The sequence below is a fragment of the Macrotis lagotis genome, chromosome 4 (genome assembly GCF_037893015.1).
Source record: "Macrotis lagotis isolate mMagLag1 chromosome 4, bilby.v1.9.chrom.fasta, whole genome shotgun sequence".
NCBI classification, from domain to species: Eukaryota; Metazoa; Chordata; class Mammalia; order Peramelemorphia; family Peramelidae; genus Macrotis; species Macrotis lagotis.
In genome coordinates, this window is record NC_133661.1 from 102,162,314 (window position 1) to 102,450,671 (window position 288,358).

A 288,358-nucleotide genomic window follows, 5' to 3' on the forward strand; every position below is an offset into this window, starting at 1 on the left:
AATTTTTTTTCCATTTATGGTAACAAAAGAATAAAAAGTCAAACTATGTAATGTTGAGGAATAAATGAGATTATACATATTTACTTTCCTAGCAGGCATACAAAAACTTCTGTCCTAAAAAGATCAGGAAAGTTCTTCTGACTAAACTTTTCCTGTTCCTGTTCCCAGTCTGAATTCTTATGTAGAAAGGACTGAAAAAATATGATGATGCAAAATCTTCAATTATAGTGATGCAAAGCTTAAAAAAACCTCCACCTTCTGCAAAAAATGGTTCACTACCACCTGAATCTGCTGAATTCTCCTTTAAAAGTCACATTTGCTTTGTTTTGTTTTATACCTTGTATGATTCCTGATCAAAACAGTAAAAGGGGCATTTAAAACATAAAGTTTGAAAAAGCTCACTAAAAAGAAAGGATAGCAACAACTCTGGGTCACTAGGGTTCATTTCCACTTCTACTAATTATACTATTAATCATGGCTCCTCACAAAAACAGTATGCCAGTCATAAAGATGAAACTCATGCGATTTCAAAGAAAAGATCTTAAAAACATATTGTTTTGTTTTATATGACTCTTGACAGACTCAGAAATTAGGACTGGAAGAGCACTAAATATCATATAATACAACTCTCTCATTATTTATAGAGAACTGAGGCCTAGAAATGGGAAGGGACTTATTGAAGCTAATTCAAATAGTAGCAGAGCCAGGGTTAAAACACAGATCCTCTGAGGTCAAATCTACCACTCTACCACACTACCTTTCATGTGCTTACATAATCATTAAAATATAATCTCCAAGAAGGAAGAGAGCACACAGTATAGTTATTTTGTTTGGAGCCAAGCACCCACTAAACTAATCCATGAAAGTTCTATTCTGATCCTCATAAAAGTAGGTTGACCTTGAGATCTTGAAGTTTATGCTAGGGGGAGTGCAAGGTCTGGAAAAGTCTACCAAGTTGAAAAATCTTGAGTATAAATTGGTGGCAGTTGGTTGTGTGTCTGCTGTCTAAAGTCTGGAGAAACACAACACTAAAAATGTGGCTAACAGGACAGGAAACTTTTCACCCTCAGAAACCTTACCAACTTGGTCTATTAGGGGCACTTGGCAATTTACATCAGAAGGAACAGAATCTACATATGGTAAAATCACAGATGAAATCATGGCTTCATGAAGTAGTATTTCCCATGGCATATGACTAAGCAATGATATTTTACCTTTATAATTCAGCATTCTGTGAACAAATCATTTATTTGGAGTAAAGGAGATTTCATTTTTCAATCAATTAAATGACTTCATTCCCAATAAATGCTAATTAACAAATGGAAAACAGAAAACAGGCAGGGTTCAAATGCTTAGATGAATAAATTACTTTCTTATAAATTACATTTTTATTCATTATGGCATAAAGTTGACCCTGGGCTCTTGAAGAGTGTCAAAGAAAATAAATTCTGCCGGTCTTACACCAGGCAAGCGAGGCTTCTAGAAATGGTCAGACCACAGACATTATCCTCTGGGGTCTGACCTGGCTAAGTCCAAGGACATTCATCAACTGAAAGTTGGTCACCAGGCAAAAGAATTTTTTGGAAACAACAAATGAAAAAAACTGCCTACTAAAGCACCAGAACCAGAGAGTTGAGGAATGGCAATCTGCATTATAAAAGAAATATTCACACTGTTGAAACCAGGGATCTCTTAAACTATTCATGTACTGAAACAAATGAGACAGAGGGAGCAGCATGGAGTACTGGGTCAGGTGTCCAGTCAAGTCAATTCAACAAATATTTATTAAGGACTTGTTACTTTTCAGGTATCGTGGTAAGTTCTGGGGATACAAAGGAAGGCAAAAAAAATCACATTTTAAATAGAAAGTAATTTCAGCAGAAAATCATTACCAAGAAAATCTTCTAACTAGAATGACTTTAGGTGAAATTTAAAGGAAGCCAGAGAAACCAAGAGAGGAACCCCTCTCCTTGGGGGGAGGGGGGAGGAGAAGAGAGAACATTCCCAGCCACAAGGATAGCCAGGGAAGATTATAGTCAGGAGATAGTGTCTTAGATGAGGAACACTTAGAAAGTCAGTATTAGGAACACCTGAGTTCAAATTCAGTCTCTGCCCCTTACTAGCTAGCTATCGAGAATAATAATAACCTTACCTCACAGGGTTATGAAACTCAAATGAGATAATTCAACTGCTTCATAAATTTAAATAGCATATATGTATGTATGTGTGTATATATATATATACACACACACACACACACACACACACACACACTACTTACTCCTCTTCCTTCTCCTTCCACCACCACCACTTCTACTATTACTCCTACTACTACCACTACCACCACCACCACCACCACCACTACCACCACCACCACTACCACTACCACCACCACTACCACTCCTCATTACCACCACTATCACTCCTCATTACTACTTTTAGAAAAATTAAAAAGAAGTCTGACCGATCCAATGAAGGGATTTGTTTTTCCAGAATATCATGCTCTATTTTCAACTAAGGGAGAGTTTATAAATAACCAGCAAAAGTTCACCATTTATGAGCAAACAACTTAACCTTAAAAACAAGGCTATTTTTGACTATGGCAATTAGTCTCTTCATGTTCCAAACACCAAATAACATTTTCCCATTAATTTTTAAACCAATGTGGCTTTAACTTAAAATAAACTGTACATCAAAAGAATGGAAAATAAACAGCCAAGGAACACAATTTGACGAATTGGATTTATTTAGTTTATTTATCTAAACAGGGTCCATTGGATCTCTTTAATAGGCTGACAGTTGCACTGGGCTGGTTAATAAAACATTCAACACAGAATCTTCAGCCAATATAGAAATGCAAATCCCACTAGAAATATTTTATTCATGAGGCAGTAATTTCAGTTACTACCAAAGTTAAAAAAAGAGAGAGAAAAGAAAAGAAAAAAAAGAAAAAAGTGCCATGCAAACAAAGACTGCCATCTAGTGACAAACATTAGATTCAAATCTGTACTAGATACATAAATAGCCTTTCAAAATCTCATCTCCTCCTATCTTTGCTTCTATGCCCTCATTTTCTTCCCAGGTAAGAATAAAGTGGCTGGAAAAAAGGTCATCAAGTCATTTTTTAAAAGTTGAAGAGTCAAGTCTGACCATCTTGAAGACCAAAAATAGTTTCTCCCTTGGCACTAAGAGAATATATGGAAGAGATTGAGGAATGCCACAAAAACCAACTCAGTCCCTAATGTCTACTGTTTGAAAGATATTCTCCTAATTTCTATCTCATAAGACAAATTCTATTGAGGACAGAAAAGGGAGCTAAAAAAAGTGAAGTGACACTGTCAGGTTCTACCTGATTTTAACTGTAGCTAGAACTAGTTATAGGCTGCCTCACAAGTCTTAGTGCAATTTTAAGACATGAAACATATATAGAAAGGTTTTTTTTGGAGAGTTTAGGGTTAAGTGAATTACCTAAGGTCACACAGCCAGTAAAGGGTCATGTGTATGAGATTGGATTTAATTCTAGTCCTCCTGACTCCAGGGCCAATGCCATAGTTAGGGCTTAACAAAAGCTTGTTGATTGACTGTCTTAATCTGCATTGTTATTATTATATTCACTTATACAGAATGTGCCAAAATATTTAATGTAATAGATTTAGAAGCTTAAAAATATAGTAAGACTTCTGAAATACTCTATATCAAATAATCATAATAATAGCATAAATTTAGATAGTCAATCAAAAGGCATATATTAAACCTTTACCATTTGCATTTTATTATTATCTTACTGTATCTTCTAAGAGGTAGTGAGTGCAGAAAGAACAAGTAGGTCTATGTCCATTATACAAACAAAGAAACCAAGTCTGGAGTGGTGAGCAGAGTGGGATCATAGTGTCAGTAAAATGAGACTTAAAAATCTAGGTCTTCAGATTCCAAATTAAAGGCTCTTTCTACTACATCTCAGCTGCCTTTGATGCAAATTCAGATGTGTACATTTCTATTGATGTTAGCATACTTCTATGTGACCATTTGTACAGATATACATGAGTATACATAACTACTTTTTTCTACATATATATATACACACACACATATGTGTATGCAATCTACAGCAATATCTATAAAATAAATTGTATTGCATCAATTCCATCCCCTTAACAAGGATGACATGGAAGTTATTTTAGAAGACCCCCACATCTGTACAAAAGGTAATGGTTAAAACCCAAAGCAGCCATTATAAAAATAGTTGTACTGGTCAAAAAAAAGCTCGGCTTCCAAAGTGAAGAAAATCTATTAAGGCCAAGCTCAAGTGTAGCACATATGGCCAACAATAAAATATTTAACACAAATTCCTGTTATGCTCAAGTGCACGTGGGAGGGAAGAGGGTCATGAGCACAGCACCTTTACAGAATCCTGAATCAAGAGACCAGAGTAACAGAAATAAACACAGATCAGTACCCTGAAGGCATTTACTACAGCTTGGTAGATAGATTTTTGGCTTTTTCACAACCCATAAGATTCCTTCAGTGTGTTGGCCTTTGAAGTTAATGGGGGCTCTGTGAGGAGATCCAGTACCTAAGGTGAAGCCTGGAATGAGAATCTAGGCAAAGAATGCCAAAATGTACACTGAATTTCTAATACTTTAACTAAAGAACTTCAGTACAGTCTGGAAAACTAAAGGCAAAAGTCAAGAACCAGTTCACCCAAGTAAATAAAGACAATAACTTTCATCTGCAAAATGAGAAATGCCTATCAAGAATTTATGTGAAACATGTTCCTAATCTTACTACACAGCTATTGGGAGATGAGAAACATACACATCCCAACATCCTTAGGGCTTTCCAAAGGAAACACTACAGGAAATGTTTCAAATAGGAAGTTTAAATGCACTTTGCAGGATCACATAATGTATGGAAGTAAACTGGATAGGTAAGATATGCATTACAAATGAAGTACTATAAGCCACTGAAAAGAGTAGTTTTGAACAAATGAGGAAAAGACTGACTAGTTTGGCTTTCAATTCCATCTCTAGGATAGCACATGATGTGGGCCCAAGGTAGGAGCACTACAATTGTATAAAGAGAATTTGTGGCACAGCCTTGAGATGATTAGATTTTGAACAGTTTCTCTCTGCTAAGAGATCTAAATCATACTCAAATATAAGAAAAATACTAGAAGAGAAAGCAAGTAAACAAATGCACCAATTCTTGTCCTTTCTATTTAAGCTAAAAATCAGAGGACTTAGCTTTCATATTTGTACTTCTTTATACTCCCTCAGACTTGTGAAAGGTACTGGAATGTCAGGCCTCGCTTCTCCTGAAAGTCTGAAACTTAAGAGAGAGCACAGGCAGTGTCAAGCGAAAGCTTCAAGCTGCTCCCCAACATCCCCTGAACCCTGACCTAAGGGACCAACTCTAATAGTCTGAAGAGAGCCTCACTGCTGAGACTGTCAATAGAAGTGCCATTCTCTGATGTAGACAGCTATCCACTAGGAGCTGGTCTAACAATCAGATCACATAGACAGCTTGCTAAACAGGAAAATGACAGCATTTAGTCACCACTGACCTGGGATAGAAGTGAAATGTAGACTCAAGGTTTAAAAAAAACCCCTCTATTTCTAACATCCAGCATGATCTAATCCCCTACCCAAAACCACTGCTTTTATAAAAAGGAATTTCCACTTTTAGCTGTTAGGGAGGAAAAAAAAATATGCAACTACATCATCAGCCACAAGATGGTGCCATGGCCACAGTACTGAAGACCATTTCATTCAACCCCCAACTACACTCCTAACATTTTTAACCAAGGAAACAGTCCCTAGTAAGAACACTTTCCCCATCTTTCTCCTAGTTACTTACTGAGACCCTATTTGGTCAGAAGAGCATATAAAATCTTTCACTCTTTTCTTTTTTAGAAATAGTAATGTTCATCTTTTGAAAATAATTGAATGACTACAATGGGGATTCAGACTACTTTTTAGATTTATGAATGCTTTATATTTATTGTCTACATTTTTAGGTTGCCAGGTAAGGAGGTCTAAAGCATAGTCCAAGTGCCACATTCAAGAGAAGACCTATATAAATCCTCCTCAACCCCACTTACAGTGTCCAATGCTGGGACATAACTTTATTTTTGCTTTGTATTTGAATATTTGAATACATGCCCTACTTCATAACCCCCAAAAGGATGCAAGTTACCTAAGAGCATAAACTATTTTATTTTTCCTTTGGAATCTTTGACACTAGGAGAGTATCTAGAAGAGATTATATACATAAGTACTTATTGAATTTAACTGATTATAATGACAACTTTTAAAATAATTTGTCCAATTATTTCAAAGTATGGTAGATATTTTCATTAAAATCCTTTATGTTATCTATAAATTGTCAGCCATCATTATTTTCTCTTTAAGACATTCTCAGAGAGAAACAGTTATTCAATAAAAATTTGCCAATCAGACCTGCACAGCTGAAAAATTGAAAAGCAATAATTAAAGAAATCAACTGGGGGCAGCTAAGCAGTACAGTAGATAGAGCATCCGCCCTGGAGTCAGGAGGACCTGAATTCAAATGAAGCCTCAGACATTTAATAATTACTTAGCTGTGTGACCATGGGAAAGTCATTTAACCCCATTGCCTTGCAAATGCTACCCACAAAAGAAATCAACTGAAAAATATATCATTTCCAAAATTAGTCAATAGTTAAACAATATTGTTTAGCTAAATAGTTCTACAATTTCACTTTTCCTTAAATCACAAAGACCTTCAATTCTGTTCTCTTAAGGAAGCACTAGCCAATGACTAAAACCTAGTGGATTAAGAAATTTTAGCCAAAGTCAAACTTTTTTCCACTACAAAATGAAAGTAATCACTTCTTGATCTTTTCCACCTTATAGTCAGATCTTTATGGTTCTTTCCAGGTTCTAATACTGTGAAACCCTATTATAATTGCTCTTTCTAGGACTTGCTCATTTCATAAGTGCAAAAATCAGGGACAATTTGGGGGTATCTGTGATGGAGAATACCATCTGTATCCAGAGAAAGAATTGTGGAGTTTGAATGACAACCAAAGACCTTTAATTTAAAAAAAAAAAATTATCTTATGTAATTTTGCTATCTCTTATACTTTATGTTTCTTCCTTAAGGATATGATTTCTCTTTCAACACATTCAATTTAGATCAATGTATTTAGATCAATTTAGAAACAATGTAAAGACTAACATACTTCCTTCTGTGGGGGGTGGGGGGAGAGAAGTGAGATTTGGGGGAAAATTATAAAAATCAAAAATAAATAAATAATTTTTTTTTTGAAAAAATTGCTCTTTCTTACATACAGACACTTCCATCACTGCCACTGCCACTACCACCACTACTACTATCAATATTTATTACTTCAACTTCTACATCTAATACTGTCTACAGTTATTATAGAACTTAAAAGTTCAAAAGCCTAGCAGTCCCAGATGACCAATGTGAAAATTATAGAATGGAAGTTTCTTTTCCTACTAATGTAAATTTAAATTAATTCAATCAATGAAGGATATTTGAAAAAAACATTACCAGAGATGTCTAAAGCTCTCCATAGCTTATATTTTATTGGATATTTATTTTTTTTTAAATTAAAGCCTTTAAAATTGTAGGATGGATGCTAAGGATCAGATTTCATTAATTATTCATATGACTCTGGTCAGCTAAAGGAAAGAAAATATCTTCCTTTGTTTCTTTATTTTGTATAATTATCAAGGATTACAATAAGGCTAGAAAAATTCTAATTTTGTATTTAACAGTGCATTAACAAGGGCAGGGGCAATTTCTGATATTCTGCTTAGAACACAAAATTTCTAACAATGTTACAGCATTCAACAATTATGTATTAAGCATCAATACAGACGGACACTGTTCTATAGGCTGGACTATAAAGACAAAAATCAAAGTTTCTGCTCTATGGACAAAGGGAAAATAACACATACACAATTAAGTAAATACTAAGTACATACAAAGTAAATACAAAAGGGGGGGGGGGAATATTGGCAGTAGTGGAAGGGTGGGAATTAGGAAAGGCCTTCTATAAAAAGTGGAACTTGAGCTGAGTCTGCAAGGAAGGGAGAAATTCCAAAAGTTAAAGGCAGCTCATATCAAAATAAAAAAGCTGAAGAGTTTACCAAGAACCAAGAAGAAGAATTTACCAAGAACAGAAATGCCTAGCAAATAAAACATGCTTAACAAATGTTTATTGGTTGACTAACTGGTTGAAGTATGGGGGAGGGAGTTGGGAGAATATAAAATCAATCTATGAAGATCAGTTGAAAATAATTTGAGGGTTTTAACTGCCTCCTAGAGGAGTTTGTATTTTTATCTTAGAGGCATTAGGCTATGAGCAGGAGAGTGAAAGGATCATAACTGTGATTTAGGAATATTACTTTTGAGGCTGTATAGAGGCTGGACTGAATAAAGGAGAGATGAGAACCAGGGAGCCTAATTATAAGTCTATTACATTAGCGCAGGTGAGGGGTGCTGAGGGTCCTGAACTAAAATGGAGGTTAATGGGAGTAGAAATAAGGGAATAAATATGAGAGATTCCAGGGAGACAGAATCAAATCAATAACCCTTAAAAAATTATTATATAAGGTGGGGTGGGCTGAAGAAAAGTGAAGAATCTAAGATAAATGCTAGGTTTCAAACTCCAGTGGATGGAATACAAACTTCAGGATCAAATACAAAATTTGTTTGACTTTTAAAGTCCACAGAATCTAGCCACTTCCTACACTTTACTCCCCTCCATAAGCTCCATGATCTAGCAACAATGGCCTCCTTGCAGTTTCTCATCCAGTACAATGCACTGCTTGGCTCCACATCTTATCACTAGTCTTCACAGTGCCTGGAATGCTCACTTCTCTTTTCTGCCTCCTCCTTCCCTGGTCTCCCTAGAGACTTAGAATGATTTCACCCCCTTCAAGAAACCTTTCCCAGTCCCTTTCACCCTCTAAACCTTGCTCGTGCCTTCCCTCTGAGATGACATCCCATTTATCTGTATGTACCTTGTATGCAGAATTATTTGCAAGTTGTCTCCTCCATCTAAACAAGAAATCATTGAAGGAAGGAACAGTATTTTGCCTTTGCTTAAAATTACCTAGCACTTAGCACAGAGTTTGGAACTTAATACATACTTGTTGAATGATTACTGACCAATTGACCATGATAAATGAGCTGCCTCTGGGTCACTTCAGACATAGCTGGTGACATGAACTGGGAGTTCAGAAGAGTGCTAGCACTACGTGCCGAGGTTGAGACAACTCAAAATGAAATTTCCGCTGCAGGGTGGGAAGGAAGAGGAAACTAGTACCTGTGCTATCCCTGGAAACTCTCTGCCTTATGGATTATGAATTTCTCCTACCTTCCTTACAGAAGTGTACAATTTTTTATTATGATTATTTGTATTTTTGATCTATTTTGTAGTATGATACTATGCATAGTTGTTTTTTCTCCCAATGTCTTCTCAGTAAGCCATCATCATAATTTGAAATCCTTCACATTGATCTAGTGTCTGAAATTGCCAGAACCCTGTGCTTAGGCTTTAGGGTAAATAGACTCCTGATCTGAAAATGTGCAAACTTTCAATAGCTGTGACACAAAACAATATACAATATCCTCATCAGAGGATATTGCAAAACAAGATTCTCTTGGAATTTCTGAGGTAAACACAAATTTCAGACCAGGGAAGACTTCTTGGAGAAGGTGTTGAGATGGGCTTTAAAGAAAAAGTTGCAGGGGCAGCTAAGTGACGCAGTGGATAGAGCACTGACCCTGGAGTCAGGAGGACCTGAGTTCAAAGCTAGCTTCAGACACTTAATAATTTCCTAGCTGTGTGAACCTGGGCAAGTCACTTAATCCCACTGCCTTAAATAGATAAAATTTAAGAAAATATTTAAAAAAGAATAACTTGCAATTCAAAAGGTCAAAGGGAGAGAAGAGAGGTAGGAAGGCATACTCCAAGTATAATGGAAATAGCAAAAAAAAGACACCTAATCAGAAAAGGAGAGGGAAATACACAGAGGACTGTGAGTGAGCCAGTAAGACCACTGTGTTAACTGTGTGTTTTTTCTTCTTCCTTTTATAGTTATTCAGTGTTAATGAATTTCAATTCTGGACTTGAAGCTGGGAGACTAGCACTGAATACCTTCTTCTCTAGCACTGACAATTAAAGGCATTAGAAGACATTATTTAACTCTTCTCTCCCCACCATCTCCCCAGGAAAAAAAATTAGAAGAGGCCTCTATACTTACAACTCAGTTCCTCTATTTATACAATGTGAATGATCTGGAGAGAAATTTTAAATCTTAACTAAAAAGTAATACTGGATTCTGCTGTGTGAGACAATTTTGTTGAAAGAAGTGAATACATAATGGATTATGCTATTTCTAATTATCTTTGGCCCCTAAGTGGGTCATCTGATAGAGTAATTCTATACCACAAAATGCCCTTGATTTGTATGATCATATTCATCCAAATAACATCACATCTAAGGAATGCTTAAGAGATATTCAAAAGGAAAAGTAATTTTATTGAACCCCCACCCCCAATCATTAAGAAATACTAGTGTCATCTTCAAAAGAACTTTCTGAGGGATAAAAAGGTTATTATCCAAACTTTTACTGACAAAATTGAGATTAAATAATTTCCCTAAAGACAAATGGCTAAGTGGCACAGCCTTGATGGGAATTCAGAGTTGGTTTTGTTTTCTTTTGTTTTAAAGTCTAAACCAAGACAGTACTTTGTCCATTATGCTGTATTGTCTACAAGCAATTGGACAGTACTCTGGTTTCAGAAGTTAGTATCAACACTGCCTCCTGACAGTTATCATCAACACTGCCTCCTGACAGTTATCACATCCTATCCCTTTTCTAAAGTGAAGGTGAGGGAGAATGAGGAAAGCATAGTCACATCACCATGTTAAGGCTGGGGGCAGAGCTGGGACTCTTCTTTTCCAGGTCTAGAGAGTCTATGTTTTCAGAAAGCTAAGTGATTCAATTTTTTAAATGAAATTGTGTCACTAATATAAAAGATCGCTTTCCATTTTTTTTGACAGTGCTGGTTTTATTCTTTGAATACCTAAAATGAATCATAGTAAATAGCAAACATACTTAAATTTAAAGAGCTTAAATCACAATCAATGAAAAAGATCAATGTTGTCATATTTTTCTGTTAATTATATTTTAAAATTTCTTGATATTTATTAACAGAAAAAAAATCACTTTAATCTTCTTTTTCTCCCAAATGAAAGAAACTTATTTGATGGAGGAGGGTAAACTGCAATACTTGAGGTCAGGGACTGTGAAGTGCTAAATATATGCAAAAATTTATAAATCATGTATTTATCCCAAATAATAATGGAACATACAATTTGAATCCATGTTGAATTACTGAGCTAGTACATTTGGAATTTCATTGCCAGCCAAAAGATAGCATTACATTCTCTAAACAAAATTCTGAATCAACAAGTGAATTCTAGTCATTTAAAACTGGTTAAAAGAAAATGAAAAAATTTAAGAGGTGAGAAATTCAAGACAAAGTCTTACAAATATGATTTATGAGTGGAATCTGACTCACAAAATCTGTTTCAAGTTTTCCCATTTCTTGCTTGTAGCTCCTCATTCTGCTGGTATACATTGCTCTGTTCTGTGGAGGAATCTCCCGGACTTCCAGGTCCATCTGTTCAAGCTAATAATAGAGGGAGAAGAAAAGTGGTTTGAAGACTATTAAGAGAATCATAGAATTTGGGAAATAGAAAGGACCTCTAATTCAATACCTTGATTTTAAAATAAAAGAAAACAGATCCAGAACTGTTAAATAATTTGTCTAAGATGACATAGCTACTTCATGGTAAGGGTGAGGGTTTTTCCCCACTAAATTTTCATAATAACTTTTTGTCATTCAAGAAGTAATACAAAATATAAAAATGTTTTCTGATTTCCCTTGCTAAAAAAATCTTTCAGTGATAAAATACTAGATTTTTTGATGTTATAAAAGCAAATTTTACTTCAAATTTCTTCAGAGCAATCCACTGATTAATCCAGTATGTGGATTCCTACTTTCTATTCTTGACTTACCTAGAAGGTGACAAAAGTGACAGGAAATAGTATTTAAACCAAATAATTTCTCCCTTCACTTCCTTCCCTTCCTTCTGACAGTTGTTAACATCACTTCTAAAGATTATTACTGATGCTAGCCATAGTAGAGTAAGTTCTGGGATGCAACATTGTAAGAGCTCAGGATTCCCTTGGATCATTTGGAAATAGAGGAAATAATAGATGTGAATAAGTTTTTAGAACTGGGAGGTAAATTTCTATGAATATTATTACACCCCTAAGATAGAGAAGCTTATTTCTAGTGCTATTTTAAAGCCTACAGCAATAGAAAGTAGGAAATAGATATTATATCACAATGCTATTCCTTCGAGTATCAATATTTCAGTGGGTTTTTTTTCCCAGATTGAGACTACACAGTATCTTGTCCTGACAACAGTGTCACATTTACTTACATAATCAATGGATGGCATGTATTAAGTATTTTGCAAACTTTAACATTCTATATCATTGCTTACTATTATCACTATACTATGCTATGCAATGTTAAGAAATTGATGCCAAGTGGCACAAATATGAATAATCTGTATGTCTTCCTCTAAAGTCATGAATGGAATCTGAACAACTGACCTTGGAGTCAGGGAGCCTGAGACTTAACACCCACTTTTCACAATTACCTTTGTGACTAGAGACAAATCAGTGTACCTCTCTGAAACCCAGTTTCCTCATCTATTCAAATGAGAATAATAATATCTTTAACACCTACCTTTCAAGGTTGTTGTCAAGCTCTGATGATATCATCTATGTATAGCTCTTTGTCAAACTTAAAGTGCAATATAAATGTGAGCTTCTGTGATTATTCATTGTGGCATGGCCTTGTTACTAAAGGCTATATCAGAAAATTACAAGCCTTGGCAGATCCTATACCAAGACTTCAAGTAGGGATCCAGGGATGAGCCATACAATGACTGGCCAAGAGTCAACTTAGATCATAAAGACTTATCATCAGATTTCCCACAAGGAAATGAGTTTTTTTGGTCCAAACAGCTTTTTAGATTATCCATTAAGTTATAAAGTAGTAAAAGGAAAGAGCACCACAGAGATCTTATAGAGTATACCCGTCCTAATTCATTTTCTAAAAAGAAAAAAGAAAATTAAAGAGTTTCTTTTGAACATTTTCTTGATTAGATAGCTTTATATCAGAAGAGAAACATTTGATGGTTAAAAATATCTATTAGCTCAAATAGATAAAGGAAAAAAAAATCACAGGCAAAGTAGTATGTATATGAAGCAACAAAAAAAAGCACTGGATTTATCATCAAAAAAATGGAACAAGGTCTATTTCTGATAGCAGCCATACAAAAAAGGGGGCAAATCACCTCAGCTCGCTGAACATCAATTTTCTTATCTGCAAATGGGAATAATAATCCTATATACTTTCCCTCAGGGGAAGGAAATAGTTTTAGAGCAAAGTATTTTTCAAACCTTAAAGTGCTATCTATAGGTGAATAATTTTTCTTTATAAAATTGAACCAATAGAACAAATTTTTGTAATATTTTAAAAATAAAATCACCTTGAGTAAATTTTCTGCAAAAATCTCTAAAAATAAAAAGAAATTCTAAGTTCCTTGATGACAGGAATTCTATTTTTTTCCATATGAAAATATTTTAAAACATTTGAGAAAGAGACTAGAATTTCAGCATCCTGAAGTCCTCAGAACAATTCCAAAATCATGGTAATGACTCTCTACCACAAAACACACAATGTTGTTGATGGGGAGAAAGGTACTCTTAAGATTTCAGCAACAATAAAAACACCTGAGAAGAGATGCCAATCTGACAGTTACACCTGATGCACAGCAGTCTGGGTCAGTTTGCCAACCAGAAGGAATGGAGCACTCTGATTAGCAGATGATGGCTAGAAAGGGGAGCAACCTTTTTGCTAGAAAGCCAAGAAGCAGGGGAGAACCACAGGAGCCAGTAAGAAGAAAAGCAGAGAGAAAAAGGAAAAGAGCAGCAGACAGCTGAATCAGTAGAGATTAAAACAGCAGTGGCTGGCAAAGATTAAAAGAAGGAAAGAGGATGGCAAGCAGCAAACAATCTGACAGCAGAGAAGAGATTCAGCAAAGAAAACCTGAAAAATGGAAACAGCTTTGCAACTCAAGAGCAAAGCACTTGATGAAAGACATAAGGAGCCTTGAATTTTAAGGACAGATAGGTTAGGTCAAAACAGCCAACTCACCTCAATGGCCCCTGAGGGCATCAATGTATCATTCTAAAGGCATACAGATCAGTACATTTTAATGATCCACAGTAATTGTCAAATTAAGTCATTCGAGTTCCATGTCTTATCCATACATGCATTTGTATTTAACAATTATGTTAACAGGAAAGTGTTAAATTATGTTCCACATCCATTGTGGAAGGATAGAAATGATGTGCTGTTAAAATTCCCTTAAAAATTAAGCATATAGGGGTGGCTAGGTGGTGCAGTAGATAGAGCACTGGCCCTGGAGTCAGGAGTACCTGAGTTCAAATTTGACCTCAGACACTTAATAATTACCTAGCTGTGTGGCCCTGGCCAAGCCACTTAGCCCCATTTGCCTTGCAAAAAGCCTAACAAAAAATTGAGAGCATATATATATATATGTATAGGGTAAAACCCTTGGCTCTAAGGAAAATTCTCTAATCAAAAATTCAGAGTCTATTCTAGATAATTAATGGCTTACTATGGAAAACACATGTATTTCTGTAGATAAGAGATCTTACAATTTCTTCCCATCTAACATAAACTGCAGGTAGGTGAATAATTATTTTGTAACTGAAAATAAAATGTTAAATTTTCATTTTTCCAAGTTGATGAACTATTTTATATTAAAAGATCAATCAATAGTTCTTCCTTCTGCCTCGAGTTAAAAATCAAACAGGAGAAAAATTTCTAGGAATTTCAACCACTTTTGATAATCACTGTATTCTAATTTACTAGCCAAATTCCACTTACCAGTTCCTTTGCTTCTTCTAGCTGTTTCTCCACATTAGCAACCATCTGCTTCTTCTCATCTGAAAACAATATGCAGTAAGTATTAAAGACTTAAATAAACTTAAAAACTCCATTATTTTTATTTTATCAATACTTTCTCTTTTATGATTAGTCAGCTTAAGATGGTACTTTAATATAAATGGTTTCCCTATTTTGACTTTCTGAATACAATGATTTCCAGTTTGCTAGGTAAGAATGCAGTGTACCTCCCAACAATCATGAGATTAATAATTTGGAACTGGAAAGTATCTTGGAGGATACTTTCTAAAAAATACATGTCACATGGCACTTTTGATTTACTGGAAGGGGGGGAAGAGTAAAATAAAAGTCAACAACATTAGTACAATATTGAATAGGTTATCAATTGCTGATTTAAGAATCATGCATAAGTAAATATGATACTTAATGCTACAATTCTACTAAAAATTATGTCTCCTTTCAATTCTCATACATACATTTTCTATCTTTCTAAAATTGTAAGATGCGATTGATATACAAATACATATATGCACACACATATATAGTATTAAAAGACACTAATGTATCTCTTCAGTTGAATTAAGATATAACTGCAGAAAATTTTTTAAAAAACTTAAGATCTTAAAAAGTATTGACAAACTAGAGACACTAGGATAAATCAAAATGAAATTCAACAGGAATAATTGTCAAGTCCTAAATTTGGGTTCAAATCCTATACTTGAAATCACAAGATCTGCAAAAGAATTGAGGATTTTCACGAAATGGAATGTATGGTCATTATGAGTCAATGATGTGACAGGCAAAAAAAAAAAGCTAATTCAGATTTTGGCTGTACTAAGAGACAAAACTTCTAAGAATAAAAAGGTGATCATCCCCCTTCACTCTGTGCTAGTCAGACAACATCTGAAGCATGGTGTTCACAGAGCACACAATAAGGTATTCAGGATCGCTTAAGGGGCTTAAGAGTGTAACTATGGGGAGCAGCTAGGTGGTGCAGTGGATAGAGCACTGGCCCTGGAGTCAGGAGTACCTGAGTTCAAATCTGGCCTTAGACACTTAATAATTGCCTAGCTGTGTGACCTTGGGCAAGTCACTTAATCCCATGACCTTAAATTTAAAAAAAAAGAGTGCAACTCTGATGGACTAGACACCTTATTAAAAGGCCAGAGGTACGCTTGCCAAAAAAAAAACTATTTTATGGAGAACTCACACAGGGCAAGTGCTCACAAGGGGGTCAGAACATATACTGAGACTCCTTAAAGGATTCAATGAAGAACTTTAGAACTGATTATACAATATGGGAGACACTGGCACAGGACTGCCCAGCATGGCATGCCCTCATCAGGGAGGGTGCTACACTCTATAAGGTAGGCAGAATTGAAGCAGCTAAAATGAAACGTGACATCCATAAGTTTAGAGGACACACCCCAGGTGTTCATGGGGACTATTGTGCTCAACCTGCAGTAGAGCATTCCAAGCTCCTATTGGTCTAATCAGACACACAGTAATTTGTTTCGAATACAGTGCTATCATTTCAGTCTTCTTCAATAACAAAGGACAAGAACCAACTAATGTCAGGGCAAGTTTCCTAACAATTAGAGTTATCCAAAAACAATATGGGGATGCCTCAAGAGGTGTCTGTCCTTGGAGATATTCAGGCAGAGGCTGGATATGTTAGTGTGGGGATTCCTTTAAGGTATAGGTTTGGACTAGATACTACTGGGATCTTTTTCAAATCTACATTCCATGATTAAATGAAACATGCCATGATTAAATAAAATCCACGGAAATTAATTTCAGGTATTTTCTGAAATTAGGAACCACAGTTAATAATTTCTCCAGTCTGATGAGTTTGCAGTTTCATTTGCTTTCTATCAGTACTGTGTGAAGGACACTAACATGAGCCAAGAACTACTGAAATGAATATTAATCATCAGATAGATTCACTTTCTTTCTTTAACTCATTTCAAAACAATTCCATTTATACTGAATCACTAAGCAGAAATCATTTAATTTGTGAATTGGAAGGGACTTCAGTGACCATCTAATCCAACCCATCCATGAAAGGAGTTGTCATTTTAACACTCCATTCAAGAAGTCATTCGATGTTTGAAGATATTCAAGGAGGGAAAGTCTACCCCCCTCCTGAGGTAGTTGATACCACTTTTGCATGGTTCCAATTTTATTAAGTCATTCCTGATACTGAGCCTAAATTTGCCTCCTTGTCCCTTGTACACATTGCTTCCTCTCATGCCAAAGGGAACAAGTCGAATCTGTCCATTTTCATGTTCCCTTGGAATCTTCTCTTCTCTAAAGATACCCAGTTCCTGTACTGTCTCTTCATATGAAATGAATTACAGGCCTTGGTTACTTTCTGGATGCTCTGGCTTATATCTTTCACCATAACTGAGCAAAATAGTTCAGAGAATGACAGAAAAGAACAGAGTACAAAGGGAAGATCATCTCCCTATTCGAGGAAGCTAAGCTCCTCTTAATGCCATCCCAAATAGCACAAAATTTTTGTGTTTTTTTTTTGTATTTGTATTGCAAGGGTCTACTATAATAGCACTAGATAGGAGGCATTTTATAAAGATGCCTTCTCACCAACTTATACAACTGCCATATCTCACCACTGACTTCAAGTGTTTATTGTATAATAAAATCTCCCAATCTTTTTTCAGAACTTCTAACCATGCCCTCTTATATTTATGAAGTTGATATTTTTATGCCTAAGAGGCCCCTAGGCAGCTCAGTGAACAGTGATGGGTCTTAAGACAGAAAGACCAAATTCAAATCTGAGCACAAACACTTACTAAGCTGTGAGACCTTGGACAAGTCACTTAAACTTTGTTGTCCTGTATCTACTGGAGAAGGATGTGAAAACCCTTACAGATATTAATGAGATGCTTGTGTTTACAGAGTCATGAAGAGTCAGACACAACTGAATAACAACATGTGACTTTATTTTGATCCCTAAAGAACTTCCTCTTATTAGACTCAGTCCAATGCTATAGTCTATCTAAAGTTTTTTGGATATATTCCTGCTTTTGGTTGTCATTTCTATAAAAATGAAAGCCTAGTAAGATTTTCTTAGAAAACTACTTGCAGAGGGGAAGTCATAAGGACACCAATTCAATTAGCCTCAAGGAACCACATAACACCACCTTTTTCTCATCTTTATCTTTTCCTTCCATCGTTCTTCTATTACAGCGTCTCTGATTGCCCAAAGGGTTGTTGTTTTTAAAACTTACCTCTTTTCCTCTAATAGCACAATTCTACCATGAAGAGACAAAAAAAAACTACATTATAGAAAGTCCAGTTATTTTTATTTCATTATTTCTTCTACAAGTCTTCAGCAAGCAGGCACTCCAAAGTTTTTTTCCTATAATTCCTCATTAAAAGGGATGTGGATCCAGAGAAAGAACTAGAAAGTCTGAATACAAATCAAAGTATAATATTTTCACTTTTTTTGTTTTTCATTTTTTTATGGCTTTTCCCCTTTCATTTTGTTTCTTCTTTCACAACACGACTAATATGGAAATATGTTTACACAATTGTACAAGTATAACAGATATCAAATTACTTGCCTTCTTGGTGGAGAGGGGTTAGAAGGGAAGGAGGAAGGAAAAAATTTGAAACTAGTATCCTACTAAAAAGTGAATGTGGAGGGGGCAGCTGGGTGATGCAGTGGATAGAGCACCAGCCCTGAAGACAGGAGGACCTGAGTTCAAATTTGACTTCAGACACTTAATAATTACCTAGCTGTGTGACCTTGAGCAAATCACTTAACCCTATTGCCTTTCCAAAAAAAAAAAATTTTTTTTTTAAATGAATGTTGAGGGGCGGCTAGGTGGCATAGTGGATAAAGCACTGGCCCTGGAGTCAGGAGTACCTGGGTTCAAATCCGGTCTCAGACACTTAATAATTACCTAGCTGTGTGGCCTTGGGCAAGCCACTTAACCCCGTTTGCCTTGCAAAAAAAAAATGAATGTTGAACACTATCTTTAAATACAATTGTAAAAAATGAAATACTATTTACCAAAAAAAAGAGAGGGGAAAAAAATGTGGAGATGAAAAACAAGATGTAAAATTTCTGTAGACCGCTGCCTAAATAAGGCTGCTAAGGAGTAACCATCTATCTTCACTAGTGAGATATCCTAACAAATACAATAACATCCCTAATGTAATGGTATTCTTTAGAGTATAGCTATCAATAAAAATGGATCTATATTGAAATCTATCCAAAGGGCTTTAAGTACTTAAGTTTCAAATGTACTGTTTGACTTTCTTGTACACTATTGTGGTCTTATTTATAAAGGAAACTCATAGTCTGGACTCAGAAGACCACTTTTTCTGAAGCTACACTGTGGTGTGACCTCCAAGGAGGTTATTCAGTTACTCATAGTGGTCTCCTAGCATCCAATCTTTCCCTGTTCTGAACTTCTTAAAGCATTTATTTGTGTCATTTCAATTTGAAACAAATAGCAATCATATGAAAGAGATCCAAAACACTAAAACTAAGAGAGATTCATATCAAAACAATCTCAAGCCTCGCAAATTAACTAAGATAAAAAATGGAAATAGTAAATGTTAAGAGTAGCTATGAGAAAGCAGGTAACTAATATATTGTTGAAGTTACAAATTCTTATCATTCTGGAAAGTAATTTATAATTTTGCAAAAGAAAAAGTGACAAAAATGTCCCTAATGTTTGTCCCAGAGCTACTCATGTATTCCAGGGAGTTCAAATGACAATGACAATGACAATGACAATCTACAAATTCTGCATTTGACCTGGAGAAAGGCATTCAGGTGAAAAGGAAAGGAAATTTGAAAAATATAAAATGATTCTATATCTACAAGAAAATGAAATACATAGAAAAAATATATTCAAAAGAACAAATACACTCAAGCTGTAAAGGTAACAAAACCTACAAACTTTGATTTAAACAACAATGAGGTTCACGAGAGAGATATTTGAAAAATCCCTTTTTAAAAATCTAGCAAATTTTCTTTTTCTTGAAGCACCCAGACAACAGAAGAAAAAAACAAGAAAATAGACACAGGGATTGAGGAAAGTACAAATAATCAAATAAAATACTCTAGAAAAAAATAAGAAAGAAAAAACAAATACAGAGCTAAAAATAACAATAGAAGACCCATTAAGAAATATCTTTCTAAAAGCACACAAGTAGATAAAGATAAAAGCAAATTTTCAATACAAGAGGTTATATTATTATTATTATTTAGGAAGAGGTCTGAAACAACATGAATTAAAGATCACAATATTCTACCTACAGTGAATTGATATTTTGTGGGACTAAATTGAAGAATGGGAAGATAAAAAGAAAGTGGAGATAAAATATACAGAGGAATATGTGATGCCTCCTAAACAAATCAATGATTAAATAATAAAGGGAAAATAACTCAGGAAGAGAGGATGTGGCAAAATGGATATACTGATAAAAGGAGAAATTGATGAATGGGGAAAGAAAAGTAAAAATCTTGATTTCTTGTTGAAAAGGGGTCCCAAAGAAGAACACTTCCATAGAAGGAGAGATATATTTCATAATGAGTGACATTGGATTGGGTATCATCTGAAAGTAATTGGGGGACAATTAACAATGAAACCAAATTCCAGGTAATTTAACTAACTTGCTCTGGTCCTAGAAAAGAGTTGAGAAAATGAATCTTCCTCCCTTCAATGCCTGTTGGAGGGGACTTTGAGACTTCAATGAAGAATAATAACCTGTCAGATATAATTAATGTACTGGTTGGTTATGCTTAATTTTTTTCTTTTCAAATCTTTGTTACTAGGGATGACTCACTGAGTAAAGAAGAGGAGAGAATATAATCTGAAGTGAATGTGAAATGGTTAATTTGGAAATGTTTTGCAAAAATTCACATTAATAACTGATATATAATTTACCTTCTCAATGAGAGGGGGATGGGTTGGAGAGGAGAAAATTTGCAACTTTGCATTTTAAAAAATGAATGTCCACTTAACCCCAATGCCTTGAAAAATCTAAAAAAAAATGAATGTCAAAAAAGAAACAAACAATTTTGGAGGCAATTGGAGTTAAGTGACTTGCCTAAGATCATACAGTTGGTAAGTGTCTTAGGTTGGATTTGAATTCAAGTCCTCCTGACTCAGGGCTCATACTCTATCCAAAGGGGAAAAAAATATATAAAAAAAGAACCAGATATGACAAAAAAAGCATCAATAAAAATAAGTCATTTTACTATAATCTATTTTTATCAACTCTAGACATTCCGGTTTGAATGATGTGAGTAATGCCATAAAAAGCAACTACCAAGCTTCAATGATCACACCAAAGGATGCCATATAAGACAAAATTCTGGACTCTGGCTTGATCCTTCCTATCATAAGAATCAACCATGGAAGTAATCACTCCTAAGAAATGTGCAAAACATATTTCCATAGACTCTTTATGGTTCAAAGTAGACCACCAGGTTTACTCGTTCATTTTAGACACCTTTTATGAAGCACTAATTCTGTACAAACACTTTACAATGGGAGGAGACAATTAAAAAAATGGTTTCCATATTCACAGATATTCTCTCAAGGAGACTATGACTCATAGACAATGATGAAAAACTATACAATGTATAATATATGGAGAAACATAGGATCATATAACATTTAAAAAGGAAAATATCATTCCTGGCTGCTAATGATCAGTGAAGACTTCACAAAGATTATATAGCATCTGAGCAAAGTCTTAAAGAACAGACAGAATTCAAAACAGTAAACAGAGTAGGAGAGAAAGGAAGAAGAGTATAAGGAAAAGTAAAAGGAGAAAGGTACTAGAAATGAAGAAGCAGCAAGTTTTGCTGAAGCAAAACACACATCCATAAATTAGACAAGATGGACAATTACTCAGTGTAGGGAAAGAAATTCTTTTTCATATTACTTCCACAAAGTGTACATATAAAAGCACAAATCCTCCCATGAAAAGTAAGAAACAAGAGCAACAGTTTTCTAACTTTGCCTTGGGGTGGCTGTATTTGCAGTAAAGGCTCAAATCCTCTCATGGAAAGTAGCAAACAAGAACAATTTTTCTAATTTTGCCCTGGGCTCACAAATATTTTGTTGTCTCTGAGATAAGGCCGGAAATATAGGGTGGGACTAAATTCTGAAGGAATAAACTGTGAGGTTAAGTAATATTGAATATTTGGCAGGAAACAGGCAGCTATGAAGGCTTTGAGTAGACAAATATGACTAGAACTGTGCATAAGATGAGTCTGGCAGTGTTATAATAACACATGGAAGGCATGGGGCATGGGTGGGCGTTAACAGGGATAGAACTAGAGAGGCATAGAGAAACCAGTTAGGAGGCCACTGCAATAATCCAAAAACCTGAAGTCACATTATGATAATGATGGTGAGAACAAAGATGAGAGAATGAATTACAAGACCTATTTCAGATTCAAAGTCTTGGTAAGTCAATGAATGAGGGAGATTATCATTCAAACAAGTATTTATTGTAAACTATATGCCAGCCAGCCATCGAGGTGGAAAAAGGCTTGAAGATCTGAACTCAAATCTAGCCTCAGACACTTTATTAGCTTTGCATCCTAGGGAAGTCACTTAACTTCTTGAAGACCCAGTTTCCTCCTCAGTCATATGGGGATAATAATCACATGAACCTACTACACAGGTGTTGTGAAGATAAAATGAGATAATATTTGTAGACAGTTTGCAAACCTTAATATATTACTAAGCTATTATTACCATGCTAAGGAGCATACTGGTTGTTGGGACTAAAGGAGTCAAAAATGTGAAACAATCCCTAGATTCTAATGTGGAGAGACAACATGCACATATATAGGGTTATACAAAACAAAGTAAAACAGAAACAAGGTAATATTGTGGGTTAATGACACTAGTAGCTGAGAGTCCTAGGAAGGGTTCCAGATAGAAGCTACTATTTGACATGAGTTTTGAAAGGATTCTAAGAGGGCAAAGAGAAGAAGGGTAGGCAGGGAAATCAGTGCAAAAGTACTGAGATGGAAAGGAGAATGCTAAGAAAATCAATTTGGTTGGACTAGAAAACAAAGAGGAGAATAAAATGTAGCAAGGCTGAAAAGGAAAGCTGAAGCCAGATCAGCAAGTCTGGATTAGGAAACAAAGGAGTTTATGTTTGATCCTAGAGATGATTGGAGTAGGGGAGTGAAACAGTCACACCTGTTCTTTGGTGGCAGCATGGAGACAGGACTTAAGTGGGAAACAACTGGAGGCAGAAAGACCAGTATAGAGATAGTTCAGCAATACTGATGAGAACTGATGAAAGTCTGTATGGGTGGGGAGGGGAAAAAAGGGGGGATTTTTTTTTATGAGAGATTTGAGATTTGAAAGAAATATAATTTGGCAACTGATTAGATGTGTGGAGTAAAAGAAAGGAAGGAGTCTGGATGAGGATATGAATTTTTTCACTTTATAGAAAAAAGGCAGAGATAACAGGTAGATTTTGTACAGGAGTGATTAAGTGAATAGAAAATCAAAATGAATCATACAATTTAATCAAAATAAAATTTTTTTGTTTTTGATGTATTTCAAGTGTGAGATACCATAATGACATTCAAGTGAAACTATCTAGAAGGCATTTAGAAATTTACATCTGGCACTGATACAGAGGCTTTGGAAGTCAGTTCTATAAAAATGATGACTGAAGCCATGGAAATGGACAGGATTATCTAAGGAGAAAAAAACCAAGAGAAGAGGAACAGAGTCAAAACCTTGGACATCAATTTCAAAAAAACCAGTAAAGAGAAAAGAAAAGGGATAACTAGCAAGGTGGGAGGAGAAGTGATATGATATGATACTTCTGAAACTAAGGAAAGGAGGGGATGGTTAAAAAGGATAAAATTCTACAGAGATCAACGAGGATAACTTGTGAGGGGGAAAAAATCAACATTGCATTTCATTTGAGTATCTCTCTATCCTTGGGAATGTAGTTACCATATGTTACCCTAAGATTCCAAAACTTTCCCCAACATAATTTTGTCAGTGATCATCCCTCTTCTCCCTTGAACTGTTGGTACTCGACTCTAGAAAATTCAACCAGCTTTATTCACAACAAAGGAAATACAGGGATAGGGTTCCAGAGCTTCTGCAGGGATGAGCTGGTATCAAAAAGACAGAGGAAATTAATCCTGGCTAAAGCTATGCAGTACATAGTAGCAATTAATCTTTAATATGTTTTAAATTCTAGTCACAACACAATGGGATTTCATATTAATTAATTTGTTTCCTTTAGAGAGTGGATAACGTGGACAAATCCACCTCAGCACACATATCAGACTCACCTTCTTCAGCATACCATGTATAGTAGACTTCATTATAATTCTTAATTTGGTATTATTTAGAAGTCCTCACCAGAAAGCAAACAAACTTTCCCATGACTACAATAGAGACAAATAGATGGGAGAGGAAAAAGCAAACAACTGAGCAAAGACTCCGACTTGAATCCACTTACAATTCATAACACACAAAGAAACTTCAGTTTAAAATAAAGTTTCAAAATAAAGATTATTTTCTCATTTGAATACTTGAATGCAAGGTATAATGTTCACAGAGAATGGAAACAGTTGTTAATTTTACCAGTCTGTAAGGATGAAGTGTTTTGGTTGAAAGGTTTCAGATTAGAACATTTAGAATTTTCTCTAAGGTTGATATATATCACACATCACATTTTATTAGTCGATTTCATCTCACTAACCTTTAATGCTAAGGTTAGAGACTTAACACACAGTTTGTTCCTTAGTGTTGTATTCATTAATTGCAAATGGTCTTAGATGATTTTTTAGAGATAGGCATTTTCTTCCTGGCTTTCATACCTACTTCCAGCAAGTATTTTTATTTATTTTTAAAATGAAAAGAGAAGGAGGCAATACATACAGGAAAAGACCTTTAAAAAGATCATATAATGATACTGTCTAGTTAATAGGTATTGAACTCTGCTTAGTATTATAAAGTTTCATATACATTCTCCTTTAAACAATTCCTATTAAGATGAGTTTATAAAGTATTAAAGTTTATAAAGTGTTTTTTCTAATAACAACCTCATTATTTCCAACGGATGGGGGGGGGGGGTGGGGAAGCTTGCAGGAGAAGAGAACAGAGATAGGAAGAAGAGTCTCTAGATGTGTGGGTTTCATCTTTGCAGGAAATTTCCAGTAATGGAAACTCTCTCTCCAATGATGAATATCACCCATTCATCTTTAATTTATATTCTTAGAGAGTTGTCTGGGACATCAAGAAATTACTTGGCTTTTCCCATAGTCACATTGCTAATATATATATTTGAAGTAATACTTAATTGAACCCAGATCTTCCTTACTCCAAGGTTGATTCTCTATCCACACTATACCATTTTGCCTCTCATTCCCAATTTACAGATGAGGAAACTATAATTTTAAGAAATTAAGCAATTTGCTCACATTCAAACACTTACTGGGGTTTCAGGCAGTATTCAAATCAAGATTTCTTCTCTCTACTCTCAGCACTCTTTTCACCATGCCATATGCTATATAACTCATGTTATATACCAGCTGTGTTTGGGTGACAGACCTGCAAAGGCTTTCTCTACTGTTGTTGGTAGGAACTATTCTAAAACTTTAACACAAGATTACAAAGAGAAAGATATTGCTAATGATTAAGTTTTTGTTTCTTAAACAAAATTTGCTTTAGAAATTCTTGTGGCACATAAATGTTTTTTGCTACTTTGTCACTTCAGAATATTTTAGCCTCCTGGTATCATCCCATTTAGTTTATACATTAGTCATCAACAAAATAATATGTCTCCTAGCACTCAAATTCTTACAGTTAGACAAAATCTAAATGTAACAATAAATCCTATCATTCTCAGACTCTGGAAAGCAATTAAAAATAATCTCCATCATTACCACAGTCAGAGACTGGGAAAGAGAAAAGGGAAACCAACAGGAATTTGGATGATCTTGTGCAGTGAAGAAAATAGAACTGATGAGAAGAAATGAATGATATATCATGAAGTACTCAGGTCCTCAGTTACTTACTCCATAAAGTTTCTACAACAGCAGAGCTGGGTGAAATATGCTACCTTGTTTTGGCCCTCTTATTCCCTTACTTGGAATGATAGTCCTCCTTGAGATATCAGCCATTTCCACAAAACTAACTGGGCCTGCAGAAGAGGAATGAGGTGCAAGTCAGTGATCCTGGTTTCATGCAAATATTCCTTTTAATAGACAATAGATATAAGGAGAGAAAGATAAAGAAGGAACAGAATTGCTCACTTTTTCCAGACTCAGGAGGTATTTTCAGATTGCAAGGGAAAAGGTGGATTTACTGCTAGGGCAACAAGATGCCACAGTGGATAGAGCACTAGATTTGGAATCAGGAAGACTCTCATCTTCATGAATTAAGTTCAACCTCTGATACTTCCTAACTGTGTAACCCTGGACAAGTCATTTAAGCCTGTTTGTTTCAGTTTCCTCATCTGTAAAATGAGCAGAAGGAAATGGCAAATCATTCCAGTGTCTTAATCAAGAAAGTCTTAAATGGAGTCATCAAGAGTTGGATAAACTAAACAATTCATATTGAACACCATACCAAAACTAAAAAAAAAAACCCCCACCACCTTCAAGGACTTAAAGATTAAACGAAATAAAATAATATCGTGGTCATTATAACACAAATCAGAACTCAAACGCTTAGGGAGAAGTGAAAGTGTAACATTGGTAGAAGAAAATCACATTTTGGCTTTTTTCAGAGAAAAGGTTATTTAACACTATTAATCATGAAAGCATTAATGTGGCATGGACAATTAAACAGGAAGACATAGGACAAGTGAACAAAAAAAGTGATTAAGAAAGACTATAACAAGGTAAATTCAAGGTAATTAAATTAAATGAACATCAATCGGTGTGTAAGGATTGGAGAGATATAAAACCTCCTTCAGGAGAGGAGAAAACCTTGAAGAATCTTAAGTAGAATCAAAGATTTAAGAGATGGATGGTTTCAGAGGCCATCTAGTTCAATCCCTCATAGGCTAGAAGAGGAAAACTAGAGCTCACAGGCTTTCTTCTTCATAAAGGAGAACTTTGAACTATGCCTTTAAGAGTATTCCAGGGTCGGCTAGGTGGGGCAGTGGATAGACCACCGGCCCTGGGGTCAGGAGGACCCGAGTTCAAACCCGACCTCATACACTTAATAATGACCTAGCTGTGTGGCCTTGGGCAAGTCACTTAACCCCATCGCCTTGCAAAAAAAACTTTCTAAAAAAAGAGGATTCCAACAGCAAAAGGGAAGAGGTGGGAAATCTCGAGGAGCTTTCGCTTTCTCTGGAGTCCGGAGCGATGAGAGGGCGCGGTTAAGGACGGCAGAGGAGTCCGGGGTCAGCGGTGCCTAAGGTGCCAGGGCGTCCTGGGAGCCTGAACTCTTGCCACGCAGAGTCGCTGCCGGCGGGGCAGGGCCGGGCTGGCACCTGGCAGCCCGCGGAGGGTGGATCTCGGGGGCCGCGGCCAGAGGCGAAGCCGTGCGGGGGGAGGGCGGGCTCTGACCTCGCTCCTTAACTCCAGGCCGCCGGCCTGGGGGGTCCCTCCGGGTCCGCGCCTCCGTCCTTCCCCGCTCCCCTCCGCGCTCCCGGGCTTACCTGGAGAGAGTCTGGGCACCCTCCCGATCTTGCCGGTTATCTCCGCGGTCAGGACCGCGAAGTCCTGCTCGTAGCCTTCGAAGTCTGACGACATTGCGGCGGGGAGGGGGCAGCTCGCGGCTGGGAAACGCCGAAACTCCGGCGGCGGCAGCGGCGGCGGCGGCGAGAACCCGGGACAGCTCCCGGGACGGCCGCTTCCGGGTTGTGCCACTCGCACGAGCGGTCCCCCCCCGGAACCGACGCCCGCTCGCACTCAGTTCCCAGCCCTCCTTCGAGCCTGTAAGACCTCAGGATCTGCGAGGGCGGAAAGGCGCCGGGGGAATCCACCCTCTCTCCGGGCCATCCTCCAGAATTCTCTCTCCTCCGGCTCTCCAGGGGCTAGCTCACCGAGGAACACGGGAGAGGAAGTGGTTTCCGGAGGGACCGTGTCGGGGGAGGGACCTTCGGGAAGTGGCGATGACCCGAGCCTAACCACAGCGCCCGAGGGGCCCGCGAGGAGGCGGAGGCTCCGCGCGCGGTGACCCGCAGGCGCTCGCTAAAAGCCCGCGGCCTCTGACCGAGCTGGCCTGCCCCGACCCCGGCGAGGGCGGAGGAGCCGGCGACGGAAGGATCCCGGGGATGAAGAGGAACGTATTCCGGGTGAGGCCGGCCCCGCCGCCCCGGAAGTGCCCGAGGGCGGCGAGAGCTGAGGAGTGGGGGCGGCGGGGAAACTGAGGCAGGAGCCCGCTTCTCCCGGCCCCGGACGCGCACGCGGGCTCCCGCCGACGCTGGGAGGGTGTGGGTGGTCTCTCGGGGAAGCTGCCCCCCGCGACTCCGGAGCCGGAAGGGAAGCGAAGAGCCCCGTTCGCTCATTCTGCAGATGGGTAAACTGAGGCCTGGAGAGAGGCGACTCGGCCGGGATCACACGCGCGCGCGCGGGCGTTTGCTTCCCCGCTGCTGCCGTAGGGCTTTGCCACGCGCTGCGGGGGCTTAAAACAAACTCCCCCTTGGAGCTTCGGGATGCCCCAGGGGAGTCTGCTGGAAAACCAAATTTTGACAAAGCTTTCCCAAGCAATCTCCCGGGAATCAGAAAGAAATGGGGTTAGCAATTCATATTTCCGGGGCGGACAGCTGGGTGGCGCGACTGGAGTCTGGAGAACCTGGGTTCAAACCCGGCCTCAGACACTTAATAATTACCTGGCTGTGTGACCTTGGGCAAGCCACTTAACCCCATTTGCCTTGCAAAAAACCTAAAAAAAAACCAATTCAAATTTAAAGACTGGAAGGATAATTGTTACTACTTTTGGTTACTATTGGTACTATTTAGTAACTATTGTTACTATTCTTTCTGACTAAGATTTTATATCTCCTCCAATCTTTACACACCGATTGATGTTCATTTAATTTAATGACCTTGAATTTACCTTGTTATAGTCTTTCTTAATCACTTTTTTTGTTCACTTGTCCTATGTCTTCCTGTTTAATTGTCCATGCCACATTAATGCTTTCATGATTAATAGTGTTAAAGCGGAGAAGGCAAAGCATTTTTGTTACCATCATTTAACATTTGAGGAAATTGAGTTGAGGCAGTCCAAAAGCAGAACCCAGGGGCCACTAGGTTGGTGAAGTGGATGAGCACCAGCCCTGGAATCAGCAGTACCTGAGTTCAAATGTGACCTCACTGTGTGGCCTTGGGCAAAGCCACTTAACCCCATTTGCCTTGCAAAAACCTAAAAACAAACAAATAAATAAATAATTACCTAGCTGTGTGGCCTTGGGCAAGCCACTTAACCCCACTGCCTTGCAAAAAAAATTTTTTTTTAAATATAAGCAGAACCCAGGTTTTTCAAATTTACAACCATCAGTTTGAATCTGAGACCCATTATTGCTCAATCAGGTGACAATTATTCATATTATAAAGAGAAATAACCTATAGATCTAAAATTAGTCATTGACAATTAGACACAGCATTTCCGTTCTCTTTTTAAAACTGATTTCATTGGTTTAGGGAACTTTCTGGGGGAAACTCCTACTTCTGTAAATTGTAGCCATTCTGTAATGTATAGCCCTAGAGTGTTGCTTGGGACCTCAGAGGTGGAGGGATGAGATACCCAAGCCAGTCAGAGGTGAGAGTTTTTCTAGTTTTGACTATATTGCCTGCCTTTCATCCCTGTCCTATTCTTTGTTATGAGGAAGATAGCTACTTATAATAGAAATTTCTGTTCTTATACAAAATGTCTTTCTGGTCTGTGCCTCTGCTTTCTCCTTTCCTGTGGCTTATCGGCATGAAAACCACAGCTTGTGATAGGCTCCTACAACCATTCTAGAAAACATTAAGTATTTTTCCAGTCATAAAATCAACACTTTTTGCCAAGATTTCTCCCTGGGTTGATTGGGATAATTCATTTCTGTACCCAGCTTAACAATTGAATAACACGACCTTGAGTAGGTCACTTCCCCTTCTTGGGCCTTTTTTTCCATCTGTAAAATTGCCATTGAGTTATCACAGAGACTCCTTTCTGATCTTTTATGAAGTTTTTATACCAGATGATTAATGTATTAGATGAATGTGGCTAAATGATGTTAAAGAACTATGAAATATGCTTTTTCCCAGCCTGAGATCTCATAGCATTACAGAAAAATTCTGAATTCACAGACTTTTATGTTCATATCATCTATATTTTTCTTCTAAATATTTATATTTTGTTTTATTTAGGTTCATTTTAAAACAATGAAATTCACTTGTTCTGGTCAAGACAAAGAACTCTGAACACCATACAATTAAAATGACTTTCTCAGATTTAGCATCCCACAGTTTGAAGGCATGAGTATTAATGAAGACCCATGGACTTATGACACATGAAAATGTGTATGCAAAAAAGGAACTTTACAAAGCTTTTAAAATAGAAAATAACTCTCATCATTATGGGTGTTCTCTGCTCAGTAATTAGATTTGAAAATCTCCATGAGTTAAAAAGACTGTGCCACTGGGGTCCCATTATAGCTCTTGGTGTTGTAGCAGTATGTTCTACAATGGCCATGATTGACTCAGTTTTGTGGTATTGGCCTTTACATACAACTGGAGGAAGTGTGAATTTCATCATGTTGATAAATTGGACTGTCATGATTCTTTACAATTACTTCAACGCCATGTTTGTGGGCCCTGGCTATGTGCCTCTGAGATGGAAACCGGTAAGGAAATAAGATATGCTTTGAAAGATTAAATCTGATGTCAATCTTATTTTTTTATCTTTATTACAAAGTCGTATCACAGAAACAAAACTTAAGCACAGTATTCTTTTTGCTAATTGGCAAAGATCAAAAGCTCTAATTGCTTCTTAATGATGAAAGCTCATTTATTTTCTTGAAACTATTTGCTTAAATTATTTCATTTTTTAAATATTGTATTTATGGGGTGGCTAGGTGGTGTAGTGGATAAAGCACCAGCCTTGGAGTCAGGGGTACCTGGGTTCAGACACTTAATAATTACCTGTCTGTGTGGCCTTGAGCAAGCCACTTAACCCCATTTGCCTTGCAAAAACCTAAGATATATATATATATATATTATTTAAACCATACCATTTAAATGGCATAAATACTTATACAATGTGGTATGAAACCAGCTTTGGTTTTTCTTTTAAATAATATAGACTTTCACATTGTCAAATCACTGAATTATATTAAGCACCTATTTCATTCAAGATGCTATAATAAAAAGTTTTAAGATTTTTTTTGGTGAAGGGCATTGAACTTAACCATGTTTAATAAGAATTATCATCTTCCTTAGTGCTTATTCAAAAGTGGAACAAACAATCACTTGGAAAAGAAGTCATGGAAATAATGAGGAAGTTGGGAAAACAAAGAAGGAAAGTCAAGAAATTTTAGAAAAAAGTATTTCTGAAGAAATTACAAAATAGCTAAAATTAATACTGAGGCTCAGGAAGATTCCAGTCTTATTAAAAGTAATGCTTATATTGGTCATTGAGGTCAATTCAGAAATAGGTACTCAGAACTGAAATAATAAAAATTGTATCAAGGTATTTTTCTATTTCCCTTCAACAGAACATTTCCTCCTTTAATGCAACAGTTTCACTTTTGTCTTCACATTCTAAGCATCTCACATAGTTAAGCATATAGTAGGTGCTTATTGAATGATGTCTAACCGAATGGGATTGTCAGTTTTAAGATATGGGCCTCAGTTTTTTCATTTGTAAAATGAGGACTTTGGATTAGGTGACCCCCTGAGGTGCCTACCAGCTTAGATCCTATAAAGGTGTTCAGCTCTTCATACCAAGTACTATATGTGATGTTTCTTTTCCTTATTTTTTCAACCAAGGAGAAAGCTCAGGACAGCATGTATCTCCAGTTTTGTAAGGTGTGCCAGGCATATAAGGCACCACGTTCCCATCACTGCCGAAAGTGTAACAGGTACTAGTTCTTCATTATTTTTCATTACAAATTGATTCTCTTGATTCTTGATTGCATGTTTGCTTTCTTCACCACACAAAAGTCGGTTTCATGAGAATTTTTGTACATCTTAGTATTTACCAAACCAGCAGTGCTGCCAAGGGCCTAGCCTTAGAGACAGAACAGTTGTAATGAATTGCCAACTCTGCCACTTCCTATTGATGTGACCCTCATCAAGTCATTTCTGTCTTTGAACCTTAGGTTTTTCTTTTTAAAATGAACAGGACCTTTGAGGTCATCCAGTCCAGCTCTTTCATTTGACACACAATGGAACCAAAGCCCAGAGTAGTAAAAGGACTTACCTAAAGTCACATGCCCCATACATGGGAGAGCTAGACTTTCAGACCCCCAAGGTCAGGGCTTTTTCCCCCTATACCAATACTTACCTGCCAGGATTGGAAGGGAAACATTTTGAAAATAAAGCACTATATAAATATGAGCTAGCATTTATTGAAGTAATGTCAAAAGGACTTTTGTATTCATATTAAGATGTATTCATTTGACTTTTATGCCACTGACTTTGAACAGTCTTTGCAGCATATTTCCAGTCCATGGAGCAATCTTGAGTGTTAAAAATTTTTACTTGTTTTAGAATTTTGGTCTTTTTATAATTATAAGCTAAAAATGAAATAGTTCTCAAAACAAAAAAGCAAAACAAATCACTATGAATAAGTTTTAAGGTGTTCATCTAGAATGTTTTTTAAAAGACAGCTAAATTTATTAAGACACCTGTGATAAGAAAGTGGTAATACTGAGAAACCACAGGAGATAGCTACTGCTTCCTTTAAACATTTGATTTGACTTTCAAAAAGTTTATTATAACAATAGTAGAGCTGAAGGAAAGGTAAGATATTAGTCCTTTGGTCATTGTACTGTATCTTACACACTTGGATAGGTTATTTAGCCTACAGGAGATCCCAACATCTAATAACTTTACATAAAGGAAGGAACTCAGGAGCATGTAGATGGGTCTGTTACTGCTTTCAATCTCGGAGTGTTTTTATTGTATTTTACTTCAATCACTGCTTTTCAGAAATAGAGAGGAGACTAAGACTCAGAACTCTGCTCATATCTGTATTCTGCATGTTTCAGTGGACTTCCTGACTACTTTAAACAAATTCTTGTATAGGAGGAGGCACCATGTTTTCAGGGGCTGTTACAAAGCAAACCATTCCTTGTGCTACTTTGACTTTCAGAGTATTCTTCATTCATGTTTCTATGTGAATACTTGAAAGAAATTTTTTCCTACTCCATAATGTGAAACTTCTCCATGATGTATGAATATGACAAATTTCCTCTTCAGTAGATTTCTTTTGAAAAAAAATTTTATTGAATATAAGCTTAGGGTTTTCAGTCTTTTTTTTGTACCTTTGTTTTTCATTAGATGTGTTATGAAGATGGACCATCATTGCCCTTGGATCAACAATTGTTGTGGTTACCAAAATCATGCATCATTTACATTGTTTCTCCTCTTAGCTCCTCTGGGATGTATTCATGCTGCTTTCATCTTTGTTATGACCATGTATACTCAGCTTTATAATAGGGTAAGAGATTATTAGTTATCCAATTGTCAGTTAAGTATTAATAGCAATGATTACTTATAATCTTATTGAAACTCTTCTCCCCTCGTTTAAAAGAATATAATAAAAGTAACAGATCTTTCCTTTATAAAAACTTTTTTGGTCTTTTTTTCCAAACAGTAATAAATTTTGTAAAATTTTATTTAACTCTACACCCTAAAGTTTAGGTATTTGTTATTGAATTGATGTGAATAAAAGGAAAGTGAGAAGAAGAGGTTTGGGTGGGATAGACCATGAAACAGAGATTACCAAGACCTAAAGATCTACTAATAAAGAAATCCTTTAAACTCAAATAGGGTTTTTTCCAACTTGATTCATAACAAAAGGGAAAGTGAATAGGTGAAACATTAACTTGACCTAATGTGTTGTGCACATTTTAATGTGTAAATTTGACTTACTGTCACCCCAAGTTGTTAAATTAATAGAGGGAGGCTTGCCTGGAAGTTGCTAAAAATAGGCAGTTCGGAACAATTCAGTTCAGACTCATAAAAGCAGCATTTAACTTAATTTTGGGGGACAGTTCATGGTTTGGAATATTACACTTTTAGTCTCATTATCTATTATCAGATAATTCCACTTTTTCCATTTTAGATCTCCTTTGGTTGGAATACAGTAAAGATTGATATGAGTGCAGCTAAGAGAGATCCTCTTCCTATTATACCATTTGGATTATCTGCATTTGCTGCCACATTATTTGCATTGGGATTGGCTGTAGGAACAACTATAGCAGTTGGTATGTTGTTTTTTATCCAGGTAAGTTTGACGGTTATCAGTAGTTAAAAGGATCTAGGTTTTGGGGGCTGATGAGACTAAAACTGAAGCTACATTTATAAAGTAAAGAACTTTTTTTGGTTTGTTTTGACCTCCATCTAGGCCACAAATAGACTTTTTCTAAAATGGATCTAGATGATTAATTCAGTCCTTTATTTTATTTTATCTGTGTACATAGAGACAGTTACAGTGTAATAAAAGCAAAACATTTTCAGAATTAAAATACTTAGTCAAACATTAACACTGATTTGAAAAAGTGTTTAGAGAAGAATGATTAAATGAGTTTTTGGTTGTATTTCATACCTACTCTTGAGCTAGAATTAATGTAAATAGAGGTGAATCTTATCAGTAATACATTGACATCTTTTGGTTGCAGGGTCTACATAGGTAAAGGGTAATATTAGTCATATGTCAGAAACAATAGAAATAAATATGAATTAAGGAAAAACTTTATTGTTTCTTGTTTAACTAAAAATAAATTGACCACCCTGGCTTCATTATTTGCATTTATATAAATATATTTTAATTTAGGGTAGAATAAAGAAAAGGTGATTTAAGAATTTAATAACAAAGTCTGTATGTATGTGTGTGTTTGTGTGTGTGTGTGTGTGTGTGTGTGTGTGTGTGTGTGTGTGTATTCACAAGTAGGATATAGCAACTATTTCCTTTATACCATGAAAACTTTTGCAAAGTATTGCTGTTAAATATTTATCTGCATTTGAAATTTAGTTAATTACTGAAAAGAATGAGATGTTTTGATAGTCTTCTTAGAAAACAAATTCTCTTTTGGTATGATTTTTGTGTGTCTAAAATTTCATGTAAACGAGGCTCAGTCACTTTAAATAATAATTCTTCAACTGTGTCATTTAATTTCCAGATAAAAGTAATTCTTAGAAATAAAACTTCTATTGAATCATGGATTGAAGAGAAGGTAAATTTTAATGCAGAATCTTCTTAACATTAAAATTACAGTTTGAAAATATTAGTTTAAAATGTCTAAAATTATTTGCTCTCTTTAGTGATTTGCAAATTTCATTTAAAATAAAAATAAATCATTTAAATGTATTAAATATCCAAAATATGCTTCTAAAAGATTATTAAAATATACTTCTAAAAGATTATTAAAGGATCTTCAATCAATCAACAATCATTTATTTAACACTCATGATATACCAAACACTCCTTTTGACCATCAGCTTCCTTCTACTTGGAAAGGCATTCCAAACCAATTATCAGATCCTTCTTGGATCTCTTCTTTATCAAGTAAGAACTAATTCCGGAAATCAAATAAGCTTATAGAGCATATGTTTTTCATGAATGGAAATTGCCAGCAGTCAGTTGGTGCCGTTTTACTAAATACATATGTTGTATGTATCACTATGCTTCATAAAGATAGGGCTTCTCTCTATGTGTTAATTATGATCCTCTGCTATTGTTCTCTGTAGCTAGAAATGACCTCTCATTTCCAAGATTTCTTCTATTTGGAAGACAACAGAGCTTTCTAATTTAAAAGGAAAAATCACGATATATTTATATGGCAGCCACAGTTATGTTGTGTTAGAGAATCTTGTATCTTTTATTACTTAAGAAAAGATTATAGATTTAAAATTGGAAAGGATCTTAAGAGATCAATGTACTTCAACCCTACCACTATCCCTATTTTACAAATAAGAGCATAACCTCTTGTGTAAAGGCACATAACTTATAGAGTCCAAATTTGAACCCTAGCTCTCTTGACTCCAAATCCAGCAGTACTAGGTTCTCTCCCAATTTACATCACTATATAATTAAGTATCATAAAGGGGAAAAAAGGATCAAAGGGGTTGAGATGAACTCTTTAAACTCTCATTGCCAAATGTGGCAGGCTGAAGACTAGTCTGAGGATCATATCTCCCAAGTACTAATTCATGTTTGAATTCTACTATAGTACTGCCTCAGATATAGATACATTTTTAATGGTCATTTTTTAAAATCAGACATATTTTACTTAATTCTTAATTAACTTAAGAGATACACAGCACATTTTTAGCCATTTTGCAACATTCAACAAGAGTATTCCTTTTCCACACCACTAGATGTCAGTGGTATTTAGGAAATTGGTCAATGTTCTATCACTTTCACTAGGCTAAAAGAGCTATTTAGGATTTAAGGGTGAAAGGAACTTTTTATGTAGTCTAATCCAACCCTTCTCCCCATCATAATACTAAGATCATTGCCAACAGTTCATTTTCTATGGGGAGGGGAATTCTATCCAACGATTGCCCCATGCTGCTACTTTTGTTTTTAGATTTTTTTTTTTTTTTTGCAAAGCAAACAGGATTAAGTGGCTTGCCCAAGGCCACACAGCTAAGTAATTATTAAGTGTCTGAGACTGGATTTGAACCCAGGTACTCCTGACTCCAGGGCTGGTGCTTTATCCACTGCCACCTAGCCGCCCCTCATGCTGCTACTTTTGATGAAACAATTTACTCATGAATATATTCCCACCTCTTGAACTTATTTATGATCCAGTCTCTTCATTCCCTTGCATCCTTCTGCACTGTGATAGAAGCAGCTTTTAGTTGTTTTTATGTGTATAAATTCTCATGAAGAAATTGCAAGGAATTTTCTTAATGATCCTGAACCTTTTTTTTCCTGCTTTAGTTCCATCCTATATATTTAAGATGAATATGGTTATCCATTTGCAGAGGTTTAATTTGAAAAATTGCTTTGAGAAGACAAAGTTCTGATAAAGTCTAAATGTTAATCTGTATATAAAAAAGTAGCATAGGAAACTAAATCTGTACATGAATTCTAGTCTCAGATTTACAGCTAATTTACAATATGACTAAATTTAGACAAATTATTTAACCTTTTTAAATCTCTGCTTCCTCAAATGTAAAATCAGGAGGTTGGAATAGATGAGCTTTCACATTCCTTCCTGATTTATAGTTGTATTAGTATAATTCATATCCTAAGTTATAGTAGCATGTTATGAAAGAATTTGTGAAAATTGTTCTTCTGGATTTGTATTATATTTTACTGGGTTTTTTTTTAATCTACAGGCCAAAGATAGAATTCAGTATTATCAGACAGATGAAATCTTTGTTTTTCCCTATGACATGGGAAGTAGATGGCAGAACTTTAAACAAGTGTTTACATGGTCTGGGTTTCCTGAAGGGGATGGACTAGAATGGCCAATTAGAGAAGGATGTCATCCATACAGCTTGACAGTAAGTTTTTAGTCAAAACTGACTTTCCCTTTTATGAATTCTTCTGTTTAAACTACAGCTTTACAAAACTATTTTGTATTAAAATCTACCAATTCACAGAATTTCTCAAGGCTCTAAATTCATCTTTGTATTTGTTTTTATCTTTATCATATAACCCCCTGCTCAAAAAATTTTAATGGCTTTCCAGTATTCATGACTTGATGTATGGAGCCCTCCATCTACATTTACAACCTTCTTCCACAAATGCCTTATATGGACCTTCTATATTCCAGTCAAACTAGCTTTCCTCAACCTCCTCAGAATATACCATACTATCTTTGCTTATATTTTTCTGCCCTGCCCTCCAGCAATCTGTCCAAATCTATAGAATATTCAAAGTCTTATCTCCATAAGGCCTTCTCAGCCCTTCTCTCTTCTGAACTGACATTGTCTTATTGCAGCTCTTTCATTATTGTGTCTTTTATTTACTCTTATATTTGTATTTCACTGTTACATTAGTTTAATATTTGAGGGTCTATCTTGTGTCTCCAGTAATTTCCTTGAGAGCGGAAGCCATGTATTAATTCAATCCAACAAACGTTGATTGTCTTTTGGGGCAGGGGTGGGAGGCTGGAGACCCTATGCTAAACCCAGGGGATGCAAAAATGAAGACTATGCTGTTGCTGCTCTCAAAGTGGAAATAAGGATAAAGAACATAAATAAAAAACACAATGTAATACCCCAGATGAGAAATTCATAGAGGGAGAGATCTTATCTGACCAGAAGGAATTAGTTAGAGAGGAAGTGACCTTGAAGATTAGGGTGGATTTCCAGAGGTATAAATTAAGGGAGCATTCTTTTTAACTTCTTCACAAATATTGTAAATGTGGGGGAGTGAGAGAAGTTGGGACCAGCAAAAAGCACAGAATTTGAACAATGAAAGATAGTGTTCATGTTTCAGATAGTTCATAGGGTACTAAGTATATTAGCAGGTTCTTAATTATTATTTAGTAAATAAGATTTCAATACCAAGGAGTTTAATGATTATAAGAGACCTCAGAGTCCATCAACTAACCAGTTTCTTACTCAAAATCCCCAACAAATGCTCACTCAGCCTCTGCTTCAAGACCTTCAATGAGGGGAGGTGGTCTGTTCTGCTTTTGTATGGCTCTTAGTAATTAAGCAGTTTTCCTTAATTTCCTAAATCAAATCTGCATTCTTGCAATTTCAGTCCTTTGTTCCCAGTTCTAGCTTCTGGGGCCAAACAAAAACACAAAACAAAAACAAACAACTTTTCAAATTCTTGAAAATATCTATTATGGGGCAGCTAGGTGATGCACTGACCCTGGAGTCATAAGGACCTGAGTTTACAGACACTTAATAATTGCCTAGTTGTATGACCTTGAGCAAATGAACCCCCTTGCCTTGCAAAAACAAAAATATTTTTTAGAAAAAAAAAAAGAAAATATCTATTATGTCCCCTAAATCTTCTTTATTCAGTTTAAAAATACCAATCTTCATGTTGCATGTTCTTTGTATTCTCATTACCATTCTCTGACTGCTTCCAATTTGTCTCTTGTTCCTAAACCGGTACACCAAATGGTACCCATTATTCTAGCTGTGACCTGACCAAGACAAAGTAAAGCAGAGCTGTAACATTCTTTGTTCTGGATATTACATCTTTTCAGGCAACCAAGAAGCACATTAACTTTTTAGGCTGCTGTGACAGATTGTTGATTCATATTGAGATTAGTGTTCACTAAAATCCTCAGATCTTTTTCATAAGAATTATTGTCTATGCCTTCATAACTTATACTGATAATATTAATTTTATAGTAATCTAAGTATAACTTAGGATAACTATACTTAGAATTCTTGGAATCAAGAATTTCTAAGTACAAAATCTTCCCCAAGCAATTATTAACTGTTACATTGTCTAGATTACTTATCCTTTCTGTGCCTTAGTTTCTTCCTCTCTAAAATAAGATGATAACATTTTGAAAGAGGTCTCTTCCAACTCTAAACCTTTGATCCTATGAATTTTATAAAATCCTTATTAAAAATTTCATTTTAGTTTGATTCAACCAATTGTTCTAGCCTCAGTATGTTTTAATCCTATTTCTTTTTCATCTAACATTAGCTTTTCCTCCCAGCTTCATGTTGTCTGCTAATTTGATAAGAAATCCATCTATTCTTTTCATCTAAACCATTGGTAAATATGTTTTTACTATTAGATATCTTCTTTCAACTTGACATTAAATCATTAATGATTCACTAATGACTACTCTTTCTCTTTGGTCATTCACTTATTCCTAAATTCAGCCAATTGTATTATCATCTAGCCTGTATCTCTGCCCTGTTCACAGGGATGACATTTTTTTTTACCATTTACTTGCTTTGATTTACTATCTCATATCTTTGTCCTATCTGAAACATTAATTAGTCTGAGCATTATCTGTCTCCTGCCACCATATACATATGACCTTTAATTTTATGATAACTTTAAGTGCCTGAAAATTGTGAGTTATTAATAAAAGTAGACATGTGATCCTTTTTTAAAAGTTCAAAATAGCCTATTTTCAGCACTTGAAGAAATTATTAAAGATTTAGCTTGTTTCCCCTTCTTTATTTTCCAAATAGATTGAACAGCTGAAGCAGAAAGCAGACAAGAGAGTACGAAGTGTAAGTGTTTCTTTTTTTTTTTTTAAAGGATATATCGGTGCCTTTTGTTTTTTACTTCATAGTTATTTCTGATCTTTGGTGGCAGGTCCGCTATAAAGTAATAGCTGATTATAGTGGTGCTTGCTGCCCTTTTAATAAAGGTATCAAAACTTTCTTCACAACCCCATGTACTGAAGAACCTCGGATTAGCCTAAAGAAAGGAGAACTGATTTTAGTTACCAGAGGCTTAAGGTAAGTACTTTGTACTACTAATTTCCTTTTGTAATGACAAAATTGTGCCAATCTTAAAATATTTTAATCTTTTAAATATTTCAGACACTGGATGTATGGAGACAAAATTCTTGATGATTTGGCTACAGGAGGTATGGAAATGAAATAAGTTATTTAATATATTTAACATGCTATATATAATTTCAAATTCCAGATATTAAGATAATAAATAAGGCATCTAAGCTACTGCTCCTCCTTTTTTAAAGGGATTATCTTTTATAATCTCTTAAGATACCTATATAAATCAAATAACTATGATTTGCAATTAATGGATAGTTATTTCATTTCCAAAATTAAATATCAATAAATAAAGTGAATACAAATAGTACCAAGCTGATTTTTAGTATTGTACATTTTGTGATAAAGTATTCAGGATAGAAGTTTTTTAAAAAGAAAAGCCATTTCATATATGTGTGTATGGCATCTTAAGCAAAATTGGTATTAAAGTCCATAGTTACTTTAAGAAAAAAAAATTTAAGGAGTGATTTGCTTTACAAAGGGATTTTCAAAAGAGTGAGCTCTTTAAAGAAATTTGAAGTCTGATTCAAAGTATAATAGATAGGCCTTTTGTGAAAACAAGATATTTGCATATTTACATGAAATTTCATATTCTGTACCTCAATATAATCTATAAAATTGTTTCTTAGGATGTTTCTAAACTGCTTTAGATTTACAAAGCATTTTATGTTAATTCTTAATCCCTAAATAACCCTTTAAAGGTTGGTATTACAAACAATATTTTGTTTTACAAATGTGCAATATCATTCATAATAACTGCAGAGCACAGTTAAGACTTGAGACAGACAGATACATCCATACATACTCTCTCTTTTTTTTAGGTTATTTTTTTTTTTTGCAAGGCAAATGGGGTTAAGTGGCTTGCCCAAGGCCACACAGCTAGGTAATTATTAAGTGTCTGAGACCGAATTTGAACCCAGGTACTCCTGACTCCAGGGCCGGTGCTTTATCCACTATGCCACCTGGCCGCCCCCATACACACTCTCTCTCTTACAAGAGCACTGAACAGAAAGAGAGAGAGAGTAATAGACCATTTTCCCCTTTTCCTGGTGATTGAATTTTGGGACTGTTAGCAAGTGATCTATATTATTTTTCATTCAGTTGAAAGAGGAGGGAGTTTTTGGTGAAATAATGGACTTCACTTGATCATTTGCAGATTGAATTCAGATATTAACACCAGATTGTTTGGTACTTTCCTTTAGCCTTACAGAAATTTCTTCTCTCTTTAGATGGATCCAGAATACGTGGATGGTTCCCTAGGAAATGCGTGGAAAAGTATCATGATGATGCTGAAACTAACCAAGTATCTGAAGGAGAGAAGAAAAATAGATAGCTAATGTTTTAGGAAATAACTTATCCTTTATGACCACACCATTACTTGAAAATTGTATATACTACTACAGAATTATGCAATGGGCCTACTCTGGATAAAGTGTTTTTTTCCTCAAAAGTGCCCTAGTGCCATGATTTAAAATATTTTTATTACCATTTTGTAACTGAGAAGCCATTCTATATATATATATGCCTTTGAATCCAACCTGTTCTCATCAATCCTCTCCTAAAGGGAGGAACACTTCTCCCAAGTAAGCATTATTGCATTTTCTATAGAATTTAATTTTTTTAAATTGCGTTGCACACTACGGACCTCACCTACAGATGTAGTTCTTCCCTCCCAGGAAAAATCTGCATGTGACATACTGCTTTTGCTCCTTCCTCAGTTGCTGTTTCTTATGCAGTAGTATTCTAGAAACTGTAGAATATATTTTGTCAGGTTAAATACAAAGCTAAATTTTGTTACCCGTGTCTTTTAATAATGCAGATTTTTGTCAATCACAAATAAAGACCAATGAGTGTTCTCTATATCCTATGGTGCTCACAGTTAGTTGTATTTTTTTCTCCTCTTTAGCAGTGTTAATAGTGTCAGGGATAGAAAGCACTTACCTTAATCCAGTTAGACTTGGGGTCTTGAATAATATTTAACCCAATGGAAAATTGACTAGTGGAAATATGCAAAGATCTTCAGGAACAAACATCACTTTGATATATAAAGAATAGCTATGGTTTGGTCCTGAGCTTAGCTTATAATTTTAGAGAAAGATTTCTGATCTAATCTATTCAAAATATGTCAAGAAGATGTGATTTTAACTGGATTTTTAATGCTTTAAGATCTCATTTCTCAGATTAGTGAAGACATCTTTTTTTCCCTTGATGGCAGTTAAGGCTTCTGCAACTTTTAATGACCATATCATGACTTGCTTAGTAGTCTCTTCACTGAATACCTGAATTGAGTTGCTCCAGCTGGTGAGAGGTTGTATAAGAGCGCCTTTTAAGTACACTGTATAGGGGAAGTATTTTGATGAACAAAAGGAATATTCTTTTGAAACATTTTTATGAATCTCTTTTGTCTTTGTCTCAATTATTTCTGACAGTTCCCTTTCCTCTCCCCTCCCTAGTGAACCACCCCTCTCTTGTAACAATATTTGAGGGCAAAGCCAGTGTATCATTCAAGATTGAGTGTATGCAGAGTTCCATGATTGTATTGCCCCACAGTATATTTTTTCAGTTCTTTTCAAGGGCCAAGTATGTTTATCATAGAACAATAGTCAGTTTCATTACATTGTTCTTCCCATTTATATTGTTATAATCATGTATTATTTTCCTGTTCTGTTTACTTCACTCTGTATCAGTTCATGTAAGTGTTCCTATGCTTCTCTAAATTCTTCATCATTTCTTATGATACAATAATATTCCATTGCATTTTTATACTACAATGAATTTAGCCATTCCCCAAACAATGGTCTTTACTTTGTGACAAACTATTACTATGAATGTCTTAGACATTTCTTGATAACCTACATGCCTTACTGCTTTTGTCTGCAAGAAGGAGGACATCTGGATCACATGATATGGATATTTTAGTCACTTCTTGATCATAATTCCAAGTTCCTCTTCAAATAATTGGGCTAATTCACACCTCACCTAATCAATCAGCATTTATTAAAAACCTAGCTTGTGCTAGGCTCAGTAAATACAGATTCTTAAAGCATTTCATGTACTTTGTCTTCACAGCCCTACTATCCATTTCTATCTTGTGTCATCTTTGCCAATTTGCTAGGTGTAAAGTAAAGCCTCAGATTTACATTTCTATTATTAATCATTTGGAGCAATTTTTCATCCATTGAGGAATGGCTCATGGTCTTTTATATTGGTAATGATTATCAATTCTCTTCTCAAAGCCTTTAATTCCCTGGTTATCTATTTCAGATAAGACCAGGTACCCATTTAAGGCAGGGGAATACACAGAAGGAAGGTTAATCACTAATTTAAGAACTATAAAGAAGTCAAGAATGACAAGGACTTGGAAAAGACATTTGGTTTTTACAGGTGTCAGTAGTAACCTTGCAAAAGGGCATGGTAATGTATTGGAGAAGCCTACTGAATAATGCAAACTTCTCCTTCCAAAAGTTTGACAGAATTGAGATGAAATGATAAAATCCAGTAGGTAAGAGGTTAGCAAAATAAGGTTAAAGAAACATTAGCATTCAGGTACCTACTACTATGGTTTTGAAGATCAAATGAGAATGAATATGAGGTGCTTTGCAAACCTAAAGTCAGATTATTACTGTAAGTGGAAAAGAGAAGTCATTGTAGAAGGGGAGACAAAAAAAATTGCATGAGGTAGATGATCAAGAGAAAAAAACAACTGAGAAGGAAGTGAGATCTTTTCAAGAAAATGATTCATTTTGCAGATGCAAAGTAGTGGGGCTGGAAGGCTCTGGGCTTGAAGAGCATCAAAGAAATTTCAGATATTTGTAGTCTTATGATGGATATTGGTTTGACAAATATCTATAAAAATATGGCATCTGGGGCAGCTAGGTGGTGCAGTGAATAGAGCACCAGCCCTGGAGTCAGGAGGACCTGAGTTCACATGTGACCTCAGACACTTAATAATTACCTAGCTGTGTGGCCTTGGGCAAGTCACTTAGCCTCAGTGCCTTGCAAAAAACCTAAAAACCAAAACAAAAAATATGGTATCTAGTTATTGTGATTTGCAGGATTAGAAGGGAAAGAATACCAGAATATTAGATCAGTAATTGAAGGAAGGGTTTAGCTAAAAAGGAGCAAGTTCAACAGTAAAACCCATGGCTTCATCCATATTCTGTGTAATGGCATAAAGAATGGGTAACAGGATGAACTCAAAGGAGAGAAGTTAATTTGGTAACTCATTCTTAGTAAAGACTTAGTAAAATGGTGCCAGTGACTGGAATATGGCAGGGGAAGGAATAGAAACTGGACCTATGATTTCATTGTTCCCAGATGAGAGAGATGTAACTTGTCCCTTTCTTTACCGCTTAGAATCTTCAAGTGTTATCCACATACCTGAAAGGTTAATTACTTGACCAGGGTCACACAGCCAAATGTCTCAGTGGGAGGAACGTGCACCCAGGTCTTGCTGGCTCCTGGACCAGCTCTTTATCAACATCACCCTGTTGTCTCACTTTATTCCAAAAATAGAATAAGTAACATACATAAAACATATGTGTCTAACTGAAAACCCAACACTAGTGAAAAAACAGGAAACTGAAGGGAAAAATAGAAGAAATATTAGCAGTATGCTATAGGGCATCTGGACAGAAAGGTAATAGATGAAGTGAAGGAAACATGACAGATTTGAAATAAAGACAGCCAATCTTATTCATCCCTTCTCTAAGCTTCCCCATTCTTGTTGAAGGCAGCACCATCTTTCTTGTCACTCAGATTTGCAATTTTGGAATCATCTTTGGCTCTTTCTTTAACCCCAGTATCAGTCAATGGAGGAAATCCATCCTTTATCTCTTGCCTCTATCCCCTCATGTTATACCCTTCCCTGATAGAGCTCCTGCCCCTCCAATCTATCCTTCACACAGCTACCAAATTTTTACTTCTGAAACACTTACATGAACAAATTTGCAATGATTTCTAGTTAACTCTAAAATAAAACACAGATTAAGCCTAGCTTATATCTAAAACCTTCCTAGATCTATTTCCTGCTCCTTTCCACTCTATTAGACCCTTGTAGCATCTTACTACTTCCTCTACCCGATGTTCCATTTCATAGCTCTGCCTTTACAATGACAATCCCCATTCCCCAACTTCCCTCCTATAAAAAGTATTTCCTGATTCCTCCATTATTAATGCTGTTTCCCCATCAGTATTGCTTTTGATTATTTTTGTCTGTTTTACATTGCCTTATAGAGGGCAGCTAGGTGGCACAGTACTTAGAGCACTGTCCCTTGAGTCACAAGGATCTGAGTTCAAACCCAACCTCAGACACTTGACACTGTGACCTTGAGCAAATCACTTAACCCTGAATGCTTTGAATCCAGGGCCATCTCCAGTCACCCTAATTCATATCAGTCCACTGGACCCAGATGACTCTAGAGGAGAAAGTGAGGCTGGTGACTTAGCACAGACCCCCTCACTCAGATCCAATTCATGTGCTTGTTGTGACATCACCTCCTGATGTCATAGTCTTATTTGAGAATAAAGGACAAACATATTGCCTTATCTGTGCTAGTGCCTCCAGAGTACATTGAAGCCTCTGAAATGCTAATTGGAGCATATTATCTCTTGCTGAAATCGACAGTAATATTGGAGAACTTAAGATTTTTACCAAGGGTTTGGAGCACTCCCCTTAAAACTCAAAACTATGAATTCTTGACTTTGAGAATTTCAGTTTTCAAGAAGGGGAGGAAAAAAAAACTTGATTAATGTTGAAAACATTAGAGACCATTCTGTCTTACAATTGAATAAAGAACATTCTGGCAGAATGGCCAGGTGAATGATCATGCCTAAGCCCAATTCTTATTTGTCACCTTAAATAAGCAACAGGTAGATGACCAATAAGGGGAGAAATGAAAAATCTTCCTGTTTTTGTCATGGAGTTCAGATTAGAGTGAAAGAGCAAGAGAAAAAAAGGGGGAAATGGAGAAGAGGATTTTGGGGGGGAGTGGGGAATTGCTGTGAAGTTTCAGGAAGATGTTGCCTATCAAGCTATTTTATGTTTTGTGAGGAAATGATGCAAGGATATGTTAATTGGAAAAATGAATCTCTTTCTGTGAAACAGATTCAGTTTTGCTAAAGGAGACACCTTTATGTGTTCATGATGCACTCGAGCAGATTTTAGCCTTTGTAGGAAAGAAATGCAAGAACATTAGTTATATTTTTTCCATCCTTGAGGATGGAAGACAACATGAGATAATTCTAATTTATATAGATCATTGGACTAAATTCGATTATATAAGGACATCAGAAATGACTGAAATACCAAATTTGTTTAGTTTCTATGCACTCCATTAAGTATCAGAAAACCTGGGTTCACATCATTTCATGACTCAAGTTATTTCATATTTCTAGGTTTCAATTTCCTTTTCTATAAAAATAACTAAAAATAGGTGATCCATTTCTACAACTAAATGAGATATATTTCCTGGGGTCAGAGAGAAGGTGACTAGCTTGCTAGATTGCAGAGAAAAGCCTCAACCATTAAATATTTGCAATATTTTATTGTAAAAGGTACATTATTAAGATAATTAACATATATAATCTCTGGGGAGTTGGGTTGGTGGAATGGTAGCTGAGATGAAAAAAGGATGAAAGACCTTTTCCTTTGTGGAATACTATTTCTTCCAGGTCTAAAGTTGTGGCAGCATCTCACTTGCCAGTGGGTCTTCATTTCTAGTTTGACTGGTTTCTACCTAGGACTTGCTTGATTTACTGAAAGAGTAATTTTTTCCTTTGTGGCTTCAAAGTCAGCAACACACTGCAAGGAGATGTAGTCACAGGCTACTATGGTAAAGAACAATATAGAGGGCCACAGTTTGAAAAGAGTGTCCCTATGACAATATTTCATGGGCCAGATATTGGAGAATAATAGTGACCCCACTGCTTTAAACATCAGATGCAACTGCAGCCTATGTTTGATGAGAAACATTATCCAAAAAATCAGTGGATCTAAAAGTATACTTCTTTTGATGCCCAGCCAATCAGAAATGAAAATTTACAATTCTGATAGCAGGATTTCATAGAAATCTATGTTTATTGTTTGATTAAAACATTTTAGCTTTAATGGTTTTAGTTACTCAGTAGCTAAATTTCCTCAGGTGAAAAAGGTACTTTTAGTGTTACACCAGAGCACCTAATTGTTAGAGCTATTATTCAATTAGAATTACCTGAAGGAATAAGAAGAGCATATAATAAAGTCACATCAGTGGACCTTTCTGCCTGTCACGTATTGTCAGTGAGTTAATAAACCAGAAAGCTTGGGAGTGGGGCTCATACCTTGAAGGTATGCCTATGAACTTATTAAATATACCCACGATAGCAGCATAATTTGAGGAAAGGTCGAAATCCTTTCCTCTTCACTGAAAAGGAGCTCATCAGATTTTCGATGTTGGATGGATAAAGTCATCCAAAAAGCACCTAAAGTTTTTCATCCACCCCACTGAAGGCAGCACAATGAATGAGGACTCAGACTGCCTCAGTGTCCCCTTCAGCCAGAGCCACCTCAAACTATTCCTTGATAGTTTCATAGAGATTATCAATTTGGCTCCGAAAGTATTTAGCAAGCTCTGCCCGCTTTGCCTTCATTGTAGGTGTCAAGAGTCCATTTTCAATTGAGAATGCTTCTGGGTGAATGTAGATGTCTTTGACCTAGGTATGAGAGAAAAGGGCATAAAGTAAATTAGAAGCCAAATTATTGACACTGACCACAGCTGTGGCCTTTTCTAACTAAAGGCTAAGGGTTCTATCTCTGGAATGTCTCCTGTTATTTAGATTCAAGGGAAGATAATGAAAGGAAAAGGAAAACAGGCAGTGAGGAGAGAGGATGGGACAGAAGGATATGGGATCCAGCCTAAGAAAATCAGACAGGTTTAGTTCAGGTACCTCTTTAGGGGGTCAGGTCAGGTTTCTGGTAGACTTAACTTCCTCCCTGAGCCTCCATAACAAGCTTACAATCTAGTTTTGTTAGTGAGACACAGTCCAAACTTAATTCCCAGAAAGTCACTACTAATTTTTCCTGTACATGAACCCCCACAGGTATATTTAAGGGAATACTTGAAGGGGAAAAAAATGTCAGGTGAGGAAATGCAGCCAACCATGTTATGACTATCAAGGTAGCCCAGAAAGAGGAACTCAGTACTTAACACAACTGGAGACTACCTGCTTTCCATTTGTACTTGACATAATACTTACCTGTTCAAAGGACTTGAGGCCACCCTCTTTGCCAATTTTCAGCATGTCTTCCAAAATTTTCTTCTTTACAAGCTAAGAATAACCAAAAAAAAAAAAGGACTTAAGTTCAGCTTCAGAAAAGGTTGGGGAACAGGAGAGGAAATGGGACCTTTTTTTTCCTGTTATAATATACTTCTATATAGATATGTTAACCCCTATTAAAATACACTCTCCTTGAGGAAAAGGAATTTTTCAATTTTATCCTCCAATACTAAGCAAAAAAAAGTACTTTATTTATTAAGTCTTCTTGATTTTTTTTTTTAGGTTTTTTTGCAAGGCAAACAGGGTTAAGTGCCCGAGGCCACACAGCTAGGTAATTATTAAGTGTCTGAGCCCGGATTTGAACCCAGGTACTCCCGACTCCAAGGCCGGTGCTTTATCCACTAGCTGCCCAAGTCTTCTTGATTTACTAATTAGTCAGAAAACTTATAAAAGTTTGCTGGCATAACCTTTCCTTAATTCTAACGTCTCAGGATTATTCAATTCAAGTGGAACTGAGAAAATTCACAAGAAAAACCCATCTGACTCTTTTGGCCCAAGATAAATAAATGATGTGCTTGAAACTCACCGCATTTTGACAGAGCTCCTCTTGGGAACCCTGGACTCCAAATTTTGCTGCAAACTTAGGAAGTACATCTGGGTCAGGAACAATCACACCCACTAATGATGACTAAAAGAGAAATAGATAGACTTAGTACTTCTAAGTGTCCTGGAAGTTTCTTTCTCACACTTATAAATCGGGATTGGAAGTGGGGGTTCAGGGAAGAAGAGCTATTTTTTTTCACTTAGGTGTGGCTGTCAAAAATACTTTTTTATAAAACAAGTCAAAAATATACATTTTGGTCTCTTCTTTTTTTCTTTTATCCAAACAGATGCAGTAAGGATGCATCTTCCTTTACATCAAATAATTGACTTACACTCAAATTCAAAGATATTATTTTTCTTTCTAACTAGTCTAGAATGGACTTATTACAGAAGAGTTTCTGTAAATTTTGGAGGTAGCCATGGAATTCAATGGAGAGTGTTACATCTGGAGTCAGAATATTTTGGCTTTGCTACTTACTACCATGTTGAACATCATGGACCTCGTATTCATTTAATTGTCAGATGAGGAGTTTGAACTAAATGACCTCCAAATCCATAATCCTCCCCTTTTTCTTGCCTTTCTTTTCAGGTCCTTAATCTCTAAGGATATGTGATGGACATACTAGCACTGCTTTTATTTTATTTTATTTTATTTTTTAGGGTTTTTTTTTTTTGCGAGGCAAATGGGGTTAAGTGGCTTGCCCAAGCCACACAGCTAGGTAATTATTGTCTGAGACCAGATTTGAACCCAGGTACTCCTGACTCCAAGGCCAGTGCTTTATCCACTACACCACCTAGCCGCCCCACTGCTTTTATTTTAAAAGGGAATATGGGGTGACCATTTCCAAGTTCTAATCTTAAATTCTTTTCATCAAAAGGAATCAGCATAAATTTTTTTCCAATCTCTAGAAATATGTAATCTTAATTACTGAATTCCCCCAAAACAACTTTGTTAGTCAAATTACCCGTAAACTATCTCCATGTACAAAAACTTGGGATACTGGACCACTCCTGATATACACATTTTCTATCTTCTCTGGGGCAATGTATTCTCCTTGGGCCAGCTTAAAGATGTTCTTCTTTCGGTCGATAATCTTCAGAGTTCCATTCTGTATGTGACAACAATAGCTGTTAGTATTCTTTTGGCTCAGCCTAGGACATCCATCTCTACCAATCAGTCTATTTCTACTATTAAACATAAAAGTAATGACTAACATTTATAAAGCATCTTTTGATTTTATGGAATGTTTTCCTCACAACAACCCTTGAACTAGATAGTGCAAAGTTTATACAATCTCTAAACTTGTTTCTTCATTGTAAAAACTGTATAACCCACCCAGAGTTACACAGATAGTAATCTTTAGGGCAAGAAATACTATACCCCAGCTCCTCATTTTTTTCCATATGGCTGTTTAAATTGTCAGTAGAGATGTGGGAGATGGAGGGAAGGGAGTGTAGAGAGAAACAGCACAATAATTAGCTTATAAAAACAGAGATGGTATAGTGAGTAGAGTGCTAGACTTAAAGTCAGAAGATCCAAATTCAGATTCTAGCTCAGATACTTACTACTTTGTGACTGAGCAAGTATGATCAGGGTACAGGGTTAGAGAACCTTTTTTTCTGCCAAAGGTCATTTGAATATTTATAATGTTATTAGTGGGCTATATTTGGTCAATCATTTAATTAAATCACCCCTAAAATACTCTTAGATGTATTGAATTTTTTGAGTCCTGCACCAACATGACCCTCAGGCTAGAGGTTCCCCAACCCTTCTGTAGGATAAAAGGCAAATGAATGGATGGTATAGTGGGTAGCTATAGCTACTGAGAAGGTATAATGGGAGACTAGACTTGGAGTCATGAATACTGAAATTCAAATCCTGTCTTAGAGACTTGGTAGCTGTGTAACTCTAGTTGCCCTTTCTTTATTTGTAAAATGATGGAGATAAGACCCAGTGACCTCCCAGGTCCTTTCTAACTTTAAAATCTATGATCCTAAGACTCTTCAGTTAAGTTTGTCAAAAACATCAATATCATGTTCAATTAAAGGAGTTTGGGATTGTTTAAATTTAAACTAGTTATGTCAATATTTTCCTTAAATATATTAACCCATGTCCAGATCCCTTAGAAGTAACATTCTCTTAGAAGTAACATTCTCTACCAAAGTCTTTCTCTCCAATCATCACTGAATGATAGTATAATAACGTTGCAATTTTGGAGAAGTCAATAAGACCTATTTGTTGCAGGAAAAACTATGTCTGGATAGCCAAGACTAATTATCTGTGACATCTAGTACTCAGGAGCTCTAATCTTACAAGTATATGCCACAATCTAGACAGTGAGCTAACCATCTGTTTCATCATTAGCATCATGACAGATAAATTCACTCTGAATTAAATAAGTGTTTGGGGTGTTAGAATTATTACCAGTTTAAAAGCCTTTAGAACATTTGTATTTGTATGTATAGCAAGATTAAAAAGAAAAAATAAACAGATTCTTGATTCACAATTAGGTTTTAGAATTTTGGATACTTACTAGACTAATTTATATAAGTGTACCGTGTAATAACTGGTATTTTATTAATTTTAATTTTAGTTAATTTTATTAATAACTGGTAGAACTCATCTATTATGTGTAGAAGAGACCTTCCCTCATTTTATAGTAGAGGTTACTGAGGTCCTAGGAGGAGGTGTTTTTACTTAAAGTCATATAGCTTATTAGTGGCTTGGCATTATAATATTAGTAGAACCCAGATCTGACTCTTAGGCCTGTTCTCTTTCCCATTCTATCACATTGTCTCCCTACATCTCATAAAAGATTGGATGAAGCAGAATTCTGGCAGATCCCACACTAGCAGCAAGTGAAATGTCAACTAGCATTTTATATCTTTGTCTTTCAATAAAATAAGCCTTTCAAACTCAAGCAGTATGGGTTGGGAGGGACTGGGGAGGGTCTTGAGGAGGAGGATATAGTTCCACAGGAAGTGATGAAAGAAACTCACTGGTAACCAACGGCCAATGTCTCCTGTGTGAAGCCAACCATCTTTGTCAAGAGTTTCAGCTGTTTTCTCAGGATCCTTCAGGTAGCCTTTGAACACATTAGTGCCTCTAATGCAAACCTTTAACATAAAAGCACATACTGGGTTAAAAAAAAATTCATTATCTTCACCATTTTCCAATTTAGTCTTCCCAGCTAAACCATATTCATGGACTCCTTCTTGGTATCATTAGAATAATTTATAAAGCACTTATACAGATTCTCTCATTTGATCCTAACAACCCCATGAAAAAAGGGAGAACAATTATCCTGATGTTATATCTGAAAGAATTGAGGCTCGTAGAAATTTAAAGGAAATTCCAGGGTCACGTAGGCTGAAATCCAAATCTTTCCGCCCTAAAGTCCAGTGCTCTATACCTCTCCTTCTCCATTCACTGAGAAGTAGTTCATATCTACTACATCTTCAAGCTTCACTTCATTACAGGATAAAGGAGCCCCAACATGGCCTAGAACAAATAAGAAAAGAATGTCTATGATTTTGGAAGATGATGTGCAAATGTTAAATCCCTAATTACACTTGTAAAATGTATTCCAAGGGAATGAAGTTGAGCAAGCTGTCTATTTCACTAGAGACTTAATGATGGGACTGTGTGAACCCATCCCCCCTCCAAAAAAAAAATCTGGCTTTAAAAAAATGAGTGATCTGGACTAGAAGCCTGTATTCCTTTTCCTGGCTAGATACCTTACCTGTTGTCCAGTCCCCAGGTGATGAAAATGTGCAGCCAGCTGTACACTCTGTTTGCCCATAAGCCTCATATACCTGGGGAAATGAAACAAACTTTCAGACCTGGGCTGGTTTTGAACAACTTGAAAAATCTTTTCCCCTAAACTACATGAGAGATTAAAGCAACAACTATCACCAAATAATCCTAATAACCCTCTTCCTTCCTGGAGTAAAAACAAAAACAGTATATTTTCTTTTCACCAAACCTTTCCCTTCTAAACTTCTGCTCCCCAAGAGCCAGTCACCAAAAAAATATATTATTTTAAAAGAGTAGACTCTCCAAACTTCCAGAAATACACAGCTTACCGGGCAACCTAGTGCAGCACGAAGGAAGACCAACACTGGGGAGGAGATAGGTGCAGCTCCAGTTACCATTAAACGTACCTTCCCACCTAGAGTTGCCTGCAGGAATAAAAGAAAAGGTTTCTACTCAAAAAAGGGGTATTGGTTAAATCTAATCCATCAAACCAAAAAGGACTTTAGAGATTATCTCATCTAATCCCTTCATTTCACAGACAAAACAATCTTAAGAAAGTAAGGTAACAATGTGAGACCTTTGGCAATTAGCAGCACCAAGATTTAAATTCAGTCTTTACTGATCTGGTGCTCTATCAAACTACTGCAACCAATAATCCAGTTCTGCAAATACTGATTCATATATATAATCATGAGGACCTAGTGATTCTTCCTTCAAAGAATTTGAATACATTTCTAATTTCATAGATATCACCCTAATTCATGTCTTCTTTCTCACTAGTAGATCATACCAATCTACTTGGCTTCTCATTTCTTTGTTTCAATAATGCCGTATAAATTGAAATGATAGCTTTCCTTACCCCTGACCAGCATCACCACCACTCCCTTAAAAATAAAAACTTTGGGGGATTACTTTTTTTTGCTTGAAAAACCTTTACAGATAAATTACCTATAGAGTGAAAGTCCAAATTCATTAGCCCAGTATTCAAGCTTCTCCACAATCTTTCCCAAGCCTGTCTTTCCAGCCTTATCTCCCAGCACAATCCTTTTTACAATCCTTTGCTCTAGTCAATCTTGTAATCACTAAATCCCAAATATGCTTGCATATCCCCAGTTATATAGCTTGACTCCTACCGTTTTCCTTTTTGACATAACTTTCTTTCAAATCTATTAGCTTATCCAGATTCCATCCATCTATCCCAAAACTACTGTCATCTTCAGAAGCTTGCTCAAACCCTCCTATGAAGTATTAAAGTACTAGAGAAAGGAGGAAATTAACTTGGGATAAATTATGTACTTATATATACTATTCACTAGGCAATTTATTGGTTAAGTTTTTAAAATAATCTGTCATTTACTTATTGACATTGACTCTTTTATATAATGACTCTTTGGGTCCAGAGACTGGCAGGGATGGGAAAGGGGTGAAGAAATGCTCAAGAGCAGAGACTAGACACTGTGTATCTGCATTCTGGTATGAAATCAATTTGTACCTAACAGAATGTACATTGAATGTGATATTAAAAAATGCATCATGGTCCCCTGATCTTGAAAAACTTAATCTTTTGGGGGGAGACTTTAAATAAAAGACATGAAAAATTAAAAGGCTGTTCATGTCTTGAGTGTTAAATGAGGTAATAGTTCTTATTATTGTGACTGACTGAGGTAATTCAGTCATGAGCTCAGAAGAAAAAACAAATTGAGTGGATAAGTGAAAGCTCACCATGCACTCCAGAAAAATAAGGTTTCATGAAACCATAGCCAGAGCTTATTTCTCCATCCATCAAGTAGAAGAACAAATGTAAACCTGGTGACCTTAAGAGGCACACAGTCCCCTGTACTCTAGTCTGAGTAATTAGAATCCCAGGAGAAGGGGAATGCAGCTCATTAATAGTATGAGGACCTTGCACCTGTGAAATAACTGAAGTTCTTGCCAAGAGATTTTTCTTGAAGATACCTGTTTGGACACTAGTTAGGGCCCAAAGGGCATAATTTTCTCTGCTCTGTCTTGTATTCTTAGGTACTTGAGACATATGAGTGAGACCCCCTCAAGAAAACAAATGAGCATTTGTCCCTGGTTGGAGATGGAGGCAGGCAGGGGTAGAAGGGATGGGGAACCAAGGAAGAAACCATGATAGAAATGGCCCAATCTAAGGGATTTGCTTCTTGGAGTTAAGCCAACTCTAGCACAATCCTAAAGATAAAAGGTAAAAATCATCCAAAGCTTGTCATACACACACACACACACACACACACACACACACACACACACCCCCCAATACCTGGATTTTTTTAAATATGAGTTTATCCCAGATGCTGTCTTGCCGAATGATGCCTTGCTTGACTTCACTGAATTTCCTAGAGATGGCCAGATTCAACAAAAACTTCTTGAATGGAGTCTTGGCTTCACTGTGTACCTGTAAGAAAACAGCACTACTTGATAGGAAATGTTTTAGATGCATAAGTACTTATTGCTCCTTAAAAACCACCAAGTGTGATTAGTAATGCAAGCAAGAGAGGTTGACTTCCAGCTGTGGGTATGAAAACAAGTCATATAAACTAAGGCACTGGAAGATAATCAAGGAGCTTCATGGCACTAAATAAGCAGAAGATAAGTGACATTTTAATTTTATCTCCAGGTTCCTGGTCTGTAGCAATCAAAAAAAATTATTAAATATTTCCTATTTATCAGACACTATGTTACTAAATACTAGGCAATACCAAGAAAGGTATTTGCCCAGGGACTGTACCCTAATGAGGGAAGGCAATATGTAAATAGCTAAATATAGCAAGATCTGTATTAAATAGGTGGAAGGTGATATGAAAGCATAAGCTCCAGGGTTGGGGCACAGATATCAGTGAAGTAGATCCTTGCAGACATGGGGAGCAGCCAATGTGAGCAAAGTTAGAGAGACTTGAGATGGAATGTTCTGTGTAAGTAATTGTAAGCCAGTGTAGCTGGGTTGCATAGAAGGGAATATGTGGAAAGGAACAAAGTGTAAAAAGACTGGAAAGATAGAAAGAGGTCAGTTTATGAAGAATCTCAAATAAAAGGACTTTCTATTTGATTCTATAGGTAACAGGGAGTCACTGAAATCTATTAAGTTCAGTTAGACTTAAGTTTTAGGCAAATGACTTTGACAACTTAAATGCAGGATGTATTGAAGTGAAGAGGGCACTTGAATCAAGGAAAACTTCAACAGCTCATTAAAGTTGAATAAATCAGGCTTGCCAACAGAAAAGTTGAACCTGAATGTCTCCTCAAAAATATCCTAACCCCATGCCCAAGCATAACCCCCTTACTTTCCACTGAAATTACAGTTGGAAGAGATGATAGTTACCTAACATCCAATTGGACCTAGAATCCCAACTTCATTTTATAGAGGGGGTCAGAGGTCAGGGAAACCCAAATTACGTAGATAAATAAGTAGCTGATGTAAAATTAAAACTCAGATCTTTTTAATTCTACACTGAAAACTTTTTACCACACGCTGCTCATATTGTGTGGATTTAGCAATAGACTAATAAATTTTGAGAAATTAATTTCATTGTAATTCAAAGATTTCCTAAATGCTATACACTTTTCGGGGGGGGGGGGATGGCATTTGGTCATTTAAAAAAAAGATCCAAAACCAAGAGATACCAGAATATTCAAGGGGATAATAGTGGTTCAGACACTGATGGTAGTTGCTAGAAATAGTTGCAAAGGAGCAAATTTTTTTTAAAAAATCACCGCTACTCCAAAATCTTCATAGGTACTTGAAAGAAGTACCTAATCTCTTTCTTTACTTAACTATTCTCATAAAACAAACCTTATCATAGACCCTGTTGAGAAGACGAGGAACCACTGGGAACACAGTTGGCTGTAGGGTTTTCATGTCATCAGTCAAGAGCTTGATATCTCCTTGGAAGAATCCCACTCTGGCACCACTTGTATAAACAACAGCCTAAAGGGGAAGCAACGTGTGTAGTCAGTTTTCCTAAGATCTAAGACAGATTTTAAACTAGACAAAGGCATGAAGCTGGCCAGTTCATAGACTCCCAGATTTGGAAGGGACCTTAGAAGTCATTAAGCAAAACCTGTCCTGTCCAAGAATTCCCTTGCTACAGCATCCTTACAAGCTTTCATACAATTTTTAATTGAAGACTTCTAGTGAAAGAGGAAATCCAACTTTCTCTACTACTTCTGGGGGCAATTCTAATTATAGATGGCAATAATCATAAAGAGGAAACATCTCCATATAAAGCCCAAATTTATCTCTTCATTTCTACTCAACAATACACAATGCTGGTCTTTGGAATCAGACAAAATTTATCTTTTTGATCTTCCCTCAAAAATTTTTGAGTTTTTCTTCTCTGCTATCTGATATTCTTTTGTCCCTTCATATGTCTACACATCTTTTGCATTCTTCCCTTTTTAACTTTTCAAAGCCTTCCCTCAGGAAAGAATCTGAAATTCACTCATACTCCTTTATGAATTAAGAAAATGTAAAGCTGTCTCTAGCACAGGACAATCAGGACTTTGACCTAGAATACTATAATTCAGAAGGACTGACAAACACTCTCCTAGGCTAACCTACCTTATGCTCCAAATCAGTTCTTCTCAGCCTAAACATCAGCAATAGAAACCTTGTGACAAGGTTTCCTTTTTCCTTTTGGCCTAAAGTTGTATAGAAACCTCATTTCTTTCTTTTGCTAGGCAATGGGGTTAAGTGGCTTGCCCAAGGCCACACAGCTAGGTAATTATTAAGTGTCTGAGACCAGATTTGAACCCAGGTACTCCTGACTCCAGGGCCAGTGCTTTATCCACTGTGCCACCTAGCCGCCCCTGAAACTTCATCATTTTCCATGGTGTATTTTGCTCCCTCCAACAGCTACATCCCTAAGGAGCTCAACCCCTGCTTAACATAGGTGAAAAAGTCTTCTTATATAAAAAATCCAATAAATTTTAATGTGTTCCTTCCAGGAATTTGTTTTTCATAAAGGGACAATCTCTTTACCCAAAAGAATGGGTGATTTTTCAGTATTATCTCTTAGTTGACAGGTCATCGGAAGGAGTATTTGGAGAATGGAGATGTGTGGGTACTTAAAGACAGCCTTGCTTTTTGATCATCAGATTAACCTCAAAACAGCTCCAAATAATAAAATTAAGCTCTCCCATCTTATTCAAGAAAGAATCTCTTTTTGTAGTATAGTATCCTGACTGATATTATTTCTGAACAATTGCATGATTTATTATTCCAAGTTTCCTTATTCCTTACCTATTGAAATGATTTTATTTTCCTTTTGACATTAAGGTTTAGCATTTTAGGGAGAATGATGCTGTTACATATAAGCTTTTATATCAACTGTCTTGATCCTCTGCTAACCTTTCTAGGTAAGTTTATTGCCATTTGATGGACTGGGTCACAGAGGTACAAAGTAGTCAAATTGCTCAATTGGCTAGTGGCAAAATTGGGGCTTCCTTCCCTTTCCACTAAAGAATGAGTCCACCAGAAATTATATATCTATCAATATGGGAAACTAAAGAACAGATTTTCCTTCCAAATATTTATAAAGTGAATTAAGATACTTACCTGGACAACTCTTTCAAACATATGAGCCAGAGGAAGGTATGATATTGTCACATCTTCAGGTGTGGGCACAAAAATATTCTAAAGTAAGATATTAACACAGATTTTTAAAAAGAAAAAACCTCACATGATTCTATTAAAGTTAGTTTTCTTCCATAAATTTAATTATCTCTTCAATTAAGTTATCTCTAACTACATTTAGTATTATAATTTTTGATGATCATACATATCCAAAGTCAAAAGAAGTACAAGACCCACAGTGGGCAGGAATTAGAGATACATGTTTTTTATTTACTGTTGACCCAGAGTAGTTTTATCCTTCTACCAGTTTTTATTCAAGTCCCCAAAGAGTCAAAACAGATTCACTTACAAGTCTCTCTTTTCCACTCAAACAATCACTAACCTCGACACATTTAAGAAAAGCTGCAGAATTTGCAACAACATTCTGGTGTGTCAGCATGGCACCTTTGGGATCACCTACAGGAAATGAAAGTGAGGAGGGTAACTTTAATTTCTTTTTTTACAAAGAAAAGAAAGATGCAACTGATTTTCTTCCAGAGAAGTGTGTAATCTATAGACTAACTTATGTACAAAAAAAACCACATTGTCAAAGGCTACACATTTCTAGGAGACTTTGTTTCTCAGAGATGCCACCATAGTAAGTCTTAGTTTCCAGTTTCATGAAAGTGAGGCTAGACACTTAGACAAAGAAAAAATATCAGGTATATAACTGCATTTGAGATTTAATCTTTTAGGTATTACTCCAAGTTCATTAAAAATGTTTGACGTGTTCCTTTCCATTTTTTTGGTTTCCTTACTCTGAGCCAGAAGCACTGATTTTTTTAAACAGTCCCGTATATTGTCAACTGCCAACAAAGGCCCATGGGTATTGGTAAGGGCATCTGCTTCAGAATTTCCTCCTGTGAAACCCACAGTATCCTGGTTCTATCTATTCTATCCAACTCTGAGACTCTGATCTCTCTCCTTGGCTGGATCTTCATCTAGGTCTCATTGGCTAACGAGGTATCTCTCACAGTTCTGATCTTGGCCTTCTTATCTTCTCCTACCATACTATGTCATTTGGAAATCTCAATAAACTTCTGGTCTCTTATGATGAAATCTCTCCCACTCCAATTCATTCTCCACTCAGATGTCAAAGTGATCCTCCTAAAGCTGATCTTTGGTCAAGTCATTCCCCCCAAATTCAATCAACTACAATGGCTCTCTTTTGTTTCCAGGATCAAACAGAAAGTCCTTTCTATATTTTACACTCTCTTAAAACCTGGGCCCTTCCTATCTTTCCAACTTACTTCTACTCCTCCCCTCTACCCTCCATGTATTCTTTAATCCAGTGACTTTGACCTCCTTCCTGTTCATTTCTAACTGAAGGCATTTTCACTGATCATCTATCTCCTATACCTACACCTCTCTCCCTCCTCAGCCTCCCAGCTTTGATAACTTCCTTCAAGTCTCTTCTGAAGTCCTGTTTTTACAAGAAGCAGATACTTAGGTACTTAAAGTTATTTAAAAATATTTGTTTACAGATTCTGTTCCCTAAGTTGTTCTCTAGTCCTCTGATTCAATAAAACTGAACCACTAGGATAAAGTTCACTCAGGCCAACTGAACAAAACACATAGCTTGAAAACTCCTGGGAAAGTCAAATATCTTCACCTTCTAAAAAATATAACACATTTTAGATCCTTCCATAAGCCTATCTCTATCACACAGATAATACCATAGCCCTCTTTCTTTAATTAAAATGCCTGGTTAACTTTCCTAATCCTACTCTCTTTATTCTGCTGCTTGAACATCCTTTGTATTGGTATTTATTCATGTCAATGAATCTTAAATTCCTGTCCTCCAGGTGACTACATTTTAATCATAGGATATTTAATATAGAATAAACAAATTAATTTTCAAATGATTTTGTGGTTTCTCTGAAAGCATGATCAGTGTTTTGAGGTTACTTAGTGCTTTCTTCACAATTCTGTGAAGTGGGAAATATATTATTACCATTTTACAGTTTAAGAAGTAAATTAAGACTTTAAGAGGTAAGATGACTTGTTCATGATCACAAAGCTATGCAAGTATCACAATTGTGATTTGAACTGTCTCCCAACTTCAATGCTTCAACTATTATAATGTGCTACTTCCTATAAGCCCATCATAAATATACCACTGACTGACCTGTTGTTCCACTGGTAAAACATACAATACTGAGGTCCTCAGGTTTGGGAGGCTAGAAAAAGAAGTATAAACACTTTATGCTACTGCAGTTCTTAAATATCAAAAATAGACAACTCAAAACATGAATATAATAAAATAATAACTTACCACAGGCTTTTTGAAATTCTCTTTGCCCAGAGTCTGTAAGGAAAAAAAAACACCCAGAAAGGAAAATAATCAGCCAAGAAGGAAAGCCTTACACAGAAAATTTATATTGCCATACTTTTGGGGGCTACCATCTAAATTTCTTCCAAGAGGAAGAACTGGTAATAAAACTAAATTAAAAATACTCCCACAGAATAAACCCTATCCAGACCAACTCAACCTCTAACAGAGAAAGTATACAATCAGGACTGATGCTATGGAAGAAAGGGGATAGTGGTAGATCTTGAATGTCTTAGTTTTAGCCTTATATATATTTTATATAATGACTTATCTAACTATAACACATCTCACACCTCACCTACATTTCCTTTTCTTTCTCCCTGCTCCTATCCCTATCTCTATCCCTTAACCTAACTCTTTTATTTGAAGCTAAATTTATTTATTTTTAAGTCATCTTTTTAAAATTTTGAGTTCTAAATTCTCTTTCCCCATCAGTCTTTTCTCTACCCATTGAGAATGCAAGCAATTTGATACCTATTATGTGTGGGAACTCATGTAAAACATATTTCTATATTAGTCATGTAAAACATATTTCTATATTAGTCATGTAACAAAAAATAGTGAAAAACAATATGCTTTAATCCACATTGAGTTCATTTCATTCTTTGAACATAGATAGCATTTTTTCATCATGAGTTCTTTGGAATTTTCTTAGATCATTGTATTAAGCAGAGTGGCTAAGTCTTTCACAATTGATCATTGTTACATTATTATTATTATTATTATTATTATTGTGTACAATGTTCTGCTTATTCTTCCTTCACTTTGTTTCATTCATCTAAGTCTTCCCACTTGCCTACATTTTCAAGGTATAAAAGAATGCTTGTTTTTGTCTTTTCTATTCATAACATAGACATCTTATTTATCCAAAGGGAAAGTCTTCAAAAGCTGATTTCCTGGACCATTTTCAATTCATATTCTGAATGCTATAATTCTAAACAACTCTGTTATAGTTTTCCTTTTTTTAAAACAAAGGATGTTCTAAATTATATAGGGAAAGCCTCTTCAACCACCTTGAAAAATCTCATATGGATAGTTGTTCCTGTACCATACCTCAGCATCATATAGTGATAAGATTTCAATTCCAATCTTCTCTCCTCTTTCTTTAAGGCTATCCTCAAAGGGGTCCATGAGGATTATCATCTTCAACCCTAAGGTAAGGCCCTTTTCAACATTCTTCAGTAGAATATCAGCCTTCTGGGGTGAGTCGCAGACCACTGTGGCAATCTCACCTGCAAGGCAGAAGCAGAACCAAAAGATCACCTCTAATGGCCATATGCCTTTCTGGGGTGTTGGATAAAAATTTCAAAAACATTCAGTGTGCAATCAGAGATTAGACCTGCAAGTAAGATTTATAGGCATACTACTTGAAATCTATCTACCAGAAAGGAAAAAAGAATAATGGGGGGAATAACATCATTTAGAGACTCAAGGAGGTTCCTTTTAAGGGAAAAGTAGCATAGAATATACAAGGGCTGAGATGCTTGTCTATTAGAATTTTCTCATTTCCCTATGTGGCTAATTAAGTATTTTTATTAGTGAGGGTCTATGATGTCCTAACTAACTACTGTTTCACTAGTCCTACTAAATCTAATCAATTCCAACCTTTTTTTCAGTTTATATCCTGGTCATCCTCTTACCATCAGTTCTGCCTTTGGTCATGAACTCTCCAGCAACTTCCCCAACCTCTGATTTCTAACTCAGGAACCATCAATTAGTCCATATTGCCATAGCTATCTCATAGAGTGAACTAATATATTTTCCTAAGGGGTCATTCACCTTCTTGAGACTTTCCAGACAGAGATGCCCCATCCTTGCCCACTAATCCCCTACATGAACTCTCTCCTCCATTAGCAGAGAAGTTTCATCAAGTATAGACAGTCTGGTTTTGGGTTTTTTTTACCCCCAACTTAATAGCCCTAGTCACATAATAAGTACTTTGCTTTTCATTCATTAATATTGGAAAAAACTTTAGAGGTCATCTAATACAAGGCTAATTACAAATGAATCAATTAAGATATGGAGTCATTGAGTGATTTGCTCAGGGTCACACAGTAAAATGAAAGAGCTGGAATTTGAACAATCTGAAGAAAAGAGTTACAATTTTTGCTAAATAAATTCAAAAGGGCCCAATGAAGCCCATTAGCCAAAAATACTTCATATAACTAATTCCACAGGCTTATGTCTGGTAACAGGCTTATTTGTTCTGTGAAAATGCTATGATTCATCTGTCTATAGGTCATGCAGGGATTTACTTTGTTAGTAGTAATGGTATTGGATTTGCAAGGACACATCCAAAACCTTGACTTTTGGTATATTTCACTTATTAGATGACACAATTACAAGTTTAGTTCATACTTCTGAAAATTGTCAAACTGCTAAAAAAATGAATTATAAATCTTTTGATATGGATAGAGCACCAGCCCTGGAGTCAGGAGTACCTGAGTTCAAATCCGGCCTCAGACACTTACTAATTACCTAACTGTAACCTTTGGCAAGTCACTTAGCCCCATTGCCTTGCCAAAAAAAATATTTTGATAAGTCTTACAATTTAGAAAGTGATACTTGATCGTACTTGTGAAGAATCTTAAGTGCAAATTGTTATGCTTCATTCAGGCTATGTAAAGATACCTTCTGATTATTTTTATTTATCATATATTTAATAAGTTCAATTCATTATTATAGGTGCTAGAAGAAAATACTTTTTTATTCCTCTTTGAAGTCCCTACCCTCACAGGACTTGCAATTTAATAGAAGTGATTAAGCATACATCCAAATTTTTAAAAATTTCAAGTGCATATGAAAATATAACAGGTTTGGTGAGTAGAAGATCAGATTAAGGAATACTGTATAGGACATGGTGCTATCATTTCTGACTAATATATATTTAAGATTCTGTAGGAAGAATAATTCAATTAACCTACTGGGATCTAATCAATATGGGTGCACCTGTCCAACAGATCTCAAGCCAGAGAACATTGTTCTTGTTCTCCCCTAAGACTTCTCTAGATGGTTTACCTCATGTACACATTAGGGGCCTTCTTCTAGAATTTTTTAGAGGTCATTCCTGTCCTTTGGCTATCATTTTCTTCCTATTTGACCTGCCTACCTCTTCTTCTAATCAAAGATTTCTTCTCTATACTTCATGCCACATATTCGGGAGAGGTCACTGTTGGAAATGTTATAACTTTTTTGGTTCTACTAAGAGTAAAAAATGAGAGATTATAAATATGCACAAAAATCACATTATAAGAAACCAGTCTGTTGGGACATGGACCATGTAAAAATATCTTATCATTGCTTCACAAAAAGCAATGGACTGGGCTTTAGAGCCTTCCCTGATCCTTTAGACTGAAGACAGATTTTTTTCCTGCTCTGAACTCCAGAGTAGTCTCCTTGTCATTATCCTATGTAGTTGCTTTTTTATAAAATACAGAATTATGCCCTTTTCTTTGCCCTCCCTAGGAGAATGTGAGCTTCTTGAGATCTAGGATGATATCTTTCTCATTTTTGTATTGGTGCTTACTAAAAGGGCCTACATAAGAGAAGTAATGAATGGATTTGGAATCCCAAATATGCTAACTAAAGTAGTAATAACACATGTAGAAGAGAGACTTCTGAAAGCCATTCCCTAAGATCCAAGGAAGAACAAGTGCAGGAACTCCCATTTTACCTTTGTTAATAATGTACACTATGGCTTCAGCACCCAGAGTATCATAGAGGGGGACAGCCACCATTGAGTAGGTGTAGCAGGCAAGTTCTGCAATGATCCACTGTAAAAACAGAAAATATTACCCTCAGGTCCTGGACAGTAAGGGGTGGAGGGTCGGGTGGGGATCAGGGAGGAGGAAGCAAACAAGCCTTACTCACAGTCTATAGGGGCTGAATAGTCTTACTTTCTCTTAATTTGAGAACCAATCAGAGACCTAATAAGTATTCCCTCTTCTATTTTGCTAATAATTATTAGCAATAATAATAGCTACCATATATATATTCTATATATAGTATATCCAAGGTTCTTTACAAACTTTAAAGTTTATATATAGATATATTTTATATAGAGAGATATATATATTTTATATCTATATATCTACAGATATATTTTATATGCCCATATACATATATATTATAATACAATATATTCACACACACATATATCTGCATATAATCTCTAAAGTTTGCCAAGCACTTTGTACATATTATCTCATTTTGCTAACTAGCAGCTAGGTGGTGCAATAGAGGGGATGGACCAGGACTCAGGAAGACCTGAGTTCAAATACATCAGACCTCAGTCAGCCTCAGTTTCCTTATATGGAAAATAGGGATAATAAAAGCATATAACAATGGGTTTTTGTGAGAATAGACTGAGATAGCATCGGTAAAGTACTTTGCAAACCTTAAAATGCAAAACTAATACTATTGTTACTAAGAGTTTTCTCCCCACAACAATCCTAAGAGATGGGTTGTACAAGTATTATTACCTCTATTGTACATAGGAATAAACTGAGGCTCAGAAACATTGAGGGGTTTGCTAGTACTTAGTAATACAAGCCAACTTTACAATTCTTTGCCTGGTTAGAATTAGAACTTTTTGCCATTGCTTTTGCCATAAGTTGGTTGACAGCATGGTGTAGTAGAAAGACCTTTAGAGGAACTGGGTTCAGATTCAGACTCTGTGACCTTGGAAAAGCATGTTGACCTCTGAGCTGCAACTTCTTTATCTTTAGGAGAGATAAAGTTCATACTACCTACTTCAAAGGAATATTTAAGGCACAAAATTTGTAAATGTAAGATACTATGTAAGAAGTCATATGATATATGTATACCCAAACATATACTACATAAACGTGATTACCTCTGGTCTATTCTGAGCAAAGATGCCAATCAACTGATCTTGTGACGGTTTGTGTCCTTTGTACAGAAGACAAGAGCCCAGGTACTCTGCTCTGTCAGATACCTAAATAGAAAGAAAAGAGAAAAAAAATTACTTTGTCAGTTCCAGGAATGGGAGGAAAGTAAAAGAATCCATCAAGACAAAAAAAAGTAGAAGTCAGATTGCATACCTGTTTGTAAGAGAGCCACCTGTATGGTTGATTTGGTTTTCTGGATCCCAAGCAAGGTCCATTATCTAGAAACAATTACCAAAAAAGAGAGAAGAATAAATTTTATTTGCAAATCCTTTGGGCAAGGAATAGGTACATGACTGATATTAAGGATATGATTAGCTTTAGTAATAGTATTTATCTTCTCTAGGCCAAGCCCCATGCTGAGCACATTAAAAGACAGAAGGGGAAGTGGAAGGAAGGGAAGGGGAATATGAAAGTAGAGCAAATTGTTTTTAATGAACTCATAGTTCAGGGAGAAAAGCAAACAATAAATACACATCAGTATGAGAAAAGGAATCAGAAAATCTTGCTTCTGGACCTAAATCTACCAGTAATTGTATGTTATGTTGAACTAGGGATTATAAAGGAGGGCAGAGAAGAAATCATTTTCCACATCAATAAACTGACTAGATGATCACATAGAATGTAATAATAAATATGAACCTAAGATATATTACTAAAATAGATGAACCCCTTAAGAAACCACATTGAATGAAAGTGTCCTGCAGAAAAAGGAATCAAACAGTTATGATTCCAGCAAACCAGAATTCAATACAGTTCTTAGAAAAAAATAAAAGGGAAGGAAACATACTTCTTCCAGAAACTAGGTTGAAAGGTAAGGGAAATTCAGGCCTTGCCAAGAGGAAGCATTTCACTAAGAACACGATGAATTTCAAAAAAAAAGATGCAAGGGTAAACTTTGGGGCTTAAAGGCTAAGTGGAAGGAAGGAGGTAGACAGAATAGTGGTGAAAAGAAATAAATTTCCAATTCGTTGTACAAATCCATTGTGTTATCTTACATGTTAGATTATAAGTTCCTTGAAATCAAGTATTGTCTTTCATTTTTTCATTATTTGTATCCCCACATAGCAAAGTGCCTGGTAAGTAATAGGCTTCTTTATACTCTTCCAAGTCACAAGGGACAAACCTATTGGTCTTGATGTAATACTTGCTCTATGGTGTAATGTGTAACCTAAAATGCAAAAGTCTTACATAAAATTATTGGGAAAGGGTTTATATTATCATATTTCTGGAAAATTGAATAAAAAAGTTCATTCTTTGATGTAGAGAGGTGATGGGGTACAATACAAAGAACCTGGGAATAGGAGTTTTGAAAAGCAGGTTCTAGTTTTGGTTTTACAGTTAGATATATGAGAGTGAGTATATAATATCCCTTCTCTGACCTCAGTTTTGTCATCTAAGTAAACAAGGAGATTAATGTCCAAAGACCCTTGCAGCTCTACCCTAGGACTCCAAATCTAATCTGCAACCCCATTTACTAAAGGCAAAAATCCTTGTGTTTTTCTCTATATTGAGTGTATCTGGAATAAATACTTCATTCATAATAGACATTTTGTAGATGAGGATCCAAAAACCACTTCTGTTGACTTTTATACAAGGAAAAGTAGATTTTTATCATAGAAAGAGGTTGAGGGATAGAGGTCAGATTAATACAAAATGATAGTGTAGTTAATTTTATTTCTCTGAAGATCCACTAGTATAGAGACTTCCTACACTAATTTGTAGCTTATAGTTTCACTATGACTTACTGTTCTTTGTAATAATCAAAAGACACAGTCTGTGACCAATCTAGCATTCCTTGGATAACAGAAACAATGTTCCTGGGGACCACCAGGCAAGATTTAAAAATTATGATCCTATCTGAGAGTTACAGTGAAATTGTTCAAACCTATGAACTGTGATAAGATAGAACTTATAATAAAATACCTACATGTCATGAAACACACAGTATTTTCTGACATCAAAGTATGCTTTTTTAAAACATAAAGTAAATTCCTTCCCATGACAATTACCTCACCTTGCAAATATGACTGTCTCCTCTTAGTCCTGCTTCTACTTAAAAGACAACATGTCTTAAACAAGTTATAAAAACATGAACAAAATGGTTAGTAAGCATACCAGACACACGGAGTCCTCGTTGGAAAATTTCATATACTGTTGTGGCATCAGAATAGTAATAGCTGATAAAGTCATCTTTGCGTTGCAAAACACCCCGCCGAGCTCCTCCCTAAGGTTTATTATGAGAAAGGTTTATTTTTAAGTAACCCCCCCCTTCAATAAAACAACACCAAAGAATAGACATTTTCCTAAACTTTCTCCTTTTCCTTCTACATTCATAGGAGAAGAGACAGCATAAGTATTGTTAAGAGAAACCTCATCTCCAGAGACATACATGACAGCAGCCAGGCAGAATTTTCAGAAAAATCATTCCCTTTCCCCATAAAATGAACTTTTCAATGAAATATGATCCCATTGTTTGTATGGACTTAAGAAACTCTAGGATTACTCAGTATACAGGGATGTGTTATAGTCAGTTTGAATTTGTGAGCATTTTATACTTCAAAAATAGACAAACTACAAATTAAGGCTCAGTTTATTATTGTTTTCTTGAGTACCTAGACTTAAGGAATTGATAGAGAAAATTTTAATGAATGCAGATTAAACTTAAAAATGTGTCCTAAAGACTTTTTTTTCACTATTTTCCTGCCCATCTCTACCATGTCACATAGACCATAGGTTCCTAGATTCCTTAAATATTTTCTGTCATGGACCCTTTTAGCAATCTGGTAAAGTCTATAGACTTCTTTTTATAATGTTTTTAAATACATGAAATAAATATTCAGTTATGTAAAAATATAGCTAACAGTATTTTTTCCCAATTACATGTAAGGATATTTTCAATATTCATTTTTGTAAGATTTTGAGTTCCAAATTTTTCTCCTTCCTTCCCTTTCCACTTCCCTTCCCAAGACAACAAGCAATCTGATGTAGTTATCCATGTACAATCATGTCAAACACATCTCCTTATTAATGACAACATTTTTATGAAGAAAGTTCATAGACCCCCAATTTAAGAATCTCTATTGTAGGTAACCTTATTATCTTTGTGGTTCAAGCCCTCAGTATCATTTTTATCTCAGAAAACCTGAACTAGAGTTCAGGTCAGCAGTCTAGTAGACTGCTTTGAATAAACAAGTCATCACTTTTCAGCAGTATCAATTTATACTCATTGACTAGATCAAAATTGGTAAACTGGACAAAATCAACAGCAACAGAGTTACCTGAACTCCCACAGACTGCTTTTGCAGATCCAGAAGTGGCCAGACTGGCCGAGGTTTGTTAATCAGCCATAGGAAAATGGTGATTCCAACTGTCACTAGGCTGATTGCTACTGGTGTTGGAAGTGGGGAGAACAGAAAGTTCAAGATGAAAAGCATCTTTTTGGAGCAACAACAGGAAATTTAGACCTAAAAAAGAGTAAAACACTAAAAGTTAGAAATGTTAATTGCTTCTATTAGTTGCTTTACTTCTACAAAAAAATTGGGGGGATTTAGGGGAGGCAGAAAGCTTCCATGTTTTGGGCTAATTATTGCCCTAATATTGTGAAAAGTAAGCACATCTCCCTGATCTGCTTTGAGCCCTAGCTAAAATCATCCCTTCTACATGAGGCAGTTCCCAATTCTCCTTAATTCCAGTGCTTTTCCTCTGTTGATTATTTTCCAATTCATTGTCTATAGTTTGTTTACATGTTGTTTCTGCCTGGAGAGCAGGGATTGTTTTTTGCATTTCTTTGTTTTCCTAGCACTTTAAAATAGTAGCTGGAAGATAGTAAATGCTTAATCAATGTTTATTGACTATTGACTAATCCCCTTTCTTTACTCAGGCCTCTGATGGAAAGGGGATAAGAAAATTTAGAGAGAATGGTTTTCTTTTTTTTTTCTATGTCATTTAGAAGAGAAAAATGACCAATGAGAAACCAAAGGAATTAGCCTTTTCTTGTTATCAGGAATTTATTAAGAAAAAGGTACTAGGTTTGTTTGAACTGATGCAAAATGAACAGAATCATTGAACATAGTAGTAGCAATATTTAGCAACGATTAACTGTGAAACACTTAGTTACTCTGATCAATACAGAGTCTTGTTCAATTCTGTCCATTTACAGAAACCTGGAAAATAAAGTTATTTTGCCCAAAGGAATATAATGGAGTTCCTTTAGAAAACTACCTTCTGCTAGTAAATTTGTCTTTATTAATTAGCCACCAAATATACAGCAATTCCAAGGATCTCGTTGAAAAATGCTATCTACCTCCAGAGAGAACTGAGGAATAGAATATACATTGAAACATATTCCTTTTCACTTTATTTTTCTTCTTTTGTGTGTGTGTGGAGGGAACAAGACCACTATGGAAATATCTTTTGTATGACTTCACATGTATAATGAGTATCATACTACTTGCTTTCTCAATGAGTTGGGGAGAGGCTGGCTAGAAGGAAGAAGAGAATTTGGAACTAAATTTTTTTTTAAATGTACAAAGAAGAAAATAAGAGAAAAAGAAAAGAAAAGATTCCAGGAGTAAACTTCCTTAAAGAATTTCAGGGCTAGGGTTAGCTCCCAGAGATTTCAATACTATAAACTAATTGAAGATGAATTATCTTTACAAATGACATGTGAAATACTGCAAAGTAGCAAGTCTACTGTGCTAACAACTGTTTCCCCTTTAGATAGGTATATTTTAGAGGGAACCTATCATAATTATTTCATATATGGATGTGTATATATATATGTATATATATATACACACATTATATAGATATACATAGATACACACACACACATATAAATACATGCTGCAACATTTGACAGTGTCAATGAGGTCCACAGGCATCACAGAATGGGCCTTGTAGGAGCTACTCCATTAAAGTCAACTGAATTTTTAAATGGACGAGTTCACATGAGGAAAGCATTAGAGACATTTCATATAATTAAAATTCTGGACAGAACATATATATATATATATATATATATATATGTATATATATATATATACATGAATATTATCCTTAACTTAGAGCAACAGTTCTTAAAATGTGGTCCAAGGACTCCTAGGTTCCTGAAACCTTTTCAGGAGATTTAAACCATTTTCATAATAAGATATTTTAATTTAGAATATAAAATATATATATATGTGTATATATATATATATATATGAACACATACACATTCATATGTGAATTTATAACTTCCTGATGGGTCCTTAATTTTTAAGAGCATAAAGGGGTTATGAGACCAGAAAGTTCAGTAATCATTTCTTCAGGGAGATACATAATGCTTGATAGGAATGGGCTCCTCTAGAGCTATTTTTTTCCTTACCAGATCAGATCTTTGGGGAAGCACTTCTAGCATATGTGAAGGTTTTCTCTATAAACAAAACTTCCACTGAGGCTTTCCTCTAATTTTCCTCATTTGTTCACTTAAAATCTTCAAGAAGGGTTTGAAAACTCTATTCTCAATCAAAAGATTTTTCTAGAAACCAGTTCCAGACCCCAGTTGATTTCTAGCTGCTTATTATGAGCTTCAACAAATCACTTTTCTTCTTAAATGAAGTGAGAATGATATTTGAAATGAAATAAGAATGAAATTTAAGAATATTCTTACTTAGAAGCTCAAGAAATTGATACATTCTTTTTTTTTATCATCACAAGTGATGAGATTCGAATTAAAATTAGGACTTTTGTCATAGTACTTTCTTTCTATGGCCATTAGTTTCATAGAGAGATCATTCTTCCCTTAGGGTACTCTGGTGAGGACTATCAAGGATGAGTAATAAGGAACCCAGAATCGTTATTCCTTGTTTTCTTTTGAATTGTTTATCACCTGATATGGATAAAAATACTTCCCATTTTAGTGAAGAAAACCTTTGATCTACAGAATAGACCATCATCTTTCTCCCTAACTCCCTTCATGTCTCTGAGATACTTTTAGACAGTGCTAGGTTACTGGAGAACTAGAGTGGTATTATGACAGCACTACCTTACTAGAATTCTGAAAGCAATTATATCTAGAATCCTGGTTTGCCAAAGTTGTTTGTATAATAAGTAGTCAGTAATACTCAAGTAGCCACCAAAAATACTTTCAGTCAGCCATATAATACTTTCCTGCATAGGGTGGGCCCTTGACAAAACTGAAGTAGGCAAAGTTGTTCTTTGGCATTCTCTTCTTGACTCATCAGCTGTCTTTTTGCTCTGCTCTCCCTTCCCCTTATCTGGCTTTTTGAACAGAATCTCTTATTATGGCATCTTACTAATATCACCCTATGACCTGAAATTATCTTTTACCTTCCCTATTCCCTGGTAACTTTTTACCCAGACTCTATCCCACTAGATATTGTTTGGGAAATGTATTCATTCAGTGGGGAAACTCTTCATTTGAGTCAGAGGATCTAGGGTCAAACCCTAAATCTGATTCTTACACTGTGACCTTGAGTAAAAGAGTTAGTTGACTGAGATTTTATTTCCTGGATAGGGTTGGACTAGATGACTTTTGAGGTTTCCTCTGGCTTCCAACTTTGTCCAGATTGGATTACCTTGGAAGTCTTGTTCAATTCTGTCCATTTACAGAAACCTGGAAAATAGAGTTATTTTGTCCAAAGGAATATAATGGAGTTCCTTTAGAAAACTACCTTCTGCTAGTAAATTTGTCTTTATTAATCAGTTAGTGCATTACCCCTCCCAGGTTTTATATTTTATTTTAAACTTTGGACTTTTATAAGATTCCTTGAAGAAATGACTAATGGAAATTATCAAACATGAGTAAACATCTACTTCCTTATTACTATAGAGAGTAACTAATCCTTAAAGTTTCTCAGCCTAGGAGTCATCTTCAACTCCTCACCATCTCTCACCCCCCAATATCCAAGATGTTTTCATTTTATTTTTGCAACATCACTCAAATACACTCCCTTCTATCCTCCATATGTAGACCCTCATCACTTCATACCTTCATTAGTACAGCAGGTATATAGATCTGCCTGCCTCAGCATCCCAACCCCATCTCAATCCATTCTCCACTCAACCACTACAGTGATGTTCCAATCATGTCACCCCTACCTCTCAAACCCACTCAATAAACTCCCTATTGCCTCCAAGATCAAATACAATAAACTCTGTTTGACATTCAAAATCCATTAAGAAGGAAAACATTCCTTTTTACCTTTCTAGTCTTCTCACAGCTTATTCCCCCACCATGTATTCTTCAATCTAATGGCACTGGCTTCCTGGGCTACTTCATCAATAAAATGCTTCATCTCTTGGCCCCCAAGCCTTTTCCTCTAGTTATCTTCTGTACCTTGATTGCTTTTTTCTCCATTTCCACTCTGACTTCTGCCCTGCTAGTTCTAATTAAAGCCTCATCTTTTACTGGAAGCCTTCCCCAACCCCTTCTAATTAGAGTGCATTCCTTCTAATTAGGATGGTTAGGAAAGGTTTTCAGTAAAAGATGAAATTTTTTATATATTTAATATATATAATTGGCTTTTTATGTATTTATTTGCATGTTATCCTCTCCATTAGACAGTAAGTTCCTCTAAGGCAGGGGCTGTCTTTTGACTCTTTTTTTTTGTATTCCTAGCAATGAGCACAGTGATTGGCACATAGCATCTTAGTGCTTGCTGATTCATCTAGAAAATCATTTGGGAATGAAGGTTTTTGATTATCATTCAAACATATTGGACACAGGTTCTGACTACACCTATATAGGACTGACCTCAGTTCTACATGAGCCAGGTACCTACACTATGCCAAATACAGCTAAGGATTACAAAGAAAGGTAAAAAACAGTAAGTACCTGCCCTTGAGAAGCTTACAATTGAACTGGGAAGGACAACATATAAAAAGAGACTGAAAAGGGGGGTAGGGGGGAGAGAATGAATACCCAACACTGGGCAAGATGCTGTCCAGAGGAATGCAGTCAGTTGGGGAATGATAATATGGATGTTTGAGAATCCTCCTCAAATATAAGGTCTGGGAGAAGCTCTCTGCTGTCCATCCTGTTTCTTTTCCAATTAAAAGGAGGGAGGAAGGACAAGGAATACTGAGTTTTAAGGTAGATATGATCTTACAGGACGATGGGGTTCTAGGGAGCATGATGATGTTTTAAGGAATACACCTAGATGGGAAAAGTACTTCCCATTTTAGAGAGGAAGAAAAAAAAGACCTTTTCTAAAGAAAAATTAAATTACCCTGTATCTCCATGGTATTCCCAACCCCTTCATATTCCATTTAAGGTGCAATAAGTTTTCTTTGCCAGTTGCTGAAAAATGATTCTGCTTTTAAATAATGATAGATTTCCATTCCATGCCATTGCAAACAACAAATGTCAATCATTTATAGATTTTTTTTTAAATTCATTGCATGTGAGAGGTGAGAAAGTCCTTATAGATCTAGTCAAATGTCCATTTTCTGATAGGAGATTAAACAGAAACCTGAAGTGCTATGATCATACCAATAGCTAATGTATAAATAATAAATTAATTAATAAAACTCATTTCATATAGTATTTTGTGGTTTACTAAACTCTCGATATAGAATATTTCATTTAATTATTACCTATACTTTGAGAAGCATTATAGCCTAGTAGGAGGAATACTAGGCTTAAGAGTTAAGAAGACTCAAGAATAGATTCAAATCCCACTTCTTATGTGCAACAGATGTGCTACCATAAACCTCTCATTTTTGAACTTCAGTTTTCTCCTCTATAATAAGGGGAGAATATGTGTAGTGACTTCCTCAGAGCATTAAAACTTAGATGATAGTTTATATAGAAACAACATTTGCAAATTTCAAAATTCTGGAGTTAAATGTTAATTATTAAGTCAAAGGATTGTTCTGGAGAATTGTCCCCATTTTGTATTTAAGAAAACTGAAGCCCAGAGTGAGGAAATTATTTCCAGGGTCAATGGTGGAATGTTATAATCAAGTCTTCTCAATAGATTTAATCAAAAGTCCCACACAATTTCTTTTTTTTTTTTTGCAAGGCAAATAGGGTTAAGTGGCTTGCCCAAGGCCACACAGCTAGGTAATTATTAAAGTGTCTGAGACGGGATTTGAACCCAGGTACTCCTGACTCCTAGGCCGGTGCTTTATCCACTACACCACCTAGCCGCCCCTTCCACACAATTTCTAAAAGCAAAACTTATACATTCCAACTTCCAAAACTAAGACTCCTAATATATATGTTATAATAATTTGTTAGATTTTGAAGGTATGCTTGAATGGTTCATAGGAATGTACTACTATCCTTCATTATCATGAATTCTAATTCTATGACCTCTATAGGATAGTGTTTGAAGTAATTTAACATGATTTATTTCCTTTTCCCTTAAACCATTCATAATTGTGAAAGAATTGGGTAGGGCAAGTTTAGAGGAAGGTGAGGGAAGAGGAAGAGGAAGGACTTAAAGAATTTTGTGACTATGAGAAATAAAGAACTTTCCACATACTGTGTTAAGAAGTCATGAATAGTTTATTCATATATCACTATGTCAAAATGGGTTCAATATAATCCTTAAGCCAGATCCTATGAACTTTAAAAAAAAATATAACTATAGTTCAAGATAGATTCCTATTTAATCCTACATATTTTATTTTAAGCATTTAAAAACATCATCAAAGAGTGTCTATAGGGGCAGCTAGGTGGTGCAGTGGATAGAGCACCGGTCTTGGAGTCAGTAGTACCTGAGTTCAAATCCGGCCTCAGACACTTAATAATTACCTAGCTGTGTGGCCTTGGACAAGCCACTTAACCCCATCTGCCTTGCAAAAAAAAAAAGTGTGTATAGGCTTCACTGGACTGTCAAAAGGCCTATGACACACAAAAAGTTAATAATTCCTTCTCTTAGCAAAAGGTAGTTCTCTGATATAATGACTTCTTCCAAACACCATGTTTATAGGACCATGGTCCTTTCCAACATTTGGCTAGTATCTCTTACTTTACCCTACCAACATAATTCTGGTTAGTGGTAAAGTCAAAGACTATTATTCTATGGATTCCTTTTCATTTTTCCTAATTGTCTAGTTCAGTCCTTTAGAGCAAACACTTGATCAAAATGCTGGAGACAAAACATGCCCTATAAATAAAGTTTAAAGAGAACAGGAAATTCCTGAATAAATGATACCAGTTTTTCAGGCAGCCATTAAGCAAAGGAAGTAGAAAGGAAATAAATTCACCAGGTTCTAGAAGCAGTAGAGAAATTGTAAAATTTGGTTCAAATAGGTCAGTGTTTAAGGAAGGCCACAGAACAAAATTTCCTGATTATTTTAGCTTTAGGGTAGCAGTGTCCTTCACTTAATAGTCTTATCTTAATCCTATGCCCTGGGGCCCTTCTTTTCTCTTCAGGGGCTAAAAGGTCCCAGACTTTCTTCTATCCACATCCCATGATCCTTCTGTCCTCATTTTTACACTATCATTTAATAGATTTAGAGTTGTTAAGGATCTTAATCCCTTCATTTTACAGTGTCAAAAAGCAAATACTTAAGTCATTTTTGAACCCAGTTCTTGACTCCAAGTGCAGTGTTCTAACCACTGTCACACTGCTTCTTGCAGCAAGGTTCAAATATTTTAAAATTCCAATTATTATGGCTTTTTTTTTAAGCTAAAGATTCAGAATTGGAACAGACCCTCAGAGTTCTAACCTAAGCCCTATGTACAATAGGAATCACTTATAAAATACTCTTTACATGTGATCATTTAGTATCTTCTTAAAAATTTCTGTTAAAATGGAACTTAGTTACCTTCCAAGGCATTCTGACTATTGATAGATAGCTCTAGTTAGAAAAGTCTTCCTCAAATTAAGCTAAGATCTGACTCTCTTATAATTTCTACTCATCAGTTCTAGGATTGACTTCTTTAACCAAACAATAAGTAATATTAAATGTTACCACATTTTCTCTAATCTCCATTAATTCCTTCAAATTATTTCTTTGAAAGAGATTTATATAATCTTAATAATGTCTTTATTTTTCTTATACAAATATAAAGTCCAAATATAAAACTCCAAACTCCTAGATATAAAAGGTCACATCAATGACAAATTAGAGAAATCTGTGGATAAAAGAAAAGTTAATGACCAAACCAAAAAAAAATAGAGAGGATCATAGGAGATGAAATGTATACTTTTGATTACATAAAATTAGATTATACACAAAACTACTAAAGCTAAGATTAAAGGGGAAATAATTAACTGAGGGAAAAATCATTACTGTAAGTTTCTATGATGAAAGTTTTATTTCCAAGATATATTAAGGAACTGATTCAAATTTACAGAAAAGGAGATATTGCACAATTGATAAATGGATATGAGTGAATAGACTCTCTATACAACTAATCAGAGAAATACAAATTAAAGCAATTCTGAGATTCTATCTCAGACTCATAGTAACAAAGATGGGGGGGGGCAGGGGGGAAGGCACATTGATATATACCACTGATTAATTTGGTGATTGGGTACAACCATTCAAGAAAGCAGTCAGGAATTATACACCCAAAGTTACTAACAGCATGTACCCTCTGACCCAGTTAAATCACTGAGAGACCTATACCCAAAACAGATCAAAAAAAGAAGGAAAGGTCATATATTTTGTTGTCACTTACTCTAATATCTTCATTTCATTTATAAGAACATGAAGACTCTGAAAGATCAACTTGCCCAAGGTCACACAAATTATAAATGACAGAGCCAGAACTCCAAACTAGATCTTCAAACTCTAATTTTACAGCTACTACAGCTACTTCAATGTATTTCATTGGCAAATCAACAAATGAAGATTCAATTGAGAATCCAATATTAATTAAACTACTTTAGATCTAAGTAATATCAAATGAATTGCATGTTTTTGTACCAACTTAGAAAACGGTCACTGTAGCTGGGGAGATTATTCTGTACAGTAAAGCTTAGTAATATATAATATTATAAAATATAGAGAATTCTGAAATGATGAGCATGCAGAATTGGTGGGGGGGGAGAGAGAGAGAGAACCACTGGTAAAATATGAAGCTCAATATTTACTGTTCACTCACACTGGGTTTGTAACTCTTCTAAAGGGCATGGCAATTATTTTTGCTTTAAGTATTGAACAGCTAATTATTTTTCACACAATGAGTTTTAAATTGCAATTTACAGAAAAAGGTATGTCTCTGCCATCTAGAAAATGGTGTGTTTAATTCTAATTGGTTTCTCAATTTTCTTACATGTACAGGCTTATCCAGTGATGACCAAAAGAAGGCTCATTAAGGGGGGGGGGGAGATCAATGATCAAATTTTCCCAACCAACAAGTGCAGAATATAGTCTTCCATATCACAAATTTCCATCTTCCAGAAGTATTCAAAAAACTTTGAACTCAAATATACCACAGAGTAGAATAGTGTCTGGTTGATAGTGTCTGGTTGATGAAGATTCTGGGTAAAATCTACATGAGAGATACATATAAGCATGTGAGTTTCTCCTTTGTGGCCTAGGGGGTCACAAATTAGGGAGTTAGATGAATTTTTGAAAGTCTGAGTGGAATGTCCTAGAGATAAAAAAAAAACTGTAAAAATATCAGCTATTAGAAGGCAATATGAATGGATGAGTGATATTAACTTCAAGGAAAAAGTATGGAAGTTTTAATACATGAATCCTAGAGTTGTTCAGAGTATAGTGAGATTAATTGATTTATTCAGGGTTACAAAGTTAATGAACTATCAGAGGTAGAATCTGAACCCAAGACTTCCTGATTCCAGTTCTAGTACTCTCTCCACAAGACAGCAAGAACCTTTGGTTCTGGTCTCTGCTCATCAAATGAATATTGGACAAGTCATTTGGACATTTTCTTCACCTATAGGATGGTGTTAAGGATCCCTGCTTTGTCTGCTTTCTGCTGCTAAAGAGAAGAAACTAGATAATAATTGGCAATATAATTCTGTAAGAGGCAGCAAGATGGCTCTAGAAAGCCCAAGGGCTTTGCACTAGGCAAATTCTGCTCTATTGCATTCTGCACCCAGAAACTAATTTCTCTATAACTAGAGTTTGAGAGAGTCAAAAATGGTATTAATAATAAACATAAGCATCTAACATGACCTAAGCAAAGAAAGTGAAGAGACCTGCCCCATTTTCACTAAAGAAGAAAGAGGAAACAAGTAATTCATTTGAAAGAAATGGGAAAGCTATCCATACATGGAATCTTGAGAGTGTGGTTATCTTTTCAGGAATGTTTAAAAAAAAGTTATGTTTATTAAATATCTAACTTTACCTTTGTGGTAAAAGTGAGTAAAACTCAGCCTCTATTTCCCAGGGACTTTAAAGTCTGGGAGGAAAGAGAAGATGTGTACATTAAAAGGAAAAAAGGAATTTTGTGATAAATGTGCAGTGCATTACTGGAGTTCCATGAAAGGGATTATCACTTCCTCCTAGGGATGGGAGAAAGTCAGGAGAAATACCTTATGCTTATCGTGTTTGATGGAATTAGACCTTTCATTTCATTTATTTTTTCAAAAAATTTATTTATTTAAAGCAATGGGGTTAAGTGACTTGCCCAAGGTCACATAGCTAGGCAAGTGTCTGAGGCTGAATTTGAACTCATGTCCTCCTGACTCCAGGGCCAGTGCTCTAGCCACTGCACCACCTAACTCCACCCCCTTTTTAAAAAAAAATTAAAAAAAATTTTTTTCATTTCATTTGTATAAGGAATTCCCAGTGACTAAACTCACTCTTACCAATGCCAATTGGGAACCAGTCTACAACCTATAGCCCTAGAAAGTCATCTGGGAGCAATAGGTTGCTGTGTAACTTTCTCAGAACCATATAACCAATATGTTTCACAGGTAGGACTTGAACCCAGGAGTTCCTAATTCCAAAGCTAACACTATATATCTACAATATTGATGTGCCTATTAAGTTTAGCATATTGCAATTTACAAAGTATTTTCATATATTTGTTTGATACTAACAATTCTGAATTAAGTGGAACACTCAAGAAACTGAAGAAGAGAGCATCAACTATTTTGTCTGAGATCCAGTAAGTAGGAGAGTTGGGGCATTGATGTGTTTCAATCTCTAGTCTAGAACTCTTTCTACTCTACCTGTACTCCATGGTCTTCTGATCCTTTCCTATGGACAAGAATGGTTATAGTCCTATTTACATTACTAGGTTGCTAATCAATTCTTCTCTGATTCATAGTCCTAATGGAATCGCTACTGCTTATCTAGGTCTATATGCAAACATGTTCTACCAATTAGTGTTTGGAACGGTTTTAAGACTGTTGGATCTGTGAGATGGTTTTCCGACTTTTCCAACTTTTAAGTTCATCGTTAGTTCACAAATGGCACAGCAAAGCCCTAGGAATACAATATAAGTAAAGAGAAAGACAGTCTTTGCTTTTTTAGGAGTTTACATTCATATTAAAAGAAGCTGAAAAGCTGGGGTGTAGGACATGGTGGGAGAGGGAAAGAAGATCTAGATTTAAGAACAGAGGTCATGGAGGAAAGGAGTTAACATGACTGGCCTGGATACTTCTGCCTCCCTTAGGTCTTCAGAAGAGCCCAAAAGTTGTAGGAGGTAGCTAAGAAAGGACAAAAAAGATAGATAATGACAAGACCCTATTAGGTAATGTGAACAAAACAAGCAGAAACAGACTACTTTTTACTTAAAGGACAAAGAATGTAAACTAGTTAAGAGTGTACCTAGTTAACCTGGAAATTCAGTTCAAAGAAAAATAACTACCTTGTATTGAAGTGCTTTCTTGGATGAAGAGGGACTCTTTTTATATTATGTTATTAAATTATAAAACTACTCTATCTCTGTCTCTCTCTCATCTCTCTCTTCTTTTTTTCACTGAAACATAACTACTATGAACAAGGACAGAGTGGAGGTTTTCCTCAAAGTAACTGGACTCAGAATAAGCTATACAGAGATCAAAAGATCTCTAAATCTTGGCCATATATAAGACTGTAACTAAATAGAAAATAGTTTCTGAGCCATCATGCCTCTTCCAGAGTTATATTGCCAATTATTATCTAGTTTCTTCTCCTTAGCAGCAGAAATCAAAGCAGGGATCCTTAACCCCATCCTATAGGTGAAGAAAATATCAGAATGACTTGTCCAATATTCATTTGGTGAGCAGAGACCAGAACCAATGCTCTTGCTGCCTTGTGGACAAAGAACTGGAATTAGAATTGGGAAACTGAAGAAAAAAGTACCAAACACATGATTTTTCAAAGTCATAAATCTAATAATGCTAGATTATCTCATATTGACCCAGATACCCAAAGCTACATTGGTGACTCAACTAATGGTTTGTATGAGAACCCAGAAAATTTTACAACTTTATAACTATTCTCCTACTACTAAAAACCACTTTTGACAGACATGTTGCAGATTTTGCAAAATCTGCTCAGACTCAGCCTCCCTTGACAGCTGGGGGATGGAAGCATTTATTTGTTTCTCTTAAAGATAAGAAACCAGAGCAAAGTTGAGAGATAGTCATGGGACCAGAGGGGATGTGGCATGCTAAAGGTGAACTTTTAGGCTAGGCTGTGGTTATCTACATCAAAGGCCATGTAAGTAGGGTCCTGTTTAAGGGATTTTGGATAAAGTCTCCAAGTCATTCAGACCTATCTTGTATTCAGGTCACTTTCTAATTCTACTCTCTGGTTGGTTATCAGTCAACTAGTTTTGCTTTCCTAATCAGGTAGGTAAGGTTGCATGTTCCTAGTGAGTCCAAGAGTTCAGCCACCTCTCCTCTAAAATATACACAAACATACCTCATCTGAGGAGAGAGGCCCTATGTCAGAAAAGGGGTGGTGGGGAAGAGTTCTATAATTCATCCATGTGATATTTGCTGATGAACACACAAACTTTCCCTTGTGAATTTAAAGACTGTCTATCACTATTAATATGTAAGGCTACAACTGCATAGACTTCTTTTCACAATCAGTGGGTAAGGGATGAAAGAGAAATGGTTAGCCCTGATGCATCCGTAGTATTTAGTGTTCCTTGTCTTCTCTACTTCCTTCCCCACTCCCATGATGAGAAACAGAGCAATTTCTTCCACAAAAGCCTTATATCATTGTTTCACCGTGACCTGGAGATGACTCTAGATTGTCATAAGCAATAAATTACAAGGAAATATATAGACTTTGATAAGTCTTGGCAATCTACAAAGGATTCAAGTAAGAATTTCTCTTAATTGAAAACCAGCCTAGCTAATTGTTCACTAGTTGGTTGGCCCAAGTTTCTGACCACAGCAACACCTACGTTAGCAGGTCCCAGTTCCAACCATGCTTCAAAACTCAGGTTTCTTTCTGACACCCAGGTCATGACTAAAGTTTTCTCTCAATATTTCTCATGGTCTAGAGAGCATGCCCACCTTGGAAGAGCTGAGTTGGTCAGCTCTATATTTCCTACTTTGGGTGTCATGGGGTCCTGAATGGTGAAGAAGCCTAAACTTTATTTTACCAAGCAAATCCTATTGACTTAGTGAGGCACACTATTTCTCCCCACATCCTATCTCTCTTTTTGTAAGAGAAATATAATAAAATAACCTCTGGAAAGGGCATGTCAGTTGATGACCCTATTGTCTTATTCACCATCTTTTCAGGTCAACACCCTTCCCTCAGGGCAAGGACTGTCTTGTTTTTTGTAACCTCTGTTTGTCACATAGAAAGTACTGGATAAATGATTTTTTTCATTATTAAAATTCATAAAATATGGAAAGGTTATATTAGAGGAAAGGAAAAAATTCTTATATGAAATTTTCTATCACGTGACTGACTGACTTTATATGACTGCTATTTGAAAGCATTCACATGCATTTAGTGATCTAAATACATGATCTAAGTACATGCCCAGCTTTAAAATCTTATGTACTTATGTAAATCCATTTCAATAGCAAGGATCTACCATTGATTTGTTTTTATTCATCCATGTCTGACCTTATGTGACCCCAAAGAATTTTCTTAGCAAAGATACTGGAGTAGCTTGTCATTTCCTTCTCCAGTGTTTCGTTATTTGATAAATTCCAGATTGGTCAGATCAGGAACTGAGGCAAATAGGGGTTAAGTTAACTTGCAAAGGGATGCACAGCTAACAAGTGTCTGAGGCTGGATTTGAACTCAGATCTTCCTGACTTCAGAGCCCACTGTTCTAACCACTGTATAACCTAGCTGTCTCTATCTTTGCCAGGTATTGTTTATATGTATTACCCATATACTTCAAGCAATTAAAAGAGTTTCAATTTCCCCTGGAAATTGGAAATTGATACCTTTGCTCATTCACTAAGCTAGGAAAAAGTGTAGAAGGAATATTTCCTATTACTTCAATAGGAAATCTAGAATAGATTTAGATTATGTTCAAGAATCAATCTATCAAATCAACTCAACCATGATTGGCAGAATTTTTTATATTTTTGGCTACTTTACAATCTTCCATAACATTATCTAGCTTTCCTTCTGCTGCTTATTTTATATATGTTCAGAAAAGACACACTAGTTTTGAATTCTAATAAAAATTATGATTAGGAAAATGAGTTATTTTAGTAGCATAGATAAAAGTAAAATTATATTCTGAAGTCAAAGTAGTTTTAGAGCACACACCATTTTTGGATGATCTCTGCTACTTCATTCTTCTCTTCACTGGTATAAAATAGTAAAGAAATCATTGTGAAGTCCTTTTTCATTAAATAACTCAATGAAACATAACTTTCTGTAAACTCTGGTCTCACATGACCTTTTCCTGATGTACATGGCTAATTAAAATATAAATTTGTTATAAAGTTCATAGTAGCTTTTTGCCTTGTATTTACTTAAAGTTGCTCAAAAAAAAGTCATTTGGAGTCCAAGAAATTAGTGTTAGAGTTCTCTAATGTTTGAATTAGAAACCACTGGTGTAGACAAATCAAAAATTCTGAGAATTCTTATAAAGATCTAGACTGTTTAGCATCTTGACATATAAGAGAATGATAAAAATAGCCTTGTGGTTTGGTAGCTCAAGTGGTCAGAGTACAGTGTTATAAATCAATTTTGCTCGGTTCTATGGCTTTGAGCAAAATATAATTCTATAAACTGAACTTTAGCTCATAGACATTTTCATATAATAAAAAGGACATTGGACTAGAAGTAAAGAGACAAGAGTTTTGGTACCATCTTAGCTCCTTATTCATTTTGCCCATCAATTTCCTCAACTATAAAATTGTTATTTCCTGGCCAGCCTACCTCACTGAGTTGTTCTGAGAGGAGGAAATATTCTTTTTAGGTTATCTATCTAGATATCTATATCTAGACATAGATATCTATACAAGTATATGCATATACTTAATGGTTAAAAAAATAGGAGAAAGTTAGAGTTCAGATGATTAGGTCAACTTCATTATCTTCTTAAATTGAAATTTTAATTTACTTTTTTAAAAAATTATTTTATTTTTAATTTATAGAATAAAATAAGAATTTCTATAACAGTATAATAAAAAGATGATTTCACATGTAACTGCAAATCTATTAAGTACAACTTTCTATTCTTTTTAAATAATAATAAAAGTTTTTATGCAAATTTTTCTCCTATTTTTCTTTCCTCCCTCCCCTTACTGCCCTAGAGATGGCTACCATTAGATCAAATACACATAAAATCATTCTATACATACTTCAATTTATCGATTCTTTCTCTGGATGCAGAGGGAATCTTCTTTCATATATTCTTTGTAGTTAATTTACTTTGAAAGTGTAGATATATATACGATATATTATATATATAATATGATATGAGAGATTTTGAAATGATCTAAGAGATTTATTCAAAACACAAAATTGAGCATGAACTACGGATTAAATCTTGGGTTCTGATAATGCACTTATTTCAAAGCAGGAATCTGTCATCCCTTAACGATGTTCGTCCTTTGTTATTGGGAGGACTATGTCATCTTATGCATGATGACGGGACTTGCATAATTATATTTATTAAAGTGATGGGAAAGACAACCTTTTCACTTGCCTTTACCATAACCACTTCACCTCATAGCCTGATTTGTTAGGAAACAGAACTTTTGGTGATGGTCTGTTGCTGAAGGAGTACTTGACTCTTGAATTTGATATTCTTCCTCCCATATCAAATGAGGCAACTTCAGCGCTCTGTCGATGCATCCCTTATAATTCTTTATATGTAACATCTAACATTAGTCCTAAGCAAGGTATCATAGGGAACAAAAAAAGTATAAAATAATTCTTGCCCTTAAGTCTAGTTGCAAGAATTAGCAAACACGTGAGCATGAGAATAATTCAATGCTAACCTGAGAAGCACTGTAGGATATTAGAAATAATGACTTGGAGTCAGAAGACTCAAGTGAAAAGTCATAGCTCCAATAGGTCACTTGTGTGACCTTGGATAATTACTTAACCTCTGAACTTCAGTTTCTTTATCTTTAAATTAGAATACTTATATTGCCTACTTCACTATATACATGTGAATTATTACTAAGGTCATACTTTCATAAGATTTAGAGCTAGAAGGAAATTAGGAAATCAGCTAGTGCAAACTCTTATTTTGCAGATGAAGTCATTTATAGTTATAAAAATGACTTCAGAGCACATAGGTAGTAAACCTATGGAGTTCAGCCCAGTTGGATAGACTACAAAGACAGCATGCTAGCTCTCAGAGACTAAGCACAGTTAGAATTCCAAAAAAGGGTTTGCCATATACAGATTTTCAATGAAGGTTTCATGGAGGATGTGGGTTTTGAGTTGATCCTTGAAAGACAAATGATATTTAGATAAGATTAGGGGGAGGAAAATGTTCATTCTCCATTCTCTCAACTCATCCCTTGGTACCTGAGAGATATCAATAAAAGTATTAACAGATTTAGCCTAACATAGTTGCAAAAGCAAGAGTTATATGACTTGAATATATCTTCTTTGATGAGCCAAAAGCAAATCTGACTGCAAAAAATACATCTAATGTGGAATATTATAGTTATGATTCAGCGTTTACTAATAGTGACTTTCTGGAACTCTATGAATGAAAAAATAATTTTCCTTCTGTTCAGAGAATAATATTTTTAATCAAGTGGAAGGAATTAGAGACAAAAACTAATTTTTAAAAAGAATTTTTAGAATATAAAGTAGTGGGGCAGCTAGGTGGCGCAGTGCATAAAGCACCGGCCCTGGAGCCAGGAGTACCTGGGTTCTCTCAGACACTTAATAGTTACCTAGCTGTGTGGCCTTGGGCAAGTCACTTAACCCCATTGCCTTGAAAAATCTAAAAAAAAAATTACCTAGTTGTGTGGCCTTGGGCAAGCCACTTAACCCCATTTGCCTTGCAAAAACCTAAAAAAAAAAAAAGAATATAAAGTAGTGCCATTAAGATTCAAAGGAGGAGATAAATTGATATATACTTGCTGAAAAAATTTTTCAATGGACAAAAAAAATTTGAATTTAGAATCTAAGGAATTGATAAGTTATCTTTAAAATAACATATTCAACTCTCTAATGGATCAATAAAGGATATTATTGGTTGACAAATTTTAAAAGGAATACAAATTGTTAATAATCACTTGAAAATCTGCTCAATTCCTTAAGTGATACAAACTAAGACAAAATGTAGCTACTCTAGAGGCTCTAAGATGACGAATTGAGGCAAAAAGGTGATAAAATTAAAATGTCATGGTTACAGGGATACAGGTATTCTAATACATTGTTGGTAAGATTATAAATGGTAGACTTTTTTGAAGACCAAAATGGTAGCAATGTCCTTAGAGCTGGCAGAGACCATAATGAAGACTATCAAGTTCAACTGTCTTATTTTGTAGAAAAGGAAACTGAGAATCATAGAAGCAAGCAATTTTTTCCCAAGGATACACAGGTAATGTAAATAAGATATTTTTACAAACCTTTTGATCCACTTCTTTCTTTGCTAGGTAAGAATTTATTTTAAATTTATTTTAAATATAAAGAGAAGTCAAGGCAATAAGCATTTAGATGCCTACTATAGTCAATGTACTGTGCTAAGCACTTGGGGAAACATGTTTCTATGTACAAAATGAATGATATACAGGATAAAATGGAGATAATTAGAGGTAGGGGTGGGGAAGAGCTATCCTTATAATACTATTCATAGTGACTTTATTCACAGTAATAAAAAAACCCCAACAGACCTGGAATCAATCCATATGTCCAAACAGCTGAATTGAATTATTATATTATTTGAATTTAATGTTAATATAAAATACATGGGGAATGATGATCAACCTTGATGGACACGCTCATTTCATCAGTGCAACAATCAGGGACAATTTGGGGCTGTCTGCAATGGAAAATGCCATCTGTATCCAGAAAAAGAACCATGGAGTTTGAACAAAGTTCAAGGACTATTCCCTTTAATTTAGAAAAAAAAACCTGATATCTTATTGTCTGATCTTGTTATCTCTTATACTTTATGTTTCTTCCTTAAGGATATGATTTCTCTCTCATCACACTCAATTTGGATCAATGTACAACATGGAGACAATGTAAAGACTGACAGATTGCTTTCTGTGGGGAGGTGGGGGGGAGGGAAGTAAGATTGGGGGGAAAATTTGTAAAACTCAACATAAAATCATTAATTAAAAAATTATATAAAATACAAGAAAATATGGAAGGTTCTATATTCTTTCACTTTGTCAACGTGCTAGGGTTTATGATAAGATTTTATTTATTTCATTTGTTTATTAATAGTTAAGTTCCTAAAAAATTTTTAAAAAGAGGTTTGAGAGGCTATATTAGATTGTGGAATTGTTTTAAGACTTAAGCCACATGATGACTTAGAAATAGCAGAACAAATTTTCAAGTCCTGTAAAATACTCAAAGGCATCATAATAATAAAGAAGGAATGGGAGACATATCTGTTAAACTCCTCATAGCATGGAACAAAATCAAATCAAATCCCTGTTTGACATTCAGATTTTTACAATGTTAAGCCATCCTGCTCAAACAAATCAGTGAAACTTGTAGCCTAATCTTGAGATTATCTTGTTTTAGTATACACACCAAAGGTTTCTCCTCCCCTAGTGCTGAGCAAGTGAATTCATGGATCAATGAAACAAGGAGGGACATTATCAAAAGTTACATTGATAAGAATGTCAGATAGAAGAAACCAATAGTAGACTTGATGTCTGGCACCCATGCCAATGTTAATAGCTAAATGTGCAATATATTGTGAAAGAGTCTTTCTTGACCCAACATAGTATCAGACCTCATACTATCAAATCTGACCAATGATCAGGAATCAGATTATGAGAATCAAAGTACAAACCCCAAACTTTGTCACAGTTTCTTGTTATTGAAGTCAACTATTCAAGACTAGCTCCTGTTGAATGGGGAAGCTGTGGAATTGAGTAAAACTTTGAAGATGAAATAACCCAAATGAGACCTTTGCTAGCCTAGCTTTTCCTCTATCCCAATTCTATTAAAGTACTCATACCATTTTCAAACATGTATCTTTTCCCTTTCTGAATTCTGATCCTCCTGCTTGGATACAATCTGGAATATCACACGAGCAACATCTTGAAAACCTCATGTGATAATGCCACAGATGGCATAACCTCACCCGCAGAGGGTAATAACAGTATGTCATCCTTCCTGCCTCAGCTTTAGCCACTCTGTTATATCTGTGACACAGTAAAATGAGAATCAGTCCAGTACTTGTCCTGGTAAGATTCTAGAAGAATAAGGGCAAGAACTTTGAAATTCTATGTTGAAAATTTGCAGTTTCTGGATTTTTAGACATCTACCAAAACAGCAAGGGGAACAGAAATGGACTTAATCCTTATTTAAGTTCCTACTAGTTAAAAAACACATCTCCTTAACACACAGCACAAAGATAAGTAGTATAGAATATCTTTTAGATTCTCATTCAGTTCTATGGATTTCCTTAGCTCTTGGGAATGTGGGTTTTTTAAAAAATACTTTTTCCATTTATTTTTTTCTAAGAATGAAAATCTATTTTCTTTCTCTCCAATCTCCTCCCCACCAAAAAAATTAAAGAAAAAAAAACAAAAGGCTTATAACAAATATGTATAGTCAAGCAATACAGATTCTGCATTGGCTTTGAAATAGAATATTAATTAATTAAAATGGCACAATTTCTACTGGGGCATTCTTATAATGAAAAAGTTTAACTACACAAAAGTAGATATGGGAGGGGCAACATTTGTCCTACTAATTATCCTAAGAAAATCTGCCACCACCTAGAAAGGACATAAGAATCTAAGCATTGAGGGGGGGGGGGTATAACCAAGATGGCAGAATAGAGGAAGCCACCCAGCCTAATTCTCCTACAAACAGTTTTAAAATAGCACATCCAACTGAATAATGGAATTGCAGAGTCAACAAAAGTCAGGATGAGACATTTTTCCAATTTAACATGACTTAGGAAGTTGGCAGGAATAGTCTACGACACCGGGATGGAGGCTTGTCTAGAGCAAACGGTAATACCAGCAGTGGAGGTGACTGGGAGTTAGAAGCAGCATCTTCAGAAGCTCTTGACCAAAAAACAGGTTGGACAATTGGTCAAAAAGAGATTAAGGGGAATTTGGGCTCATGCTGAATTACTCTACTGTCCATACACAGTTCCAGGGAAGAAAGGAGAAACTGTTGATTGATCAAAAAGGAGCAGGGGACCTGGACACAATTCCAGGTGAAGAGGAATGCTTGTTATTGCAGGGGACCAGGGGCTTTAGACACAATGCTAGGGCTAAGAGGAATGCTAGAGCTTGTGGTTTCGAGAGAGCAGGGGTCCTTTCTGGATAAAAACCAGAGGCTAGACCAGGAGAACGGTGATCACACCCCTCTCCAGATCATACCACATTGGAAGCACCAAAAGATTCTCCAGAACTGGCTTTGAAAACAGCAGCACGAAAAAGTCTGATGCTTGGGACATGCATCTCTACCCCCAGGAGCCAACTTTGACATAAAGTTCAAAGTCAAGAAATAGTTTGAAAAAAGTGAGTAAGCAACAACAATAACAAAAAAAAAAGGAACTGCATCATAAAAAAATGACTACAGCTGCAGGGAAGATGAAGACACAAACTAGGAAGATGACAACATGAAAATAATTACAACCAAAACCACAAAGGGAATAAGAATTCCTTCAAGAGTTAAAGAAAGAAATGGATGGCAGAGGAAAAACTGGGAAAGGAAATGAGAATGGTGAAAGAAAATTATGAGAAAAGAATTAAGAATGCAGAACCAGAAGTTTCTAGAAAAAAATTAAGAAGCAGGGTCAACATCATACAGAGAACTCACTAAGAAACCTTTATTGCCCCCTGCAGCAAACCCAAACTGAGAGGTTATATTCCATACCACTTAAGGCATACTTAGTGGAAACACTGATAGACCATGGCACACATTTTAGAACCAAAATTCTAAAGTTAAAAAATGCAGAGGTGGAAGGATTAGCCACAATGATCAATTCACAATGCTTTTATAATGAAAATTTATACTACTCTTAGCAAATCAACTGAGCATGTATTTGAGTGCCAAAAGGAAAATCAGTATTGTGTACTGCCACTATAGCCAATACCCTTAGTAATCTTGTAGTCTAGTTATGGAAGTAACATGGAAGAATTTTTTAAAATTAACATCAGTACTATTTATGAATTGAGTAAAGACCAAAGAATCTTCAATCTCTCCTTTTCTACTGGGTCCTTCCAAGCTGCCTGCCCCTTTCTCCCCAAACTTAAAAAAACCCCAACTTTATTTGACACCTACAGTCACCTAAAGTTATTATCTTTTTTTCCTCTCTTTTACCAACAAACTACTGGGGAAAAGTTTTATATATATATATATATGTTGCCTCAATTCCCTCTCTGCTACCTCACTTCAGACCCTGGGAATCTGGGACTCTACCTCATTCAGTTAAAATCATTCTCACTCAATTCACCAAAGATTTCTTAATTACCAAATTTAAAGGACTTTCTCAATTTTCATCTTTCTTTATCTCTTCATAAAGTTTGACACCAATGACTACCCTCTCCTCTTGGACATTCTCTCTACTACCCCCCACCTCCAAGTTTTTAATACACTGTTTCACATGCCAATCAACTGCCACTCCAGTCAACTTCTTTCTACCTGAATATAAACCTGACCCTCATATAACTATTGTTTCTGGAAAGAAAGATTCAAAGTCCTATGACTTTCTTCACTGTGTCTATCTTTCCCAGAATGCAAGATACATCACTGGCCAACATTCCCTATTAGAATGAAAGTTACTAAGGGCAGGGATTATCTCAATTTTGAATTTGGGTCCCTGAACTTGATATCTTCTGATGCCCAAAATCTCTTGACTATATCGTTTCTTTTTTCCTCCAATTCACAAGATGATCACCAACCCAAGTTCAGGATTTTGTAATTGCACCTACTAATAATTACCTCCTATTTCGTCTCCTTACTTCAAGCTTCTCTTTTCTCCAGTCTTTTCTTCACAAAGCTGCCAAAAAGCACAGGTCTGATAGTGTCACTTTCCTGCTTGATAAGTTCCTGTATTGCTCTGTTTCCTCTAAGACTAAATGCAATCTCCTGTTAGGCATTTAAAACCCTTCACAAACTTGCCCCAACTTAACTTTCCGCATTATTTCCCTTCTCTAGAGCCCAGCCAAAATGCCTGGCTTGTTGTTCTCTCACATGATGTTTTATCTCCCATCTGTATGTCTTTGCAAAGGCAGTCCTTCAATGCCTGGAATCCACTCACTCACCTTTACCCCAGACTCTCCAGTTTTCTTAAAGGCAGGATTAAAATGTTGCTTGCCATATAATCTGGTTCTGATTTCCACTCCCCCAAGCTTCAGGTAGATTTTTTCCAGCCCTCACTCACTACCCTGAAATAGCTATTATATAAAGAGGTAGAGGTTATCTTCCCTTATAAGAGCATAAGTTTTTTCCAGGGCAAGGACGGTTTCATTTTTGTCTTTATATCCCCTGTACATAGGAGGTTTTTAATATTAGCACCTGATACTTGTTGATTTCTTGGAAAATTATATCCAAGTTGAACTTGCTCTGGACTTTGAAGAGATATGAATTTTAAATGCTTAGAATTTTAAGCCAAATAAAATTCTGAAAATCTGGTTGATTTTACCCTGAATGAAAGTGAATCATGCTTCATATTTTCCTCAGGTTCTAATATACTCAGTCTTTTGTTTTACCCCCCCCCCCCACCTTGCAAGGGAGGAGAGTGGAGAGATAAAAGGGGTGGGAAGATTCAACTACTCCACCATTCCTATCAACTTCAATGCATCACTTAAAACATAAAGATGATCTGAGGGTTCTTCTATCTCTATATCCTATGGAAAGCACACAGACTACTCCAAGATCAATAATATTTGTCCCTGAACCCCAAAGACACTTAAACCTCTAAGTCCACAAATAGCTCAGGGTTAAGGGAAGATTGATCCAGGTCTCACCATGTTCTTGTACTTTTCAAAGTTTAAAAGAGCTCTCTCTGCCTCGGTCCCCAGAAAACAGTATCCTCTTAACTGCTCAGATTCTGGGCATCCCTCCCTCACTCTCCGTATCCTTATTTTAAGAAACCCAAGTTCCATTAAGTGTAATTCTTAATGAACAAAGCCTCACAAAACCCTCTAAATTGCTGGGAATTGGCTAGGGAGGGAGGGAGAAAGAGAGAGAAAAACTAGGGCTGTCCCACAGACCTTTCCCATACTTTCACAAATCCTCTTGTGTAATTAGACCCCTTGGGGTGTTGTCCTTACCTGGTGTAGAAACAGCATCAAACAGAGACTGGGTTGTGGAATTCCTTTCTGGGGTTCCTGCCTGTCTTCCTAAGCCTGCCTTCCACTGACCTAGGTTCCACAGCTTCAGGAGATCTCTTCCACAGGATCAGCCAGACAGGTCTTAGACCCAGAGCTGGGGTGGTCCCCCTCCATGTATCCCCAGATTGTGTGTACGCGGGTCAAACATGAGCTGGCTCTCCCTTACAGACCCAGTTATCCACTTCCTGGTTGTTCTTTTATAACTGAAAGTGGAAGTGTTCTGACAGGAAAGAAGTCATCCCCACCAAACTGGCTCTTTTCAAAGCCCTTAATTCCTGCCTAAGAGATTTCCAAATGATTTCTCTTTCAGTGTTATAAATCCACAAGAGCCTGCCAGTGTTTTACCGCCTTAAACAAAACCTTCGACCACCCCTCACCCACCGATTTGAATGCATTCCTAAGGTTTTCCAGTCAGAGTCACTCAGCATGACTAGTATTTGAAGATAGGAGAAGAACCCGGGGAGAACTGACCTTAGACCATATTCCTAGGAGTCAAGGGAACGATACCTGGGCCACACCTGCATCCCTGAGCCTCCTCCAGTGCTAACTGCCATTAGTATTGAGACAGCTGAAAAATTAGTAATTTGGGACTTAATGGGGAGAAAAACCACCTAGAAGCCAGTTTCTAAGTGGCCTTGCCTTATCTCTACCCCACCCCTCCCTAAATCTCGGGTTACAATTAGCCTATCTCATTGTTATTGCTTTGGCATTCTTCTAATTAGGTTTGCAAGGGAATGGGAAAGCTTGGAGAAGAATAACAAGTGTTGACCAGGAAAGGAAGCTATGCTTGGGCTGGGGGTGGGGGGGAAGGGTTAATTTACTTCTTAATTTAATTTAGTTTCTCCTTAACCTTTCACCTACCTCAGAAATGTTCAAGAATGTAAATTTTATTTAAAAAAAAACACCAAGAGTCTAAGAAGGCTTCCATAGTCTTCACCAAGGGGTTCATAACAAAAAAAGATTAAAGACATGCTTTAGGTAGAGCTATACTATCTTAAAATCAGATCTAACCAAATAGGCTTTTGCTAAATCCTCTGGACAAGGAAGATTACCTAAATTGGTCTTTCCCTTTCAGAAATAACTGATTGGGAAAAAAGGTGGGGAAAAAAAAATCAAGAAAGGATGTAATTTAGCCCAATCTAGCCATCATCCCCACCTTTTGGCATCTACCTACTCTAACCTAAATATATAGAAGAAGCCAAGAGAATGAACTATGAAAAGTGTTAATCAAAACTGACATACTGATTATTTAGTGGTAGATTTTCTTAGCAATTGGGTAAAATTTTTTGTGGAGTGGCAGGAAAAGCATTAAACTGAGGTCTTGTGCATCTCTGATACTTTTAAGCTATGTTACCCTAAACAAATATTCTTTCTCTTTCCCTTTCCTCAACTCTAAAAATAAGGTTGGATCAAATTTTTAAATGTTCCTTTACAATTCTTACATTCTGGGATGCTAGAGTAATATCTGCTGGTAGAATAACCTATAACTTCATATTTGGTAGCTTCTCAAGGATTAAGTGTTCTAACTTCATGGGTCTACAGTTTCTTAATTAAAAAAAAATCCTTAAGAACCACAATGTTATTTTTTCTATATTTAGTATTAAACAAATTCAGAAGAGAACATTTTGGAGAAAGTTTCCCACAATGTAGGAAGCCTTCTTTATGGAGGCTTCTATATTCTCCAGGCAGTGATCAGAACTTTAAGAGTTGAAATGGAAAACTGAAGCTTTCAAGAGTGTTTAAGTGAGAGATGGCTAGGTGGTACAGTGGATAGAGCCCTGGCCCTAGAGTCAGGAGTACCTAAATTCAAATCCAACCTCAGACACTTAAAAATTAACCCCATTGCCTTGCAAAATCTAATAAATGAATGAATGAATGAATAAATAAATAAATAAATAAATAAAAAGAGTGTTTAAGAGACAAGATTTAAATCCAGGTTCCCTGACTCAAAATTCAGAAATCTGAATGACATATATGTAATCAGATGGATATATGGGTTTCTGAATGAATTGGTAGGAAATTCTAACATTTCTGAGAATTATACCCACTCTATATCTTTTCTTCTTCCTATATTCATCTCCCTTCATCCTTATCCCAAAGGCTAATTTATAGACACACATAAAATGTCAGCACACCCTTGAATATTAGAATTAGAAAGCATTTTAGAACCAACTTGGTACAGTAGGATGATAGACTAATTCTAGATAATCTGGGTTCAAATCTAACTTCAAGAATTAGCTATAAATAAATCACTTAACCTCACAAGCTTTTAGCTTCCTCATAGAATCTTAGAGTGCTATTAAAATGGAATTCAGTAAAAATACAAGCTAATTTCTTATTTTATGGAGTACCCCTCACCAGAGGGAAAATGACTTGTACTTCCTATCCCCCAAATCCAAAATACTACCTAATTAGTTAGTGGCAGATCTAATTTCTAAACTTCAGTCTTGGCCAAGGTTGGCTGAGGTTTTATAACCCTGGGAAAAGAAAATAAAGAAAAAGCTATAGACACACATACACACACATCAAACTCAGAGGGAGACTATTGCACTTACCTTGAAGGAATACTTCTCTCCTGAGTTCAGGAAATTTGCCCCACAAAGCCTGCAATACAGTTCTAAATAATACATTCAAGACTAGCTGTCTTCCACACAACAGTTCCTGGACACAACTGTACCTGGAGCCCACTTACATTGCCCTAAGAGTGGCCAACAAGGCACCTCAGTAATCTTTGTACCTGATTGCAACAGGTTCAAAGGTAGAAATTACCTGTTCAAATACCAGTCATCCACTTCAGTAAGGGAGAAGTACAAAATTTGGCAAAAAGAAAAAGGGAGATTGTTATGCAATTACTTCCCAAAAATAGATTTAAAAAAAAAGTTGCATCTATGAAAGCTAATATCCAACAGAAGAAAGATTTTCTAAAGCTGAACCATGCTTTAGAATATAATTTTATTTTCTTTTAGTAGAATCTTTAAGGTTTGATAAGCATAATACACACTTTGTGGAAGAGGAAACAACCTTTTTAAATCTGGAAAAAGCAACAAAATGTGAGAGTCCATGAAGTACCCAGGAAAGAAAGACAGATGAGAATCACAAGAATTGAATATGAGTTCTGACTCTTCTACAAGTAGCAGCTCCTTAGACAAATCATTCATTCCAACTCTGGAATTCTAACTTCCTTTCTCTAAAATTTTTTGCCAGTTTACAATGCTTTGACCAGTTGTTAAGAGGAAAATAGTTTGGGAAATGCAGAGTTCTAAATAAATGTTAACTGATTTAATTATCATGAGAAATCTAAATCACACATTTAAAGCTGGAAGGGACCTTAGAAAGCATAAATTGGGCACTCCCCCCCCATTTTTTTGTTACAGATGAGGAAACTGAGATCCAGCGGGGATCTCAGTAACTTGACCTAGTTTGCACAGCTATTAAGTGTACAAGCAGGATCTGAATCCAAATCTTGATTCCTAGTCAAGTATTCTACTTGCAATTCAACCACGATTAGTCTGCCTAAACAGTAAAAAATAAAAAAATAAAAAATATATATATTTAGAAATATTTTTCATTCTCATTAAACTTGGGACAACTCTAACATCCTTCTACCCCTTTGCACTTTGCAACAAAACATAATTAAAGCTAACCAAATCATGCCAGACTTAAATATTAGTGTTAATCTTCTAAAACAAATCTGTGACACTCTTGCACTGTCAGTGTGAGGTGACTAAGCTGCTAAATCCTAATTCTTACTCCCCACCACCAACATTTTATAAATGTGGAATTTGAGGTCTCAAAGAAGGAATGTAATTTTCCCAACTCCCATTTCCATGCTTTTGCGCAGGTTACCCCACTACCCACAGGTTTGCAACTGACATTTTCACTTCCACTTTTTAAAATCTCTTTTGTTGTTCAATGTTTGTGTGTGTGTGTGTGTGTGTGTGTGTGTGTGGTATTTGACTCTTTGTGACCTCATCTAGGGATTTTCTTGGTAAAGATCCCAGAATGGTTTGCCATTTCCTTCTCCAGTTCATTTTATGGATGAGGAAACTGAGGCAAACAGTGTTAAGTGACTTGCTCAAGGTCATACAGCTAATATTGTCTAAGGTTGGACTTGAACTCAAACTTTTTTTTATTAAACTCCAGACCTGGAATTTTCTATCCACTGAACTACCTAACTACCCTTACAATCTCTAGTTTCTATCAAAACTCAGTTTAAAGACCAACTTCAGGAGGAGCTAGGTGGTGCAGTGGATAGAGCACCAGCCATATAACCTCAGACACTTAATAATATCCTAGCTGTGCAACCTTGGCAAGTCACTTAACCCCATTGCCATAAATAAAATTAAAAAAAAGATCAACTTCTAATAAGACTGTTTATTCTGATCTTTCCACCTTCCCATTACCTTACTCCTATGTCTTTCTGTTATGATACAAGATAAAAAAAAAAACCCTTTATTTTAATAGATAAATATCTTGTAGAGAAAAGAGAATTTCATCCATTTAATAGAGGTCTCTCAATAAACCTAAGTCTAACAGCCATATTTAGCTGCTAGAGATAAAGGATTCCAACCTCCATGGACTAACACTGAATTTTATCATCTCATTTGCTCCTGAGTCATTGCTGTACTACTAGAAAAGATTTTGAACAGTGTATTGATTGTCTCTACTATTTTTAAGCAAACAGTAAACAATACTAAGTTCTGGGAATACAAAGTAAAGCAGAGAGAGAGAGTTTCTGTCCTCAAGGAACTTATTTTTTTTAGTGCTGAAAGACAACATACAAAAGAAAGCTGAAAAGGCAAAAGGGGGAAAAAAAGCAGTTATTATAGGTATCTGATGCAGGCAGGGGAGTGGGGATGAGAGGAAGGTGGTGAGATATGTCAGAGAAAGTCCAGAGAGTCAAAAGTACAGCCTAGAAAAGAATGAAGACATGGTTGGCCAGTATTGGCACAAAGTTGGGGCTTAATTAATGTTTATTAATTGATTGGGCACCCTCTTTAAAATGGAAGTGCTAGGCTAAACCAGCTATTCAGAGGGAGAAGCCACAGAAGTGGAAGGGATTTTCGACTTAGAATCCAATCTCATTTCCCAAAGATATTTTGATCTGCACCTGGGAAATATCACAATCAAATCTATAGGACAGTCATTACTATCATTAAGATTTTAGAGTTGGAAGGCTATCTAATGCAATTTTCATATTTTTCAGAAAAGGAAACAAACCCAGCGAGGCTCTGATTTATCTAAAGTCACAAAACTATTGAATGGTAGAATTAGGACACATGAGTCACAGTCTGGTCTCTTAGTTCAATTCTAACTATGCTATATAGCCTAAGAGTTTTTAAATTGCTTCTGGTAAGTTCTGAAGGGCAGAAGAAATTTGGGATGGTGTAGATCGGAAGTTTATGAACTTAATATTTTAATAAATAATTTTCAATGTAATTGATTTATTTTGTAATCCTATTTATTATATGCATTTAAAAATATATAAACATATATAAAAATATAGGTTGCCAAAAAATTGATCAGTTTATAAAATTTATTGAGCATCTACAACTTATCAGTGCTGAAGAAAGGCAAAAGACAGCCCCTGCTCTTATGGAATTTGGGAAGACAACACAAAAATAAGTAAATACTAACAAACTTTAGCTTCGGATAAAATGGAGATAATTAATGGAGGAAAGGCATTGGAATTAAGGGGGAATAACCCCCAAATAGTTAAGAACCCCCCCTTTGTAGATGTACTAGGCTTAAAATCAGGAGATCTGGGTTCAAGTCCTGAATTGCTTGAGGTCATCTAATTCCTTAAACTCTCTAAATCCCAGTTTTCTTAGTCTGTAAAATGAGGACAATATTTACATTGCCACTTTTTGTCCTAAACCTTGAAGGAATTTTTTTTCTTTTTACTTTTGAATTTCTTAAATATAAAATGAGAGAAGAAAAAAATTGACATGTACACAACAGAACAAAAGAAAGTATTCAATATGAAGCAATAAATTTCCATTTCAAGAAAACCTATATAATAAATTGTATGATTATGTTCAAAGTTCATATATATCTATAATCATACACAGATATACACACATACATTTAGACATATTTGTAGAAGACTATACTATATTTATTTCCACTTGTCTTCTGTTTCTCTGAATGTGGATAGCATCTTCCTTCATAATTCCAAGTCTTCCCATATTTTTCCAAATCCACCAGCTCATTATTTCCTCTACCACAGCAATATTCCAACTACTGTCTAGTAATTTACTAAAACAATATTGATTAATACACCTGACAGTGTATTTTCCCTATTTTTCTCTTTGGATTACTCTAATAGCTTTAACTTTGTCTAAGATCATGATCACTACTCTTGCTTTTTTTTTTTAAATAATAAGTTCTGCTCCCAATCTTTATTTTATGTTTGGGTACATCTCTCATTTTTATAGCATTTCCTGAAAACAACATATTGTTAAACTCACATTTTTTGTCTGGTATCTGTTTATATTTTATGGGTGAATTCATCCAATTCAGATCCTAAGCTATAATAACTTGTTTATTTTCCTACTTCCTATTTTCCTTTTTCTTCTTTTCACTCTATTTCCTATCCCTCTTCACTCCCCTGCTTTACTTCTTCTCACTATCTTGCCCTCCTGTTACATAATCTGTCACCCTCCAACAATCCCTTCCTATCCTCTTCCTTACAACCCCTTGCCCTCTTGTTAGAAGACTTACACTTTTCCAAATGTATGTCATTCTTCTTTATCCCCATCCATTGATTACACACCCTTTTATTACCCTTTATCCTAGTCTTTCAACCTGTAACTCAGTATCCTCCTTATCCTCTTCCCCTCTTTTTTCTTTCTGAATTTAAAAGATTTTTATTCCCTTCTACATATACATACATACATACATACATGCATACATACAAGTGTAGGTAGTTCCAGAACCCTATTCTCAACAGGAATGAGTTAAAGAGGGAATAAGGTTCTAGAACTACCATATCTCCTCCCCATCTAATTCCTCTGTATTTGTTCTTCCTCTTGCATCTCATTGATGGGTGATAATTACTCTTTTTATCTTTTCCTATAACATTTTACTTTTAGAATCACATCATACTGAGCTTTACCCCAACTTTTCTTTCAAACTACACAATTACTAATGACAATCTTAGACATATGGTTTATATTTCCATGCATAAAAAGTAAATAATTTGTACTTATTGAGTCCTTTGTAATTAGTCTTTGATGTTTGCCCTATATTTCTTTTGGTTTGTGTGTGTTGTTTTCTATTAAGTTCAGGTCTTTTTGAAACCGAAAAAGTCATTGACTGTCCTTTTTTTTAAAAAAAAATTGATAATGCTTAATTTTTCTGGGCATGATATTTTCAACAGGAATATTTACTTTCTAACAGAATCCAAATAAGTATCTATTGAGCAATTTGTTCTTTTCCTATATATTTGTTGAAATTCCTAGAAAGGAGTTCTTGTTTCTTCCTACTCAATCCAGTCATTCAGATCACATTGAACTCAGTGTTAGGAATATTCATGCTACCTCCTGAAATATTCTGGTTGGAGACAATTTTATTGGTCCACAGTCTAGGGCTAAGCTGCCTAGAATCACGCTAACTCTTTAAAATTCTTCAACATGGTCCTAGTTTATGAAAGAAAAAACACTTCTAAGAAGTCACTTAGACTCTGGAACAGGAAATGCCCAGTTGGAATTTATTAAATGCAAAATTTAGCAAAAAAACATTTTCTAAAAGACAAAAAATAGAATTCCACTTGAATTTGTTCCATGTGGCCCCAGTTAAAGGGCTCCAGAATTCTGTTATGAATTGCTCTCACCTAGAAAGGTACATCCATAGGATGGTACTTGGGAATATCACAGGGACTCCAGGGAAACTGAAAAAGAAAGATGAAGGGCAGTACTCTTATATGATGCAATATGTGCTTCTATCCACTGTTTCCTTATTCTATCTTTGCCTTGTAACTACTAAGGAGATCTTCCCCATGGAGTCTACCCTCTTCATTTTAGAGAGATAATTTCAGATTGTAAGATGATATACAGATGTGAGACACTAAATATTGCTCCCATCAACATGATGTAGGAAGCATAAGCATTATCCCACTTTTGACCTTCTTTTATTCTCTGGTACAAATTTTAAAAAAGTGTTTCAATGACTTTTTTTCTGTAACTATCATCAGTTCCCTTCTATTTTCCAATTCTGTTCCCACTGGAAAAAGAAAAAGAATACCCTTATAACAAAAATGCATGGTAGTGCTCACTAAAATGAGAAATCTAGAGAAAACTAACATAGCCCTTACACAAAGACAGCACACAAATTCATGCAGTCTTTAACATTTTCAGATATAATGACAATAAAGTATATATACTTATTGTATGTAGAATATGTATTGTATTGTATTCTATACATACATGATATATAACATGATATCTTCCTCTATCTCTTTATATTTATATATCTATATATTTTCCCTCAACCAATTTATTAAGTAATTATGTTCTAGACATGGGTTCTTAAATGTTTTGTGTCATGGATCTAATTTATTAAATACATGAAATACATTAGAAAAGAAACCAGTTATATTGAAATGCATTTATCAAAACACATACCCAAAAAAAACACATTTAGAGACCCCCAGGTTAAGAATCCTGATTCTAGATTACAAAAGCAAAAGCTCACATTCTTTGTTTTCAATGTACTTACTATCTATTTTGGAGGAAAAAAACATGTATATCCAAGGACATATAAAACAGTTGATTTTAAGAAACTAGGAACTAGAGATAGAAAGTATTATTAAAGTTTTCATGTGGAAGGTGACATCTGAGTTAAATCTTAAAGGAAGTTAGGATTTCTAAGAGGTAGAGGGAAGGAAGGAGTGCACTCCAGGCAAGGGGGACACAGAAACAGCATGTTAAGGGTCACGTATGAGTTATAGCAGACATTGGTAGGTAAGCTATGTGTTGCAGTGAATAGAGAACCAGTTCTGTGGTCAAAATGACCTGAGTTTAGACTTTAGTCACTTGAAAGTTACTAGCTATGTGACCCCGGGCAAATCATTTAACCCTGATTGCCTCGTACCCAGTCATCCTGATTCATATCTGGCAATTGGACCCAGATGGCTCTGGAGGAGAAAGTGAGACTGGTGACTTAGCACAGTTCTCCCCTCACTTAAATCCAGTTCGCCTGCTTGTTATGGCATTACCTCCCTGATATTAAGGTCTTCTTCAAGAATGAAGGGCAAATGGAACACAATTGTTCCATTAGAAACCAGGAGGGATGGGAATTCAAGGAAGCCTGGAAGGATTTGCATGAACTGATGCTGAGCGAGATGAGGAGAACCAGAAAAACATTGTACATCCTAATAGCAACATGGGGGTGATGATCAACCTTGATGGATTTGCTCATTCCACAAGTGCAACAATCAGGGACAATTTGGGACTGTCTGCAATGGAGAATACCATCTGTATCCAGAGAAAGAACTGTGGAGTTTGAACAAAAGACACAAGGACTATTACTTCCAATTTAAGAAAAAAAAACCTGATATCTTATTGTCTGATCTTGCTATCTCTTATAATTTATGTTTCTTCCTTAAGGTTATGATTTCTCTCTCATCACATTCAATTTGGATCAATGTATACCATGGAAACAATGTAAAGACTGGCAAATAACCTTCTGTGGGGGGTGGGGGGAGGGAAGTAAGATTAGGAGAAAAAATTGTAAAACTCAAAATAAACAAAATCTTTTTTAAAAAAGAATAAAGGACAAACATCATCATAGCAGACATGAAGGGAAATAAAGTTTAATAAAGTTGGAAATGTATTTTGGGTTCAAAGTGTGAATGATTTCCATTCCCCAACAGAGGAAAAATTTATATTAGAGCATGAAGACAACCAGGTATCTGGAATTTACTGAGCAGAGTTAACACTGGGTGAAAGATGCATGTAGCCTGGTGATAGAAGGCTTGTCCAAGACAAAAAATATATCTTGCCCTCATTAGAAATTTATTTGGAATAGGAAGGAAAAGGAAAAATAGGCGATAGATAGTAAAGACAAAGGAGGAAATTTTCAATTCATGATTCTGTTTTGGTTTTTGCTATTAATGTATCACTGAAAAGTCCAGGTTAATAAAAACCCTATATGATCATCATGGTCCATTCAGTTCTGCCACCCCAGGAGTCCATAAATATTCTAGATTGCTTTCCAGAATGATTATAGTGATTTACAAGTTCACCAGGAGTCCATAAATACTGAAGAGCTCTGTAGGTCAGTTGGCTAGCCCTTCTCAAGGGAGGATCTATGCTTGCCTCATTTTTTTTAAATTTTAATTTTTATCTTTGGATTTCCCTTGGGATTTGGAATCCCCAAATCCTACTGGGATTTGATTAAACCAATTCACCAGAATATTAGGGCTTCCTGTTTAAGATTATATATATCTATATATCTATATCTATATCTATATCTATATCTATATCTATATATATATATATATATATATATATTTAAATAAACAATTACAATTAATACACTAAAGAAACTTGTGGGTCAACCTCAGTTGCCATTAGCCCGAAATTTCTTATGGACCCTTAATGTCGCTATGTAATCTGAAGCAGAAAAGTGTTCAAGGTCTCTATTTTTAAAAGGTCCACTAGATGATGCATTGCAAAGAGGAATACAGGGCCAAAAAAACCCCACAAACAATACAAACAGTGACTGAAAAGGACCCAACTTTTGTTTCTCTCACGGCTGTTAGGTAACAAAACTGCTTAATACCTTGATAAATTTATTTTCAGGGAATGTACTTGAAAGGAAAGAGATATGATTTTTCCTCTTGCTTTTTTAGGGTAGAATTTGAGCATCCTTTCATCCAATCATACTTTCTTTATAGAGAAATGTAAATCAAAACTACTTCAACTTACATCCAACAAATAGGTAAAGATGTCAAAGGAGGGAATAGTCAATAATGGAAAGGTTGTATGATGATGAACTTGTGAATCATTCTAATCTTTCTGGAAAGCAATCTAGAATTATACAAATAAAGTAGCTAAAATGTCCCAAAATGCTAGTGATAGCTGAACACTGCAACACTGAAATATTCAGAAACCTGGTAAATTAATGCTTGGACATATAAGATGGGTTGCCTACCTTCTGAGCACAGAAGAGTAAATTTGTCTTTCATCTTTCTTGGCAATAAAGTCAATGAGAATGAAAACATGAGAATCTTTCTTGATATCTGAAATGCTATTGAATTACTAGCTCATGATACTAGCATAGAGGAAAAAGCCACAAATCAATCAACAAGCATTTTTCAGTATCTTGTAAATACAGGGCATTGAGATACAAAAATAAAACCTTGTCCTCAAGGAGCTTATATTTTTTTCATGTTAGAAAACCTGGAAATATATACTTCCCAAAAGTACTTCTCAACATTTGGCACTGGCTCCTTTGCTTCATGCCTTTGCATATGCTGTTTATCATGGCTGGATCTGTTTCTGGTTCTTAGAATTCAGATGTCTAGTTTCAGTCAAAGCTTAGTTCAAGTACTATAACTCTATATGAGGTCTTTCCTGCCACCTGCACTCATGGATAGTGCTTCTCCCTAAAGTTCCCTGAAGTAAATATTTCTGTCTACATAAGATAGTATAGGAAGGGTCTTTTAAATGTGTTCTGTAGAGTCTCCTGCTTTCTCATTGAAAGCTAGGACACTTCAGGCTTTTGTATAATTCTGAACAGAGGTATCCTGGAGCTTAAAAGCATTGAAGAAACTGGAAAATAAAGCATAACACTGATGGTGAAGTTCATGTTTTTTTTAAATTTTTAAGCTAAAAGGAGGTGCATTTGGAGGGTAGAGGAGAAGAAGAGGGATTAAAAATTATTCTATGCACCTTTATTTATTTATTGGTTTTTGCAAGGCAGTGGGACTAAGTGACTTGCTCAAGGTCACACAGCTAGGTAATTAAGTCTCTGAGGTCACATTTGAACTCAGATCCTCCTGACTCCAGGGTCAACTGCTCTATCCACTATACCACCTAGCTGCCCCCTTTCCTTCCTTCCTTCCTTCCTTTCTTCCTTTCCTTTCTTTCTTCCTTCCTTCCTTTCCTTCTTTCCTTTCTTTCTTTCTTTCTTTCTTTCTTTCTTTCTTTCTTTCTTTCTTTCTTTCTTTCTTTCTCTTTCTCTCTTTCTCTTTCTCTCTTTCTCTCTCTCTTTCTTTCTTTCTTTCTTTCTTTCTTTCTTTCTTTCTTTCTTTCTTTCTTTCTTTTTCTGGTTTTTGCAAATATTCTATGGATCTTTAGTGGAGTTCTCAGTTGGGTTGCTATTCAAGCCAAGTAGAATTAATGACCATAAGTGGTGCTTGCATTGACCTTTAATCTCTGCCATGTGGAAGGCTACTGCTGAAGTTTAGCCCTTCACCTGTGAGCAAAAAAAAAAAGTGGAGTGGGGGGGGATTAGGTTCCATGTGTCCTTTTGCACTGGGCTGTAATTGAACTTAGTACTTTCCTTTCCCCTAATAATGCAGCTGATAAAGGGTCAATGTGAGATTTCACTATGTTAATGAAACTTTAAATGAGCTTTGAAGGCCCAAAGTTCCAATGTCATCATCTTTAAGGATCAAAAGGTTAGCATTCTCCCAGGAAATATGAAGCCAATATGGTAAGTTGAAAACTAAACTTAGGTAGTTCCCTAAACTGCCTTTCTCCTTCCTTAGGAAAAGGAAGGGACTAAGCATTTATATAGCAGTCACTGTGCTCCATCACTTTTACAAATATCTCATTTGAACCTTGCAACAACCCTTCAATGTGGAGTTATTAACATCATTTTCCAGGTGAAGAAACTGAAGCAAATAGAAGTTAAGTAACTTGTCCAGGATTCCACGATTAATAAGTACCAGAGACTGGTTTTGAATTCAAATCTTTCTGACTCCAGAATCAGTGCCCTATCCACTTGTGCCAACAGCTGAAAACCTTTCTCTAAGACTACTTATTCAGCTGAATGAGAAGGAGACTCATAGTAAGTTCCTGTTGTGGAACAAAGCTTTCTAGCTCTGTGTTATTATTTGTCCATCTGCTTTGGGTTAGGCTAACTGTCCTCGGACTATGACTTTTAAAAGATTCTATGTTCCCATTGCTCTTGGACAGACTGGGATAGCCTATAGTTTGTTCCAACTAGATACAAGGATTCTTTTCCTAAGCACAAAGACAAAGTAACACCTCCCTGATAATGATTGATCACTGTGATTCCCCCAGGAAGCTGGGATCTGAGATGGCCACTTCACTGACCACTCAGTTGACCATAATCCAATTTTATTTTATGCAGGAAGGAAGCCTTGCTCAAGCACAACCATGTTTTTTGAAAAGACCTATTGATTACACAGATTGCAAATAAAACAGAGCAAGCTTGATTTTCTGGGACCTTTGAAAACCTTGCTCTTTTTTTCATCAGGTGACTCCAAAGAGCAATTTGTGGAATCTTACATGTGGGATTTAAAATTACATGGGAATATCTCCAAAGTTTAATCTCTTTGGAGTTGCCCACAACTAGAAAAGTTCTAATAATAAATGTCATGGTAATCATATGAGGTTTGAGGGTGCATGACAAAGTTAAATTTCTTTAAAGAAATGGGCAAATTTGAAAGATAACCCAAAGAGAAAGCTTATTTAGGGGAATTTTCCTTCCAACTACTATAGAGACTGTCACTAGGCTGTAATCATTCAGAAACACTTTGAGACCATGCTGTTTTTCTCACCTGTGATAATGAAGGTAGAAATATGTATTTAAAGCTTGAGACATTGTTCACATGGGGAAAACATATTGATCTTTATGTAAAAAGGAGCTTTCTGACTGTAAACTATCTTTGCCCAGGGCACAGTTGGGATGGAGGTTTCCACCTTAAATGGTTATAGTCACTTGATTATGCATATCCCCAAACCAGTCACCTTTAATAGTCAAGCTTCTAGAAAACAATGTTAGAAGTAGGTTTCAAATTCAAGTATCCTTCCTATTCACCAAGAATCTGCTAAATTGAAATTCTTTCCTACCTTTCCTAGTGTGAAAGTGTTTTGAATTTACAAAGTCTTTGTACCTTTTTTCCTCTTTTGGTTTTCAACTCTGAGCAGATGGCAGAACAATTAATGTTTCTAGTTTTCAGATGAGAAAATTGAGGTTCAAAGAAAGCAAGTGGCTTCCTGTAAGGGTTATCATATTGAGTACAGTGAAAGCAAGTGTGATAGAATGAAATCAACAGTAGATTTGAAGTTAGAACATTGGCTTTTAAATTCCAGCATGGTTTCTTATTATCTGTTATGATCTCTTGCAAGTTATTTCCCTTTCCTTTAGGCTTAAGTTTCCTCATTTGATGACCTAGATGACCTCTGAGGTAACTGAATTCTCTAATCCTCTGATCAGCCTGGGATGGAGACTATTGCCCTTCCTTTCTAAGAGGAAAAAAGCAAACTTGAGTGTTTCAGATCTCTTCAGTAAAAGAAGTCAGGGAAAATTCTCCATCATATTAAGGGTTGTATCCAGGAGAGGGAAGTTCTAGGCAATCACAGTATGACCATATGATTCTTTTTTACTGAACCCAGTCCAAGAGGATGAGTATGCTTTCCCCACAGCATTGCCTCCTAAAGACGGATCAAGTTAAGTCACACACAATTTCCTAAGAGTGACTGCCTTGGTAGAGGGGAAAGTTGGCTTGTAGACTATTAATCCTTAAATACCTAAGATTATTAAATGCCTGTGAGATATCTCCTCTAAAACCTTTTGCTTTGGAGTTTACAAAAAAAGAGTCAAAAAATAATCAAACAAGAATACTTGTGATTGGAGAAATGTCCAAGTCAGACCTCTTGCATTAGTCCAACAGACTAAGGTATCATAGAAACAAGAGAAAAAGGGACCAACTCTGGTGTCAGAGGACTTGGTGTCAGCTACCTCCTATTCTACCTCCTTTCAAATTCTGTCTCCTCTGTTTGCTACATGTGACCCCAGTTAAATCACTTGATCTCATTTTCCTCATCAATAATATGAGAGTTGGACCCAATGGCATCTGAGACCTCTTCCAATTCTAGTTTGATGATCCTATGGACTGCTGGATAAAATTAGTACTGAAAAGGCCAATACTTTTAGAATTCTATTATTCATTATGGAGCACTCAGCAAACCAAGATCAAGAATCTGAGCTAGAAGAGTGTCTTTGAGGACATATTGTCAGACCCTGTCCCAAGGCAGTTATCCCTTCTTTTGAATCTCTTTTGATCAGATTCAGTAACAGAGAACTCATTATTTCAGCAAGGCATTGTTACATAATTGATAGAATGTTGAACTGGGGAGATTAGCACTAGGTTCAAATTCTATCTCTGATATTACTCTTGGGATTGTAGACAAATCACAACTTCTAAGACCAAGTTTTCTTACCTGTAAAAAATATAGATACAATGGAGTGGCTAGGTGGCACAGTGTACAGAGCACAGGCCCTGGAGTCAGGAGTACCTGAGTTCAAATCCACCTCAGACACTTAATAATTACTTAGCTGTGTGGCCTTGGGCAAGCCACTTAACCCCATTTGCCTTGCAAAAACCTAAAAAAAATATATAGATACAACATGTAGAGCTTGCCTTTCAGAGTTATTAAGGCATAAATGAGGGATTACATATGAGTGCTTTGTGAACTTTAGAGTGTCCTATAAATGCTAGTTATTCACAAGGCAAGTCACTCCATTGATGAGCAACTCTATTAAAAATTAATGTAGAAGAAACTGGGGAATATTATGTTGATTTATAAAAAAGACATAAACCAAAATCTATTTAAAAATTTTATGTGAAAGAACTTCTCAACAAATATTTATTCTGCACCAAACGGGTAAATATTTTGCTAGATACCAGGAGAGGCAAAATTTGGAAAATATCCAGTATATGATATTAACATTAATAATGGAATGTATATATTGCTTTAAAGTTTGCAAAAAAAGTACACATATTATCTCTGATGTATGAGTAACAAGAAATAAGCTAATTTGTCTGCAATGTAGAATGCCTAAAGGAAAATATCATGTAATCAATCTTGAAAGATGTTGGAATTAGAGTGTGAAGGACTTTCTGTGCCAAGATTAAGATTTTGTATTTTATCTTAGAAATAAGTGGCAAGGGAGGAACTAAAACTTGCTCAGTTTTGTGTTTAGGAATTTCAGTGTGGCAGCTATGTGGATTAGAGGTAGAAAGATGAATTAGAAAGATATTAAAATGTTGTCATTCATTTGTTTCAGTCATGTTTGACTTTTCATGACTTCATTTGGGCTTTTCTTGGCAAAGATGCTGCAGTGGTTTGCCATTTCCTTTACCAACTCATTTTATCAATGGATAACTGAGTAAAACAGGATGAAGTGACTTGCCCAGGGCTGGACTACAGTAAGTGTTTAAGGCTGAATTTGAATTCTGGTCTTCCTGACTTCACTGGGTCACCTAGCTATACTCTAGATGAAGGTGGCACAGTGGATAGAGCACTGGCCTTGGAATCAGAAGGACAGAAATTCGAATTTGACCTCAGACACTTGACTCTTACTAGCTATGTAAACTTGGGCAAGTAATTTAACCCTGATCTCCTCACTTCCCTAGTCATCCTAATCCATATCTGGTCACTGGACCCAGATGGTTCTGGAGGATGGTGACTCAACACAGCACCCTCTCACTGAAATTCATTTCACATGTGTGTTACAGTATAATCTCCCTGATGGTCTTCTTCCAATAATGAAGGACAAACATTATTAAATGAAAAGACGTGATTAGGTTCTAAACTAGGGTCATTGTATTAAGTAGAAACTAGAGGATGCTTTCAAGACCTTGTGGAGATATAAAATGACAGGAATGTCAAAATGACAGAAGTTGTGCAGCTGAGTGACTGGAAAGACAACAGAGTCACAGAAATAAAGATAGACTTTAGGAGTTCAGAAAATAAGAGTAACATTTGAGACATTGAGTTTGAAATGTTTATAGAATAGCTATCCAGGGGGCAGCTAGGTGGCACAGTGGATAGAGCATGGGAGTCAGGAGTACTGGAGCTCAAATCTGGCCTCAGACACTTAATAATTACCTAGCTGTGTGGCCTTGGGCAAGCCATTTGACCCCATTGCCTTGCAAAAACCTAAAAAAAAAGGAAAAAAGGAAAGATAAAATAGCTATCTGGGTGGAAATGTTTGAGAGGTAATTGGTCATAAAAGACTGAAACTCAGGAGAATTTGGGACTGGATTTATAGATTTGGGTATCATCTGCAGAGATAATTGAACATATAGAAGCTGATGTGATCATGGACTATAGAGAAAAAAAGTCCCAGGATAATGTCTTCAGAGGACACTAGATATTAGGGATTACAACATGGATGATGATCCAAGAAAAGAGCTGAGTTACCAGATAGATAGGAGGAGAACCAATAATAGTGACATGCAAATACTACCAGACAATACCTAGGAATATAAGGAGGTCATTAAATACTCCATTTTTACATGTTCTTTTAGAATGTCTTCTGTTCATCAAATGAATGACCCAAAGAACCATATTGACCTGGACTTTGACTAAACCATCTAATTTTCTATATGGTATTATAACCTAGATACTTGACTCCAACCTGTATTTTTGGTCTCAGGATACATTACTCGGCTTTGTTGTATTTTTATGGTCCAGTTTACATGCTGTTCCTTACATCATTCTGTCTAGTGTCTTCTTGTCTTTGTACTGATTATCCTACAAGACTGAATTATATTCATTCCTCACTTCACAGAATCTGAGAGCCAGAAGGAATCACAGGGGCCATTTAGTTCAACATATATATGAAAAGAACCCTTACTATAACTCACCTAACAAATGGTCATCCAAATTCGTCTTGATAACCTTTTAGCTGGAGGGAATCCCTCACTTCTTGACTTAGTTCATCCCACTTTTGGATAATTCAAATTGTTAGGCTTTGTCTTGACTTCAAGCCTAAATTGGCCTCTTGACCACTTTCATCCTCCAAAACCTTTCTACCTCCAAAACCAGAGAGAGTCTAATTCCTTTTATACATGAGAGTTAAAAATTTATGACCACAATTTTTCATATTTCACCAGTTTCACATCAACTTATTTCTCCAAGCTAAAGATGCTCAATTCCATGAATTGATTCTTATATTTTCAAATTTTTATTTTGACAAGGCAATGGGGTTAAGTGACTTGCCCAAGGTCACACAGCTAGGGAATTATTAAGTGTCTGAGGTCACATTTGAACTTAGATACTCCTGACTCCAGGGCCTGTGCACTGTCCACTGCACCACCTAGCTGCCCCCTATATTTTCAAATCTTAAAGTCCCTAGTTTCTTTCAAGACTTAATTCAAGCACTGCTTTCTACATGATAACTTTCCTGGGATTACTACCCCCCAAATGCTTTTTATTTTGCATATATTCCATACACATTTATAAACATATTGTTTTCTCTTCATAGAATACATGCTCCTTAAAAGCAAGGACCAACGAATTCATCTTTGTATACTGCGAGTCTAACACACAGTTTTTCTTACTAATATTCCACCTCACCTTTGGCTTCTCCAAATAGATGATCTTTTGGATAAAACTTTCCTGAGCTAAAAGTCACATAATCTTTCTGATGAATCAAGAATCCTGAACAAATTATAGCTATGTCTTTGCATATCTATATGTATTGATACAAACATCAGGCAATTTCCTCTAATGCCTCCTTGTGGTGTGAAGATGAGCTCCCAAAAAGCTGAAAAAGTATTCAGTATGGACTGAGATTAATCTGTGTTCTTCTTTTCTGAAGGGCAGCTAAGCCCTTCAGTGCTGAGGGATACATTCACCACTGGGCTCATTATTTCCCTTTCTAATCCCGCTCACCAGCATAATTCATGAAGGGTATAATAAATATGGGGGGAGCACCAAAAATGATAGAATTTTTTGAAGTTACAAGTACAGCATAGATACACACACACACACACACACACACACACACACACACACACACACACACACACACACCTTTTACCCTTTGTACCTTCCTATAAACACATTTTACTACAAGTTCTGATAAGATGGATGTTGCTTTTATACTCAGAGAAGTTAAGAATATTAGATAGAACTGGTGAGTCATCTAATGATTTTAAAGTCCATATTATTATAAGTCATCAACATATGTCTTCAGAGTCCTATTACCAAAGTTAATATTGCTTCACTACCAAACTGCCTACCAGCTGGAAATTTTAGGTCCTGGAACCATAACAGATTTTACAAAGAAATTTTCATATCTCATCCACATACCAAGAAGATAAGCAGGAAAGCAATAATAAACTAATATCTAGCACTTTACATAAATTCTCATTGTATTTTTATCATTACAACATTCTGGTGAGGTAAGAACTATTATTATCCTCATTTTATATATGAGGAACCTGAGTCCAAGAGCTTATTATTAGAGCTACACAGCTAAGCCAAATCCTAAGGCAGGATTCAACTCAACTTTCCATGGCTCCAAGTACAGTCCTCTATCAATTAAATCACCAATTGCATTTATATTTTTAGCTAACTAAAAACAGTGAACTCTGAAATCTGAGGTGCTTGGCAGCTAATGGCCCATGGAAAATTTGAAATACAGAATGTTACCATTATTGATTATAAATCCGGATATGATTTGGTCAAAATTTATCCTGAAACAAAATCATAATGCAGTTTCATTTACAATGAGGGATGTTCCATTAGGATAATTGGGGTAACATTTGTATCATTAAGACAATATGATAAGATCAGAAAACTTAAGTTCACATCAAGTTGCTTCACCTCCGTACCAGTTTACTAATCTATAAAAATAATATTCACCTCCGGTGGTTGTTGTATGGATCAAATGATAATTATTGTAAAGTACTTAGTACATGCACTCAGTAAGCACCATGTAAATGTTTGTAAATGTAAGTACTCTATAATGGTTTTGAATGCAATCAGGATAGAACATGAAAAGTGATAAAAATGAACAGTTCTCCATGCAAGAAAATTTGGAAATGAATTCGACCAGGGACAGGTAGGTGGCATAGTGGGTAGAACACTAATCCTTGAGTCAGAAGGACCTGATTTTAAATTTGGCCCCAGATACCTGACATCAATTAGCTGTGTGACTCTAGGCAAATCACTTAATCCCAATTGCCTCAAAATAACAAATAAAATCAAAGGAAAATCATTGATGTCATCTGACTGGTAATAGATTTTGTTTCATGTTTTAAAGATATGATATTGTATATGTTTTTATTGTGTTCCTAAAATTTTTTTCTTGTACTGAGAAATTCGATAACACAATGTATCAATAATGCTGCTAGAAAAGACAGTTCTTTTAATCTACATGCTGTTAAATTATGAATTAAACTGTTAAAAGAATGTAGTCAAAATGTTTGAAAACATAATTATTTAACGGGGGTATTTTTTTATTCTAAAGTAGATGAATAATTATTTGATTATCACTTATGAAAATTCTGAAATTGTATATGTTAAAAATAATATTAATTGAAGTTGCATCTTTGTAACCAATTTAGACCCAGGAGATCTTAGAATCAATTTTGCCTTAATAGGTTTGTAGGAAACACAAATTGGAGACTTACAATGACCACAGATTTTCTGGGACCTGAGTCAACTATTATGTATTCATTGTATGTATGAATCTTCAGAATGTGGTTATTCTAAATTTCTAAAGGAAAAATAAAATGTCTTTATATGTGCTCATTGTTAACTATTATTATAACATGAGAAAAGTTAAAATAACTTAGCCCTGAACTATAGTTACTGAAATTTTGTTATTTGAGGTAAAATCTCTTGGGATGAAATTTAGCATTGTTTTATAACTTACTTTTAGATATAATTATCTGAATTGTCATTAAGCCTATAATTCACCATTCAAAAGGTGAATCATATGCTGCCCAAAGCCTGAGATCAGCTTCTGTGGTCTGAGAACAGCCTCTGGTAGTATCTACCCCTTGGGAAAATTAAAGGGAATGACCTTGCACAGGCAAAGTTAAGATATTCTAGACTCATTTTCTCATTGTGTTCATTTTATTCATTTTTATTTTCTTTCTGAACAGGAAATTTTCTCACCAGAATTAAGTAATTCTGGGTCTGGCTATGATATCTTGCAAATAATATAAAACTTAACTGCATGACTGAGTAATAACTATGACTCTTACTTGGAATCAAATAGAGCTAAAGGAGGTTTTCCCTCTCCCCCCAGTTAAATAGTTTATATCAGGTCAGATTGTTTCTTTGAAGGGACAGTTTTGATATTGTCATAACCATACCTCTCCTTTATCCTTTCATAGGAAATTTCTATGAACAAGGCAGGTGAATAGTGGAAGTTTTTGTTATTACAATACTAAATCTATTCATTATACATTAATAATAAACATCTGTGTTACTGTAATGGGACTTAGGAATGAAAGATCTTACTATTTTTTATATTTTTATCTTACTGTATTTGTGGTCAAATCTATATCCTATGTAACTAAGTAAATGAGTTCTTATCTTTGTCATCATCTTACTAATAGTTATATATTCATGTATTAGAGTAGGACCTTAAAGCATCTAATTTTTTCAAGATTATATGAGGTATGTGTGTGTGTGTATGTGTGTGTGTGTTCTCCAACATATGTTCTCAAAATTTGGTTAAGATTTTTACATGTAGAATTTCATTGATAATTATAATAATTTTAAACCATATCCATTTTTTTCATTTTGATGTCCCTGACCTATAATATTAAGAGACAGAGGGACTTATCTTACAAATCACTCTCATGCATTTGTTTATTTTTTAATAAAAGAAAGATTTTATTTATTTTGAATTTTACAATTTTCTCCTTAATATTTTTTTACAATTTTTTTACAATTCCCCACACACACAGAAGGCAGCCTGTTAGTCTTTACATTGTTTCCATGGTATACATTGATCTAAGTTGGATGTGATGAAAGAGAAATCATTGGATTTTTTTTTTTATTAAGATTCTTCCTTAAGAGTCTTGATGGCATTGTACATATCAGGTACAGGCTTTAGGTAAAAATAAAAAGAGCAAGTGGTCTCTGAAATATAAGGTGAATTATGAATTCCTAATTAGTTGTTATTTTTTATAACTGTTAATAGTGTTAGATCCATAAAATTTAAGTTAGTTTTCACCACATGAACTAGTTACTGGAAAAGCAAATTTAGGATATTGTACTAAATTGTACTGAGGCTTGCTGCTGGCAGATTTTAGCTGAATTACCTAGGTATCTCTGTAAGTACCTTGGAAAGAGAGAAGCAGAACTACTAGAAGGAACTTCCTTCAGAGCTGCTCTGAGAACAGACCCATTCTAGAATGTTCGAGGGAAAATATTTCTAGGGACTAGACTATTACATAGAACACCTGGGACTCAAGATGATACATGCTGATTAAATGAGCATTGAGAGTAAAATACCAAGTTATAAGGAGACTTGATATTATTTGATATTGATGATTATTATTGTATTTTTCCGACTTTTTTGTTTGTTTATTTCATGGTATTTATTTTTACTGAGTTTTCTCTGTGACTTTGAAGATATATAAATCCCCCCTTCCATCTTATAGCTACTAATGCTTCCTTAAATTGATTTGGCATGAGCAGCATTCATTAGGATGATACAGTTGAGGATTGTTGTTCAATTAAGTCATATTCAAATATTTGGCAAATATATTGGAATAGTTTACTATTTCCTTCTCCATCTCATTTTACAGATAAGGAAACTGAAACAAAGAAGGCTAATTGATTTGTCCCGGGTCACACAGACCCTGGGTCTGGGGTCAGTTTTGAATTCAGGAAGATGAGACTTTCTAACTCTAGGTCCACCACTCTATCTACTCTACCGTCTAAATGTCTAATAATAATTTGTTAGCTATTAATAATATACAAGGAACCTGAGTCCAAATGTGGCCTCAGACACTTAATAATTGCCTACCTATGTGACCTTGGACAAGTCACTTAATCCCATTGCTTTAAATAAAAACTAAAATACACAAATACACACACACACACACACACACACACACACACACACACACACACATATATATGTATATATTATATATATCATATATATATGGAAAAAACTTCCCATATCCTTCAATTCAGTGATTCTGCTACTGAGATTATATCACAAAAGTCACTAAAGTCATATTTAATATATATTTAAATCTTCCAAGCAGCATTCTTTTTAAGCAGTAAAGAGGTAGAAACAAAAAACTATAGTATGTGAATGTAGTGATATATTATCATACAGTTAAAAACTATGACTATGAGAAATCCAGGAATATATAGGAAGATTTGTACACACTGATGAGGAACAAGAACAACAGAAGCAAGATAAAATACACAGTGGCTACATAATTACAGATAAAAAGAAACACATTTAACTTTGAGTTATTGAAAAATCTGTGAGAGTATTAGAGAAGAGAAAACGTACCATACCTCTTGCCACTAAGACAGAGAGGCTGAGGGCTACTTTTAACAAGGATACAGTTTATTTGATCTAAAACAGTTCCTGAATCAGATGACTTTGTTTAATTGTTTTTCTCGGCAAAAAGGAAGGGTGGGGTCATAACAAATATGATAGAAAAACAAAAGGGATTCAAACATTTAAGTCATCATACTACTAGTTCTGCAATAGAAGGAAGAAAAAAGAAAATAAAGATCAAGGGAAAAGATGGTGATGAGAAAGTCAGGAAGTGATTCTGTTACAGAGGTCAATTCTGTGATTAAAGACATCAGCCTCTGAGATTTTTTTTTTTCCAGGAAAAATAATTGAGTCCTAAGAACAAAGAACAAAACATCAGTAGATGTAGATCTCAAAATCTTCCTCCTACTCTGAACACGAGGTAGCTCAGCTAGCTCTTAATATTGAACGTGCAAAAAACCACTACTGTTCCAAAACTACTTTTGAGAAAAGGTCAAACAATAGAGTCCAGGTCAGTTACAGCAGCAGTGAAGAAGTTCCTAGAACAGGTGAGGGAAGCAGAGCTCCCTGGAGAACAAGTAACACCCTCTTTCACAGTCACAGCCTACTTTGAACTACCTAACTGGATTTTCACCTCAGGCCTTTTTAGATTTGTGTGAAGAGGCTCACTCTCTAAGTACAGAACAAACCCCTGACCGCTTTAAAGGAAGTGTTAATGATTAAGGCTCTTGAAGGAAAGGAATTCTTATTTAGCTGACTGCTTCCCTGGCTTTCCCTGAGGATCAAGGAGTTGTTTAAAGGGTTGTGATATATGGGTCCTAGAATTATGTAAAAAATAATTAGAGCCTCAAATGACTTTGAGAAAATTAAGAAGATAGTAATGTGAAGACACAAGACATGGCTGCAGTGGTTTCCAAGTCTAGGTAGTTAGAACCTCCCCTCCAGCCCTTATCCCAAATTTAAGGCTCCAATTACTTGTTTATGTTGATTTTCAAACACTAAGTACATACTCAAGTCTAGCAGGATGGGGAAATCCTCCAGATCAGAGGTGATTTATTTATTTGAATTCATACCTGTAGTGATTTCTAGTTCTCAACTTTTTGCTGTAATATTTTACTTCCTTTAGATTATTTTAGTAAAAGTTCTGATAATGAAAGAGTTCTATTAATTAGTGACATTTAATTAAAAGTTCTAGAGAATATTGTACACATTAACAGAAATACTGTAGTATGATCAACTATCAATGATATTCATTCTCAGCAATACAATCATGTAAGACAATCCAAAAGAAATGATGAAAAATGCTATCCACCTCCAGAGAAAGAGTTGATGAACTCTGAATGGAGGTTGAAGCATAGGTTTTTCACTTTCTTTTTTTGTTTGTTTGTTTATTTTTTCCCCTTTGGTCTGTATCTTCTTTCACAACATAGCTAATTTGGTAATAAGCTTTATATGATTGAACATGTATAACTGAGGTGACAGAGGGAGGGAGAAAATTTGAAATTTAAAAATTAAAAAAATTAATGTTACAAATTGTCTTTACATGTAATTGGGAAAATATTATTTTAAAAATATTCTTTTGGTAGTAATCTCTGAATCATTCATACAATAATTATTTATCATGTGCTAGGCACTGTGGTTACAGAGACAGCACTAAATTTTCCTTATCCTCAAGGAACTTAGTGGGGTTAACAACCTGTGCACATTTAAATAAATGCAAAATACAATCAATCCTCTACATGTGAGCATTTAAGTTTCAGGATGTCACACATTCCTGCAATTTTATTAGCAACCTCATTTTCACTTTCATTTTTGAACCAAGTACCGTCACAGTTATTTGCAGTAAAGAAAAAAAGTGAGAAGCTTGCTTTATGCAAGTTTGAACTACTGGTTGCTTCACTGATCTTGTTCATCCTATAATTGAGAGTAAAGAACTTCCCGTGTATTTGTGGCATATTTTTAATGTTTGTCTTAAAAAATTTTTTTTGTGTTGCAATTATTCCTTCAAAGCATAGTGTAAGTCCTTTAGGCTCCAAGCCCAAGTGTGCAAAGTCAGTGATTCTGCTTAGTGAGAAAATAAAGATGTTGAGATAAATTTCCTGTTAGAATGTCTGCAGTCTTTGTTCTCAGGAATTTGGTCTTAATAAATATGCTATTTGTGATATAAATATACTATTTGTGATATTAAAAAGGAGGAAAGGATAGATTGCATGTATTATGAAAAGTGAATATTATCTGAAGTAAATTTTTTTTTTAGGTTTTTGCAAGGCAAATGGGGTTAAGTGGCTTGCCCAAGGCCACACGGCTAAGTAATTATTAAGTATCTGAGACTGAATTTGAACCCAGGTACTCCTGACTCCAGGGCCATCCACTGCACCACCTAGCTGCCCCTGAAGTCAAATTTTTTAATTGAGATGGTAACACAAAAGTTCACAAAATTCTAGGGAAGTACTAGTGAGAAAAATATTTTGGACTTTTCTAGTACTACATTCAATGGTGACATACTAAAAAGTTCATACTTTGTTATAAAGAACTATTTTTAATGTTATTTTATGTTATTTTTTCAATTGCATGCAAAGAGTTTTCAATATTCATCTTTTTGTAAGCTTTAAGTCTACACTTTTCTCTCTTCCTCCTTTCTCTCCCTTCTCTCCATGACAGAGAGTAATCTGATAAATATTATACTTGAATAATCATATTTAACATAGAAAGGTGTATTTTCATTCCTCTAGTGAAAGATTACAGTTTTGGTGGTGGCAGAAACCTAATTCCCTATTTTCTATAGGTTCAATGTATTAACACTTGCCTTTCTGACTTACACACTATTTCCTAGGAATGGTATCTTATTAAAGTTGAAGATTAATTCTATAAGTGAAGCTAATACAAAGGCATATTTATGTACTCTGTAGAAGAAAATCATTAGTAAAACTCCTCCTTTGAGGAGTAACAATTGCATCACCAATGGTATAAGAAGAATGACATAGTAATAACTTTCCACAGAACTCTTGTTCTGATTGCAATGTGTATATTGAAGCCAGTGAACTTTTTACCAGGATTAAGGTTTTAAAGAAAAGGACACATGGATGTTTCATGTTTTACCAATTGGCTATAGCCAGAGAATCCTAGATAAGTATGAGGTTAGTTAATATTAGGTTCTATGAGAGGCAGAGATTCTGAGATTGGATGGAAAAGCATAAATGACCAAATTTGATCCAGAAGATGACAACCCAAATTCTCTAAAAAATGTTCTCATGGTATAGTGGATGACTTGCTAAAAAGCTCAGACATGGGGCGGCTAGGTGGTGGAATGGATGGCCCTGGAGTCAGGAGTACCTGGGTTCAAATCTGGTCTCAGACACTTAATAATTACCTAGCTGTGTGGCCTTGCCACTTAACCCCATTGCCTAGCAAAAAAAAAAAAAAAAACAAACCTAAAAAAAAAGCCTAAAAAGCTCAGACAACCTGGGTAATATAATACTGATTCCCTATTAGGGAAGCAATTGGCCATCAATGGACAGACCCACCTCTGTCACTCATTTGCTATGTGAATTTCAGCACGGGACCCTCAATCACATCTGACTTTTGAAAAGTTCAGACTATGGTCCTATTTGACATTTTATGATTCAATAGCATTGATTGGTTGTAGTAAAATGGAAAGAGAGCTGACCTTGAGGCAAGAAAGACCTGGTTTCAAGCCCTACCCCAAATTTTCAACCTTTCAGAGCTTTAGAAAACTAAATTGTAGTAGAGACCTACTTTGGTAGAGAGTAGCTATTCATTGGAAGTTCCCTATGCCAGTTCCTATCTGTTTAGCCTTGGCAAATCACCTAAATTCTTTGAGCATTACTGTCAGGATCAAATGAAATAATGTACTTTATAAAGCAAGATACTATGTAGCTACCATTATAGAGTGGGGAAGTCCAGGAAAATTAAGAGTTAAAGGATAGATAACGATTATCGGCTATTTTTGTATCTACCCGTGTCCACTTGTTTGAGTGAAAAGAGGAAATGAATGAACTTGCAGATGAAGATCTATATAGTGCTGAAAGGAACTCCAGAGGCAGTGTAGTATTTGAACTTCAATACCATTATGTATTTAGAATGTAAAGTTCTTGAGGACCAGGAACGCTTTTTTTTTTCTTTTTATCTCCATTGATTTTTTTTTTTTGTTGTTGTTTTTTAAGGCGTTTTTTTTGCAAGGCAAATGGGGTTAAATGGCTTGCCCAAGGCCACACAGCTAGGTAATTATTAAGTGTCTGAGACCAGATTTGAACCCAGGTACTCCTGACTCCAGGGCCAGTGCTCTATCTACTGCGCCATCTAGCCGCCCCTTATTTCCATTGTTTAGCATAGTAGTTGCTTAATAAATGCTTATTGACTGACTGTCTTTTCAGATTTTCCTATAATTTTAGGCATGGCTAGAGAATCTGTCCTTAAAAAGAACCTACAATTGTGTATTTATATACAAAACTATATATTTGTATACATTTTGTATATACAAAACATACATTTGTATCTATATACAAAAGTTTATATACTGATTTTCTATATATCATTTCATTTGATCCTCCTAATAGCCCTGGAAGATAGGTAAAGGTATCATTATCCCCATTTGACATATGCATACATAGACTCAGAGAAATGAAATAGATTTTCTTTAAAAATCAGGGCTGCTGATGAGAGTTTTTTCTAAGAACTCAGGGTTTCTCACTTCAAGAACTCAGAACTCTAAGGACTTAGTTTCTTACTTCCAGAGCAAAACTGTTAATGCTGATCCACTGTCAGCAGCTTTGGGAATGGATTTACATTGAACCATTCCTACTCTATTGCTGGGTCCTTCTTCTATCTAATAGAATACGTCTACGTAAGATTGACTTGGACCACTACACTCTTACAATTTTTCAAAATATGTCTCACAACTACAAATATTCTGATTTCCTCCCCTCCCCCCAGGAGTGAGAGAGTCTTTGAAAAGCTGAAATGGTTTTTTTATTCTTCATTTCCAGATTAAAAAAAAAAACTGAAGGGAAGACAACCTCAATGACCTGCTCTAGGCCTAGTAATGAAGCGTCATTGTTGGGACTAGGATTCAGGTGGTTCTGACTTCTAACCCCAACCTTTCTTCCTATCTCTGTGTTATGTTGGAACAGTCTCCAGGGAAAAGAAGGGTTCCAGTTAATTAGTGCCACTTAATTAGAAACAAGACACAATCCCCTGAGGGAAGGGGGAGGGGACTCACTGTCATTTAAGCTGCTGGCACAAGCATTTACTGTGGCTCCAACTTCTGAGATGATTTAAGAGTATAAGACAATCCATGGCTCTTAGGATCATTCAGAACCTCTCTCTCAAGTTGGGTTTGTATGGGGGGATGCCCCACTGCCCTATCCACCTAATCCTTATTTTTGTATTTTTTCCCAGCTTGCTGGTCACGTGTCTAGAGGATACTAAGCTCATTGTGGGCTTCCAAGCTCCTTGGAACATCTCACATTCTTTTAGTGCCCAGAGGTTGGGTGCTGCCATCAAGATTGCCATGGAGAAGGTCAATTCTGACCCAGTTTACTTGGGTAACTATACCATGGAGTTCACTTATGTCAACTCATCCTGCAGCGTCAAAGAATCCCTTGATGCTTTTATCAAGCAAGTCCAGAAAGAAAGGATTTCTGCCCTCTTTGGACCAGTTTGCCCAGGAGCAGCAGAGGTGGAGTATGCAATGTTCATGAAATTCTTACTGTGGTGTATTTTTCTGGAAAAGGGAACCTCTCAATGGTGATATTAGTCAACCTGGTGATACTAACCAAAAACTTCTGATAACCAACCATTCCTACAATTCCCCAATAAAAATACCTGGGTGGGTATTTCCATGAGTTTTGAGTTGATTATTATAAAAAATGTTATCTCAGCATTTTCTTTTTTATGAGTCGTAAGTATTTTTTTGGATGTGACCTCTACAGGAATTTATTTTGCTTGACTAGCATTTATATAGTACTTTAAAGTTTGCAAAGTGCTTTTCAAATATCTCCTTTGATTCTCAAAACAAGGTAGGTGCTACTATTAATATATTTTATATATGAGGAAACTGAGGCTAAGATAAATTAAGAGACTTGTCTAAAGTCAAACAACTAGAGTCTATGGTCAAATTAGAATTCAGGTCTTCCTAACTCTAGAACCAGTTTTCTATCCACTTCTGACTAAATATATTGGGAAGGAGATGGGAGACAAAAAAAAAGTTTATTAATTGGAAAAAAAAATAATCAAACCAGATCCAGAGTAATAGTGCCCACTGCTTGTTCTTCTAACTTCTGGTGTAAAGGTTTATTATGAAGAAAAACTAAAAAATATTTTTATAAACATGGTAAGATCATAGCAGTTTAAAATTAGAATGGATCTTTTTTTGGGGGAGCAAGGCAGTGGGGTTAAGTGACTTGCCCAAGGTCACACAGCTAAGTAATTATTAAGTGTCTGAGGCTGAATTTGAACTCAGGTCTTCCTGACTCCAGGGCTGGTGCTCCATCCACTGCACCACCTAACTACCCCCAAGAATGGATCTTAAAGAGCATTTTACAGATGAGAAAGTGGAGACCCAGAACAGGGAGATGATTTAACCAAGATTATACACAACACAAGAGGCTGAACTGGAATTCAAAGCCAGGGCCTCTGTTTTTAAATCCATTGCCTTCACCATTTCACGCTCCCTATTCAATCACTGGTAGTTCATTGTCTGCAACCTTTTATCTTTTCTGATTCTCATGTTCCTCATATAGAAAGTTCAAATAATGATTATAACACTATCCTATCTTCTTTAGGTAATTCTGAAGCTCAAAGAACAAACATACACATACACACACACACATACACACACACACATATTCTTTTCTGAGTTTGTATACAAAGGAAATAGATACATCATATAATATCTCTACTAGCCATATGAGTATTTATACATATATATATGTGTGTGTGTGAAAATGGCATGTATGTATGACAGATATGTCTGAGAACTGAAGACTTGCTTGCATTTCTGCTTAATTGGCATCCTTTAAGGAACAAGTTAATCTTCAAATCTAGCTTCAAAAATAGCTAGATATTCTCAGATAGATGTGCTGAAAACTAGAAGCACATTCATCAATGGGAAAAAACCTAAGAGCTTTTGATTTCCTTTTTATGTATCAAAGGTATGTAAATAGTTGAGAAAAGTATAAATTCCCTCCTTTTCAATTTGATTCCTATATAATGGGAATTATTCACAGAAAAATGAGGTTAAAAATTTGATATTATGCAAATAAAACTTGGGTTTGAAGCCCAAGATTTCAAATCACGTTTTTTCCTATAGGAATGCTTATTCTCTATCACCTTACCACTCAATGTCTCAGTTTCCTATCCTAACCATAAAAATAAAGGTTATTAGATTTTAATTAATTTAAATGCTCATGGCTATTATCCAAATAGGGATAGGGTTTGATCTTGCCAATTGATTTGTTTATCAAGGTGCTTTAGAATGAGGCTTTTATTTAATTATGAATATTATTCATGAAGAAGAGTCCTTTTGACTTCCCAGGTAATTGGCTTGTTGGCTTCACAATGGAACATTCCCATGTTTGGATTTGTCAGGCAAACAACTAGCCTGGAAAATAGATTCTTGTATGATACCTACATGAATCTTGTGTCACCTGTTCAGAAAATGGGGGAAGTACTCCAGGCATTTCTACACTATTTTGGCTGGAAACACATTGGATTGTTTGGAGGGACCTCAAGGGATTCCTCTTGGCATGAAATTGATGAATTGTGGACAACTGTAGAAAACCAACTCAAATTTCATTTTATCATCACTACTCAAGTCAGATACACCAGCAACAACCAAACTCTCCTGCAAGAGAATCTCCAGCAAGTTACATCTACTGCCAGAGGTAAGGAGGGTGGTGTTAGGTTTGGGAGAGGGGAAGGTTGTTATTTCTAATATTTGGTCAAAAGAGATATGTATTTAGCAAGCAAAGAGTTTTTTATTTTCAGAAAAGTGAAAAATACTGAAATATACTTTAAAAGGCTCAGATTAATGCAATAACTAAATGCGACATCTACACATATGTATACAAACAATATATAATCAGTCCTCAATTTTAATAAAACCTTTGATTTTTCCTGAAGTCAAATCCTGATTTTTTTTATTGAAATGCCTTCCAAATTACAATCTCTAAACGTTTTCCAGGAACTTGCTCAGTTTAATATTAGTATTTAAATTATATGTGCTTGTACTTTCATTTCTGACATGAATTATAATTTAGTTATATTTAAATAGGTAAAAAGTATATTTTAGATAATTTTTGTAAAGCAGTCCTCATTTCATTTGTATCATATTTATGGGATATTCCCTCTTAAAAGTTAATATTCCTAGTGAAGTCCTCTCAGGGTTAAAAATCATTAAAACAAAGACTCTTCAATATAAAAAGCAATGTTACATTTTTTCTTTCTGTTTTGTTTTTGTTTAAACTGATGAGCTCTATAGGCTATGTCCAATGGGAAGAAGTACCATATGTAGCATTCAGAACCTTTCCCTTCCTTTACTCTACTAAAATAATCTGGAAGTCACTGTCTTATTTAGGTTAGCTTAGTGGGCACTGGTGATGCCTCCTACCCATTTGGATTGCTGGGTAGCTGAGAGCTAAACACTTAACTTTTTTATTTCCCAGGTTCAGAATGACAAAACTGTTATTTCCCAGGGACATTGCCCTGCCAAGAAAATTCGAGAAATTTCAGTCCTTTTAAAGTCACAAAATGTAATTTTGCTGCTGAAGAGTGGCTATTGAATCAGTCTTCCTATCCCATTTCTGTCCCTAGTGATTTCTTTGATCTGTTTTCTTTTTTTTAATATTTAATTTTCTTTTTTTTTAATTGTGATTTTCCAATTTTCAACATTGATTTTTGGTAAGAGTTTGAGTTCTACATTTTTTGCCTTCCACTATGTATGTATATATATATATATATATGTATATATATATATATACACATATATATATAATCATGTTTAACATTTCCATATTAGTCATTTGTGAAAGATGAATCAGAAAAAATATGAGAAAGAAAAACATCTAAAACAAATTTTAAAAAGTAAAAATAGTATGCTTTGGTATGCATTCAGACTTCATAGTTATTTTCTCTAGTTATTGATGACATTTTTTATCACATGTCTTTTAGAGTTGTCTTTGCTTTTTGAACTGCTGAGAAGAACTAAGCTTAGTAGAGTTGATTGTCACACAATGCTACTATTTATGTGTGCCATGGTCTCCTGGTTCTGCTGACTTTACTCAGTATTAGTTCATGTCTTTTTAGATTTTTCCTGAAATTCACCTGCTCATGATTTTAAAAAATATTTTATTTCTTTTTTTTAGCTACATGAAATGGTAGTTTTCAACAATCATTTTTTTGCTATGTTTTGAGTTATACATTTTTCTTCCTCTCTCCTTTCCTTCCCCCACCCCCTGACAGAAAGCAATTTAATATAGGCTATTTATGCATAACTATGCTAAACATAGATCCATATTAATCGTGTGAAAAAGAATCAAAATCAAAATGTAAAAAAATTGGAGAGAAAAAATAATACCTAAGACAACTTTTAAAATTGAAGAGAGTGAACTTTGGTCTGCATTTAAACTCCACAGTTCCTTCTTTAGATATAGATGGCATTTTCCATCACAAATCTTTTAGAATTGTCTTTGATTATTGGGTTGCTGAAATGATTTCTTATAGAACAATGGTGTTCCATCACATTCATATGCTACAATTTGTTCAACCATTTTCCAATTGATGGGCATCCTTTTAATTTTTCAATTCTTTGTCACTACAAAAAGAGCTGCTATAAATATTTTTGTAGATGTGGGTCTTTCTCCCTGTTTACAGAACCTGTCTGTATTTCTAAAATCAATTATGCTACTCCCTACAAAGACAAACACATTTAAGGACTGAAGAATTTTTCTTATGTCTACCTTATCTTTGATTATAAAACACTTGCTTCTGTAGCCTGGAAGTGAGATTTTCAAGGAAAGCCTCTTTATTTGTGTATAATGCAGAGAAAAAACAATTATGCTAAAACTTTGGCCAAATCACTTACCAACCCCCCAATAAAATGGGATAAAATAGCAAAAAAAGTGGAAAAATAAAGGGAAAAAAGAAAAACAATGGTCATGAGCAGAGTGTCAAGGTGGGGGCATTTCTAACCTGGCACATCCAGATTCTCAATAACTGTTTATTTCAGTGATCCCCCCCCAACACTCCCCCACAGTCATTTGCCCTGCTCACCCTGTCCTGGCACAATATAGGATATCACCCAGAAGGTGACACTAATAATGATAATATGTATATAGTGAGTTATGATTATAAGACTTTTGCATGCATTTTCCCATTTATTCATGGTGGTTGGACCTGACTGGCAATTTTTCTAGATTCCACATGCCAGATATCTCTTGCAACCATTACCTTACTCCTTTTTACATAGTCATGACCCTAGTTCAGACCTTCATGAGCTTTCACTTAGAGAAAGATTTTCTAATTAGACTCCATGGTCCTCATCACCTGAAGCACAGGTGGGACCATATCAACAAAGCCTTTCTCAAGAAGTTTCATTTATTATTATCATTATTTCATTTATTATCATTTATGCAAAATTCAAAATCTTCAGCTTGATATGAAAGACCCTGAGGCCTTCCTGAGGCCTCTCTCCTTTCCTTCCCCCAATATTAATTTCATGCTATTCCTTTACATATATGTATTCTTCATTCAAAGTCAAACTGACATATTCTGTTTCCCAAATTTAGCATTCCATTTCCCACCTCTGTGAAGATGTCTGGAATGTGTTCTCGCCTTCATCTCCTCCTTTAAAACATCTTTAATTTCCTTCAAATTTCCCAAGATGTTTCCTTCAGGATTTCCAAGAGCTTAATAATCATCTTGGTATATACAACTCCTTGATTTATATGATTAACCCTAGTTTTTCTCACACAATCCAATTCATGTAAAAATTTTGGACATTTCAAATTGAATGTCACATATTATTTCAAATTCATCATGGCCAAAATAGAATTTATTATCTTTCCTTCAAAGCTCCAGCCTTGTATGGATGATTAGATATATATATCTTGATGTTTTTAAATAAATATAAATGTGATTTTTTTAAGTGCATAAGAAAAGTTCTATGTAGTTAGATTAGTAGGGATCCTGAAATCATTTACAGCCATAAGAATCAAAAAGGTGTTTTGAGGAAGAGACATTTTAATGTAGGCCTTGAATAATGAGTAAGATATCTACAGGCAGAGACTGTGACGTAGTTGGGGAGTTGGAATGGAGAAGGATAATCCAAGAACAGAGATTAGTATGAACAAAAAACACACAGAGCTCAGAGCAAAGGATGCATTCAGAAAACTGTGAGGTCAGTTTGGCTGGGACATACATAGTCTATGGGGCTAGGTAAGCTAGGGTGGCCTATGAGATAAAGAAGGAAATAAGGGTGAAAAAAGTACGGTGACACCAGATAGTGGAGGATCCTTTATGCCACACTAAAATGTTGGGGCTTTATTCTGTAGACAGTGAGGTACATTGAGTAGAATAGAAACATGATCCAAACCAGTAATAGTGACTATAGTGACTATATAGCTCTTTAAAGTTTGGAGACTATTTGGTCTTTCTTTGTATGCCCCAACCTTCAGGAAAGTACCTGACAAACAAGAAAAACTTAATAAATACCTGCTAATTGATATGCTATCTCATTTGTTTCTCATAACAATCCTCTGAGGTAGGGGCTATTACAATGCTCATTTTATACATGAGGACCCTGAGACTGAGAGAGCTAAATGATTTGCTCGGGATCATGCAGCTAGCAACTCCCCGAGGGGGTACTCCAACCCTGTTCTTCCTAACTCCAAGTGTCCTGTAAATGAATGCTGTCAGGGAATGAGGAGAGAACCTTGATACAAATATCTCCATATGTGTAAAGGTTATGAAGAGCTTTTACTTCTAATTGAAGTTCAGCGTCTTTGCAAAGATGGACAATGAGAGTTGTCTGGGGGCATTTCGACTTTTAGGTAACTTGCCCAGGGACACAGCCCACAGGTAACAGAGATGGAAACTGAATCCAGATCTTCCTGGCTCCAAGCCTGTTCACTGTCTATTATACTAAGATGCTACATAAATGAAAAAATAAGCCCTATGAACTTTCCTCCTCTACAGTATGTGCTAAAAATAAAAGGAAGAAAAGGGGAAAAAATGAAAAAGGAGAGCAAGAAAAAAGAAAAGAAAAAAGAAAGGATAGATATATTTTTGATTCTAATCTTGTACTTACACTTTAGTCTAGGATTTGGTTTTTATTAAGGGGCAAGAGGGAGATAAGTCTTCAGAGTGACTAATTCTGTCTTCTGTTCCTTTAGTTATCATTTTAATCTGCAGCATAGCTGATGCCTGGACTATTCTTTTGACCACAGAGATGCTGGGACTAGCCCCTGGAAAATTTGTCTTCATCGTTTTGCAGCAATCAGAGGTCAGTGAATAAACAATAATTGTCTGCAAGTCCTGTAAAGGATAAGCAATGTGTTGCCCTCTGACTTTTGCTTTAAAAGTCTCAAGATCTCTTTTAGAATAAAGGCTGTTTTCAACTATCAAATTGAATGAAAGCTAGAAGTGATCTAAGTAGCCTGAGTCATGTATAACCCAAAGTCCTTTAGAATGCTACACAACAGAAGAACAAATTTATTTCTATGCAAAAATCCCTCTGATGTAAAACCCTAAAATTATAACCTTTAAATTACATCAGTGCAGCAGAGTTTAATCATATTTTCATTGCATGTTTTTGAATACTGTATACTTGCTTTCTTATCTCTAGACTAGTTCACTCATATATGAAACATTATATTGTTTTCATTAAACTATTGATTTTAATTGAAATTATCCATAAAGACACATTTGACATGCATTATATGATTTGTCCAGAGTCTTTCTTTCTACTAGACTATAGCTAGGTTTGGATAAGTACAAAAGACAATAGAAATTCCTTAAATTGGTTGCATATATTTAGGTTATTATTAATCAGAGGTATGTAAAATATGGAAATTAGTTTTAGTCCAATGGAAATAGGCAGTACAAATTCAAAGAATGCAACCATTTCAGTAGAGTCATATTTACACCTATAGAGTTCTATTTCTTTTTTTTTTTTTTTTTGCAAGGCAATAGGATTAAGTGGTTTGCCCAAGGCCACACATCTAGGTAATTATTAAGTGTCTGAGGCCAGATTTGAACTCAGGTACTCCTGACTCCAGGGCCGGTGCTCTATCTACTGCGCCACCTAGCCACTCCCTAGAGTTCTATTTCTATAGCATATTACGGCACGTTCAAAATCTGCATAAATATATAAATTTGGACAAGTATCATCACCTCCCTAGGTCTCAGTTTTTTTCAGTTGTAACATGGAGATGCTTACTTCTAGGTATATTCCCCAAATAGGTTAATGATAGAATGTAAGGTTCTGTATACACCAAACATATTCATAGCAGCACTGTAGAATTGGAAAAAAAGTAGATGCTCATTTACTGAAAGAACTAACTATATTACTGTAACAAATGATGGATATGAATTCAGAGAAGTATGGGAGGACCAGATGAACTAATGTAAAGTAAGAAAGCCAAGAAAACAATTGACATGATGTCTACAAGCATGTAAATCAAAAGAACAACAATTATGACAACAAAAATGAATCTAAATGCAGCTTAATTGTAATGACCAAGCTTGGCCCTGAAAAAGAATTTCTTTAAAGAAGTAAGGGATAGGGGCGGCTAGGTGGCGCAGTGGATAGAGCACCGGCCCTGGAGTCAGGAGTACCCAGGTTCAAATCTGGTCTCAGACACTTAATAATTACCTAGCTGTGTGGCCTTGGGCAAGCCACTTAACCCCATTTGCCTTGCAAAAACCTAAAAAAAAAAAAAGAAGTAAGGGATAGGGGTGGCTAGGTGGCGTAGTAGATAAAGCACTGGCCCTGGAGTCAGGAGTACCTGAGTTCAAATCCGGCCTCAGACACTTAATAATTACCTAGATGTGTGACCTTAGGCAAGCCACTTAACCCCATTTGCCTGCCTTGTAAAAAAAAAACCTTAAAATAAAGAAATAAAGGACTATGGGTGCTGAATATTGAATATACTGCCAAAGGTAGTTGATATGTTCTTTAGTTTTGCACTTTTTTCTTTCTTTTTTATTTGTTGTTACAAGGAGTAAGTAGAAGAAAGGAAAAAGATCATATTTGAAAATGAAGATGTTATTCAAAACAAAAGATATCAATAATGAATTTTTAAAAAGAAAAAGAAAAATAATACCTGTACTACTCCAGGTATCATGTGTATATATATATATATATATATATATTTTGTATATATATCATGGGCCTCTTTGGCAGAGGCTAGTGAGGTATAGATAGAATGTTCAGATTCATGTTTTTAAATTGATAAACTAAAATATGTAGAATTACAAAGGAAACTGATTATATTAATTACATTATATGTATGTATCTATATAGAGATTTACAGATATGTACACATATAGTATGCATATGTTTATCTATATTTTAAGTTCAAGGACTCCAAATTAATAATCCCCTATCTACCTACTTCACAAATATTAGGAGTGCTATTTAAGCACAGAGTAATTTAATCAGGGGAATTGATAACATTACAATATATAATGTGGAAAACTTATAATTGCTAGGATATGGAAAAATGTTTCTTTTTCATATTTTAGGATGATTTTTGGAAAGAAATGTTGACTCATCAGAAGAATGATCAGTTCCCCAAAGTCTTTGACTCTGTGTTTCTCATGGCGATAACTTCCTTTGATGAACGTTCTAAAGACTATGATTTCATGGAGGAGGTCTACGAAAAGCTGAAGGAAAAACCATTTCTCAGTTCCCTTTCATCAGTGGAGCAGGTCTGATTCAAAGCTCACTTTATGATGGTATCCATTTTAGGGTTGATTCACAAATGCCATTGATAAACTTCTTGGTTACTTTCATTTCAAGGATGATGTGCTTTTAGTTTGACCCCTTTTTGTTCTCTTTCCCCCATCTTCCTTACATGATTATGGGTTTAGAGTGGGGCAAAAGAGAGGACATTGAACTGAAATTAAGAAGCTTTTTTTCTTCTAGTCCCTACTTTGCTACTCACTAACTTCGTGATCTTGGTTAAATTATTTCACCTTTCTGGGCCTTGATTTCCTCCCCTGTAAAAATATAGAGATTAGACTAAATGACTTCTAAGTCCCCTTTGACTCCAAAGGATTTCTATTTTTGTGATATAAATAAATCTCCATGATTATCATGCTAAAATTATGGATACCCCAGAACAGGAGTCACTAAGGGGATTCAAAACCAAAGAAAGAGACATAATTAGCAGCGATCAAGAATCAAGCAAGATAAGATGAGTTTAAGAACACATACTTTCCAAAACAGCAAGACCACATACCAATAATCTGAGGCAGGCAGTCAATAGATTGACTCAGTAATCAGAGCCCTCTCAGGAATATCTGATCCTGATCTACCCAGGGGTTCCTTAGATGCTTACTGTTGTGGCAGGAACTTCTAGATATGGACAGCTCTGAATCCTCAGGTGAGGCTAGTTGATTGACTATAACTGACCAGGAGAGAAAATGAGAACACATAGCTGCTAATGGTAGATACTAATGATATCAATCCACTAATTAAAGTGATGTAGAAAAAAGGGAGTGTCTACTACTGGGCCAAGAGCCTGAAACCTGAGTTCAAGTTCAGATATTGTCCAAGGCAAGATTCAAATCTAAGTCTTTCTGATTCCTAATCCAATGTTTTACCCACTACATTAGTTAGAATTCTTCTCGAGAATTCAGTATTAACATCTGTAAAATGAGGGGAATCACTAACTGTGCAACCCTGGCAAGTCACTTAACAATGTTTACTTCATTTTCCTCATCTGTAAAATGAGTTGAAGAAGGAAATGGCAAATCACTCCAGTATCTTTGCCATGAAGACCCCAGATGGGATCATGGAAAGTTGTGAACAACAGAACTGACTTAATAACAATAATAAAATGAGGGAGTTGAGATTTTAACCTTGGATTTGTGAATTTTATCTTAAAAATTATTTATAGTTTTTAATTTGATTACTTTCTATTATAATGTTTTATATACACATATATATGTATTTATAGTGTATTTAAAAGAATTATTCTGAAAAGGGGTCCATAGGCTTCAACAGTCTGCCAAAAGAATCTATGACATAAAAAGATTAAGATCCTCTTGATTAGCTAGCTTCTAAGATCTTTTTGACTAATTTTTTGATATTTTCATTAGTATTTTTGCATGGATATTACATTCTAGGCACTAGATGAGGTGGAAGTGTAGATACTAAAACTAAACTAAACTAAATCTAAAAATTATAACCCTTCACTCAAAGAATTTGTAATGTAGGGAAGCAAGATTTATATAATATGTGCAACCTTCCCTCCAACAATAACAATAAAAAACAACACAACAAGCAGAGGTTAAGTAGTAGGTCAATCCAATAGCATAAATATCTCAAGGCAATATATGATGAAGATGGAGAGTAATTCAATGGAGAGTCAAATCAATGGGATATTAGAAAGTTACCTGAGTGAATGACCGAGGAGAGTCCCTGAGTCAAATGGAGATTTAAAAAAAAAACATTTCTGAGGCAGCTATGCTTCAATAGATAGAACATCTATGCCAGAGTCAACAGGGGAGAACCTGAATTCAAATTTGACTTCAAACAGTTATTGGTTGTGTATCTAGAACAAATCACTTAACCTTGATTGCCTCCAATATATTATTTCTCTTTTCTTTCTTAAGGTGAGTGCTTATTCTGCTTACCTTCATGATGCAGTTCTTCTTTATGCTTCGGCTGTAAAGACAATGCTAAGAGAAGGAAAGGATTTCCATGATGGAAGGCAGCTTGTAAGCACTGTGAAAGGTGATAATCTGACTGAGTTTCATGGTAAGTAGGTGTCAGAGTTTTATACTTGACTGTCAATAGCTCTGTTCCATGCTATGTTGGAATGCTGAGCATTTTGTTTCAGGTCAACCAAGGTCTGTTCCTGATATCATTATTATATTTTGGTTTTTAAAAGCACCTATGAAAAACTTACTTTTCCCAGTTAAAATATATGAATCTGTCTCTTGTACCCTATACTTGTCTGTCTATATATAGCATATTACCATCATGTAGTAGTTAGGACCAGTCTTCAAGTCAGAACCTGTTGGATTCGGGTTCTGTCTCTGATCCATATTGGCTATGGGATGACATTGTGGTTGTGTCTGACTCTGTGTGACTCTGTGAACCATACTCTCCATGGGGTTGTCTTGGTAAGGATGCTAGAGAGGTTTGTCCAGTAGATTAAGGCAAAAAGAGTTTAAATGATCTGTCTGGGTCACATAGTATCTGAGGCCAAATTTGACCTCAGGTTTTCCTGACTCTAGGCCTGATGCTCTATCCATTGAGTCAGGTAGCTGCCCATGCTAGCTAGGGACTATAGTAACTTCACCCCTAAGATCTTCTGAGATGGCAAAGTGACAGATGAGTCACCAAACTGGATGGAGTTTTTAATATGTTAGCTGTTTTTGTGAGGTTACTTTATTGTAAGATACCTTCAAAAGTCAGATTCTTTCTTTATCAATATATTACTATAGCTATACAAATATATATCATGTTTATACCCACACATATATTACATAAGTGTATGTATATGTGTGTATAGCTTTTTTGGATACAATTTAAGATTTCATTGGTTGGAGAGCTTTCAGTGAGGACCTTCTTTATATAAAGTGCACATCAACTCACTGCTACATACATTTATACACATGTATGTCTATATGTTGCTATATATCTATGTGCATGTGAGTAGACATGTATAGATCCACAAATGCATACATACATGTATTCAGACACACATCACACAATATATGCATGTGTGCTTGTATTTTGACCTGATCTATGATTTCAGTGATGTGAGGAGCTCTTAGTGAGGATCTCCTTATACCAAAGCAAATCAACTCACTGATACAAACATATATACACACCCATAACTATATATTAGTGTATACATTTGTGAATAGTATGTATATCTATATTTAATATGTGTTCAACATATACATATTAAACACACAGATATGACATGCAAGATCTGAACTATATGAGTTGTATGACTATGCAAATCATTTAGTTTTTTAGTGCTCTAGACATCTCTATAAGATTATTAATTTTTTTTTGTTTTTGCAAGGCAATGGGGTTAAGTGACTTGTCCAAGGTCACAGAGCCAGATAATTTTTATGTGTCTGAGGGCAGATTTGAACTCAGGCCCTCCTGACTCCAGGGCCAGTACTCTACCCATTGCACTACCAACTACCCCTAAGATCATGGATTTTGAAGAAAATGGAGACCTATATCAATAGAATTTTTTCCTCTGAAATTTCCCTTTATTATTTAAATCATGAACTCAGACCCCATCCCTCAATATACATACACATATAGATATATATGTGTGTGTGTATGTGTGTGATAAAAATACAAATCTGGTCCTGTGATTTCATTGTTATAGGAAATTTTTTTATATTTGTATGACAGTTGGAAAACCACATAAGCTCTCTGAGCCTTGGTTCCTCATCTATAAAATGAAGATAATAAAATTCATACTTGCTATTTCACAGGATTTTGTGAAAAGAACCATTTTTAAATCATAAAGAATTAGATAAATGTGAATTTTAAAATTATTACTATATGAACACACTTTCCCTAAAGTATTATTCCAATGATTTATTGTGATGTACATCTCAGTGTCTGGTTTCATCACTGCTGTTTGAAAAACAAGCTTAACTTTCTGGGAGAAGCTCATCACCAGATTAGCTCTAGGTGGGTGAATTTTTTTTAAATTTCTTAAGAAAGATTTTATTTATTTTGAGTTTTACAATTTTTCCCCTATTCTTGCTACCCCCCTGCCAAAGAAGGCAGTCTGTTAGTCTTTACATTGTTTCCATGGTATACATTGATTTCAGTTGAATGTGATGAGAAAGAAATCATATCCTTAAAGAAGAAAAGTAAAGTATAAGAGACAGCAAAATTACGTAAGATAACTTTTTTCCCTAAATTGAAGGTAATAGTGTTTGGTCTTTGTTCAAACTCCACAATTCTTTATCTGGATACAGATGGTATTCTTCATTGCAGAGAGCCCCAAATTGTCCCTAATTGTTGCACTGATGGAATGGGTGAGTCCATCAAGGTTGATCATTGTCCCCATGTTGCTGTTAGGGTGTACAGTGTTCTTCTGGTTCTGCTCATCTCACTCAGCATCAGTTCATGAAAATCCTTCCAGGCTTCCCTGAATTCCCATCCCTCCTTATTTCTAATAGAACAGTAGTGTTCCATGACATACATATACCACAGTTTGTTAAGCCATTCCCCAATTGAAGGGCACTCACTTAATTTCCAATTCTTTGCCACCTCAAATAGAGCTGCTATGAATATTTTTGTACAAGTAATGTTTTTACCCTTTTTCAAAATCTCTTCAGGGTATAGACCCAGTAGTGGTATTGCTGGATTTTTGTTGCCCTTTGGGTGTAATTCGAAATTGCTCTCCAGAAAAGTTGTATGAGTTCACAGCTCCACCAACAATGCATTAGTGTCCCAGATTTCCCACAAACCTTCCAATATTGATCATTATCCTTTCTGGTCATATTGGCCAGTCTGAGAAGTGTGAAGTGGTACCTCAGAGATGCTTTAATTTGAATTTCTCTAATAAGTAATGATTTAGAGCAATTTTTCATATGACTATGGATCACTTTGATTTCCTCATCTGTAAATTGCCTTTGCATGTCCTTTGACCATTTGTCAATTGGGGAATGCATTGTCTTTTTGAAAATTTGACTCAGTTCTCTGTATATTTTAGAATGAGTCTTTGTCAGAAATACTAGTTGTAAAAATTATTTCCCAATTTACTACATTTCTTTTGATCTTGATTACAGTGGCTTTGTCTGTGCAAAACCTTTTTAATTTAAAATAATCAAAATTATCTAGTTTGTTTTTTAATGTTGTTCTCCATCTCTTCCTTGGTCATAAACTGCTCCCCTTTCCAACAGATCTGACAGGTACACCATACCTTGATCTTCTAGTTTGTTTATAATATTGTTTTCTATGTCTAGATCCTATATCCATTTTGATCTTATCTTGGTATAGGGTGTGAGGTGTTGGCTTAATCCAAGTTTCTTCCATACTGACTTCCAATTTTCCCAACAGATTTTATTGAAGAGAGAATTTTTGTCCCAAAAGCTGGAATCTTTGGGTTTATCAAACAGCAGATTACTGTAATCATTTCCTGCTATTGCATCTAGTCTATTCCACTGGTCCACCACTCTATTTATTAGCCAATACCAGACAGTTTTGGTGACTGATGCTTTATAATAGATTTTTAGATCTGGTGTGGCTAAACCTCCTTCTTTTGCACAATTTTTATTGAAACCCTGGAAATTCTTGACTTTTTATTTCTCCACATGAATTTACTTACAATTTTTTCTAACTCATTAAATTAATTTTTTGGATTTTGATTGGTAGGGCACTAAACAAGTAGTTCAATTTTGGTAGAATTGTCATTTTTATTATATTAGCTCCACCTGTCCATGAGCAGTTGATGTTTGCCCAGTTATTTAAATCTGATTTTATTTGTGTAAGAAGTGTTTTGTAATTGTAATTATTTTCAAGTGGGTGAATTTTTCAACCACAACAGTTCAGAAAAATTTGTGGAGCATTCCAGTATCAGGGGAGAAAATATAGATTTTTGATCTCTCTGTTCTCCTGTCTGTCTGTATCTGTGTCACTCTGTCATTCTCTCTCTCACACACACAAACACCCACACACATTGTCTTCTCTCTGGAAAGATAAAGGCTGGGAGGAAGCTTGATCAAAGTGCTCAAAAATTATGTAGTATTTAGCTATTATCCCTTTGAAATTCTTCTTATCCTTCTATATTCATGAGGTATTTTCTCCACCTTCAAACAATTGAACATGACCTGTCCTCTCCCCCAAATTCACGTATATATAACTATATACATATTAAAATCTTGAACTTGGTCTGCTATTCCATTCTGCTTATCTCAGTTTATTTTTTCTGAATTCTTTCTAGCTCTAATATGTTAATTTCAAAAAAATGGGGGCACAGGGTGACCCTATTAACAATGCTTTAATAATAATAATGATGATGATGATGATTTTTTATATTTATAATACTTTATTGTTTTACAAAATAATTTATAGTTTCTGCTTTTGTGCTTTCATGATCATATTTGATTCTGTTTTTTTAATACAACAGGAATCTTTCAAACATTACTCCCACACAACCATTTCTTTTTGTGCTTTTTTTAAAGATCAGTTCAAATTTGATGTAACAAAGTTTAGGGTCTAAAGAGTTTAGAGGATCATGGAGAATATTTAGTCCGAATCTGTCATGATGAGGAAATTTGGGTACGAAGAGGTTCAGTTACTTATGCAAAGTCATAAAATAAGAAGTAGAACTAGGATGGTCACAGGTATTTGCTGAACTTACTGCATGTGAAGAATTATACCAAAAACTGTGGGATATAGAACGGTAAGCAAGTCAAGATCTGTGGCTGTTAGTAAGGTTTACAGTTTCATGGGGGAGATGACAAATTCTATCAATAATTATAATCCATTGTAGAGGATAATAAAAGCAAAAGAAAATAAAAAAGACTGGGAAGGTTCTTCTCTTCTCTTGTTTTTCTTTTCATGGATTCAATTGTCAATAATTTGAATAAAAGATTTAAAAGAAGAGATCTGGGCGGCTAGGTGGCACAGTGAATAGAGCACCGGCCTTGGAGTCAGGAGTACCTGGGTTCAAATCCAACCTCAGACACTTAGTAATTACCTAGCTGTGTGGCCTTGGGCAAGCCACTTAACCCCATTGCCTTGAAAATCTAAAAAAAAAAAAAAAAAAAAAAGAAGAGATAAAATCTGATTTAGGGTGTCAAGAAGAGGTAGCATTTGAGTTGAATTGGGAAAGATAGGTAAGATTTCAGAAAAGTAGCAATGGGAATATTCCAGGTGGTAGTGACAGTGTGAGCAAAGGCATGGAATCAGGACAACTCAAGACATCTATATGGATTGGTGAGAATACTGGGAAAACAAGACTACAAAGATTGGTTAAGGACATGGCAAATCTTGAATGCCATATTAAAAACTTTGGGCTTTAGGTACTGGAGAGCCATGGAGGAATTCTGAGCAGAGCTCAGAATTGTGTCCAAGAATGATAACTGTTTAAACAGTAATGGATTGGAAATGAGGAAGTTGTATGACTTTGCTTAATTGTCATATCCTGAATGACTTCCCCAGTCTTCTACACACAAACATGCTCACACCCATACCCAAACCCACATACACTACCCCATCCCCCACCCCCAAATGACCAATCAGTGGAAGAGATTGTGAGGGGTAGTTTGAAATTCCAGGTCCTGGTGTTCACAGAAGAAAAATGCCAGAGTGAGAAGGCTGCTATGGTAAGGTAGAGGAATTCTAGAAAGTCAGGTGAGAAGTCCATCCAGAGTTTTTTCTGGAAAACTCAAAAATTAGCTCTTTTCTAGGTTTCTTACAAATGTGAGTAAAGGCTCTGACTCCCATGAAAACAGTCAAGGTAACAATATATTTCAGATACCTTTATTTTAGTCCAGAAATCGCAAAACAGTATAAAGGAAAAACACGAACCCATAAGCAGTTGATACAATTCTTCCCTTTCTGGTAAGTCTTATCTTTTATCCTAAGGATCAATGTAATCCTCTAGCCTTATAGTACTAACCTCAGGCTCAAAAAAACAAAAGATGCCCAAATTCACAGAATCTTTCCCAAATGATCATATGAACTAGTTTTGCCCAACCTGTGGGTAGAGCATTCCAAATTCATATTGGTCTGAGCCTCCACAGTCAGACTAATGATATCATTTTGGTCCTCTTTAAGAATGAAGGTCAATAATCAAGCAACCACCAGCTAACCTCAGAATTAGGACTGCCTCCCACCTGCTTTTTTTTTTTTTTTTTAAGGGAAATAAACTTGGGGTTGCTGGAGAGGGAGCCAGGTGAATTTTTATCTCTTTTCCAAGGCTCTATCCAGGCCTCTTGCCAGAATCTATCATCTGAAAGTTTAAACTCTTCCAAGAAAAGAAATGAACTTGGAACTATTAGAAAGGTCCTTCTTATCAAACTGGGAGTGTCCGAATAAAAATGGCAGCAACAAAGGGTGAAAATTTTTTTTTCCTCTGCTTCATGATTTAATACTCTTGTTGCTCCAACAGCTTTAGAATCATCCTCATTTCTCAGCTAGAGAAGTCTTGGCATTTTTCTGAAGCAAATTATCTGTTACTTAATTTTAATTGAAAACTGGGAAATATGTACCCATTCACAGGATGTAGGTGAGATTGATTAGAATCTCATGGAATGCAATGAGTCAATTTGTGGTTTTATGACTTTTCTGAGAAGTGAAATAGTTCTCTTTCTAGTTTTGTGATCTGAGTATTTTTACCTAGGATCCAGACCCTTTTACTAATATCTAAGCACAAGGTACATTTTGAGGTTCTCAGGGGAAATTCTGGGACCTAATAAGTCTGAGATATGAATGGAGAGCAATTGATTTCTGGTATGTGTAAACCTAGAGGTCAGGATGTGGAGTTCTATAATACATAGAGAAACCTAAGATGCTGTGTTAGATTTTTCTTTTGTTTGTTTTTAGATTTTTCAAGGCAGCGGGGTTAAGTGGCTTGCCCAAGGCCACACAGCTAGGTAATTATTAAGTGTCTGAGGTCAGACTTGAACTCAGGTACTCCTGACTCCAGGTGCTCTATCTACTGCATCACCTAGCCGCCCCTGTGTTAGATTTTTCAGAAATTATGATGCCATTGTAGGTAAATTCATTTCTTTCCATTTGTCTTATCTTAAGAAATTCTCTCTCTTTTTAGGAATCACAGGACAAATCAGGATAGATGAGTTTGGAGAGAGGCAAGTGGATTACTTTGTCCACATCCTAAAGAAAACTGGAGACTCTTCTACTTTCATTTCTTTTCTTCATTATGACAGCCTTAGGAAAATAATCAGGTATAAGATGCATTATTTCTGAACTATGAGCTCTCACTGAGTAGAAACTCTAGGATGGGAACAGCTACTGTTACTTATAGAAGGGATAGATAGCTTGAGACTGGGCCATTTTCTAAACTGACTTAGGAACTTATTGCATCCCAACAGAACTACTCTAATTCACATCAAGTTGGTAATTGAATGTACAATACAATTTTATCACCTTACTAAGCTCATTGGAATTTGTTGTCATATTTTAAATAGTGTATTTTTGGCCCTTAAAAATATTACATTTTTGAGGGTACTGTTCTAAAATTTAAGGTACTATATTTAGCTTGGAACTTTTTAAGCAACTTTTTTTTTTTTGAGAAAGGCAAAGAGCATGCTCACCTCATCCTAAATATTTTATATATAGGAGGACCCTGAATCATACACAGAGTTTGACTCTGAAACAGGACTGAATGGACACTTTCCTAAGTTTCTGTATTGAAACTGAGTCTTAAGATAGTCTGGGGATACACATATATAAGATTCATGAGTTTATCATAGTAATTAAAAATCCTTATTTCTGTTCCCTTCTCAAACTTGCCCCCCTCCCCACTATATTTAGTTTAAATTATTGAAAGTTTTCTTTTCTTTTCTTTTAAGGTTTTTTGCAAGGCAATGGGGTTAAATGGCTTGCCCAAGCCCACGCAGCTAGGTAATTATTAACTGTCTGAGGCTGGATTTGAACTCAGGTCCTCTTGCTCTATCCACTGTACCACCTAGCCACCCCCAATTATTGAAAGTTTTCAATTCTTTCCTGATAATTTTTTTCCTTTAGTAATTTGGAGAGTCTACTTTCTCATGGAGGACCCCAAATTTAGTAGAAGAAGCTGTTTAGTAGAGATTGAAATAGCTCTGATCTAAGAATGAGAATATTTGGGTTCACATATTATCTATATATGATGTTGAACAAGTTACTTTCCTTCTCTAGGCCTCTGTGATCCTCTCTGTAAAATCCAGCACCTCAGGGGCAGCTAGGTGGTGTAGTGGATAGAGCAAGAGGACCTGAGTTCAAATTTGAACTCAGACACTTAATAATTACTTAGCTGCATGACCTTAGGCAAGTCACTTAAACCCATTGCCTTAAATAAATAAAAAAAAGAAAATCTGACAGCTAGACTACATCAGTGGTGTCAAATTGAAATAGAAATGGGGACATTAATCCTTACATACAGTTCTCTATAGGCTGCAAATTGACCTAGTTTTAAAATGTGATGCTATCTATATTTTATTGTATTTTTATTTATTTTGTTAAATAGGTCCCAATTACATTTTAATTTGATTCTGACCATGATACTGCTGCAATGTGGTCCACAGTTTCCTCCGGAATCCAAGGTTCAGTGATTTAAGATTGATGCCAAGGGAAAGAATGACACCAGTATAACAGATTTTCTGCATTCTAGTGAGAAATTCAGGGAGGGAGAAGGCATTATCTGTTGTTTCATGGCTTTTGGTATTTTTAAAATATTGAAGTCACTCCCTGTGTAATCTGCCCTCAACATTTGTGTTCTGGATTTCCTCTATATGTCTTTTTTTCCCATTGAATTGTGTATATATATTTACAAGAAAATATGTTCTAGATTTCTGGAGAAACTATTTTATTGATACTTTTTTAACTCTATTTACTATTTCATTAAATGTCGTTAAAAATATTACAGATGCCCTAGAATAAATGTATCAAAAAACACCTTTGGACTTTAATTTGATTTCCATAAAGTTTTTGCAAATTAAAAAAACCTATATTATAGTATACTTGTTTTTTTTGTAATCATATGTAATATAATTTATGCATTTAACCACATTATTTTGAGAAGGGACACTAATATTTTTAGAGATTGCCAAAGGAGTCCATGATTCAAAAAATATTTGCTCTAAATGGAAATTTGTTTATTAAATCTGTGAAATTTATGAATTACATTTTCCCCTAAGGGAATCCCTCCTCCAAACTTCTCTGAGCTAAAGGCCCCCTTATCTTCCCAGTATCATAACTCTGGAGAGCCCTTTGTCTCCTCCTTTTCTTTGTCTCCTCATAGTCAATCACTTGTCAAGTCTTACTGATTCTATTCCTTTTCCTCAACATTTGTCCTTTCCCCTCATCTCTTCCCTTCACTGTCCCTTTCTGTCCTTTCCAATTTTTCAGCATGCATCAATCAAAATAATCTTTATAAGGGCCACCTCCCTGATATTGCAATATTCTTTAAGAACAAAGGACAAATAACAACAACAAAGAACAAGTCAGTTCATGTCACATACCTCTGCTCTCCTACCCTCTCAACTTTCAATGCTTCTCTTTTCTGTTCTTTTCTCTTCCTTCCTTCCCTCCCTCCCTCCCTGCGTCTCCTTTCTTGCTTTCTTTCTTCCTTCCTCCCTCTCTCTTGTTTTCTTTCTTAATTTCTCTTTCTTTCTCTCTCTCTTTCTTTCTTTCTTTCTTTCTTTCTTTCTTTCTTTCTTTCCTTCCTTCCTTCCTTCCTTCTTTCTTTCTTTCTTTCTTCCTCTCTTCCTTTCTTCCTCCCTCCCTTTCTTTCTTTCTTTCTTTTTTCTTTCTGAAGCCATTTCTCAAGCTTAGAATTTACTTCATTTTAGTTTCCTTCCAAACTCAGCTCAAGTACCATCTTCCCTGGGCCCCACAGTTGTTTTGTAGTCTCTCCCTCCTCAAATAACCTTGTATTTACTTCTCTATGTACCTTTTTTTACTTATCCATCTCCACCCCTACCCTACCTCCAGTAAAATGTAAGTTCCTAAAGGTCTCACTTGAAGAACTGAGATTTATTCAGAGACTCTAGGAAGTGGTTCATAAATCAAGATGTTGGTTCATTTGGTCTTTCTGCCCCAAGGAATGAAAAGTCTGAGTAGGCACTGACACTCTGCTCTGTGTTTCCCTACTAGCCCCACAGGAAACTTCTCTAAAGGCAGCTGGCCCCATGGTTATCTTCCCAAAGACAAACCTGACTGTGGCTTTTCTAATGAATACTGTCAAACTACATTTGTAAGTAAGTATCTTCGCTCTTTGAGAAGCAAGAGTGCAGTTCTGATAGAATGGGAACCAGAAAACAACAGTGCTGAGGCAAATATAAATTTCTGCATTCTAAAGGAGGTGGGGGGGGGGGGTTCTTTGAGGAGAGACCTTGGTGTATAAGATCCTGTGGCAAGGAAGTAGAGTTTCTGAAAAGTAAGAGTAAGAGTGCCCAGTAGAGTAAGAATTTATCTTGTAGAGATTAGAGGAGGAAATGAGTTTCCTATTTTAATTATTTTTACAAATTAATTGCTAAATTTAGATGTGAAAAGAGAATAAGTACTAATTCCACTTCTAAATATTGGTATTTTAGTGCACCCCACCTTAGTTATGATACTGGAAAAGGAATTCATACCTTCTGAGGTTGATGTGATCAGGAGCCTTCATCTTGATTGAATCATTTTTTTTTAAGGAAGCTTACTCTCCAGATAGCTGAAGCCCAGTATGGAACTCTTGTTGTCCCTTCATTCTTAAAGAGAGTATTGAATTCGCTTTGAAAGTTAATTCTTCTCAGAAAAGTTTTTTTTTTATTCCACCCCTCTCAGTTTATTTGACAGGAAAAGTTAACAAATACACCTAGAGACAAGAAGAAATCATATCAAGCCAGGAATTTCAGATGAATAATTCTGGAGAATTTTCTGGCTATTAGTATTTTTTTTCCACAGAATTTTAGCACCTATATGATTTTAAACCAAGAGATCATTGGATTTGTTCAAATATGTGCAATAATATGAGCTGAGCTAACCATATGCTTTTTGAAGTAGTCATGCAATATTTAGGGTGTGATATCAATTACTTTAGCAATTTCCTTCTCCCTCAGTTAAGCTTAAAATCCTTGAAGTGCAAATAAATAAATCATTCTGTCATTTGAGCAAATCTGTATAGATACAACACATTGACTCTGATATTTACTATGTACTTGGAAAATCACCTGATACCTCTGACCTTCTGTTTCCTCATCATTCAAATAAAAAAAAAACCAACCCAAAAAGCAAAGCAAAAATCTTATGCTATCTACTACCCATGAATTACATTGTTATCATGAATATGAGTTAATATCACTAATCATAATTCACACAAAAATACAAGCACAATCTTTCCTGAGAACAAACAGGTTTTACTATGAAGGATATAAGAATGTGCTCTAAGGATGCTAAAAGGATGTGAGTGCAATGAAGAAGGAACTTGGAGAAAATAGAGACTGGAAATACACTGTAGATGATTTTTTTCCCCATTTCACAATCTTTAACTGGATCTGTTTCTAAATATGAACTAAATTTACAATTTCTTAAGAACAGGAAATCTATCTCATCACTTACTTATTGTAACTTGGTGTACTATCCCTTGAAATCTCTTCAACATATTTTCTTAGAAATTCAATAGTCTTCATTGCATGAAGACTCCTTGTTACTGGAGGTATTGAAGAAGTTAAATTGGCACACTTGAGGGAATGTAATAGAAAGAATATCTGTGATAAGGTGGGAATGGGGGCAGAGAAGACAACCTTTGAGTCCCCTCCAACTCCAATAATCTATGTAATAAGTAACAAATTATTCCCCATTATTCCCAGTGCTTTGCACTTAATAAATGTTTATTGATGGTTCCATTACTTATGTCACTGTATGTGAATATTCTACTGTCTAAGTGTCTGCTTAGCTATGACATTTTATAGTCCAGAGTGACTGAATATCTTTTTCATCCAGGTGTCACCATGATCATTGTGATGGCCATCATCATCCTGGTAACAGTCTTTGGAGCTGCCACCATTGTATTTTTTTTAAAGATGCAGAAAAAGAACCTATTAGTACCCCATAACAGTGCTTGGTGGAAAATCAACTATGAGGATATCATCATTTTGCCCCTTAAGAAGGTACAATGGGCATGTGGGTAATTGATATATTGTTCATTTGTTACAGTCTAGGAGTATTGGATTGGCTCCAAGGCATCCGTTGAGTTTCTAGTTTTTAAATGAAACCCATGTTGATTCATTTGTAAGCAACCCCATTAAATTCCCCATGGCACCCAGTTTTCCCACCCTAGGCCATATGCTGCCAAGAAAATGAACTGTTCTCAGACTATGTCTAGTTGCTTGTTTGCTTTTTCAGGTTTATATTGACTCTTTTTGGCTCCTTGAGTCACTAGCCTTTGTTCATTAAATAACTACTACAATGTAGTAAAATTGGCTGGAAGTAATACCTAATAAGTTGGAAAAATTAAAATTTAACAAATATAAATTCTACGATGAGTTTTTAGAATTAATTGTAAAAGTATGTGACAGAGATCTAGCTTGATAGTAGTTTGTGAGAAAGACCTGCCTTCTTTTATTTATATTACATCTTTCAATATCCAGTATACTGAAAAGCATTATTGTTAACCCTGTGCACATGCCTAGTAAATATTTGTTGAGCTAAATTGATGTGAAACTCAATGTGAACTTCTAGTATGATTGATATGAGACTCAGCTTAGTCTCTATTGGTAGAATTATAGGGCCTTCATTACAAGAGGTGAAACTTTGCACTAGAAATATCACATTTGTGTATTGTGCTTAGTTCTGAGTACCAAATTTTAAGAGCTGACAAATTGAAGGCAAGTTTAAAGGACAGTGAATTGGATGGGAATAGGTCTGGAAATTGTGTCTTCTAAGGAATAATTTGAATAAACTAGAGATTTTTATCTAGAGAAAAGAAGAAATGATGGTTGGCTTAATTTAATTGAAGAACTGTCATATGGAAGAAAAATTAGACTTATTCTATGTGACTGGTGGGGCTGCAGAACTAGTACGAACAGATTGTGATACAAATTACCTGTAACTTTATCCCAGGACACCAGCTGTACAGGGGGAAGGGTCAGTGAGAGGGTGAGATTAATTCCCATGGTTTTGTACCCATGATTTGCTTCATGGGCCACTACTGTGTGTACTCCAGGATCTTTCACAATGATGCTACTCATCTTGGGTCTCAACCAAAGACTAAGGGATAGGATTACCTCTTTTCCCAGCCTGACTACATTTACCAATTAAATAGTGCCTATGTGTTGCCACAGTTTTCCAGCACCCAGTTATGACTCTGTCAAACGGCAAAAGCTCACAGAAACAGGTTTCAGTTTAATTAAAAGAAAATCTTTTCTAACAATTAGAATGGTCTAAAAATAGAATAGTTAGCCTCATGAGAGAATAAATTTCTAGTACCTGGGAGAGGAGACTTCTTGGCATTGGGTAGGAAAGTAGGCTAGATGATTCTTGCAGGTCTCTTATTCTGAGATTTTTAAAAAATTTATGTTACAATAGCCCAGTTATCTACTAGGTTCTAGAGTTGATAAAGAGAAGTATCAGACTGCATTGCACATAGCAAACATTTAACATGAATGTTTTATAAATATGTATAGATTTTATGTGTGTGTTTCTGTGTGTATTTATGTATATATACATATATATATATATATATATATATATATATATATATATATATATATCCCATAAATACTCAGAGTCCTTGAGGGAATTTCTTCTTCCATTCATCCTCCCTTCTTCCTTCCTCCCTTCCTTCCTCCCTTCCTCCCTTCCTTCCTCCCTCCCTCCCTTCCTTCCTTCCTTCCTTCCTTCCTTCCTTCCTTCCTTCCTTCCTTCCTTCCTTCCTTCCTTCCTTCTTATTTTTTTATTTTTGGTCTTCGTGCTCCTTGCTTGGCTCATAGGTAATGTTTAACAGAAGTTTGTTGATTAATTTGTTTAAACTGGATGACATCTCTCACACCCATAGTTCAGGGAAGATCTTTTCCCTGGCCCCAAGGGAACCAGGAAAGACTATTACACACTTTGCAAAATCATTTTACTACCTTGAATTCTTCCTTGCAGCAATCACAGAGAGACACACCTATGTCTAGAGGAAATGAGAGCTGTAGCTCAAGCATAATAACTTCAAGCAATCTGAATTCAGACTTCCCTGACAAGCAGGAAGATGAAGCCTTTTATACTACTGTGGGCGTTTATCAGGTATAGATTTGACCAAGTTGGTCCTGAGTTCATTTTTCTGACCTCATTCACTTTTAGCTTTTATATTTTTGTGATCCTGGGAAGGTATTCTGAATTGTATGATGCATTATATGAACTACACAACCCGTTACTTTTCCAGCAAATATTATTACTTCCATTTTATAGTTGTAATTCTAGGATAATAAAATGAGTGTTGCAAATATTTTATAGATAAAATAGAAAGAAGTGTAGTTGCTATTGAAGCAATATTCCCTCTTCAATAGTGATGAATCTTGGTGACTTCTACATTCTGAGAATATAACTTCTACCTTGATGGACCCTGTTCCTGACTACTCTTCTCAAACCTTCAAAGGGTCATCAGAACACACGTCATCAGTAGTTGAGACCTGGGACAGATAACTATACAGAATGGGGAAAAATGATACAGAGAAAAAAAATTTCTTTTTAAATTGAGGAAGAAGAGATTAGAAAGTGTAATATATTAGGTAGAGGAAAAGGAGGGAGGTAATAGACATTTTCATATAGAAAGTGTCTCAAGATCAGTGTTTCAAGCTAGTATTTTTTTATGGAAAGGGATTTAAAAATTTTTCTAGTTTATTAGATCGCTCAGATATTCATAGCAGTTGCTATACTCTTCATCAAACAAGTTATTTGTAGAATATTTGTAGAAGGAATCCTTTTCTATCTAGCTTTCATATTAAAATAGTCATATTAGTGTTTTAAAAGTATCACAGGGTGGGGACTAGGTGGGTAGTGAATAAAGCACCGGCCCTGGAGTCAGGAGTACCTTAATTCAAATCCACTCTCCGACACTTAATAATTACCTAGCTGTGTGGCCTTGGGCAAGCCACTTAACCCCATTTGCCTTACAAAAACCTAAAAAAAAAAGTGTCACTCCTCTGCTTCCAGTACTGAATTCATTTATTCAACAGCCATTTGTAAATTGCACTTTTATTTTCTCTCTCTCTTTCACACACACATATACATATATATATATGTGTGTATATCTACATACACATATAAGTCTCTATACATGTAAATTATATATATATATAAAATATATAATATATATTAGCTCGTATGATTTTTAAAGTAACTCCATTAGGCAAGAAAGGCAGGTATGATTATCCCCATTTTATAGACTGAAACTCAAAGTTCAGATAAATGAAAAGATTTGCTCAAAGTCCCATGGCTTGTAAATCCAGTACTCTTTTTCACTATATCTCCTGATTTTCCTATACTTTTTTTGGCATAGTGCTCAGAAGACAGCAATGCTTGATAGATATCTCTTGGTTACCTGATCAAGCAGTTGTTAAGGCTCAGTCTCAGTGGATGCTATCAAAATACTCTGAGAATGGTATGGACAAGGCTGATGCTGATTTTTAGCTATGGTTCTTTGTGTTGTTAGAGAGAGGCAAGCCTGCACAGTCCTCTGTTCTGTTGCACCTGATCTTATTCTACTGCAATGCTTCCCTCTTTCTCTTGCTCCTGGTTAAAAAAACAAAAACAAAAAACCCTTTTATCTCTCTCTGATTCCAGGGCAATCATGTTGCCATTCGATATATTGAAAACGAAAAGGAATCCTGCTTTAGGAAACCATTTGTTCTTCGAGAAATACAGCTGGTAAGACTTGACTTACTGCTCTTGATTTCATTTGGTCAATAAACATTTATTGTCTACTATGTGCCAGACAGAGTTTGTAACATTGTTGAAATTCATTCAGCCAAGAACCTTACTCATAGATTGTTAGAATGCTCAAGCAGGAAGGGATTTAGAGATTATTTTGGCCAATCCTCTTTCTTTTTATACATAATGTCAAGGATTTAGAGCTTTTGTCAGTTGAAGTCCTGAATGGTTAAGCAAATTACCTAAAAGGTCGCTAGAACTAGAACTAGGTCTCCTGTCTTCAAATTCAAGTCTTCCCCTCCCACCCACCCCCCAAAAAGAAAAATTGTACAGAGTCAATGTCTTCTTCACTACTCTTACATTGCCCAATCCTCTTTTTAGTCAAAATTGCCTCCAGGCATTATTCTCACTTAATTTGGTTTGGAGCTGCTGTGATCAGGGAAGAAAGAAGCCTGCCTCAGTTATTGGTTTATGTTCCTAGGCCATTGACTGTTCTGTCCCTATAGGCACAGTCATATCTGGGGTCTGCCTGTATCAGCAGTCCTTAGATTTCCCCAGCAGTTCAGAAACAACTGAGTCTAGCACCTAAATAGCATGGTGAGGTTCACTTTACAAAAGCAAGAATAATTAGTTAAAATAGGAAGCTATTAGACAGCTTCCAGGTGAAACCAGGTGAACTCCAAAGCCTATCCTTTCCCTGATTCCACACCTGTCCTCCACCCTATCATATACACAGTACATCTTTCATGGAGTAATCAGCTGGCATCTCTTCACATGCCCAAATAATATTTTTTTTCTTGAGTGTTTGGTTTTTTTTTGGTGCATTTTGTACTCCTTGTTTTAAGTGGCCTTTATAATGGAAGTCAAAATTGCTAGTTATATTATTGACTTTCATTATTGAGTCTCTAGTCTCTGATCTCCAGTTTTAGATCCCCTTTGCTTTATCAATGATATTTTTTTAGGTTGTTTTTTTTTTTGTTTTGCAAGGCAAATGGGGTTAAATGGCTTGCCCAAAGCCACACAGCTAGGCAATTATTATTAAGTATCTGAGGTCAGATTTGAACCCAGGTACTCCTGACTCCACGGCCGGTGCTCTATCCACTGTACCACCTAGCTGCCCTTATCAATGATATTTTAAAGACTTCTTTCTGATTCCCTGCTACCTGTTTTGGTTCTTTCTTGATTACTATGTATTCTAAAGATTATCTGGGCTACTCTTCCTTCTCTCTTTCCTTTTTTCCTTCCCTTCCTCCCTTCTTTTCTTCCTCCCTCCCTTTTCTTCTTTCTTTTTTTCCAGTTCTAGCATCTATGGTAGACCTTTCTTTATCTCATCTTTCACACATATCAAGCCCTGGTCCCCTCCTCACCCAGTCCTGGCCCCTCACCCTACATCTATACCAAAGTTTGTCAAACTATTCTCTCTCACGACGCTGCCAGGAATTAGGGTTACATTAAGAGTAAGTTTTATATAATTCAAGGGAGATATACCCCTACACACACGTAATTTCAAGACTAAGCTTCATACACTTTGTAGCACACCTAGAAGTCCATGGCACATTTGCAGGCTGTGACATGCACTTTGAGAATCACTAGCTTTATACACTGATGCTTAACAACAAAAGTATTGTCAAACAACATAGCTGTGAAATATTACAGAAAGTCAAACATGATAGATTTTTTGTTTATAATTGACATGATTCTATTTGTTAAATAAAAACAAAAATCACTGAAACAAATGAGAGGGGCAAAGAAAGGCCATGGAATCAGTCCATTTTCCTGTTTCTAGTCTATATGATTACTGAATAAATACCAAGGAAATGGTGCCTACTTTTGTTTGCTAGAAGAGGTCTTCACCCTCTTCTTAAGTAACTCATGCTAAGCAATAGTAGAAAAAGCATCAAACTTGGAGTTGTAGAACCCGATTGCTAATTTGCTTATGAAGTGGTAAGTAATTGCAAGTAATCACTTGACCTTTCTTGTTGTCCATTTCTTTACCTATTGCTGTTTCTGTTATAACTGTCTCTTCATGATCCCTATTTGGGATTTTATTGGCAAAGATACTGGATTGCTTTGCCCTTTCCTTTTGCAGCTATTTTACAGATGAGGAAACTGAGGCAAAAAGGGTTAAATGATTTTCCATGATTACATAGCATAGTCAGTAAGTGTCTGAGGTCAGACTTGAACTCAGGAAGAGGAGTCTTCCTGATTTTAGGTCTGGTACTCTATCCACTGTGCTATGAGCTGCCCTATCTGTAAAATGGGAATAATTATATTTATATTGCCAGCTCATATGCTTATTGTGAAGAGAGTATCTGGTAAATAAGGTGACATGTAAATGTAATGTGCTGCTATCATTTATTTATTATATATTCTGTATGTCCAATGTAACCTCCCCTAAGGTTAACATTTCTTTGTTTTCAGATGTGTGAGTTGAAACATGAAAATATAGTTCCCTTCTTTGGTGTTTGCAGCGAGCCACCCAATATCTGTCTTGTCATTCAGTACTGCAGGAAAGGAAGTTTGAAGGTGAGATAACCATGGTCCTTTGATGGGAATTAATAGCTTCTAGCAAAGAAGATTCTCAGGCCAGGTCATGTTAGGTTTCTCTCTCTCTCTCTCTCTCTGTCTCTCTCTCTGTCTCTCTCTCTCTCTCTCTCTTTCTCTTTCTTCTCTCTGTCTCTCTGATTCTATTTGACTCCTTTCCTCCTTTCTCCTTCCTTCCTTCTCTTTTCCCCTCCCTTCCCTTTAAGGGATAATTGATAGTAGGTAATAAGTAATAGAGATAAATGCTAAGTACTTTTTCCAGTATGTTTTTATCTCTTTCTCTTGGATGGAATCATAGAATTAGAGTTATCTGTTTAGTTATCTACATGAGTCAAATTAAAAGGTTAACTGCCAAAGCCCTGATTCCTTTGTTAGGTCTAGAAATAGCCTGAATTTGGTTTCATCTTTGGGGGAAGGTGTCACAGCCAATTCATAATTTCTTGCCAATGTCCATAACATATGTACATTCTAGGAATGAGAAAGTCTTTAAAATTAAAAATGACATAATCTCATAATTTTTCATTCCCCAAGAAAGCTTCTGATTCCAGATTAAGAATTAAAATAACAGTTCATCTTTATGTGGTATTTTATCATTTATTAAGATTTTCCTCACAATAACACAGTAACCTTTTTTCACAATGTTTAGTGGGGGGGGTGTATTACTTTTATCATTTTATAGATGAGTAAAATGACATTCAAAGTGGTTAAATGATATGATCATACTCATATAGTTAGTCGGTCTCAGGTTATAATACTAATTGGTCTCAAAATGAAATTTTATTCCTTGTAACTTCAAAAGCAGTACTTATTTGTTCTATATTATAATGACTATTAAAAAGAAAATATTTCAAAGAGCCAGATTCTGCCCCTGCTCACTCAGATTTTATATGCATATATAGATGTACATATTTTGTGTATGCATAAAGGCATTATAAATGTATATGCATCTACCTAAATGTACAGAGAACCATATTGGATATATGTCCTAGAATATAAGACCTTTCACTTTGTTTCCAAAATGAAGCACAGTATAATGTTGTCTTGAATAATTGTGTCTTTCAGGATATTCTAAGAAATTCTGACATTGAATTGGATTGGATATTCAAGCTGTCTTTTGCATATGACATAGTCAATGTGAGTATCAGGAAGACCTTTGTGTTTAACAAAGATGATAAAGGACAATTATGACTAAGACATTCTATGCATATGAATATATTTTATAAATGAATAAATTATATGAATATATATATATAAATTTTATAAATAAATTTCTTCAGCCTTGGGTAAACACTGACTAAATGAGTATTGCGTTTTCTGTGTAAAGCATGTGCATTAACATGCAATGTGGAATTTAAATGTATGAAATGAAATTTCATTATTAAAGAAGGAATTTAGGACAACTAGAAAAATGAATGGTTCTGGGACCCATTCCCCTGTAGAGTTGGTTGACATAGTTATCTGTAATCACAATCATTTGCCTAATTATACTGAAATCCAACATAAATTGTTGAAGAGCTAACAATTTGGAAACTTGTTGCCTTTTTGTTTAAAGCTGGTAGGCTCCAGTTAAGATCATACTTATCATAAATCTTGGTCCCTTCCCTAATATGCCAAATCTTATTGCATATCTTGGGAACTTTTTCTAATGTGACATTTCACCAAAGTCATTTAGGTCCTTTATAAATTCATAAATTTTAGAATTTAAATCTAACCATGTCCTTTTACTGATGGGAAAAATATGAGAACCAGAGAAAGAAATGTTCTTCTAACTGAAACTTTCTCAGAAAATCCACTACACTTCAAAATATGAGATATTTTCTAGTAATATTTTTCCTTAGATCTGACATTTCAACCCCAAGAGTTTATTTCTTGATAAATAAATAAGCAAGCACCATCCCAGAGTCATAGAATCTGAGAGCTAGACCAAGTAATGATTTGCATGGGAATCAAATATCCTCAATGGATACTCCTTTTGAGGCAGCTAGTAAGAGAGTAGATTAAACATTGGGCCTGGAGTCAGGAAGAACTGAAGTCAAATATACCCTCAGACAGTTACTGGCTGTGTGACCCTGGAAGAGTCATTTCACCTCTGTTTGCCTCAGTTTCCTCAAATGTAAAATCAAAATAACATCCCAGGGTTATTGTGAGGATCAAATGAGGTAATATTTGCACAAGTACTTAGCACAAGGTCTGGTACAGTATCAATATGTATTCCCTTCCCTCTTCCCTTTAAGATCAGAGATGATATTTTCAGTTTCTTTTATATTTTTTGAACTTCACTGATACAATGTTTTCATTAATAGTTAATTAAATTAAAGAAAATTTAGTTGAATCTCCTTATTTTATAGGTGAAGAAACCGAGAGAAAGAGAAGTCAAATGGCTTCCCGAATTACCTTTTTTCTCGGATAAAATAAAAAACTTTTTTTTATTATTTTTATTTTTTACTAATATTTTATTTGCTTTGCAATTATATACAATAGTAGTTTCTACCTATCATTTTTTGTAAGGTTTTGAATTTTACAATTCTCCCCTCCCCCACCAAGGTAGTCTGATAATCTTTGCATTGTTTCCATGCTATACATTGATCGAAATTGAATGTGTTGAGAGGGAAATCATATTCTTGAGGAGAAAAACAAAAAAAAAACCTTCTTAGCCCAAATACTGCATTTAGGGATGCAGTAACAATTTGTCTCTAACTGATCTTTTCATCCTTATTTCATATAATGCTTTTTTCATGACTTTTCATGGCCTCTTTTTTTATTTCCCAAACTCTACTTTTCCATCTGCTGCCTCCATTATTCTTGCCTCATTTCATCTCTGAGGAATCTTTTTTCCTTGTTCAAAGCTCGGCTCAGGTACTTTCTCCTCCACAAAATTTTTCTGATTCCTCCAATTTTCACTGCCGCTCCCTCCTCAAAATACTTTTTATTGTACTTTGTATTACTTCTCACAGGACTTCCTCCATTGGAATGTAAGCTCCTTGAGGGCCAGAATTCTTTCATCTCTTTTTCATATCCTCATCATCTGGCACTATATCTTATTCCTAATTAATGTTTGTTGAAGTCATAATACTGAAAGTAAAGACTTGAATCATAGTCTCCTGATCTCTTGTCCATCTTTCCAGTTCTTTCTGATGCTCCCAAGAAAGATTGCCTCAGGAAGGTTGCCCATAGAGAAGAAAAAGGTGGTTTTCCTGGTCAGTGCTAAAAAAATATCTGAAATTCCCATATCCAAGCATCTTCCTTCCTCCACCATCACTAAGGTCTTTCCCTCCTCTAATCTATATACACAATCTGCATTCTGCTCTGTTATGATTTCTTTTCTCCCCAGAGGCTGACTTAAGGATTCATTTGTATTTAATTTCTCCTAGAATAATTATTGGAGTATACTGTAGTTTGCCTAGGGTTTTGAATTCTACCAGGGATGCCCATAATGGTAGGATTGCAGTTCACATTAAATATCTGGACTGTCATAGTTCTTCTCAAGGACATAATGGGTAAAATTTTCATCAAATGTTCCATAAATAAAGGACTTCTGCTCTTACTACCCCCACCAAAACATAGAATATTATTCCTTGAAAAGGAGTTTGTCATTCATTGGCCAAAAAAATTTATCTTGTTGAAATAGTAGGAAAAAACCCGGTATAGGCATAAGACTAGAGCTTGGGACCCCTAGGTTCTAGTTAGAACCAATGCATTGTCCTTGGGCAAATCACTTCCCTTCTCTGGGCAATAGTTCATTCATTTTTCAAATGAAATGATTAAATGAAATCTCTAATGGCCCCCTTTGACACTGAGTGGCTTTATGGTTTGGATTTAGCTTGGTGCCAAACTTTGGTGGGTTATTAACAGCACCAAATAAATGAGAAAGAAGGAGTTTACCCTTGGTTAGGTGGCAGAGACAGGAGGCAGTTTGTTTCCACAGGTCATTTTGGGGAAAAATCATAAATAACTTAAATAATATCAATGAATTATGGTAGCACATTGGAATACATGCCTTTTTCATCACTAGATTAAATCAGGGCTTAATTGAGCAAGGTCAAGAAGGAAAAAAACTAAACAAAGTTGGCAACCTGAGAGGGAAATAGGGCTAGACTACTGCGATGATTTGAGCAATCTAAATATTTTGATCAAGAACCAAGTTCTTCAGACTACTCTGAAGTTCATTTTTGTTCTTCAACTAGAAATATGCCTTTAGTCTTTGCTTCCTTTCTAAAAATTGAGAAGGAAAAATAAGAATCCCTCAATCTGCTAAATACATATTGCTTTTCCATTCAACAAAGTGATGTCATCATCTCTTAAGAACAGCTTTTTTTTTCTTATCTCCACTACTTTGCTGAGGGGTTTCCTCCACTCAGAATACTAAGGGAATCATAGAATTTTAGATTTGGTATGCTTAATAAATGTTTGTATCTGATTGACTAAGTCATATCCTCCAAAGAATCTCTACTAAAATACATTTGACTGGAGACCTTTCAGTCTTTGAAGACTTTCAGTGAGGATAACCCTACTATATCCTGAGGCAACCCATCCCCTATTTTTTTTTTTGGTATGGTTAATTATATTATTTTTTCCCTTTTGGACATTAAACCTAAATCCAAATTCTACTTAATTACTAGTTTTCCAGAGGCTCATAGATTTAAAGATACATTAATCTTTAAAGATATATTAATCCTACAAGTCATCTTAGCCAACCCCCCTCATTTGATATATAAGGAAACTGAACACGAGATTGAGGTGGTGATAATTAGGATTCAAATCCAGATCTGATGCCGAATCCAGGGCTCTTTCCACTATACAATGCTGCCCTCTGGGGCCAGATAGACAAAGTGTCATCTAATGCTTCCAGGCTAGGCCTTTTCAAGCACAATCCTTGAATATAGCTATCTCTTTCCTTTCTTCCAGCCTTTTCCAGGTTATATAGTATACTGAGTTATTTGAATGAATCTTCATAAAAATAAATGTGAGGGGGCGGCTAGGTGGCACAGTGGATAAATCATCGGCCCTGGAGTCACGAGTACCTGGGTTCAAATCTGATTTGAGACACTTAATAATTACCTAGCTGTGTGGCCTTGGGCAAGCCACTTAACCCAATTTGCCTTGCAAAAACCTAATGAATAAATAACTAAATAAATAAACAATTAAATAATTAAACAAACAAACAAACAAATAAATAAATGGATGAATAATTAAATGTGAGGTCTTTCAGCTTCCTGGTTGCTTTCATTGGACAATCTCTTGCTTATCATTATATAATATCCAAATCAAGCATAACATTTCAGATGTGGGGACAGGGAAAAGTAAGACAATCAATTCCTTGCTTCTATAAACTATACTTCTCTTAGTGAAGCCCAAAACTACATTAGCTTTTTTTCACCACAGTTGATTCATATTGAGTTTACAGAGTACTAACACTCTTAGCTTTTTTTAGATAAACTGTTCTTAGCATTATTCTTAACTTCTGTCCCCATGTAATTTGGGTCATTTTTTCCATAAAAGTCATTAAGAGTGGAATCAGAGGGTTACAGACTCAAGCTATTGACATCCAGTACTGGTTACCTGAATAAGAAGCAGCTACAGGGAGTTCCAGATGTTTTCTGATGTTTGACTGTACAAAAAAGATGGGCATCTCAGGCAAGAGACCTGTGGTCAACTGTATCAACCTGAAATGTTCTCCGTGCATTCCTTTGTTGAAAAGCCTTCTCCTTCCATGGCTACCAGTCTCTTTTGTTAATTGACTTATGAATTTTGTTCCAATATTGAACTTCAAGGATGATGTTCTTAGGTCTAGCCCAAAACACCAAGTATAAGACTTTCCATTATTATTATTATTATTAATAATAATAAAATTTAAAAGTTAAAAATATAACACTTCATAATTTGCAGAATAATTTATACATATTAGTTATTTTTTTCCTTTTCTTTGGATTTTTTGCAAGAAACAGGGGTTGAGTGAATTGCCCAAGGTCACACAATTAAACAAATATTAAGTGTCTGAGGTAGGATTTGAACTCAGGTCCTCCTGACTCCAGGGCCGGTGCTGTATTCACTGTGCCATCTTGCTGAACTTATATTAGCTCATTTGAACCTCACAACAACATTGTGAACTAGGTACCATCTTTTTTTGTTTGTTTTTGGCAAGGCAATGGAATTAAGTGGCTTGTCCAAGGTTACACTGCCAGGTAATTATTAAGCATATGAGGGCGAATTTAAATTCAGGTCCTCCTGACTCCAGGGTTGGTGCTATATCTATTGCACCACCTAGCTAGGAGCCATCATTTACTCCAGGTAACAGATAAGTCAAGACATGGAAAGATTAATTGACTTGCCCAAGGTTACACAACTAGTATCTTTGGCAAGAAGACTCCAAATGGGATTACAAGCAGTCAGACATGACTGAAAGGACTGAACAACAGCAACATGACCTCTTTGCACTGATTCATGTCACCAGTAAAAAATGTTTAACAGTACAAGACTAAGTTCATATGATTGGAGCAATTACTGAAGACTTACTTTGAATATTCAGAAAATTACAGAAAGAGTGTTTGAACATAACCCATCTAACCCCTCATTTTACAGATGAGGAAAAGAGACACAATATGTCAGTAATTTTCCCAGCATCACACTTGGTAAGTGGTAGAAGTGGTACTTAAACAGAGCCTCATGCCTGACCATTATTTCCATTATACTAAATTTTTTATTCTTTGAGTCCAGTGAGTTCATAGTTTCAAAACCATTTAACTATCATGTAGTGTACATCTCTTTATTTTTTTCACAAGAATAGTATGAGAGGATTTATCAAATGATTTCCTAAATCTAGGTACACTGGATTTATAGCATCCTCTAGGACTGGCCTTAATAAGGGAAATGAGATTAGTCTGTCAAGACTGCATGCTCTTTGTGAATACTATTTTTTTTCTCCAGTTGTATAGTAACCATCATTTATATTTGCCAGAAACTGAAGTCAAGTTTAATGACCTATAGTTTGGTACATTCAATTATCTTCTTTTGAAAATTAGGGCAATGTTTGCTTTGGGTCAGCTAGGTGGCACAGTGGATAGAGCACCGGCCCTGGAGTCAGGAGTACCTGGGTTCAAATCCGGTCTCAGACACCTAGCTGTGTGGCCTTGGGCAAGCCACTTAACCCCATTTGCCTTGCAAAAAGAAAAAACTAAAAAAAAAAAAGGAAATTAGGGCAATGTTTACCTTTCTTCAGTCCTGTTGTACTTCTCCTATTCTCCATAATCTTTTAAATATGTTGTTTGTTGTTTATTGCTTGTCTTTAGTTCTTGGAAAAGACTATGACAGCAGAGAGGTGATGCTATAATAGGCAAATGAGTTGGACTGAAGAGGGGGTGCTGTGCAAAGTCACCAGTCTCACTTTTTCCTACAGAGTCATCTGGGTGCAGTGGCCAGATATGGATCAGGACAACTGCAGATGGTCCTGGATACAGTGGGAGACTTTGTTTTTTCCCAGCCAGGTCTTTCCCAGGTCACAGTTTGACTGACTCCCATTAAGTCCTTAAGGTTAGGTTTTCCTGTTCTCCATAATCTTTTGTTTTTGTTTTTTGGTTCATGTTTGTTTTTTGTAAGGCAATGGAGTTAAGTGACTTGCCCATGGTCACACAGGTAATTGTTAAGTGTCTGAGGTCGAATTTGAACTCAGGTCATCCTGACTCCAGGGCCAGTGCTCTATCCACTGTGCTACCTAGCTGCCCCATAATCTTTTAAATATCACTGTTGGAGGTTCAGTGATCACATTGCAAGCTCTTTCATATACAATACTTAAGGAAGGAGGTCACCTCATTTAAAAACCTCCATCACAATGCACTATGGTTACTGCAAAGAAACTGCCAGTTGAGCTCCTTGAGAGCTCTCTCCATTTTATCCTATCTGCCAAATGACTGTCACAGTGATTTTCTTAAAGCTCCCACCAGCTGCTATATCCTTCCCAGTAGCCTTTAAATTATCTTATTTTTGTCTTGTATGTACTTACCTATATGTGTGCACATGTTGTCCCTCCCAGCTAAATTAGAAACTCCTTAAAATAATCCAGATTTTGTCTGATTATATCTAACACCTAGCATACTGCCTGGTGCATGGATGATGGATATATATGCTTGTTGATTTATTGCTTGATTTTTCTGAGAATTGAAAGGTCAAAATTGGGAAGAAAATCCCTGTCCTCAAATAATTTATATCCTAATGGAAGAAAAAAAATTACCATTTCTTTGTTAAGTTATCTAGAGGCCCCCAGGTCATTCCATTTTCTCTAGGAAATAAGACCAGACTTCTAGTCTTTTTTTGACCTTCACTCTTGGCTTTGTCAGATATGTTGGTATCCCTTCAAAATTCTTGTCTCCCAATTCATCAACCTCCTAATTCCTATGATTTGCACCTTCATTCCATTTCAACTAGTTACACACAGAAATATTCAAACCCTTGAGCTTTTTAATTATCCCAAACTATTCATCTTACATAATCTCAATTCTGAAATTCCTCTCAGATCATTACCTCATACATTCTGGAGTCTAGCCAACTGAACACTTACTCTGTAAAGTTTCATTTTCATTTTCTTTTCTTTTTTTAGGTTTTTGCAAGGCAAATAGGGTTAAGTGGCTTGCCCAAGGCCACACAGCTAGGTAATTATTAAGTGAGGTCGGATATGAACTCAGGTACTCCTGACTCCAGGGCCAGTGCTTTATCCACTGTGCCACCTAGCTGCTCCAAAGTTCCATTCTCTGCTTCTTTTTCTCATAGATTGTCTCCTATGTCTCTAATATTGTCCTTTCTCATCTCCATGTCTTGAAATGTTTAATTTCCTTCAAGGTTCACCTTAACATGACTTTTTACATAAGATTGAAGTTTTTTCTTATCCCCTCGGTTCTTAGTGTTCTCCCTTTTCATGAAATTGCTTTCTATTTACTTTGCAGTATGCTCACTAATCAAATACAAAGACTTTTATTAAATTTTTACTATATATTCCAAATACTAGAAATACAAATAGAAGGTTGAGAGTTTCTGCTTTCCAAGAGTTCACATTCTATTTGTGGAAGACAAAAGATATATAAGGGGTCAGCTCCAAGAAGAATGATAAGGTCCATGAGGCTTTAGGGTTCCATGGCATGGGAAAGAGTTGGTCTCAAGATTCTGGAGGGTACAACAGCAGGACAGATGAGAAGACCTAATGGTACTGGCAGAGCAAGTGATAATTCTGAGTGTCACTCTCTTTTACTGAAAAGATTGATGAACAGTGACTCTGTTCATCAAAGAGTCTTTCATTGAGATGTCAGACTTTGAGGTAAGAGGTTTCTTGGTGATATGAGTCAACCCCACCATCTAGAATCTAGTGGTAAGTGGGATTAGGCTAGGGCCCACATAGGTAAAGATCTATCTATCTACATCTACATATACTACACATATAGAAATATATCTATGTATCTCTATAAATATATATAAATTTATTTTTTGGATTCTCCCAATATAATGTACACTATTTGAAGACAAGAACTCTTACTGGCTTGTCTATTGTCTTTGCTTAGCACAGAGTGAACACCTAATAATTGTATGTTGAATTGAATTCAGACATTACAATACCTTTGTGACATAGAAAATCAGTCTGAATATTATTATTTTCATTTCACAAAAAAAGTAGCTGTTCTGTCATGTGATTAATAAGAGAGAAAAGAATTTAGGTCTCTGGCTTTCAAGTTCAGTGATTTTATTATTTTGTGTTACTTCCTGTTAACATACTTTGGCATTTAAAATGATCATGGACTTTTATAGAGGACTAAAAAGTCCTTTATAGCAATCACCTCACTTGAGTTATAGAACAAACCTGTGGGATAGGTTGTACAGTTATTTTGCCTGAATTTTATAGAATAGGAAAGAGATTAAGAGATGCTAAGTGATTTGCCTGTGATGACACATTATTGGAATCAGGATCTGATCTCTGATCTTCTTTATTCCAAATTCGGCAGATAATATACTGTGTCATGGTAACTTGTTGCTTCATTTTTTTGTCTTCCTCATGGGATTGTATTCTTCTTTAGGATAGGGATACTGTTTTTTCATTTTCTTTTATGTCCTTTATAGTGCCTAATACAGTGTTTCTTTCCAGTAAGTATTGAATAAATGACTGCTAAATGAATTTCCAGTGAAATCCCTTTTTACTTATCTCTGCTCTTTTTTTCATATCTATCTATCTGTATGTATACATATGCTTATATATATGAGTATGCATATCTGTATATATATATGTATACATATATTTCCTTTTGTATTTCCTTTGTGATATTTGGGAGAGATTGGTTTGATATATTTGATTATATTTTATTTCTACCCTGACCAGGGAATGTTGTTTCTCCATAAAAGCCCATTGAACTCCCATGGCAGCCTGAAACCTTCTCACTGCTTAATTGATAGTCGAATGCAGGTGAAGCTGTCTGGATTTGGACTTTGGGAACTGAAGCATGGAAGAAAGTCCAGATCAAAGAATGAAAAAAATACTGATTACTCAGGTAATTCATAGAATTTGGGCATCCTATGGTCTTATAATAGTCATAGGATGTTGTTCTTTTCTCCCATCTCTGCTTTCCAGATGATACACATGTATGCATACCTATACATGTGTAAATGTGGGTTGTCCTTTTTTTGTTTGACTTGAGTTGGCTGCCATGTGACTGACCTCCTCACCAAGATAGAGAAAATGACCTCTAAGTGCAAATGAATTTATCGAATGGAAAATTCCCTGGGTTGGGAGTCAGGAGATTCAGTTCTTATCTGAGCTCTGTCACTCACAGTTGTATAACACTGAGCAAATACATTCATCTCTTTGCATCTCTGTTTCCTTTGCTGGAAAATGATGGATTTGGACTAGGTAATTTTCAGCTCTTACTCCCTGACTTACTCTCTAAATATTATTTGAAGGATACTGAGGACTTCCTCTGATAGAGTGTAATGGAAGCTGATTATGTTGTCACTGTCTGGTGTGGAGTCATGAAGTGACTTTGAAGAGACTCTACAAGTTCATGAATTTTTACAATGAGGACCTTGACTAATAGAAAGAAATTTCATTATTTCTCTTTGCCCTTTCCCTCTACCCCCAGCATTTTTGTACAGGTGAAATAAATGTAAAATGACACTCCAGAGTCACCTAGAAGGGGAAAAGAAGCCAGTAAAATGCAGCATGAAAGGTATATGTAGAAAATGGCATAGTGTTGTCAAAAGAATACTAGTTAAGGAATTAGAAAATCTGAATTCTAATCCCTTATCAATCATTTGCTAGCCCTTTCATCTTTGGCAAGTAGTCCAGTTTTCTTCTCCAAATGGGGTACTTGGACTAGTTAATCTCTAAGATCTCGTCAAGATTTTTTTGATTTGGTAGTATAATGGATTCTAGGACATGCCTTGCTATATGTACACTTAGAGGTCACCAGTTCAATTCCTTCCCCTCCGAGATTTGACAGAGAAGGAAATTGAAATCCAGAGAGGTTATTACTTAATCAAAATTACTCAGGCATAGAACTTGGATTTGAACTCAGTTCTCAATGCTCTTTCCATTGTATCACATCACTTACCTTATGAGTGTTTATCCTGCCTTTATTTGAAAACCATTAATGAAAGGAAATCTGCTGTCTCTTAAAGTAACCCAGGCTACTTTTGGAAAACTCTGATTTAAAAAAAAACCAAATTTTTCCTTATTACATGTCTACATCTGTCTTCCTTCAATTTCTATCCCCTTTTGCTAGATTTGCCCTCTAGGGTTAAGCTGAATGAGTGAAATCCTTTCCTCATGTGACAGCCTTTTAAATATTTGAAGACAACTATTATGATTCCTCCCCTTCCTCAAGTCTTGTTTTCTCTAGGCTAAAAATCTTCAATTTGTTCAACCAATTTTCATGTGATTTTTATTACTCTTGACATCATAACCATTCTCTTTTAGATTTGTTCCAACTCATCACCAAGACCTAATGAATTCTATACTTTTTCCTTGTTTGTTTACATTTCACCCATTGGTTAAAGTCTTCAGAACAAGTACCAAAATGTCAAAAAATTGTGACTCTAGAAATCCAGAAATCTAGCTCAAGAGTTCAGGTGATTAACTCTCTCACTTCCCAATAAGAACCAAGAGAATCTGGTTTATCCAGATGGATGGAGTAGCCTTATATCCAATAGAAACAATGGGGACAGGGAGGGGAATCTGACATATCCAAAAATAATTGAAATACAAAATAATAAATTTTGACAGTCTAAATATCATCTTCCTTCCAAAAGAGAAGAAGGCTGAGGTCTGCCAATAGGAAGGAGCTTGCTTAAAGTCATATGGCTGGCTGACCAGCACAGATTAGGCCTAAAGCACAGTCCACCATACCACTCCCCAGCACAAAGAGCTCCAGTTGGATATTCATATTATAACCCCTGTCTCTCCTTCCAGGATTATTACATATTACTTTCCTTAATGCCCCCCTATATTCCTGTTCTAGGTAAACTAGTCCATTTTCTGTTACTAATATACAGTATATCATCTGCTATCTCCTTACCTCTATTATCACTCATGCTTAGAAAGCACTTGCCTACCTGTACCTTTTAGAAGCTTTAGTTTCATTCAAAGACTCTGCTGAGATTATACTGCCTATACATAAACATTAAAAAATACATGCAAGTGTACTTAGATATGAGAATTTTCCTCATCCTTCTTGTCTGAAAGTAGCTTATATTTCTGTTGCATATATTTTGTGTTTACTTATATATGCACCCTGGTATATATAATCCAGAGGGCACTGTTTGATTTTTGCCTTTGTATTTTCAAAGTGTAGCCTAGAAATTAATCCATGCTTGTTGAACTAAAATGAATAATCTGTTCTCATTGAAGTTCTGTGATAACCACTTTTTTTCTAGATGTTTTATTAGTCAGTCAAGAATTTTTTCCAAGAATCAGAATGCTTGTTTCCTTTTTTTTTTGTTTTTTTTTTTGCAAGGCAAATGGGGTTAAGTGGCTTGCCCAAGGCCACACAGCTAGGTAATTATTAAGTGTCTGAGACCGGATATGAACCCAGGTACTCCTGACTCCAGGGCCGGTGCTTTATCCACTGCGCCACCTAGCTGCCCCAGAATGCTTGTTTCTTAATTGATTAATAATGACAGCACTCCAGGACTTTTTCTTTCATTCAGTTCTGAAAATACCTCATGGACCACCCTCTCACCCCCTGAACCTAGATCAATTCTTCCTTAAGCAAATTCATCTATTGGGCTTGGGGTGAAGGAGTGAGAGAGTGTGGCTTTGGAAGGATGGCATAGAATCTTTGGGAGATATGGGGGCAACATGAAATAGGAAATACAAACAACTAGCTGTTCCCCCTTAATATAAGTTGTAGCATGGAGTTATTTTCCTCTCTTGCCAGATTCTTTTTTTTCCTGTTATTTTTTCCTTTAGAAAAGTCAGCTGCCAAGTCCCTTACATAAGTATAGGTCAGTCATCCATAATGATTTCCCCTTTGGCTTGCAGAACTCTACTGGACAGCCCCAGAGCTGTTAAGACTGGAGGAACCTCCAGCTAATGGCACCCAGAAAGGAGATGTTTATAGTTTTGCTATCCTAATGAGGGAACTTATTTATAACAATCAATGTGGGCCCTTTGAAGACCTGAACAAGGAGGCTGAAGGTAAAGCTTATCTGATTTCTTGGCTTTTCTTTCTCTCATATCTGGCATCTAGGCTCTTGTTTGGTTGCTCTGTTTTTAAAATATTTAACCAGGAAATCAAAAGCAAAGGAACATGATGTTCACAGTGAGTAGATAGAAAGAAGTGAATTGAATTGACAGTCATTAGCTCCCAAAGAATGACAGTTTAACCCAATCAGCAGAGCTGGAAGTAGGGAACAGATGTATTCTCTTATCACCCATGCCTACCAGATGTTGCCAATTCATTTCTTTTTCTCTTCCTTTCTGTTCTTTTAAAGCCTAACTCAAATACTCCCTCCTTCTAAGATCATAGGACTTAGATGTGGAAGAGACCTTAAAGATTTTCTTGTCTAGTCTATCCATACTCATTGGAATCTGAGCCTCATCCTCACCCCCCACCTCTGCCATTTTACTTTATGTCCTCCATTCTCTTATCACATATGATTTATTTCAGATATTTGGAGATATGTCACATAAAGAAAGGTTGTAAAGAAAATATTTCATTGTGAAAAAGTTCATTATATTTGGAACTATTAAGTTTCTTAATCATTTCCAATTGTGTCACTTAATTTTTCTGTGCCTCGGTTTTTCATTTATAAAATAGGAATAATAATATTTTCAATATTTATCTTATAGGATTGTTGTAAGGTAAGCACTTTAAAGTTTACAAGTTAAAGTTAGAAATATGATTATGATTAACAATTTAAAGTTAATAATATGATTATTTATTCTTTATATTCTCCAACACAATATTTTGCATAAACTAGGAACTTAAATGTTTGTTGAATTTAATAACTTCTTCTTTCCTCTTTTTTGCTTTAATCAATCAAAAAATAATTATAAAATATATATTATATAAAAGATTCTGGTATATAGTACTAGTTGTGTGACCTTGGGTAAGCCATTTAACTTAGTATGGATTAAGTACTAGTAATAAATGTATGAAGAATGAAACAATCCCTACTTACAAGAAGCTCATTTTTCTAATGGAAGAATCAATTGGTACATATTATATATGTATGCCCAAATACATATATAATGTACATATCATAAATAGAAAGTTAGCAAATATATACAAACATACAGATGGTTTGGGAGGAATGACACTAGCAGTTAAGGAAACCAGAAAAGGCTTCATGCGAAGATGGTGCCTGAGATTCACATTAAAGAAGAGTCTATGAAGTTCTTTCATAAGAATGATAATATAAATACAACCACAAACAATTGTTTTCTGAAATAAAAGCAAACCTAAATAATAAAAAAATTAATTGTCCCCGAGTCAGATAAGCCAATATAACAAAATGACAATATTATCTGAATTGATTTACTTTATTCAATGCCTCATTTATTAAACTATCAAAGGATTTCTTATAAAACTGGAAAAAATATTAGTAAAATTCATATGGAAGAAAAAAAGTTTAAGAATCTCAAGTGAAATAATGAAAAATAATGGGAATGTAGGGTATCTAACAGTTCCAGTCTCAAAATATATTACAAAGGGATTATTAAAATAGTTTAGTATTAGCAAAGAGATTGATCAGTGGAATAGATTATATTTCTAATATACAGAAACAAATGTATCTAATTTTCTAGTATTCAATAAGAATAATCCCCTCAGTAATTGTGATAAGACCTTATTATTAAAAAGTTTTTAGTTGTTTAACACACTGAGGTTTACAAAGTGCTTTGCATGTGTTATCTCATTTGGTACTCACATTACCCCTTTGAGGTAGGTGCTTTTTATTGACTTCATTTTGCAGATAAGGAAACTGAGGCTGAGAAAGTTAAGTGACTAACCCAATGTCACACAGCTAGTAAATGTCTAAGGCAGGATGTGATATCAGGTCTTCCTGATTATCCACTCCACCACTTAGGTTGTCTTGGCAGCACAGCATTCCTTCTTCCTCTAATGAAATTACCACCTAGGCATTGACTCCCATTACTTTATGACTTGAATATCACAATAGTTTTCTGGTTAGACTCTTTGCCTCAAGTGTTTTCTCAATACATTCTATCTTTCTCCAGACTGCCAAGGTAGTCTTCCTAAAATTCAGATTTGACTATGTCATATCTTTACTTACTAAACTCTAATGGTTTTGAACTACCTTCAGGAGGAAATACAAAACCAGGTCTTTGGTTTTTAAAGTCCTTCCTGATCTGGATCTTTTCTACCTTTCCAGTTTTATTAAACTTTCCTCTCTGCCATGGTCTCTGTGATCCAGTGATGCTAGCCTCTTTACTATTCCTCTCTCAGCTTCCATATTCTACCTCCAGACTCTGTGCTATTTCATTAACTGTACCCCGTGTCTGGGATACTTTCTGTCTTCTGGCTTTCCTGGATTCCTTCAAGTCTCAGCTCAAATCTCACCATTTGTAAGAAGCCTTTCCCCATCTTTCTCCATTCTTCTGCTTTTTTCTCTAATCATACCTTCCAAGTACCATTTCTATATCTTACATCTCCAGAGTTGTTGGTATGCTGTCTCTCATTATAGTATAAATTTCTCGAGGGCAAAGAATGTTTTCATTTTTATTTGTATTTCAATTATTTAACATAGTACCTGGTAAGTAACAGGGGTCTAATAAGTGCTTGTTAATTAGGTACAATCAGACCCTTGGTTTAAAATCAAAATCAGCACTAAATTAGCAGAAAGAATCCAGATTAGAAAAGGATCTGGCACATAACTGATTCTGCTCAAGATTTACCTTTATAAGCAATACCAAAAACAGGAAATGGATGACACATTTTCATTTCCTAAGAACTTTAACATGTAAATCGTCACAATAAGAAAAACAAGTCTAAAAACTGCTTCACTCAGTCAACATTTGATTTCCCTGTAAAGGAAAGGGATAATACAGTAGAAGATATATTTATATTATAAATTTGTTTAAGATCATGGTAGAACATTCTGTGTAGTGTCATCATAATACAGTTACAAGAAAACACTGGGAATGTAAATAAATTTATTGAAACCTTGGCAAAAGATTCAACCAAGTCACAGAATTCCCAGAACTTCTAAAGATGAGAGAAAAGATCAATGAATAAATTAGATAGAAGGCTTATTCCTTGAATAAGAAAAGGAATGTGCTGGATTTTCATTGGGAAAAAACTTATGTCTTTTCCCATATTCAAAGGTTCATCTTTTAACATCAATATACTTAAGGTGATTCCATATGATTGTAAGTCATGGAATACCATAGTTTCCAAAAAAAATAAAATGTGTGGGTCATCAATAGAGAGGCACATGGTAGATAAGTGTGGGTTGAAATGTACCTGCAACCAAAAATTCTGTTAAAATGTTACAAAATATTTCATCATTGTTGTACATGATAAGAGACAGGTGGGACATAGTGAGAGCAAGGTCTAACTGATGGGAGGTTTGCATACTAAATTGGTATATATGCCATGTCAAGAAACCAATAGAAACATTGGTGTATAGTGGACTGACCCCCCCCCCCATGGAGGATTTATAGGAAGATATCTATAAGAATCACCTAATATGAGAAGATATGCATGGGTTGTAATCTTCACAGATCCACTGTTTGGAGAAATTAAAGGATTAATTAAAGGAAATGGAAACAAGTCTATTGAAATTTGGTTTTGGAAAATGGGTTTTTATGACTAATTTACTGTATGAATTTGGTTAAACCATTCCAACAATTTGGACCTCAGTCTTCCCATTTGGAAAAAGAAGTTAGTCTCTAAATGACTTTCTAGTTCTATTATTCTTTTATTCTGCATAAACACAGGCATGTGCACACACAGACATTCATTCTCTGGTTAAATTCACCAGACTCCATTTTATTATTTGTTATTTTATTATTTTATTATTGGCAGACAGTGAGTTGGTAAAGTAAGAGAGAAATCTGTATGTTTTAGTTTAATGGATGCAGAGATTATTTGTGACCAAATTCATATTTTCTTCTAAATGTTTCAACTCCCCCATAGTGAGGCTTAGATTAAAAGATCTCTTTAAGTATGACCAAAATAAAGTCAAATAAATAAAAATCAAATGCTGTATCACTAACCATTAAAGACAGGGAAGTCAGGAAGAAGTCATGTGTTCTCTGTTTAGATATTCTCAGATAATAATGGACTTCCTGAGACATTTTAGACTCTTGGTGTGATTTTGTTCTCAAATTTTTATTTTTTGCTATGCTTTATGTAATAGAACTGAACATAAGACAGTAGAAGTGATCATGGAATAATTGTCTCTTTCCTTGATCTGTTTTATTTATTATTGTAAGGCAACAATAGATGGTTTCATCTAAAATTCCTCCTGCTACATTTAAGTGAAACATAATTACCTGCTGGACCATTGTTTTAGATTCATTTTATTCCATTATTGAGTGTATTTTTCTGAAAATAATATATTCATCAAAATGTGCTGTCAGAATGCTTAATAAATTATTTGTGAGAGTTAACAATAGAAGGGAAGGAAACTAAGATAAACAGAACATGGTGACTTTTTTTTTTTGCTAAGTAAACTGTACATAGGATGGAATTTAAAGTGCCAAAAGAAATAAAATAAAAATGAACTTTCAGTGTAAAATGCCTCTAATTTCTAGGACTTTTATATCACTGCATTTCAATAAAATATAAAACAATGTACAGAAATTGAACTTTCAAAAGAGATAAATTAAGAGATTGCCATTTGATTACAAAAGATTCCTTCATTGCCAGGAGTTGCCTTTTAAGTAGTCAAATGAATTCAGCCTGCATTAATTAATTAGAAACTGCATGCCAGGCATTATACTAGATTCACCATGGTATAGTATAGTATAGTATAGTATAATATAGTATAGTATAGTATAGTATAGTATAGTATAGTATAGTATAGTATAGTATAATATAGTATAGTATAGTATAGTATAGTATAGTACAGTATAGTATAGTATAGTATAGTATAGTATAGTATAGTATAGTATAGTATAGTATAGTATAGTATAGTATGGTATGGTATGGTATGGTATGGTATGGTATGGTATGGTATGGTATGGTATGGTATGGTATGGTATAGTATAGTATAGTATAGTATAGTATAGCATAGCATAGCAAAGTAAGGTATGGTATGGTATGGTATGGTATGGTATGGTATGGTATGGTATGGTATGGTATGGTGTAGTGTAGTGTAGTATAGTACAGTACAGTACAGTACAGTACAGTACAGTAAAGTATAGTATAGTATAGTATAGTATAGTATAGTATAGTATAGTATAGTAAAGTATAGTGTAGTATAGTATAGTATAGTATAGTATAGTATAGTATAGCATAGCATAGCATAGCATAGCATAGTAAAGTATGGTATGGTATGGTATGGTGTAGTATAGTATAGTATAGTATAGTATAGTATAGTATAGTATAGTATAATATAGTATAGTATAGTATAGTGTAGTGTAGTGTAGTGTAGTGTAGTGTAGTGTAGTGTAGTGTAGTGTAGTGTAGTGTAGTATAGTATAGTATAGTATAGTATAGTATAGTGTAGTGTAGTGTAGTGTAGTGTAGTGTAGTGTAGTGTAGTGTAGTATAGTATAGTATAGTATAGTATAGTATAGTATAGTATAGTGTAGTGTAGTGTAGTGTAGTGTAGTGTAGTGTAGTGTAGTGTAGTATAGTATAGCATAGCATAGCAAAGTAAGGTATGGTATGGTATGGTATGGTATGGTATGGTATGGTATGGTGTAGTGTAGTGTAGTATAGTATAGTACAGTAAAGTAAAGTATAGTATAGTATAGTATAGTATAGTATAGTATAGTATAGTATAGTATAGTATAGTAAAGTATAGTATAGTATAGTATAGTATAGTATAGTATAGTATAGTATAGTATAGTATAGCATAGCATAGCATAGCATAGCATAGTAAAGTATGGTATGGTATGGTATGGTATGGTATGGTATGGTGTAGTATAGTATAGTATAGTATAGTATAGTATAGTATAGTATAGTATAATATAGTAAAGTATAGTATAGTTTAATATAGTATAGTATAGTATAGTATAGTATAGTATAGTATAGTATAGTATAGTATAGTATAGTATAGTATGGTATGGTATGGTATGGTATGGTATGGTATGGTATGGTATAGTATAGTATAGTATAGTATAGTATAGTATAGTATAGTATAGCATAGCATAGCATAGCAAAGTAAGGTATGGTATGGTATGGTATGGTATGGTATGGTATGGTATGGTATGGTATGGTATGGTATGGTGTAGTGTAGTGTAGTATAGTAAAGTATAGTATAGTATAGTATTGTATAGTATAGTATAGTATAGTATAGTATAGTATAGTATAGTATAGTATAGTGTAGTGTAGTGTAGTGTAGTGTAGTGTAGTGTAGTAAAGTATAGTATAGTATAGTATTGTATAGTATAGTATAGTATAGTATAGTATAGTATAGTATAGTAAAGTATAGTATAGTATAGTATAGTATAGTATAGTATAGTATAGTATAGTATAGTATAGTGTAGTGTAGTGTAGTGTAGTGTAGTGTAGTGTAGTATAGTAAAGTATAGTATAGTATAGTATTGTATAGTATAGTATAGTATAGTATAGTATAGTATAGTAAAGTATAGTATAGTATAGTATAGTGTAGCGTAGCGTAGCGTACTAAAGTATAGTATAGTATAGTATAGTATAGTATAGTATAGTATAGTATAGTATAGTATAGTAAAGTATAGTATAGTGTAGTGTAGTGTAGTGTAGTGTAGTGTAGTGTAGTGTAGTGTAGTGTAGTGTAGTGTAGTGTAGTGTAGTATAGTAAAGTATAGTATAGTATAGTATAGTATAGTATAGTAAAGTATAGTATAGTATAGTATAGTATAGTATAGTGTAGTATAGTGTAGTGTAGTGTAGTGTAGTATAGTAAAGTATAGTATAGTATAGTATTGTATAGTATAGTATAGTATAGTATAGTATAGTATAGTAAAGTATAGTATAGTATAGTATAGTGTAGCGTAGCGTACTAAAGTATAGTATAGTATAGTATAGTAAAGTATAGTATAGTATAGTATAGTATAGTATAGTATAGTGTAGTGTAGTGTAGTGTAGTGTAGTGTAGTGTAGTATAGTATAGTATAGTATAGTATAGTATAGTATAGTATAGTATAGTATAGTATAGTATGGTATGGTGTAGTGTAGTGTAGTATAGTACAGTACAGTACAGTAAAGTAAAGTATAGTATAGTATAGTATAGTATAGTATAGTATAGTATAGTAAAGTATAGTATAGTATAGTATAGTATAGCATAGCATAGCATAGCATAGCATAGTAAAGTATGGTATGGTATGGTATGGTATGGTATGGTGTAGTGTAGTATAGTATAGTATAGTATAGTATAGTATAGTATAGTGTAGTGTAGTGTAGTGTAGTGTAGTGTAGTATAGTATAGCATAGCATAGCAAAGTAAGGTATGGTATGGTATGGTATGGTATGGTATGGTATGGTATGGTATGGTATGGTATGGTGTAGTGTAGTGTAGTATAGTATAGTACAGTAAAGTAAAGTATAGTATAGTATAATATAGTAAAGTATAGTATAGTTTAATATAGTATAGTATAGTATAGTATAGTATAGTATAGTATAGTATAGTATAGTATGGTATGGTATGGTATGGTATGGTATGGTATAGTATAGTATAGTATAGTATAGTATAGTATAGCATAGCATAGCATAGCAAAGTAAGGTATGGTATGGTATGGTATGGTATGGTATGGTATGGTATGGTATGGTATGGTATGGTATGGTATGGTATGGTATGGTGTAGTGTAGTGTAGTATAGTAAAGTATAGTATAGTATAGTATTGTATAGTATAGTATAGTATAGTATAGTATAGTATAGTATAGTGTAGTGTAGTGTAGTGTAGTGTAGTGTAGTAAAGTATAGTATAGTATAGTGTAGTGTAGTGTAGTGTAGTGTAGTAAAGTATAGTATAGTATAGTATTGTATAGTATAGTATAGTATAGTATAGTATAGTATAGTATAGTGTAGTGTAGTGTAGTGTAGTGTAGTGTAGTGTAGTATAGTAAAGTATAGTATAGTATTGTATAGTATAGTATAGTATAGTATAGTATAGTATAGTAAAGTATAGTATAGTATAGTATAGTGTAGCGTAGCGTAGCGTACTAAAGTATAGTATAGTATAGTATAGTATAGTATAGTATAGTATAGTATAGTATAGTAAAGTATAGTATAGTATAGTGTAGTGTAGTGTAGTGTAGTGTAGTGTAGTGTAGTGTAGTGTAGTATAGTAAAGTATAGTATAGTATAGTATAGTATAGTATAGTAAAGTATAGTATAGTATAGTATAGTATAGTATAGTATAGTGTAGTGTAGTGTAGTGTAGTATAGTAAAGTATAGTATAGTATAGTATTGTATAGTATAGTATAGTATAGTATAGTATAGTATAGTATAGTAAAGTATAGTATAGTATAGTATAGTGTAGCGTAGCGTAGCGTAGCGTACTAAAGTATAGTATAGTATAGTATAGTATAGTATAGTATAGTATAGTATAGTGTAGCGTAGCGTACTAAAGTATAGTATAGTATAGTATAGTATAGTATAGTATAGTATAGTATAGTATAGTGTAGTGTAGTGTAGTGTAGTGTAGTGTAGTGTAGTATAGTATAGTATAGTATAGTATAGTATAGTATAGTATAGTATAGTATAGTATAGTATAGTATAGTAAAGTAAGGTAAGGTATGGTATGGTATGGTATGGTATGGTATGGTATGGTGTAGTGTAGTGTAGTATAGTATAGTATAGTATAGTATAGTATAGTATAGTATAGTATAGTATAGTATAGTATAGTATTGTATAGTGTAGTGTAGTGTAGTGTAGTATAGTAAAGTATAGTATAGTATAGTATAGTATAGTATAGTATAGTATTGTATAGTGTAGTGTAGTGTAGTGTAGTATAGTAAAGTATAGTATAGTATAGTATAGTATAGTATAGTATAGTATAGTATAGTATAGTAAAGTATAGTATAGTATAGTATAGTATAGTATAGTATAGTGTAGTGTAGTGTAGTGTAGTGTAGTGTAGTGTAGTATAGTATGGTATGGTATGGTATGGTATGGTATGGTAAGGTAAGGTAAGGTAAGGTATGGTATGGTATGGTATGGTATGGTATGGTATGGTATGGTGTAGTGTAGTGTAGTGTAGTGTAGTGTAGTATAGTAAAGTATAGTAAAGTATAGTATAGTATAGTATAGTATAGTATAGTATAGTATAGTATAGTATAGTATAGTATAGTGTAGTGTAGTGTAGTGTAGTGTAGTGTAGTGTAGTGTAGTGTGGTGTGGTATGGTATGGTATGGTATGGTATGGTATGGTATGGTATCGTATGGTATGGTAAGGTAAGGTAAGGTATGGTATGGTATGGTATGGTATGGTATGGTATGGTATGGTGTAGTGTAGTGTAGTATAGTACAGTACAGTACAGTACAGTACAGTACAGTACAGTAAAGTATAGTATAGTATAGTATAGTATAGTATAGTATAGTATAGTATAGTATAGTATAGTAAAGTATAGTGTAGTATAGTATAGTATAGTATAGTATAGTATAGTATAGCATAGCATAGCATAGCATAGCATAGTAAAGTATGGTATGGTATGGTATGGTGTAGTATAGTATAGTATAGTATAGTATAGTATAGTATAGTATAGTATAATATAGTAAAGTATAGTATAGTAAAGTATAGTATAGTTTAATATAGTATAGTATAGTATAGTATAGTATAGTATAGTATAGTATAGTATAGTATAGTATAGTATGGTATGGTATGGTATGGTATGGTATGGTATAGTATAGTATAGCATAGCATAGCATAGCAAAGTAAGGTATGGTATGGTATGGTATGGTATGGTATGGTATGGTATGGTATGGTATGGTATGGTATGGTATGGTGTAGTGTAGTGTAGTATAGTATAGTACAGTACAGTATAGTATAGTATAGTATAGTATAGTATAGTATAGTATAGTATAGTATAGTATAGTATAGTATAGTATAGTAAAGTATAGTATAGTATAGTATAATATAATATAGCATAGCATAGCATAGCATAGCATAGTAAAGTATGGTATGGTATGGTATGGTATGGTATGGTGTAGTGTAGTATAGTATAGTATAGTATAGTATAGTATAGTATAGTATAGTATAGTAAAGTATAGTATAGTATAGTATAGTATAGTATAGTATAGTATAGTATAGTATAGTATAGTATAGTATAGTATAGTAAAGTATAGTATAGTATAGTATAGTATAGTATAGTATAGTATAGTATAGTGTAGTGTAGTGTAGTGTAGTGTAGTGTAGTATAGTATAGTATAGTATAGTGTAGTGTAGTGTAGTGTAGTGTAGTGTAGTGTAGTGTAGTATAGTATAGTATAGTATAGTATAGTATAGTATAGTATAGTGTAGTGTAGTGTAGTGTAGTGTAGTGTAGTGTAGTGTAGTGTAGTATAGTATAGCATAGCATAGCAAAGTAAGGTATGGTATGGTATGGTATGGTATGGTATGGTATGGTGTAGTGTAGTGTAGTATAGTATAGTACAGTAAAGTAAAGTATAGTATAGTATAGTATAGTATAGTATAGTATAGTATAGTATAGTATAGTAAAGTATAGTATAGTATAGTATAGTATAGTATAGTATAGTATAGTATAGTATAGCATAGCATAGCATAGCATAGCATAGTAAAGTATGGTATGGTATGGTATGGTATGGTATGGTATGGTGTAGTATAGTATAGTATAGTATAGTATAGTATAGTATAGTATAGTATAGTATAGTATAGTATAATATAGTAAAGTATAGTATAGTTTAATATAGTATAGTATAGTATAGTATAGTATAGTATAGTATAGTATGGTATGGTATGGTATGGTATGGTATGGTATGGTATGGTATAGTATAGTATAGTATAGTATAGTATAGTATAGTATAGCATAGCATAGCATAGCAAAGTAAGGTATGGTATGGTATGGTATGGTATGGTATGGTATGGTATGGTATGGTATGGTATGGTATGGTGTAGTGTAGTGTAGTATAGTAAAGTATAGTATAGTATAGTATTGTATAGTATAGTATAGTATAGTATAGTATAGTATAGTATAGTATAGTATAGTATAGTGTAGTGTAGTGTAGTGTAGTGTAGTGTAGTAAAGTATAGTATAGTATAGTATTGTATAGTATAGTATAGTATAGTATAGTATAGTATAGTATAGTAAAGTATAGTATAGTATAGTATAGTATAGTATAGTATAGTATAGTATAGTATAGTGTAGTGTAGTGTAGTGTAGTGTAGTGTAGTGTAGTATAGTAAAGTATAGTATAGTATAGTATTGTATAGTATAGTATAGTATAGTATAGTATAGTATAGTATAGTAAAGTATAGTATAGTATAGTATAGTGTAGCGTAGCGTAGCGTACTATAGTATAGTATAGTATAGTATAGTATAGTATAGTATAGTATAGTAAAGTATAGTATAGTATAGTATAGTGTAGTGTAGTGTAGTGTAGTGTAGTGTAGTGTAGTGTAGTGTAGTGTAGTGTAGTGTAGTATAGTAAAGTATAGTATAGTATAGTATAGTATAGTAAAGTATAGTATAGTATAGTATAGTATAGTGTAGTATAGTGTAGTGTAGTGTAGTGTAGTGTAGTATAGTAAAGTATAGTATAGTATAGTATTGTATAGTATAGTATAGTATAGTATAGTATAGTATAGTATAGTATAGTATAGTAAAGTATAGTATAGTATAGTATAGTGTAGCGTAGCGTACTAAAGTATAGTATAGTATAGTATAGTAAAGTATAGTATAGTATAGTATAGTATAGTATAGTATAGTATAGTATAGTATAGTGTAGTGTAGTGTAGTGTAGTGTAGTGTAGTATAGTATAGTATAGTATAGTATAGTATAGTATAGTATAGTATAGTATAGTATAGTATAGTATGGTATGGTGTAGTGTAGTGTAGTATAGTACAGTACAGTACAGTAAAGTAAAGTATAGTATAGTATAGTATAGTATAGTATAGTATAGTAAAGTATAGTATAGTATAGTATAGTATAGCATAGCATAGCATAGCATAGCATAGTAAAGTATGGTATGGTATGGTATGGTATGGTATGGTGTAGTGTAGTATAGTATAGTATAGTATAGTATAGTATAGTATAGTATAGTATAGTGTAGTGTAGTGTAGTGTAGTGTAGTGTAGTATAGTATAGCATAGCATAGCAAAGTAAGGTATGGTATGGTATGGTATGGTATGGTATGGTATGGTATGGTATGGTGTAGTGTAGTGTAGTATAGTATAGTACAGTAAAGTAAAGTATAGTATAGTATAATATAGTAAAGTATAGTATAGTTTAATATAGTATAGTATAGTATAGTATAGTATAGTATAGTATAGTATAGTATAGTATGGTATGGTATGGTATGGTATGGTATGGTATAGTATAGTATAGTATAGTATAGTATAGTATAGTATAGCATAGCATAGCATAGCAAAGTAAGGTATGGTATGGTATGGTATGGTATGGTATGGTATGGTATGGTATGGTATGGTATGGTATGGTATGGTATGGTGTAGTGTAGTGTAGTATAGTAAAGTATAGTATAGTATAGTATTGTATAGTATAGTATAGTATAGTATAGTATAGTATAGTATAGTATAGTATAGTATAGTATAGTGTAGTGTAGTGTAGTGTAGTGTAGTGTAGTGTAGTAAAGTATAGTATAGTATAGTGTAGTGTAGTGTAGTGTAGTGTAGTAAAGTATAGTATAGTATAGTATTGTATAGTATAGTATAGTATAGTATAGTATAGTATAGTATAGTATAGTGTAGTGTAGTGTAGTGTAGTGTAGTGTAGTGTAGTGTAGTATAGTAAAGTATAGTATAGTATTGTATAGTATAGTATAGTATAGTATAGTAAAGTATAGTATAGTATAGTATAGTGTAGCGTAGCGTAGCGTACTAAAGTATAGTATAGTATAGTATAGTATAGTATAGTATAGTATAGTATAGTATAGTAAAGTATAGTATAGTATAGTGTAGTGTAGTGTAGTGTAGTGTAGTGTAGTGTAGTGTAGTATAGTAAAGTATAGTATAGTATAGTATAGTATAGTATAGTAAAGTATAGTATAGTATAGTATAGTATAGTATAGTGTAGTATAGTGTAGTGTAGTGTAGTGTAGTATAGTAAAGTATAGTATAGTATAGTATTGTATAGTATAGTATAGTATAGTATAGTATAGTATAGTATAGTAAAGTATAGTATAGTATAGTATAGTGTAGCGTAGCGTAGCGTAGCGTACTAAAGTATAGTATAGTATAGTATAGTATAGTATAGTATAGTATAGTATAGTATAGTATAGTATAGTGTAGCGTAGCGTACTAAAGTATAGTATAGTATAGTATAGTATAGTATAGTATAGTATAGTATAGTATAGTATAGTGTAGTGTAGTGTAGTGTAGTGTAGTGTAGTGTAGTATAGTATAGTATAGTATAGTATAGTATAGTATAGTATAGTATAGTATAGTAAAGTAAGGTAAGGTATGGTATGGTATGGTATGGTATGGTATGGTATGGTATGGTGTAGTGTAGTGTAGTATAGTATAGTATAGTATAGTATAGTATAGTATAGTATAGTATAGTATAGTATAGTATAGTATTGTATAGTGTAGTGTAGTGTAGTGTAGTATAGTAAAGTATAGTATAGTATAGTATAGTATAGTATAGTATTGTATAGTGTAGTGTAGTGTAGTGTAGTGTAGTATAGTAAAGTATAGTATAGTATAGTATAGTATAGTATAGTATAGTATAGTATAGTAAAGTATAGTATAGTATAGTATAGTATAGTATAGTATAGTATAGTGTAGTGTAGTGTAGTGTAGTGTAGTGTAGTGTAGTATAGTATGGTATGGTATGGTATGGTATGGTATGGTATGGTAAGGTAAGGTAAGGTAAGGTATGGTATGGTATGGTATGGTATGGTATGGTATGGTATGGTGTAGTGTAGTGTAGTGTAGTGTAGTGTAGTATAGTAAAGTATAGTAAAGTATAGTATAGTATAGTATAGTATAGTATAGTATAGTATAGTATAGTATAGTATAGTGTAGTGTAGTGTAGTGTAGTGTAGTGTAGTGTAGTGTGGTGTGGTATGGTATGGTATGGTATGGTATGGTATGGTATGGTATCGTATGGTATGGTAAGGTAAGGTAAGGTATGGTATGGTATGGTATGGTATGGTATGGTATGGTATGGTGTAGTGTAGTGTAGTGTAGTATAGTAAAGTATAGTATAGTATAGTATAGTATAGTATAGTATAGTATAGTATAGTATAGTATAGTATAGTGTAGTGTAGTGTAGTGTAGTGTAGTGTGGTGTGGTATGGTATGGTATGGTATGGTATGGTATGGTATGGTATGGTATGGTAAGGTAAGGTAAGGTATGGCATGGTATGGTATGGTATGGTGTAGTGTAGTGTAGTGTAGTGTAGTATAGTATAGTATAGTATAGTATAGTATAGTATAGTATAGTATAGTATAGTATAGTATAGCATAGTATAGTATTAGTATAGCATATAGTAGAGGATGGGATGGGATAGGATAGTACAGGACAGAAGAGGATAGTATTTCATACACACACACACAGATATATATATATATATATATATATATATATATATATATACATATACATATGTAAATATATAAATAAAAATACCTATAAAATAAGTTCTTGATGATACAGGTCAAATAGGAAAAGTAATTTGTTAGCAATAGAATATCAGTTCTACTAGACACAATAGAGGGATAGTAAATGACCTGGGGAGAGATATGACATTAATGGAATGGGAATAATAGCTAGTAAAGATAGCCCCAGTCTAGGTAACCATAAGCTCAGAATCACAGGGATTTTGAATGTATCCAAAGAGCAATTCATTGTCATTCCCTTTATTATGGAAATGGTAATGTTATTTTATTCAACATTGATCAATATGTGAAAAATGAGGGTGGGGGGAGGCTAGGTGGCGCAGTGACTAGAGCACCAGCCTTGGAGTCAGGAGTACCAGGTTCAAATCTGATCTCAGACACTTAATAATTACCTAGCCATGTGGCCTTGGGCAAGCCACTTAACCCCATTGCCTTGAAAAATCTAAAAAAAAAAAGAAAAAGAAAAATGAGGGGTGGGAATATTTATATGAAGGCATGACAGATGAATCCCTAATCTTGCCTGCTGCAAAAGGCAGGAATGAAATATTTGGGGTGTTCAACCTCAGTTTCTAGAAGATCTAATGTTTAATGTCATTTAATTAACAAATCAACCTAGTAAATTCCCAAGATTTATAGGTATCCATATTTCAATTGAATTGCAGAAATCATCAATAGAATCAAAGAACCGACTGCTGCTATTCCTCTGAGACCAAAGCTGTCTAAGGAAAAGTGTAGTGAGAAATTTATAGCCATGTTGAGGATTTGTTGGCATGAATCTCCAGACAAAAGACCAACCTTCTCTCAAGTCCAGAGAATCCTAAGAGAAGCCAGTCCAGATGGGTGAGTCCAATTCCAACTTTTTGTTTGATGTTTTACAGAGCTATCCTAAAAAATTAAATATCAATAGAGATTTGGGTGAAAGGGTTCAAGGGGAATGATTTTTGTCTATTATCTTAGAACATCAACAACTAATTTAGAATACTCAAATTCTAAAATTTCTTAGCTGGAGGATAATTGCTTTAATTCGTGTTTTATTTGACTCACTTAGATATAACCACAAAGTAGGCAATGAGTCAGTGGAAAGAGTAATGACCTGGGAATTCGGTGACTTGAATTCTAATTTGAACTTTTATTTTTCCCTATTACCTTGGACAAGTTTTCGGGCAGCTAGGTGGCACAGTAGAGCACCGACCCTGGAGTCAGGTGTCCCTGAGTTCAAATCCGACCTCAGACACTTAATAATTACCTAGCTGTGTGGCCTTGGGCAAGCCACTTAACCCTATTCATCTTGCAAAAATAAAAAACCTAAAAAAAAAGTTTGGGCCTGGTTTTCTCTTTTATAAAATTATCTCTCTGGTCTCTTTCAGTTTTAATAGCCTACAAATTTGAGTGGAACTAGTTCAACAAGTCATATCAACAAGTAGTTATCCAGGGCATATTATGCCAGGCAATATTCTAGGGATACAAATAAAGTTAGAAAAAATATAGAAAATTAAATACATATATATGTATACACACGTATATGTATTATATATATGTATATATATATATATATAACATAAAGATAAACAACTTTGAAATAGTTAAGAACTCTTATTATGACAATGAACAATAACAATTCCAGAGGACTGAAGATGAAGCACACTACCCACCTCCTAGGGAGAGGTGATGAAGTCAGTGTGCAGAATGCTACAGATATTCTTTGGATATAACCAATGTGAAAATTTATTTCAGTTGACTATAAATATTTTTACAAAGGTTTTTTTTTCACAAATGAGAATGGATGAATGAAAAAAATAGATTTTTATTATTTGAAAAAAATAAAGAGGAACATTTCTTAAGTATGAGATCTGAAAGTATAGGAATATCCAATATAAGTAGTCTGCATAGATAAATATAATGGAAAAAAATAGTTGAATCCCCCCAATCTGTAGATCCCTGGATTAATAGAACTAGAGAAGAAACTCACCTATTTGTTCACCTTAATAAAAATAACCAGAAGTGAATCTATTTCCAGAGTGGAAGTACAAATTCTCTAATAGCAATTAGAGGATTATTGGTAAATTCTTGGACTGGAAGGGTAAAAGAAGAGAAGCTTGGGAAATAAGGTGGTAGATATAGAGGGGACCATAGAGATGAAAAATAATTTAATGATTACAGAAACTGAAACCCATACTTTCTGTTATTCTAGAGCATTGTACTTATCACATTTGGAAAATCCCAAAGGGTAAAATGATTTCTTGGGTAGTATTGTTGCCATCTTGGTTTCCCAGGGGATTGTTGATTTCTCTGCAAAGATCTTACTAATTATATCTTTTCAAAGCCATGTGAGCATTCTGGATAGCATGGTGAACAAACTAGAAAAGTACGCCAATCATCTGGAGGAAGTGGTGGAGGAGAGGACTACCCAGCTCCTATCTGAGAAGAAAAAAATAGACAAGCTTTTGTCTACCATGTTGCCCAGGTAGTTATGAGCTTAACATGTACAAAATTTTACCCTTCCTGAATCTCAATATTTTTATCTAAGTGGATAGACCTCTTGAAATATGAAAATTTGTTGAATCCTTCTTGATGAAGAAACCAAAGCTATCAGGTACAGTATGGAAAATAGGAATATAGAGAAAGAATCCCTGGTTTAAAACTTGAGTGTGTTTGTACCTCTCAGTATTTTTGTAGGAAATAATTCTAATCTTGAAGTCTCATATAAATTTACTTTGTTATTATTACCATTTTAGGTCTTTCCTAGCACTTAATCCATGATTTTATGAGTTATATGCTCTATTGTGTTCTATTTTATGTAGTCTTATCTATAAAGTACTGATAAACCCAGAAACATGATCTGTACCACTAGATGGCAGACTAGCTTCATAATTCTGACCATTAATATCTCCATCCACAGATTATTCTCAGCTCTATATAGAATGTACTCCCAACTGGATTTTCTAAATCTAGACCTTCTTTCTTTTGTTTATTTGTCAAATGTGAACTTGCTAAAGTAAAGATGTTTTCTTTTTTGTGTTTTCATTTAAAATCTCTCTCCTTGCCCCAATAAAAGAAACTGAGAGTGATTGATCAAAATAAAAATATTGATTTGCGTGCCTATATGTGACTAGACTGTCACATTGCATTCAATTACTGGAAAATGAGCTTATACTTTCAAAAATGATGTGATCAACAGGAGAAAGTGTATTATCCTAGAGAGAAAGCTTTTCTGAAAAGACTTTTCCCTTTGTTATGGTCTTCAGTGAAAGGTCTCATTTTCAAACATCCATGCTGAGAATGGGTGACTGTCCTTAAATTCTAAATTCTCTAACTAGAAATAAAATTCATTAATAGAACAGATGATGTGGAGATGTACATATGTATGTATGTATGTATAGGACCATAGAGATTAAAGAGTAATATGGTATGTTTTGAGGTAGACAAAGAAAAGGTTATTTCGATGATGATTTCTTTCCACCTTCACTTCCATTTCAGCTTCATTGGGGAGCAGCTCTTAGCTGGGAAATCTGTGGAGCCAGAATCCTTTGATTCTGTGACCATCTTTTTCTCTGACATTGTTGGATTTACAAAGTTGTGTTCTCTCAGCAACCCTCTGCAAGTTGTAGGTCTCCTGAATGACCTGTATAGTTTATTTGACAACATCATTAAAACATATGATGTCTATAAGGTGAGTTACTCTAGTTATGAATTGGGTGGAAATTCTTGCTATTCTTTGGATGGGATTTGAACATGAGTCTGAAGTCACTAACAGGCTTTCATTTTTGCTAAGCTTTCATTCTCGGGGTTAGAGGCATGGCACCATTTCTTGTTAGTCAACATTGGACCCTTTTAAAATTTCTTGGACAGAGTTTGATTAATGAGAGTTTATGCTTATTAAGTCTCATCAGTTGAGTTCTGACTTTTCTTTATTTAAAGAAAGATTTTTTTCTGAAAGAGGTCTAATATTATCTTAGTCAAGATCCTTTCCTTTCTTTAGCTAATTACATCCCTTCCAATAACCCAGAGATAACACAGACTGTTTTGTTTTAAAGACTATGTCAGATCTTGGGGTATGATTTGCATGGTTGTGAGTGTGATAGTTAACTTTTTTTAAATAAGAAAGAATGATAATGTGAGGTATATCTGAGTTTCTAGTTAATAATTCATATAGTGCTTCTGAAAGAATTCATGATTAATGTCTAGGTACAGTGAAAATTCATTTCATGAGGGATAAAGAGAAGAAATGAAACCTGATACACACACACACACACACACACACACACACACACACACACACACACAGAAACATGCCCCTTGGTAGGAGAAGGAATAACTAGTTGACAAAAAAATGTTGGAAGGTGATAATAGATAGGTTTATAGTTTGCTACAGCAGGGGAAAGAACAAGCATTTATTTCTTAAGTACGTACATGGAGTTGGTATTGTGCTAAGTATTTTATAAATATCTCATTTGAGCCTCTCAGTTCTGTGAGTTATGTGTTCATATTATGTATTTCCTGATTTTCTAAAACAGGATAGATATTTGGGATCTGAGTCCAGGTATGTGTGTGGGAGGAACCCCAGGCTATTTCCATAATAAGAAAGGTCATAACAGTTAAGTTCTGAGGGCATCAGATGTTACAAACATCATCCTGGAGTAGCAAAACCAGCCTTTGTTTCACAACTGGGCTATTTATATCTAGAAGATTAAAGCAGAAGGAGAGAGAGAGAGAGAGAGAGAGAGAGAGAGAGAGAAAAGAGAGACAGAAAGAGACAGAGACAGAGAGAGACAGAGCCAGAGAGGACTCTTGCTAGTGTTTGTTAAGCTGTTCCATTATACAGACAGTTCTCACTTTATGTAAATTTCCAGAACATAAATATGATTAAATGTAAAGGATTTTGAAAGGTATGGGAAACTGTAATAGAAATATGTATAAAAAGAATTAAGAAGAACATATTAAAAGTGTACCCACAGTTTGTTCCCAATTTTCATGAATTAGACAAAAGTGAAGTGTTTGTAGAAGTAACAAGATTGCACAAGAATTGGAATTTTAAGTGGATGAAAAATGATATGGAGGAGTTGATGGAGTCTCATGGAGAACTGTCTAATGAGGATTTGATTGAACTTCTAGCTACAAAGATTACAGGAAAAAAAAGGAAGCTTTCTAGAACCTAAGGTCAATTTAAAGAGGTTCACGATAAAATAGTTGTTAGAAGCATTTTTGTCATTTGAATGGATTTTTTTCTTATATTGAAAAGATGGATCCAAATCCTTCAAGATTTTAAAGGTTCAAAAATGAAAAGAGGAAAATGTTGCTTGCAATCATCAGATACATGATGAAGAAAAGACAGTTACTTTCCAAATTGTCTCTTGATAGCTTCATAAAAAACATTGCACAGTCAGCCAATAATGATAGCTATAGTGGTGGGGAGGTGCAGTATACTGTACCTCTATGTCAACTTTACTGTGCAGTACTGTGCATACTTTATCATTCATTTCATAATTCTGTTTATTGTCAGAGTACAATATTTACTATGTCTGCATTTTATGATTTGCATAAGGGTTTGTTATGTAGGCCAAGCGGAATGGGTAGGAGCAAATTTGTGTTGTTGTCTACAGGATGGTTCATGTGGATAAAGTGAGAACCCTCTGTATTCTGGTAGCAAAAGTAATTGAATTGGAAAGAGGCAGAAGTAATGAGCTAGATGATACCTTTTGTTGCAGCAGTGTTACTGTTTGGGGGTGACTTTCTGTACTTCTGTTTGTGTATGTGGCGTGGGTCATTGGGAATATACTACATGGCTGATCACACTGAATATTGTCTGAGGTCTTAGACACGTAGACTAGGGAGAGATACTGGTAGAGGTGAATCTGTATCACAAACAAGACCAGTATCTGCAGCAGCATTATTGACTGCAAGCTCTATACCCTACCCTGTTCTTTTAAGCATGACTATATTGGACACTAGCTAAAGAACCCTGACACAGATTAGTGATCCCATCAGAACATTATCTGTCCATGGGTGGTATAAAATATTATTGATTTCTATCATAGTGACTCCAAAGCTTAAGAATGTGCCTTTTTAAACATTCATTGACTCCCTATTATCTATGCAAATGAAAATAAACTCAGACAGCATTCTTCCCTCAGATCATTTTTATTTGGCTGTAAAAAACACTGTTGTGATTTCTAATTTATTGTATTTATCTTTCTAATCTTATTTTGCTTGGAATGATATTAAAATCAGCTTGCATTCCCTGAAGTATCTATCAGTTGATGGGAGAGATTGCCTTTTAACCAGATGACTTTTGTATACCAGATAAAATGATTGTTTTCCCTTGTATATCTGAAGTTCACATTCAATCTGTCTTCCCTCCCTTCCTACTCCAAATCCTTCCTCCCATTAAATCTCATCAGTTTATCTTAAGCCTTATATTGGATTATTGCAAATTCTCCTGGGGGGGGATCCTTTCTTAACTTTTCATTCCTTAAGGAAACTTTGAGTATGGTTGAAGGTCTAAAAAGTATATTTCTACAAAGAAATGAGAAGAAGAGACCCAAAAGGTACAAAACATCTGAAGAGTGGGAGAAAGAGAATATAAGATAAGTGGGAGGAAGGAACAAAACAAGGAATATGAGTATTCATAATAAAATTTTGCTTAAAGATTAATATTGTCAGGAAAAATGATGTGACAAAGGAAGGTCAATCTAGGATTTAAAACACCATGAATAATCTATAAAGCATACAGTCCCCTGGCAGATAATTGGCAATTATCTGCACTCTTACTGTGTATGTATTTATGTTTATAACTATAACATAAATTATGAAGAATGCTTGAACACATCTTGGAAGGGCCCCTTCACTCTTTCAGGTCACAAATGGGAATCTATTTTACTCTAAAGAGACAATGTCTTTCCAAAGAAAATGTGAAGCTTTTCTCCAAAGTATTTCTTAAATAAAAGATAAGAAATTTTTTTAAAAATCTAGAAAGAAAAAAATTTGACCTTTTTTCTTGTCTTTTTTGAGTTAAAATCAAATATGAAGTTTTAATTCAACTCAAAACTGTAACAATAAAAGAGCATTTTTTTCATGGGGGGATATGAAGGGAAGAAATAAACTTAGTGGTTCAATTAAATAAAAAAGTAGAATAAAATATACCATGAATTTACTGATCAGATAAGATGTATTCTACCTTGTACTAAGCACCTTTAGCATACAAACAGTAGACAAGGTGCCTGCCCTAAATGAGTTGAGAATTTCAGATTAAGTAAAAAATACCAGAGCTGGAAAATCCAATCTCATCTGCAGTGTTAGAATCTCAACTACAAAATTCTTGACATGTGGCTATTGGACCCTCTGTTTAAATGTCTTCAATGACAAGGGAACTTACTATCTTCACAAGGCCATATACTCTTTTAATTTTGGGATCCCTCCAATCATTACAAAATTCTTTCATATATTGAACCTAAATTTCCTCCATGCAATCTCTGACTCATTAACCCTAGGTTTGCCCACTAGTGCACCCTGGGCTAACTAATTTGCTACTTATTCAATATGTCATTTATTGCCAACCTTTTAGGCTTCTGCCAAAGTAATCTTTTTTGAAGACAAGTCTAATCATGTCACTTATCTCATCAAACTCCTTCATTGATTCTCATTATCTATTAAATATTAAATGGAAGGCAGACTAATTAACCCTGAAGTCAAGGTTATTTAACAATTTGACCCAAATCTACCTTTCCAACCCTCTTTCATGACAATCTTCTGCATCTTTTATGTACTTCAGCCAAACTGCTCAGTGTTTTCTGATGCCATTCAAGTCTTTATGAATGCTGTCCTGTGCCTCCTAGAACTCTCACCCTCATCACTCATCACTGACATCCTTTCTGTCAGTAAAAGCTAGCTCAGATGAATTTCCTTCATAAAATCTTCCCTAATCTTCTTGATTCAAAATGATCTTTCATTTCTTGAATCTCTTAGTTTCCATTTGACCTCTCTTACTCATTTTTTAATAAAAGTTATTGATGTATGTGTTCTACATCCTCTACTAAAATGACAACTCTTTAAGACAATGACAGTGGTGCTTTCATCATTATATCCCTAGTTCCTTGAAAATAAATAGGTATTTGATACAGTTCTTTTGAGTTGAAAAAAATATATTAGTATATATAAAATGAAGGAGAGAGACAGAGATAGAGAAACAGAGAGGGAGCAAGCCAGAAAGACAGAGACAGAGATAGATTGACAGGGGAAGAGACACAGAAATAGTCAGACACACCCAAATACACAAATACACACACACACACACACACACACACACACACACACACACACACACACACAAACACAGGTAAATAAAGGTGTGAATGGCCAGAAAAGGTTCATGGCTGAGCTGAGTTATGAACAAGATGTAGAAGAAAGGGTAAAATCCAGATAGACAGGAAAGATACAGACTGGCTTTGTGACTTCAAGCAAATAACTTACCTGCTTGAGAACTTAGTTTGCTTAAATATAAAATGAATAGGTTGGACTAGATGATCTCTAAGAACCCTTCTAGCTCAATTATTCCAGGAGAAAGAAATTTCTTCCCATGTGTGTGGTGTGTGTGTGTGTGTGTGTGTGTGTGTGTGTGTGTGTGTGTGTGTGTAACATTTAATTTTTGATTTCCCACTTGTAGGGGTGAGATTATGATGTTAAAATGATTAAACTTCTATTTTTCAGGTTGAAACTATTGGTGATGCCTACATGGTGGCAAGTGGTCTCCCCCTCCGCAATGGAATCCGACATGTAGAGGAAATCGCTACAATGTCACTAAATTTCCTCAGTGCCGTGGTCCATTTCAAGATTGGACATATGCCGGAGGAAAAACTGAAGCTTCGAATAGGCCTACATACAGGTACATATCACCAAACACTGCAGCCTTTACAATGTCAATTTATTTCTGTTATCTCCCACTTCTAGAATTATATTTCAGGGTTATTCCTCATAGGTATTAGCTTGTTTAAAAAAAAATTTACACACAGAATAAATACAAAGAATCATGGGGTTTTAAAACAAGAAAATACTTTAAAGATTATGTATTCCAATTCCTTTGTTTTACTGATGGGAAAACTGATAGTCTGAAGAAATGAAGTCATTTATTTATTGTCAAACAGCTAGTTAATTGTCCCATTTAAAGATATTCATTGATGGATAACTTATATTTTACTTTTACACAGCTCTAATTATGAGAAAAATTTTCCTTAAGCTGATCCAAAATCTGACTCTTTAGAACTGCCTCTCTGGTCCTAGTTCTGCCTTCTGGGGTCAACCAAAAACTGACTATCATCCTCAATGTCATCATCATCAATTCCTCCTGCTCCTCTTTCTTCTCCCCCTCCTCTTCCAATGAACCTGTGATCTCATTTTTGTGGTTATTCTCTCCAACGTTACAACCTGTAAACCATTCGTGCCTACCCATCCTCTGTGACTCTTGTCTGAATCCCTCTTTAAATTTGCCACAGTGGGTTCATTCAATCAGAGAAGGCACACATTCTCTTGACATTGAGCGTAAAAGCTATCCACGAGTTTATCCCTTCCTCTCACTGTGGGACCAGCCTTTTTCACTCATGCATTGATTTTTGTTTAGTCTGTTTCTACTTCATAAATTTTTGTTTATTATATGGTGTTATGGTGTAGCCTGATCATATGTAGCATGTATCTCATTCTTTGGACCCTATATTATTCAATGATTTTCAGCCATACATCATCAAGAGAATATTGAAATTACAAAGATAAGTTCTGTTGAAAGGAGAAGCTTGGGGTCTTTCAAAGATCTTTTGCAATTTCCCAAAGATAATCCAGCCCTCTCTCCTACCTTGGGCCTAACATATTGCCCATTTCCAATGATTTTTAATTTTAATCATCATCATCTTTCTGGTTACTCATGTTCACAAATTTAGAATCATTCTTGATTCTTTTCTTTCTCCTGCCAATCATATCTAATTGATTGTTAAATCTTGATTCAACTTATATAATATCTCTCACATCTGTCTATTCTTTTAACTCATACAATCAAAATTGTAGCTCAAGACCTTGCCATCTCTTGCCTGGGAGACTGCAGTAGTAGTCGCCAAATTGATATTCCTCCAGTGGCTCTCTATTGCCTCCAGGATAAAATACAAACATTTTGGCATTTAAAGCCCTTCACAATTTGATTCTAGCTTACCATTCTGGAATGATTACTCATAATCCTATTCCAAATCTTCTGTGTTTTAAGCAAACTAACATTCTTGCTATTCCTTGTACAAGACCTTGCTTCCCCTATCTACTTTTTCCTTACTCTCTAGCAATTCTCATGCCATTCAATACTCAGATCAAATGCTGTCTCTTATATGACACCTTTCTTTTCAATTCTTAAAATTGTTTGCATTACTACTCCAACTACAAATTATTAGGTATTTGATTTATTTATTTTGCATTTACATAACCATGTACATGTTGTGTCCTTGATTAACAACCTTTTCTATTACAACCCCTATACTCAGACTATAAGGACTTCAATATATGCATTAAAGTCCTCTTGAGAGCATTAACTTTTTTTAAAATAGCTCTTGTGAAGAAAGTGACAATTTTTTCCTTTTTTTGAAAGACTAAATACATTTTTTTTTGCATTTTCCATCCACTGCTTTAAATTTTTTCCCATGGGGGAAAAACATAAGAAATCTAAATTTTTTTTCATAGAACAATATATCAAATACTTAAAGGCAGTTATCATATTCCCCCTCTGCTAGATCTCTTTTCCAAGCTAAATATCCTGTTTTATTTCTGATTTTTTTGCAGCATGATCTTAAGACCTTTTGTTAACATGGATGGTGATACTTGATTAGCTATGAATAACATCCCTAAAATGTAATACTCATAATTGAACACAATATTCTAGGTGGTGACTTTACAATAGGACTTTTTTCCCTATCTTCACTATGTTTCTCAATGCTGTACTTTTTTTGGCCACCATCTTTTTTAGATAATCTGCTATTTAGCTGGGCCTCCTTCCTCCACCCCCTTTTTTTATGAAATTGATTTTTTTCAGCTTAAGAGTAGAATTTTTACAGTGACTTCCACTGAATTTCATTCTACTCAATTTAGCTCAATGCTCTAGCCTGTCAAGGTCTTCTTGAATTCTGAATCTGCCATCCATTATGTTAGTTACACATTCAAACTCTCTAAAATCTACAAAATCAATGAGTATCTCATTCTTGCTTTTATTCAAGTCACCAATAAAAATGTTAAATAGCACATATCCTCATATAATCCATCAGAAACCACTTTCTAAATTAACATTTAGAAATTAATGAATAATGTTTGGTTCTGTATAATTCAAAATCTAGCGAATTATTCTAATGTATGGTATAAATCCATCTTTTCCACTAAAATAGTTTAATCACTAGATTAATGCTACTAGGCATTACTATGTCCATTTTCCAAAAGGCACTCACCCTGTCAGTGGACCAGGATAAAAGAATTGACATCTTACCCCAAATCACAGGAAACTCTGGGCAAACTTCTTTTTTTAAATCTCAGAATGAACTTTTTTTTGTATCTTATTTTTTCCAATTACATATAAAGATAGTTTTCGACATTTCAATATTTTTGTAAGATTTTGAGTTCTAAGCTTGGTTGGTACTCTGTTATTATCTTCATTCTTATATTAAATTGTTGCTACCCTTCAGTCTTTTTTCACTTGAGTCTGACTCTTTGTGACCCCATTTGGGGTTTTCTTGGCAGAGATACAGGAATAGTTCACCATTTCCTTCTCTCATTTTATAGCTAAGAAAACTGAGACAAACTAGGTTAAGTGACTTGCTCAGGATCACACCTCTACTAGTTATCTAAGGCTGAATTTGAACTCAGGTCTTACTGATTTCAGGCCCAGGGTTTTATCTACTGAGCCTCCTAGTTGCCTCCAAGTCTTATTTTGGATCTTAACTTCCTACTAGTCATTTTCATTTTGTCCTTTCTGGTCCAGAGATAGATAGCCTATTCCTTCTTTGATCCCCATCATTTTCCAAAATAGTTAAAAAATAAACAAATAAATTCCCCACTGCCCTCATTTAGTTTTTCTTATGAGTTCCAGCTCATTCTGAACCTTATAGTCCTATGAATCTTCTTATAGAACCATACCTTCCTTTTTTATTCATCCTTTATTAAATGCCCTTACTTCCATATTCTTTATATGACTTTTTAAGATTTGTAGAGAATTTGAATTAATTTAAATTATTTTATGACCTCTATGCATCCATGTCATTTTCTTCTATTAACTTTACTTTTTCCCTCCTTGTCAGAATTGTTTCTCTTTGTGTCTTCCAGAATTTCATTCTTGGGAAGTGCCCTTCATTTTTTTTTCTGAGTCTTTTTTTTTGTTTTTTTGAAAGGCAATGGGGTTAAGTGACTTGCCCGAGGTCACACAGCTAGGTAATTATTTAGGTGTCTGAGGCTGGATTTAAACTCAGGTCCTCCTAATACCAGGGCCTGTGCTCTATCCATTGTGCCACCCAGCTGCCCAATACCCTTCTTTTCATCTGACATTTGGAATTTTCATCCATAGGCTGCCGCCTGCCTATCTTTTCCTAGAATATTTTAAAACCTGATCTCTATTAATCTAAGGTGCATTTCAGATTCTTCTGGGGTTTATATTCCTCTGTTATGGATTTTGAAGACAGAATATTTACTTCCTCCTAAGTTCCCAAACACTTCTATTCCCAGTAACCACTTCTTTCATGGCAGGCACTTTTTGAAGAATGGAGAATCATTAAAGATCTATTTGATCATTAAGGTAAGTCAAGAAATTATTAGTTTATCTGCTTTTAGCAGAGAGAGTTCTGTCAGACTTTCAGATATTTGAAGTTTCTCAAATTGCTATTATATTATGCCTCCATTCCAGGCTTATGATATATTTTGTAAACTCATCCATTTCCTTTCTAATTGATCTGTAGAATACTCTAATAACAATATTGCTTCCTCCTCCATTGGTTTTTACTTAAATGCTCTTTACACATGCTTCTCTCTACCAGGTTACTGTATTCACCTGAATGAAAAATGTACAATTCCATATTGCCTTTTCTTTTGTCTAACCAGCTTTTAAAATAAGATTCATCCTTCAAAAGCCATATTCACTCCAATATCTAAATGATAGTTATGAGATCAGATGTTATCAGATATTATCCTTGCACAGAATTACAAGTTCATCTCTGAGGCCATAACTTTTATTACTATATTCATTTTTGGACTTTTGTCCACTATTCAGATTGTTAGATAAAATCTTTAAGTGTCTGGCCTCAAACACTTACTAGTTGTGTGACCCTGGACAAGTCACTTAACTCTGTTTTCCTCAGCTTCCTCATCTGTAAAAGTGAGATGGAGAAAGAAATGGTAAACCACTCCAGTAACTTTTGTTTTTTTATTTTTATTTTAGGTTTTTTGCAAGGCAAACGGGGTTAAAATGGCTTGCCCAAGGCCACACAGCTAGGTAATTATCAAGTGTCTGAGACCAGATTTGAACCCAGGTACTCCTGACTCCAAGGCCGGTGCTTTATCCACTACACCACCTAGCCGCCCTCCAGTAACTTTTATAAGAAAATCTCAAATGGGGTCATGAAGAGTTGGACACGACCAAAAATGACTGAATGATAATAAAGATTTCTTTAGAAGGATTCCAATGTGAAAACAAAGAAAAAGGATCTGAGGAAGTAGAGAAGACCTGGCCCATGTCAGGAAGTTGGTGGGTAAAAGAAATTTTACACAGAGAAGAAAGAGATAATATGCCCCTGAATGCTTTGAGCTAAGGATAGATAAGAAGTGACTATCTCTTGTGAACTTCTCTGTGTAGCTAGTCCTATTTTCTTCATACATTAAAGCTACTCCCTATGGTATCAGACTTGGAAAATATATAGACAGAGTTCCCTTTTATTTTCATCTTAAAGTTCTTTTTATTAGATGCATAAAATTCCAGGCAAAAATGCACTTCTACCAGCCCTTGATGAGTATTCATCATCTCTGATTAGAAGTCTGTCATTTCCCTGTTTTAAAATAGTGATCCAGAAATTCAAATCCTGTTTTCTGGCAACATCTTCTTGACTTTCAATTCAGCTCCCAAATATTCTTTTGATTTTAATTGGTGATTAAAAGTTAATAAAATAACCTACCATCTCTGCCTCCAAAATTTCCATTAGCCCTTCTTTTCCTTTGTCTGAAGTCCATCCAAATTTTTCATCTACAAATCCATTCTCCAGCCTTATTTACAACTTTAAAACATTCCAAATCACTTTCACAAGTCTTTCTCCCCTTTCTTCTTTAACTCAAGTTTTTATTCTATTCATTCAATCAAAAAAAATCAGAAGTTGGAAATGATGGTGTCCACAACAAATTCATATTATCTAATCTCAACCAAATTTTTACTTCCCAGTACTCCTTTTGCTTTTTAGTGATCAACTATCCCACACTCAGTATTGGCAGTTTTGAATCTTTTCTTCTCTTTGATCCTTCAATCCTCCACCCCTCAACAGATGGGTCTCACTTTATACTTTACTTAGAAAATAGAAGCCAGCAGTGATGAGGAACCCCTTACTATCCCAAAAGCCACACTTCAAAGTCCCACTATGTCATCATCCTTCTACTTCTCTTCTGATCTAGTCTCTGAAGAGAAAGAAACCTTTATGCTAAGGCTAATACCTTCATATTAAAGGTCCACTTTATCCAGTTACCTCTGTTTTTTACCCTCAAACTTGTCCCCTCCCAGGAGTTTGTCTCATTGATCATTTCTTTATTTTCTTTCACCTTCTTTAGCATTCATTTATCACATATTTGGATCAAACCTATCCTTTAAAAAATCTACTTACTATCCATACAAATTCCTGGAAAGAATTTTCTATACATGTTGCTTCAAATTCCTTACTATGCATTCTGTTTTCAACCTTGACTTTCTATTTTATCACTCAGTCTTGTTCTCTGAAATACTACCAATGACTTCTCAACACCTAAAATCAATAGGCTTTTAGTCCTTACCTTATTTAATTTTTTTTTTCAGTTTTCAATATTATCAGAAACTTGCTCCTTTTGGGTATCTTTTTCTTCCTTGGCTTTCTTTGAATTGTTTTCTACTAGTCTTTTGTTTACATGTTTAAGTCCTTCTCTTTCTTCTCAGTCTTCTCCTTACTCCATTTCCTTAAGCTCATCCACCTTTGAAACCCACCTTTACCCAACTCTCACCTGTGCCTCCAAGAAACTATAGCCTACACGGTGGCCACTCCCTGATAAAACTGTCCTGGCAGATGAGCTAAACCAGGTTGAGGTAATCAATTTTATCAGTGAAGATGTATATTCCAAGTATGTGAAGACTTTCCCTAATAGAATGGGCAGATGAGAACAATTTGTTCCAATGGCCATGAAGGCAGCTAAAGCAGGTCCTGTGGAATGCTTAGAGCTTGGTCAGGCAAGAAAGACATCAAGGTCATTCACATCATCCTGGGTTATCTCCAGTCATCTTGACTTGTGTTCTACCTCTGAACTCTGAGATGACTTTGGAGAGAGGTTGATGACTCTATGCAACTCTATCTCACTTAAATCCTATTCACACACAAGTCAAGTTATCACCCATGATGTCACTGGTCCTCTTTAAAAATGGACATCATTATTCATCTCCTGTTTCCTAAACACCAGTATCCCCCAGTATCCCCCAACTCTGTTCTGAACTCTCTCTCTCTCTCTCTCTCTCTCTCTCTCTCTCTCTCCATTCTTTCCCTTTGTTACCTCATCTGCTCCCATAGATCCAATTATCAGCACTATAGAAATGACTTATAATTGGAACTTCATCAGCTAAGCAAGGTCAATATGACCAAAATTGTCTTCATAATTTCTCCCTCTAAATATATCCCCCAAGATGAAGCCTTTTTTTCCTCCAAGCTTCCCTATATCTCTTGAGGGTACTACTGCCCTCTTACTCAACTGAGACTATAATCTGAGACTCACCTTGTACTCCTCCTGTACTTCACCTCCTGCTACTTATGTTATTCAACCAGTCTTTGCTTGTTCATAACTAGGAGGATCAACCCCAAATTTCCCTGAACATCCCTTAATCTTCACCCCCAGTCATTTCTATACTGTTACAACATAAGTACCCTTTCCTACCCCTTCCACTATCTGAATTGAATTTATTTTTCTATCTGATTTCATCTTAGTCCACTTCCTATACATAAATCCTAGTGAAAGGGAATTGATTACTATTTCCTGATTTTAGTATTCTATGTCCTGCCTTGATGTATTCAAACAAACTATTCTCTATGCTTATGCCAACTTCAACTCTACTCTAGGGTGCTAAAGTTAAATAAGGAAGATATGAATTCAAATCCTGCCTCTAACACTTCTATTTGTACTTGGAGAAAGATTCCTTAATCTCTCTCAGCCTCTTCTTCCTTGTCTGGAAAATGGAGATGATAATATAGTAGTACTTGCTTTACAGAGTTGTTGTGGGATTTAAATCACATAATATATTTTAAGTGATTTATAAACTTTAGAGTTCTTTATGTTATTGTTATTTATCATACTTATCATTCAAGTTTTATCTTAGATCTTCTAGGAATAGGAAAACTTCTTTGGTTATCTGTTATTAAAACTCTTTCCTTCATATGGGCAGCTAGGTGATGCAATGAATAGAGCATCCATCCTGGAGTCAGGAGGACCTGAGTTCAAATGTGGCCTCAGACACTTAATAATTACCTAGCTGTGTGGGCAAAATCACTTAATCCCATTGCTTTGCAAAAACCAAAAAAAAAAAAAAACCAAAAACAAAAAGAAGAAAAGAAGAAAAGAAAGAAAATAAAACAGCCCAACTCTCTCCTTCAAATTGTTTTATATTCACTGACCTGTGTGTGTATTTTGTGACAGCCCAGTAGGGTATGAGATCCTTGTGTATAGGAACTGACCCATTTTTGGTTTTGAATCCCTCTTGCTTACCACAATGTCTTGAATATGGTAGGTACTAAAAATGTGTTTGAAATAAATCGAATTCTTTCTCCTCTTCTATGCTGTTTTACATAATCACTCAGCCTCACTGTCCTTATCTGAAGTTTATGTGAGGATCCAATGAGAACATGTATAAAGGATTACAAGTTTAGATATGGAAGAGATATAGAAGAAGATTCTCTTGTTTTCAACATGAGGAAAGTGTTGCCCAGAGAGAATTCAACTTGCTCTTTGTCAAAAGTCAGAATTTGAACCCAGGTCCTCTCATTTCCTAGAAATAAAAATTCTTTGTAATTTTTTATTATCAAGCAAGTGGCTTTTATTGTTATTGTTGATATTATTGTCCTCTGCACAAGCAGTGAGCTGACAAATATTCATTATGTACTGGTGATACATTTAGAAATTCTGATACCTAAAAATCTCTACTGCATTTTTTTATGTCTTATGAAAAAGAAATTGCTATATTTCTTGATTGTGTTATGCTTTTGGATATTGGAAACTCTGTCTTATAATCTCCTGACCCTGATTCACCAGGCCTTGGTTATTTTCTTCTTTAGGGCCTGTAGTTGCTGGTGTTGTGGGGATCACAATGCCCAGGTACTGCCTATTTGGAGATACTGTGAACGTGGCGTCCAGGATGGAAAGCAACAGCCTCCGTGGGTATCCTTTCTTTTGGCTACTAAGTCTGATATCCTTTCAGGTCTTTGAACTTTAAATAGAGACTATTTTTAGAAGCCATTTGCATTTTTGTCTCCTTTTTTTTCCACCAGGGAGATAAAGAAGGTCACACCATCCTTATCAAATATCACCAAACAAATGGTTTCCCAGACATCTTAGTGTGTAAAGAACTTTTAGCAGACAGAGTCTCTTCCCTCAGAGAGTTTACGTTCTAAAGAGACAGCAAAGTCATCACATTGACACGTAATGAAAGGAAGAATGAAAAGATTTGAAAAATGAGGGATTGAACTAGAACTCTGAGATCCTTCTAGATAGAATATTCTTCTAGAACAACCTTCTATGATAGAGGAACAGCAACTTATTTTATTGTACTGGAATTTCATTAATCAAAATTGCTTTGAATGAGTGGTTAATTTATCAACTGAGAAGGGAAAATTACTTAGAAATTTGATCTGTACAGAATTTGGTTATTATTGTTTAAAAATACATAAATATGTATGTATTATATATATATATATATAAATATAGATACATATGGGTGAATATATGTCCATGTTTATGTATATCTATATATGCCAGGATACTATCTTCAAATTTTTTTATTTTTTTATTTTTTTTTCTATCTTCAAATTTTAAAAAAGGGTGTGTTTCATTTTTAAAACTTGGTTTTAGAGACAGCTCATTAGGAATCCAGACCCTTGGAGTCAAAAGGGAGCTCACTGAACATCTAGTCCAAATCTAACATTTTATAGATGAGAAAAACGGTTTGAGAAAGAAGGGTTATACAGCTAATAGTAGAGCTAATACCAGAACTCTTATCTCCTTTCTATTCCATGAAAACAAATCTTCCTCCCCCTCCCCATTGTCTGAAGACTTTACCCAACCAATTCCAAACCCCAGACTCTGACCTACCTCTTTCCTTTGTAAGTAAAGGTTTTCAGAGTAGGTTCTCAATGTGTATGCAACATATTGACGACTCAGAAATAAGCTCATTTGCACTTCTAGCCACCAGAGATAATCGTGAATAATACATGCAGACTTTGGCACAGTAGCTGGTCAGCTTTTCTTCTATTGAAATCTGAGGAGGCTCATTAATTTCTATTCTGAAAAGAGATACCTACTTGCAATGCCAATGAGGCCCTTCTATTTCTGTATTGACCAGATGAGGATCTAGGGGTTTCTAGGCAGTGGTCAAAAGGTTCTAGTCCAAAGTTCTGCCTACATAAGGGATGCTGCATTGTGATTCGTTTTATAAAAGGCTATCTCAGTCTGGGACACCAAACAATATGGTGTTTCCTCTTTGTAATAGACCCCATCCAGAGAAAAATTATTACCTTAGCAATAACTAGACTCCTTTTTTGTTATAGCTCTTCGGATTCATGTTTCTCAGACCACTGCCAGTGCCCTGAAGTCAATAGGAGGGTATGACCTGCAAGAACGAGGCACCATTAAAGTAAAGGTAATGCTGGAAGGTACCAGCCTAGTTCATCTTTGTAACATGGCCTGCTTTAGATCAACTATTCTGACTCCTTACTCTATGGAGACCCCTGGACTGTCTTATTCACCTCCATTACCTTCTTCCTCCAGCACTGAGGAGGGTATATTTTCCTAGGTTGAATTAACAAAAACATCAGGTTTAGGAATTTCCATATTAAAACTTTTCTGACTTGGTGATGAAATGAGGAGTCGATGAATGGGGAGAAATTGAGAAGGGCTATATAGAGAGGGCCCTCTTTCCTCCCCCACTAGCCCAACCCAAGGAAATTCTATACTTTGAGACTATTGCTTTAGATTAAGCATTGTGCTCTTCCTTGGAGGAAAAAAAAGAATTGTTCTGGTTTAAAACACAAATTAGTCCTGAGAAAGCTAGACCAGAAAGCCACAAACAACGTAAATGGGATTACCTAATCACTGACTTCTAATACTGGAACTCCAGGGAGAATAACAATGAAATACAATATGGTAAAGAGTTCTATCTTTTTTTTTTTTTTTTTTAGCTTTTTTGCAAGGCAAACAGGGTTAAGTGGCTTGCCCAAAGCCACACAGCTAGGCAATTATTAATTTGAGACCGGATTTGAACCCAGGTACTCCTGACTCCAGGGCCAGTGCTTTATAGGCTACACCACTTAGCCACCCCAAGAGTTCTATCTTGTAGTTGTAAAAGGCTGCTCTTTTCTCAGATCCCCTTTTATCAATTAATTTCAGAAAATAACTGCAGGTGTTTTTATTTTTACCTTAAAATTTCAAAATGAGATTTTCTTTTTGCAATAATGTGTACTGTTTATGGTGCTTTAAAAGTTTGTAAAGCAATGATATTCTTTATCTAATTTGAGTCTCAAAACATCCTAATGAGGTAAATACTACAGATATTATTATACCCAATTAACAAAAGAAGAAATGAAGACTCAAAGGGTGAAGTTATTTGCCTGTAGTCACATAATTAGTATCAGAGGTAGGATTTGAACCTGAACCTTTACTTTTATACTTTGTCCACTTTGCAAACCTTCCCCCTCAATTAAAGAAACAAAAATTACTCAATTTCTTTTTAAACATGAAATCTTGATATCAGGAAATTTGGATTTAAGTTCTAGTCATTTCCTAGCTGTTTGATTAGACACAGTTTTTCCATCTACAAAGTATGTAATTATCATGCATAAGGCTGTAGTAAAGAAACTTTAAAAAATTTTAAGTGTGACTTTTCTAATTATAGTTATCATTATTATTTTCTATAGTTTTATAAAAACACTTAAAAGTTTGATTTTTTTATTAATAGTAATAATAAAAATTCTTGTTCAGTCTTGTTTGACCCTTCTTATTCCAATTTGGAGTTTTCTTGGCAAAGATACTGAAATGGTTTTCCATTTCCTTCTCCAGTTCATTTTACAGATGAGGAAACTGAGGCAAACAGGATTAAGTAACATGCTGAGGGTCACACAGTTAATAAATGTCTGAGGATGTATTTGAACTCAGGTCTTTCTGATTTTTGGTCCAGTGCTCTATTCACTATGCCACCTAACTGACCCAATAATAATTGTTAGAATTTATATAGCTCTTTAGGATTTATAAAATGTTATACATGTTATCTCATTTGATCCTTATAAAGACACTATTATTATTATCCTCATTTTATAGATAAGGAAACCGAGGAGGTAGATTAAATGACTTGCCTAGTGTCACATATCTATCTAGTAAGAGTCTGAGTCAGGGTTTGAACTCTGGTCTTCTTCACTCCAAATCCTGCATTTAACCACTGTGCCACCTAGCTGAGCATCCTGAAGAGAGAGGTCACCTGTCTCCCTCCCCATACAAGGCACTAGAAATCAGAAATCTCATGGACCATAGTCCTCTAAGTTGTCTGACTTACTGAACATGTGGAAATTCTTTGTAACTAAGCTTCTAGCTATTGATTTCCACAGGGCAAAGGAGAACAAACGACCTATTGGCTAAAAGGAAAAGCTGGGCTTGATATATCCCTGCCAGAGTTCCTTGAAGAAACTGAGCTCCAGAAACCCTTAGGGGTAAGTCTCCTTCCCTTGGAGATCCGGGTATGGTTCTCTTTGCTGATATCTGGATGAAGAAACAGAACTGGCATTCATTGAGCAAGGGTTTGCCACATTTTTTGGTTTCTTGGCCCCCTTGGAAGTCTGATGAAATCTAGAGTGTCTTTCTCAGAATGATACTTTCAAGTAAATGCATGCTTAACTTTAGTTAGATATTAGTAAAAAATAAACATTTAAATTTTTCCTCCTCCAAGTTCATAATTCTCTCTTAAATCTATCTGTGGCCAGCAGGTTAAGAAGCCTTAATTTAAGATTAGTGATTAGACACAGTGAGTTTCTTCCTTTTAGCCATATCCTATCTGTCTAGTCTCCCTTTCCCAACTCTATTTTAAATCCCAACTATACAGAGCATATGCAGAGCTCGTTTGAATTGGGACACATGGCACAGAGAATGATAAATGTTCTTCTTTGGGGACAAGAGGATGGTTATTGCTCCAAGCCCATTATGTTTTCAATCCCTCTCTGCCAATCTGCTTCTTCAACTGCCAGATATTTCCAGTTCATAAACTCAGGAATTACATTGATTGGTAATCTCACTCTGGAAGAGGAGAAAGGGAAAGAACAGAACAAGTTTCATCTATAGAACCACCTGCCTACCTCTCCCTAGTAGGCAGAAAAGAATGTGGATAATAATTAGGCCTTTATTTTCCTGGATACTACTCTCTTAAACTCTTAGATTTTGTTTCCCTTATCTGTTGATCAGCCCTCAAAATCCTAGAGCTTCAATTCCCAGTTCAGAAAACCTCCAGCATGTTCAGAGGCATAAAACACACTATTGGTTTTTCTTTTTAATCTGAAACATAAGGGGTGGGGGGGGGTGGGGAGAAACTAAGTACAAAGTTGAGATCAATAGTCTATTTGGAGCAAATCTTGTTTTATTGTACTTTGCAGACATTGCTTTTTTTTTTTGCTGCAAAAATTGGAGGTTTTTTGGCAACCTGTTTATAAGCTCCAATTTCCAACAGCATGTACTACTTATGTTTATCAGAGTTTGGTAATTCTAACAATATTTCAAACTTTTTCATTGTATTATATCTGATATGGAGATATGTAATCAGTGATCTTTGATGTTACTATTGTCCTTGATTTGGGGCAGCATGGAGCACACCCATTTAAGACAGCAAATTTAATCAGTAAATATTGTTTATCTTCTTATTGCTCCACCAATTTGTTGTTTCATCTCTCTCCCTCTCCTCTGACTTTCCCTATTCCATGAGACACTACAATATTGAAATTGGGCCAATTAATGACCATTCAATGGACTCTAAGTGTTCAAGTGAAAGGAAGGGTAAATGAATGTGGCACACTTCATTGTTATCTTATTTTAAGAAACTGATGCACACCTATTACCTTCAGCACCTTGATCAGTCAGCAACCATCAACATTTGGGAAAGACCCTCCACCCTCAAAAAGTTTATGCTTACTGAAGGCTCACATGATGGTTAGCATTTTTATTTTTTTAGCATTCCATTATTTTTTAAATCAAGGTATGTACATTTATTTTAGACAATACTAACTATTGCATATACAATAGGCTATAGCAAAGTATACACAGAACTTTTATAAACATTGGGAAACCAAAAATTTCATGTGATTGCTTTATTACAATATTCATTTTATTTCAGTGGTCTGGAACTGAACTCACAACATATCTGAATTTTGCTTGTAAATGAGAAAATGTAATAAGAACCACCTTTCTTGGTTATTGGTCTAAGTAGATCCACCAGTTATTATGTGCCAGAATCTAGAGATACAAGTACAAAGAATGAAATTATCTCTACATTTATGGAGCTTACATTAAAATATAGCTATAAAGATATTAAATAAAAGATGCAAAGTCATTAAATGAAAGATAATTTGGGAGGGAAGGCACTAGCAACTTAAGGGTATCAGACTTCAGAGAGAAGACATTGCATGAGCTGCATAGGAGGAGAGAAGAGTCATAGGTGGAGAAGGGATACTTTCCAGATGTGAGAGGTAGCCAGTGCAAAGACCTGGAGATGGTAGACAGAATATTTTGCATGAAGAAAAAAGTTTGCATTTGGATGAATTTCTGAATGTATGGAGACTGATCAACAAGGAGGCTGTAAATATAGTTTGGAGGCACATTTAATTCTGATGTTTTATTCTAGTTTTTATACATACACACATATATAGTTTATATTTCTGAGCAGGAGAATATTTTCTAAGGTCCACATTTTATGCTCCAAAATTTATTCTAGATTCTCACTTTCTTGCTTATTTTTTTCTATTTGCAGGGCAAAATAATCATTTCCTAAAATGCTACTATACTAGAATCACCTTTGCCTACTTCCCTAGAATCACCAAGAGTAATTCCCTTTTGTCACTGTGGAGATCACTATGAAGATCTTTATTCCAAGGAATAATATCCTATGCTCTGTGTGTAACATTTTTATTAAGCTATGGAATTTTTATTTTCTGTTCATTGCCTACAGCTCCCCTGCTCCCACCTTATCCCAAACATTTTACAGGAGCAATGAAATGTAAAATGTTTGGGATACAATTGGTAGAACTATCTTTCACTTCTAAGCCCCATGAGACTCAGGTCTTGGTACCAAATAAAACTGGAAAACTCATCTCTTCTGGGCACAGAGTTAAACTTGGAGAGAGATTTTTGAGTTTATATAAAGGAAAATGTATCAAACCAGTGATGAATAGTATAACCTTAATCCCAAATTTTACAAAAATTTTCACTGGGATCCTTTCTTTGGGTATTTTTTTATCCCATGGGATTTGATGATGAATTTAGTATTTTCAAAGGATAATGAAATGAAAAAAAAACAACTAAAAACAAATTCCAATTAAAAAAAATATACCTCACATGAATTCTCTGCCTTTCTTCTTCTCTTGAAGGCAGAGGGTTGGGTTATATGATACAACCCTCTATTCTCATGTAGTAAACATGTAATAAATATTTGCTCATGAGCATTATCCCTCTCTCATCATATCACTAGTAACTTGCTTGACATCTCTGCCTAGAAGATCCATAGGTATCTCAAATTTAGCATTTCAAAGTTGAAATTCCTTATCTTTCCTTAAAACTTCACCTTTCTTTTCTGTTTCTGTAGAAAGCACCACCAAGTTTCAGTGAGGAAAGTGCTAAACTTTGAGTTTCAGTATCTAAATTTGAATCCTAACCTTGCTACTTTTGCTATCGTCTATCCTCTCTGGGTTTTAATGTCTTCATTTGCAAAATAAGAGGGTTGAATGAACCTTTAAGGTCCTAACATTTAGCATCCTTTCACCTTTACCTTTGGAGTCACTAATTCCCTTTAAGACAATTCAGGTGTCTTTTCTGCAACCTCTGGTCTGTAGCTCTTTCATCCATCAGGAAATTCCTTTGAACATTTATTCATCCATTTATCTATCTATCTATCTATCTATCTATCTATTTATTTATTTATTTATATTTTTTATATTTATATATGTTTATTTTATGTTGTATTCCTTCTTTTAGGTCAAGGTCTGTTTTGCATATGTCTTGGTATCCTCGGAACCTTGCAAATAATAATGCCAAGTTTCTATGACAATTCTGTGTTTTACTCTGCTTTACAGAAGGGAATTCATGAGTCTTTGTTAATAACCTTCCCTTTCTCATTTTTACAGGAGCTTGTTCTTACCAGAGTTCCCTAAGAGAGGAAAACAGAGGCCACCTAAACAAAACTTGGAAGTAGACATCTATGAGAAGGTGCTTTCTCTCCTGGGTCAGCCATAGAGAGGGCAGTTCCATCTAAGGGACACACACATGCCTCTCACCCAGTCTCTCTCACTTGACACCAGAACAACAGATTTTTAAAAATTTTTATTTATTTAAGGCAATGGAGCTAGGTGACTTGCCCAAGGTCACACAGCTAGGCAATTATTAAGTGTCTGAGGCTGGATTTGAACTCAAGTCCTCCTGACTCCAGGGCCTGTGCTCTATCCATTGCACCACCTAGCTGCCCCCAGAACAACAAATTTTCAGAATTGGCAGGATACTTGGTGAGCTAAAGGAGACAAGACCTATATCTGGTGCTATTATGACTTGTAATAGCATCTGTTCAATCTTGGCTAGTTTTTTACTTAGGAAACCAAGGTGTTTTGAGTTGAACATTGGCCTAGGAAACAGGAGATCCAGATTCACATCTCAGCCCTGCCACTAACTATCTATGTGGCCGTGATAAAGCAGCTTCCATTCTCTGGGTCTCAGTTCCCTTAACTGTAAAATAAGAGTTCAGCTAGAATTTTTGGACTCTGAGGTCTCTTTCAGTTCTAATACTATATGGTTCTGTTATTTTAAAACTCATAAGGACAAGAATACATATGAAAAGATCAACTGAATAATACAAATAATGCATGTATACATTTATGAGAGATACATATATTTGTTTGCAACATAATATGAATTTATGTGTGTATATTTGTGTGAAGTGGACAGAACTATGGTTTGGGATCTGGGTTTGAATCCTGGTTCTACTGCTTGCTACCAGTGTAAATTTAGGCAAATAATTTCACTTCTTTGGGACTCAGTTTCCTCATCTGTAAAATAATGAAATTGAACTGGATGTCCTGTTAAGTTCCTTCATTATTAAATCTTTGAGGTTATGATTCCCTACCTGCATATATAAATCAATGAACCTCAATTATACATTAAGACAATTTCTAAACAATATCTTGGAGCTTATAACCAACATTTGAGTTGCTTAGTTAAAGTAAGATCCCTCAGTCCCACCCAGGTTTATTGTGATACCTCCACTTCTCAAATGGCATTTCAAGGCTGAAACCATTGATGGGTCAAAGATTTTAGTAATGGGAAAAGGGCAGAAGTTCTGCATCTTTAAAGTTCCTTCCAGATGGAGCCCCTGCTCAGGCATAGCTCACCTCAGGTTTCAGGGATGTTATTTGCCTTTTTTTCTCTGGGTCTCCAAAAAACCTTTTCTCTCTTGTTTAATAATACTGGGGAGGCAGATAAAACTACTGAGACAAAATAATAATCAGTTAATAGTCAATCAATAAGCATTTATTTAGAGTCTATTATGTGATAAGTACTGGGTATAAAAATATGGAAAAGAAAGACACTTCTTCCCTCAAGTTGCTCACAATCCAGTGGGGGAAGACAACAAAAGGAAATCAATGGGAGTGGGGGGAAGGAAGATACTAAGCTCCTGAATGTGATGGAAAAGATCAGAAGAGTATAGCCTGGTGGTAAATAAAGAAATAGCTAAACTGGATCCTCTCCTTGAATGCAGCTTTGGGGAGGAGTTCTCTACCTTCCAATCCCAGGGAGAGGTTCCAGGGGAAAAGGGTATTGATATGGTATAAGTTCCAGGAATGAATTAAAACTTGCATCTTTTAGAACATGGGGCAGGAAAGAGAAGGGAGGAGATGAGATAATATCCATCTTAGTCTTATTATTATATCCATCCAGTCTTAGCCTGGATATTAGAAGAGAGGATTGACTTGTTTTAAATTATTTTGGTAATCATTTCTATCAGAATATGATGTAGATCACCTAGCACCACCTTTTTTATAAAACAGGCATTGTTAGGTATTATTAAGGTATAAAACAGTAAGAGTCTTCCCAGCTCTCCCAGCTCCTTTAGGGTAAGGAAGTAGTTGTCATTCTTCACCTGGGAGTTGGAAGGAGCTCCCCCTTCCCCCAATCTAAGAGTTTCTCATTCCCACAAAAAGGAGAAAGATTATTACCAGTTAATAACAGTTGTTCCCTTCTTGAGGTGTCACTATCCATGGCAGAATTGGAGAAAAGAAAACTTCTATACCTACTCTGTAAAGACTCCTCATTCCCTGTAAAGACTCCTCATTCCCTGCCACACTTTCATTTTCTCTAGATTCAGGGATAATGGTTCCCAGAAACTGTTCTTCCTCCTTATTCTTCTTCTTCCTAAGCCTTCAATAATTAATAATACATACATTCCCAGGGCACCTAGGCTAAAGACTATATCTGGCCAGATATTTCCATCCCATTGACTTGTGAAAGACACTGAACCCAATTTGGGAGGGAGAAGAAAGAGAGTCTGGGAAAATGGGTGACTCAGGTTAGATTCTCTGGACAGAAACCATGATCTAGGAGTGCCATGAATCTCCATAGATAATTCTAAATCTTCTAATGTTAAAAGCTTCAAATCATCATGGAAATCATCTGCCTAGTTCAGGGGTTTCTAAATTTGTTTCTGTTATGAACCCCTCTGGCCATTTGATGAAGTCTGTGAATCCCATCTCACAATAAGGCATATGTATAAAACAAAACACATGGGATTACAAAGGAAATCACATTGAAATAAAGTTATCGAAATATTTTTATAAAACTAGTTCCTCAGGGATAGCTAGGCAGTGCAGTGGATAGAGCACTGGCCTTGACCCTCGGGAGGACTTGAGTTCAAATATGACTTCCCACACTTAATAAATTACCTAGCTGTGTGACTTTGGGCAAGTCACAAACTGGGGTTTGCCTTGCAAAAACTAAAAAAACCAAATAAACCCCCAAAACTCAACCCAAAACCAAATTCCTAGGTCCCTTGAAATTTATCCATGAAAAAAGAATCCATGAATCCTAAGTTAAGAACTCCTGATCTTGTCTGATCTCCTCACTTTACAAATGGAGAAACTGAGGTATGATTTTAGAGAGAAAATATCCTAACTAAAATCATTCAGCTAGCTCATTAAGTCTGATATTTGGAGGGACTTGATAGGTCTTATAAAAGTTTAAGCTCTCAGAAGTAGAGGTCCTCCCAGAATGGGTTCAGTGTTATTCACACTAGGTGCCCTGGGAATGGATGCATTATTAATTATTGAAGGCTTAGGAAGAAGAATAAGGAGGAAGAACAGTTTCTAAGGACTATTATCCCTGAATCTGGAAAATGAAAGTGTGGTGGGGAATGGGGAGTCTTTACAGAGTAGGTATAGAAATTTTCTTTTCTCCAATAGAGGTGTTTAACATCTACAAATCTGAGACTTGGCAGGGTCAAGGTTCATCCCATTCCTGAACAAGAATCCTCTTTACATCTTCCCTAATTAGCTACTATACAACCTCTACCTAAAAACTTTCAGTGAAGGGGAAAGTACTACTTTTAAGTCAGTCCATTTAAGTTTTTGGATAGGCCTAATGAAAGGAAGTTGATTTTTTTTACATCAAAACTAATTTTATTTCTTTTTAATTTCTACTATTTACTTCTAGTTTTACCCTCTGGGTTCAAATCAAAGTTCAATTCCTGTTGGACAAAGATAATACATGGATAACTATAGGCGTAGCCCCTGAATCTTTTGTTTTCCATTCCCATTTCACACTTCTGATGTTGGTGTGCGCCTCCCCGCCACTTTCAACCTTCTGATTAAAGACCTATGACTGCTCCAGCTTATCTATATCCAATTTCTTTCTAAAAATTAATATTTTTTCTCTAATTATTGCAAAGACAATTCTTAATATTAATCAAATTTTTTCTCCCTCCCTTCCACACCTCCTTTATTAAAATAGAAAGCAGTTTGAATTGAACACAGTACACCCTAAATTTTGTCTGATCAAGGAAGATATAGCTCTTGATCAGTGTAGATTCACTGGAGCTGGGAGCTTTCTCTCACTCAACACATCCTTGTCTCAACCTCAGTAGCTTTGTTGTTCAGTTACTTCAGTCTTATCTGACTCTTCGTGACTGAATTTGGAATTTTCTTGACAAAGATACTGGAATGTTTTTCCATTTTCTTCTCCAGATCATTTTTCAAATGAGGAATTGGGGCAACCAGGATTAAGTGACTGACCCAGGATCACTCAGTTAGTAAGGGTCTGAGACTGGATTTGAACTCAGTTCTTCCTGATTCCAGGCCTGGTGCTCTACCCTAGTAGCATATAGATGCAGAGATGGATACCCTAACTCTAATCAATTTGCTAATAATCAGTTTCCAAAGGGGAACTGAATTGCAGCTTTGGAAGGGCATTAAGTCCAACACACTTATTTTACAGGTGAGGAAATTGTAACCGAGAGAGTAAATGACTTGCTCAGGATCACACAGCTAGTGAATGTTTGATGCAAGCTTTATAGCCACAACTTCATTATTCCAGTAGAAGTCTATACACTCACACTTCCACTGCCCTATTGAGAGTGGTTTCTAATTTATTTAAGTTATGATTACCCCAAAACAATTTAAAAAGAATGAAATTTAAATAGGACCAATCCTGTGTAAGATAAAGAATAGTTGAGATAAAAGTGAAGACCTCAGTTATGTTATTTAGTATCTTGGAAAAGCTATGGCAAGTCATGGTATCTCTTGGGTTCTCTCTTTTTTCCTGAAGAAATGAAGACACTGTTTTAGATAATTTCAAATACTTTTTAGCTTTTCAGATGAAAGTTGCTTACTGGGAATACAAAAGCAAAAATAAAACATACCTGTCTGGAAAGGAACTATAGTTGTATGTACACATATAAGTGTGTACAAAATAAAGTTAATTTTGATAACAACAGAAATAGCAGCTGGGGAATCAAGAAAAACCTCCTGAAAAATGAGCTGATCTATTCTTTCCTCTTTTAGTCTATTGTTGTTTTAATTTCCAAGTTTTCCTTACCCTGGGGATTTTGATTATCCATAAAATCCACATCTGATGTCCTGCTCCTTTTTTCTTCTACAAGTTGTAAACAAGGAAGAAAACATTTTTGCCTTTATCTATATTTTCTATCTTTTATTTATTCCTCAGGAGGTGATAGGAGAGTCTTTTGGGGAATATTTTCTTTAATATTCTCAGATATAGATGATTATAAAAAAACAGAGTCAAACAGATTTCTAGTCATGTTATAATTTCTAGTTGACTAAATCACTGTTTCTCCAGATATGATTCTTTACTTCCCTGACAGCAAATAACCCAGACTTTTATAGGTCACAGTGCTGAATGAATGTGGGTCTATTGTATATTTGCAAGTAAAAGAAATTAGGGTAGACTCTCCTGGGCATGTTAGAGAATTGGTTATCAAAAATGATGCTTCTAGGTCATAAATAGCAGATACAAATTATTTGTTTTAGGAAACTTTTTATTACATAGCAGATATACAGGATTGTAAAATTTTTATAATAAAACAAACCAGACTGAACATAGATATTGATTTGTTCTGCTAGCAAAAGATTTATATTCTTAGAAATGTGAATATAAATTTACTATTTACTAGCCAAGAAGTTTCTGATTAGAATAAAATGCTTTTCTCCTGTGTTCCTTTACTAGTGAAAAATGGAACTGCTAGAACTGAAACTTCCCAAATGGGTTTGGGTACTGTGGTTTGAACTGAAGGTTGGACTGCTTAAATAGTTACTGCAATAAATTCCTACTGATGAATCAACAACTGTTCACTTGTTTTTGGAAGATTGTGTGTGTGTGTGTGTGTGTGTGTGTGTGTGGTGTTGTCTGGGGTTTCAGATTTCACAAATGAGCTGGGGCATGGTGAAAGCACTTTGTATACCCAAGTGTGCAGTAAATATTCCTATTCCTATTTCATTTGGAGTAGCAAATAAGTATTGAGTGCTTACCATGCTAGATGCTATATTACTTTAGCATAATAAAAAGAATCATTTGCTGATGGTACTTGAAGTCTTTTTAAGTGACCATGACCAGAGACTGCAAATTTGTTTCATGAATAAGTTGGAAAAAGACCGGAGATTCCTCCTTTTCCCATAGTGCCCATTAACTTTCACACTCTGTTGTCACATTTATTTCAGGGGTTGGATGCCTAAGCCTGGAAGTTCTGCATAGGGAGAATCATGTTTATCAAGAACTGACCTTTCTTAGGCATTCTACACTAGGATTGGCTCATAATGAAAAGCCTTCAACTCCCCTTCAAAAGGTCAGTTTTGTTTGGCCAGTGAACTGTTATCTTTAGCATATTTTTCAAAGGACTCTGCTACAGCCCTTGACTTTTAAATTTGGAGGGGAAAAAAAGACTCTAAATTAAAGGAAGAGAAACTGAATGAATAGGAAAACCCCTTTCAATTCTCTCAAAATAGCAACAGACAAGACAGAAATTGGGGAAGAGCAACTAAATAAACAAAAACTATACATAGCTAGAAAATTTAGAAAAATCACTGAAGCAAAAAACTCGCCCAAGTTGTAATCACTTTCCTAATAAATGAATTTTTTGACAGCAGGAATGAATATGAGTTTGTCATCAGCAAAGGATGATCTTGGGTTAAGGGTTCATAGATGCTGTGTGGTCTCCTATCACAGCGCAGAAGCCAAGCATGAAGACCAGGTGATAGAGAATCTCTGCAAACAAACCACAGGGGAAAAAACTTAGAACCCCTAAAAAAGAGGTAAGATGGAGCTTCAGAAAGCATTTCGTTCAGCTTTCTTCTTTTTACAGGGGAAACTGAGTTTAGGGAGGGGAGGGTACGGGCTTAATTGTTGCAACAAAGTGAAGTAATGGAAACCAGCTAATGGACATTAGAGTCAAGCCTGAAGGAGGTTTCTAAAAAATCTAAGATGGGATTTTGTTTTGTTTTTAAAAAGTTGAATCTTATTAGAATTATAAACTCTTAGAGTTAGAAGGGATTGTAAAGGACATTCACTTCTCTGCTTGAATACCTCTAGTGACAGAGAACTCACTTCTTTATTTGCAAGAAAGTTCATTGTATTTGGGATCAACTCTTTTTTAGAAAATTCTTGTTATATCTGTCCTGGAGTTCCTTCTACTCATTGATCCTAGTTCTACTTTCTATAACTATACAGTCTCTTCCCTTGTCTATGTTCCCCAAGTCCTTTGTTCTTCATGCTCTAAGTGGTTTTGTTTTTTTTTTCCTGGCTAAATCTACTGAGTTCCATCAACTATTCTTCCTAAAACTATGGGTAAGCACAAGGATTCAACAAATTGTAATGCAGATACACAACTGATTAATTACATTAGAGTCTAAACTTAGAAATCCTAAAATAGGAGATGATTATTTATTTCAAGAAAGGATGCACTAATTCCTAGGATTCCTTTGAGTAACCAACTCCTCTAATATTTGAAAAGTTGGGTGGGTTTTACAAAAAAAGATCAGTTTATATACAAGTTTTTGGGCATCACAATTCACAGAAATCAAACTAATGTTGTATGTTTAGAATATTCGAGTGGTTTCACATCAATAATAAACAGGAATTAGAATTAAAAGTCCCCTATTTGATGTCTATGTCTGACCTTTAGTGAAATGTAAATAGTTCTCAACTAGGTGAGTGCTCCAGAGAACAAGGTTTTTGGCAGTTAAAACTTCCTCTTGGTAACTGCTCAAAATCACTTTAGCCTCTAGCTCCTCCTCTCCTCCCACTCTCCTCCTCCTCCTCCCCCACCTCCTTCCCCCATCTCCCTTTCCCTTCTCTCGCCTTCTCCTTCCCTCCTCCATCCCCTCCTTCTCTCCCACTGTCTTCCTCTTCTGTCTTCTTCCTGCTCCCCTTTGTCCTCTTCCTTCCCCCAAAGAAGCAAATTTCATAGCTGGTTAAAAATATTTTTTAAAAAAATTAAAACTAAATCATAATTTATTTTTTAAAAGAACTTAATTCTTAGTCCTTGAAGACTTTATTGGGACCAAGATGAAGTCTCATTTTTAGTAAGTCACTTTAGTAAGTCACTCAAATCTAAGTGACTTAGGCTTCTTGTCTGTGGCAAACAAACAGAACCCCAATTGCTTTAAAATCTGGCACTTTCTTACCTGAGAAAGTATAAAGACTGGAGAAACCTCGGCCTATATTAAGTAAAGAAAACACAATAGTAATTTTAATAAACAAAGATTTCTATAGGAAAAGTACCACAACATAATGTGTTGAGCAAAAGTGAAAGCTGTAGGCTATATGTTATATTCATTTTTTAAAAATGTACTTCAGGCTTTCAGGACTTTCATATTCTCCATGTAATTTGTATTTAGGGAACAGATATATCCTATAAACTAGATAGAACCTCAAACAATTCACTCAATCAACATTGATTAAGCTCACACTATATACAATGTTCATAGATACCAAGATATTAAGTGTCAGTCTTGAAAGAGTTAAAATGTCTTCTTAAGCTCAGGTTTCAAGCTTTGGTATGCAATGAAGGATCTCAAGAGATGATGCTGATCATTACAGGCAACGGTAAATGGGGAATTGATTCGGCATTAGCCTGTATCAATTTGCCATCAATAGAGGAAAAGACCAGATCCAATACCAGAATTGGCTTGACAAGCTAACCCAAATGTTCCCTCTTCTGGGTTCAGACACAGCATAAGCAGCAATGACCTAAGATTGTTTGTAAGTCATAAGTAAGTACTTACTACGGATAGAAAGTTCCACAACTAACACTCCTCCAGTCTCTTCATGGAAGCGCTTCCTTTTGTCACAATTCTGAATGGGAAATGGGGTGGGGGAAGGAGAAGGTAGAGAAAAATGGGAGGGAGAAGAGGGGAAGGAGAATAGAAGAAAAGAGAAGGTAAGGAGAAGAGAGAGGGGAAAAATGCGAAGAAAAGAGAGCAGAGAGCTTAGAAAATGAATTTAAACCTATGGAAATATTTATTAATTATTTATAAAAATGAAATTATTAAAATTAAAATTTTACTTTCTAGGCATTTTTTAACCTAAAAAAGATATTTTTCTCATTTGATGAATCATGTGCTAGGTAGTAGCTTGGTCTTCCACATGTCCTTGCTAGTAGCAAATTCAATTCAATAAGATCTAATGCTTACCAAATACTACTCTGTCATATACTGTATAGGAATACAAAGGCAAAAAATGAAAACAGGTCCTGCCCTCAAGGTGTTTACAATTCCTTATTTTGATATCCACTTTTCTTGCACATAATTTTCTTCCATAAACCTAAGTGTTTTAGTTATGCCATAAAGAGTGAAATAACCAAGCTTGTGGGGTAGTTGGGTGTAGAAGGAAGAAAAGAAACAAGCAGAACAAAACATGCATTCTTTTGATTTGAACTTTGAGCATTTTTAAAAATGGAATTCCATTACAAAGTAATCTCCAAATAAGAACAATTCTTTAATTCAGTATACAAGAAGAAAAGCAATGTTAGGGAGTCCACAGGGTTAAAACTATTTTCATAAGACTATTAAGACATTTTAATTTAAAATATGATTAATATTAATGGATGATGATCCACATGCAAGCTCTTGAGGGTCTGCAATCATTTTTTAAGAGTGTTGTCAGACCAATAGAAGAGCTGATCTAATCCAGCACCCACCTTTTATGGATGAGCAAACTGATGCCCATAAAATTGAATTGACCTGTCCAAGGTCACATAGGTTGCAAGGGATTCAAAACCAGAGCCTTGACTTCAAATCCTGTTCACAATGTTCAGTATTTCTGACCCTTGAGAAGAGTCATTCTCACCTTAGGAAGAGTTAAAGACTGGGGAAAACATTTAGGACATTCTTGAGACTTTTTGTGGCAGAGCTAATAAGATACAATGTTGTATACTGATGACATTTTATCTTTGAGGAAAAAGCCCAGTCCAGTGCTTTCTCTATACATGTTAGACCAGTGGATCTCAAACCTTTTCATTTTAGAATCCTTTTACACTCTTAAAAATTGTTGGGGACTCCAAATAGCTTTTGTTTATATGAACTTTGTCTACTGATATATTCAGTAGTAGAAATTAAACGTGATAAGATGTTAAGATAAGTATTAGTTTATTTTAAAGCAATAAACTCATTACATGTTAACATTACATATTTTTATCTAAATAACTATACTTTCCCACAAAATAGTGAGAAAATGGCATGGTTTTTCATATTTTTGCAAAGATATATTATCTAACTTAATAGAAGACACCTAAAAATCTCATATCTGCCTATTATTTTTTTCTTTACCACAGACATCTTTAAGCATTAAGTTGATTTAAAACAAGAGAGCATGTCTGAACAAATTACAGAATGCTTTTTTTTGGTTTTTTTAGGTTTTTGCAAGGCAATGGGGTTAAGTGGCTTGCCCAAAGCCACAAAGCTAGGTAATTAGAAAGTGTCTGAGGTTAGATTTGAACTCAGCTACTCCTGACTCCAGGGCCAGTGCTCTATTCACTGCACCAGGTAGCCACCCCTAGAATGCTTAAAGGAATAAAGCAAAACTGCTTTGAGATGTGGTTTTGGTTTAAATGTATGAAGGAAATTTGACCTCACAAAGATATATATTTGAAGTAGTTTTGAACTCAAGGATTCCCTGACAAGGTCTCAGGTGTCCTCAGGGGTCCTTGGGTCCAAATTTGAGAAATGCTACATTAGACTTTCTATCAATGCTTCCTGAGTAAATGGTTTTAAATAGTCAATATTTACTAATTCAAATTTACTAAATCAAAACTACTCAAAAAGAGTATTTTCCATATAGTTTAATTTTTAATTCCTCCCATCCATTGAAAAACAAGTTTAGGTATTATGTTCTTAGCTCTTGATATTGTCTATAAATATTTTGTATGACTATAAGCAATCAGTGTCTATGGAGAGTCACAGGAGTAAATAGGGAGAAACAAAAAGATCATTTGGGGAAATGAAGTAAAAAAGAGAGCAGAAACTAATGGTTTCATTCAAATCACAACTTTCATTTCACAATTACCATCCTAGTTTAATATGCTCCAGCAAGTGCTTTTCAATGCTATCTCAAGGCCTGTGCCACAGACCTGCTTCATAAGGAAGACAGTGTTAGGGAGGGACTAATTCTCTTTGGAGGTGGTGGGGGTGTTGTGTGAGGGAGAGGCTAAGAAGAAGAAGGTGATACAGAATTTAGGGCATTTCCAAAGCTTATATTTAGTTTTATTATCCCACCCCCAAGTTATTCATTTTAGGATCAACTAATCAATTCTTGCTTTTGCATACTCCGGGAGATTAATACTAGGCAATATCTTGCTTAGTGGTGTCCCAGATATATTTTTCTTTATTTTTGTTTTTGGTATGGGTCTGGGATTTCATTGTTTGTAGGGAATGCCCAGTGAGCTAATACATTCTATTAGCACACAGAAACTTCAATCCTTAGCCTCAGAGAGTTCCTATGGTGTTGATGGAGGGGGTCAAAGGCTAAGTGACCTGTGCAGGCTCACTCTGAACCAAGGTCTTCTTTACACCAAGTGTGGAATGTTATCCTTTAGTCTATACTGCCTCTCAATCTGATAATATGAAATTTTAAATTGGATACTTAAATAAATTGAGTCAGAGCTTTTTTTCCCCCCCTTAAATGATAGCTTCAAAAGCATTGTACTGAATCCAGGAGAACTGGGTTTCTTGTCCTGATTTTGTTATTAATCATATCTGTTATCTTATGAAAGTCTCTTTACTTCTCTTCACCTCTGCTTCCTCAACTGTAAAATAAATAGGGTTAAGAGAATTCAAAGATCTGTAAAGTTCCTTGAAGATCCAATATTCCTGTATTCCAATGCATCCCAATATTTTCTCTCTAATTTGAAAGAAAAAGATAAAAGTTTGAAGAAGAGATTTCTTGCTGAGTTTGTGCCTATTTTAGCTTCCAGACTCAGGAGAAACTTGTAAATGAACTCTCATGGAACATAGTACTAGCTTTGTATTTGGACCATTAGGAAACAAGATTTATGCCCACTTTGACCTTGATCTCAATGACTTTCAAAAAAGCATGCCTGCAAAATATGACCTAGGTTAATTTTTTCCTTCCAAGTAAACCAGTCAAGAGAAGTCTGGAGCTTCACATTCTATTTCTTGATGGAACAAGTTCAAACAAGGTCACAGGAGAAATAATTTCCAGTCATCTTAGTACTATCTGAATTTTTTTGTGACCAGGAATTCAATCAGAGACAGTTCATTCCATTGTTGGGCAGTTTTAGTTATTAATGAGAGTCAAAAAAAGTCATCAACTTTAGCTTACAGGAACTTCCTTAAGGAGGAAGGAGGAAAATTGAGACATCAAAATCTTAGCAAGTTTCCTTAGCAAGAAATCTCTAAACACAGAATACCCCCCAAAATTAGTGCTTAAATTTAATAGCTAAAAGTTGTCCTAAGATTTTTAAGATTGTTTTATATGAGTTCAAAGCAGATTATCCATCTGGCCATAGTGGTGTCTATAGAATATATTCTACTCTACTCCACTATACTATACTATATTACACTACAATACACTGTACTATGATATAGACAGTTAACAAATATCTATTAAGGGCTTAACAATGTGTCGGACAATAAGTATTAGGGAACACAGAGAAAGGCAAAAGAGTCTTTAAGGACATATTCTAACAGGGGAGATAATATATAAATAACTGGGAACATGTTAAATATACACATAATGGAGGGAATGCAATCTGAGAGGGGATAGATTAGCAACTCTGGGAATAGGGAATGTTTTCTTCAGGAGGGACTTGAACCAAGTCCTGACAAAGCCAGGGAAACCAGGAATAGAAATGAGTGACTGGAACATTCTAGCCAAGGGGTCAGCCAGCACAAAGGCATAGAGACAGAGACAGAATTTTTGGTTCAAGGAATAGCAAGTAGTCTGGGATAACTAGATCACAGAATGTGTGGAGTAGAATTTAGAAAGGACATTGGTAGGTTGGAGAGAATCCAAAGGTCTGCAAATACTGGTACCGGACAATAAACAGGTGTGTTTAGCCTGGAGAAGAAAACACTTAAGGGATATATGATAGCTATCTCCAAGTATTCTAAGAGTTGTCAAGAAAAAATTTTTAGTCAAACTGTTAATATGCATTTATTAATTTCCTACAATGTGCCAAGCACTATTACAAAGAAAGGCAAAAGGCAGTCCCTGCTCTAGAGGAACTCAGTTTAATGGAGCTGAAATGTGAAAATAAGAATTTATACATATTTATACACACACACATATATACATATATGTGTTTGTAAATTTATTACAAATTGGAGATAATCATTAGATCTGCTTAACTATAGAACAGAACTAATAGTAAAGGGGGAAAGTTGTAAAAAGGCACACTTAGATTTGGTATATAGAAAACGTTACTAAAAATTAGAGCTATTTCAAAGAACAAAAGATTTTCAGGAAGTAGTGGTTCTTCCTTATCAGAGATCTTCAGATAGAAGATAGATGTTGACTTTTCAGGTGTGCAGTAGAGAAAATTCTTATTCATGTACAAATTATACTTCAGATTATTTACACCACTACTACCATCTTCATCAACAAAAATGAGGAAACTAAGACTCAGTTTTAATTGGTTAAATTGAGGTTAGTGGCAATTAAGGTCTCCTCAACTTTAACCTCATGCTCTTTCTTTCTGAAAGAATTTCCATGGACCTACAAGCATTCCATTTTAAATCCTCCCTGGTTAAAAATAAAGACCTTCAAGTATTGGACTCCTTCCAAGTTGGCATCTGACTGTGTAACATTAGCAAGTAGAAATACTCTCTGAAGATCAATAGAGGACTGACTTACCACTGGGCAAGAGAATTTTTCACTGTCACAGATAAACGTCTCACAGTGCAGCCAAACCTTGGAAAGTTTAGGCACATTCTGGAAGCGGAAAGCATTGAACTGAAAAGTTGCTCTGTGATCCTTGCCATTTTCATGTACCAGAACACTTTCATCAGTGGGGCATCTGAAAACACACAAGGAGAAGTACATACCAAGGAACCGCTATCTAACTGATTCCTGGTTTGGTATCCCAAGGTGATGTGATTATGTAAAATGGGGGGTTCCTTTGAGTCCATAGTATTATGGTCCATGCAGATCACCAGCCTAGTGATGGATTAAGAACAAACTCACACAGCAGTGGTCCTTTTAAAGAGTTTTCCACAAATCCCCTAATCCAATCAACCAGGCACACCAACATGTAAGGGATTTTAGTAGAGAGTTTTCCAGTGAAGCTTCAGATCTTTAGTCCCACCCCCCCCCCCCCCCCCCCCCCCCCCCGCAAGTGCACTCATAATTCTTGTCATTAGGTAGCAGGATTACTTGGCTCAGCTCCATCCTTCAGTTTCCTCCCCTTTAAATATATATATATAAAACCTTCATTTCCCAATATGGTTCTTTCCCTCCTGGCAGAGCAAAGAAAAAAAGGAAGAAAATCAGATTCACAAAACTAGCCCACATGTCTGTATAGACAGTATATGCAATGTTTCAGATACAGTTAAATTCAATCCCTTTCTCTGTAATTCTCTCCCCTTCGTCAATCTCTCCTACTCTATCCCTCTCTTTCTCCCTCTCTCTCTCTCTCTTACTTTTTCTCCCCTTAGACATACAATCATGCATATATATATATATATATATATATATATACTTACATAAATGTATATATTATATATGTTGGGACAGGTGATTATAACCTTTCATCTCAATGGTATATTAGGAATTGCTGAGAAGGAAACTTTCTCTACCAAAGCAGTTAAACAATTGCTCTAAACAGTCTTGGAGAATGACCTGGTGAATTACAAAGTTGAGTGACTTTCTTAATGAATCAGGGGAATAACCTGAACCCCAGGCTTTCCATCTACATAATTTGCTCTCTATCCAATATACTGTGCTGCCTCTCCAAATATCAAATAAAAAAATTAGTCACAAGATTGGTTATTTCTTTGAACAGAGATTCCGTGTGTGTGTATGTGTGTGTGTGTATAGATAAGCAAGAAGAAGAAGAAGAAGAAGAAATCTATTGAGTCTTTTGTCCTCTGAAGTGTATTTGACAATTTGCTTCTGAAAGCATTATGAGGACAAAAAAGGGGGTTAATGCAGCTTGCAGATTGACTCTCTCCATCTCAATATATCTGGTTCAAATAAGTTCACAAATGAAAGCAAAGCTACTATGATATTTCTTACACTTCTGTTACTGACATCCTAAAGGACCTTAGGAGAGTTGTGTCCCTCCTCCAGACCTCATTTAACTCATCTTTAAAAGAAGGGGCTTGAACTACCTAATTTCTAAGGTCTCTTCCAGTTCTGACATTCTATGTCAAATTAAAAGCATGAGACAATGAACAGAGCATTAAATTTAGAGCCATGGGTTTGAATCCCAGCTCTGACATTATCTGTGTGATCTTGGGCAACCTTTGGACCTCAGATTCCTCACCTTTAAACTGAAGGGGTTGAAGTAGATGACCTCAAAGGCCCCTTTTATCTCTAAATCTATGATCCCATAATCCTTAGGGGAATGATCCAGGAACTTTAGTTTAGTCCATTAGGTCCAAGTCCAACTGGGAGAAAGAAGAAATAGAAGCTTGAAAATTCCAGTACTAAGATCCAACCTTTGGCAAGTAGCTGAAGGGGAGAGGGATGTCTCAACTGTAATTCAAGATTCTTTTATAGGTTCCTCTATTTGTGTTAGCTCCAGACTAGCGGTAGAGTCATGGACACTTTCTGAGTTGTGAAATTCAACTCCATGTTGGTCAGTAAACCTGAGATCCTTAGTTGAAACTAAGAAGGTCCTTTAAATAGCTTACGAAAATGAGTTCCCTCATGTCATGTAATGACTTGAGCTGGTGGAAAAAACAGACTTGGGGGCAGGGAAGAAGCATGAGGAATAGGGCTATGATGGATGGGTAGGTATGATTGTCATATTTAGATCATTCAGCCCTAGTTCCTCTTGGCACTGATTTCCTGGCATTGGGCTCCTTGGAGACCAATAGGTTCAGTCAATGTTTTATTCCATATCCTCCCAGCCAACTATAATTGTATTTCAGAGCAAATGTTCCTGCCTTAGGGCCCTATGTGATGGTCACATGAATATTACAAAATAAATCATATTAGATTTATTTGTGTATGAAGGGAAATCTCTGATGTTTTGACTGTTCTACTCACTCCAGGAGTCAAAGAAATCAATTCTTCCACCTAATTGGAGGGAAAAAAAATGATATTTGGAAACTTCTGGGGCTTCACTTTCTAACTTTGGTCTCTGGTTGCTTTGTGTTGAGTCCCCAGCATCAGTATTTCCCGAATATTCACAAAACCCTGCTAAATGTTGAAGGCATGGTAGAAATTTATCTCAAAGATGGAAACTTTCAGATATAGACAATGCTGCACATCTGTAATTTAGAAACAATAAAGTCAGTTTAAGGAAGGGTAAATGAATATGCATTTAGTAATTTAGAATTATGGTTCATTGTATAAAGCTTTTGGAAACTGCAATTAGAGAAAGAATTAGAGGTTTAAACTTATTTCCAGTACATAGTAGCAAAGAATTTGCTTTGGGCTCCTCCAAATCATTTAGTTGGCATAATTTTCTCTAAAGCATAAAGATTCCATCAACAATAAGGATCAAATAGCTATCAAAAACTGCTCCTGAAATTCTGCCTCTTCCAGAAGGAAGAAAACTCTTGGATTGTTCAGATATGAACCAATGCCTCCATTCTGCCTGGAAATAATATTTACATGGCTACTCTACTCCATTAGTTATCTTGCCTCCCCAGGACATCTTGATATATAATGGATATAAATACTTAACTACAGTTTTATGTAGGCTAATGTTTTTATTTTGTCCCCGTTTTGCCAGCCTCCACTTGCCAGTTCCCTTTGTGTAATACATACTCACATGCACATGAAAAGATCACTGATTCTGAAATCAGAGACCCAAATTCATAGCCCACATCTGATTATTACACTTGTGTGACTTTGCATAAGTCAATTGGATAAACCTCCCTAGAGCTCAGTTTCCTTATCTATAAAATAAGGTTGGAATCTGAGATTTCTTGCAGTTCCAAAGCTATAATCCTCCATTTCTAAATGGATAATTGATTCAGGTGGAATGTGAATTAGACATTTACTTGAAACTGGGAGTCTAACTAAGGCACCTCCAAGGAGCTTTTCTTCCTAACACCTCCCAAAGCGTGAAAGCCAACCAGCCTGAAAAAGGATGGAAACCTCATCCTATAACCCTGAACCATGAGAAAGGGTACATACCCTTTACCGATTAGCTGCCACTGCATGGGATACATGAAATCTGCTGAAGGAGTGGCCCAGCAGCTGTTCAGGACGACCTTAAACCTGAAAAGAAAACAAAGGACCATTGAAGCAGAAGTGATTTTGCTCAGACAGGGCTCCAAGCAGCTTTCTTTTTCAATCCAAAGTTTAGTGGAGCTAGTTTCCTTACCTAATACTTAACCCTTTGGCTTCCACTCCTGCAAACAAATCCGACCCAATTTCTGAGGTTTCCAACACGAAAGGGGCTTCCTTTTTAGTGGAGAACTTTGCATTCTTTGGAAAGAAATATATATTGAGTATTATGATCCCTTGGACTGCCCAGTTTAGGCTCAGTGCAGGGGTCAGTTGGTGGGGGGGAGGGGGAGATGGGCAGAGTTGGTGGAGGACACAGAGGGACCACCATTCCAGTTACAGAGAAGTCAGTGGGGTTGATAAGGACTATGCTACCTTCAATGGGTGAGCTGAGTTACAGGGCAAGGCAAAACAATCCTCAACTATTTATATGAAGAAAATGATTTGATTAGAAAGAGATGAGCATGGAAGGATTTTTGAGGTCATCTAGTCCAGTCCCTTTATTTGGTAGATGGGTGTTTGATTTGGAGCATAAATGAATTATTAGTAGAAATTATCTTTGTGGCCCCTAGCAAATCAATTATCCAATCCCAATCTCTTTTCTCCTTTAACTGTACCCTATGGAAGCCTATTCTCTTGTTAACAAACTGTTAGCCATATTAGATCTCTTCCTCTCATGCACCTTTCAATCCAGGAAACCTGACTCCCCATTGGCTATCATTTTCAGGACTAGATTTATGCTCCTTCTGGACTCTTTCCTTGCCACCATCATTTAGCAAGCCATTTTTCTTCAAGATTCACGTCTTCCAAATATTACCCTACTCAGATCCTAATTTCATTTATTCACAAGCCCTTTCACCTGAAGAAGACATGACTGAATAGATAGTTCCCATCTTCTGCATTCCAGTGTCAGCCCTCATACTTAGGGGTTTCAGCCATTTCAGCATCATCATTACACCTCACCCTTACTCAGTAATGATCATCCCTTTGATCTCATCATTGACAAGAAGTGTTCCACAAAATAAAAAATGACTTTGGAATTGCTCTGTCTGACCAGAATTTTCTATTCTCTAAGCCCAGTGCCTTTCCTCTGCTAAATCTATTCTTTGTCCTTATCATAAACTCCAATCACTCCATCCCTCCCTTCTTTCTCAGGCCATTGCTTATGCTGGTCTCACTTTGTTCCCTTTAAATCTTGACTCTATAGTTAATCAGTTTAACTTGATACAGTTCTCTATATTTGAATCCTTTGCCCCTTGTCCTCTGAAGCCCGTCCTGTTCTAGATTCCAATCCTGGTTTACTCCTACCATGGACCTTCTACATCAGTAATTTAATAGGAAAAAAATCACCAAGTTATGCTGACTACATCTATGGCAAATATCTAATCTCAATTGAACTCTTACCTTTATAGGCTAATACTTTTACTCTTCTGTGATTACTTATTGTACTTCCCACACAATGGTCCAAACTTTCTCCCACCCATCTATGACCTTAACAGGTGATCTCAATCCTTCTTTACAGAAGAAATTGATGGCATACCTTTGCTTCTTACTTTTAAACCTCAGATTTTCTTCACACCACATCATCTATTTTTCATTCTTGGCTCCAATCTCTTTTCAAGGACAACCCCTCTACTTGTGCCTCTGAACCTATCCTCTAAAGTTCCTTCCTTGGGCTGGACCCTTCAGATCTTCAAATCATCCCTCTAATGTTCAGTCTCTCATACTAACTCCTTCTCTTGCTGCATCTAGATTTGTTGTTGTTGTTCAGTAGTTTCAGTCATATCTGACTCTTCATGATCTCATTTTTTTTTGAGGATACTGGATACTTGAAGATACTGGAGTATCATTTCCTTCTCCAGCTCATTTTACCAGTGAGGAACTGAAGCAAATAGGGTTAATTGACTTGCCCAGGGTCATACAGCTAGTAAGTGTCTGAGGTCAGATTTGAAATCAAGAAGACAAGGCTTCTTGAAGACAAAACAAAAGCAAAAAAAATTTTTACTTGGTTTTACTATATTCTCAAGTTATAATCCTACAACTCTCTTCCTTTTCAAAGACAAACCTAGGGAGAAACAATGCTGTCTAGGGGAAGCTAGATGGTGCAGTGGATAGAGCATCAGTTCAGAGTCAGGAGGATCTGAGCTCAAATTTGACTTCAGACACAATACTTACTTAGATGTGTGACTTTGGGCAAGTCACTTAGTCACATTGCCTTGCAAAAAAAAGAAATGCTAACTTTTTGCATTTATTTTCTCACCTCTTCTTTGTTTTTTTTCAACCCTTTGCAATTCAGTCTATGATTCTATAACATTACTGAAATTACTCTCTATGGGGATCATCATTGATCTCTTTATGCTAAAGCCAGTGACCTATTCTCAATTCTCATCCTTTTGAAATTTCTACAGTTTGATATTGTCAACCTCTCCTTTCCTTCCTCTTCTAGGAAATTCTCTTTGCTTGGACTTTTCATGGCATTGCTTTCTTCTGATTCTCTTCTAACCTTTTACTCATCTCTCTGGTTCCTCTTAGTCTCCTTTAAATGGATTTTTGTGCTGAACTATTTTTTTCTTTTCTTTCTGTAATCTCTCCTTTGACAATCTAATCAGCTCTGGGAGGTTAATTGTAACCTCTATAAAGATCACTCCCAAATCTATATATTGCTATATAACTACTTACTGATTGTTAATTCTATAATACCAGCTTTCAGCTAGACATCTTTACCTTAATGTCCTATAGACACCTCAAATTCAACATATATCAAAAAAAATTATCTTTAACTGCCTATTTTCTTTGGACTTTGCCTATTTTAAAACCATAGGTTTGGATCTCAGGATTTATTCTTGACTTTTCATTTTTTGTGACCTCTCCTAATTTCCAGTAAATTGCCAATACTCATCAATTTTACTTCCACAACATCTTTCACCTGTCCCTTCTCTTTACACATACAGCTTATCACTTCTAGCCCTGACTATTACAATAGTCTCCTAATTAGTTTCCTTGTAATTTTATCCAGACTGTCCCCTCTTCAATCCAACTGACAAGTTTATCTTCCTAAAGGAGAGATAAAACATTCAATCAACAAACATTTATTAAACACCCACTACATGAGGTTCAGAGAGTACAAATACACTTCTTTGTTTAAAACTTTCTCTAGCTCTCTATTGCTTTGAGGATTAAAAAATAGAAACTTTTTTTATTTAGCATTAAAAGTCCGGTACAATATGAGTCCAAATTATCTTTTACCTTGACTTCCAGACATCCAAACTATCTTTCTTGGTTGAATTTACATCATTCTCCTTCATACATTCTACATTACAGACAAATTGCTTACTAGATGGCCTCTGTACATAGCTTTCTATCCCACCAATCCTGCATAGTATCTCCCATGCCCCATGTATTATTCATCTCCACCTTCACCTCTTAGAGCTCCCAAGTCCCTTCAAGGCTCAGCTTCAACTAAAGGCCTCCCTTAGTTCTCCCCCTACCCAGTTGTTAGTATTAATCTTTCCTCACTCAAAATAAACTGTATTTTTAAAAATAGATTTTGCATTTATTTGTTTACCTGTGTAAACTTTGTTTTCACCCAGTAGAATATAACTTCATTGAGCTCGGGGACTTTTCATTTTCACCTTTGTGTCTCCAGTACCTAATTGGTGCTTAATAAATGCTTGTTGAATTAAACCAAAACACTATATTGGGAATCTGGGGTTACAAGATGGAAAAAGGTCCTGTTTTCCTTATTTGTAAAAAAGATGTGGACCAAGATAATTTCTAAGATTCTTTCCCAACTATCCTTTGAGTTTATAGTTGTTTCACCAAGCTCTTGCAAAGAGTAGTGAACCTAGGAACTGTGGGACTGGAAATCATCTTTAACCCATTCAGAAAGCCAAAGATCCAATGTATCTCTATTTCTGAGACAAATTTCAAGCTGTTTTGGAAAGTTTATATGGTGATTTGACTTATTCATTAAACTTCAACATTCTAATCTCTGTGTCCATATAACTAACACTAATTATCAACTGATGGTAAAATGGAAAAGAAAGTATATTGGTCTAGAAAAATGGGGATTAAAGTCCAATTTCATGCCAAATGCAGGACTCAGATCCCCCTATCTCTCTTTCCCTTCATTGCCAGACTTCTTAAATAGATAATTCACAGCCAATATCTCACTTATCATCTTGGAATAAAGTTTCTAAAATTATCATTCTATTATGACTATTCGGTCTTAAGTCACCAGTGAGCTCTAAATTACTAAATGAAATCACTTTTCTCAATTACGACCCTCCTTCATATCTTTGAGGAAACTGAAATCACTTATCCCCTCCTCACTCTCTTTATCCTTGGCTTGACTTCAGTTAATACTGTATGTACTCTAGGTTCTCTCCGATATCTTTCTAATTGCATCTTTAGTCATTTTTACTGCTTTTTTCTACCTTCCTCATTCTCTTAATAGGTATTCCCTAAGGTTCTGTTCTCATTCTGCAGTTAGTTCTTGGACCTTCTTGTTTAAGTTTTCTCCCTGGGCTATTTAATCCGCTCCCACAGGTTCAACTGTTCTGTTCTTTGTGCATGATTATGCCTCTGGGCTTCAAAGCCTCATCTTAACCACTGGCTAGATGGTTGTATGGTACAGTGAACAGGGCATGGGACTTGTAGTCAGGCAGAACCAGGTTCACATCCCATCTCAGAAACTTATTATCTCTGTGACCTTGAGCAAATCACCTTTGGGCTTGAGTTTCTTTATTATAAGGAAGTTGTATTTGCTTATAAAGTCCCTACTAACCCTATATCACTATAGTCTTCCTTTAGTCTCTGTCCTTCTTCATTAAATCTTATACACTATATATTTACTGCCAGTTTAACTTATCAAAAGCACAGATCTAATCAAAATGTTAAAAAATCATCTGTGTACTGATTTACCAAATAAAGTCCAATTTCCTTAGGCTAGCATTCAAGGCTCTTCACAAAACATGACTCTGACCTACTTTTCTAGTCATATCACTCCCCTTTCTGTACTACTTACATTCTTAATTGAAAAACATCTCTTTCTCCTTTTCCTTCCTCTGATCTATCCTAATATCATCCCCTAATTCTGAAATGGGATAGCTAAGGAGCGCAGTGGATATTGTGCCAAGCCTGGAGTCAGAAAGATTTTCCTTTGTGATTTCAAATCCAGGCTCAGAGACACTTACTAGCTATGTGACCTTGGGCAAGTCAGTTAACCCTGTTTACCTCAGTTTCCTCATCTATAAATGAACTTGAGCAGGAGTGGTAAACCAATGGAGTCACAAAAAGTCAGACACATAAAGAGTCAAACAACTGAAAATGGCTCAACAACAAAATCCTCAAATGCCTTCTTCCCACCTTTCTACTTGTTGAAACGTATCCACCCTGCAAGGCTCAGTTCAAAGGTTACCTTCTTGATGACATGTTCTTCAGTACCTCTATAGTGAAGTGATCTCTCCCTTTGTACTTTATCAATACCATCTTCTTAGCATTTTAAGACCCTCACACTCTACTCTATATTATAGGTATCTGACTATCTCTGTTGTCTTCCCTGTTAGATTGTGGACTCTTAGGTTGAGGACCTGTCTTATTCTTGTCTGTTTCTCTATCAAAATTAGATGCTCCATACATGTTTGTTGAATGAATGACCTGTTTGATAGAATAAAGTTGAAGCTGAGCCCAGAATGATTATCAATTGGCTGCGTATTTGGGTCTATGACTTTAACTACCCCCCCCCACACACACACACTTTTCAAAATGTATTTCTACTGGAGCAGAGCAGAATAGAAGCTCTTTGGGGCCAGGATCCTTTTTTTTTTCCCACTCTCAATATGGTACCTTGAACATAGGAATAGGGATTGGGGATTGGTCCTATGATTTCACGGGCATATGGAAATCCCAGATGAGGATACAACCAATGTGTGTTAGCACCTTCTCAGCAATTTACAGTATTACATAGTCTTATATAGTCTTATAGCATTGAGAGATTAAATGTCCAGCTCAGGGTTATATAATCAGGAGGAAAGACCAGAATTCAACCTCTCAGCTCTGAGGTAAGCTCTCCATACACAGTGTCTGCTGCTTCTCCACCTCACACATTGTGGAGATTTAATAAATACATATTGGATTAGATTTATATCTATTACTCCTACCTGTTTCTTGTGTGGTTAAAGATTATGAGGTAGATAAACAGCCTTCGTGGAATTTTCTTTTTTGGCTTCAGAATCTTGAAAGCTATCTGCTAAAATTCCAAATTTGGAAGCTAAGGGACAAAAATACTCTATTGGATACCTGTCTTTGGTACCTTGAGGAATCCAGAGCAATTTGCTACTGAGTTGTTTTCCTTGTGCAATCTAGGTCATGGCCTCTAAACTGTTAATTGGGTGAAAATATATGCAAGGATTGGTTGCTACTTCAGCAACACTCAAGAATGATCTCTAAGGAAGTGGAGAAAACCAGCCCGGCCCCCAACAGCAGATGACTGCCTGAATCAGATCCTGGAAACAAACCACAAACTCATGGCTCTGGGGGAATGCTAAACAGCACCCACCCCACTGCGACTGAGCAGCACTGAGTGGGAAAGTAGCAAGAGTAAGAATGCATGGAGCTCTCTTAGAGTTCAGACTTGAGGTGCAATCCAGGTACTCCCCACCTTTGAGGGTGGCCATTATGAAGCAACTTAAAAAAAATTGAACACATTGAGTGCCCCACAAGCCCTGACAAGAGGGCTGAGAACATGTACACTGTTCTTGCACTCCTAATAAAGTAAATACAATGGGATCCGGTAGACAGACCCAATTGGAAGGGAGGAAAAATATTCTCTGGGATGAAGACTTCCTAATAACATGGTCATTGTTTCCATTAAAAGTCTTGCCAAGTAAGCAAATGTTCCTTGTTTTATTTTGTTTGATTAAAATAATAATTAAAAAAAACTCCTGGAAAAAGTGGGAAGCTAATATAACCTGTTGCTTAACCTCTCCTTGGTGTCCTCTCTGTACACACATACATTGCATGCTTGAATTTCTTCCAGATCCCACATGGATGGAGCATTTGTTCTCTGCCATCACCTAGTCTCTGCATTGTTTCAAAGCCTTGGAAGCCCACATTGTATTGACCAATATTGCCTGCTTGTCAAGAAAGGCCTACAGGATTATGATGTGCTGTTAACTAGGGACAAATTTTCTGCAGAAGACTGTGTTCATAGGGGAAAGAGCATTGAACTGGGAGACAAAATCACTGGATCCTTTTCTTGACTCTGGTCAAATCTCCTCTCTTCTCATAGATTCATCTGCATAATTCTGCTTTATACTATATGATTCAAATGTTCCTTTGAACACCAAGATTCTATGGCTATCTCTCTGGAGATAGACCCTGGAATTTCCCTAGTGAAATATGTGTGTAATTGCATGTGCAAACACAAATACATGAGTATTTGGATGTGAATATATACATATGATAAGCCTGCTCACAAAACAGGTTATTAAAAACAGATGCAGATAGAAGGGGAAAGAGAGTTGTTGCTAATGGTTTTGAATCTGACTTTTGAATGGGACTACTTTTTTTTCATTAAGAAGGCACCAGTAATATCTACAATTAATTGAGAACAGAAAAGGAAAATTAAAGACTCTTTATAGTCCAAGCAAAAGATCTATACAGCAAGGACAGCCACATACATATGTAGACACATGTATACACACACACACACATACACACACACACACTCACTCCTTCCTCACACTTTCTGTACCCTTTGCCTCAATCAATAGAATGTTTCTTAGCTTCCTGCTCTGAGTCCACAAGACTTGAATAACAGAATCCATAAATAAAAACCTGGCTCTCAGATATAAGGGACTAAAGTATAGAACAATGGAAAGAACATAAGGCAGTTAGGTGGTACAGTGGATGGAACACTGACCTGGGAGTCAGGATGCCTTGAGTTCAATCTAGCCTCAGATACAACACTTACTGTGTGACCCCAGGCAGGTCACTTAACCTAATTGCTTCACATAAAAAAGCAAGCAAGCAAGCAAGAAAGAAAGAAGTTTGGAATTAAGAGGCAAGAAATCCAAATTCCAGACCTAATTCTGCCATAAATCAACTACATTTAGGACTTTCTAGTCATCCCATCTAAACCCCTCTTTTTACTGATGAATAAATTGAGGTGCAGATAATTAGTTGACTTTTTCAAGTTCATGCAATCAGTAAGTACCAGAGTTGAGATTTGAACCCCTATCCTAATTCCAAATTCAATGCTCCTTCTTTATTTGCAAAATAATGAGTCTGGATGATCCCCAAAGTCCCCTTCAACATTTGATGAATCTAGAACACGAGAATTGAACTGCTGCTTAATTTAAACTGAAGTTTAGAGCTTGAATGAATGTTGGAGTCTCAACCTTAACTAGCAGGTAGGACTAGTGGAGGGAAGAGGGAAAGAACAGATACATACAGGTCAGTCCAGGGATCTCTCATATTGATCACAATGTAACCGAAAAGTAGTAAGCAGAGAAAACTCACGGTGTAGAAGTTCAGAGACAATTGACTTTCAAAGGAGCCCATGCTCCCGTTCTTGACATGGACTGTGGCCACTCTGGAAAGGGGAGAGAGTTTTGCATAAGGACTGAAACATGCAAGATTGGAAGGGGCTCCATAGTACATGCATGCTGTGTGTCCTCTTTGCCCAGAAGACTTACCTCTGATCAAAGGCAGCCTGGTTGACCAAGTAGGTTGAATGATACGTACAAGAGAAGGAGTAATTCACTGGCTGGCTCTTCACAATCACTGTGCTGTCGTTGGACACAATGTGGCTGAAGAAATGGTAGATAGGGGGCTTGTACTGGAGTCAAAAAGAGGAAGAAACAAGGTCATGTTTCCTTGGTGCCCCTGGGGATGCTGTAGGAACGGGTTGGGGGAATGAATAGAGAGTTTTGTCCACAGATTTTTAAATGGACAGAGCATTTGCAAGTGAAAAAAACCAAAGGGGAAAAAGAATTCAGATCAGACTCTAGAGTTTGCTATCACTTTCTTGGTTTGCACAAGGAAGGCTTTGATTTTTATCAGCAGTTTGGAATAATATGAGCCAAAATTCCTGGAGCAGCCCCTGATAGACTTTCCCAGAAATTAAGAACTGAAAATATTCCAAGGTGTTGTTGCATATATACCTATTTGGTCCAGGTTCTTTATCCAGTACTAACTGAATTTCCCTTTTATAAGCTTCCTTGGTTGACCTTCAGAACCCAGAGCCAGTGATGTCCAACAGGGTTGCTACAATGAAAGAACTTTGTAAGATATTTAAGAGCTATATTAATGTAAGCCAGAAATAGCAGTAAATAACATTTTTATCATGTTATTCCTAATTGTGTTGCCAGGAAGGCAATGCACTCTAGTGGGTAAAATGTTGCACTTAGAGTCAAGGAATTTCTCCATTTCTATCTCTGGCATTTCCAAGCTAGCTAATATTCTTTGAGCATAGGCAACTTTCTAAGACCCTAAATCAAAGAAAGTTGTAATTTGCCTGGGCGGAGGGAGTTTCTGTAATCCACAAAAGCACAGTTCCTAGATAATTCCACTCTACAGCACAGAACATTCTGATCTGGTAAATCCTTCTATAAAGTAGAAGTTCTTAACCTAGGATTAGTGAATTTTTAAAACAAATGTTTGATGACTTCTTTCAATATAAATTGGTTTCCTTTATCTTTTATTTGATGCATTTAGAGGCATTATTCTGAGAGGAAGGTCCATAGGCTTCCCTAGACTGGCAAAGGGATTCAGAAACAAAAAAGTTCTCTGCAAAGAGAACATTTCCTTTCTCTCAAGCTTAATAGAGGACAATTCTTATATTCATGGCCATGAAGTATATAAAAAATAGTCAATAAATATTTATTAAGTACCTACCATGAGCCAGGTATTATCAGATTGGAACAGAGGAAAGAACATTGCACTGGAGTTAAGAAGTCTAAATTAACATGCCACTTTCATCTGAGTGATTTGAGTCCCAGTTTCCTCATAAATTCAATTAAATAATTGAATTAAATGATCTCAAAGTTCCCTTTTAATAAAAGATTCTATACTCATTGTCCAGTATTTTGTGAGAATTCATTTTTCAAATGATTTCACATTTTAATAACTATAAAAGCTTATCTTGTTTGGCAAAAATACTGTGTTCTTCTTCACTGACCCAGGGTATGGACTGACCTTACCTCAGATTGGGTTCCACAATAAGACTTGTTTTTAGGTGACAGGTCAGGGATTATGAACTGGTAGTAGCCTGCTTCATGGACTCCATTGTAACAAATTCCTCCAAGAGCCAGCTGATGAACTTCCCAACCATAGGGACACTCAGGTATTTTTGTGATTATGGTTTTAGGATAGCAAAATACAAGAATAACATCTAGAAAGAAACACATGCATGGTTGATAATGAGAAATGATGAACACCCAAAATGTGTTTTGATTCCACTGCAGACAATTTAAAAGAAGAAAACCAGAAAAGATTGTTAAATGTTCTTCAACAAATAAAAATTAAATAATAAGAATAAATAAAGCTTAATAATATAAGCCCAAAGAGGAGATTGGAGAGAATTGACAAGATCAAGTAGTGTAAAGTTCACTAAATTGGAATTTAAGAATCCAGATACTAGTCTTGACTTTGCCATCAATTCACTCTTTGGCATTGGGCAAATCACCCAATGTGGGTCTCATTTTCCCCATTTGTAAAATTAGGAATTAGAAAAGATGATTTCTAAATTCCTTCTTGAATCTAAAAGCTGTGTGACTTTAAATTTCAGACAAAAGCTCTTATTTTATGCTCATCTTCTTATTTTCTAAAAAAATGTCAATCTCTTCCTTTTTTTTATGTATCTGGGAGACTTAGAAACAGCCCAATAAAGTGTGACTATATAAAGGTAAGGACACAAGTGACAGGATAGCAATTTTATTAGCCTTTCATCTAATGGAAGCATCAAGTGGAAAGAATTGGGCTTGGAGTTTCAAGACCTCATTTCTGACATTTAAAAATGGTGTGACCAATGAGCCAGTCACTTGATTTCACTTTATCCCAGTTTTCTTATGTATAGAATGGGGATAATAATATTTTTACTTTCTACTTTAGAAGTTACTTTGAGAAAGGCACTTTGTCGAACATAAAAAGCTGTAGCATTCTGAATTAGTATTTTTATGATAATTTTTTATCCAAATGCTATGTACCTGCTTTATTTGGGGTACACGGGCCTGCCAATGTCTCAGTAAAGATGACCAGGAGCACAAAAACCCTTATCACCATCTCTTCTCTGGGATGTGGACACTGTTGGGCAGCCAAACCAAGAAAGCAGGACTGTCACAATCTTGTAAGGGTCCAGGGCATTATCATTCTGGACTTGAAATGAAGATTTTCAACTAAGGGGAAGCATACAGCATACCCCAATCTGCACAGAAAAAAAAAAGAGATCCTAAGAGAGACTCAAAATTCCATGCACCATCATTTCTGACAGACATACAACATACTTAAGATAGTAATCATACCAAAAATCAGTGGCAGGAGCTGCTGTTCAGATGCTGTTGGTCATAAGCCTCGTTGCTTCATTCAGCCCACCCCAGAAGCACTGTCTGTTGCTTTCTCAACTCCTGTTTCCCCCCCCAGCTCACTGACTCAATGCTCTCTCCACTTTATATAGGCAGGTGTAAAAAGAAACCCTCATCCAGATAAGTCACAATGAACAAGGGTAAACCAAGTTGGAGAGAACTCCAAGGGGACCACATGCAACAATAAAACAGGGAGTTCCGTTACTGCCAGTCAAAACTGGATTCTTTCTTTTTCATGTTATTTTGTCATGGAGTTTTCTTAAATAATAAATATTTTTTTTCTTCTACCCCAGGATGTGAAAAGTGAGGATTAATTTTTAGGAGAAAGTTCATTTGTATACCTCTGCCAAGAAAGCCTCAAATGGAATCGTAGAGAATATGACTAAAAATGACTGAACAACAACGACAATATTTCTATACACACTATTATTCATTTCAGGTCCAGGAAAGGACAGTTGTGATTTTGTCCCCTCCCACTTCACTCTACCCCCACCCCAATTCACTTATTGGTAGGAATCACTTAACATATTCTCTAAAATTGAACTTAAAAAAACTGGATATCATAAAATTTGATTCTCAAAAATATTGGATGTAGACTTCCACATTTAAATGTTGTTGTGAAGTTATGTCTGACACTTTGTGACCTTGTTTGGAATTTCCTTGGCAAAAATAGTAGAGTAATTTTCCATATCTATCTCCTACCTATTCTTCAGATGAGGAAACTAAGGGAAATAGGGTTAAGTGACTTGCCTGGGATCACACAGTTAGTAAGTATCTGAGGATGGATTTGAACTCAGGAGGATGAATCTTTCTGACTTCAGACCTGATACTCTATCCATTGAATTACCTAGCTGCTCCTGGTGTCAGGAGACGTAGATTCCAATCATGACTGCCATTTACTACTTGTGTGACTTGGATAAATCAGTCATTTAATCTCTAAGGGAAACAGTTTATAGAAGAAAGGTTCAAAATTGATAAACTCTAAGATGTTCCCTAGCTCTCAATTTATGCTTCTAAGGCCTACAAATATGGCAGTGAGAAATAACTAAGAATCAGCATAGGGTAGCCAAAGAGTCATAGACTGGGAACCTGAAGACTTGGGTTCAAATTCCTGTTCTGCTGCCAATCTTTCAGAATCATGATTTATTAAAGGGATTTGAACTACATAATCTCTAAGATTCTTTCTATCACAATTTTCTGTGGTTTAGGTAAAAGGGAGAGAGCATTGGACCTGGAGTTAGGAAGATTTATGTTCAAATCCTTCTTCATACACTAACTTGCTGAGTGACCTGGGAATGTCAATTTAACCATTTCCTTATCTGCAAAATAGGGATAATAATGTCACATACCTCCCATGATTGTAATGAAGTTATAAGATAATATGTATAAAGTGCTTTGCAAACCTTAAAAACTACATAAATACTAGTATTTGGTGTTGTTTTGTAGCTATTTTCATTATTATTATTAATCTACCATCTTAGACTCTATGAGTAATATAATAGCTAATAATAATAGATGTTTATTATTATTATTATTAGCTCATATTATATATAGATGTTATTTACCATTTACAACATTTATAATTATTATCTAATTTTATTCTTATAACAACCCTGGGACATACTATTATTATCTCTATTTTACAGATTTGAAAATTGAGGCAAACAGATTAAATGACTTGACCAAGGTTATACAGCTAGTAAAATTTTGAGACCCTATTTGAACTTTGACTCTCCTGACTCCAGACCTAAAAATAAGAAAAAAAGATGAAATCCCTGCCTTTTTGTAGCCTACAGTCTACAAAGGGAAACTAAACATACAAGTAAAAGAAATTATTGGGGGTAGCTAGGTAGTGTAGTGGATAGAGCATTGGACTTGGATTATGATGTTAGGATAATTTTAGGATAACAAAGTACAAGAATAATATATCCAATCCCTCACTCAATCCAATTCTTGTGCTTGTCATGGAGTCACCTCCCTGATTTCATGATTTTCTTCAAGAATGAAGGACAGAGGTGGCTAGATGGCACAGTGGATAGAGCACCACCTTGGAGTCAGGAGTACCTGAGTTCAAATCCGACCTCAGAAACTTAATAGTTACCTGTGTGGCCTTGGGCAAGTCACTTAACCCCATTTGCCTTGCAAAAACCTAAAAAAAAAAGAATGAAGGGCAAACTTCATGATCATGATCTGAAACATGAGTTAAGAGAAGGAAATGGTAAACCACTCTTGCTAATCTTTCCCAAGAAAATCCCAAATTGGGATCACAGTTGGAAATGATTGAGATAACTGAATAACCATATGAGGCAACCCTCCATCTCCTTTACTAATTTTTAAGCTGTAATGAAGTAGCACATCACATTTGATAAGAGATATTTGCTAACTCTGTTTGCTGGATACAAATCAATGTGGGTTGAGAAGACCAAGAACACTGGATTTGGACTCAGAAAACTTAGACAAGAGCATCTGTAGATGAAGTTGACGATAGGATAGCAAAAGGAACATACCTTTTAACATTTCTGTAATGATTTTTTTGATCATCAGTGATAGAAGAATCATTCTATGTGTGCTCTTCCATGTTAGTCTCCAATATGCTATGTGACAAAAATGAAAAGGCACTAAAAAAGGAAAAAGTTGGGAAAATTGACTCAACCAGATCAAGTTGTTATGAGGGGGTTGTTCTGCAAGATTTTCTCAGAGTGACAATAGCAAAAGAATGGGAAAAATATAGATGATATTATTGTCCCCAAAAGGCAATCAAGAAAACATTATTACTTACTTAATCATACTTCTACTTTCTTATTTTTATAAAATCTTTATGATAGCAAGCTATGCACACATCAAGGGTATCCTTGAAAATAATTATGAGAATTAAATAGAAAAGTTTTTGTCAACAATTTCCTAACAGCATACAAGATCTATGCGATCACTTATTGCCTGAAAGGTGCAGACAGGACAAGAATTCTCTGTTTATTGTTTGTAGATTACAAAAAATTCCCCCAAAACATTTGATAAAGTAGAATAAAAACAATGTTAAAAGCTCTCAGAGACAAGGAGTCTTTCAGACAGATGTTATGATCATGCAAGAATCCTTGATAAAGACAATAAAGAGAGAACTTTGTTCAATAGTTCTTTGATTATTAAGATCAATTGAGTAGAACTGGAAGATGTACTGCTCATCAAAGGTGTTCTCTCCACTATATTGGATGAGATCCAGAATAAGATCCTGATGAAAGAGAGAGAGATTCCCTGTGGACAATGAAAGTCCACCAGATGCTTCTAAATGTGGACAATGTTATGAGAATTGCATTAAACCCTGGGACATTATAAGGCTGCTCTATGATATCTATGATTTTTAGAAAGAGGTTGATTTTATAAGTCTATTCAAAGTTGTGATGAAAAGAATTAAGAAATTGGAATCATTGAACCCAAATTTAAATCTTGGCTCTGCCACTTATTACTTGTGTGGTCTTGGATGATTCATATCATGTCTTGGGGCCTCAGTTTCTTCATCTGTAAAACGATTGCTTGGACTAGATGACCACCTATTTCTCTTCAAGCTCTAGTGAGGAAGCTCTAGTGAACTTTCTGTGAGGAAATGGATGAGAAATATGCATATTGTTCAGGCTAAGACATACAATTAAATGATCAGTCAACTGAGTTAATCTTCCAATACATTTATCTGGGTCAGATATTGTTGATAGATGATGAATACATTTGGGTCAGATATTGTTGGTAGATGATGAATATGGTCCAGAATTTATAGAGGAAGTGAGGGGATGTAATGTATAATGCTTTGAAGATCCTAAACTGTGCTCTGACCCTAACTTCCATTTCCTCTAACAGCTGAGCAACATATTTTCAAAATGCAAATATTCTCCTGGCAAAGTTATATAATTATCAATCTTGTAACACCAGAATCTCTCACAATCAAGAATTTGGTGCCTCCAAGATTAATGGAGAGACTGCAGAGGGAGGGAAAGATAAATAGGTTATAATATATTTCCAGGAAGGTCAACTTGAAGGATAGTGTTTGAGAGCTTCTTACTCTCATTTGGGTGAATTTCTTCTGATCCTGATGTTGAAATATTAAAGCAAGATGTAGAGGTTACAAGGCAGAGGGTTTTCTGTTAAAAACAGAAAACTTTCAATTCCTTCTAATGAGGATGTTTTTGTTTTTTCCCCTTTTGAATCATGCCTAGATTCTAAAGAATAGGTGCTTTGGATTTTCAAAGGAGGCTTATAACTTTAATATTCTATGGTGGGGGAGGGGGGAGTCTCTCTCATTTTTTCAGGGATGAGATCCTGCTAAGGGATCAGATATGTGATACCCACTTTCAAATAAGAGGAGGATAAAGCAATTCCACTTTGTTATGGCAGCCTTGTTCGCAGAAGCTTGGCATTTGCATTAGAAAAACGGAACAGAACAAAATGTACTTGGGCCCAAAAGTATCTGATACTTGCTCTGATAAAAAGGTTAGGGCTTGGTAGAAGCTCCTATTTCTTCTGCTAATTAGCAGCCCCCCCTCACCTCTACCCTACTTAGTCCCCTTCCTCCCCTTCTAATACACAAAAAGAGAACTCATTAAAAAGCAAAGGATACCATTGAGACTCACTGCTGTTTCTTCAAACACACATGCCCACAGAGGACTGATCAGAAAATCTTAACAATCCAAGTATCTTTAAAGAGCTCAACAAAGAGCAAATGAGGCTTTTATTCCTGACAACCTGAAAGGAGGGCTTGTCTCTCTTCCATCTTTCCTTTCTTATTGCCAGGTGAGAACCTGTTTATTTTTACCTTTAGTTATACCCATGTTAGGTCCGCTACATAAGGGACAGTATGCTCAGTAATGGATAGAGAGTGAAAAATGGGTTCCAGTCCTGCCTTAGATAAGTACTGGCTGAGACAGTGATACTGAGAAGAACACAATCTCAGTATTCCTATACAACACTTTATCACTATATGTTGAAAAGTTGGTGGCAGACTGCATTGGTTTGGGGGGCACAATGAAATCATGCATTTAGTTCTTCTTTCCACTTCCCTTCTCCCCCAAAAGTAAATACTGACATCCAGAGGGTGTAGATAATAACTGATTCATTTTCAAATGGGTTGCCCATATACAAAATGGCACACAATTTCCACTGTATCCTAATTTTGATTCAGGGTTTAACAAAACATTTAGGTAATATGCTTTTCTTCCCCCAGCAGATGCTTAGTAAACTAGTCAAAAGCTGCTCATCTTCCAATGACAGCATGAAGGAAGGATTAAAACATTTTACTAATTCAATTCAATAAACACAGCATAGATGCATTCTTCTTTCATTTGTCTTGATACAAAAGCTTTTTTTGCTTTAGACAGTAATCTGAAACAAACAAAATAAAATAACCTCTCTGTATTCTTTGCAGCAAGGCTCTTGACAAGCAATATTTGTTCCCCCTCCACCCCCCATCACCTATCTTTTCTGGAATTTTCCATGACTCCAACTTTCTGTGATAGAAACTTCCATACCTCTGTATCCTTGTAAAATGACAACCTTTAAATTCCATCAGCTAGCTCTGAGCAAAATCTGCTTTCTTATAAAACTTTTGATTGTTGCTTATTTTATTGTTCTTCTGATCTTAAAGTATTTAGTATATATAAATCTATCTAATATTTTTCTTAGGTTTTTTACAAGGCAAATGGGGCCCAAGGCCACACAGCTAGGTAATTATTAAGTGTCTGAGACCGAATTTGAACCCAGGTACTCCTGACTCCAGGGCCAGTGCTTTATCCATTGTGCCACCTAGCGGCCCCAAATCCATCTAATATTGAAAGTACAAGTTTTGGTATAATTAATGAATTGTTAAAATATTGATTTTTGCCTTTTGTGTGTGTAGAGGTGGTGATGGGGTATCCCGGTAGAGGATATTTCCTCTCCTAAATAAGGAATGACTCTGGAGCATCAGGGTGACAGTCTCTCCATAGGATTAACTTTTAGCCACTTTTCATTTCTAGCTGTAGACCGTCAATCATTGTCTTCAGAGTCAGTTGATCACTCTGGCTGTGCCTTTCCCATACTGGCTTTGTTTTCTTACTAACTGTTCCTTTATTCATCATTTTCCCCTTGTGTGAGTTAAAACTTGACAAAGACCTGTGGATTCTAGTATCATTAACCAAACTGACTCTTTTGGTCTGAAGTGACCTAAATTATCTTAGAAGACTGGATAACTTCCTTGACCACTAATTTCTCTCAGCAGTCAATAGGTATAAATCAATGAGCTAGATTTCAGTGATGTGATGTTGCCTTATGTATCAGACATTACAGGTTTAGTTTTACCCACAATTGCAAAGTTATTCATTAAAAGCTAGAAAACCACATTTCCCCCCACCCCAATCCTAAAGAATTTTAAAATAAATATTTTCAAAATTTTCACAACTGTATTTTTTAAAAAAGATTTAAAATTAGAATGAAAGCAAATTGGTTGTAATAGTAAACAAACATTCTAATCAGATAACATCTAGATACATGTTTTCTAGGGAAAGGTATAACTCTACTTTATAATATTCCCTGAGTCTCCTATTCCCTGGGAATGATCCTAAACCAGTTAGTTGCCTATTGCCTATTCCCCTTCTTTAGGGTTCTGGTGTTAGAAGAAGGTGGAATAGATGGTGTGGTTAAAGAGGAAAATCCACCAAGTTACTTGCAAATAGTTATTGTTTGCCCACAAACTAGTATCTAGAGAAGGGCAATGGGCTACATTTCCCAGAGAGATTACATAACTTGAAAAGCTAGGATTTCTGCAAAATTGACACCTTATTAGGTTCCCTCCATGCCTGCTATGGCCAAGACCTTGTGTGGGGCACACATAATATAGGTATTCCTGTGGCGAAGATTCTTTTGTAATAGAAGGAACATAAAAGTTGCAAAGGTTAGGTTACTTTTGCAACATCTCCTTGACTTCAATAAGTGCCTAAACAAGATCCTGCCATGGGGGGGGGGGGGGGGCAGGAGGAGGAGGAGGCTCATTTAACTGTCCCACCCAAGAAGCAATAAGATGTGACTCCGGATTTAATTAGTCCAGGGGATAAAGGCTGGAACTTCTGCCATAATTTCTGGGTTGTCTATATATAAAAGCCCAGCATACAAAGAGCCAAGGCTCCTCAGCTTAATAGACTCCTTGGAGCCATGTGAGTCAGCACCTTTAGATCAGCCCCATCTCCCTCTGCAAAGTGGACTGTGTCCTCTTGAACTAATCCTGCAAACCATTCTTTCTTTTACTATTAATTATACTCCTGGTCTTAAGTGTCTCCTGGTCTATGAGTGTCTCATTTCATAACTAATCCTGAACCTGAACCACAGTGACCTAACTCAGACCTCACACCATATCACTTCAAGGAGGTTTTAGGGGAATGTCGACATAACAACTGCAAGGCTTGCAAATGTTTTTACCTTAGCAGAGCACAGAACTAGGTCTCATCTTCAGAGACCTTGCCACTCTGTTGCTATGTCCTCACTCTCTGTGAGATAGGAATTTGGCACTACTGCTAAAAAAATCTCAGAATTTTTGTTTCCTAACATCTGAGTTATTCTTGCTCATCACTCTTTGTCTACCGATGTTGACTTCACAGATCTTTATTACTTAATAAACCGGCAGAATCATGGGAGAAACTTCTAGGTTTTGAATACATAATAAATACATAAAGTTTTTCAAATCCTACATGATGAAATTGGTCATATTAAACACTTGGGAAAATTAGAACCCTATGAAGTTGACAAAATTATCATATAATTATTAATTTTTTGGTCACTGGTAGGATGAAAATGTTACTTCTTGGCAATAATATCTCAAATTTATAATTAATTATTCAAGACTTCTAAAGTGTCTTTGCCACAATAACTGGATGAGCTAGGTAGAGCTAGGATCATTATCTCCATCTCATAGATACGGAACTTGGAACTCTGAAGGGTTATAAACCTGAGGTCATCTAGTTAGGAAATGATGAATCAAAACTTTAACTCTGTGTTCTTTATTCAGGAAGAAATGGAGAAATGGAAAAAAAAGAAGAGAATAAATGGGAAGCAAGACAAGGAAAGAGGGGGCATCATATTGGTACTATGTACTTTTAGAGATCGAAGGAATCTAGGGATCAAATGACTTTCTCAAAGTCAGATGGATAGATAAAAACAGAACTGAGATTTAAATGTGAGTCCTCTAATTCCCAATCCATTATTCATTGACTAAACTTGGAATCCATTAAAAAAAGAATTATCAAAAGAATATTCTATCCTTTCTTCACTTGAATCTTATGAAGTACTCTAAACCTGAGTGAAATCCCTCCTGGTTCATGCAATTTTCTCTGAGCATCTTGGCTTTCTTTCTACTGGATTTGGTGACAGAATATCTGAATTTAAATTCTAGCTATATGACCAGCCACATTGAATGAAAATTCACTCAATCCCTTTAAGCATCAGTTTTTCCACCTATAAAATGCTATAGACTGATGACATTTTAGAATACTTTGTTCTTTCATGCTATTAATTTGTATTTTAATTATAGTATTGTATTTTTGTTCTTAGTTCCCTTCTCCCCCAACTCTCTACTTTTAAGTTCCAAGGAGGTATTGAATTTATAATGTATTTGTAATGAATCCCTGACCACCACTCTCATTCCTTCTTACCTAACACATAATCTTGGATCAGAAAATGATTGCTGAATGGATGAAATTATTCATTCTACCTGGATCACTAGCTCTTGAAGATTCTATTTAATTAAATGAAAACTACTCAACTGGAGTTGAGAATCTAAAGTCCAGAAGCCCAGTTATAATGTCCTGAATCAAGCCCTCTGTTTCTGTAATTCAGGTGTCTAAAGGTCCCCCAAACTTTATCTTTAACTCTAATCTATGGTCTTGAACTTTGAGGCTGAATTTGAAATCATATGACCTGAGTCATATATCACCTCTCCCACATTCTTTCTTTTGTGTCTTTGTACAGGTTACTTAAAGTCTTTGGTCTTTAGTGTCTGTAAAATTAGAGGATTGGACTGGATGGTCTCTGAGGGCTTTTCCAGGCCAACATATTGGAAAAGCTTTTTGTTTGAAACTGTCCACTTCTGATGTCAAAATGGATTTTACTTCTGAAATAAAATTGTGGGTGGACTGACCTAAAATATTTATGAGAAGTAATATTGCTTTGGTAATTGACAAATATGTTTGGTCAAATACTACTCTGTCAGGGGCATGATTATCCTATTGTATTAGCTTCTATATAAATATTCCTTGGCACTGCCATGTTTGATTTGGATTTCATTTAGTTTTATGTATAACATTTCATTCCCTCAGTACCTGATACATCTCCAAAATATGTGAGGAATTGTGGAAAAGGTAAAGATGAATAAGATGGAGTCTTCATTCTCATAGTCTAGTAGGGGATACAAGCCACATAACATAAAATAAGTGCATGGGAAAGTTGTAATCAGATTTATAATCAAAACATGGCTTGTGATAGTGACTTCATAAGATAGAAAAATGACTTCTAGCTGGGGAATAGAGAAGACTTAAAGGCTAAGATTTGAAGAAGAAATTTCAACAGGTAAGGATAGAAAGATTAGCGTATTCCAGGTGGAAATAACAAAGAGCAGAAATCCTGTTGTACACATCAGAATTTTAGCTCATCAGAATACCAGGTCAAAGGATTAGGAAAGGGAAGAGATCAGTTAATTCACCCCTCAAAATAATTTCTTCCAAACAATTAATCACATACTCCATATTGGGAACTATCTAAGCTGATTCAAGAAACCCATGGAATCATCCTCCTTGGGAAACTTTAGTAGTAACCTATCAAGCATGAGTCATATAAGTTTTTACTGAAGCAAAGAATGGAAATAAGCAACCTTTGCTAAGAGAGACAGCATGTCACAACAGAGGGAGTGCTAGATGTGACATCGAAGGATCCATGCTTGAACCCTGGCTTTGTCACTTGCTACCTCTGTGATCTCAGAGAAATCATTGAACTCCTCTGGCCCTCAGTTTTCTCATCTGTAAAATGGCAGGGTTGAACTAATGACTGTGATGGCTCCTTCTGGTTCTAAATTTATTCTCTATTCTCTGGTCCTTCCAGATCTTAATCATAATTTGATAGTGTCCTTTAGCATCATCTATTCCATATCTCTGTTTGTAAATTCCCTCTTTAATATCATTTTACAAATAATCATTTTGTGCATGATTGACTATCTTATTTAATAAACCTGAATATTCATTCACCATGTAGATCTTGTCTTCTACCAATAGCTATGGTAAGAGACAAGAAAGGGAAATGTTGACTACATTCAAGGACCATTCCCGTTTTACTGTGCTATTTCAAGCTAATGATTTTGGTTTAATATTATTAACTTAAGGGGTCATCTATTAATAGAGGAGTAATAGTTTACATTTGTGGTTCAAAAGCATTTCTCTCAATCACTGTATGAGGGAGATAATGCAAATATTATCACTACTCCCGTTTTAAAGATGAGGAAACAGATGAAATTCAGAGAGGTAAACTATCTTGTCCAATTAAGGTCACAATGCTAATTAAGAAATAGCCTCAAGATTCAAGGTCAAAGCTCTTGAACATAAGAGAAAATCTTCTTTGCAGCACCCCCACTATCTTTCTGCAGTAAAGCTGGTATTGGCCCTTCTCCCCTTCCTCAAATCCGATCCTGGGCTCTTGCCTCTATAGGAAATAAATTGCAAGTTTGGTCACATCCACCCCCAACCAGCTTTTCTAATGGGGCTAAATAGTTTTTACTTCCAAATTAACTGTCCTATCCTTGGGACACTTTCCAGCAAGGCAGAGCAGTGGTTATTCTGTTAGCAGCCTGTGTGAAAACATAACAAATAAACAAACTAATCAAGAACTCTTTCTCTCCCTTTTTGTCTTTTTACTGCTCACTCACACCTACAACTCACTCTCTTCTGAGTACAGAAAGAGAAGTCATGTAAGATCTAGGGAAGTGAGTGAGCTAAGAAACAGTAGTTAACACGTACATTTCTCACTTTCTGCCCTAGAAAATTCATTAGTATTATTTTGTTTATTTGGTTGCTTAGTTCAGACCTTTTATTGTATCACATAGAGAACTCAGTCTGGAAACCTTCAGCAATTGAGATCAGCTCTTCTGTAACTTAGAATTATGGAAGAGTAAGGAATTTTATTAAGAAAACTCCATGGACAATATTAGCATGCTATGCCCCTGGGGTCCCAGAGAAGCAGACACAAAGGAAAGACTGAATAATAAAGGTACTTTAGAGATTATCTATCTGAATCTTTCTTTTTGCATATAAAGAAAGTGAGATTTGGGCAAGTTAAATTTCTTGATCAAGTCACTTACACAAAGATAGTAAGAGTCAGAAGCCAATTGATTTCTGAGCCAATCCTCTTCCAACTGTACACTTGACTTTCCAAAGATTTTCCCTGGCTTTTTTTCAGTCCCAAGTAAAATCACACTTTCCATAAGAATGTTTTCCTTAATTCCTATGATTTCCCATTTTTAATTATTTACTGTTCATCCTATGTATAGATTGCCTTTTATATATCTTCTTCATTCAATTGTAAACTTCTTAAGGACAGGAACTACATTTTGGGCATATATATTCATTAAACCGGAATACAAAACAAACAAAAAAAGGAAAAAATAGATGTCCATGTATACAGTCAAACACGAGAGGATTCAAGATAAAGCAATAAGTTTCTATTTCAAGAAAATGCAATTAATAAATACTCCACATTGTTTTCAAAGCTCCCAGTTTTTCTTTGTTTCCTCCTAGGTTATTTTTTGTTCTCTGTTGTGCACAAGGAACTCTCAATTGCCACTTTTTAAAAAATCGCCATCATTTAATACAGTTGCTGGCACATAGTAGGTACTTAATTGACCCTGTAGTCTTAGAGTATTGCCTGGAGCATTGAGAAGTTAAGTGACTTGCCCATGATCCCACAGCAGAATTTGAACCAAATCTTCCTGCCTCCAAAGTTAGCATCCCAAGTTATATGCTTTCACACACCATCCCTCTGGGATAGTATCATAATATCTTAGACTGAGTGGAAATATCCTTAGTTTTTGTTTTTTTCTGTTTTTGTGGGGCAATGGGGTTAGGTGACTTGCTCAAGGTTACACAGCTAGTTAAGTATTGAGTTTTTGAGGTCGGATTTGTACTCAGCTCCTCCTGATTCCAGGGTCAGTGCTTTATGCACTGAGTCACCTAGCTGTCCCTGGAAGTACCTTAGAATTCCTTCAGTCCAACCTTTTCTTTGTTTTCCTGAGAAAACTAAGACCCCAGAGAGGTTGGATGATTTGCTTGAGGTCATATATATGAAGTGACAGAAACAGAATTAAAAAGTGCTCTGATTTCAAGTTCAGTGCTCTTTGAAACTTTACAAAGATGAACTTGAATTCAATTCAACAAATATTTATTCAGCACCTGCTACTTACTGAGTACCACTCTGGATAAAAGGAATTTCTAAAAGACACCATCTATGTCCTCATGTAATTTTAAATCTAGGAGAAAGATAAAAAACAAAGACAACTATAATATACAATATTACATGATTAGAGAGATGTAAAAACAAATGTTACATGTATTCCATGAGGAAGAATTGTTACCATCTGAAAAAGGCCAAAGAAAGCTTTATGGAGAATGTAGCACTTGTTTTAGTGTTTAAAGAATTGACAAGAATTTAACAAGTAGTCAAGTAGGGAAATAGGGGTGCTTGGGGAAGGGACATGGCATTTGAAACATAAGACCAAGCCGAGCAAAGTGATGGAAATGGGAAAGTGTGGGGCATGTGTGGAGCCAATAGATCATCCACTTTGTTTGAAACCTGAGTAACCTAAGCGAAGTTTGAAAAGAGGGAAGTCTTGGGCTTCTAGGTGGTGCAGTGGATAGAGCACCGGCCCTGGAAGAGTCAGGAGTATCTGAGTTCAAATGTGACCTCAGACACTTAGTAATTACCTAGCTGTGTGGCCTTGGGCAAGCCACTTAACCCCATTTGCCTTGCAAAAACCTTAAAAAAAAAGAAAGAAAGAAAGAAAAGAGGAAAGCCTTGAATACAAGGCTAAATAGTTTGAATTTTAGTCAAGAATAAGGAATGATTTAAGAATTTTTTTTAGCAAAGTAAATATCAAGATTTCTTTATCATAGTAATTAATCTAGTAGCAACATGAAGGATGACTTGAATATGAGAGAAAGTAGAAGTGGAAAGACCTGTAATATTAGTATTGCAGTAATATTACATGAGTTGATGACCCTGGGAATGGAAGGAAAAGATTGATATCGATGTTGTAGGACAAGTGAGGTAGGACAGGTGAGATAATTGGTTGAATATGGGGTGAGGGAAACAAGTCAAAAGTAGCATCAAAGTTTTAAAGATTTGAAACTGGGAGGCTGAAAAGATGGAATTATCATAGACAGATACAGTGAAGTCAGTCAGTCAAGAAGAATTAAGTACCTACCAAGTGTTATGGTAAGCATTATGGGGAATGTAAAAAAAAAATTAGCTATTGATGGATTCTCCCAAAATGCTTTTTTTTTTAGTGTGTGTGTGTGAATACTGGAGTACTTTGGGAACTTGGTGCTATAATCAATTTACTTTGTTAAAAGTTCATTCATATGTATAATTATATATATATATAATATACACACATGTTTTACATATATTTATGTGTATATGTGAATATACATACATACTGTCCAGTATATGTATGTATATATGTATGTATGTATCTATCTATCTATCAATTTATGGAATAGGTGCTGTGGGAGGAAGGGCAGTGAAGAGAGATTATGAAAGTGCAGCTTCTAGATAAGCCTGAAGAGCAAATAAACAGAATGCAAATCTCCTAACCTTGGAGTATCAGACAGAGGAGAGCAGAAACTTATGGTAGTCTTTGGTATATAGCTGAGTAAAACTGGGAAAAGATACTGAAGTAGGCAACGATCTGGAACAAAGACAATGGATGACTTCCTGTAGGGGACTCAGTCATGGTGAAATGCTTCTTCACCTTTCACTCCAATCCACCACCTTGCTTTCCATGGCTCCTGGAAAGAGAAAGCAACCTGGCTGTTTTTCTATGTAGTTGGCAAAGGTAAAGATCTATGTCATTAACCCTCTGCTCCCTCCCTTATGCCTTAAGCTGTTTCTGCTAGAAGTTTAGCTGCAGTGTTGAAGGATATTAAAGTAGAAATTGGGAAAGAGAAAATTAGAACTCCTAGATTTACCAAAGTGAGATTTCTGACTGAGGGCTCACACTTCAAGGGGAGAGAGAGAAGTTATGAATTTATTTGAACAACTTTCCAGAACAGACATAAGGTTTCTCTGAACATCAAAATAAGTTAGCAACCCCAAGATATAATGGTCACTGTGGGAACCGTATGTGGCCATTATTGCTTTATCACCTGGTCAGTTTTGAAAGAAAACTGTTCCTCATAAAGGGTGGAGGGGTAAGGGCATGTATGGGGAGAAAGATGCCTGAATTATTATTCCTTGGGGAAGAAAGAACAAAGTAGTTAAGCAAGCTGAACTTACAGGACTTGGGGTTTGGCTTCTAGCTTTGCAATTTAGTCTTTCTGATTGCAATTGCATGTCCTCCACCTTGGGACTTACTAAACTTTTCCAAGTACCACAAGTGATTTGTAGTTTTTCAGCTTCTGGCATGAAGTCAAGTTTTTCCATAATTGATGAAAGTGCCTAGGAAACCCAATCTTGTGCTAGGGACTAGAAAGATGGTGAAGACAGATAGCAAATCCATTTGCCATTCTAAGAAGCATCCACAATAGCCACAAAACAATATGGCATCCATTACAAAGCTAATCAAGGGGTAGCATTGTCTGGGGAAAAGAGCACAAGACTGAAATTCAGGAGGCCCATGTTCTTGTTCTGGTTTTGCCACTAACTCCTTGCATGACCTTAACTACTTTGAGACTTCAGTTTTCTTAAAAGGACACTGATGGTTGGAACTAGTCCACACTGTTCTCCATCAGCAGAATGAAGAATATGGCAGTTTGAATAGGAATGAGAACCACAGGGTTCAATCAAACAGATCCAACCCTTAAATAGTCCCAAGAAACTCAAAGAATAGTAAGGGAACCTAGGTTAAATATGTTGCAGAGGAGTTTGGCAACATTAGAGTAATGAAATATTAATGCAGTTGAAAACTTATATTGGTTATATCAATGATATACCAGATATGAGGCTGCTACATTGAGCTTTCCAACTGAGACCTAGATCCCTACCATCAAAAAGTCCTTGAATAAAGGATCTGAAAGTGATGTCAGGGGTGGCTATGTGGTACAGTGGGTAGAGCACTGGCTGTGGAGTCAGGAGTACCTGAGTTCAAATCCAACCTCAGACACTTAATAATTACCTAGCTGTGTGGCCTTGGGCAAGGCACTTAACCCAATTGCCTTGCAAAAAGAAAAAAAAAGTAATGCCAAAAGTGAACAAGATTATAAGTGTAGAGATGATTATTACAGAAACACATGGAAAGATCTATAAAAACTGATGTAGAATAACAATATACACAGCAACTATGATGAAGTAATTGGAACTCTACATATACAAAAATCAAAAGTGAATGTTGCAAAATTATGAAGAACAAGTATTCTTTGAAATATGAATTTTGGAAAGATATTATTACTTGTAAGATGTAAATCTGTTATCTAGGGTTTTAGACTAGAGGTGGGAGGTCCACAAATATGTTACACAAATTTTTAGATTTTTTCAATGTATTGATCAGTTATGGTGATTTGTTTCCTCTTCTTTTTTTTTGGTTTTGAAATACTGTTTATTTTATGGGATGGCTCTCTGGGAAAGGAAAGAATTTGGGGAAAACTTTTGGGGTTGTTAAAAAAGTCAAATAAATAAAAACTTCTTAAAAAGACTTGTTGAATGAATGGTTTTCTTGTCTTGTCTCTCCCCTCCCTAACCATCTTCTGAAAAACTACTAAACTGATACTCCTGAAATGCTTACCTGACCATGTTACACATCTTTCCAATATTTCAACGACTCCCTGTTTTCTCTAAGATCAAACACAACCTCTCCCCTGCCCCCTCCCTCTCCCTAGCATTCAAAACCATTCATAGACTAGATATCCCCATCCTTTATAGTCTTATTTCATATTAATCCCCTCACATACTTTCCTTTCCAATCAAACTATACTAGATGTTTCCTATACACAACAAATTATCTCCAGAATGATTTATTATGCCTAGAGTATATTCCCTCCTCACCTCTGGCTTTTAAGAGCCATGGTTTTCTTCAAAGGACAGATCAGCCAGTTACCCAACAAATATTTATCAATTGCTTAGTATGTACTAGGTAGGCACTATGGGATAAGTTGATGGTGAAAACTCTTCTTGGGAAATCAGCAGTTTTGATTTCTTACCTTACAAAAGGGGGAAGGAATGGAGAGAATGACAATGTGCCCAATCTTGATATCTCTTCCTTACTCTGAGAAGTAGGCCATTTGTTAGGCATTCTAATCTTTCATCAAGGGTGCAAACAATGATTCTCTATCAAGTGACCATTTTGAAAAATGTAACTATTGACCTTTCTTCTCCATGCAATAGCCTGACCTGATTGGACTTGGCATTCTCTCCTATCATAGGATTCTATTACTTAATCTCTGAAATATCTTACCATAACACACAGTGACAATTATCCTGTTATTACCCACTTTTTAAAAAATTGTGATTTCAAGGAACTGCTTATAATCATCTAGGGAGACAGTCTCATTATCAATGACCTTTGTGGGTCAATATTAAATAATGTCAAGATTTCCCTTTCTGGTCAGTTTATATAACACAAGACAAGGATGTCACTTCATGAGAAATAAAGTAAGCTCATTTTAGGGGTGTTGATGATTTGACTTCTCTTTCTCATGGTCTGATATTTCTAGGATGGTGATTCTCAAGGGAGGATCACATGAGTAGTTTCATCATAGATGCTGGTCTGTATATCCCAAGGGTTCTAGGAAAAATCTGTATTTCTGGGAATTTAGAGATTTGAAATCAAGAAATGATACCATATCTTGGCTGTCTTCTGAATATATCTTATGCCCTGACATCTTAAGTTGAGTCTTCAGACCTGAAACTAAGCATAAGTTCAGTCTGACACTGAGGAACCTGATTGGCAGTTTGTAGTTCAGGAAACTGGAGAGAAGCTACTATTACTCTGCTGGTGTAGAGTACCAACACCTGTGAACTGGGTTTGAAAATTTCCTTATACCAGAATCCACTGTTATATATGTTTCAAGAAACCCATTCTATTCTGGAAACTATCCTAATTGGGGTGGCTAGGTGGTGCAGTGGATAAAGCACCAGCCCTGAAGTCAAGAGTACCTGGGTTCAAATCTGGTCTCAAACACTTAATAATTACCTAGTTGTGTGTGGCTTTGGGCAAGCCACTTAACCCCATTTGCCTTGCAAAAACCTAAAAAAAAATTAAAAAAAGAAACTATCTTAATTAATTGTGATCTCTTTTTCTACACTGGTGATCCTTTTTAACTTTCAGAGCTATAGACCAGGTCTATCCTGCTCCTCTGGTCACTCTTTACTCCCTAAACCCCATAGCTCTGAGTAACAGGGAGTGTTACATCAATGAATGTTTATGAAATGTAATGGGAGCAAGCCTTTGAGGTTCTAACACATATCCAGGGAGGCTTCAAAGGGAGGAGAGAGAGAAAAAGGAAAAAGAAAGAAAAAGAAAGATTCAGAAATTAAAAGAAGAGATACTACAAAGAATAGTGGGGCAAGAAATGAAAATTTATGTATGTATACATGCACACAAAAATAAAAAGATATATCTACATAATCATATACATTATATATATACATATATATATATATTTGTGTGTTTATTCATATAATTGCATGCATGGGTGAGTCTCTAGATCTATCTATATATCTATAAGCAATCCTTAGAAAGGGGTCCACTGACCACAAAAACTCCTGGGGATTTGTAATTTCCCAGTTTGAGAAGAGAGGAAATTTATTCTTTAAGATTAGCCCTTGGACAGGAAGGGGTGGTTTTCTCCCACAACCACAACAAAACTATTAAGGAGAGGAAGTAGCAGGGATCATGGCACGAGTTAACTTGTGCACCATTTGCATCTCCTTTCTATATACTATAAAGGATGACTTCTAAATGGACAAGATGGGAAGTATATTTTTAATTGTAGGTGCTTTCTTTTATAATGGGAACACTCACAGAAAGAAACTAGCCAAGAGGAAAGTGTCCTGCCCTACCCAGGCTTTACTTTTGTTTATGTTTTAAAATTTTATTCTGATAAATACTACATTTGCAGGTTTTAATATTATTTCTCATAAACACTCATGGATAAAACTGGTTGTTGGGTGTCCACTTATTTGTGGTATGAGGGTACAATGGACCCATACAGGAGAGAGGAACTGGGCTGGAATTCTCTAATGGAAGGGATACATATGATTTATTTCATGACCAACCTTCTAAGTATACAGTTTTGCCAGGAATTTGAGCTAAATCTTGTAAATCTGCCCCCATGAAGTGAGTCAATGTTGCATATATTTGTATCTGAGAGCAAATATGTCACACAATTTGTCTCCAAATCCTTCATAGAGTTATTAAAAGCTGAAATTGCATTAAGGCTCTGGGGGCACTCTGTATATTTGATAAGAGACAGTTACCAATGATGATGACAGCGATGCCTTCAACAAGATGGGCCTTTGCTGAAATGTGAAGTTGGTAGAATTTATATCAATAAATCTTGCCTTTTGATGCTTCCTATATCTCCTTTAAATGCCCAGTCTCCTGAGTCACATGAAAAGTACGTCTCAGATCACACTGTATTCTTCATGACTTTTAAAGAATTCAATTCAATAAGCATTTATTAAGTAAATGCACAATGAAAGTATTTTGCTTAGGTTCTGGAGATACAAAGATAAAAATGAGATAGTTTTTGGCCTTGAAGATCTTACATTCTACTGAGATGATATAGCATGTACACAAGAAAGTGAACACAATTTAATTTTAAGAGGGAGAGAGTGATAAAAATTGTTTCCCCCATCCCCATACTTTTCAAGTCTTTTTTTTTGTAGGTTTTTGCAAGGCAAATGGGGTTAAGTGGCTTGCCCAAGATCACACAGCTAGGTACTTATTAAGTGTCTGAGACTGGATTTGAACCCAGGTACTCCTGACTCTAGGGCTGGTTCTTTATCCACTATGCCACCTAGCCGCCCCTCAAGTCTTTTTTTTTCTTTAATGTAACTCCCTTCCACATTGCATGAAATAGTAACACTGACCTTTGGTAGGTCCATGAAAAAAATACTCCATCTTCTCAGTCTGTGCATTTTCATTTACTGCTCCTGTGCCTGTAATGTTCTCCTTCCTTTTCTTCATCTCCTGGCTTCCTTCATCTCTCAGCTGAAATCCCACCTTCTTCTAGAAGCCTTTCTTGATTTACCTTAATATTAGTGCTTTACCTTAATGCCAGTGCTTTACCTCACTTTCTCTAATTTGGCCTATATAAATTGTTGATGGGAAGCTAGGTGTCTAGGGAAGACAGGTGTGGACCTGGAGTCAGGAAAATTCATCTTCATGAGTTCAAATCTTTCCTCAGACACTTAGTAGCTGTGTGACCCTGGGCAAGTCACTTAACTCTGTCCTAGTTTCTCATTTGTAAAAATAAGCTGGAGAAGGAAATGGCAAATCACTTCAGTATTTTTGCCAAGAAAACCTTAAATGGGTTTACCAAGAGTTGTACTTGACTGAGAAATGATTAAACAACAGCAAAAATTGGTCATAGGCTATTTGGACAGTAGACCATGAGGTCCTTGAGAAAAGGAACTGTTTTTGGTCTTTCATAGTATCTCCACAACTTAGTCTACTTGGTAGGCACATCAGAGTAGCCTGTGAAATGTCACCCACAGAGAACGGTTAATTGCCTACTCTGGCTAGAATGGAGAATGCATTAAGAGGAATAATATGAAATAAGACTGGGAAGATATAGGGGGAGCCTAATTGTGAAGAGCTTTAAATGCTAGGCAGAAAAATTTAGGTTTTATCCTAGAAGCAATAGAAAGCTATTAAAAGGATGTAGGGTGGCAAAAGGATTGGAACTGTATAAATTTGACAACTTTGTGAAGAAAGGATAAAAGATGAGAGGGAGTGGAAGCAAGATAAATGATTATGAGGTTATTGATATCATTCAGGCAAACTGTCATGAGAAACCAAACCAGGAAAGAGGTTGTGTGATTGGAATAATGGGATAGATGTGAAAGTTGTGGAGGCAGGCCCAATAAGATTCAGCTATTCATTAGATAGGAGGTAGAAGGAGAAAGAATGAAGGATGACTCCAAGTGTGTGAAACTGAGTGACTGGAAAGATGATAGTTCTCTCAGCAGAAATAGGGAATTTTGGTGGGAAAGTGAGTTTTAGGAAAATTGTAAGAGTTCTACTTGCACATTTGGAGTTTGGGATATCCTGTGGATAGGATATGTGGAGAAGCTTTGCAGATCATTGATAATATGAGATTGGAATTATGGAGAGAGAATAAGACATTGCATATAGGAATAAGAAGTGAACCCATGGGACTGATGAGACCAGCAATAGAGAGATAGGGAAGAGATCCAGGGCAGAGCTCATAAGGGATGCCCACACATGATCAACAGAAGAGCTGACAAAGAAACCTGACAAAGACCTGACAGTTAGGAGGGCTGAAACAGTAAGAAAGGGCAGTAGATAATGTCAAAAACTCCAGAGGAGGCAAAAAGAATTAGAATTAGAAGACAGTTGAAAAAATATATGAAGCAATTAGTTCCAGCATCTAAGGGATTACTCGTAATGTTAAAGTTGTGATTCAAGGGGGTGGCTAGGTGGTACAGTGTATAAAGCACCGGCCCTGGAGTCAGGGCAAATCTGGTCCCAGATTTCCTGATTTCAAAGCCAATTCTACTATGCCACTCTGTCTCAGATGTGTTTTTCTATCTATGTACTTAAGTAGCTAGGTGGCACAATGAGTTAAGTTCAAATCTAGGCCCCAAAACTTACTAACTCTGTGATCCTGGGCATGTCACTTAACCCTGCTTGCCCCATTTTCCTCACCTATAAAATGAGCTGAAGAAGGAAATGGTAAACCAACGCAGTTTCTTTGCCAAGAAAACTCCAAAGAGGGATAGTAAGAATCAGACACAACTGAAACAACTGATCGACAACAATGTATACAAAGGTACTTAATAATTACCTAGCTGTGTGGCCTTGGGGAAGCCACTTAACCCCCGGTTGCCTTGCAAAAAAAAAAAAAAGTTGAGATTCAAACCCATCCCTGAAATGATGGAATCAGAGACCAGATTTCAGTCAACTGATGCCAGTGGGAGACAAGCAAATGAGGATAATGAGTAGAATTATGGAAGGTCATTACCATCTAGTCTTAACTTCCTCATTTTAAACTTGAGTAATGGAATCCCATAGAGGCAAAGTGACATATTGTGGAAAGAACACGGGGCCAGATATACTGGGTTTGAATCTCAACTCTGCCTTTTCCCTCCTGGTATGAACTTGAGCATCCTCTTCTGTGAAATGAGGAAAAGAATATTTGTGCCACCTACTTTCCAAGGTCATTGTGAGGATTAAAGGAAAAAATGCTTATGAAAGTATCTTGAACACTATAAGTGTTCTCGCAATGCTAGCCATTATTTTTACAGTACAGTGCATCGTGAGCAGGCTTTGAATTGTGGAAGACCTATTCAAGTCTTGTGTCTGACAATGACTGAGTGACCCTGTATATATCACTTGACCTCTTAATGTTCTAAGTAAGATTATAAATTGCAGAAAAGATGCTATGACTGGTAGAAAGTTTTTCCCCCTTTCCACCTCTGAGGATTTCTCTATAATTTCATTGGTCCAACCTCTTTCCCTCTGATTTTAAGATTTTATGTTTTTCCTAGTATGTATGGCCCATTTCTGTTCTCTATTTTCAGTCTCAGATGAGCCAGGTATAAATTTCTTTTTCTGATGCAGAAAAGATGATTCACAGTTCTTCAGAACAATGTAGTTTCTGCAGTGTAACAGAAAGAGGGTCTGATGAAGTAAATGTAAAACAGTTTTCTAAAAGTTTCTAAAGAGAGAAATGGAACAGACTAGGTACAGTTTCAGCCAAGAGTTGTTCATGTTTTCTGGGGTCTCCCTTGCTTGTTCTTCTTTCAATTTACTACTTGAAAGACAGAACCAAAGCTTGGGTTTTGTTTGGGAGAAGCTCCTGATCATTTGAGCTGCCTGTGGGTTGAAAGATTTGGACAATAGGTTTCCTTGTTTAATCAAGGACAAATCAGCTTGACACTGTAGACAGTATCCTGCTAATGGGCCCTGACCTCATTTCAAAACTTTGGACCTATCTTTGCAATTATTTGTGTTGGTAACCCTTCTTAAAGGTTTTGTGTTTATGAAGTGGTGGTGGAAGGGGGGAAGGGTTAATCCCCAATTCACTTTTCTAGTCCAGACCAGACTAATCTTCCTAGGGCAAAGGTTTGCTTATGCCACAACCCTTTGGAAACTTTTTCAGTGTATTCCATTTCCCATAGAACAAATTATAAAGTCCTTAAGCTGGCAAAGAGCTGTAGAATTCCTCTGGTCCATACTCCCACTTTTACAGATGGGAAAATAGATCTCCAAAAGTTAAGTGACTAGGTGACCCTGAAGTCACATACATGTAAGAATTCTCCTTCATAATTGACCCACAATTTAACTACAACCAACTAGTTGTGTGACCTAGGGTGAGTCACCTTTGTATATCCCAGTTTTCTTATCTATCAAATGAATAGATTGATCTGAATAACTTTTGAGGTCTCTTTCAGTTTTAATGAACTATGAAATGACTCCCTGTGAAAGTATATTTTCCAGTCATCTTACATGATTCCCTTTTATGGAGTATATGTTGCAGCCAAATTAGGTTACTGGTGATTCTCTGAACATAGTTCTTTCCCTCTATTCCCAATGTTTTCAAGCAGACTGTTTTGCCTTTATAAATATATCTTTATATGCCATACATATAAACTTTTATAACCCAAAGGTATATGAAGACTTTTGGGGACACTGTACCTTTGTATACATTGTTGTTGATCAGTTGTTTCAGTTGTGTCTGACTCTTACTATCCCTCTTTGGAGTTTTCTTGGCAAAGAAACTGCATTGGTTTACCATTTCCTTCTTCAGCTCATTTCATAGGTGAGGAAAATGGGGCAAGCAGGGTTAAGTGACATGCCCAGGATCACAGAGTTAGTAAGTTTTAGGGCCTAGATTTGAACTCAATTCATTGTGCCACCTAGCTACTTAAGTACATAGATAGAAAAACACATCTGAGACAGAGTGGCATAGTAGAATTGGCTTTGAAATCAGGAAATCTGGGTTCAAGTCTTACTTCTGACACATACCTCTGTCACCTTAGAAAAATTACTTCCTCAGTGCCCTTAAGCAATTCTCTAAAACTTTAAGTTGTAGATCTGCACCTAGAGAAGAAGTTCCTAACTGCTATATCCTTATGCTACTGATGAAATCCCAAATCTGGTAAATATACATGTGAATGTGGGTATGTATGTGTGTGTGTTTGTATGAATAAATAAATGAATGAATTGCCCTAACTTACAGACACATTCCGTGAAGTCTGGACTTTAATCAAAATGTAAATATATTTGGGTTTTGTGGAGATGCAATTCCTCTGATATTCTGATAAATTCCATTTTTAGTGCAGAGATCCATCCCAGCCTTATGGTACTGTGAGGAGGACTTGAATTCAATTGCTGGAGAATCAAGTACATTTAGGAATACAAAAGAGGTTGCCTGCTTCCCATTAGACTTCTGCTTGTCTGTTTTTTCATATATTCTCAATAGAATGGGTAGGCAAAGTTCAAGGGTTTTTACTATTGCTATTGCTTTGTGTTGTTTCTTCATGTTGTGGTTATGATTGCCTATCACTTTACCTGAAAAGTGAGGATTTGCATAATGAAAGATGAATGGGATCCTCTCTGCCTGCCTTTCACCTGATCCTACCTGGAATTCACTATTCACTAGAAAACTGATTTGAGATACTCTTTTTTTCTCCCAAAGGATTATGGTACTCAATAATTTTCCATTTTCTCTATTAGAGGCAGCCTTTGGATTGTTACTTCATAGGATTTCCTTTTCTCTATAGAAAGTTGAATTCTGGAGTCTGGTATCTAAACACTCTCTTCTCCATACATGAAGGTGAAAGCACATGCCTTCTCATGTGCCTCTGTTCTATGACAGGCATTAGTAGTTCCCCATAGGGAACAAGAAGCCTACCTTATAAATAAGCCTACCCTTAGTTCTTCTGTTTTTCTGGTCTTATCTCTGAAAAGGAAAAAAACAGTGGAGGAATGAAAGAGTGAAAAAGAAGCCAAGTCTGCAAACAAAGATTTCATTTTATAGTAGTCCAAACTAAATAATTCAAACATTCACTTTTCTCAATGGCCTAAGTCAATAATCCCAATACATATAATTAAGGACCCAAATAAAGGCTCAAAATTCTACAAGTTCTTCAAATTGATCAAGGAATTTTCATCCTATAATAACAGGAATATCAATAGCAAACTATTTTTAGCAGCTTTTGGGTTCAAAATATTTTTGTGTCATTTACTTATTTTATTATTAATTTACTTTTATATTTCACATTTTGATCCTCAGAAAACAGCCCTAGAAATTAAATGGCTTGCTGTAGTCATCTACTTGTCAACTGTTTTGAGGACAGGGATTTTATCATTCACTTTTGTTTCTTCTTCAGTATTTCATGTATAAGTAAATCTTATGTGATATGATTTTTGTGGTCCTGTACAAAAATCTCTACTATTCTCCCATGGCACATAAAATTTCCACCATTAACATCTTTTCTTTGGAGTAATTCAACATATCTTTAGTAGGCCCTGAAAATGTAAATTTTTTTTAATCTTGGGTAAGTGAGTAATTGGTTAGTCTACTATCTTACATTAATAACTTAGTATCAGTTCATTTAGGCAACTAGGTAGTACAGTGAACAACATCTTGAGTTCAAATTTGACCTTAGACATTAACTATGTGACCCTGAACAAATCACCTAATCCTGTTTACCTCAGTTTCTTCAGTTGTAAAACGTGCTGGAGAAGGAAATGGAAAACCACTCTAGTATCTTTGCCAAGAAAACCCTAAATGAGGTCACAAAGAGTTACACATGACTGAAACCACTGGACAACAAAAAACAATTTATCCAGACAGTTAGTTCCCTAGTACTATCTCAAGGGAAATGGACAGAAGATAGGAAGAGTTTCATGAGGAGGTAAGAGGGGAAAGGTTAGTGTTCAGATACATAGAGTTGGAAGGTATCTTAGAAATTAGATTACTCTGACTCCCTTATTTAATAGGTGAGAAAACTGAGTCCTAAATAGTTAATCAATTTACCTGAATTCCTCTAATTAGAAAATAAAAGAGCTAAGATTTGAACCCAGGGTCTCTCATATCATATGAGGTGCTCTTCCTACCATATTAGTCTATTTTCAAGCTCCAATCAACCTTGGGCTCTGGAGTAGATTCCTGAGATAATCCATCATTCATGTGGAAATTAGTACTCACAAAGGACAACAAAGACTTGGTGTTAACATGGTGATGTGAACTGGTGAGTCACATCATATTAGCACCAACTCCTGCTATTTAGGACTTTCCTCCTTGGAATATGATCTGTGAAATGAGCCTCTTTTAAGTGACTTACCACCTCTTTTTTGCTGATCTAAGAGCAACAGAGCATCTGAGCTTTCAGAACTGGGTGAATTTGTTCAGAAATCATAGGTTGGAAAAAAAAAAGAAATCATAGGTTAGGATGACAAACAGTTCCAAAGCATGCACACATCTTAAATGTATTCCTCCAAAAGCCCACAGTCCTTTTAAGCCCAGCTAGATTGGTCCAGGGAGAGAGATGAAACTCCTGTTTCCCTTGACTACACTATTTTTTTTTTGTATCTTTAGTGCTTAGCACAGTGCCTTGCACATTATAAATGCCTGTTTGATTCCTTGTTTTATAAACCTATTTCTATTCTATTTAAAAACATGATTTTATTATCTAATTATTTATTTTATGTTAATATTAATTGTTAAGGTTTATAAAGTGCTTTATAAATATTATCTCATTTTATGCTCACAACAATCCAGAGAGGCATATGTTTTTATTATTCCCACTTTATAGATGAGGAAACTGAAGCTGACAAAATATAAATATCTTGCTCCATGTCACAGACCTAGGATGCGTCTGAAGCCCCATTTGAATTCGTGTCTGACTCCAGGTTCAGTGCTCTCACAAATGACTGTCTCAGCTGTCTCTAATACTTAGAAGAATTTTCAGTCATGTCATCTCCAAAATTTTAATTAGTTTTGAACCAGTGAATTAATCAATTATCTAGTCTTTATTAAGCACCAACTGTACCAGATACTGTCCTAGGAGATGTAAATGAAAAGAATGAAACAATGGAATGAACTTACATTTTAATGGGGAGACAAGAACAGAGCATAGGCACAGAAAGGTAGATTTACAGGAATCTGATTGAGATCTGGAATCTAGGTGTCCAGACAGATTATTAGCTCTGTTGCTTCCTAACTGTTAAAGTCCCTCTCTATGCCTCAGTTTTTTCATCCGTAAAATGAGGAAAGTAGACAAGATCATTAATAAGGTCCCTTCTAGAACTAACATACTCAGAACATAATTATTTTTTTCACCTTGGTTTTTCCAGAAGTTTATGCTCTTTCTTTTCCTCTGAACACGATTAAAACTTTAAACATAATATGGAAAGCCAGAATGGTCAGACAGCACCTGCTCAATCTCCATTCACTTGACTTCCTGACAATAGAACATATTTTGGTGTTCAAATGAGAGAAGTGGACTTTTGAAAACAAAAGTGCCACAAAAATTGAGAGCCCAAAGGAATCCTAGAGACCATCTGGTCCAATTCCATCATTTTTGCCAGTGAGGAAGCTGAAGTTCAGAGACTTTCCCATAACTAGTTAGCAGCAGAAGCATCACTAGAACCCAGATCCCCTGATTCCTACACTACTTTTTTCCTCTTCATTAAATGGTTACAATTTGGAACAGAATGTGCTAGAATAGTAGACATTGGGTGCCATCATCTCCTGGACTCTGGCCAAATATTATTATTAAATAAATATCACAACACTGACAGTATTGTTCTCCAAGGGCTCTTTGTGTCCATTTTGTGTTCAGAGAAGTTTTTTTCTTAAGCCTCAAAGGTTGTGAAACAGAGGAGAGGTTAGCAGGAGAAGTTGACAGATTCCTGTTCTTTCTTTGTTTTCCTCTGTCCAAAACTCCACCCCTTTCCCACAAGGCCAAAGTGGGGAGAGACTGCATTGGTTTCAACTCAAAAAAGCCATTTTCAAGTAGGGAGAGGGTGATTGGAATGAAAAGAAGTTCATGGAAAAAAATTCACTTTTCAGCCCCTTAAATAACCTTATGAATTGGTGAAAAAATTCACTTTTCATAAGAAATCAAAATGCAAGAGAGATGGAATTTGTGGTGAAAGTGTGAGAGAGACAGAAGTAGATTTTTCAATTAGGTGTATTGCAGGATCCCAGACACCTGTAGATTCTGTAGGCTCTCTAGCCCAGCCGGGGGATTCAGAGATGTGTGGCACTGAGAGCTTTTGACAGATTTCAGGGAGGCTGACTCAGATGGCCAATCTGTCTTCCTATTTGAAAGGTCATCCTGAAGCAGAGACACCATTCATCTCTTAAACATGGAATCTCTCTGCCATCTGTGAAGAAACCTGGTTCCTGGTGGGAACTGGGGAGGGCCTGATGGCTAGTGGTGTTTCATGTAGGTCCCTGTGGTGCCAGATGCTTGAATCTGAATTTCACTGATGTTCTTAGAAGAAATTTAATTCTAGCTGGCAATAGTATGCATCCTCTTACTCACACTTACTGTGCTAACTTGCACTATGGAAGGATAATGGTTTGGAGAATTTTCTCATGTTTCCATCTGTATCCCACTAAAAGAGATGAGAATAAGATTAACAACAACAAAAACCAATGATTTTTACCACACTAGAGTCTTGGCCTCCACCCCTGGCTCCTCCTCACTTCTCATAGAGTGAGCTTTTTGCCTTGTGTTGCTGGCTATGAGGTCTCTAATACTGCCACTTTCTTTAATCTCCTTTCTATGCTCTCTGCACTTGTCCCCTTTATACCAATCTCAGCTCTACCCTTCCCAGCATCCCTTTGTATGTTGGGTTTCCCTATTACAATATAAATTTCTTTAGTGTAGGGACTGTTTTCCTTGTCCTTATTTGTACTGATATCATGATGTCTTGACTCATGCATGAATTGGATTTAAGTGAGACAAGAGTTGCACAAAATCATCAGCCTTGCTCTTTCTTCCAGAGTTATCAGAGTCCAGTGGTACCAAGATGACTGGTGATAAACCAGGATGCAGTGGATGATCTTTCCATCTTTGATGTATGACCAAGCTCTATAGTGACTGCTTCCACAATCTTCATGGCTATTGAAATAAATTATTTTCATCTGCCCATCCCACTGAGGAAGTCTCCACATGTGTGTATGGAGTAGATATCTCTCCCAACTGATGGATTTGAAGGTTGTCAGTCACTCTCAACTTGGTTTAACCCATTTGCTGACAAAGATTATTGGGATATGGCCACTTGCATGCTCACAGCTTCTTGGAGCCCCAGATGAGAGTTGAGATGGACCCTAAAGGTGGAAGAGCAGTTGACAAACCCCTGCACCATAGATTTCTTTTTTTTTTTTGCAAAACAATCGGGGTTATGTGACTTGCCCAGGATCACTCAGCTAGTAAATGTCAAGTGTCTGAGGATGGATTTGAATCCTTCAGGACCAGTACTTTAGCCATTGCATTATCTAGCTCCCCTACACAAGCCCCCACAACAGAGGAGTAGTCCTCCTTGAACGCCCATATACCTCTGACATATAGTAAGGACTTACTAAGTGCTTATCTATCTATCTATCTATCTATCTATCTATCTATCTATCTATCTATCACGTATCTATTTAAATGAGCATTTGCACAAAATTCTCTTCATTGGGAGAAAAAAAATTGATTACTGAGGTTCTGTGCCTGTGTGAAGGTGAGAATTGTCTAGTGCTTGAGAGAGGAAAGATGGTCTTCAGACTTCTAAATATTAATACTAAAGATTATATTTCAGAATAAAGAGACATAACAGAGGCAATCAAAATAATGTGAGTGCAGGAGGGGGTGCAGATGATTTCTATTGTTTTGTCTGCCAATGGGGTTGTGCCAAGTATGCTTTCACTGAGTCCACAGAGGGTGAGCCTGCATCCTCATTCTATGATTCTGCTACTAAAGGCAGTTTTTAGAAAATTCACCAAGGCAATTATTCTTAGAATATTAAATATAAGAACTGATAGCAGCATAGTAATTGTTTCAGGACTCTATATCTGAACCCCATCAAGAATGATGAAATGACTGAGATTATAATAATAATAATAAATATGAATAAATAAATAGTTTCAGAAAAGGTAAAAATTCATATCTAACAGTATTTCAATCAATGTTGTAGACCCAAACTCATAGTGCAAATAGTCAGAAAGCTTAGATGTTGACCAGCTTTAACAATAGTTTAAAAATCATTAGTTTGTGGAATTTTAGCTTCTTAGACTTTTGATGGTTACCGGATTTCCCAGGTCTGATCCTGGTTAATGTGGTGGAATTCTCTTGCCTGAGAAGAATGGAACCTTTTGGGAGATATATAGCTCTCAGCATTGGGGAATGGGGGCAGGGATGTCTCTGAGTCAAAGATAGAAGCCAAATTGAAAGCAAAAAAAAAATGCATAGACAAAGAAAAATTTCAATTGCTGAAAGTCAGTTTTAGTTTTCTGAGGTACTGATTTGTTAGTTACAACTTTTCAGACCCAATTAGAATGCATAGGCTATCAGGAGCATTCTGCAGAAACTTAGAATAAATAAGAAACATATACAGAAGAGGAAAGGAGAGGAAAAAGTGAATAAGTCAAGGTAGAAAGAGGGACTTTTGTGATAATCTTTGCTACACAGCTGGTAGAGCTTTTTAATTAGAATGAGAAGACATTCCCTGTTCAAGGATAGGAGATAGCAAATCCATTTAGAAAAAAGTACAGGTATCTCTACTCCAAGGACAGCAAATAGTTGTTACAACAGTTACAACAAACCATATGATTTAGCATGTCCAAATATATTTTATTGTATTTTATTTCTCCTTGAATGGGCACTTTGAACTATTAGCCCCATTTAGTGACTGGAAGTTTTCTACATTGTTAGTCCATCAAGAGTTCATGAAGGGGCAGCTAGGTGGCATAGTGGGGGGCGGCTAGGTGGCACAGTGGATAGAGCAGAGGCCCTGGAGTCAGGAGTACCTGGGTTCAAATCCAGTCTCAGACACTTAATAATTACCTAGCTGTGTGGCCTTGGGCAAGCCACTTAACCCCATTTGCCTTGCAAAAACCTAAAAAAAAAAAAAAAAAGAGTTCATGAAATTATTTTGGTTCCCATTTCCTTCCCTTTTCACCCCCCCCTGACTCCAGCACACATACTAGACATATTCATAACTTTCTATTACTTCCCACCTCAAAAGACTAAGAGAATATCAGCTCAGATAGGGAAAATCAACAGCATGATGCATCAGCATCTCATTATATGAACCTTGCTAAGTCTATTGCCTTCTTTGAATGTCAATTTTCTCACTGCAAAATGAAAGTTTAGAACTAGATGATTTATGAGGTCTCATTTAGATCCAAAAGTCTATAAATCAATCTGAGAAGGGATTTGAGAATGTGAAAAGAGAGTCTGCTGGTTTCACTCAAAAATAATATAATTCTAACTCCTTGCCATACCTGTTGTCATAACTGGTCATCTGAAGGAAAGACTTCCAAGAAATACGTCTTGGTCGGGAGGAGGTGTCACTGTGCAACAGATTACAAAATTATGCTGATGACAAAGACTGAGAGAGAGGAGATTAAACTGTAGATTGAAATAAGTGGGTGTGGAAAGGAATACAATTTCAGAACTAACATAGGTATACTTTTTTTTTCCTAGAGACTTGACATTTCTTGAAAGAACATTTAAAAATAAAGTTGGGATAAAAATAACACTAAAGAGTAAATGAAATAAAATTAATTGCAATGACCAATCTTGATTAGAGTACAAGAAAACATACTTCCCTTCTCTCCCAAGAAATATGAGGGATTACAGACAAAATGCTTCATACTCTTTCTGATTCAGTTATTTGTTTGGTTGCATTTTTGCTTAAGTATTTTTATTTGGTAGAAGGAAGGTTTCAGGGGTGATGATTTTAAGCAATAAATAAGATGAATAAAAAAAGAAAGTAAATTGTTTGCAGAAGGGGACTTTAAACATAGGTTTTATGGATGGGGAGTAGTGTTGTGAGCTCTGGGACTGAGTCATGTATCTCTGCAGTTGTAGCTGCAACCTGTTGTTGAAATAGACTAATAAAAGTGGCATAAATTCTTTTTTTTTTTTTTAAAGAAAGAAAACAGGGAGTAGCTAGGTGATGCTATGGATAAAGCACCAGCCCTGAGTCAGGAGAACCTGAATCCAAATCCAGTCTCAGGCACTTAATAGCTGCCTAGCTGGGCAAGTCACTTAACTCCATTGCCTTAAATAAATAAATAACATTTTAACAAAAGAATATTTATGAAAGACTTGTTTGAAAAATGTTATTGAGAAAAGTAGACTCTTTTGATGGAATTTCTAGAGAAAGTGCTTGACTTCAGGATGGAAACACTTGGAGTTCCTCTGTATCCATAAAATAATTGCAACCATAACTCTAGAGTTGGTTTGGAGTTCAGGGCTTTATCTCTGTGTGTTTATTCTCTGAATTATTAACCATGGTCAGAGAGAGTGTTGGATCATTTACATGAGATTTATAGTCCATGTTGAGCAGGGGGAATAGCTTGTTGCAATGTTCTCTGGCCAGCCCAAAGTCTATTGATGATAAAAGACACTGACTTGGCTCATGAACCAAAGTTAAATATTGGGATTGTGAAAATGCCCTATTATATGGGTCACATTTGTGAAGCACCGCATGTTGGTTCTCAGTGACTCACTATGATAGATAAAACTTCTAAACCAACTTCCCTTGAATGTGACTTTTAGTAACTATCTTCTCTCCAATAGAGATGTATCAAGAGAGTAGAAGATGCTTTCATTGTGTTGGTGCCTCCATTTATCCCACTGTCTTGGGCATGGAAATAGGCCTAGTAAGACTTTAATTTCCAAGAGAGGTGAAGGCATTATCTCCACTTTAGAGATAAGGGGAAAAAACGGTACAAAAAGGTAGCTTACATGGTAAGTCAGTGACAGAGTCATCAAGAATCCACATTTTCTGATCTTAGTACAGAGCTTTCTAGTATGCCCATTTCAATACTAATAATAATCAATACTAATTATAACAACAACAAAAACATTTATATAGCACTTTAAGGTTTGAAAATCACTTTACATATGTTATTTCCTTTGACTCTCACTGCAACCCTGTGAGATAGTTTCCCAACTTGCAAATGGGGAAACTAAGACAGAGAGGTTAAGTGATTTGCCCAATGTCACAAAGCTAGTGTTTGAGATATGATTTGAAGTATACACTGATACTCTATTCATTATTTAGCTTAGCTTGTCTATTAATCCATATCATTGGATGATGAAATAAAATGCTATTATCAGGATAACAGTACCAAAAGCAGGGAGTTGTGTGAGTTGAACCAGTAGTTTCTTTCTAACAAGTGCCAAGTATACTTGCAGGGACTATAAATACACATCTAACTAGGTCCATAAGACAAGGGGATCCCTGAAAAAGCATACCTGGGGAGGAGGAATTTTGGAAGTGCTGTGTAGCACAGAAGATGAGACAGGGAACACTGAAAAATTATATTTGAAACTTGGATTTCCAAACTAACTTCTTGATTCAGATTCATATAAGGATCAGAAAAGAATTTAGGGCATGGGTGACACATGTGTTTTTCTCTTTGACTCAACTCCCTTTAGGTTGATATAATTGACCTCTATTTTAAAAATCTCTTACACCTTTGTTATCTCATTTGAGCTAATGGTTTTAGCTTCACCTCTTTAAGTTTCAGTTTCCTCATTTGTAAATGAGACAGCTGGATTCATAAAATTCATTTCAGTTCTAAATTTATTATTCTATCACCTTAGGAACAGTTGTGGGATTAGAATTCAGGGATGCAACTTCTTACTTAATCGAGTTCATCTTTCAGTTACATTATCAAAGAGGTCTTTCCTGTAGGATAGCCTCTTAACCCTCCAAAAGATGTCATTTAATTTAGGCTACAATACCCTATGGAGGTGAAGAATGGCAAGGGGTCAAGTCCATTGGACATAAGGCATGAGTAACACTAAGAGAACCCAAAGCTTGAAGGGAACAGTAAGATGGAACTCAAAGCTTGAAGTGAGAGATAAGATCTCTGGGAATGGAGCCTTTTCATTCAACTGATTGCATCAAATGCCCATCACATTAAAGGCAAAGCAATGGAGAATATATATATATATATATATATATATATATATATATATATATATATATATATATATATATATATATAGTTAGTGTCAGTAAGCATCTGAATCCCAGGAAGTGGGCATTTTTTTAAATAGTGACCGAAAATGGGGAGAAGAACAGGGAGAATTGCCATTGCAATCTGTTTGGCCATGGGGAAGAAGGATGCAGGGAAAGCTTTTCAGAAGAATTAAACCAGTAATTTAATGCTCAAAGCAATACACTTTAATTTTGTGCATTTTACTCACATAAGGGAAGGCAATATGCCTCAGATGACAAAGGAAAAGAAGGGAAGAACTCAAGGGCAGCCAGGTGAAGAAATAGATAGAGGGTAGGATATGGAATTATCTGATCTCAGACATTTATTAGTTGTGTGACCTTGGGTAAGTAACTTTACCCTATTTGCCCAAATTTCCTTATTTGTAAAAATGAGTTGGGTGGTGCAGTGGATAGAGCACTGGCACTGGAGTCAGGAGGGCCTTAGTTCAAATCCCACCTCAGAGACTTAATAATTACCTGTGTGACCTTGGTCAAATCATTTAACACCATTGCCTTGCAAAAATCAAAAATAATAAATAAATAAAAACTAAAAATAAATGAGCTGGAGAAGGAAACAGCTAACTACTCCAGTATCTTTGCCAAGAAAACCCCAAATAGAATCATGAAGAATCAAACACAATTGAAATGATTGAATAACAACACTACCCATTCCTCAAACTAGTTCAGCAGCTGATACCTCCAAGGTGGAATAGTAAAGGATAGGAAATAGATATCAATATATGTATGTATTTATGTTTCACCACTCCAGTGATCTTCAGGTCATCATGCATGGCAGGAAAATTAATGCTCTTGACACCAAATTTTGGGCCACTTGGCTTTGATGTTTGGAACTTTTAGGCTCTGCTCACTATTTTGTGGGCAGCTGAAAGATACAGAATGTCAGGGGTTTAATGAGAGGAGCAGGGTCTTTATCAAACTTCTCTAATTGGAAAGCGTAAAAAATGTTTACTCTATCATCTATAATTCGATCTGCATTGAATAAATGTTTATTGTTTGATACTGATTGATCTATCTACTTATCTGTTTGTACTTAATAAATATTAATTGATTGATAATGACTTATCTATCTACTTATCAATATTATTGGAATCTAGATATCCAGCCAGGAACATTCAAAATATAGTGGTGGGAATGAGAATGGGGAGAAAATGGCATGACACATGGATGACACAAAATGAAGATCATGTATAGTCTATTGAAAGAAAGGCTTTGGTCCCAAGTAAACCATGAAGTTGAACCATATATATATATGAAGGTTGTTGTCCTTCATGCTCAAAGAGAATCAAAATGACATATTTTACAGTTGAGTATGTCTAACTATAACTAATCAGACCAATACAAGCTTGGAATGCTCTACCAGGCCACAAATATGTCATGTGCACATTTGGGATGGATTCTCTAAATCTGCATATATAGTGGGGTTTTTTTTTTTTGTGCTACTTCAATCCTGTTTTGCTCCAAGAGTACAGCACTTTCTTTGATGAGGGCATGACACATTGAATGGCTCTGTGGCAGTGTCTTCCATGTCATACAATCAATTTGAAATTTCTCAAGAGAGACCCCGAGAATGTTTTTGTATCACTTCTTCTGACAAACATTTGAGTGCTTTGCTTTGCCCATCAGAATTTTGCTGTCTGCAGCAGAGTTTGAATGTATGGCAGCTCAGTACAAGAAAGGACCTCAATGTTTAGTATCTTATTGTGCCAAGTGATCTTCAGAATCTTCTATGACAGTTTAAATGGAAGCGATTCAGTTTCCTGCCATGGTGCTGGTATACTCTATAGGTTTCACATGTATACAACAATGAAGTTGTCATAATGGCTCTATAGACTGTCAATTTGATGTGCAGTCTAATACCTCTTCTCTCCCACACTTTCCTTTGGAACCTCCCAAATGTTGAGACAGCTCTGGCAAAGCATGCCTCAACCTAACTATCAATGTGTACTTCCCTGGAAAATATTCTGCCAAAGGAAGTGAACTTATAGAATTTAAAATTTCTCCAATGACTGTTATTGAAGGTTCCATAAATGGATAGTGTGGTACAACCTGGTGGAGTGTTTTCTTAGTGTTACTTGTTGGACCAAAATTAACACAAGTAGTAGAGAACAAATCCTTATTTTGTTGCATCTCAACTTCAGAGACTGAATTGAGTGTACAATCAGCTGTGAACAAAAATACCATGCACCAACTGTCCTTCCACTTTAGTCTTGGCTTGTAACCTTTTCAAGTTAAATAATTTTCCATCAGTGCAATAGTTGACCTGGACTTGAATGCATAGAATACTCTGGTAACCAACTTGAATAAGCTAATCATTAGCCAGCATGTCTGCTTATTTGCTTTAGCTAGGAGGCAGATTTGGAAGTTGATTTTTAACAGGAGCATGGTGTATTAGAAAGATCACTGCATTTAAAGTCTGAGGATTTGGACCTAAATTCTAGCTCTGCCACTTAGGACCTGTGTGACCTTGAGCAAATCATTTAAAATTCCTGAAACTGAGTTTCCTTATATGTAAAAGGAGGGTACAGTGAGTAAAGCCCAGGCCTTGGAGTCAGGATTATGGGAATTCGAATACAGCCTCAGACACTTGACACTAACTGTGTGACTCTGGGCAAGTCACTTAACCCTGATGGCCTCTCTTCCAAGGCCATCTTCAGTCATCCTGATTCATAACTGGTCACTAGACCTAGATGATGCTGGAGGAGAAGTGAAGCTGGTGACTTAGCACAGAACTCTCTCACACAAATTTGATTCATATGCTTGTCATGGTACCTCCTTGGTGTCATGGTCTTCTTTGAGAACAAGGACAAACATCATCATATATAAAATGAGGAAGTTAGACTAGATGACCTCAAAGGTTCCTTTTAGCTGGAAGTCCATGATCCTAGACAGTTTTTAAGAAGAGTTATAATAGTTATATACCAAGAGATTAATAATGATTCATCTATTCATAAGCAAAGCTGTGATAGGTGCCATGGTAATATTTAGTTTGAAAAAAGAGAAAATGATTCTAGTTAAGAAAAAAAATATTATTTTGCAAAGAAAACAAAATCTAAACCATTTCCAATTCTCTACTAAACTAAACTTTTACAATTCAATTGAATTCACTCTTTTAAAAAAAGTTTTCTTGTTTGGCTAAAGAACAAAATTCATTAAGAATTTCAGTTCCCAAGACTTCAGGGAATGTATAGTCAGAGAGTGGTTATCATTTTGTATCAGACACTTTAGGTCATGCTTTCCAGTTTGGATTGCCATTCTCATTTAACTTCATTTGAGTTGTGCTATCTACAGTAGAGTTTGAATGCATGGCAGCTTAAAACATTTGTCCTCAGAGAATTACCTAGAGCACTAAAAGGACTACTTTATCCAGGGTCACACAGCCTGTGTGCATCACAGGTAGTACTTGAACCCAGGTCATCCTGACTCAAAACCTTCTCTCTTTCTACTTGTCCTCAGCTGCATCACTTCAAATCCAGGCAATTCCTAATCCAGCTGCAATTTGTACTCAAAAGTTTTACTCATCTCAATTTAATTCATTCAATAAATTCCTCCTATTTGCAAGGTACTCTATTAAGAAATTTTGGAGATACAAAGTTATAAATCATATGATCCCTACTATTCAGGAAATAGATCAAGGATGAAAATGGTGTATACACAAAAAGCTATAATACAAACTAGACTGACAACATGAAATGGGCGTGAACCAAGTACTATAAGAATGACTAGAGAAAGATCAGAAAAGTCTTCTTGGTAGTTGCCTTTTGAGATAGTACTTGAAGGATGGATAAGATTTCTTTTTTTTAAAATAAATTTTAGCTTATTTTCAAATGAAAATCTACCCTTTCTTACTCCTCCCCTCCCCCTAATTGAGAAAGCAAAAAAGACCAAAGACTGTGACAAACATACATAGTTAAACAAAATTTCTGCATGGGCTATATTAAAAAATATGTCTCTGTTGGCACTCTGAGTTCATTGCCTCTCAATCAGGAGATGGATTGATTGCTTCCTCTGTTCTCTGGAATTATGGATTGGTTAGTGTGTTGATCAATTCAGTGGTTATCATTTCAATGGGCAAAAATGGGGGTAAAGACAGGGCTAGACATTCCAAAAAATGGAATGGAAAGGGCAAAGAAAAGGAAGCAAAAGGTTAAGTTGGGCATAATGGTGAATAGTGCAGAATGACTAGAGTGTGGATTAGAGTTAAGGAGAACCTGAAGGTGAGGGAGCCAGCTAAGAGACTATTACTATAGCAAAGGCCTGGACTGGGTTGGTAATGGCAATGGGAATGGAAAGGGGAAAGCAGATGGGAGATGGCGGTGGTAAAATGAGTGTGAGACTAGCTCATATCTAAGGGTCTTCTCTCTCTAAGATTCCATAGGGAAATCTTCATCTCTTTTCTTTCCTCAGGCATTGTTTCCAGTTAAAAAAACAACAGTAACACAAAATCAGTTAATTAATTCTCTGGGTAAGTAGATTATATAGGGTTAGTTCCTTCTCTCCACTCTCCCTACCAAATCTCTGCTTCATTTAGCTTTAGCTTCATGAAGTTTTCTCATGCTTTTCAAACATATTCATTGACACTGTTTAAAGCTGGGAAGAATGAGAAACTTGTTCCAACAAAGAAGGTCTGAGAAAGTCTGCTGGCAAGGCAGGAATAGAGAACCTGGGGAGTGAGGAGCAGAGTCAGAAACTTTCTAAGTGGAGAACAGGAATGGGAAGCTGAGGACCTAATGGGGTTTAGGATTAAAGTCTCCCACTAGCCTAGCCCATAATATAAACATAGTACAGAAAATCACTTTAAGTTCTTCCTGTTCTTGTTTTTTGAAAATCCTAGAGAGTCTCCTTCCTGTTTTTTCTTGTACTGTCACATTCTATTATTTTTCATCATATTTATCTCCTTCTGAACCTCTAGGGAATGGAATATCATCTCACAGCTTCTTCTTCACTCTCTTGTTTTCTGGCAAGCAATGACCCTTGGGAAGTTTTTGAAGGGTTTCTATTACTACTAATATGAGAAACAGGGAGAACAAGACTCCTTTCTCTATCCCACTTTGGTATTTAGACCCCATGTTGAAAGACAAAGGTATACATGGATGTTAATTGGAAACTTTTGAGTACAAATTGCAGATGGATTAGGATTTGCCTGTATTTGAAGTGATGCAGCTGAGGACAAGTAGAAAGAGAGAAGGTTTTTGAGTCAGGAAGACCTGGGTTCAAGTACTACCTGTGATGCACACAGGCTGTGTGACCCTGGATAAGTTAGTCCTTTTGGTGCTCTAAGGTAATTGTCTAAGATGATAAACTGCAGGGACATTGAAGATCTGCTTTGGTGGGGTCTTCTTTTATCTGTGAGTTCCTTATATTGGTGAAATCCCAGATCCAGTCCCTATCCCTTACACATTTGATAGAAAAACCAAGTCCCATTAATTTCACATATATTTTGTCACAGGACAGGTGGTAAAGACATGGATGTGAAGACTCAGAAGCCAGTTTGGAGGATGACATTGAGGTTAGGAGGGGAGAAGGTAGCATTTGGGGGATTGGAAGGTATTAGTAGGATAAGGATGGGAGAATGGAGGTAATTAGAGATTGTCTTCTCTCCACCACAAGTCTTTCCTTAAAAAAATATGACAGCCTTGGATTAACCCTGGGACCAGATCTGGAGATGGAGAAAATGAGACAGATAGACAGACAGAGAAACAGAAAGAAGAAGAAGCAGAGAAAAGGATCTCTCTCTCTCTCTCTCTCTCTCTCTCTCTCTCTCTCGACAGAGACATAGAGATTGTTTGATCTCTGGCAGCAGAAGATTCTAAATCAATGAGGGAAAAAAAAGAAGAGAAAGGAGAAAAGGAGAGAAATTCTATGTTGAGGTAGTGCACAGTTTCTATCACCCTAAAGATGGGCTGTCTGTTCCTGTGCTGGTTGAATGTTCATGGGCAAACTTAAGCACCATCTTTTTTTTTTTTTGCAAGGCAAATAGGGTTAAGTGGCTTGTCCAAGGCCACACAGCTAGGTAATTATTACGTGTCTGAGGCCGGATTTGAACTCAGGTACTCCTGACTCCAGGGCTGGTGCTCTATTCACTGTGCCACCTAGCTGCCCTAAGCACCATCTTCCATATGAAGACTTTCCTGATTCCCCCAACTGCTATTGCCCTTGATCCACTTTCCTCATCTGTACAAGCAGAGGTTATAGTAATCATTACTACCTGCACTACCTACCTGTCACAGTAGAGATAATGTATGTGAAGTACTTTGTCAATTTAAAGTGCTTCAACAAAATGAGCTATTATTATTTTACAGCTGAGGAAAATGATATCCATAAATGGAACTTGATTTGCCTAATTTCACAGAGTTATTAGCAATGCTACAATAAGAACTCCTGCTTCTGTGATTTTTGCATGACACCATCCTTAGATGCTTTTAAAACCAGTAGACATCACTTTTGCAATTGTTCAGTCATAACTTTTCACAAATAATTTTTGTCTCTGAGCCTAGTTTGTTTTTTAGCATCTCTTATCTCATTTCATTTCTTAGAAATCATCTGATTTAAAAGTTTCATTAAGAAGCATGCTCAGGCAGCTAGGTGGCACAGTGGATAGAGCACCAGCCCTGGAGTCAGGAGTATCTGAGTTCAAATCCGGCCTCAGACACTTAATAATTACCTAGCTGCGTGGCCTTGGGCAAGCCACTTAACCCCATTGCCTTTCAAAAATCTAAAAAAAGGAAGAATGCTCTAGAGGGTGGAGTCAAGATGGTGGTGTGAAGATGGCATTTCCCAGGAACTCCTCCCCACACCAAAACTCCAAAAGTAAAAAAATTATGACTCTAGCCAAAATTTAGAGGAGCAGAACCCACAGAAAGACTGAGTGATACATTTTCCCAGTCTAAGATAACTTAGAAGTTTCATGGGAAATGTGTGTTTCACCAGGACTGGGAGCTGGAAAAAGCCCTAGTCACAGCACAGCCCCAGGACAGCTTGAAGGGGCAGTGAGAGAATTCTGCTACACTAGAATGAGTGTGGAGTGAGGGAGCATGGGCCACAGAACCTGGGAATCTGAAGAAAGCAACCTGTACCCCTAGAGCACAGCCCACAGATGGTAAAGGGGTAAGGGAAGACTGCAGAAATTTCTCTTCTCTCCCTTAGAGTAGGACTCTGCTGTTTGCCTAGACTCATGTCCAGGTTGCAGTTTGGGCTTCCATACTAGGATAGCCAAGCAGGACCCCTCCTTACAGCTCCAAGGCAGAGGGAAGTGAGGTGGTCATCTACATATCAAAGCACAGGCAAGAGAGCATTCCTCCTTTGGAGGAATAAAGGTCCCACTGGGGTGCCCCCCCCAAAAAAACTCAAAGCCTTGGAAGTGCTGTAAATTAGTCTTGGGCTGAGGAAATGAGTAAACAACAGAAAAAGAAGAATCTGACCATAGAGAATTACTTTAGTTCCATGGAAGATCAAAACACATACTCAGATAATGACAAAATCAAAGATTCCATATCCAAGAGAAATAGAAAATGGGCTCAGACTATGGTTAAGCTAAAAAAAAAAGACTTTGAAAAACAATTCAGGTAGGTGTAGGAAAAATTGGGAGGAGAAATGAGAGTGATGCTGAAAAATCACAAAAATCAAATCAACAGCTTGGTGAAAGAAATACAAAAAAAATACTGAAGAAAATAATCTGTTAAAAACCAGTTTAGGCCTAATGGAAAAAGCAAAAAAAAAAAAAAAAAAGGCAAATGATGAGAAGAATGCTTTAAAAAGCAGAATTTGCCAGCTGGAAAAGGAGATAAAAAGTTCTCTGAAGAAAATAACTCCTTCAAATGCAGAATGGAACTAAAGGAAGCTGATGATTTGCAAGAAATCAGAAAGAAATAAAACTATTCCAAACCCCCCCTCCCCCAAAATTAGAAGAAAATGTGCAATATCTTCTTGGAAAAGCAATTGAATTTGAAAACAGATCCAGAAGTAACAATTTAAAAATTATTGGGCTATCTGAAAGCCATGATCAGGAAAAGAACCTAGACTTCATTTTTCAAGAAATAATACAGCAAAATTGTCCTGAGATCCTAGAAGCAGAGGGTAAAATAGAAATTGAGAGAATTCACTGGTCACCTCCTGAAAGAGATCCTAAAAGAAAAACCTCCAGGAGTATTACAGCTAAATTCTAAAACTCCCATATCAAAGAGAAAATTCTAAAAGCTGCCAGAAACAAACAATTCAACTACCAAGGCTCCATAGTCAGGATTACACAGGATCTGGCAGCATCTACATTAAGGGCTCATAGGGATTAGAATATGATATTCCAGAAGGCAAAAGATCTTGGTTTACAACTGAGAATCAACTACCCAGAAAAAGTGAACATCCTTTTTTCAGGGGTAAAAAGATGGACTTTCAATGAAACAGGGGACTTTCAAACTTTCCTATTGAAACAACCAGTGCTGAACAGAAAGTTTGACCTCCAAGTACAGGACTCTGGGTAACCATAGAGGGGGTGGAAGAGAAGGACTATGAGACTTAATGATATTGAACTGTTTGTATTCATGCATGGGAAGAAGATATTGATAACTCATATGAACTTTTTCATTTATAAGAGCTGTTAGAAGGAGCATATATAGACAGGACACAGAAAGGAATGGAATATAATGGTATAATATAGTAAAAAGATGGAGTCAATGGGTGATAAAGGAAAGTACTGGGAGGAAGGGAAAGGAGATGAAGAAAAAGCTAAGAAATTTTACATAAGAGTCAAGATAAAGTTTTTTCAATGGAGTGGAGGAGGGGAAGGCAAGGGGGAATGAGTAAGCCTTCATTCTCATCAGAAATGACTCAGAGAGGAAATAACATACACACTTAATGGGGTGAGGAAATCTATCTTACTCTAGAGAAAAGTGAGAAGAAAGGGACAGGATAAGGAGGAATGGGGAAAGGGAAAGGTGAAAGAGGTGATAGAAGAGAGGGAAGATTGAGGGAGAAGATACTCAGTTACAACACACTTTTGGACAGAGCCAGGATGAAAGGAGAGAGAGAGAGAGAGAGAATAGGATAAATGAGAGTGTGAAGGAATAGAGTGGAGGTACAGCTAGTAATAGCAACTGTGGGAAAAATACTGAAGCAACTTCTTTGGTGGACTTATGATAAAGAAAGCAACTCACCCCAGAGACAGAGCCACTGGGATCTGAACACAGACTGAAGTACATTCTCTCTCTCTCTCTCTCTCTCTCTCTCTCTCTCTCTCTCTCTTTCTCTCATTATTTTTGAGATTTCTCATCTTCTTGGGGAGGGGAGGGGGGCTTATTTTTACACTTATAACAAAATTATTGTAACAATAGAAATAATAAGTTAAAGTTCACCTGCAAAAAATAAAATTTAAAATAAATAAAATTTTTTTAAAAAAGAAGAAGAATGCTCTAGGGCAGCTAGTGGCACAGTGAATAGAGAATTGCCCTGGAGTCAAGAGTACCTGAGTTCAAATCCAGCCTCAGACACTTAATAATTACCTAGCTGTCTTGGGCAAGCCACTTAACCCCATTTGCCTTGCAAAAACCTTAAAAACAAAAGAATTTTCTAAGAAAAATAATGAATACAGGAACTTCAGAGTTAGAATCGTCTAGTCCAAATTTTATACCTATGGAAATTGAAGCCCAGAGAAAGAAAGTTTATTGATTCCAAATCTAAAATTCTATTTTCTAGATTATTTAGAGCTGGAAAAGACACTAGAGGCCTTCTAATACAACACTCTCTTTTAATAGATGAAGAAATGGAGGCACAAAGGGCTTAATTGACTTACCCAGGACCACACATATATAAAAACTGATAGAGCCAGGATTTTAATGCAGGTCCTCTGATTCTTAAATCAGTCAATCAATTAATCCACTCCACTCCTTTCTATACTATACTCTGCCTTTAGAATATCACTGACCTCTTTTCAAGGCTTATGTCTATGATATTTCAGATATTCCTTTATATGAAAGATGATTGGTTAGATAATGAAAAATAGAAAACTATATCACTGGATAATACACAGATGTTGAGATATGAAGGAGAAATATATTTCTATTAACTAGTAAACCTAGACCCAATGGATTGGTTGAATGATGCCTTATTCAGTTTTAGATAAAAGTATTACAAATGATTTTAGAAACTCAAGACCTCCATTAATTACAGAATAATCAAGATAGGGACTATTTGAACTTTTTTTCCTAATTTTTGCAGGCAGAATTATTTCCCCTTACCAGCTGTCTTTGCCCCTAGTTAATTCAACTCCAAAGGCAAGTTGAGGTTGACTGAGCTCCATGATGGATGTGATCAGGTCTAGCCCAACTTAGGACTTGTTTCTGACATGAATTTCAAGAATAATTTTATTTTATTTTTTTAATATTTAATATTTATTTATTCTCATTTTGTACAAATAATGTTTTTATACATTAATAAAATATTCTTGTTTAAGAGTAAACAAAATACCCCCTCCCCCCAAAAAATACACACTCGCTTGAGCAATAAAGTAAAGGGGAGAGAAAAAAAATTAAAATAAAAAAATAATAGTAACAATTGCAGGTATGGCCAGGTGGCACAATGGACGGAACACCAGCCCTGGAGCCAGGAGCACCTGAGCCCATATCCGACCTCATACACCCAACAATCACCCAGCCGTGTGACATGCAAGCCACCCCAACCCCACTGCTCTGCAAAAACCAAAAAAAAAAGGGAAAAAAAGCCCCAAAATAAAATAAAATAATAATAATAGTATGGGTGGCTGGGTGGTGGACAGAGCATTGGCCCTTGAGCCAGGAGCACCTGGGTCAAAATCTGGCCTCAGACACCCAACAATCACCCTGCTATGCAACCCCAGGCAGGCCACCCAGCTCCATTTGCCCTGCACGCCCCCCAAAATAATAATAATAAAAAATGTGGTTCAGTCTTTGTTCCAACACCAATAACTCTGTTGCAGGTGGATCACATTCTTCATCATAAGTCCATCGCAAAAGTTACTTCCATATTTTTCCACCATTGCCATTGCTGATCGCAACTCCCGCCTTTCTTATTTCTCCACTACCGTGTACTATATTTTCTCTCTCCTTTCACTCTGACTCTGCTGTAGTATAGATGAGTGGTGCAGCAGACAGATCCTTGGTCCTGGGGCCAAGAGGCCCTGAGCCCCCCTACCACCCCTTAGGCCCAGCATCCACCTGGCCCTATGGTCCTGTATAGGCCATCCAATCTCAGCCCTTTGCAAGAAGTAAAAAAGAAAATGTGTTATATCTGACCACTCTCCTCCCATGGTCCATCCTCTCCTCCATCACTCACATCCTCCCCTTCCCCCTGTCTTCCCCCCCTTCATACTCCAGATGCCTATACCCCATTGAGTATATATGCTGTTTCCTCTCCTAGCCATCTTTGATGAGAGTGAAGATTCCCTCATTCCCCCTTGTCTTCCCCCCTTCCATATCATTGCAATAGCTCATTGTAATAAAGAAAAATCTTATTATATGAAACATCTTGGCCTATTCCCCCTCTCCTTTTTCTTTCTCCCATTACATTTCCCTTTTTTCTATTGACTCCATTTTTACACCACATTTTATCTTCAAATTCAGCTTTCTCCTGTGCTTCATCTATAAAAGCTCCTTCTACCTGGTCTGTTAATTGAAAAGGTTCATGAGTATTATCAGTGTCATTTTTCTATGCAGGAATATATGCAGTTCATCATCATTAAATCCCTCATATTTTCCCCTTCTCCTCCAGTCTCTGTGCTTCACCTGAATCCTGTATTTGAAGATCAAACCTTCTGTTCAGCTCTGGCCATTCCAACAGGAACATTTGAAATTCCCCTGGTTCATTGAAAGTTCATCTTTTTTCCCCTGGAAGAGGACATTCATTTTTGCTGGGTAGTTGATTCTCAGTTGCATTCCAAGCTCTTTTGCCTTCCAGTATATTATATTCCAAGCCCTATGAGTTTTTAATGTAGTTGCTGCCAAGTCCTGTGTGATCCTGACTGCAGCTCCACGATATTTGAACTGTGTCCTTCTGGCTGCTTGTAATATTTTCTCTTTGACTTGGGAGTTCTGGAACTTGGCTATAATATTCCTAGGGGTTGGTTTTTGGGGGTCTCTTTCTCAGGGGAATAGGTGGATTCTCTCCATTTCTATTTTGCCCTCTGCTTCTAGGATATCAGGGCAATTTTCCTGTAGTAATTCTTTGAAAATGATGTCAAGGCTCTTTCAGGTATTCCAATAATTTTTTGTATCTTCATCTGCCCTCCATAGACCAAGATAAATTCCCAGAGAGAATATCTGGAATTTTATTCATCCTCTCAGGCATTTAATTTAATAAAAAATATTATTACTATTGCTATTTATAACAGAAATCATCAGAAATCATAGCTAGTATTTGAAGTTAATGCTAGCATTTATACAGTTATCTGGCATTAAAGTTTCCAAAGCACTTTACATGTGCACACATTTATATTTGATCATTAAAATAACCACCAAATAAGATAAGTATTATTATTATTACCCTTATTTTATAGATGAGGAAATTGAGATTTAGAAAAGCTGTTAAAGGTAATAGCTAGGAAGTATTTGAGGCAAGATTTTGAACTTAAATCTCCCTGAGAAAGTCCAAATCTTAGGTCACTTTGCCCCTGATGGTACTATGCTTAAGATATCATTTTGATTTTCAAGAAGACAAAGGATAAGGAGTAAATTAGTCCCTTCCCTTCAATAAGTAGAAGAATGTAATGTAACAAATATAAAATAACTGGAGAAGGAAAAGGACATGAACAATTTGGTGAAAGAGGGGAAGGGAGGAAGAAGATTGGGAAAGGCTTCTGAGAAGGCCATAATATCTGAGCTGAACCCTGGAGGGAAAAAAAAATTCAGAATATTGGAGAAGACAATGGAGTTCATGTTGGATATTAAGAGAATGTTCAGGATGGGTAGCACCTACCATGTCCAATTCAAGTAACAGTCATCTGGTTTACCTGGAACCTGTGAAGTAAAACTAGGAAAAGTAGACTGGATCCAGATGTTGTGGAACCATGCTGAGGAATATTTTATCCTAGAGAGGTACTAACTATTGAAAATTTTTGACTGAGGGAATAACATGGTGAAATCTGTGTCTTAGGTTATTCTGGCAGCTATGGGTAAGGGGGAGAGTGGAAGAAGGAGGACTACAAGGGAGCCTGCTACCTGGTAAGAGGCTATCAATGCATGTAGAAGATGTTGTTAAATGTTGGCTGATATGACTTCATAGAATCATAGACTTTTAGGAAGGAATCTTAGTTATCATCTAGTCTAAACTCCACATTTGACAAAGGAAGAAACTGAGGTTAAGAGAGGAAGCAACTTATCAGAGTTTTTCATTATTAGGTCCAATGACAGGACTAGAACTCATGCCTCTCTCCTGACTCTTAGGGTGGGACTTGTTCCATGTTACTTTTTTTTTTTGCAAGACAAAATGATGCCCAAGGCCACACAGCTAGGTCATTATTAAGTGTCTGAGGCTGTATTTGAACTCAGGTACTCCTGACTCCAGGGCCGGTGCTCTATCCATTGCTCCACCTAACCACCCCCTGTTCCATGTTACTTTACTGTTGTCAAATTCTTGGTTCCTTAGATTTCTGAGATTATTGATCCTTGGATTTTTAAAAAGTTTTATTTATTTATTTAGAGCAATGGGGTTGAGTGACTTGCCCAAGGACACAGCTAAGGCAATTAAGTGTTTGAGGTGGGACTTGAATTCAGGTCCCCCTTGACTCCAGGGTTAGTGCTCTATTCACTGCACCACCTAGCTGCCCTTTGATCCATGGGTTCTTAATAGAATACACAAATGTAGAATATGCCCTTTATAAAGACACCTGGTCCAGTCATCAAAGAGCAGAAATGCTCTAACTTTCAGTTCCAAGGAAGTTTGAAGTCACTGTTCTCACCAGCTCAAGCATTGCTAATAGCAGTATCCTCAGTCTGGTGGTGAAATATCTCCTATAGAAGAGAGTTGTGTTTGAAAGGATCTGAGCATGATTAAGAAGGAAGGCATAATTCTGTTCATGTCTCCTCATCGTGATCTGTGATATGATGCATCCAATTAGTTGAACTCTGTTTTCGACTTCTGGACTCTGGTAATTGAAGAGCTGGCCCCAGTTCCTTCTAAGCAGCTGTCCATAGCAGCAGGGTGCAAGTAGGTAGGCAGACCAATGTGATTATCCAGCAGTCTTTTGGAACTTATCGATTCTGATTATTTACGATTCCAAAAGCCATTATTTGTCATGCCCAGCTGGGACGATATGAGTGATTGGACAATTTCACAATTTAACTTTGACTTTGATCTACCTATTGAGTGGAGAGGGGGGAAGGGGAGGGGGGAATAAGCAGACAATTCATGTCTTCAACTCATGTCTTTGTCAGACTGGTTCCAGGCTTTATTGTAGGGTCTGGAACACACAGGCTGTTTAACTGAGAGGATAGGATGGCCCTTTGTTCACCTTTATATTAGAGGACCAGAGGTCTAAGATCATTGCCCTCTGGATCACTGCTGGAGGCCCTCTGCCTTGTTGCACCTCTGATTTGTTCAGCCAATGTGCAGAGTCACCTCAGCAATAGAGAGATGTGAGGCAGCCAATAGCCAGGCTCTTGTTTTACTACACTGAGGGGTGAGGGTGGAGTAGGGAAAAAGAGATAGCTGACTGGAAGGAAGGTGCCAAAGTCAGGAAGAAGATAGCAGAGAGAGGTTTCTAGAGCTGGAAAGGACTAATTAGTCAGAAAGTCAATTTACATTTATTTAAGCACCTATTTTATGACAAGCTCTGGAATAACTTCCCAAAGAAAAGGTTAGTCAACATTACAACACTTAAAAAGTAGCAAGCTAGACTTGATAAGCATAACAGGTTAATTTAATTCAATAAACATTTATTATTTTTCTTATTTGTATGCTCAGTATTATTACTAAATGTTGAGCATACAAATAAGAAAAATACTCCCTGCCCATAAAGAATTTACAATCCAATGTTCCAGGGAAGACAGCCTGATGGCAAGGCAAGAGAAAGAAAAATTATAACAAATCAACTCAAGAATTAAACAAAGCATAACACTGTGGACCACTTGGTGTAGGGGTAAATTTTACTGTATTTAATATATTTAGTAACCACTGTATTTATCACTATGATAATAAGAATAACTGACATTTACATAATGCTTGAAAGTTTGTGAAATAAATATTAGGGTATTATTTTCCTCATTTTACTAATCAGAAAATTGAACAAACTAAATGACTTGCCATGGCCATATAGTCAGTCATTGGTCAATATTTTTAAGAATGAAGATGATGATATCTGCCCTTCATTCTCAAAGACCTTGGTACCAGGGAGATGATGCCATAACAAGCACATGAATAAGATTTGAGTGATGGGGTGCTGTGCCTCACTGGCCTCACTTTCTCCTCCAGAGCCATCTGGATCCAATGGCCAGATATGAATCAGAACACTTGGAGATGGCCCTGGATGCTGGGCAATTAGTTAATAAGTGTCAAGTACCTGAGACTGGATTCAAACTCCTGTCCTCCTGACTCCAAGGTCAGTGCTCTATCCACTGTGCTACCTAACTGACCTTTAAGCATTTACTAACATGCTAGGAATTGTGTTAAACAATGAGGATATAAAAAGAGGCAAAAGACAATCCTTGTTCTCAAGAAATTCATTATCTAATGGGGGAGACAACAAATATATACAAATAAGTTATACCCAGGATAACTAGGAAATAATTAAATAAGGGAAGGCACTAGAATCGAGAGGCTGGGAAAGGCTTCCTAGAAAACAGAGGTAGGCAAATTTTTTCTGCCAAGGGCATTTGGATATTTATAACATCATTCACAGGCTATATTTGGTCAACATTTAATTAATTCACCTCTAAAAAGTTCCTAGATTTATGGAATTTTGGATCCCTCCTGCAGTTATCTTGGCAACACCAATCTGCTGCCCAGAGGTTTCCCCTATAGAAGATGGAATTTGAATTAGTACTTAAAGGAAGTCAGGGAAAGCAGCAGATGATGAGGAGGGAGCATACTTCAGGCATGGAGGGCAGAAAGAGAAAACACCCAGAATCGAGAGATGGAGTGAATTGATTGAGGGATAGAAAGGAGGTAAATATTACTGGAATGAAGAGGATAATAGAGCTTCAAAGAATTATGTATTCATAATTACATACACATAAATCTTTAATTTATTCTATAAATTCTATAACTATATAAATTTATTCAAATATATTGTATATATTATATAATGATATAGTTGGATATAATATTATGTATTAATTATAGATATAACTTAATATAGCTATTACATGTCAGAGACTGAATTAGAGCTTAGGTCTAAGCCCAGCATTCAATTCATTCTATGCTGCCTCATCAGATGACATATGAATTCAATACAAAAATCATTTAATGAAAAGTTATGGAGTGTGAAATTTAATGAAATAGGATAGCAGGGGGGAAAAAACACCAAGGGAATTGAGTCATTTATTAAATGGTCTCAGCACTCTTATAGTAAGAGCTTTTGAGTTTCTTGTTTTTAGAAGGGCACTAACCAAGGTCTTCTCCACACCCCATCACTAATCTCAGAGTTCTAAACATGAATGTGAAAGACATAATTAATTTAAACTCATGGCTCCTGTACTGTAGCTTTTAGTCAAAGGCTTTACTATCTAATAAGTTTCCATTTCCTTACTGACTTAACTGGATTAAAATGTCAGGTCAGCTGTGTTGAAGTTTCTTATTCTAGTACTACAACCATTACCAAGGTCCAGAAAGGATTCTGGAAGTTTATTTATTTATCCAGGATCACATAGCTAAGTAAGTGTCTGAGGCAAGATCTGAATTCAGTCTTCCTGATTCCATGTTCAGTATTCTTATCTCCTTCACCTCCTAAAGGCCTCAGGGATGTGTTTTATTTGTTCTGTGCTTTCTATTAAACTATTAAAAAATAAATTTTAAAATCTATTAAAAAATTATCCTGGGCAAAGCAATTAGATGCTTTTTAAAGTTTTGTTGTATCTAGTTATCTAAAGGGATTCTTTTCCTAAGGATTCTACATCATCAGGTGCAAAATTGTATAGCAGAGACAATCAGTTACATTGGAATTTAAAGAAGGAAAAATTTAGGATTGCTTAGAGATGTTGAGGAGAGGCAGTTAAGCTGAGTCACTTAGGTTTAACTGTTCTTGGTAAAGAATAACTCGAGGATACAATCACTAAGAATATCTTCAAGTCCTTTCTCCCCCCCCCCCCTTCCCCAGTTTCTCTCTTCTCTCTTTTCCCAGTAGTTAAATTAAAAAATATTCTCTTTTGTCTTTGGCAAATTTTGACAGCTAGATGGAGCAACTGATAGAGTACTGGACCTAGAATCAGGAAGACTGATCTTCCTGAATCCAAATGCAACCTCAGACACTTACAAGTTATATGACCCTCATCAAGTCATTTTATCATCTTTACTTTGGTTTCCTCATCTGTAAAATGAACTGGAGAAGGAAATGGCAAACCATTCCAGTATCTCTGCCAAGAAAATGGGATTATGAAGAGTTGGATAGGACTGAATTGAAAGAACAACAACAACAAAAGAGATAGAAGCCTCAAAAAAAATGGGATTAAGGAAAGGGTGTGTGTTTGTGTGTGTGTGTGTGTGTGTGTAGGTGGAGAATTTACAATTTGGATATTTATTCACAGACTTTGATTCCTTTTAACCATTTACACTAAAGGCATGTTTTTTGTAGCTTTCTCTGATCATTAAGCTCTTGTGTTTATTGATTAATATTACTAGTTAAAGTCATAATATCCCTTGTTTTACTCAGGATTCTATTGGGAAGCACTGCTGCAGTGCTTAGGTTTAAGACTGGGTTGCTGTATTGCTAACTGTCACTGAACTTTTCTTGGCCTCTAGCAAAGTAAAAGTGCTTGAACTAGATGATACCCAGGTCCCTTATAGTTAGAACAGTTCATGAGGTTGGAGAAAAAGGAAAGGAGAAAGAAGATTTAACTACAAAGTGTTTCCATTTTTTTTTCTCCAAAAGCTTCAACACTTCTGAAGAATGAGTAATACTGAAAGAAAAAAAATATACTAGCCTGACCTTCCCAGGATGCAATGGCACAAATTAAACAAACAAAAAAATGTGGCACACAGAAGAACAAAGTCCTTTAATATAGTGAAAAGAACCATAGACTGAGACTCAGAAAACTGGGCTTCAAGCCCTCCCTTTGCTCCTTAGTAGTTGTGTGACCTTTGGCAAATCATTTAATCTCTTTGATCCTCATTTTCTACATCTATGAAATGAGAAAGCTGGCCTAGGTTATTTGTAAGGGCCTTCCTGCCTCTAAGATTGTGTGTTTCTGTGACAAGATAGGCTATGGCAGGCTCCCTTGAGTGATCCTCATCTGGCTCTGTGTCTGACAAAACTATTTGCTTGAAGGCAATTGGAAAGTTAACTTGGCTTCAATTTTCTAGAATTCAGTAAACAAAGAGACATCAGTAAACAAGACTGCATTGGAAAAATAAAAGAGCAGTGCTTTTTAAAATGTCATTTGTAAGACAAGAAGACTCAAGACCATTTTGAGCTTGGGACAGAAAAGGACTGAGCTCTGCTAGGAGGCACAGTAGAACTGTAAATACTTTCTCTCAATAGGAAAAAGAAATTGGCACCCAAATATCACTGATGAGGAAAATGCTAACACAGCTTTTGTTGTATAAACAATTTGAATTATTTTCTTTTAATCCTTCATCTAATGAAATTTTTTTTCTTAAAATCTTCCTTCAGTGTGGAATATTGCATTTCCTTTCAGACACTGATGTGCTGGTTTTCTTGAGTGATTTTTTTCCTCTTTTTGTTTTTTGAGTCTTTTTTCTTTTTAGTTTTTCTTAGAAGAGATGGGGGGGGGATATATATTTATGTGTTTGAAGGTGATGTAAAAACAAAAGATTTCCAAAAAAAGGATTTATTTGTTTTATTTTTTTGCAAGGTAGTGGGGTTAAGTAACTTACCAAGGCCACACAGCTAGGTAATTATTAAGTGTCTGAGGTCAGATTTGAACTCAAGGTCTTCCTGACTCCAGTGCCAGTGCTCTGTCCTCTACACCATCTAGCTGCCCCCAGCATTTTATTTTTAAAGCTTCCTTCAAATTTATAATGAAAGATACTATCCATTTCCAAAGAAAGAACTGATGGAACTTGAATGCAGATCAAAGTTACTTTTTCCTTTTTTTTTTTAATGTGTTCTCTTCATGGAAATATGTTTTTCATGACTACACATAGATAACTTATGTCAAATTGTTTACTCAAAGGAAGGGAAGTTTAAGAGAGAGAGAGAGACTTTGAAACTCAATATTTGAAAACAGAATATTTTGTTTTATAAATAATTGGGGGAAAATATAAAATTATGAAAAAAACTTCCTTCAACAAAAAGAAGCCCTTCCTTAATATAGTCATTTTACATGACAGTTATATAGAAATTTACACTTTCCAAAATACTTTAAAAGAAATATCTGATCCTCGGCATAACATTATGAGGGAGGAAAAACAGCTATTATTGGCCCCATTTTAAAGATGAAGAAACTGAGTTACTAAAGAGTTAATTGATTTGCTTAAAGGGTATCACAAAATTCATAATTAGAAGGGAAATCTGCAACCTAACCCCAACCCCTTACCTCCCACCTAAGTCCCTGCTATATACATCCAGTAAGAGGTCAGAAGGCAGCCTGTTATACTTTTAGATATCTCTCTTTTTTTTGAAACTAAGTCAAAATTAGCCTCTTTGCTACTTCCATTCCACTGTTTATGAGTTTGGTGCTTAATGATCAGGTATAATCAGTTATCCATATGGTAGGTAGCCTTTTAGATACCTGAAGACAACTATAGTAATTGATGACAGATTTAGGACTGAAATTTACGTTCCCTGATTAATAGGACAAAACTTTTTCAACTATTATTTCAATGTATATTATTGCTTCAGTGTTGAAAAAATATTCTCTAGTTAAGTACAGAAGAACTGATTTGAGGATAAAAATTTAGTACTGAGTCTACTGGCCTTGAAGTGACATTGAGACCTTATCAGTTTCTGTGATGTAAATAAACACAGCAAACTGTTCCTGTACTTAAAAAAACTCACATTTTATCAGAGAGGGATACACTCTGGATGTAGAAATAAGTCCAATAAATAATAAGGAATAAGTCAGGCAAAAAAAGATAAGACAGTGATCTAGGAATACTTAAGGAAGGAGAAAGTTGTAAGATAATGGAGTCCTTAAAGAGGAGGAATTAGTTAAGCCTAGAAGAAAGCAATTTCCAACTTCTAGTTTCTGAAGAAGTTTGCATGGCAGAAGGGAATGTAAAAGGGGAAGTTCTCAAGCAGAAAAAAAGAGAAGAACATTTTAATTGTGATTATGATATGTTTAGAAGGTCAAAGATTGAATCTGAGTGGAAAATATTTGGGAAGACTGGGAAAAATTGAAGGAGAATAACTTGAATTGAAGAATATTATTAAAAAAAGAAAAACAAACTAAAGAAAAGAAAAATTCAAGGAAAAGATAATTAGTTAATCAAGATGATTAAAAAAGAAAACAAGTTGGTGAGACAAGTTTGTCGTTTGTTCTCTAAGAAGATCATGACATCAGGGAGGTGATGCCATGACAAGGTAAGAAGTTAGTAACAGAAGAAGGAAGATGGGTATGGAAGCAGTATTTATGTTCTTTCCAGAGAGGAGGAGCTGTCAGTAAAGGCCTTATGA

General features: G+C 35.7%; 5 protein-coding genes across 18 annotated transcripts in view; 2 read left to right on the forward strand and 3 right to left on the reverse strand.

Moving 5' to 3' along the window:
* Nucleotides 1–27,944, reverse strand: part of VTI1A (vesicle transport through interaction with t-SNAREs 1A) — a 406,811-nt gene extending 378,867 nt beyond the window's left edge. For 2 of the 8 annotated variants that reach the window (XM_074233704.1, XM_074233708.1), the window contains exons 1-3: nucleotides 27,754–27,937; nucleotides 15,082–15,140; nucleotides 11,605–11,715 (exon numbers count right to left, since the gene is read on the reverse strand). In XM_074233704.1, the coding sequence (XP_074089805.1) occupies nucleotides 11,605–11,715; nucleotides 15,082–15,140; nucleotides 27,754–27,847 (264 nt within the window). In that variant the 5' untranslated portion in view covers nucleotides 27,848–27,937. Of the gene's footprint in view, nucleotides 1–11,604; nucleotides 11,716–15,081; nucleotides 15,141–27,753 lie in introns of all 8 variants that reach the window. The other 6 variants (XM_074233705.1, XM_074233707.1, XM_074233709.1 and 3 more) reach the window with 6 other exon arrangements.
* Nucleotides 27,945–28,074: 130 nt separating this feature from the next.
* ZDHHC6 (zDHHC palmitoyltransferase 6) lies at nucleotides 28,075–46,652 on the forward strand. Of its 4 annotated transcripts, none has more exons than XM_074233699.1 (11): nucleotides 28,083–28,392; nucleotides 30,449–30,924; nucleotides 32,069–32,160; nucleotides 33,584–33,743; nucleotides 34,371–34,532; nucleotides 35,428–35,481; nucleotides 37,595–37,762; nucleotides 40,382–40,423; nucleotides 40,509–40,654; nucleotides 40,739–40,785; nucleotides 41,941–46,652. In XM_074233699.1, exons 2-11 carry the CDS (start codon nucleotides 30,658–30,660, stop codon nucleotides 42,042–42,044), a joined length of 1,242 nt encoding a protein of 413 aa, XP_074089800.1. In that variant the 5' UTR covers nucleotides 28,083–28,392; nucleotides 30,449–30,657; the 3' UTR covers nucleotides 42,045–46,652. The 4 variants fall into 4 exon arrangements, with proteins under 4 accessions (XP_074089803.1, XP_074089800.1, XP_074089802.1 ...); XM_074233701.1 differs by lacking the exon at nucleotides 28,083–28,392 and adding an exon at nucleotides 28,502–28,833; XM_074233700.1 differs by lacking the exon at nucleotides 28,083–28,392 and adding an exon at nucleotides 28,842–29,858.
* A 589-nt stretch (nucleotides 46,653–47,241) lies between these two features.
* ACSL5 (acyl-CoA synthetase long chain family member 5) lies at nucleotides 47,242–95,719 on the reverse strand. Of its 4 annotated transcripts, XM_074233697.1 has the most exons (22): nucleotides 95,570–95,719; nucleotides 93,486–93,582; nucleotides 69,480–69,665; nucleotides 68,317–68,425; nucleotides 66,355–66,419; nucleotides 66,147–66,248; nucleotides 64,965–65,064; nucleotides 62,345–62,523; nucleotides 61,235–61,267; nucleotides 61,088–61,139; nucleotides 59,303–59,376; nucleotides 58,903–58,980; nucleotides 57,139–57,273; nucleotides 55,609–55,743; nucleotides 53,657–53,752; nucleotides 53,314–53,386; nucleotides 52,984–53,072; nucleotides 52,571–52,687; nucleotides 50,536–50,679; nucleotides 49,554–49,655; nucleotides 48,947–49,018; nucleotides 47,242–48,403 (listed from the first exon to the last, which is right to left on the reverse strand). In XM_074233697.1, exons 3-22 carry the CDS (start codon nucleotides 69,633–69,635, stop codon nucleotides 48,263–48,265), a joined length of 2,052 nt encoding a protein of 683 aa, XP_074089798.1. In that variant the 5' UTR covers nucleotides 69,636–69,665; nucleotides 93,486–93,582; nucleotides 95,570–95,719; the 3' UTR covers nucleotides 47,242–48,262. The 4 variants fall into 4 exon arrangements, with proteins under 4 accessions (XP_074089798.1, XP_074089796.1, XP_074089797.1 ...); XM_074233695.1 differs by lacking the exon at nucleotides 93,486–93,582; XM_074233696.1 differs by lacking the exons at nucleotides 93,486–93,582; nucleotides 95,570–95,719 and adding an exon at nucleotides 92,955–93,210.
* Nucleotides 95,720–113,004: 17,285 nt separating this feature from the next.
* LOC141522702 (guanylate cyclase 2G-like) lies at nucleotides 113,005–208,575 on the forward strand. Its single transcript, XM_074236203.1, has 23 exons — nucleotides 113,005–113,072; nucleotides 121,914–122,193; nucleotides 124,051–124,399; nucleotides 128,906–129,015; nucleotides 131,259–131,444; nucleotides 133,356–133,500; nucleotides 140,510–140,645; nucleotides 143,557–143,660; nucleotides 145,387–145,553; nucleotides 147,535–147,672; nucleotides 149,212–149,295; nucleotides 151,720–151,824; nucleotides 152,905–152,976; nucleotides 162,194–162,362; nucleotides 165,350–165,505; nucleotides 180,906–181,083; nucleotides 182,567–182,707; nucleotides 183,721–183,913; nucleotides 188,947–189,121; nucleotides 197,781–197,879; nucleotides 199,269–199,360; nucleotides 201,318–201,419; nucleotides 205,089–208,575. Exons 1-23 carry the CDS (start codon nucleotides 113,005–113,007, stop codon nucleotides 205,113–205,115), a joined length of 3,276 nt encoding a protein of 1,091 aa, XP_074092304.1. The 3' UTR covers nucleotides 205,116–208,575.
* A 1,342-nt stretch (nucleotides 208,576–209,917) lies between these two features.
* On the reverse strand, nucleotides 209,918–233,783 carry TECTB (tectorin beta). Its single transcript, XM_074233711.1, has 10 exons — nucleotides 233,583–233,783; nucleotides 232,578–232,768; nucleotides 231,072–231,214; nucleotides 230,896–230,968; nucleotides 222,470–222,573; nucleotides 222,280–222,363; nucleotides 218,824–218,986; nucleotides 213,738–213,807; nucleotides 213,138–213,170; nucleotides 209,918–211,719 (listed from the first exon to the last, which is right to left on the reverse strand). The coding sequence occupies exons 1-10, from the start codon at nucleotides 233,656–233,658 to the stop codon at nucleotides 211,643–211,645; spliced, it is 1,014 nt and encodes a 337-aa protein (XP_074089812.1). The 5' UTR covers nucleotides 233,659–233,783; the 3' UTR covers nucleotides 209,918–211,642.
* Nucleotides 233,784–288,358: the final 54,575 nt, after the last annotated feature.

Excerpts from the sequence above, each read along its gene's own strand:
- LOC141522702 (XM_074236203.1), top strand. The coding sequence starts at position 113,005 with ATGAAAAGTGATAAAAATGAACAGTTCTCCATGCAAGAAAATTTGGAA. Across the intron at positions 182,708-183,720 it reads TTGTCTACCATGTTGCCCAG|CTTCATTGGGGAGCAGCTCT; the intron begins GTAGTTATGAGC and ends CTTCCATTTCAG. Across the intron at positions 197,880-199,268 it reads GATGGAAAGCAACAGCCTCC|CTCTTCGGATTCATGTTTCT; the intron begins GTGGGTATCCTT and ends TTTTTGTTATAG.
- ACSL5 (XM_074233695.1), bottom strand. The coding sequence starts at position 69,635 with ATGCTTTTCATCTTGAACTTTCTGTTCTCCCCACTTCCAACACCAGTA. Across the intron at positions 58,981-59,302 it reads CTTTTCTTAAATGTGTCGAG|AATATTTTTGTGCCCACACC; the intron begins GTTAGTGATTGT and ends ATCTTACTTTAG. Across the intron at positions 53,073-53,313 it reads ACCTGGGGACTGGACAACAG|GCCATGTTGGGGCTCCTTTA; the intron begins GTAAGGTATCTA and ends TATTTGTTCTAG.
- TECTB (XM_074233711.1), bottom strand. The coding sequence starts at position 233,658 with ATGGTGATAAGGGTTTTTGTGCTCCTGGTCATCTTTACTGAGACATTG. Across the intron at positions 213,808-218,823 it reads AAAAATTCTCTTGCCCAGTG|AATTGTGACAAAAGGAAGCG; the intron begins GTAAGTCAGTCC and ends TTTCCCATTCAG. Across the intron at positions 213,171-213,737 it reads TGTGGAACTTTCTATCCGTA|GCCGAGGTTTCTCCAGTCTT; the intron begins GTAAGTACTTAC and ends TACTTAATATAG.
- ZDHHC6 (XM_074233699.1), top strand. The coding sequence starts at position 30,658 with ATGGGTGTTCTCTGCTCAGTAATTAGATTTGAAAATCTCCATGAGTTA. Across the intron at positions 33,744-34,370 it reads ATACTCAGCTTTATAATAGG|ATCTCCTTTGGTTGGAATAC; the intron begins GTAAGAGATTAT and ends TTTCCATTTTAG. Across the intron at positions 40,655-40,738 it reads TTAGTTACCAGAGGCTTAAG|ACACTGGATGTATGGAGACA; the intron begins GTAAGTACTTTG and ends TAAATATTTCAG.